Source organism: Vigna angularis, chromosome 3 (genome assembly GCF_016808095.1).
Source record: "Vigna angularis cultivar LongXiaoDou No.4 chromosome 3, ASM1680809v1, whole genome shotgun sequence".
NCBI classification, from domain to species: Eukaryota; Viridiplantae; Streptophyta; class Magnoliopsida; order Fabales; family Fabaceae; genus Vigna; species Vigna angularis.
The window spans coordinates 14602283-14888070 of record NC_068972.1 but is presented as its reverse complement, the minus strand read 5'-3'; the positions used below and the strand labels follow the sequence as shown (position 1 = coordinate 14888070).

Here is a 285788-nt window from a genome sequence, read left to right as displayed (position 1 = left end):
AACCGTAGACATTGGTGCGCCACCGCAACTCCAAAACGACGACGGAGGGCGAAGTAGAGGTTGAGGGGGTTGTGGAGGAGTGCGACAGTAATGAGACGGCGAGCAACGATGAGAGATGTAGAGGCAAGGGAGGTGCGCTTGACGGTTGGATTGGGGGATGGGCGTGAATGTAGATGTTGAAGAGGTGGGTGTGGGACGGCGAGAAGAAAGTTTCCCAAAGATGGGAGAAGGTGAGGTTGGAGTTGGAGAGGAAGGGGAAGGGGAAGGGGAAGGGGAAGGGGAAGGGGAGAAGGTTTTCGCACAACGTGCCACGTGCTAATTAAAAGCCACCTCAGCATGCCACCTCGCTAAAAAGTTAACACCGTTTACTAAAATTAACGGCAAGGACATTATTGATTCAATTTTATCAAAACAAGGACTCAATTTATCACTTCCAAAATTGGAGGATCCAATTGAAACTAACCCGCAAATATAGGGACTTCCGAATCTATTAAACCTATTTTATACTATTTATATAAATATTCTTTCATAAGATAAATTTAAATAAATTGTATTAAAGGAAGAGTTAATGATGTTATTTTTATGTGATGTAGTCACAATCAGTTTAAGTCTAATTGAGGTTTCAAATAAGATAATTTTATATATTTGCAATGAATACACTTTTTTCTTTTTAAATTTGGATGTAAAATTGAAATTTTTTGAAATACATTTATGTTGAAATACTAATTTGAATTATTTAACACATTTTTTAACTAAATGTATTATTATATTTAAAGTTTGAAAACTAAAATATATTATTTCAAATTACATTTCAGATTGGGATTACTATATTTAGTCTTACTCAAGCGAAAATGTATTTAAAATATCTTTGAGAAGTTACCTACTTAAGCATGTAATTTTATTCTATAATTAATTATTGCTATCTTATTTCAAACTATATCTTATTTCAAATTATATTTTGGAATAAAAAATATATTATTTAAAACTACATTTTAATTAAAATGTCATTACGGAATATGGTTTATTTATAATTTTTATGTCTTATTAAATGTAATAATTGTTCGTTGCTTTTATTATTTTCAAAATATTAGACTATTTACATCTATTTAATGTAAATAGAAAAAAATGTAGGAGAGACTTGAATAAAATTTTAAATCTTTTTCCAAAATCATGTTTAATACGGGATTAGACGATTTGCAATAGTTATTAAACACATGTATTTAAAATTTCTTTTATAGAAAACATTTAAAAAATTAAAGCAATAAAACACTTATTTTTATATTTGTTTGCTCTAAACTAAGATTTTCTTTAAACACTCTTAAGAGGTTTCACCTGAAAGAATTACAACGAGTTTAACCATTCCTAGTATACAACCAATCCAACTAGTTAGGATGAACATCCATTCTTGGTATGAACTAATCTAATCGACTAAACTGTTTAACTTCACTCAGTTAAACTTACAAGTATTTTATTTCACTTTTGAAAGAAAACAACAGTGTTTTACAGATTACAAGAATAAAATATGTAATTCTCATATAGAGGATTTAAATTCAATACAAAGAAATTATGAAACTTGTAAAGAACTTTTTCTTTTTCAAACAAAAAATATTAAATGATGTAAGCTTTAGAGAGAATAGTAGCATGAGAGTATGCACAAATAATTCTTGATTCTTAGTTCTTGATTTCTTCTCTTCATACAATCCTCTTTATATAGGCTTCTTTGAAAAATATTGGTTACTTATAGCTTTTGACTTTACGTAGAGATGTAGCTTTTTGTACTAGAGCAGAAGCTATGTTGCTTCTTGTAAAGGTAATTGTGCTATGAATGGAAGAGACATGCAGAAAGAATGAAGAAACATTCCTTGAATATCTTTATTCTCTAAACGTTCTTCTGATTTCGATGCAGGATTTTGAATAAAGTGTACTGATATGATCTGCACAGAAAAAGAGAGCACAACAAACCTACAAAAGAATACTACAACGTACAAGTAATAAAGTGATAGACAATCCTAATCATTTAGGAATTATATGTGTATTATCGTTTAAGCTGTTTGAGTAACTTATAACGTTTAGGACATTTTAAATATAACATTTAGCGATTGCATTTAATATCCTAGACAGTTCACATTATTAGACGCTATGTTAAACTTCAAAATTAGGTTTGCTTAGACGATTCTATCTTAACTTGTAGCGTTTAGACGATCTGGTCTTAATATGTAGCTTTTAGACGATCTTTGTCTTAACAATCTTTTCCGTTTTTTATGTTTAACAAATATTTATGCTAACACAAAATTGGTATCAGATATCTTGCTAGACGTTATAGAGTTGTTCAGAGTATATATAAATTCATTCAATTCTATCATGCTAGTCATTTAGCTATCTTTTTTTGAAAGAATTTTCATGTATATCAGAGAGGAGGGCTAGTTATCTAGCTTTCTTTACATAGCATTAGATCATATGGATATATCAGAGTATTGAATATAACATAGCTTTATATGCATAGTATCACAATGTTTATTCAATATCAAACATTTAACGAAGAATTAGGTGATCTTAGTCGTATACATTGTACATGTATTATTGTTTAGATGTTGTATGTTTGAGTAACTTATAACGTTTAAGATATTTTAAATAAAATGTTTAGTGATCACATTTAATATCCTAGATGATTCACATTATTAGACACTATTTCCTTTAGACACTTTGTTAAACTTTAAAACTATGTTTGTTTAAACGATCCTACTTAACCCGTAATGTTTAGACAATCTTGTCTTAACACATAGCATTTAAGCGATCTTTATCTTTAATATTTTTTATTCTTTAAATTATTATTTATGTCTAGTGAATAACTTAAATTGTTATATACATATTCTCCACTTCTTGACAATTTTAGAAGAGTTAATATAATTTAATTTAGGGTTGAAGATAAAAAATAATAAGAAATAGAAAGGAAGATAATTTGAAATGATTGCGAGAAAAATTATTAACATAAATAGTGTGTAAAATACGCATTAAAATTTAATAAGAAAATATTATAAAACCGAACTAATATAATCGAGAGACTAAGTTTTATTTTATTTTTTAAATTTCTGTCTAATAGTTTATAATATAAGAATAAATGGTTTTCAATTTTGATTAATGGTGTTTGTGAAAATTTAAATGTCTTTTCTTTTATTAATAAACAACTGAATAAAAAATTGTCTTAGGTCATAATAGTGTCTTTGATACCATTATTATAGAATACATGAGATAAAGACTTAATACTTTGATCATTCAAATCTGCATTGCTTAAATTTAGTTTCTGTAGTTTTTTAATTAATGTAATTCGGTTAAATACTTTATAGTTATTTCATGGAATCACAATAGGATTAGTTAAAACAATCAATTCTTCTTGCTTTTGATTTCTCCCACTCTACTAATCATTTTTAATTAAATTAATGCCTTTTAGTACTTCATCCTTTCATATGCACTCTATACTATAAACAATCTCACTCATAAATTATTGCGAAATTAGAAATTTAAATACATTCATCAAACTCAATTCACCTTCCTAACATAATTTATAATTTTAATAATTAAAAGTAATACTGTATATATTTTTAAGATATTATGAATTTTTTTCAAAATATGTATAATTAATATCTTATGATATAATAATTATTAATAAATTTTATTATAGTTGAAATATATTTTGATATAATAATAGATTATCTAATAAATATAAGATATTGTGATATAATATCTAAATGTAAGATATTATAATATAATAATTAATTATCTAAATATAAAATATTATGATATAGTAATATTATATAATATCTTTAAAATATTATATTTTATTATCTTCTAACCTCTATGTGTTCATTTATAAATAAAATATAAATGTAATATCTTCCTATAAAGATAAACACATTCTCACATAGAATTCTTATAATATTCATATTTAATAATATTCTTATATATTATATATTTGTTTTTCTCAAAAACTCAAAGCTTTCTCAAAAAAGACAAAAGCTCGTTCCATGAAAATCTCATACTTGATAAAATGTTGATAATTTTTTTATATAAGTTGAGATAAGGATAAGTTTAGTTCTAAAAAAAATAGTTAATTTTTACATTATACTACATTTTGAACTGTTTTCTAATAAACGATCCTTTGACAGTGTATCATTAACAATTTACAGAAGGAAACTATGGTTATTTATATAAATTATTATTATTTTTAATTATTTTTATTGAAATAAAATTAAATTTTTATATTCATAATATGTCTACTATTTTATTTAAAGTTTTAAAAATAATAAATATTTAAGATATTATAAAATATATCCAAAATATTTATAATTAATATATTATTCTATATTTTAATATATTTTTGTGATATTATGATATTATAATTGATTATTTAATACATACAATATATATAATATAATAATTAATTATATAATATTTTTATAAATATAATATTTGATTATATTTAAGTATGACATAAGAAGTTTATAAATAGAGTATCTATATCATAGAATAAACACTAAATTCTCACCTACAATAGAATTCTTATTCAATTCTCATTCAATATTATTCTCATATCTTTTTCTCTTTACTGGGCAAAAGGGCAAAAGCTCCACCGGGAGAGTCTCGTACTCTACTTGGGATACTACAAGTTCAAATTCAGTAAGAACAAATGCATTTCTTTTTAATATTTTGAATCAAATACACATATTAGGAATGAAATGTTTATTATATAATAATTTTTAGATATAATATAAGTTTCAAAAATGATAAGTTTAGATCTAAAGAAAATTTAGTTATCTTTAAACTATACTATATTTTGAAATGTTTTTTAATAGAAAGTTTTTAATTAATTTACCCTGAACTAATCTTTTCATTAATTTTAATTTTGATGATTCTTATACGGATAATTACATTGTTGGAACGGTTTAGTGTCTTGATCATAGATTTTAACTCGTCACAAAAACAACAAATTTATGAATTTCTTTTCCAACTGCCTATCCAATAGAAGAATTTAATAGTGTAATGCTCATATCTTCTTATCTTCTTGATTCACTCTAAAGTTTTGGCAGAGTTTTAAAATTTCATGCACAAAACTGTTCCTGTTCTTATCAGGATAAAGAAAGAGGGATGATATACACAGCAATTGACACCTTCTATCTCACGGACGAGCAGCTAGCAAACTCACCTTCTAGAAAAGATGGCATAGATGAAGCCACCGAGACCACCCTTAGAATCTATGGCTGTGATCTTGTCCAAGAGAGTGGAATTTTGCTCAGATTGTATCCTTTTGATTGTGTTCATTTTCATTTTGCATGCTTGTTCCAAATTGTTACCTTAATTCTTAGACAGGCCACAAGCAGTCATGGCTACTGGGCAGATTCTATTTCATCGTTTCTATTGCAAGAAGTCGTTTGCAGGGTTCGATGTCAAGGTCATTATCATCTTGTGATATATTATCTTCTTTGTCTTCTTTCATATTTTGTGAATTATTATGCTCATAGCGTCTCTTTGCAGAAAGTTGCTGCAAGCTGTGTATGGTTGGCTTCAAAACTAGAGGAAAATCCTAGAAAAGCCAGACAAGTAATTATTGTTTTTCACAGGATGGAGTGCAGGAAGGAGAACTTTCCCATGGAGCATTTAAACTTGTGTTCCAAGGTCAGAAGCTTCTAATTTTTACTTTTCTTAGCATATAATACACATAACTACTATTTGTTCCAATCTTCAAAGTTCGAACTTGCATAAAATTGGAATTCCATTTTTTTTGTGATAATTTGATGTCATTTGAACTTCAAAAACACACTTATTTCACGACACCCTTATTCATTTCAACAATTCTAATTATTTCATATTTCGAATGTTTTCGGTTTTCTTGATGAACAGAAATATGTTGATTTAAAAATGGAATTGAGGGTAACAGAAAGACATATTTTGAAAGAAACGGGATTCATTTGTCATGTTGAACCTCCTCATAAATTTATACCAACCTACCTTGCTATCCTTGAAACACCTCCAGAATTGAGGCAAGAAGCTTGGAATCTGGCTAATGATAGGTACATAATTGCAGATATTACTTTTATTTTTCTGCTAGTGCGTTTGTGTGCTTCGTTGACACTTTTTTCATGCAGTTTGAGAACTACATTGTGTGTTCGATTTAAGAGTGAGGTCGTGGCTTGTGGAGTTGTATATGCTGCTGCTCGTAGGTTCCAAGTACCCCTTCCTGAGAACCCGCCATGGTGGAAAGCATTTGACGGGGAGAAATCTGAGATTGATGAAGTCTGCAGGGTTTTGGCTCATCTTTATAGCCTTCCAAAGACACAATATATACCAGTCTGCAAAGATTCTAGAATGTCTGATGATGAATCGAAAGACATGACAAAAGAGGAACACGTACTGAAGTCCAAGTCTGACTGTAGAAGTGAGGTCATTGGCGAGACATGTAAGGATAAGGATAGGAATCGAGATAGGAACAGGAAAAGAGATAGAGATAGAGACATGTACAGAACAAAATCAAGAGATAGCGATAGAAGAGGATATAAACATTTTTGAATTACCATGGTTCGTCTTATTTGTCAAGGAAAAAATACATTTACAATATCTTTAAAAATTTACCTATACTCGAATCACATCCTTTGATATTGTATTCAATGATCATTACCTTTTGAGTACTTTAAATAAAATATGTTTACGAATATAAACATTTTAAGACTTATTTATTTATCGTTTTATTTCAAACTATATTTAGAGATAAAAAATGTACTATTTCTTATTATGTTGTTAAAATATAATTATTATGTTTTATTAAATATAATAATGGTTGGTTGCTTTTATTATTTTAAAAATATTAGACTATTTATCTTTATTTAATTTTTTAAGATAATAGAAAAAGTTGAGGTAGATATCAAATGTCTAAGCTAATGGTATCTGTTAAAGGTTTGAATGATATCCAAAAGTCTTGGTTTTGTATCAAACTAATCCTACTCGAAGGTACTTAGAAAAGACACTATCTCATATTGTGTTAATGTAATCTCGAAGTGGGCGGTCTTTACTTCTTCTCCTACTTATGCCCCGATGCCTAGAGGGCTCTCTAAGGTGCTCGATTCTTCAAGTATGACGAGAACATCTCTCGAGATTTCGCCTACGAGGCGAGCTTCTCTCCTCCCATTTGGTTTTAACATACTTCTTAAGGTGACCTCCTCAGATTAACTCTTCAATCGTGTATCCCATATTCTTTGTGATATAGATCATGGTTATAATTTTATAAATTATTTACATAAGATTTTGTACTGTTTATATACGTATTCTTTCATAAGATAAATTTAAATAAATTGTATTAAATTAAGAGTTAATGATATTATTTTTATGTGATGTAGTCACAATCACATTTAAGTCTAATAATTTCATATATTTGCAATGATAATATAGAATTGTTATAGTAATTTCTTTTTCATTTTAAATTTGGATGCAAAATTGAAATTTTCTCAAATGTGGATATAGTCTGCTATAAATATAATTTTCTTAATCCAATTGTGATGTATTAAATGACATTTCAAGCAATGTTTAAGTTGTTTATATTGTTGAACACATTTCTGTTTAAATATCGATCTAAAATGTTTAACGTATTTATACTAAATGTATTATTATATTTAAAGTTTGAAAAACCAAAATATATTATTTCAAATGATTGAAATTACTATAAGGAAAAAATATATTTAAAAGATATTTAAAGATTTATCTACTTAAACTAACCATTATTTGATTTTATAATCAATTATCACTACCTTTTAAATATTCAGATAAAGAATGTTTACAAATATAAATATTTTAAGGTTTATTGGCTGTGTTATTTCAAACTATATTTAAGGATAAAACATATATTATTTCAAACTACATTTTAATTAAAATATAATTGTGGAATACAGTTTAAATATAATTATTATGCCTTGTTAAATATAATAATTATTGGTTGTTTTTATTATTTTCAAAATATTAAACTATTTACATCTATCTAATGCCTTCTTAAGATAGTACAAAAAGTTCTAGGAAGGTATCTTTGATTCTTTAAATCATATTTTATGTTTAATGAATAATTTGAAATGAAGATAATTTAGAAAAGGTAATATAATTTAATTTAGGGTTGGAGATAAAAAATAATAATAACAAATAGGAAGGAGATAATCTGAAATGATCGAGGAAAAAATTATCCACATAAATAATGTGGAAAATACACATTGAAATTTATTAAGAAAATATTAGAAAACCTAACTAATACAGTCGAGAGACTAAGTTTTATTTATTTTTTTAATTTCTGTGTTCTAACTTATAATATAAGAATAAATGTTTTTCAATTTTTATTAATGGGATTTATGAAAATTTTAATGTCTTTTCTTTTATTAAGAAACAACCGAATAAAAGATTGTCTTAGTTCAAATACTGTCTTTGATACAATTATTCTAGAATACATGAGATAAAGACTTAATTGTACTTTTTTTCATTATTTCAGTTGGAAAAAACTGTAATTTTGGTCATTAAAATCTGCATTTCTTAAATTTAGTTTCTGTAGTTTTTTAATTAATGAAATTTGGTTAAATACTTTATAGTTATACTTTTAGTGTTGTAATGTCGTTTCATCACACCACATTACGATTCGTTAAAACTATAAATTTGACTTCACCATTAGTACTTTTTTTTCTACTTATGGATATAGTTAGCTAATAAGAATGATATTGTCAAAAAGGAAAAATCTAATAACAATGACATCTTCAATGTTACTAGCCTCCTATAACGTGACAATCCATTTCGTGAAATGGCATGTTATTTGAATTCGTTGTCCTGTCAATCAAATTCACGCTCAAATGTTAAAAGCTCGACAATATTAATATTTGAATTGAATTTTATTAGTCTGAAAATAATTAAAATTTAATCACAACAATTAAAATTAAAGGAACCAAAATCACCTATGCAACGTACAACGGGAATAAAAAATACAATTAAATCTAACATAAGTGTTACAGACCAATGATCAGATTAAACAAATATATAAAATGATATATGCGCAACTACATAGATCGAACTACATTAGATGCATTAGGTGTAATATCAGTTCGGTCTCCAAACTAAATTATTCAAATTTAAATTAAAGCCTTTCTTCCACTTTTTTTTCAATCAACTCCTAGATTAAGTTTTTTTTTTGTATGTCCACTGAGTATAAATTATTATATCTCAGTTTTATTCAAACAGAATTTGCATAACATACGTCTCAATTTCAGTAAATTGTGAACTGAAGTGAACTGATTATTTATTACTTAGGTATCTAATCTATTCAATAAAATGTTTAAAATTATTTTTTAAAGACTGGAAACAAGGACATTTGGGCTGCAAACATGAATATTTTAGCTTGGATTGAGAATGGGTTGTAATTATAAGAACCACCATCAAATAAATCCGAGTCAAATAATTTATCTAAAAGTTGATTTGATTCCAAAGATAGACAAACATGAAAGTGGATCCTAGGTGGTCACCCATGCTAACAAGGCAAATCAAGAAACTGCCATCCCATGGAAAAATCAGAAAGGACGGACTAACAAAAAGCTACAGAGGGAAAATCATTTATGGGTTAAATCAAAATACAAAACGAAGAAATCATCTGTCTTCAATTTCTTCATGACACTTCACTCCCCTCGTTAGCCTAGCATGGAGCAGGTACCATTTTACGTTTCTTGACTATTAACCGTCCTTCTATTGTCCCCTTGACGAACGTTCAAGGATAGGGGAACCAGTTCAAGCAAAATTACTTTCATCAGCCTCTACTCTGTTGTTTCAGCTATTCATCTTCAAATTACCCGAATCACCAACTTCAAAGAGATTAGAAGGCAAGGCAGCAGGATCAAATTCAAAAGATCCTCTTGGAACACCCTCCCTCTCATTACCAGACATCTTATAAGAAGGAATTTGATGCGAGAACCTATAAAGCTCATGAGGCCGGACATAAAAATTGACCGCTCCATTCTCTGAAGTTTGCTGAAAGAGGCTAACAAATCCTTTCACTTTGCCCAGATAGGCAACAGCGATGACCACGTTTTCAGAAAAGTCTGATAAGATCTCCACATAGTCATAGTCATACGCTAAATGTTTATTTGGATCAGAACTCCAGTTGATATCCCAATCTCTGAAAATTGCCCATGTTTCTCCTTTACGGGGATATACCATATAAGAACCTCTGCCAGTTTCTTTTACACACCGCACCTGATGAGAGAACATAGTACGATCTGTAGTTTTCTGAGAACTACCAAGTCTGAACTTACCGCAGGCAATAGGCAAATCTGCATCCTGCCAATCAAGCTCTTCGTCGTCATCTGGATCAGCCTCCAACCAAGTAATCTTCAACATGAAAGGGGAAAGCACTTTCTTGACTATAGCATAAAACCTTGGCATCGCATCACCGCTATCATACGCTGCCCATATTTGATTAACACCAAAGCGATCCGCCTCCTTGTCCATTTCGAAATCATTGAATTCTGCGTCAAAACAAGAAAGGATGTTTGGACTAGAAGGAATATTTGAATCCGGTGAAGGGCAGTTATGCTCTTTTGACTCGGATACATTCTCCGTGTTCTGATCAGCCACACCAGCAGTTGAAGTAGCTGGATTGTTGCTGTTGGACGCTCCATTTGTTGCCGGAACAGTCTTATTCTCAACGTCATCGGTTTTAGGCGGTTCATTTTGTCGTGGCGATTTGGAAGGAAATTCAAGATCTTCATCTTCAGAGGTTTCGGTATATGAAACACGCTGTTTTTTCCTTGAAGATCTCCTTGCACCAGCTCTTGAATGATCAAGATCATTTTCTTGAACATTAGCATCTCTCATCTCACCACTGTTTCTATCTTTGAAGCTTTTTCCTGCATCTGGTGCTGACTGTCTTACTCTCTTACTTCCAACATTTTTAGAGCATTGTGGCTCCATGACTTTGGATGCAGGAACAGAGCCATCTTTACTCTTTTCACAATGAGCACCAACTCCAGCAGCACATTTTTTCATAGATGTAGTATCTGACCGCACAAACCTGGCAGTACGTTCTCTAACAAGGGGTTTCTGAACAGTGCTTTCTGAATCTGGTTTTGGGGGACCAGGAATTGGAGCCTCTTTCTGGATATTTACTGAAGTAAACTTTGGCTGTGGCGGTGGAGCACCAAAATTAAAAACATGAGCTTTAAATGATTTCATGCACTGCATACACAATAAGTTCACATACGCATATCGTATGGAGTACTCGAACTTAACACTACAATGTGGGCAAGTTGTCCAGAATGTCGGCCCAGCTTGGTTGTTGGAATCAGCGGAGTTAGGGTAAGAATTCTTCTGATAATTTGTTGCATGCTCATCACGCTTTGCAGTGAACACATTCTCATGTGAACTACGTTGTGATTCAGAACTTCTCTGACATTTTTCTGCACCACGTTTTGCAGTGGATTTCTTCGCAGCACCTCTTACAGAGATTCCGAACCGGCTGTCATACAAAGAACGTTTTTCTTGGTCACTCAAGACCCCATTGGCTTGCCCAATCAACTTGAAAGCAGCTTCTGCACCAGCGTACTTGTTCTTGTCAGGATGAAGTAGCAGTGCGAGCCTCCTGTACTGTTTCTTTATGATTGCTTCATCAGCAAATCTTTCAATCTGAAGTATCGCATACCAGTCCATGTCAGTGGCAGAGACCTTTTTATTGGCAGCATTGTGAACCTCACAGATGGTAAGAATCTGAGTAATGTTTTCAACATCAGCATACAGCTTTTTAGCCTTGGTAGCCAATCTGAGTGCATCCACAAAATCACCACTTTGCATTCTAGCTTCGGCCATTTTCCTAGTCCTCACAGCCTCATCTTTGTTGCACTCCATGAAGGAATTCAAATCAAAATCCAACCACCCTTATTTCTCTAAACCTCGCTCTAAATTGGGCAATTTCTGTAATTATACCTATTCCCAATACACAAGTAGCACAATATTCTCACATGATACACAAAATAAACCTAACGCGATGAAATAAAACCTAACAGGATCTTATTCAGTGCTTAAGCAAAACATAGTATGTGCACGAATCAACACACCTGCTCACGAAGCATTTAAATTACGTATTCGACAATTAAAAGTTAAGACAAAAGGTACCAACCTGGTTTTTTGGAACAGTAAAGAAACACGAATCAAATGCGAAGAAACACTGAACATAACAAAACTTGATTGTGGAAGTTATTGGTTGGGAGAGAAACCAAAACCCTAAAATGAAGAGGTCCCACTCGAATGAGGAGAAGCACTGAGAAAGCAGAGAGAGAGAGACATTATAACAAAGAAAGCCTAAGAGCGCCTGAAAGCGGGAGCCAAGCTCCAAATAAAAAAAAATTTAAAAGGCAAAGGAGGGAAAGACAAAAATGCTAAATGAGTGGGAGGGAACATGGGATTTTCGTGTGTTTATTTCATGATTACATCAATTATTATTTTCACAATAAATATAAGGATAATTAATAAATATAAGGATAATTTCGTACGAATACTTAAATTATTTATTATTTTTGAGATTATAAATTTTATTTTGACTTTATGCAATGTTTTCTTAAAATAAACAAACACTTTTTCTTTACTTTCTTTTTCTTTTTTGTTTTTCATTTTAAGAAAAGATAAGATTTTTCTGTAGAATACAGAATATAGAATATGACAATTAATAACATTAGTTACTTTTTACCCTAATCTATTTTACTAGCTTTATTCTATTATGTATGTACTTTAATGTAATTAATTGAACCCTATTAGTTTTTCTTTAAAACTATATACCATTATGTTTAAATATGAACATCGTCTCAATCAATATGATTGAAAGTACTGTTCTTAATAATATTTGTAAATTAGTTAAGTTTACATTTAAATTTAAATAAAATTGTAGTATTATTGTAATTAACATCACTAAAACAATACATGTAGAGAGAGAGAAATTATTTTTATCAAAAAAAGATTAATTAATTTAGATATAAGAAAATAAGCTTTTATTGAGAACTGGGAGCATCAGTTCATTTAATTAAAAAAATTAAAAATATAATAATAATGGCAATATTTAAAAAATAAATTAATAGTTATATTGTACAACTATTGCTTTAATTTTTTATTCTTAAAGAATATCCTTCACTGATATTTCCTTTAACTCAAATATAGAAAAAATGTCAATGAACTAAAATGTAAATATAAGTAAATTTCAACTTTCAAAACTCTATCTAATGATATTTTTTCAAAAATATTTTTGTCTAAATACAAATATAATTTCTCATTGATTGAAGATAATTTAAAAATGTAGTGCATTTATTTATTTTATAAATATATTTTTCAAATTAACTAATACTTTTAATTAGTGTGAACTTGTGTGATTTTGCTAAATGGATTTGATAAATGAGTAATTAATTCGAGATATAGACAATATATTAGAAAAATAAATATTTATTTTAATTGTATTGTGTTATACTTTTTTCAAAATTCTAGACTATAACCAAGCACTATTACTATTACATGTCTATTTTAAATTTGTTCTTATTGAATTTGGTGAATATGTCATTGAGATGGATTACGAAGATTTTAAGAGTTGAGTTGTTGTTTCTTGATAAGAGAGCTTTGTTTTATAAGAAAACTCAAAGTTAGATTCAATTGCAAAAGACTTTTTGATATTATAATCATTAAGAGTTTAAATGACTTGTATAAAGTATAAAATAGTAAATGAGAGATATTGAGTGTGAGAATTGAGTAAGCACTCCCTGGGTGGTGTATTATATTTATAGGCTTCTTAATCCCATGGATAAAGAGATGTAGATATATTAAACAAATTTTGTGACTTGAGATATAATACTTCTTTTAAAACTTCTAGAATCTAAGAATATTATTTGTTGCTTTTAAATTTGTTCTTATTGAATTTGGTCAATATGTCTCTAAGGTGGACTAAGAGACTTTCGAGTTGTTGTTTCTTGACGTGAAAGTTTCGAAATTCCATGAAAAACTAAAGTGACCTTCATTTGCAAAAGATTTTATGAAATTGGAGTCATTAAGAGTTTAAAAGATTTATGTATAGTGTAAAACAGTGAATGAGAGATATTGAGTGTTAATGTTGGGTGTATGATGGAATGCTATGTGTATAAGTTTCTTAATCTCATTTATAAAGAGATATAGATATACTAAAGAGACTTTATTTCTTTAGATCTTTATAAAGATAATCAATTATTATATCAAAATATTATTTATAAATTAAAGATATTAGATGATTAATTATTATATCATAAAATATTACTTGTAAATATCTTGGAGATATAATAGAATATAATAATCATTTATTCTTTTAACATCTTAGAGATATTTCATAATATCTCATAATATATTGAAGATAATATGTTGGAGATGTTTCATCATATATTAGAGGTATTACATAAACCTTGAAAGTTTGAAAGTAGGTGAACCAAGTAGTCTTTGGATGTGTTTCTATGTGAACTCATGTGTTATGGTTAAATACTTTTTAATATAGTTCTTAGACTATTTTTTATTTGAGTTTATGTGTTATGGTTAAACATTTTTGAAGTAGTTCTTAGATGCTTACATGGCGCTTTTCGACGCTTTTAAGTAGTTCTCAAATATATTTCAATTTAAGTTATCATAACACTTTTAAACGTTTTTATGTAGTTTTTGAATATATTTTAATCCAAACTTATTCTTTGTGGTTAAACATTTTTTAGTAGTCCTTGGACGTGTTTCCATCTAAGCTTAATTGTAGATTATGGATGTAAATTGCATCTTAGTTTAGTAACATGGGGATATTTAAGATCCCATCTTAGTAAAATGTCATACTTGAAGGAATTTGTCTCATTAAAATCTTTTTTGGCAGTCCAACTTAGGGAAAAAAAGTATAAATCTACATGATAATTAATTATCAATTATGTTTGTGACGGTGTTTATGATTTCTCATGCATCATTAGGATCTTGTTGTTGTCCTTGTGTTCCTACTTGGGTTGAAGGACGAACTCATCTTGTTGTCCTTACCCTCTACTCTAGAAACAATTGCAAAAACCTTAGTCACATCCTTATTTCACCTAGTCTCTCGCAATAACAAGTGGTGCAACCAAGGGAACCTATGTGTCTCCTCTTTGAATATATAAGAGAGTTTGATTTGTTAGAGATGTTTCATCCTTTTCATCATAGAGTTTAATAGGCAACCCCACAACAATGATAATTATTCAAATGTTCACAATTGGAATTGGTTGCATGATTCACGTACTATCATATTTTATTGACTATGCCACAGTTGATGGTTTCTTATGATTATTTTGTGGAGGCCGAATAAAGTTTTACATACCCTACGTGAACAACAAATGTTCTTATCGAATTTGGTTGAGGTGGATTATGAGGTTTTCAAGAGTCGAGTTGTTGCCTCTCAATAAGAAAGTTCTAAGCTTGCAAGAAAAACAAATAGGAGATATGTTTGCAAAAGACTTTCTTATGCTAAGTTAATAAAAGTTAAAAATATTTGTATAACATATAAAGTAGTAAATGAGAGATATAAAATATGAGATTTAAGTATGATAATTGATTGAGTACTCCCTTCAATGAGACGTTGTATTTATACACTTTTTAAGTTCGTGAAAAAACATATATAGATATATTAACAAATTTTTATATTAACAAATTTTGTTACTTGATCATAATAAAACTCGATAATAGTTCATTCATCCATGTGTTTGGTCACTTTATTTTCATTTATAGATTTCAAACTTAAATGTGAGAACCTCATTTCCCATTCTCTCTCTAAAAACCTTCATTTCCATTCTCTCTGCCATCTCTCTACACCACCTCCTCATTCTCTCTTCCATTGTCTTCTCTGAACCGGTTGATCTCTTATTAGGTGGTGGAAGATCAAGTTAGTGAAGAAAGTCTTCAAGAGGGAAATTGTTGGATAACATTTTGGGACTTTAAGAGAAAATTCACACCCATTATATTTTGAGATAAAAAAAAAAAAAAAAAGCAAGAGGAGGTGTGGATTTCAATTTTTGGGGGTGCATATGGAGAGACGCATTTCATTTTAAATGAATGAATTGTGACGTGAAAGAGAGTGGTGATTTTAATGAAGTATGGCCTAAGACGAGCTGAAGAATGAAGAAGCAGCTGGACCGAGAGGAGCCTTCATGGGGTGACATCTAGCAAGAAGCATGTGGCTCATGGAATAAGAAAGACAAATAATAAAGATGAGTGGATGATGTTGCACATTGTCACAGGCCCGCCACCGGATTGGAATTGCTTTGTTTTTAAAAGAAACATGCACTGATTCAGCAAAGAAAGAAGGAAGCAAGTGTCTCGGCCCAGCACATCACCATCTTCATCAGCAAGTTTGGAAGCACATGCACAGCCCATGGATAATTATTCTTGGAGCATCCAGCACATCCAAGTGCTGTCACGGTCCAACATCAGCAAGCACAACATCTCCAACAGCATGTGAAGGAGGATTTGGCTTTTCTCTTTGGATAGCAACTTGGGGAGGTCACGGCATTTAGTCAACAGAGCTACTGGCTTCACTTGGAAAAAGATGGCCCACGGGAAAGCAGCATCCTGAGTTGGATAGCACTGGAAGGAAGCACTAGGAGTAGTTGGAAAGCATCATCAACCGAAACCAATCAGAGAAGTGGTTGCTGTCACGAGAGGAAGGGGGAATAAAAAGGACTCACGGGCAAGAGGCACAAGGGGGGGGTAGTGGAGAGTTAGCAGACCTCCAGGGTGTGGTAGAAGTAGCTTAGGAGTAGTGGTAGAATAGGAGGAACTGGGAATAGATAGAGGCCAGAGAAGGTGGTGGCACCGAGAGAGAAGAGCTGAACCGAGAAGAGGAGAACAGTAGGGTGAGGATAGTACACGGAGAGGGATCGCTTAGTTTCCTTTCCAGGAAGGCAACCATGGTTCAGAGGGAAGTAGGAGATGTAAGGGTGGGGATCGCTTAGATCCATTGGAACCGGAAGCTGACAGAGAGGAGCTAGAAGCGCTTAGCTTCTTCTCCAGCAAAGTCACGACCAGAGCACTTAGCTCTTGCTTCTTCACTTAGCACCCGGGAGTTCTCGGTTTCTTCTCCATTCCAACAGCCGAAACTCACCAGGAGAAAGTAGCAACCACCGATAGGTGTCCACGCGTCCAGCAGCATCCAGTGTGAAGCAGCCGCCATCTCGGGAAGAAAGGAGGAGGCTCTTAGCTTCACTTCAGCAACTCAGCAGCAGCACACACGTCGATCATGGAGCTGTCACGGTTTGAATAAGTACTTTTATTTTTAAAATGATATGACGCTTGTGGAAGTTATGGCTAAGGCGTGTATGTATTAGAAGCCCAGTATTCTCATTTGTGTTTTTATTTTATTGAGAAGAAATTAGCATAAACTTATTTTCATATTATTATGTGGCTTGCTATGAGAATTTAGGAGCTGAATTCAATTAGGAATTGTTTACTTAAGTGATATTGTTTGGTTTTAAATAAGATGTGTTAAGCTGATTCATTTGGTTTTAATGTTTACACCGAGGCTGCATGATGAATGTTCATTTAAATTCTTGCTGTGCACTTTCCAAGAAACTCCATGTTAAATTAATTTGTTAGTTAAGCATTATTTCTTTTACTTCAAGTTTATTCTAGCTAGCATATGCATTTACTCATTAATAGCAATATTACATTTTAATTTAGTTCAAGCCATTTTCATTTTAATGCTGCAAAGTACATTACCTTGGTTTAGTTAACTTGTTGAATTTTCAATGGATTCAAAATTGAATTTTTATTCTTGCTGCATTATGTTATTGTGATTTTAACCATTGCCTTTAATTAAAGGATGATACAATTTCAATTTAGCAATTTCAATTTAATTTAGTCATCCAAGTTTTCTTTAAATTAATTACGATGTTAGCTTAAATTCATAGGGTTGGTCATTAGTGATATCACATTGCTTACTCGAGATTTTCTGATTGTTCTTGTGTTTATTTTACTCTGTCTGATTCAATGTTTGATTTATTGTATGCTTGCGATTAGGTATACGCTTAATTACCTAATCGGTGTCTAATCTTCGCTTAGTTGGGTGATCCGTGTTGAAATTGGATCAGAGTAGGGTGTACTTGATGTTAATATGCGATTGAAAGCATGTGATTGAACTAATGACCAACCATTTTATATTCTGACTCTTGATTGAAATCCTAATTATTCTTAACTGCTTTCCTATATTATGTACGATGACGTAATTATATTATATGCATGACGTATAAAATTTTGGGACGTTACATATGTGACGTCTTTGTTATACAGGCATGACGTATATAATTTGGGACGTTACATTAAAAGACTTATTATATTTCCAAAATATTATAAAATAATTTATTATTAGATTATATTATATCTGCAAAATATTTTAAAAAAAATATCTTATTATATAATAATTTATTATATAATATTTTTAAAATAATATCTTATAATATAATAATAGATTATATAAAATATAAATAATATCTTATGATATAATAATTATTTATTTTCATAAAATTCCTAAATAACAAAATATGTTTGATATTTTTATATTTATTTATCTTAAGCCCAAAAAGCCTGTTAATACATTATTTTATCAAAGTACTTACTTAACTTTGCACTCAATATTTACTTAATATATCTCATTTACAGTTTTATACTTTATTTAATATCTATCCTTCACACAGTATTAAACTTTGTTAAGATATCTTACTAGCTTAAACGTTAAGGGTGTGTTCATTTGGGGTTGATTGGGAGAGATGATTTGGGGGAGAGTGATTGAATGGATTTGAGGTTAATTTTTTTTGTATTTATTTGAGTGGATTTGGAGGTAATTGAGAGTGGATTTAGAGGTAAAGTTTGTGAGAATTAGTGTAGGATTTGATTGATGTGACAGTTTTAAAAAATTTGTTTAATTGATAGAAATTAAATATTACCAAAATGTCCCTAAGTATTAAGGTGATATAAAATGATATTTGTTTGTTATATTTATTTGTAAAAATGTTTATTAAGAGTAAAAAATTAAAAATAATTTATAAAAATTAATTAAATTATAATTTAGTAAAATGAATTTTTTTGAAAATGTAGTATTTGTTTTGAATATAATTTAGTTCCAAGTAGTATGAATTTATTTGTTATGGAAGTGAGATTTATTAATTTTTAATGAAGACGATAATTAAACGAAGTTATACTATTACATAACATAATATAAAAACTGCGAACATAATAACAGAAATATATTTGTAATAGATCATGATGAAATTGCTTGAGTGAGGTTTGTAAACAATCAATCACATAAGTCAAGTACAAGAAAAAGGTCATGTAATACACTGACGGAATAGTAAACAACTTAATCATCTAAATGGTAAAGAATTAAGTTAACATTTTGATTCAGGTGAGCAAATTGTCGGTTCATGTCGAGAGATAGGTTTATCAAGTTATCTTCAATATGCTAAACTCGCGTCTGCATTTGTTCCATACCCTGCATTCTGTGTTGCAAGTCTTGTAGCCCTTCCCACATTTGAGTCATCATATTAGGATTTGAAAGATGTTGCAGCCAATGAGGTCGTTAGTTGTAATTGTTGATGTAGCATTGCGACTATATTAAAGTCTACACCAACCACATCGTCGTCTATATCTTCACGGTCCAAGTACGACAAATCTAATTCTTCTTCCATCTATTTTTACTTAAACAAATAATCATACTATAATTAACATCATGCATTGATATTTTAATTAAACATATCTTATTCATATTTTAATACATTCATATATCATATATTCATATAATAAATAAACAAAATACATTAAAACATTCATATATTTATTAAAAATATAGCAAAAAAAATTAAATAACACATTAAAAAGACATTCGTATTTTCAAATTAAAAACAAACAAACAATAACACTTACCTCTTGAAGATTTGTGTACGTGGAATACTTCAAAGAAAAAGGCTAAAGATTTCACTGAAACTCCAACCAATGTAGTCAAACAATCACTGATTATGGACTTTAGATCCTTGTCTATGTTGTTCAACTAATACGGTATCACCAAACCTGTTAATATGATAATATTACATACAGGAGAAGTATCACTTATAGAATTTTAATTTTTTCAAAATATAAATTTAATTGAACTAAAATTTTATCTACAATCTCAAATCAACAAAAATAGTTTTGAACAAATAAAACAATTAAATAATATAAGCTAATACATTTTTTTACATACAACTGGGGAAGGTAAATATGACAAATATGTATGTAGAAATGTCAGAGTGCAAGCAACTAGAAAAGGGCGTTGAAAATTAAAAAACACTATCCCTTTTTGTATTAAAAAACTGACTTATAAGTCCATCCTTTTTTTCCATACTTCACAAACTTCAAAACTATCTTAATATAGTGAAATTTATTAATAAGTATTCAAACCAAAATAATAATATTTTAACCTAAAAGTAATACGTTATATTGGACTCAAGTGGTGACCAGACTTTGGACATGAATGACAAACTATACTCCAAAAGCCAACCAACCAATTTTTGCGAAACCGAATTATTCATAGCTATCACATGTTTGAATAAATCCAAGATGTTCTTGAACACCAGAAAATTGTAGCTTTGCAGAAGAAAAGAAATCACAGAAGGTAGCAAAGTCTGAAATCACAATAATGAACAAATACAGCATAGAGTAGACTCACAGTGTAATCCTTAGCATGAAATAAAACTCCAAATCCCAAATATCATAACACCAACCATACACAACACAGAAGGCGGCTGATGAACTTCCACCATGCAAGTCTTGGCAATGAACCTTCAAGATTTTCGTTCACCACGTTCACAACACCTGCATCACAAACCATCACAAACAAACGGTTAGGCCTCTGATATTTGAACCACTAATGCCACAGCTACACTCTTCTCTGCATCCTGTTGTCTGCCCATCATCCTCCTCTGTCCACTGTGTGCCCATCGTCCTCCTTCGTCCACTGTGTGCCCATCTTCCTCCTACGTCCACTGCTTACACGACCATGGAATCCTTGGTGCATATCTTCCACCATCACAGACACCTTTGTCGCTGCTGCTTGACGGACCATCGCATGGTACCTCCATCCTCCATCGTCATGAACAACTTTGTCCACTGCTTCAACCAGCATTGGATGCGCGCTGCATTGTCCACCACCACGGAGAGCTCAGCTTCCGACCAACCGCATGCCTCTGCAACCAACACCTCTGCCTCATCACCACTGCAACGTCCACCTTCGTCAACCATGAAGGTGCCAACGACTTCGACAGACGAAGCAAAACGAAGGACTTGCAGGGAATCGAATACGCCCTCTGCAACCGGATCCGCGCTTCGACGTCGTCGCCACACTTCGTCGTTACCGAAGCTTTGCCATGGCTAACTTCCACCACGCATGTAACCGGATACGAGATTCGCCGATCCGAATACGCTGTCCAATGGATTTCTTCATACGCATTTAACCGGATACGCAAATGGATGAACCGGATACGCTTTCACCGTTCTGCGTGTTCTCCACCTCGCCACAGTTGTCTTCTTCATCAACCACTTTCTTCTTCATCAGCCACTGTCTTCTTCATCTCCTCCACCCATCCACCTTATCTTCTTCATCTACCTCCATGGCCTGCAACGTAAAATCATAGCACAGACGGTGTAACAACTACAATCATACCTCACGTTACCTTTGTGTCTTCCTCCGCACTCAAACTCAATTACAGCACCTCCTTCACTTGCACAACACAATGGTGTTCTTGCTAGCTGAATGCTCTTATGGCTGGCTTAATTAAGACGACAACAACCACACACGCACCACATATTAATAGTTGTTGAACACGGTCAAAAGCTAATGCAACTGATATTGTGTATTGTGTGACTAATGCATGCAAGAATCTTCATTGTTCAAGAGAATCTTCACTGTTGAAGCCCTGTAATAAGCTAAAGCTCAGGAATCTCTGCAAGTTACAACTTTTGAATAACTCAAATGCACAATAGCCAAATTATCAGTTTGAATCCATGCAATTTCGAAATGTTTGAGGGGCACATGGGACATTTGCTCTACGATCCCTCCAAATCGCCTCTTCCCCGCGGGTGACGAAAAAGGTCCACATCCCGCAATTGCGTCCCATTCCTTCCACGCGGTTCTTATCAAACGAACACAACTTTCACTTCTTTTCATTGCTCCCAAATCAACGTAAACAGTAAAATATCCCCAAGTGAACACAATGTAAAAGAGTTTTGTTTTTTACAAGAAACATTTAAGAGATCACATAATTCAACTTAGCCATAATTGGTAAAAGCAAAATCTCATAAAATTATTTATAAAAATGTGACTATACAAATATTATATTATCATGTTTATAAAGAAAGTACTGTTAATACTATTTAAAGATATTTATATGAAAAGTGACAATGTTATATTTTATAGGAACAAAAATAATCTTCTAATATATTTTTTCATTTGCACTTTATCACACCTTTTCAAAATATTTTTATTTAAATATTATAAACAATACAAATACTTTCCAAACAAATTTGACGATTATATATTAAAGATAACATAACTGATATTCAAAAATATTAAACAATTTAATTATTTCTAAAGAAATTAAAATGCTTCATGATAATATATTAGTAGATAAAGAATTTTGAAACAAATTGAAATTCTAAAACTTTATTAAAATAATTAAATTACTTAAAATTAAAAAAATTTAAATTTTACCTAAAAATTAAGAATTTGGAAATCTTCATATACTTAATTTCATATTGGTCATCATAGTTTAAATTATCCTAGGTCCAAATCTTATAACTCAACCTAAACCAAAATAGATTAAGTTCAACCTTACTTAAGATTGCTTCAACTTAATTTGACATAATCTCAACTTGATATATGAATTTAACTTGAATTAACCAAACTTATCTTAATCCTACATGGATCCAAGTTGATCTAGCTCTGACTCAAGCGAAATCCTATTTAACTTTACTCAACTTAGTTCAACTTAGGCTTAAACCAACTCAACTCAACTTAAATTAGCGTGGGCTAATTCTACTCAACCTTGACTTAGACTCAATTTGATTTAATCTTGACCGAAACTAAGACCACCCAAGCTTAACCTAACTCATTTCAACGTGGTTCAACAAGACTTGGTTGAACAACAACTTTGTTTGCTCACATAGACTTCACTTAATTAAACTTGAATCAATTTATCTTAACTTAAACTTCAACAAATGTAGACCTATCATGGCTTATCCTAACTCAACCCAACCATCCTAAATCAACTTGACTAAACCTAGAGCAAACTTACAAAGTCAACCTAAGTCAAACCAACTTAACTTTACCTAAACTTAAACCAACTTAACTTTACCTAAACCTAAGCCAACTTGACTCAACTTAGACAAAGGTCAACTTAATAAGAGTCTAAACCTACTTAAATCATCTTGAACTTAAACTAACTCAACTCTACATAAAATCAGGTCAACTTGGTTTGGGTCTAATTCAAACTAACTTAACACAATCTTACATGTGTTTAATTTGATACTATCTTAGAATCTAACATTTCAAAAACTTGAAAATGATTTTGCTTAACATAAATTAAAAACAACTTTTACAAATATAAAATAAAAATTTTTTAAAGATCTTTGACAAAAAAAAAAATAACATCGATTTGATACTTTACCTTAACAAAAAATTTTAAATTCACTAAATTTGAATTGTTTTAAAACAAACATTTGAAAAATAAAATAATTTGAAATAAATATGTATTCAAATCCAATGTATTTGAATGTCGTAAAATTTCATGTTCAAACACAAGATATATATATACACACACACACCAATTATATGACCTTTACCTAAAAGAATTGTATAACTGAGAAGTTTGACAGTACATACAAGCATGCTCAAATTATTTTCCTTGGTCAGTGCATTGTCATACCAACATGATGCATCAAATTCACTACAATAAAACTGTAGATGCTTATAAAAAGCTTTTACCCTTGGAAGGGACCTCAAAATCGTCACTTTCAGAAGTTTCCACGCATCAAACATGTTGCTTTTGTCTACAAGATCTCCCTGCATCAAGTCCTGAAGGATCAATATCGTTTTCTCGAACATAAGCATCTTTCATCTCATAAATATTACCAGCTTTGAAACTTTTTCCTGAGTCTGGTGCTGACTGCCTAACTCTTTTACTTCCAACATTTTTAGAAGTTTGTGATTCCGCGCCTGTGCATGGAGGACCACCAACGCCAGAAGAACATTTTTTCATAGACATAGGATTTGGCCTTACAAACGCACTAGCATGTTCTCCTCCACCAGGGGTTTTTCCACCGGTACTTTCAGAGGCTGGTTTTCGGGGACCATGCATTGGAGACTTCTTCTGGATATTTACCAAAGGAATAGCACAAGCTTTAAAGAACTTCAAACACTGTTTGCAGCTTATGGTTGAATTCACAAACGGCATGAACAACTGGTAGTTAGTTTTACAATGTTGGCAACATGTCCAGAATGTATTCTGGTCAGCTTTCTTCTTGGAATCCGCGGATTTCGGCACAGGTCGGCTTTTCACAGAGACAGCAAACTGCTTGTCATACAAAGAACGTTTTGCTTGGTCACTCAAAACCCCATTGGCTTGCCCAACCAATTTGAAAGCAGTTTCTGCACCACCAAACTTATTTTTATCAGGATGAAGTAGGAGTGCAAGCCTCTTGTACTGTTTCTTTATGGCTGTTTCATCCGCCAGTCTTTCAATCTGAAGAATCGCATACCAATCCATTTCAGAGGGAGAGAGTTTTCTCTGTGCAGCATTGTGAACCTCACAAATCGTAAGAACATGGCTGATGTTTCCCACATCCGCATAAAGGTTTTTGGCCTTGGTAGCAAACTTGAGAGCCTCTTGAAATTCACCACTTTGCATTCTAGCTTCAGCAATTTTTCTGGCCCTCAAAGCCTCATCCTTGTTGCACTCCATGACAGAATTCAAATCAAAATCCAAACGCCCAAATTTCTGCTAACCTCACTGTAAAACCTAGAAAGTAAAGTTTGTGCAATTTGACCTATTCACAGTCCACGAGAAGCACCGTGATTTTCACCTGGTTGACACAAACAACCCTAACACGACAAAATTAAACCTATCAACCGAAAATTCATGCAGTGCTTAAACTAAACATGGTAAATGTGTGAATCATGTACGAAATACGTCTATTGTTAAGCAGAAAACAGGGCAGATAAGGGTCAAATAAAAATGGTACCTGGTTTGGAATCCTAAATATGGATCAAAATTGAGAAGCGAGGGACTGATTTTCACATACGGAAGAAAACAAGGCTTCGTTCTGGACTTTGTTGAATCTGTAAAGAGTAAGAAAAAACAGAGATGGCCTCAGTGGCGTTGAGATGTTGAAGGAAAAAGAAAATGTAAAACCTAGCTCATCAAGAAAACATATAAAGGAGATGGCACTCTAAAGGAGAGGGCACTTTCTGGCGGGAGTGGAAATCAAAACTGAGAGGGAAAATGAGAAGGGTAATGTTTTGGTACCAAGGGGAGAAGAAGAAAAATTAGAAAAAAAAATATTTGAAATGAGAAAAAAAAAAGTTAATAAAAAGCTTGACATAAATTTAATTTACATGACAAAATAAATTTGATTATATAGTAATATATCTAGAAATAATTTTGAAAAAAACATTTATAGTTTGACGTGAAAGTAAATTTTAAACTAAAATAAAAATTTATTATAAAACTTTAATAAAAAAACTATATATTCCAAAATAAAAATACATTAGAATAGATCATCAAAATTTAAATTATTTTATTTTTTATTTATTTATAATAATATGTATTTATAAGTATTTAGTTATTACTTATTCAAATAAAATTAATTTTATTGAATTGTATAATTAACTATATCTATTTTCTCTATGCTTTTTGGTATATAAAAGAAAGTTGAATTAAATATATTTTTAATCTTTGAATTTTTATGTGAAATTATATTTCATTCATCTTCAAAACTTTAAATTACTTTCATCTTTATACTTTATTAATTAATGGATTTTCATCATCTAACAACGTTAAACATTTTCTGCAGCTTGACATGAGTGTGTTTGTGTCATTGTTCTCTCTCTTCCTTTGATTTTTCTTCCTTCCTCTTACCATATCCATCTTCATATGTTTCATCCTCAGAAACTGATCTCATAAAACTTAAATCCCAATCACATTAGATCTCAATCTTTCTCACTTCTCTTGTGTCACTCTCACTCCAAATCTTCTTTTTAGACTTTCCCTTCAATTTTCTTTTTCCTTTTTTTGCATCCAACCAAAGGAAAAGCACAATTCTTTCCGTTAGTTTGGGCAACCCATCATTCATTCTACATTCAAAACACCAACACTAGTGTAACCAGGGGTTTTGACATTGTTTTTCTTTTTTATACTGTACTTCAGTTTTTCAATTGAAACATATCAAAACAAAGTAAAAAAAAAAAAGGAAAATTTTAACTTCGGTTCAATGCTTATACTTTTCAAATAGGCTTTGTTTTTTAAGGCAATCGAACCCTAAAACAATTTAAAAAAAGAATGAAAAAATTAGGTTTTATATAAAGATTAGATATATTTACTTTTCTTGTCCAAAACGTATGCCTATGTGTCAACCATCTTATTGCCACTATGAATGAGTTCAGAGTCCATAAACTCGTATACATATCTCAAATAATCAAAGCCTATTCTCATCTAATCAGGTATAAACTTCGGTTTTATAGAGAACCAAAGTCTATACCCCTAACACCCAAGTAAAATATTTTAAACATAGCAGTGACATTTTTTAAATTATTGGAAACCTATAGATAGTTGTTCCCCAACAACCAAAACATATTCTCATGAGTCAGAGTATAGGTTTTGTTTTTATAGAGAATCGTAGCCTTCATTTACGCATGAGTCTAATTGAAATTTTAAAAAATTTGTAGAAAGAAATTATAGCTTTTTTACTTTTACATTTTTTAGCGGGCTACGGTGAGTCTGAAATAGGATTGATAAAGAAATTTGTGTCCATGGATATCTGCAGATAAAATTCAGTACGAGTAGTTAATACTTATCAATATTTATTACTCACGGGTAGTAGGTAGCGGGTATTTTGATACCCGTTTATAAACGGATTGGGTGTAACTATTATACTACCCGACCTGTAGGTATACGCTATCGGTAAAATATATATATATAATTTATATTTTATTTAATTTAAAATAAAATTATTTTATATTTTATTAAGTTAAATTTAATTAAAAATAAATTTTAATTAATATTTTATATATTTTTTATAATTTTATTTTAAAAATGTATAAAATATATATTTTTAATATTAGTGGATATCTGCATATTGTTTTAAAATAGGTATTTGTGCAAATAACAAGTTGAGTTGCAGATTATATTTTCATTTAGGTATCAAATTTTGGATAGACACTATTCATGTCTGGTTTGACCATTTGTCATTCCTACTTTCAAGCCTGCCTTCTAACTCCCCATTTAAGTTTTCTTGACATTGTACAATACTATAATTTCCATTTTTTAATTAAAGACCTTTTGAAGTCTTCATAATTATACTATCAATTTAAGTCGTCGGTGTTTTTTCTTCTTTTAAAAACATATTTTATATATTTTTTGTAATTTATTTTAAAAATATATAAAATATATATTTTTAATATTAGTGGATATACTTGAGTTTTAAAATATACTTGGATCTTTTTAAAATAGGTATCCGTGCAAAATAACAAGCTGAGTTGCAGATTAAATTTTCATTTACAGATTAAATTTTAGCATGCCTAACCTGACCATTTGTCATTCCTACTTTCAAGCCTACCTTCGAACTTTCCATTTAGGTTTTTTTGACATTATGCAATACTATCATTTTCATTTTTCAATTAAAGACCTTTTGAAGTCCTCGTAATTATAGTGTAAATTTAAGTCGTCCTCGTTTTTTCTTCTTTTAAAAAACATGTATTATTTGCAACCATGTGATCATGAAGTTCAATTTCTGCATTGATGTTATTATGTCCATCATGCAAAATGCAAAACTAGGAAAAATATTTAAATATAATCGCGGTTCTAACCTAGAATTTTGGGCAGAAATTTTACTTCTGGGCAGTTGCATGTCAAACTGCCAAAATATTATTATTTTTTCGTAAATAATAAGAAAGTGATATAATTGTAGTTAGTTTAACAGAACCTATTTCACTTCTCTGTCTTACCACCAATAAAAATTGATATATAAACATTTTTATAAAAGAAAAGATCCACAATTAGTTACCTTTATAAATAAAAGTGAGTTACATAAAGTATAAAAAGTGTAATTAAGAGAAGGAAACAAAACATAAAAATTATGTTTTAAATAAGATGCTATTTACATTCATGAAATTGATAGAAAATATTGATGGGTAATTTTATCTTAAAGTACAGTTATAGCATTAATGGATAATTATATCTTCTACATCTTTTATAATGATAAGTTGATAGGAATGATGAAATTATAGTTAACTTAAAAAAATGAGCAGAGATTAGCTATGGTTACAAACTCATTTCATATAAAGTTACAAATTTTAAAATATGACAATTATATTCAAGATTAGAAAAAAATAATAATGGATTAGTGTCTTTTTATTATTTACATTATATATAATATATTTCGATATGTCGAATAATCTTTCATCCATTTAAAAATTATAGTTAAGAGAAATTTAAATAGACTATCTCTCTTTCACGTTTCTTGACAAAATTATAATAGAGATTCCCGTTTCTATATAGACAATATCTTAACTCTATGGATGATATTATCCTAATAAATTTAAAGCTAAAACATTGCTATTATTTATGAGAAAAACAACGAAATTCCAAACACAAATTCTCAATTCCTTATCTCGTAATTGGTGAAATGGAGAAGTGAGGCAATTGAAATATATCATCACCTTTATTTGATACATTCTTAAAAGACAAAATCATGAAAAAGTTACAATATCTAAAAGAGACAATACTTTAAATGCACTAATACTCATAAAAGAATCTAAATTAATGCATTTGAGGGAGTGAAGGTTAAAAACAGATCACAAGTCCTTTCCATATACCTTATCTTGATATATCTTATTCTCAGGTATTTCTTGCCAGAACATCCCTCATGAGTTGCTTTGGAGCTGTAACGGATAGAGCGAATTAATGTAAAAAATTTGATAAAAGCGAATTATTTGTTATTACTGTGCTATTCTTTCGTTCTTGTCTAACCTGGCAACCTTGTGAACCTTTCAAACTGCACGAATGCTTGATTGATGAACATTTCTGTACCATAGACGATGGCAGCACCAACTTCTCGTGCTTCTAGAAGGAGTCTTGTCAATTTTGGTGTATAAATGGCATCAAATACCAAGGAATAGTGTTTCAAGGCTTCCTGTTAAAACATTGAAACAACATATGTTGCATGACGTTTATAATTTAAAATTATAGATCCTTTTAGAACCAACTTCTCAGAAACTATCGTTGGTGTTACATTTTAGAGTAACTTCTTCTGGTAATATCAGAATATGCAACACTAACAGCAAACCTTTGGTACGAGTGACTCGTGAATATATGGTTCCATTCCAACAGAAGTAGCATTTGCGAGAATCATGCCTTGTTCTGGGTGGAAGTTCTCTAATTCAGATAAAGTAATAGCCTTTCCTCCCACTCTGTTGGCTAGTTCTTGGGCTTTGGCTGATAACAAACAAAATAAACAGATTATGCTCCTCATCTTCATTCATCACAATGAATGAATTATTAAACTAAGCCAACAACACTTTCTCACAATATGTACGATTAGCAACAACTATTCTTGCACCCTTTTGTTTTCCACCGAAAGCTAGTGCCTTTCCTGCCCCACCAGCTCCTATGACCACAAACAGTTTACCATATAAAGGTGAACCAGACATGGATCGTCCGTTTGAATCTGCAAACAATTGTAACAAAAAGCCTATAAGTAAAACAAAACCCTGCATAGTCCTTCCTCAATATCTGCAAACAAAATACAGAAACTTATGTATTAACCCTGTAGTCGTTCCTCAATAGCTGCAATGGCCCCAAGATAATCCATATTATAACCTATCAGTTTTCCATTACTCGGCCTCCTAATCATGCAGCTAATAGCTCCTATTGCCTGATAAAATGATTTGAATAGGATGGTAAATTAAGTTCAAATGATAGAAAAAATGGACAGAGGTTTCTTAAGGTCAAATAGTAAATACCTTAGCAATAGGATCGACTTCATCACAACATCTAAGTCCATCCACCTTGTGAGGAATCGTGTAACTGTTTTCGTTAAAGAACTAGCAATCGTGAGATTGAAACCATAATTTTGACATAATCATTACATGATCCTGCTAAATTTTTGTGATCAGGACTCTATTAAATAAGCTTTATATAGATCATTTACTTATGTTCTAAAGTATATTAAGAATAAAGTTACAGGTGAATAACACCAAGGGAAAGTATAGAAAAACGGGAATGGCTTTATTCAACCATGTGTTAATTAGAAGAATCTTGTAGGATACCATCATACCTGTATCCAACAAAATCAAGAGATGAGTAAGTGCTGAGAAAATCTGAGACATTATCGACCAAGAAAGGCAAGTAAACTCCATCAAATCCCATAGACTTGAAAGCTGCATTATAAAGATGAGGACTTTTGCTATGACTGATAGGATTTCCTATAACACCGTGTACTTTAGTGTCAACCCCAATGTGTCTAAAATTGTACAAATCCAACAAGTCTTCGATAGTTGGTTGCCCAGGAGCTGATACAGCACCATCCTCAATTGAACCAAACGTGAGAAATCCTCCAAATTTTGCGCAGAGTACCCTTGACAAAATCCCCTTCTCACCAACTGCAATTCCTATCATTGGAACCTGCAGTTATTCAATTAATCAAACTCAGCACGTGATTTACATTCCACCTGAAGTTTTGAAACCATATCTGTACTATAAAGAAAGGATAAAATCACTTTTCAGTAATTAATGTTTTTATCTAAGTGCAGCAATTAACATTTAATTTACGATAAACATAAATGAATATAGAAGAGAAGTTACTTGAGAGTGTAGTAGGACTTGGAGAAGACGTGCAGAATCTGTGATGTCTAAGGCAGTTGTAGTAATCTTCACTATATCTGCCCCTGAAGCTTGAATTGTAGCAGCAAGGTTACCGATTTCCTCCACAGACGGAGTATTTTTCAAGTTGTGTGAAGACACAACCATCTTCACACTCTCTGCCTTCTTCCATCCAATGCCATTATAAAACTCATGGGCCACCTTCAATAGACAAACACACATTACTTTGGATTTAAAATATACTCCGATTATTTAGATTTTTTTTTTCAATTCAATTATCTTTATTAAAATATATTTGAATTAGATTTTTAAAAGATTTAATTCATGTCTTGCTCAGGTTTTACCACTAAACTCTACATTCGATCTTATTAGAAACTCTACATCATTTAATCTCATTAGTAGGTGATGTGTACTTAAATTTAATGACACATTAAACATTATGTACCTGACTCTATATTAACTATGAACAAATTAATTCGTTTCTATAAATTATTAATTAACTATAGATTTTATGAGATACGAATGATTTCAACAAATTTTTATTCTAAAATTAAATTTAGAAGATATATATAACAATTTTCATTTTTTTGAACTTAATTGATTTTGAAATAAAAATTGGTATCAAATCAATTTACAAATATCAAAATATTTTCTTTTTAAAATATGAGTTTGATTTTAAAATCTAATGTAATTATTTAAATTTAAATATATAAAAACCCAAGCTAATTTTAAAGTAAAATATAAATATAAATTTAATTTCGATCCAATTATTTAGCTTTACATTGAATTGAATTATCCAATCCATGAGCGGTAGTTTGATGCAACGTTCCTTTGAACTTAATTTAATGCAAACAAAGCTTGTCAATTATAGATTATTACATGTGATGAAATTGTAAATCTTTGTAATAAATATTTTAAGTTACGCTTAGGATTATTCTAATTGGTTGGTAGCAATAGTGTAATTCTTTATATATACATATATGTAGTGCATTTTTATTATTAAAAAAGAAATTACATACATGAAAACAATATTAAAGTTACTTGCATGCACCTATGATGTACTTGACAAATTTGAAGGTCCAAGAATCTGCTGTGCTATTTACCAAGAAAGAGAGAAATGTAATTCCTTCAAATTATGTTATCAGTAGTACTTAATATTTAATAATGAAATGCGTATCTATGATATAATAACTTATAAAAAAAATATTGTCTGATGTAAAATAAATGAAACTTAAATGAACAATTGATTTTAGGTAGTATCCGTAACAGCAGCACATTTTTCACTGTACCGTTGAATTTATTATGTTTCGCAGCGTAGGTAAAGACTATAGCAACTAATTAAATTACCTTTAACTCAACTTCAACAAACTCACACTCCAAATCAATGGCTAGACGTAGAGCTTCTTGTCGCTTGGTTTCATCGCCCTCGTACTTTCCTCCTTCCCATATTGGTCTGAAACGAAACCATGCATGAGTTACAACTCAGAATTGAAACCCAACGAAATGAAAATGCTGCGCATATTTATTCATATAAACCTATAGCTGATTAAAATGGGCAAAGGACGGTTTTTTATTAGAAACGGAAGATGTTGAGTAAGGTGGAAGTCCTTCAATAAATCCAACCGAGCCTCTACTAAGTCAGCACCCAATTCTTTTGCCTTCACCATCTCAAACACCATTTCCTCCACCGTCTCTGCCGTCGTTGATCCACAAATCAGTGTTGAGTTTCTCCTACCTTCATTTCGAATTCCTGCGTCGCACTGGAACTGGATTTGGCCACCGTGTTATTATTTTATATTCATTGAGATACATCTTCAACAGATAATGATAAGCATATATACAATCTTCAAATTTTAAGATAAAGGATAAATCTTATTCCAAGTACCTTCATAAAAAAACTGATTTCATTTTCTTTCAGATAATGTGTACAGAGCAGTTTCGTCTAACACTGCTTCATTTTTGTTTAAAGAAAGAAAACAAACGAAAATCATTACCGGGGCGCTGTTCCTGCTGCTGATAGTCATTTGGCGAGGAAGTGAGGTTAAACGAGTGTGCTATGCTGCAGAGGAAAAGAAAGAAAGAAAACGTGCTTATTTAGGAAAATGACAAATGTTCCACGTTTAGTCTTTCTACTATTCCTTCCTTCAGGCGAAGAATTTATAGAGGATGAGTGTTTAACATGGCATGCAGAGGGAAAATTGCTATTCAAATTAAGTACTACTTTTTCCTTTCTTTATTTCATTACGCTTGCAGTTAAAGTAGGGTATGTCAAAACACTAAAAATAAATAATGTATGGCGTGTTAAACATAAAACCATATGCTCGTACTGCGTAATTCATTGCAGGAATGAAGAATGAAAGCGAAACGGGGGAAAATCACTTAAACCTAATGTGTTTTGATGGGCAGTAAGAATCTGCTTTCACTGTAAAATCATGGAAAAATTGACATAAAGCAATTGTTTGTTTCTTCACAAAATTACAGTTATTTCAGAAAAATAACCAAAATGTCTGCGCTGGCCGTAGACAATCCGATTTACTTACGGTAAAATGAAGGTGCATAATTGGGATTATAACCTTTTTATTTTCTTCTAGTTATTCGAAGGTTTAAATAAGTATGACTTAAGAGATTTCAGTTCCGCGAACTCCATCATGATATTGGGAGGATAAACAATATTGTTTGGACTAAAAGTATTCCACTTTAAATAAGATTATAAACTGGATGTTCTATCACGGCTGGTATTCACTAAGGCCAATTGCCTCAGCGGCCGAGAAACATAGATCAACGTAGAAAGAGATGAAAATCCAAAGGAGCGTAAACAACACTCAGTTTTATACTATCCACATAAGTGATTTATCTACCAGACAGCCATATCTAATTATTTATACTTGTACAACTGGGTAGCTTTGCATATACAAATGGGGAGACGTTCATGATTATAGACTAAAGACTACAGAGATCAGATCGAATATCACTGACAGTCAAGTATACAGATCCCCCCACTATTACATTTATAAGGTGGATTTATGCCTAAACTTCTGCTATTAAAAAATTCAGGGAAATTCAAAATGTTAGTAGCTTCCTGCAGACGGTATTACGAGTGCAAACGGTATCCCAAGAAGACACAGATAAGCGCCACCATACAGACATATAAAAGTGGGAATCCGACTTGAACTTTTCTTGGACCTTTATTAATAAGATCTGCCTACAAAAAGAATAAAACCACCATTAAGAAATGAAATCTACTGACCCTAAAAGAAGAAAAGGAATAAAATTGCAAAAGTTTATGCCCTACACGGGGAATAATCCTAAAGCAACAGATATCTAATATATAATACTCATTATTACTTTCTCAAGACAAAGCAGCATTGGTGTGTTGACAGTAATTCAAACTCCAGAATGGCAGACGACTTATATTCATCTCAGGTATTACGGCAAGAACCAATTAATAAAGGTCACAATAAATACTACTAATAAAACTACACAGTAATGACTCCCAGGCTTACTAGTTTTTCCTGCAAGATTTTTGTCTCATGATTGCTGAGCCTCCTCTCCTCTGTTAACTTTGATATTGTTACTCCAGACTGCAGAGTAAATAAGAAACAAGCAATAAGAAACAATATCCTCTAAAGACCCACTATTACTTCCGCCTCGTTTTAATGAGGAAACCCATAGGATCCATTGCTATTTGCAACAAAAAAAAAAAGACATTTTCAAAAAATCAAGTATATAAAATTGTCAAACTAATCAAGCCTAGAAAGAATGTAAAAAGTCTGCTAATACAGTTATACCATTTTGTGACCCCTAATCATGACACAAATTGCACCCCTGTATATTAAAAAAGACGTTAAAAGAGCAGCCTGGCTGTATCCTTTGGTTTTTCTAATTCCAACTTATATTTTGTTAAACACAATGTAGTGGATCTCAAATGAAAGGAAGGGAAAAAGTAATGTAAATAACAATCAAGCATGCAATCCCACAAAAACCTTTGAAGCCATATAATTTAAAACAAGTATGCTAATAAATATTTCAGTATACTGAAAAGGATCTAAAGAATACTTCATTTTTCAAACCTCTCGAACGAAAACTAGCCCAAAATGTTCCATGAGAGGGGATAAAAATAATCAAACTCCTGATCTAATCATAGAAAATTTATAAACCAAATTTGCTTCAATTTGCAAGTTACTAGGAAGCATGTCAAATACGCAAGCAGATAAAAATATTCAACAATAAAGAATGGTGACATGCCAAACCTCATTTAGTTTTGACTCAAGTCCATCAAGCTTTAACTTCATCTCTTCAATAGCTTTCAATAATTTGACCTCCTCTATACTCTTCGAAACTCTTAACTCGGCTTCTTTTTCTAGCTTCAGTTCCTCAACATTTTTTAATGCTTTCAACTCCATATCTTTTGACATTTTTAACTCTTCAACGTTTTCTGGCTTCAGTTCCTCAATATTCTTTTTTGTTTTGAACTCCACATCTTTTGACATTTTTAACTCTGTTTCTGGATTCAGTTCCTTTACAGAATTTTCTGGGTCTAAATTCTGAACTTCTGACACTTTCAACCCAGCTGCATTCTCTGGTTTAAACTCCTCTGCATTCTTTACTTTGTTCAAATCCCGAACTTTAGACACTTTCAACTCTGTTGCTTTCTCAGGTTTCAGCTCCTCTGCATTGCTTGCTTTGTTAAAATCCATAACATTAGACACTTTCAACTGTGTTGATTTATATGGTTTCAGTTCCTCTGCATTCTTTACTTTGGTCAAATCCGTATCTTTTGACACTTCTACCCCTAACTTTTTTTGTGGCTTCAGTTCATCTTCATCCTTTACCATGTTCGACTCCTTATCTTTAGACACTTTTAACTGTGCTTCTTCATTTGGCTCCTCTACGTCCTTCATAGTGTCCAACCCCACATAATAATCTGCCCTCAAATCCATATCCTCTTCTAGCTTTAATACCTCATGAACCCTGTCTGGATTTTTGAGAACCTGACATATACAATGAGCAGGACAAAACATTTGAATGATTTGCACAACACTTATGAATTAAAATCTTAAAATTGATCATCCTTACATGCACAAAGACTACCAAAAACAGCAGAGATAACAGCTCCCAGAAAATAAGAAATTTTATAACACGCTTAATAAATGCTTCCAAAGTGACTCAACAAAACATAAAAATTTGCAACTCTAAAAAAGCACCTTTTAAATTATGAAAATAGCAATCCATAGATAAAAACCAACAAAACCCTTAAAATATGTAGCTAAGAAATCCAATTATCTTGTCTTAGGGATTTCAAGTATCTCGAAAACGAAATAGAGAAAAGACAATAATTTGGCCGAGTATTGGTGAAGTTTATTCTGACCATAGGCTCTGGCGATTGGGTTTCATCTTTACTATATATCTGAACTTTTCCATGATCAAGACCATTCTTGAAGTCACCATTAATAGGAGAGAGATCAGGTGAATTGGGTGGGCTGATCAGGGTCACCTTCAGCTTATTCTCTTCTATATACTTACTTCCATCTTTAATAAACTGCCATTACCAAACAATAAGTCAAAATATAGAAATCAATAAAAAATCTACCATAGTACCAAACCACAAACTATTAAATATCTATACCAGGCTAGACGTAACTTCGTCACTGGTTGTTTCGGCAGGAACCACTGTGCTCTGGATTAAGAACTTGTCCTTGCACACCATATCTTCAGGTACTTCCCTTTGGGATTGCATTGTAACTGTTTGATGACAAATGCAAGGAATAAAAATTGAATTTGGGAGGGAGAAAAGGACAGAAACTACGATGCTAAAATTAATTTCCATATTTGAGGATTCATCTTCAGCTGTTGTTTTGGGAAAACTGGTATTCTTTTGGATAAACAAATTTCACTAAAAAACTGTCGGTTGCAATTACAGCAATTTAAAATTGAAAAGCGACATAAGTAGTCAAAGAAAACTATGTCGTGCCAAATTCAGGCAATTAGGCCTCCATCCCAAAATAATCCACCACAATGACTAAACTTATTCTCGATAGAGATTAACTAATGTATATAATGACAAGTCAAGTATCTCAAAAGGGAAAAATACCAAACAAAAACACACATATGACGAAGCTATACCGATGAACTCAGAAGTGGCTTTCGGCACGAGCACTCCAACATTTGGACGCACCGAATATTTCTTAGGCGACGTCGTTTTGACCTGCGAACATCAATAATACCAAAATGATCAATCTCCCCGCCCAGCCCTGAGCCTAGCCCCAAGCAACAAACACAAAAGAAAGGTGTTCAGACCTTGAACGCCACATAGTCAAAGGTGTTGTTAGTTAACCGAACCGAGCAAGAACTTTGCTTCTTCAATTCAACTACACAAGCAAAAGATCACGGCATATTATTCAACCGATTACACAAACACACAAGTAATAATGGATTCAACAGCTTCAGCATGCATGGCCACGAAAACTAATAGAGGAATATGAAAATGCACTCACATATAAATTTGAGTTCCTTGGGTTCGATTTCGAGAATCGAAGCTTTACTCATGATTGTCCCCGAGGGGGTAACCGAAGTCGAGATCGACACCTAGAATGACAGCGTTTCAGTTAAGCCGTTCGATTCGACACAGAAGACAGTGAAAAAGAGGGGAACGAGTCAAGTCGTGGCAGATCAACGAGTCAACTCAACTGAACTCGTTACGGAAAACGGAAAAAACATTAAACTGTGGTCAGGGCACAAACACGAAGTCAACAAATTCAGCGAGAACAAGTGTATGTCGCTTTTCAAAACTGGGAAACCGGAAGAAAAGGCAGCGTATAAACAATGGGAAAACAGAGAGGTAAAACGGAATTAGCCGAATATGGTAGTGGGAATTTCTCTTTTTCTTTTTGTTTCATGCAAGGTTGTGTTGAGGTAACAGAAGTGGATGCATTGAATGGGGATAAGCGTGTGAATCGTGATCTTCTTCTAAACGGAGAGTAGAGTAGACAGATAGAGCGATTAATGCATCTATTGTTAAGTTGCAGAAGAGAAGAGAGAAAGAAAAGGTGGAGTTGGGTGGGGTGGGGAAGTAGAGAACAAAAGGGCATTTTGTTGAGATATTATAAATATAAATTATTTTTATTTTTAAAAATTAATTATGCCTTTTTTCCAGTAAGGAGCACGTAGCGTCCCAAGAGAAAGTGACTTCTATGAAGACGTTGATGGTAGTGACCTTTTACCGACACGGAGCTGCTTTTTATTTATCTCGTGGCTCGGCGCACCGGCTCATACTGACATATTTTTTTCCTTAATCTTAAAAAAATTAAAACTCTTATTTTCTTTAACGTGTGAAAATAAAAATAAAAATTATTTAAATGATATAATAATAATTTTGCTGTGCTAACAATTCAAATTTCTTGATAGAATTATCGGCTTGGTTGACTGGTTAGTAAACATTGTTGTCCATTCCTTGAGCTAAGCTAGTTTGTCTGGTCCTCTAGCATGGCTCTATTCCATGAAAATAGATTCAATAATACACAATTGAAAGAATGGTGATGCATGGAATGGAAAGCACGTTTTCGTTTCCTTTATTCTTTGTCAATCAACGTCTGGGACGGTGCTTAAGTGGTGCCGTTGTCAAGGTTCATATATAGCCCTGTTGGAACTTCCAGAAAAGCTATCCCTTCTATGCTTTGGTTTATTATATTATGTAATTCAAATCTATTGGTTTATTATTATAGAATGGTTTTGGTGTCCTTTGTGGCCATGAACATCCAAATTTCGCTTTGTTGAATTGATAGAGTAACATCTATCTTCTTTCTTTTTTAACTAAAAATTTAAATATCAAAATTAGAATTAAAAAATTATGTGGATAGAGAAAAAAAAAAGATTTGACATTAGTAACACCACTTTATGATCACTTTATGATTTATCTTCCACTTACCTGCATACCTTTTCCTTTTCCAAATTAACACATCAACATATTTTTTTACTTTTTTCTCCCTTTTAATTCCATAAACTTCTCTCCATGTGGAACTGTGGACCAGCGCTCCAAGGCATTTTCATACAGGAAAAATGGTACTTTCAGATTTTTCATAAATAAAAAGTTTAATTGCTTGCATTGTCCCTAGTTTGGTTGCAACGTGTCAAAGTAGTCCATACTTTTAAAAAAATTTCAATTACGTACAAACTTGGTTTAAAAGTGTCAATTTCGTCCAAACGTATGTAAAATTTGCTTCAATCAAGTCTCTTCCGTTAAATTCACCAAAACGGACGTTAATTTTTTAGTTCTCTCTCCTCTGCTCCTCTGCTTCTCTGCTCTGCTCCTCTGGACATTCTCTACTTCTGCACAGAGTAATAATTAGGAAACCATAATGTAGTTTTCTCAAAATAATCAAGAAATATTACGCCAAATAAATCGAAAAAAAGAAACATATGTCGCAACATTTTAAATGGTGTCAATATAATTTATTTTATAATTAAACTGAAAATAGTTTTTATATTACACAAATATTTTTAATCAATTAAACTTTTTAAAAAATAAATAAACTTATATATATATATATATATATATATATATATATATATCAAATTTTAATTGAGAAAAAAATCTCTAATCATAAAAAAAAGACATACTTTCAGCATATAGTTATTTTAATAATTTTTATTTTTAATATTAATTTAAATTTTCATAATCAAAGGATCGAATTAATCTTGTCGAGCTGATACTGTGTATCGAGTTATTTTAATTCGGTGCATCTTCTTATTTTCGTTTTTTTTTCATTTTTATGATATATATTCTCTTTGTATTTATTTTATTTTGTACTCAACCACTTCAAAATTAAAAAATAATAGTGGAAAAAGTGCACTGAACACCTTAATAATTCTTAATTTTAATTATAAAAAATAATATAGAATTATTAAAAATTAAGATTTTGAGTCATAAAATTTGAAAATAATAAAGAAAATTCATGTTAAAAGTTTATAATAATAGAAAAATTAAAATGATTCGAAAATAATTAAAGATTTTGAGTCACAACGTACCACTTTTAAAGAAAAAATTCTTTCACTATGTTTAAATCTCACAATTAATGAACCTATTTTGATATTGGTAATAAATATTAAAAATCTCGTAACTCTTTAAGTAGCTTCCAACCCAAAACAAGGTTATGAGATCAGATCCTGAATCAAAATTTAGGAGCTAAACCTTAAAATAAATGAAACATGTAGAAAATGAGTTAAGAATGGAAACAAAGTCCACAATCATTACTCTGTGCAGAAGCAGAGAACGTCCAGAGGAGCAGAGCAGAGAAGCAGAGGAGAGAGAACTAAAAATTAACGTCCGTTTTGGTGAATTTAACGGAAGGGACTTGATTGAAGCAAATTTTACATAAGTTTGGACGAAATTGACACTTTTAAACCAAGTTTGTACGTAATTGAAATTTTTTTAAAAGTATGGACTACTTTGACACGTTGCAGCCAAACTAGGGACAATGCAAGCAATTAAACCTAAATAAAATAAAAAGGCAGGATTCGTATCTTAAAGTAATAATGGAATGAGAATCACATTCATTTAAACAAGTGAAAAATGACACTTTTGGGTATATTGTCGAAAGTTTATTTAAAATATTTTGTTTTGTGTGTCATTTATTTTCTGTTTGGATAATATATATTATTTAAATTATCGTCAATTTAGCGCGATATTAAGATGTATATATTATTTTATTGGAAACACTTTTTAGACATTAGATAAGAATGATTGAATTAATTTTTGAAATGCTTATTAGTGTTATGATATTTGTATATCAAATTGGTTATATAATTTTTTATTTTGACAAAGTAAGATTAGTTAGTGTTTTCTTAAAAAGTTGCAAAAAAAATTATGGGAAATTTGATTTGGTTAAATGAATTATCATTGTCTAAAATTTTGGTTCTTTGAAAGTTATTTTATGGTTGTTTACCTATTGATTTGAAGGTTAAAAAAGGATTGGTTTTATATGTATGTGTTTTTTTGTTGTTGTGAAAAATAATTTTGAATTTTTCTCTTATTTGTTTCTTCACTGTTTTATTATTATACTGTTGTGAGAATGATTCAATCAAGTTTTTTAGAATTTGTAGTTTTTTTATTTGATTATTCGGTTTATGAAGTTTTCTTGTAGTAATTTGCTTAAAGTAATTATTATAATTATTTAAATGATTTTAAAGACGATAAATCATAATAAATTTTAAAATTTAATTATTTTTTCTTATGATATTTTTCATATTAAGGAATTAGTGTGTATAATAGAAAATAAATCTAATCAGCATACGAGTAATATTGTCTCTTATTTTTTATGCTAGTAAGGTCATTTCATTTATGGACGTAATATGACAAGTTATATATGTTAATTGGTTCAAAGTGGATATTGATGGTGCAAGTAGGAGTTTTCATGGTTTGACTTTATGTGCTAATATTTTTAAAGAAAGTTAAAGTAAATATGTGTGTAGTTTTTTAACTTTCTCAGGAATGGAAATTTCTATTTATTAAGAGTTTATGTGGGTTATTTATGCTTTAAAACATGTTTGAAGGAAGGACTTTTAGAAATTTGGTTGGAGTGTGATTTTTCTTTAATCTATCATGACTTTTTGGATCAACTAATCTATTAGAGAGAAATGACATTAATGTTTGCATATTTTTAAACATATACAATTAAAAAATTTAATGTTTTTCATAAGAAAAACTATTACGTTAATAGATTAACTAATTTAGCTTTAATTAAAAAAATATATATTAATTTAATGTTTTACGTATTTGTTTAGAATTTTTATAATAAATATAGTTTTTAATGTTTTATAAAATGTAATTTTTATTATAGGTTTTGATGTGAACTAATATTTTGTATTATTTTAGTTTATTTTAATAAATTTTTATGTGTTGATAAATTATTAATGAACTTTAAAATTTACGTAACCTGGACATTAAAATTCATAATGATACCTATTACGAGTTTATTTAAAAAATAAATAAACTACATTTAAAATGAATTACATTAGTTCTTCACATGATAATGATGGTATTTAACATTTTTAATACATAAAAATTGTCTTCATTATCTGTCAAAATATTTTTTTTATGGTAGTATTTTAAGAATTTTGTTCATGATGCTGACCGAATCAACTTACAATTTGGATTTATCCATTTTTTTTTCGAAGTGACCCTCAATATAGATTGAGTAGAAGTTCATTATAGAACTACTATAAATATAGTAAACTAAAATAATGTGATTAGAAAATTGTTTTCAGTTTGAAAATATAAACTTTTATTAATCTTATGAAATATTTTTTTATATCGCGGACACACTAATCTAAAATATTTTTAAAGTTTTTAATTAAATGGTGACCAAAAAAATAATGCGATAGAAGAAATTATAACTTTAAAATAAAATAAATTATAACTTCAAAATAAATTTTATAATTTAAAGTATATTATTACTTGAACATGATATTTTATGTTTAATTTAATATTATATTATACTATATACTTGTGACATAATTTTAATATGAATGTTATGAAAATAACTTAAATAAATTAACAAAATGAGCCAAAGAGATTATGAAATTATAGAAAGAAGTTTTATTGTGAATAATATGAAAATATCTTAAATAACAAAAGTAAAACAAGTTATAAAGAGAATATGAAATTGTAGAAAAAAAGAAACTATAAGTCTAGTATGATCTTAGAAAGAGCAAAGGGTTATAGAGAGTGGAATAAGTCATATGAAGGATAAAATAAAGATAAATTTCAGAAATGAAAAATAATATTTGTATACTTATAAGAAAAAGAATAAGAAAACTTCTCGTCCTAACAAATTACTCTGCATATACACACAATTAAACTTCTTCCAAAGAGCTATGAAGTTGTAATGTAATAACTTATTGTAAATAGTGTTTTTATTCTTGCATGTTTTATAACCTCACATCCCACTATTTATTTTCTTTTATTAATTTATTATATTATTATATATTTAAAACACGATAAGTTTTAGTATTTCTTTAAAATCTCAAAATATACATAGAAATCTAAAATATTGTCCAATGAAACATAGTGTAAAATATATTTTTTTATTCAAATTCAAACATGTCTAAACTAATAATTTTGTAAATTAATTCCACCATAAAATTTAATATAATACTTTATAATATAAAATTCTTCAGTAAAAAAATATGTTTTTTAAGTTATAAAATTTAGTTTTTTTTTTGTTTCTCATCTAGTTTGTTTACAAGATAAGTCTTCAAGAGTAATGAATATCTAAATAACTATATTATTTTTGCTTTCATTTGAAAGTCATTCTTTAAATTATCAAATATTCTTACAACTTTGATTTTTTTTTTCAAGTTTTATTGAATATAAATTTTTCCAATTTTATACTTTATGAAGCGTCTTTATATCTCTCCTTTTTATTCTTTAATAAAACTAAAGATCTTTAAACATTATTTAATAAATACATTGTCTTAAATCAATTTTCTTTGAAACGTTTTATTAGAAAGTACTTTGTTAACTTTTGTTTCTTTTTGTAAGTTTCGTATAATGTTTTCAAATTTCAAATCTTCCCTGCTTTGTTATTTCTAAATCTTCTAAATAGTTATTTGAGCATTTTTATATATTGTTATTTATATTTATAAAGATGAATAACTTAAGAGTTTTTAATTTCATATAATTATATAAAGTCTATAAATATTTAATAGATTAGCTGGAAATGACTAATAATAAGCTTTTGAATGATCTTTATAGAAACATACGATAAATTATATTTATCTATTAACATAGTTTAAAATAGTTATCATAGTTAAAAGACTTTATTGTACGTGGTCAACGAAGACATCATATTAACCATGACAAGCTTTATGCAACCAAGATTAATCTGGCAACAATCATTCCACTTTTCCCCTTTCACTCTTCAAATTTAATTATTATGCCTACCTCAATAGTTAACATACATTTTCTGAAAAATCAAATTTAAAATTTAACTTTTCCATTGATTACGAAGTTGACTGGTCAATTAAGATCTCATCATAAATTGAAGTTAATGATATGATTCATAATTTTTTCCATTCTCAGTTAAACTAAACTATTACCCTATAACTTTGTTCCAAATATTGTTGGAGTGTAAGTACTAAAGTTTTGATCTTCCTCTTTTAATTTATAGAGAAAACAAAATCGGGTTGTAACTATAGTCACAGTATTAATCATAGGATGTTTGAAATCAACATCAGACCAAACTAATATTGCATGCAAATAAGAAGTCTTTATCATCAATATTGAATGATTGTATTGTAGCTCCTACCCCAATCCAAATCTGCCTCAATCTGGGACTGTGAGAGAACTAACATCTTAGATGCAATCAGTGCACCTGTTTTTGACATTAATTTCAAAATGGGAAGAATGAAGGCAGAGGAATGATTACCTGAAAAACCTGAGCCTGAAAATGACTTGAGATGGCAAAAAATGAATGGACTAAAATGAAAACCACTTTTCACCTCTTATTTTTTTAAAGCTCCCACCATATTTTCCGAAACCTACCTACCTCCCACCAAAGAAAAAGGTACACTAAATACACAAACGACATTGAAGTTCGAACTACATAAATACTTGACAAGGCAACTAGCCACACATTTATCGGTCACATTAAATTATGATAAAGAACACACACCGATCTCACAAACAAGCATCTCTTCTCTTCCTTTCACATTTATAAATTTGCCGTGCTTCAGGCTCCCCGTAACCAAGTTCATCAATAATCATCACATTCATATCTATTCATATAATGAAAAATAAGACGCCACAATTAAAAAACGTATTGAATTATTAAAATGTGTTCTAGAAGCAGGAGTGTTTGGTTCAGTTTACGAAAATGATATAATAATAATGCCATGCAGATGTGGGATTTGGACTCGTGCACACTCTGAAGTTAGTCAATTATTATAAATTGGGTGTTTCTGTCTCTATCTCTAAATTTGCATCTTCAATTTTTGAAATTCGTTGAAAAATTAATAGATTTTAAAATTTATGGAAGTATTTGAAAAAACTCTCAACAAATTTTGAAATGTATTGAAAAATAATAAATTTCGAAATCGGTTAAAACCTCCGAAAAATCTTTTAAGTATCTCAAAATTTGTTAAAAACTTCAAAAAAAATCTTTTAACGAATTTTAAAATTTATTAGTGTAAGGTTATTTGAATTAAAGAAAGAGAAAAAGAATTAAGAAAGGTTATTTTAAGTTGATTTATTTTTTTACAAATAATAGTTTTAGGGTTTTAAAGAAATTCGAAGGTGCAAAGAGAAATGGTTGGAGGTGCAGAGATAAATACCCTTAAAGATCTTATGGGGTTGCATTTGATGGGCTTCATTTGAGCTAATTCCCGGTCCGGTAATTTGGGCCCCGATATTTAATCTGGTCCGACTAGTTTGGGCTCAAGTATGACTCAAATAAGAGACGACGACTATTTCAGTCTTAAGCTCAGTCCGATTTGGAAGGTGGGAGAGAGAGAGAGAGAGAGAGTCAAGAATCGAAAACAGAACCGAAGGCAGCGCAAGGAGAGGCTATTTATTACTTCCTTGACACTCTTCACTTCACTATTCACACTCTTCGTCACCTTCTCAACAGTCTTTCGATTCTTTTTGCATATTCGCACCAAGCTCCATGGCGACCAACACGTTCAATGGAGGATCACTCTCCGCACGCTCTCTCTGTCTCCAGTTCAATCAGAATTTGGTATCGTTTTCGATTTTCGTTTGATCTTCCCACGCGCTTTGAAGCTTTTCATTATAACGGTTATTCTGCGTTTTGCTTTAGTCTTCTTTTTTCTAATGATTGTTCGCACTGTGAGATCCTCGGATTCTCTGTTTATTTGTTTCTTTTTCGTTACTGTTACGTGGAATTTTTTTTTCTGAATTGTGTATTCCACTTCTGCTGCAGACTTTCCTTGATGATCTTTCGTTGATTGATATTTTTTTATTATTTGTCTTTATTTTGTCAAATATTTTGCATTTGATGATACGGCGATAATAACTACTAAGCGAGTACGTATTTGCGCAGATATTTGTTTGTGTAAATTCTGGTTGATTTCATAATTGATCTTTTGTGTTGTTTGTCGTGTGGAAAACTGTACACATGAAATTATCATCTATTGAACGATAAAACTTGATAGCATTTGTTATGTTTTAAGAGCATGGATTGTAACGTTGTATTCTATGGTCATCTTAACTCTACCTGCAAAGCTGTATCATATCTCCTTCTCCAGTTTTGTTAGTGAAGATTTAAACTGAAGCTGGAAATCTTAGATCAGAATATATAAAATGCTTTACATATTATTTTCCTGCATTGCACGTCTGAACAACTTCAACGATTTTCTGTAATAGTTCATATAATTTCTCCATTGTTTATAAAAGCAGAGTGGTGTCTTGTTCTTGTCTCGTTCTTTTGTATTCGTTCTTTAATGAAGTTTCTCTGAATGCTTATTGAACAGGCATTTAATTCAGTTCCTAGCCCGAGGTTTGGCTCAATTTCAATCTACGGGAGGAGGAATGTTTCTTTTAGCTCGCAGCCGCGCTCAGTTTGCCTCAGAGTTTCCTGTGCTGTATGTTACTACTAGTGAAGTGCTTCAGCCCTCTTTGAGAAATTTTACTTTGCTTGCATGGACACTAAATCACTAGATCTCGAGCTGCTTCAAACCGTAGTTAGTAGTAATTTAAATGGATTTCACCTCATAAGTCATACGGTTTGAATTCAGAGAATTTGTGCTGGAAAATATGAAATGTTATATCTATGGAAAATTAAAAAATAAACATAAAGCTGAAATGATACACATTTTAGGATTTTTCTCACGTAAAAGAGAGGGAGTAGACAATCGAAGTAAACTCTAAAAGTGGTTTGATCAACTGAATTTAAGCGCATAATTGTTGAAACAAACTTAACTGCAGAACAGTTTGGATGAGTTGAACAGCTCTGAATTGTTCTAAACTGCTTTTTAACTGTTCAAACTATTTGAACTATTCTCTCGGAACATCTTATTTTAAAATATACATTTCAATCTCATAAGCTACAATTCACTTTACACAGTTGGGTTTGGGGACAATTGTTCATTTTTTTTTTCTTTTAAGAGTTTTGTTTAATAATGTAGTTTAGTTCGGTATTAGTTTCGCTATGTTCAATTTTTTTAGCTGTTCTAGAAAATGAAGGATAAAGCACAGTTATAACTTGTAAGTTATAGCTTTTGATTTTAGTTTAAGATTGAACTACATTGTTTTGTATGATTATAATTTTATAAATGAATTTATCTAGCGAAACTAAAGTGCGCACAACCTTTGCATATTTCTGATTTTGTACAAATTTAGCTGTGAAATTTGTTTTGGCCTTTCTATTTAACAATATTCTAATTCTTCAATGTTGTGTTTTATAGAATTTCAAGAAGCTTAGAGGCATTTCTATTCTGACAATTTGGCACTAGTCTAACTATATCTAGATGGTTCAGTATTTCACATGGGCGGGAGTATGACTATGCATAACTGTTTAATTATTCAATGCACGCTTCAATAACGTGGGTTGTGTAGATAGAAATGACTGAATATCTTGAAATATAAGAAAATTCCAGAATTCCTTTTTTACTGAATAATAATACTTTTTTGTCTCTTCCATATGCTAAATAAATTTTCATGTGTGTGCTTGGGGAGCGGGGAGGGAGTATTCAATGCTTATATGTTGAATTCATTACGCAGGCTAAACAGGAGACAGTACAAAAGGTGTGCAAAATAGTAAAGAACCAGCTGGCTCTACCAGATGACTCTACAGTCACTGGAGAGTCAACATTTGCGGCTCTTGGAGCTGATTCACTTGACACTGTAAGTAACACCTTGCCATAACTGCTTCCATTCAATGCTCCTTGGATTTATTTTAGCAAATTTGGAGAGTCCAAGTCCCACATTTGTAGTATATAAAGATGAAAGATCCATTAACCTTAGATGTTGTGATTTACTTATCCGTGACATGATCCTTAGGTTGAGATCGTGATGGGGCTTGAGGAGGAATTTGGTATCAGTGTAGGAGAAGATAGTGCACAGAGCATCTCAACAGTTCAGGATGCTGCAGATCTTATCGAGGAGATAATCAGTAAACAGAATCCTTAAGAGTAAACATGTACCAGATGAAAAACATCTCTGGTAGGCATTCATAATTTTCCATGTAGTATGGGGTAGTTGATTAAGTATTTTATCTGCATATTCTACTGTTGCCTTGTTTAGGTTTGAAAAAAATAAAAATTGCGGGGGGAAATTGTGTGAAGGTTGTGGTTTTTACATTTCACGATTCCAGTGGGCGGTATGCCTTTGTAATAATTACGATAAAGAACTAGCTGTCGTAGTTTTGCTTAAAATTTTATCTTTGATTTTTTATACGTTGTATCCTTCGTAAATAATTTTTAATAGCTACTTTAAGGTTTGCGAAAGAAGCTGGAGAAGAGGTACAAGTAGAATCCATCTATATTTTACCGTAACCATAGATTTTACTCCTTTTAAAAATTTGTGACCTTGGTATTGGAATTCGAATTAGAAAAGGGAAACTTTCACCCACGATACTGCCAGCTGCATACAAATTTTATTCTACACCAAATTTTTTTACTATTATTTGATACTATTCCTCACTGTTATTCATTCTCTCTTTCTTTTAAAAATATACAAAAATTAATTTTTGTTAAAGATAATTTTATCTCTGTAAAAATTGTTAAAAGATAATAATGTGATGTCAAATAACTTTTTCCTTTTTTTTAAGTAAGAAATGTTAATTTTTGTTATAGTTTGAATTCATGGAGCAGTTAATAGTGTGCTCAGCAGGGTGTAAAGGAGATATTAATTGTGTTTGATAAGAGAAAAAAAGAAAAAAATGTTTATGGCTCACGATATTTTTTATTGTATTTGTATTCTTTTTTTTTTATCTTTTCTCTTTTTATTAAATCAAGAAAATTACAGAAGTTTTATTTTTTATTTTTGCTTAGAACTTATTTCTATTATATTATAGAACTTTACATTGAATTTCATTTTTTTTTTATTTTTTTATATATCTATTTTTTATTTTGAAAAGGTTGAAGTTTATAAATGGATATTAATTTAAATGAAAAAAATAATTTCATTTTACTATTTAAATTGTATTCCCTTGATTTATTTTATTTTTTTTCGTTAGTACATGTTAGCAATAATTATCTGATACAACTCAAATATTTTATAGTCTATTTCGTGGGGAGTTTAAAAAATATTCACATCAAACAATGACTCGGTCTGGAATCTAGATTGTGTTTTGTTTTAGCAACAATTTAATTATAACTAATTATAGATAATAGTAAACATTAAAAGTACCAAGAGATATCAAATATCTAAACGTCCAAAAAAAAAACATGTTCCTCGTGTTACACAGTAAATGTTATTTTTATTATAGTTCTAACAACTAAAGTGAAATTTCAATACAGTGTAACATAATAACAAAAAAATAATACACTAAATTACTTCAAATATAAAAGTTAACATTTTTTTCCATTTGATAATTATTATATCCCATTACAGCTTGGAAACATGAATACATAACGTGAAATAGAAAGAGTATAATTATATAAACGATCATAAAAAAAAATTATAAATTAATTGTTTAGTAGTGTGCATATGATAATCATGTTTTTTTTTTCTCTTATCATTTTTATCAATCATAAAAAATAGAATATTTAAATAATGTATGTTACATATTATTTTAAAAGGGAAGCGTTTTGGATATTCTTGACTGAGATTATTTTGACTAATATCATCCAAAATTTATTATAACGCTAAAAAAAGTAAAAAAAGTTATTAAAATAAGATTGACTACCACCCAAACAACAATAACCTTGTTCATATCAATTAAATCATTTTACAAAAAGTTATAACCTTATCTAGATAAACTGAAATACCCTCAATCAATATAAACTAAAAATTTTCACCGATTATAATTTTAAGTTATTTAAATATTAATTAATACTAAAATTATTTTTATATTAGGTAATAATTTAATATATTCTATTGAAATAATAAAATTAAAATTTAAGCAATTTAAATTGTTCTATTTATAATCAAACATTTACAAAAATATATAAAGTTAATTTTAAAATGTATTTAAGTATTGAGAGTGCAAGTGTGAGTTTAAGTTCTAATTGAATAGAGAAGAGAAAGTTAAGCACCTTATAAGGAAGAAGATTATAAATTCATTGCCTTAAGGTTTTGAATTGTAAGTGACTCGAATTTCATTAGTATTGAGATTTCGTTGGTATTGTGTTTTTCTACTAATTTTGTCGAAAGATTCACGATTAAGTTTGTTTAAAATTATGAAATTCTCTTATTACATAAGTGTCGTTTGAAGGAGTGTAACAATGTAGAAAGAACTTACATTTGAAGAGAATATTGTTCGGAATCTAAGTGAGTCAAAGTTTCATATTGATTACAGAAAGTTAAATATACATTATAAGATAAAAGTTCATATACTCATTGTTTAAGGTTTTAGATTGAAAGTAATCTCTTATGTAAGTTTGACTCGAATGTATTGAAATTTTATGGGTGTTGTGTTTATCCTTTGATCTCCTCAAAAGATCTATGATTAAGTTTGCTTAAAATTATGAAATTATTTGACTACACAACTGGTTAAAATTATATTAATATGATTTTGACTAAATTGTATCAAAGTTTATACATCAAACAAATATAATATAAGTGATTGAAGTACTCATAATTGAGAATGCTTCTACTCCAAAGAAAATGTATAAATATGAAAAGAACTTATCTTTAAGAAGATATTATTAAAAATCTAAATGTGAGTTTAAGTTAGATATTAAGTGAATCCATTATAAAGTAAAAGATATAAAAATACATTTTCTTAAGTTTTTAATCAAAAGTCCTATCATTCTCAAAGTTCTATTTAAATCTCATTAATGTTAAAGATTTCATTAACGTTATATCTTTCCAATAATCTTCTCAAAATACCCATAATTTTGCTTAAGAAATTTTCTAACTATACATGCGGTTAAAATCAGATTAATAGAAATTTGACTAAATGTACATAAAATTCCAATTTTAATATGGTCATCTTATAAAATCAAACCTCGATATTAGATTTCTCATAACAGCCAACTCAAGTCTCTCATGTGTGATAAGCTTTCGTTTGGGATCATGGCCGTCGATTAACCATTAATAATCAGGATGGGGCAATCTTCAAACTTCTTACCTCCTTTCCCAATATTTAAATCAAACAATTTATTTATGTAACAAGAATGCAATAAAGGACTATTTTTCGCATTGTGTAAAGGCTTGAAGCGTAATGATTGTTCATTATTATTTTTTCCGAAATTAATTAATTGAACAAACAGATAACTTAAATTCAATATTAAATCACGAATAGAACATTCTGATATATCATTAACCTGAGGTTACTAACACTTCTTTTAAAAATTTATCTACTAAAGCGATTTACTGAAATATTTACTTCATTTACAAATTTCGTGAACGGATGCCCTGGTAATTATTACATCGAGGCCTTATTAATCTAAAAATATAGCAACTACCACATCAGTTCCAATCTGATTCGAAGAAACCAGCATCTTTCATTTCAGAGTAGTACACGTTTTCCAAACGCAAATCGTCCTCCTGTAACAATCACAATAACAACAAACAGTTTGATAAATAAAAGAAGGAAGATTCCTAACTCCTAACTCCTAACAGCAAACAATACCAATGTTTGAACTGTAAAAATTGAACTCCAGGCATTAAGTTAAGGACACTATGACCTGAAAAAAGTCAGCCAGGAAGGTTATATACAGAAGGGGAAGATAAGCGGCATGGTAACACACAATCGTGAAATGATATAACCTGTGAGAAAAAGTAAAAAACAAATCTTTAGAGAAAGAAGCCAAAAGAAAAAAAAATTCAAAAGAATCTCTTTCTAGTAAGCTACAGAATAATACTAGAATCTAACCAGAAACCAAAAGAAGCACCGTTTCCAGTAATGCCACAAGCAAATAGTGCAATTGCATTCAAGATGAACATGATAATAACATACTTGTAGTATGCAGGCCTCGCTGCAAAATGACGAATATAAATTATGCTATCATAAAACTAATTAAAGGCATAATATAACAATCCAGGCAACTAACTTACCAGGTAACCTTTCTCTCCACCTAGAATGATAAACAAACAATATGAAACCGTAAACAAGGGTAAGCAACAGCTTGTGAATGACCCACAAGTTCCACTTCAAGTGAGGAGTAGGGTAACCACTGTTGATGAAAATTGGAATCCCGAATGCAAACAGATATATAGCCTAAAAAGGAAAAGGTGAAACTGTAACAGTTAATACAGTAAAACCCATATAAGGACTAGCAGCAAGATTGCAGAAAAAAACACAGAATTACCTTCAACAAGATATCAAAACCAACAATAATCCCCGATATACCAAAAGTTCGAGTTAACGCTTCTAAGCCACTGGTACTATTTCCTTGAAACAAAAACGCAAGCAAACTCACTTCAAGAAACAACATTCCAGAAGTAGTAAAGAGGGACAACAAGTTCCACGCAAACTCTTTCCCAGGAGAGCACTCCCATGTCTGCATCAATCAAAGAATTAAACATTCACCATCGCCAGCAGATCACAAAACTAACACCATTTACAACAAATAAGGTTTAGTTAATAATAATAATAACAATATTCAATTTGATCCAATAATTAACATCTTTAGAGTTACTAACATCTTTATCCTACTAAGTCTGTGATTGAGTAGACATTTGCAAATTGATTTTGTAAAACTGATTTTGGTTCAAACTGATGTTAAGTGATATGATTTATGTTTAGATGTTTTTATTTTTAAGCGATATGAAATAAAAGTAATGCAAAAAACTACTTAAAATTGCTTAATCTCAAAATCAATTTTGTGCCAAGAATCGATTCATTCTTCAAGCTGAAGCTGAAACCAAACACGCGAACATTCATTTAAAATCTAACTAACTATTATTTTAAACTAGCTTTGAATACTCTAAACCATCCAACAAAAGTCCAAACATGCACACCAAATTCACAAGCTGTAAGCAATTCGAGGTAAAAAACTACACAAGTTGAAACATTTGGAAAATAAACTGTAAATTTACTTTATTTATTTATTTTTTGCTGGATTAAAGAAATTGCGGGAAAACATAAGTTGACCTGGGAAAAGCACCACACGAGATTGAGGATACTGACAAGCCAGAGAGAAGCGTAATAGGATATAATGATGTAAGAACGACCATTTGAGAGTTTGAGGAAGCTTTGTCTAGCTTGCAGTGCTAAGTACAAGACGAAGAGAAAGGAAGCGATGATCAAAACCGCATTGTGCAAAAACCCATGGCACTCAAACACCCAATTGTGGATTCCTTCAGTTACCACTGAATTTGGCCCTTGTTTTTGGAGTGTCAGCAACGATTGGTCTACCATATCTCCCAAAACTCCCTTTGTTTCTGAACAAAGAAAAACCCTAAACCTAATTTTGAGAATTGAAAGGAAAGAGAGGATTTTGGAATAGAAGAGTGGGAGGCGATTTGAGAAACAGTAACAGTATGGCAAGAATTGTGACTCCGACTGATACAAACAATACCTACAGATGATCCATTTTCTGTTATTGTCTATCCCCGCTTTGCTTCATCTCTGGATTTTATCCCCTATTTATTTATTTACCCTATCAAACTACAAATTATTTACTTCCATTAGTGTTAATATTATTATTACTAGTGTAAACAGTGTTTGTTTTTTTACTATACCAAAAATTCATTAAAGCATAGAATGATTTTTAATTATTAAAGTAAAAATATTAATAAGATAAGAAATTTAATCATCTAACTCTAAACTTAAATATCACTCTCATCCTACACTAGATCAATTGAAATATTTTCATGCATAATTAAAATGATTATAATGAATAAAAGAAATACACAAAAAAAAACTAATATATCAAAAATAATTATTTAACACATTTATAAAATTAAATATATAACACAGATAAAACAATTATAAGTCATATAATTGCTATATATATATATATATATATATATATATATATATATATTTATTTTTTTGTGTTAGGATCATTATTTTATTATTCAAAAATATCAAAAGTTAATATAAAATTATAAATAAGAACATAAATGTCATGATTTTTTAAAAATATTTTGATGAAAAAATATTACTATTTTCAAAGTAATTTATAATAGTGTTATGGTTCTCGTTTATAGAAATACAATACAAATCTCGATCTTTTTCTTTTCATCGTATCAAAAGAGAAATAAAAACAAAATCTAAGATACTCTATTTAGAAGATGACAAACTGATGAGTAATTTTATCACTTTCATTATTGTCAATAACAAATCCACGTAGGCTTTCTTATTTTATTTTCAACATGAATTGAGGAATGATTAATATGTGATTGTACGTAATTTTGATTTTATATGAAAAACATTTTAACTGTTACCTAAACCGGTTTTCTAACCATAGCTGTAGCAATCTCGTGTACATCATCAAAAGGTTTGCAACTTCTTCGGGTGAAAAGAACAAAACACACTGGAGCTATAGTAAAAACGTTGTCTAATGAGTATTGTACCTACATAGATTTCTGTAACTCTAAAGTTTCAAGAAAAACACTCGGCTAAAGAACAAGTAATGCAATTGCTACTTGAAAGATTTTTGCCTGTCACACCTCCATTATCCTGTTCAGGATTCTTACAGATATATTAGAATAAAAATAAATAAATTTCTTTATAAATTAAAATTAAATTATAACAAAATAATGTCAAATTTTTATCTCTTACTTTGTTGTCCATAAGTTAATTTTAATTTATAAAAAAAATACTTTTTGGAAAAATCTAAACCTTATTTTGCTATAATAATGTGAGCAATCCTTCATGTCAAATTATGTGAAAGGTTTGTTGGTAATCAGGTGCACTAAAAATTAATCTTTCTAAGGCAGAAGCTGCCAACAAAAAAAAAACAAAAAACCAATAAATAAAACTTGAAAAATATTTAGCTTTAGCTATTCAAATTTTAAATACAATGATAATGGTCAAAGAAATCTAATAATAAAATATTACACTTTACGAAGGACGTTGAGATGAGTTGAGATGACATATGCTCTCACTTCTCACTACCCAAAAAGCTGACAAAATCTCAGTACGGGATTCTTATACAAGCATTGCTTGACCTCCACAAAAATTTACTGTTTTACAATACAAATTACATATTTCTTGGCCTTTTTCCTCAACGCCATTGATGACCATTACGTTCAGATGGAGAGCCAGGTTCTACAGGAACAAAACCCCTTCCACCGAAAACAGGACGCATGAATGCATCATCGAACTTACGCCACAAACGATGAACAGTGTGTGTTGGAGTTCTAAGCAATGCGCGGATGCTGCTTGGACGATGGATTGGATCAATATCGACTTCAGAGTCTTGGGCACTCCCAAGAAGTGGGACAGTGGCTGATTTTGGAGTAGATGCATCTGTGGCTATCACGATGTTTATTTCTTTGTGATGTGGAGTATGAGGTAGTAAAAGCCTTATGAGTGGCTTAGTCATCAAACCAAACACCTGAGAATGGTAATTACGAAGTGTCAGCACCATCTTAAAAAAAAACTTATATAATATTTAACCATGTCAAATTTGATTAATTTGAGCATCACAAGGTGAAGGTACAGTTAGTGATGCAAACTGGTAAAGCAGGGCAAGTGGAAGAATCATTCTTTTAATATCATAGACAGCAAGTCAAATGGCTAATCTAATGGAATGAATAGGAGTGATATAGAAGTGATATAGGAAAGACAAAAAAGCCTCTGTAATAAAAATAAACCAATGACACTGCCTCTGCATGTCAGCAACTACAAAACATTTATCTTACCACCGTGCTGAAAAGTACAACAGTGATGGTGCTAGTGATCATGACTGCATTGCTTCGCAGTGAAGTATGCCCCGACATGGTGAACTGCATTTGTAAAGAGCATCAGATTTTAAAGCATCAGTTTATAAGATCCCATCTTCTGTGACCACTGTTCTTTCCTCACTTTCCATTGGCAGAATCAGTGGCCAATAATTCATTTTTCCAAAAGACAAAACAAAACCACTAATAAGCATTGTTGCTCCTACCTGATTATATGCAAGTGCCATTGAAACAGCTCCCCTCATAAGACCAGCCCACCAAATAATCACCTAAAAACAAGGAGAAACTTGTCAACAAAACTTAGTAGCACAATAAATCTGGGAAAGAGCACTCATTGACAGAAATTTAGCCATACTTGCTGTCTGAAGCTAATTTTCTCATTCGGTGATTTTTTAGCCAAGTTGGATAGAAAGGATAAGGGGAAAACAAAGGCTGCTCTTCCAACAAGAACTAGGCCCAACAATACTGAACTAGCTGCAATAGATGTTCCAGGACTGCAGAAAGAACCAAGCATAGCAAATTAATTGTTTTTCTAATATAATACAAGGAAGTATTGAGAAGATTGATGAATGCAGAATAAAAATTCACTAAAGAAAAATAAAAGCTAAAAGCACAACAGAAGAGCTCTCGAGTCACATCAAGTAATACAAGGACCGTTTCAGTAGAGAAGCAGACCATTTGTGTACATGAAAGAATGCCATTCAGCAATTTTTCATGAGCGCAAATTGGTGAATAGATTATTATTAATGGATCTAAAGAATACCTATCACTGACGAATTTCCATTTTTCAATGTCCAAGGCATCCATACCCACATAAAGGAAGATAAAGATCTCAGCAACAAATGACAAGGTTGCAAAAGAATGCCTGCAAGGGTTACATGAAAAATATGTTTAGGAATGCGTAAACTTGAACAGTGTATATAACATGAAGAAATATGTTTAGAAGACATACTTGGTAGTGATTCTTGAACTCTCGGTCACATTATGCCAGGTATAATGAGACATAACAATCCCACAAAAGAATACAGTGAGGATGCCACTTAGATAGCATAACTGCAGAAGATGTAGATACATCAGCATCATATTAATGACAAATGTTGACCGTATCCACAAAATGTTACTAAAATTCTTTAAAACTTACTTCAGCTAGCATGTAGGATAGGTACGCCATTAACATCATAAGAGCAACCTCACGATCTGTAGAGTGCCTGAAATTAAGGAGAAATGTGTTCAACATCAATAAAGAATTGTTTCAAACCATCCTGTGCCATGTATCATAGTTACCAAATAAAGGGTCTAAAACCTTAGTACTCAAGATAGAAAGAACAAGCTAACAGATGCACAAAGACTGAGGATACCAAGTTACTAAGAGTCAACTGAACTAATGTGACTTTTTTTCCTAAAAAAAAAAAAAAAAAAGACAATTTAAAATGTCACTAATTCATACCAACCAATAATTCAGGGATGCACTAAGTTTTATAACTCATTGTAGAAACCAATGCCTAACAAGTCTCACATTTTTATTGATTTTTATTTTATTTACGTTAAATATGTTTTTAGTCTTTGAAGTTTGATAAGAAATTGGAATTCACCCATTTTTGAAACTTTGATGTATTTTGGTCTCCAAACCTTACCCAATTAGGTTAAATTTTTTTGACATGTCATACAAGTGTCATCCTAGTATTTGAGTTGTTTATATCGATTGACACATTCTCACTTTAATGTCAACTGGGAAATGCGATTGACAAGTAAAAAAAAATTAGTATAATTAGGTTAAAAAGACTATATATATTCATTTTTAAAGTTTTAGGACCAAAATACATCAAAGTTTTCACACGGGAACAAATTCTAATTTCACGTTAAAGTTTAGGAAATAGAAACATATTTAATCCATTTTATTTCAATGGTATGAAATAACTTATGGTGAACAACACAACATTTAGAATAAAAAAACTCAAATGAACCTGTTAACGTACATGGTTGACAAACAATACAAAAGATTTAGATTGGATGAAGTGAGAAATTTATTAATTATCATAGAATTGTATCTTTATTTCACCAATAGTTAACTGCATATACAATAAACAATGTAATACCAAAACAGTTACTCATGAACAGACAATGGAAATGGGAAAATGTCAAGAAAATACCTTCCAATGTACAGCTTTTTGATAATATAAGCACTGAGTAGACCTGTCTACAAGGTGATGAACAGACATTAGACCATAGCGACAACTCCATATAAATATTTATGTGCATGCTCAGTGTTGACATACATTTTGTCTATGATTCAATATGATGCATGCATGAGAGAATTAGAGGGAGAAAAACATTTACCAACACTCCAAGCATTGTGCTTGCGACAAATAAATACAAGAAATTGCCCAAAAAGTGCAAAGCTATTGAAGGGTCTATGTGGTTGAGGTCAAAGCTTTGGATTGCATTGAAAAGCACCACTGATGTAGCATCATTCACAACACCCTCCCCAAATACAAGACTGTACAGCAAAGGTGTCTCGTCCTGATTTAGCACCTGCATAATCATTCATAAGTTCAGTAACTATAATGATACCATAGTTGTAAGTAAAATGTAAAGAATATATTGCTTCAAACCTGCAATGTGCAAACAGAATCCGTCGCAGCAAATATTGCACCAATTGCTGAAAATTATCATAAATTAGTACGTCAAAAATCAAATGAGAGATTGCCAAGTAGATGATATTGACAAGTAAAATACCTAGGTAATCCCCTAATTCCAGCGGACCAATATCCAACTTCTCAAAAATTTGTGACGCACCTGAAATAATCCCTCAAATTTAGTCAAATAACTAGGCAAATTTATTTTCTAACTGCATCAAATCTTAAATAACAACCTAACAAGTACAAGTAAAGCAATAATGCATACCCAAAGTTATGACCGCACAAGATATTAATGTACCAATAGCACCAAACAATATGATGGTCATGAAGTTAACAAAAAACTGCTTCTTTTTCACCTGAAACCTGAAATGAATTACACAGAACCAAATCATAAGAAAAAAATAACTGCAATGTATCATACACGTGAAGTCAAAAGTTAAGAATAAAACATGGATTTCAGGACTAAGGACAGGGGTTTTAGGAGGGGAAAATAATATGATTCAGGAGTTTTTAATATGGCATTAATACATTTTATGATCATATCATGGATACATAAACTGATCCTTTTAACTACATAGTCGTGAAAGCAATCATCACATACAAAACCACCAATAGTATCTACAAGAAAAGGTCAAGAAAAGTAGAACTTGTTCAAGTCATATAATTTTCAAATAATTGAAGTAATGAATGAAATAGGGAACTTAAACTTGGGACTCGAGTTCTATGTCACTCGTGTAAGTACAAGTGCGCAAGCAAGTCAACTGAGTGCTAGTATCCGGTATATTTCAAACAGCCAGACTCTAGACATTGAATGAGCTCCTAAAGTTATCCACCATTATATAACTCTACTTGTGACTAGCTTTTAATTCTGCAGAAAAATTTTATATCCCTCTCCCCTCCCCAACAAACACCAAACGTGCATTAATCATCAACAAGTATACCATGTATCTGTGAAAATCAAACAAATTACTTCCAGATTATCACATTGGGAAGTTTGGATGTCTGCAAGGAAATTTTAATTTGTAAAGGGGCAAAACAAAGCAACTTCCCTTTTTCTTTAATAACAGAATGATAAATGAGTCATGCATCAATTACTAGCTAGATAAGATAAAGGTGCTGAAGACGAAAAATTACCCAGCATTGAATATTATAGGCGGCAGAAGGTATATGAAGAAAAGATCTTCACTGAAAACAAGAATATGTGAGCTTTTACCACCACTAAACAGCAAAATGACTACGCCAGTGGAAATACCCTGAGAAAAATAATATGAAATTTAATCATTGTCCAATAAAAACAAGAAAAAGAAAAGCTGCACGAACCATTGTTCAAACTAAGCCTCAAAACACGCATACCATTGCCTCCTAAAGGATGGAAAAATATTTGGAGGAGTTGGACTATTCAGGTTAAATTAAAAAAAATCCTTACACTTTGACACTATTTTCCAGTTAAGTTTCCGCATAAAAGAATCCTACATATTGATCCCTAAAAGAATTTCTTTTGCAAATTATTCCCTAGCATTTGTTAACAATATAAAGGTGTTAAAATATTTTCCCTACAGGAACCAAAGAGAAAAAAACTTCTTAGATGTATGAACCATTCTCACTTTGGAACCCAATCAAATTGTAAATATTTTTCATAAGCAGACAAAAGCAAAAATATACAGCGAGTAAATCTATTTTTCTTGTAACATTCTCAAACAACAAAGACCAATTTGTAAACATGTTTAAACGTAGAGGCCGAAATATAGAATTTTCCACAAACGGACTAAGAGAAAAATCAATTTTAGCAGTAAGACTAAAAAATTTAACCCATACTTTTAAATATCGTGGGGCAAATAAGCTCAAGGACGGTGCATACTTACAATCAAAAGGGCAGTGATAGACTCATTCATCCACCGATTCTCCTCAAGAAGATGACCAATGACAATACAAGCACAAAGAAGAGCCACAAATAAGTTCATGGAGACAACGGAGGAATGGTCCGAAGTGGATACCATTTGCAACTTTGAAACAACAGAACTGATTTCAAAGACCATTTTGTCCACCCTCCACGATAAATAATTGCACAAGCAAATTTTACAGAATTCAGATTCCTGCTGATTCGCCAAGTTCAAGCCCAATTTACAATGCAAATCTATTTCTCCGAGGTTCTCATTTTAAGATCTTCAAGATCTCGCCATGGAAAAAATCACTGCAATACAGCAACAAACACGCTTTTAAGATTTTCCAAGACAATGAAAAGAAGAAAAATAAAATAAAACCACCTAACATGATTCTATTCCAGAAGCAAACATTAAAAAAGCAAAAGGAAAACAAAAATATTGGGCAAAAATTCATGCAACGAAACTAATCATCAATCCCAAGAGAGACAGATAAAAAAGATTTGCATGACTGAATTAAAGTACACAATTCAGAAAAGAATCTAAAACATGCAGTAATCATTGTCCCTTTTTCCTTCAGCGGTCTTCAACGAAGATGAAACCCAGCCATGACAAACAAGAAAAAAACAATTTCACGTGTCAGCGAAGTAAACAAGAGCAATTGCTGACCAGAACTCACGATCGCAGCATTGCGGAGAGGGCACGATTTGGTTAGTGTTGCGGAAACCCGACGAATTCAACTTCCAAAGAACTCGAACAGAGAAAGCCACAAACTAATCTCGTGTTCGAATTCTGGCGTAACTGAGACACGTTTCGGCTCTGAGATAGGGGATCAAGTTAGAAACGAAGGAAAACTAAAAATTGAAAAAAAAGAACAAAGAATAAGGAATATACGTACAGAAGAAGAAGGAGATTGTAAGCGAAGTCGCCTGGGAGAATCAAAAAGGAAATTTTTTTCTTCTGGTATTGAAACCAAAGCGTGCGACAAGTGGAATTACGAAGGCTCTAGAAATTAGACAGAGAAAGAGGAAAGCGTGTGGACAGACAAGGAGACAGGGACAAGAAAGAAAGAAAAAAAGAAGAGAAGAGAAGAGAGAAAGAATATGAGATTGATCTATAATTTGTTAACGTGTGGATGGCAAGTAGGAGATTGCTCCGTCGGAGCTGTAGCAGTTGACGCTACGAGTATCAATCAGATTTGGGATTTATAATCATGTGACGATGTTCTTGTATTCTGGTGTGTCAAACTTTGTTCCAGGAGCATTAAGTAATACTATAAACTCAATCCCTGATGTAATCTATTCCCCCTTTTATCATATTTTTGATAAGATTATTATATAATGTCTAAAATCTTATAATCATTTAGTATATATAAAATATTTATTTAAATACGGCTTCTTGAGATAATTTCTCTGAAATACCTTCTTGCAATACAATAATTCAAATTTTCCACTTTTTTTTAAATAACTTATATTCAATATAAAACATGTCAATAATTTGTTGATTCTAACAAACTTGAAAGAAAACTAAACTCGTGTGATGATAATATTACAAAATATATTTAAAAATATTTTTATTAATTGATAGCGTAAATTTTTTAACTTAGAAATATGTATGAATGGATCTTTTTAATTATGAAACTCGTTTTTGATTTGTGTAAATATATATCATTTTATATAGCTCACATTTATATAATGAACAGATATTTTAAAATATTTGAAAGTATATTATTTTAAAATTTCAAAGTATTTTTCAAAATATATAATTATATTTTAAATTTATAGTTATCTATTAATAATTCTTGAAGTGATTAAATTAATAGTATTTATAAAAATCTCAGTATCATTAAGAAAATAACAACAAATATAAATTAGTTTGAGTAAAAATAATTCAAATCCAGTCTCTTAATTAAAATGGAATTAATTTCTAATAAATAAGTTTTTAAAAAGTATGAAAAAGATTAATAAAAAAGATAAAATATATTAAAAAAATATTAAATATCACAATAATAAAGAAAAAAATAAAGAAAATGGCAACGGATAAGAAGGGTAAAAATAACACAAAATATAAGAAAAGAGGAAAAATCACATAAAAGATGATGGAGAAGTCAAGATTAAGCTCCTCAAAGGATTCATAAATCATTGTTTTCTTGAGTCTCTTTACATATAAATTAGGATTAATTTTTATTTATCTTTTTACTGTAATTTTATTTTATTTTTTTATAATTTACCGATTATCTTTTAAATAAATTTAATATCTTTTATACTTGGTTACTATAAAGATTTAAAAATATCTTATAATATTTCAAAAAAATTGGCAATTATCATTTTTTTATACTACGAAATAAAATAATTACTTAAAAATATCAAATAAAATATCTAATATTTTTTTAAATTATTTTCTATCATAAATATTATTAAATTATCAAAGTCTTTTAATGAAAAAAGATAGAGAAAAGTGTAAGATTTAATTTTTGTTATTCGTTTCTCTTGCTACTTTAGTCAAATTCAATTTGACTATATTTTTTTACTTTCTAATGTTTTTCTTATCTTTTATCATGTAATGTTTTTATTGAATTTTTGTGATTTTGATTATTTTTTATTATTGACTTTATATTTAAGGAGTCGTGAAGTTTTACTCAGTTTATTTTCACGTTTTTATGAACTTATATTCAAAAACACATTTATACAATAAAAAAAATATTTTTAACATATTTTTATATTCAAATATTAATAAATCTAATTCAAATATTTTTAACACATTTATATGTAAGGACCGTGTGTCTTTTCTAAAAGGAGATGGAGGGGGCGGCTGCACGTTCGTGTTAGTAGTGAAAGAGGGGTTCCACGTCCAGCAAAGAATTGGGCAGCAACTGTGAGTGGTGGGTCTCTCCACCTTGAGTGTTTCACCCACCAAGGGAACCATCATCATCACCTTCATAAGTGTGTTGGGCACTGAGGATGGAAGTAACGGCTGAGATTCGTCCAGCTGGCACCAGTGCACGATCTTCTTTCCCTTTAAAAGAACCCATGGATTCAAGGGGGGTGCTGGGTTTTGAAATTCTGGTGGAGTGAAATTCTTGTTGCCATATCTGTGAGAGAGTGAAGTGGGGAGCTGCTGAAGTGCAAGGAGGCCTTGGATTGCAAGTCGTGGGAGAGATAGATTCAAGAGGGGTGTTGGGTGCTGCATCCGGAGGAGTGAAGAGCTTTACTGCAAATCTTTTGGAGAAAGATCCAAGGAAGTCTTCAAGAGGTAAGGGGAGTTAGATCTTTTTGTTTGATTGTTGATATATACTGTGTTTGATGCAAATCTGGGAAGAAGGGGATGAAAAATGAGGTTTCTGGGTTTCTGAAAAAATCTGAGCGATTCTGCAGAATTCTGCAGAACGCGCGTTCGTCAAATCGGTGCTCGACCAAATAATGGTCGGCCAAATTATGTGATGTAAAATGAGCGTACGTCTTTATAGTGCTCAACCAAATAGTGGTCAGCCAAAATAGAAGTGTGAACGTTCGGTCAATCTCGAAGGTTCGGTCCTAAAAATTGGTAGTTTCAATTGAACGTTTGGTTTTGTGTTCGGTGAGCGTTAGCGTTCGTCCTTGGACAAAGTTAGTAATATACTAGACGTTCTTCCAAACAGTATCCAGTGAATTAGTAATGTTAGGCGTTCGTCCTTAGTTAGCATTCTCATGAAGCAATCTGTAGCGTTCTGTCTTGATAGATTAATGATTATGAGCGTTCGTTCTCAATTTGGTATTTTAGGTTTCAATCTTGAGTGTTCCTTCTTAAATTGATAGTCTGTGGTTTCAATCCTGAACGATCGGTTTTCATGTGGTATTCCTAGGTTTCAATCATGAGCGTTCGGTTTTAATCTGATAATCTTAGGTTTGGATCTTAAACGGTCAGTTTTGATGTATTAGTGATTATAGCATTCGGTCTTAATTTGATAGTCTTAAGTTTGAATCTTGAGCGTTCGGTATTATTATGTGTAATTAGTGATTGATAGCGTTCGACCTGGACGAGGTATTCTGAGGTTTAGATTGTAAGCGTTCGGTTTTGGTATAGATCTTGACCAGTTAGTCTCAGGTTTCAATCTAAAGTGTTTGATGTGTTAGTAAACGTTCAGTCTTGTTAAAGTTTCAGTTAGTGATCGTCCATAGTGAGCGTCCAATCTTGGTGATGTCTTCTGGTTAATGATCGTTCATATGTAACGGTCGTTCTCGATGATGTTTGTCCGTACTCGTCTTAGGCAGCGTTCGATCCTGATGAAGTTTTATATTTGAGCACTCGTACAAACAGTGTTTAATTCAATATGGTGTTCGATGGTTTAGCGTTCAGCCTAAGTCGCTTATTCTACCATCCTAGATGACCTTGACTCGTTTGACAGTTCGTCCTCAATCCTTACTGATTTCAATTGAACTGACAAATCTTCTCTGACTTGCACACCCTTAACTTCAAACACGCGAGGAGAATCGGACACGTATTTCTCAGTTGAGACACATCAGACACGTATTTCTCAGTTTAACACGAACGTGCAGCCGCCCCCTCCATCTCCTTTTTAAAAAAGACGCACGGTCCTTACAAAGAGAGATAAGATACAAAATTTCAATCTCTAGAATTAATTATGAGGTTTTCTATAAAAAATAAGATAATATTTTTTTGTATAAATTGAATCAAAAGTTATCCATAAAGTAGTATATAAGAAAATCATAATAAGTTTTTAAATCTTTAAAAATTATATTTAAATTAAATTTAAATTATTTGAATTTTCGCGTACACATGCCCTACCTGAGCTGGGCATTAAATTATGATGCAGAACCTTAGTCTCCCCCCACAACTCTAAATCTGTGCACATTTTTAATAAGAACTGTGATGCGGACACAACAAAACGACAAATTATGTTCATTTGACAAAGTTATATAATAATATTTTAATTATAATTATATTATTTTTTAATTTAAAATCATAATATATATTATTATATTATTAAAAGTAATCTCAAACGAATGTTCTCTTTTAGATCCGTGAATTAATCTGAATAAAGATTAAAAAAAGGAACACGCGTACTCAAGATATATAACTTCACTGATATCATATTAATATTTATTTTTTTAATCATACAATTCTTTATTTTATGTGACCTTTTCAAATAGATTTTTCATTTTTTATTTCAATTGAGTTTTAGTTATAAAAGATTGAAGTAATTAAATTTTAGATAAAAATATGTCACTGTGTTAGTTTGTGATTTTTTAAATATATTTTAAATTATTTTATTTTTTATTTTTATCTTAAATTTTAAAAAATGTTATGTGTCAAACTAATTTGATGTGACGTTAATAGTCATGTGTCACCGTTATGTCACACTAGTTTTAATTTATTTTTTATATTTTTATTTTGTTTTAATTTAGTTTTAATTTTTAAAAATTGAACAATTTATTTTTTTTTAAATTTTTAAAAAAATTATATATTTAAAAAACATAATCAATATATTTTCACATATTTTACACATATTTTATCTCTAAATTTGTTTTTAATCATTTTCAAATCTCTTAAAAAAACATTTAAATTACTTTCAAATTCTCTCTAACTTTTTTTTCAAATTTATCTCTTCAAGTAACACGGAGACGGTAAAAGTTTTATCATATGAATATATGAAAAGATACTTAAATATTAGTTTAATTGTTTTCTTTGTCCATACTTTAGTATACTATGTCAAGTTGGTCTAACCTTTTAAAAAAAGTTTTAATTTTGTCTATACACAATAAAATTTGTCTAAATAAAGTCTCTCCTGTTAAATATGCAAAAATAGAGTTAACGATTTCGTGATATGAAAAAGATATACTAACATAACATTGTCTTGGGATATTAGTTGTAATCGTGTAATCAATTAGAGAGTAACTTACAATTAAGATCTTGAAATATTAGTTATAATGTATAAAATAATTAAAAAATAACATGAAATTAGAGTTTACAATTCAGAAATCTCAATCCTAATTAGGACATTTACAGATAACTCTTCCTTTTGTTCATATTTAACAAAAAGAGCTTGATTAAACCAAATTTTACTATATATAAACCAAATTAAAACTTTTTAAAAGATTAGATAACTTGACACAGTGCTAAAAATAAAAATAAAGAAATTAATTAAACCTAAATATTATTAAAAGGAATGGAGTTAGTACAACATTCAAAATAATTTAATTTCTTATGGTACAACCCCTTTATTTATTCAAGAGTCATTTACTCCGCACTCATTGTTGTGGGGTATAAGAAGTGAACTTCTCTCAAAAATATAATTTTCTTGGTTAAATTGTAAACTATGAGTAAAGTTTCTTTCTCTGATATTATTATTATAATCCTTAATTTTCAAAATGAATTCCACTCTCTAAATTAAATATTTTTAATATATTTAATTCTCGTATTTAAAAATATGAGAGTAAAAAAATATTAAAAATATATATAATCTTATATTTTAAAATACTAATTAGACATGCAAGCTATTATAGTATTATAAGTTAAATTCTTAATTGATCAATATTATTAATAATTTAATAATGAAAACAAATAGAATAATGTAATTTGAAAAAAAAAAGTTTAGCCTTGTAAAATTTAGAGTGATATCCTCACGATCTAAAGGTTTCTATTCCATGCTTTTTGTATTATTTTATTTAAAATTTCTGCACCATATCATTCCCTAGCTAACTACAATAGTTTCCTAATCATCATATCATGAAAAATACTAACAGAACCCTCGAACAAGGTCTTGTATTTGAATGGTGTGAATGTTTATAGGGTATTTTTTATAATATATTTAAGAAACATAAAGTTTAAATATATAAAAATGAACAAAATAATGTCCTGAAATGAAATCTAGATCCGAAAGTCAAATCATTAAATGTATATTATTAAAAAAAACTGACCACGTTTTCAGAACTTACAAGTTCTTTGACTCCGCACATTCTTTAGTCCACGTTTTCAAATGAATATAAATGAATATATTGATGTTGTCCTCTCTTAGATATTTAAAATATATTAATATTAATAAATTATAACTATTTTTAATATATTTAAAATATTAAAATATCAATTAATATATTTTAAAGACAAAAAATAAATCCATAAAAAAATCAAATTTTACATTTTCATCCACTGTCCAACAAGTTAGACCTCAACGGGTGTTTCCAGAATCACCGTTCGGGTTCAATCATATTTTTCATAGAAAATGAATAAAATCAGTTATTTTTAATAAAATGTATTCACACAAATAAAATATTAGCAAATTTGAATTTAAATTTTAAAATTTGTATCTATTTATATTACATCTCAATAAATTTAATTTAGATTAAACTTATTATATAAAAATGTTAGAACCTAAAAAATAAATATTAGAGTTAATAAATATTTTAAAATAATGAGACCGAATATTTTATGTTGAAATAATTTAATAATATAAATAAAATTTTATAAATATCTATACTATCTCTATAAAATTCATTCTAAGTTCTTTTTTTCTTTTTTTCTAAGAATTCTAACTCCTGATATATTTATTTGACGACCACAAGGTGTCTAGGAGTTAATGGTAGTGAGTTATTCACTTTCATCCGATCAGTTTTCCATTTCTTTAGTTTTCAGTTCAAGACACGTGCAAAGAGAATTTCATGCATGTGTCATTCAATCTCTCTTGCTAGTTCTTTGTCGATTAGTGGTTCTAAAGACCTACATTGATCATGATTCTATAGTATGTAGATACATTTAGCCCTTGTTCACTTGAATTGATTTGGGGTGAGTGATTGAATGGATTTGAGAGGAATTGAAGGTAAATTTTTTGTTATTTATTTGAGTGGATTTTAGAGGTAAGTGAGAGTAGATTTCGAAGTAATTTTTTTTAATGTGTCACATCAATCAAATTCTACACTAATTCTCACAAACTTTACTTCCAAATTCACTCTCACTTACCTCCAAAACCTACTCAAATAAACAACAAAAAATTTACCTTCAAATCCTCTCAAATTCATTCAATCACTCTCCCTCAAATTCATTCAAGTGAACAGGGGCTTAGAGTTATATGAGCTAAGACAATGTGTGCTTCGTTGAGCTGTTATAGGTTTCCAACCAGGTAAGAGAAGCTAATAGTTGCTTTAATTTTTATGTTAATAAGTATGTAGGTAGGCTTGATAGATTCTAAGATGTATACTGTAAGACCCATGAAAAAAAAATATATTTATAATAGTAAATTTTAGCATTTTATTAGTAATAATAATTTTAATGGATAGAAAAATATATATTTTGAATATAAAATTATAGTAATTTTAGAAGGAGAGGTTAAAATTTTTGATAACTTATTTAGTATTTTTTTTTAAGAAAATCGAATAGTAAAAAATGAATAGTGAATAGTAAAAAGTGAATAGTAAATAGTAAAAAGTAAATAGTAAAAATAAATTTTCAGCATTAAGATTCCTTAGCATGGAAGAAAGTAGTAGGTAGAAATTAGGATCAGATTTGGTGAGAAAATGATTGAAATATTATTTTTAAATAATATTAAAATAATAAATAATATTAAAATATTAATGAATAGTAAATTTTTTTAACTATAAATAGCCATGGGAGGGAAGGGTATTTTGCACCAAGAAAAGAGGAATCAAGTGAGAGCTTGAGAAATAGAGAAGAAAGAGCTAGGGAGAAATTTTTAGTTGCAAGAAGAGTAGAGGTTCTGAAGGGTTTCGGGGAAATAAATTCAGATCAAGAGGAATCTGGAATAGAGGTAGGGGAGCTAATCTTTCTAAGCTTTTATATTATGATTTAGTACTGTTTTATTACTATTCATGTCTTGAAATTATGTATGAATATTGTTAATGCTTACTGTATGTTTATCTATATTGATATTCGGTGTAAATATTATATGTTGTTGTTTTGAATCTGTTAATAAGAAATTTGTTAAAAACTAGTTGAGGAACACTTTGGCTAAGGAAAGACTTGGTACTTAAGTTGTCCATTGTGACGCACCTCTCTTTCCTGGAAGTCTCCTCGACAAGTTTTTAACTTAAAACTTGTGTACAGATTATGTACTGTTAAATTATCATGTAATATATCTTGTTGGAATATATTCAGTTTGTATGATTTCTGAAATGATTGAAGTTTATTTGATTTGAATTTATGCATCTGAACATGTATGAGTATTATGGGGAAATGTCGTAAGGGTATAATATGAGTCGAGGAATGTGAGTATAGTATGAGTCTCGCGGAGAGATTCTGTAATGTCATGGTATGTGTATGAGGATTATGGGTAGATTTCGTATTGGTATAATATGAGTTAAGGAATGTGAGCATTGTATGAGTTTCGTGGAGAGATTCTGTAATGACATGGTATGTGCGTATATGTTGATGTTGAGGGTCATGAAGTTGGAGGTTATCCTGATACTCTAATAATCAATCAGTCTCAAGTAGAGAATGATGAATTATGTGGTGAGAGGGGCAGGAGGTCCTGGTCTATGTGCCGGTTTAGGACATAGTGAGGGGACTAACCTTGTGAATGGTATGGAGGGCAGAATGTCCTGGTCTATGTGCCGGTTTAGGACATAGTGAGGGGACTAACATTATGAATGGTATGGAGGGCAGAATGTCCTGGTCTATGTGCCGGTTTTGGACATAGTGAGGGGACTAAGAATGACATCACAAGTGAAAAACCTTCCGTTGTATCGCTCATCAACATATCGTTGGGATAAGTGCCTATGGAATATCGTTGGGATAAGTGCCTATTGAATATCGTTGGGATAAGTGCCTATTGGGTATTGTGGAATGAGTGTCTATTGGGTATAGTGGTGTTTATTGGGTATTTTGGTGTTTATTGGGTATTGTGGGACGAGTGTTCAATGAGTGTTTATTGGGTATTATGGAATGAGTGTCCATTGGGTATTTTGGTGTTTATTGGGTATTTTGGTGTTTATTGGGTATTGTGGGACGAGTGTTCAATAGGAATTGTGGTACGATGGTATGAGGGTGTCTGACATAATTATTATATGATGTTTGTATCGAAGTAATTATGCATGTCTTATAAATGATTTGTTGCATGTTAGCTCACCCTACTTGTTTGTGTTTTGTGTTTGGGTATGTGCGATGATCGTATAATTCGTTATACGGGAGCAGATGAAGGAATGTCGCCTCACATAGTGCCAAGGAAAGGGAGGAGTAGAAGAACTATAATTAGAATCTTTTTACATGTATAGACTTATATTAACTAGGAAATTTTAAAGGGTGAGATTACGGAATGTTACCGTAAATGTAATGTTAATTATCAAGTGTGAAAATTTGGGATGTTACATTAATGTAAAAAGTTGGGTTGTTACATTAATGTGAGAATTTGGGATGTTACATATACTTGTTTGAAATTATTACAATTTGAGTGAATATTTGTCCATTGATGAATATTGTGGTATATGATTGTGATATGATGTTTGTTTGAACATGTGATGTTGTTTTTTGGATATGTGTGGTATAAATATGTTATATAGTCGGAAGTAATGAAATGAAAATGTTGTTGGGTGGGTTTTTTATTTGAGTTGAGGTTTTGACAAGTGAATTTCTTAAAAAGTGATTTTGGAACTAAGATTAATGTTGGGAATATGTTTTTAGATCATTTTAAACTTGTGTAGAACTTCAAATAACTATAAATATGATGTCGAGTTGACTGGTAATTAATAGGTGAGTTTAGGTTATTTCTGAGTAAATTTCAAGGGTTTTAACAGATGAAATCTTGGGGAAATGGTTTTATTAGTAAAATTGTTGTTTGGTAGTTACCTTGAGGTCACTTAGAACCTAGTTGGCTAGTTAGTGCATTGAAAAATCTAGTTTAAAGCATTAGAATTTTGATTCATGAGTTGTGTGGTATAGATTGATTGATTGAACCTTGATTCCTGACCAAATCACCAAATTGCTATCTAATTGAAGTTATAAACATGTTTTTGAATTATTTCAATGTCTATGATGCCATTTTGATCATTTAGATAGGTATTAGGGGCAACCAAAGCTAAATCTAGAGGTTTTACACTTTTGGTGTGGCGTTCAGTGACAACCAGCGATGCCTGAGCGCTAAAAAGCCAAGAGCTCTAGCGCTCAAGCATTAGTTTTGTGCAAAGAATGAAGTTCAGCGGGAAGGATGTGTCGCTCGGTGTCAGGAGCTTTTCCATACTCTTTTTGCTATGAATTTCTTTTGTTTATGTGGATTTTTTAAGGTTGGTTGGTACTTAAATATTACTACAAATGATCTTGTTATATTTTTAGATATATAAAGTTTGTACTAATATGATGTGCGTTACGATAGGGAAGTTTCAAGGGGAAATTCCTCATGTGGTGTTTAGAGTAATGTATTGATTTAAGAACTTAACCTTGAGAGTTATCCTGACGCTCCAATAATCACTCCATCTCAAATAGAGAAGAAGATTATGTGTTGAGGAGTAACAGGAGGTCTTAGTCTATGTTATGATGTTTTTTTTCCATAGATAATAGACAAACTAGCCTTGTGTGGTAGCTTGGGTGGGCTAGCTATTCCACCACTATAAGTGCAAAAACTTGTTATAGTTTGATATCAATACATATATCCAGATTGGTCGAGTCTAAAAATCATATGTATATTGAGATTTGATTTGATTTGGAAATGAATTATATTGTATGATATTTTATAATTGCATGAATAGATTTTTTTTATAAGATTAACTTAGCTTTTTATGTTGTGTTTGATTCTATTGATGTATGTTTTAAAATAATGATAAATGTAAATAAAGGGAGTGAAACTTTCTTGAAGCAGGCTTTCGCAAGTGAAAAAACATGTATTTAGTTTGATTAGTATGATTACTATTTTTTGTTATAACTTATATATAAAACATTACTTATAATTATGTTTTTGATAATTATAATAAAAATTTTATGTACTTAATGTTTTGTTAATATTTTATTTATAACATTACAATTATTTAAATGGAATGTTATAAAAATAATAAAAAGTTAAAAGTTTTGAAAAGATAAGTATAATTATTATTAAATTTTATTTTATGAATAATTTTATGAAAACACATTTGTTAAATTTAGAACTAAAATATACAATTTTATTTTGTTTCATTGTTTTAAAAGTTTTATTTTAATATATATTAGTTTTAAAAAAATATGACTAAATAAATGTGGTTACGATAAATTATTCACGCCCCAGTGTTTGTTTTCATTTTAAATACGACACCTCAAATTAATTTATTCATCAAAATGGAACACCTCAATCAACTTATATAAGTGGGGCTATGTATCATTCGACTAATTGCGTAATACAATTGTTCTCCTCTATCTGTTTTATTCATCATTATGGCATTGAAAACAAAGCACAAATTATCAAAATATTACAAGTTCTGCATTCCCAGCCCCACGTGGATGTTTCTCTTCCAATTCCCATCCATTATTGTTTTTAAATTTTGTTTTGGCAATACTTTTATAAGATTTAAATTTGTGAAATTAATGACCGACATTTTTAAAGTTATTTTATTCATATTCCTTTTATTAATAAACAAAACTCCTACCATATGATAATGGTTACGGTTGGTTAAGTGTTTTTCTTTTTTAAATATATTTGTAATTTTTTAATTTTTTGAAAAAATTATAATTAGTCATATTCAAATTTTAGATTAATTTAATATTTTATTTTTAAAATAGTATGAATTTAATTATTTTAATTAAATTTTATTAAGTTTATTTAATATTTTAAACATGTTCTTAATTAATATTAAAATAAAAATATATCAAATAATATAAACAATTAAAATAGTGTCTTTAAACGTGTTTAAAATATTAAATAATCTTAATACAATCTGGTTAAAAGATTAAATCTATATATTTATAAAATTGAGAATTAAATTGATCAAAATTTTAAAAAAGAATTATTTATCAAAAAAATATATTATGTTCATCTTGTTATGATTACAAATACACAATTTATAAGTTTATTATTTTTATCATAGACATGTGGTTTCGGATGGTTTTATTATCTAGCTTATTTAATTCATTCTCGACCTAAACATAAATTTTGTAAATGGAATTCAACCATTTAACTTTAAATATATTTCAAAACATGTGAATCATATTAATATAAAAAGTTTTTAAAACCTAAATATTCCATATGTTACGATTACAAATACAAAATTTATAAGTTGATTATTTTATTCTTAATACATGTGGTTTTTTTATGTTTTTATATTTAACTTATTTAGTTTATTGATCTAAGAAAAAAATCAATAGAATTTAATCATTTTAACTCTATTCAAAACATGTGAAATTATATATATATATATATTTCACATGTTCTTATTATAAATACAAAATTTATAAGTTGATTATTTTACTCTTAAGACATGTGGTTTTGGTTGATTTTATATCTAATTTATTTAGTTCCTTCTCGATCTAAGTATAATTTTTTTAATAAAACTCGATCATTTTAATTCTAAATATATTTCAAAAACATGTGATATCATATTAATATAAAAAGATTTTAAAACCTAAACTTAACATGTGTGCATAAACACGGTTATAGTAATATATATAAGTTTTTTTCCCCTTTTTTATGAAAAGACATTTGGATAATGGAGATCTCATGAAAATTAATGGCGTAACTAACCAGGCACCTCTCTTGTGTGGTTAGGGATGATCCATCTTAAATTACTTTTCCATTTTTATTTAATGTTTTCTTGTTGGTAAAGCATGTAAGAGAAAGGTAGAAGAAAAGAAGGAGGGAGGAGACATATTTCGTTGAAGAAAAGAAAGTGAAACTCACATCTTATTATTATTTATTATTATTTTGTGTGTGTGAGAATAAATATATAAAAAATTAGGAAAAAAAAGGGTATAACTAATTATTTCATGTTATCGACTTTATAAACTATTTTATACTTAATTATGAAGGTTTATGATTTATTACGAAAGTTGGGTTTCTTTTTTGAAATATTTTAAATAAAAAAACGGTATTATACAAAATATTGTCTTCGTTTTTTTTTATCATATTTATTTATTTTCCTCTTTATTAAATGGAGCACTAATTTAATAAGATCATTGAGTTGAAATTTGAAAATAATATAAATTTGAAATAAGGTGTAGAAGTATAATTGTAAATTTGAATTTAGTATTTTGATGAATAATTGTATTGAAATTTATTATTATTAGTAGAATTTAATGTACGGTGGATGATGGACGGTTGGGTTAGAACCGGCAACAGTTGAAAGAAAGGTCTGAGGGGTACAGATGAGCATGTATTTGGGTTCCTTTTATTCGCATTAACTCCTCAACTTCAAGCTTGTTGGGATTTTCGTTCAACGTACCAAGCTTCTTCTTAGGATGTGTTTAGATATATATGCTAGGTCAAAAAAAATTTATTTTCTCATCCAACATTGTATAATTTATTTAATATTTTTTCACATCTATTTAAAAGGTAAAAATTACTCTAAATTTTAATTGAATTAATTTTTTTTTTAAGTTTAATTGAGTCAAACGGTTTTTTAGAGAACTTATAATTAATCTGTGGTTGTGAAATTTGTATTAGTTTAGTAGAGATGATTTTTTTAAAATAAGAGTTAAAATTATTATGTAAATTATAAAATGCTAATTGTTTATAAATTTACGTGTTAATTTTATTGTTTATTTAAATTATTTCTTTTATAATTTACTTTACTTTTTCTGTTTTTAATTCGATTCTAATTTTTTTTCTCAACAGTAAGACATGAATAAATAAAATCAATGAATTGAAATTTTAATTTAATTAAGTTTTGTTCCCCTTTCACATCTCAAGTTTTTTTCCCCTTTCATATCTCAAGTTTTTTTCTTCTCTGTTTTAGTTACGTGTGAAGAGTTTTGTTACCGTATATAAAAGTAAATCTTAAAAGATTAAGTTTCCAATGAAATATTTATCTGTAAATCAAATTGTAAGATTTTTTAATATTCTTAGAATAAGTTTTTAAATGTATTGAGATAAGTGAAATAAATTGTGAAACTAGAAAAATAGAGTTTTAATAATTGATAAAGTGTGATAAATAATGACACCATATTATTTTTATATTTTAAAAAAAGTATAAATAAAAATTTTATTAAGGAATTTATTACTTAAAACACATTCATTTTCTTAAAATTCATTATTTGAGTATTATTTGTCTTCTTTCTTAGAGTTTTAAATGTTAAGTTATCTTTTTCAAGATAAAAAATGTCTACGTGATCACGACGATGTTGTCTTTATTTATATTTGATCGGTTCTTTCAAAAGAATAAGTTATTTTATGTTTTTTTCTTTAGTTTTATGTCTTCCAATGCATGTGATGTTGGTTCTGTCGTGTGTGTCGTTTGAGTCTTCTTTTATGTTCTCTACTAATTAGTGGTTATAAAAGTGTACCTTGATTATGATTTGGTGTTTTGTAGGAACAAATATAGTTTCTTGAGGTGAGAAAACCAATTTAAGTTCTTTAGAGCGGTGTAGGCTTCTAACAGGTAAGAGAAACTAATAATTAAGTTAATTTTTTGTTTATTGAATGTGTGATATTTTCGTAATAGTATTAAAACTATTAAAATGGAATGTTATATAAATAATTATATTTTATTTTAATAAATTCTATATTATTTGAATTAAGTCTATATAAAATTAATTTAAATATTATTGATTATTGTGATGTATATAAAGGCATCTTATAATTTAAAATTTATAATAATGCAAGCTTATGGTTTATTTTATTTTGAAAATATTATTAATAAATTCAAAAAGTAACATAAGTAAAAATAATTAAAATTAAGAGTAATAAATATTAAATTGAATAGGATTGATCACTGATTTTGATAAGTATTAACTATATAGGACACGTGAACAAAAAATATAAATATGATATTAAAGCTCTTAAAATAGATCACAACCCGCGGGTTAACCCGGTCCACCACGGGTTTGAGTCGGATTGGATTTAAAAAAATTGTATTTTTTTATGCTTATCAGATTTCAACTCGTCTCATTTAAACCTGACTCATGCGGGTTGAACCCGTTGGCCCACCAACCCACATACCTAATTTTATTTTATTAAAATTTAATTTTAATTTTATAAAAAGATATTTATTATTTTGTTTTTGCTTAAAAAAAATATTTAAGTTCTTTATTTTAAAAATTAATTAAACACCCGAGAGCCAAATTTGGGAGTAAAATTTGTTTAAATTTGAATTATAGAAAGTTTGTAATTTTTTTTATTTAAAAAAATTGTAATTAAGTGAGCCAGTAAACCAACCCATTTACCCACCAAACCGTGATGGATGTCGAATTCAAATTTTTCTAACTCGCTAATAAATGAGTTGAGTTGAGTTGACTACTAAGTGACTAACCCATGGTGAACCGGGTCGGGGCGGGGCGGGTAGCCGTTTTCACAACTCTAACTATAATAGAAAACTTTTGCACTAAATTTCGTATATTTTTGTTTCAGTTTATATTAAATTTTGTATATATTGAATATTTCAAAGTTTTAATTAAATATCTATTTTTTTTAACTAGAAAAGTTGACTGTTATCATGCTTACTTTTCTTTCTAAAGTATAAAATGATATGAGATTTTACGATTATTATGTAAAATAAGAAGTAATAAGTATAAAAAAATATAAGATTTTATGATTATTATGTAAAATAACAAGTAAGAATTACTATTTTCATTGAAAAACTGTTGAACAATAAAAACATTTCGTCAATGAGAGTAATGAGAATAATTCCTTGATTGCTATGGGTAATGATGAGAAAGTTTATCTAGAACATATTTAATGAAAGCAATAGAATTTATTTATCATCTTGCATTAATTTAATATATTTTTTTATTAACCATAAATCCTCAAATTAAATAAATAAGATCATGAAATAAAATAATGGTCATGTTACTAAGTTAATGATAAAATTTAAATACTCAATAAATTAAAATATTAATAAAAATTTAATTAAAAATATCCAATTACTTTAAGTTTAATTGAACCTAATAAAAATAAAAAAATTATTATGATTTGATTGCGATTTTTTAAAATTAATTTACTTTTCTTGATATTCCAGAAAATGATAAAAATTATAAACTCGTATAAATCAAGGAGTATTTATGTAATACAGCGTGTATATTTTTGGTTTCCTGATTAGACTTTTCCTTATAAGATTTGTCATTTTCATATTAAATTGGTTCAATTATTACATACCTTATAAAATGCACTCTCCCAATTATTACTTTTAATAATAATCTTCGTTCCTTCACCCTGGAATTTTTTTTGACTTTCTTAACCATTAATAACTAATTATTTGGTTTAGAAAGAAAAACGAAAGAAAGAAAAGTATAACGTGAGATTGTAAAAGAAAACTAATATATGAAGTTAAAATTATTTTTTTGTTTACTTGCATATATAACTAATATATATATATATATATATATATATATATATATATATATATATATATATATATATATATATATATATATATATAACATGTTATTTTAATTCAATTCAATCATCTTTTTCTTTTTTTTATATTGAGCAATTTTATTCCACTATAAATTGAGACTAAATTTAATTTTTATATAATTGTTATACTCATATATTTTATTAAATATTTATGAAATTATTTCTAAACCAACTTTAACTATATTATTAGAATATAAATATTAGATTTGTAATAAGGTTATAGTTAGTTTAAAAATAATGAAAAAAATTTCTTCCAATTTTAAAAATAAATTTAGATTTTGTTAAGAAAATAGGGTCAAAATTAATTTAAAATTAGAAGGAAAATTCTTCATGTAGTAAAAATCAAACATAAATATAATATTTATATTATAATAACATAGTTAAGGTTGGTTTAAAAGTAATTCTATAAACATTTAATATAATTTTTAACTTTAATAGAAATATCAGTATAACATTTAGAATTAAATATGTTTTTAATTCCTGAATTTTGATGTGAAATTAGAATTCATCCTATTCGAAACTTTAATATATTTTGGTCTTAAACTTTAAAATTAAATGGATATAATATTTTTAATTTAATTATATTAATTTTTTTTACGTATTAAAATAGTTTCATTATAGCTTTTAACATATAAAAAAAGTTAACGTAATTGAATTAAAAGAACTATAATAATTATTTTTTAAAGTTTTTGACCAAAATATATTAAAGTTTTAGTGAGACTGAATTGAATCAAAATAATAAATACAGGGATTTAATTGAATTAAAATAACAAATATATAAATTGAATATAAGATTATAATTAACACGTGTCATTAATACTAACATATGATAGTAATCCTATCACGATGTTTACTTAACATGTGAACAATTTTTTTTTTAAAATTAACGATTTAAATGTAATTATCATAAAGAACTAAATTAATCAAAATGAATAAAAATTAAGAAAAAATCTTCATTAAATAAACTAGACAAAAATAAAAACTAAATTAATATTTAAATCATAAAATATCTGAGTTAATTTATAAAAAAATTTCTCTTAACCAATTTTTTAAATCTTCACAATATATATAGACAATTCATTATTAAATAAAACTTATAAAAATTACGAGTAACAATTAGTATTTAACTTCATTTTATTTTGTTTTATTTGACGCATAAAAAGTGAGACAAATTGATTTAAAAAGTAAAATCTGTGGATTAACACATGTGATCTATCCCATATAACTGTGAATTTATAGATCTACGAGTATGTTTTTTTTTCAAAATGACAAAATGGTTTATAATTTTCACAATTTTAAATTTAAGCCTTTTATAACAATAAAACTTTTCTACAAATATAATAAATAAAAACATAATGAGTTATTATCTATTATAAATAAATAATAAAACATATTACAAAAATATATTTAAATAGATAATCAAATAAAATATATATGTTTACTTATAAATATTAATAACATAATAAATAAATAAATTTTATTATATTCAACACACAGATAATGATACATAATAATAAAAGTATTCCTAAATTGGTTGACTAAGGTGATATAAGGATACACTGTTTACTTGTTTGATTAAACAAGGGATATCTAAGCAATAGTAAAACCATTTCTAGCAACACTGTGCCTTCTAAAACGAACAAAAATGTGAATATTTTTGTCTTTTTTATGAAAAGTGGTGCTAGACTAAGAGGGGAGACATTTTTATTAGGAGACTAATTTAATTTCTCAGTCATTCACATTTGAAAAAATGGTTCAAAACTATAAAATATTATTTTAAATTTTTAACTCATTTTCCTCCTTCCTCAATTATTCCTCAATTTCTTCATTCATTATCCAAAGATAGAATCAATTCTAGGAGCGAAAAAGGGTCTGGACCTCCACACAGATGTTTCATGCAGAGCACGTTCCATCGTTTTGTCAACATCATGAATTGGTACGAAAAATACTACAATAATGTAATCAGCGTGTTCCTGTGTGTCAGTTGTAACGTGTCACCTTCAGGTGTTCGATATAAAATATCGTCATGAATCACGAGTTTCCTAATAGTCTTTTTTTATTCTCACAAACCAGTAAGAGACCCGTGCGTACCCACGGGCTCTTTATTTATTTTTTATATTTTTTAAGTTGCAAAAATTTTATAGTTATTACATTTATAATTAAATGAGTTCTTAAATCGGTTACATCTATATACAATAATATTATTATCACTGAAACCCAGTGTGAACCAAAAATGTATTTTAGGTTTGAAACCGGTTTTAAAATATCCAAATTGGTGCTTTAGAAGTTGAGATTTCAAGGGAAAACACAATCATAAAAGCAAAAGAACATTACACCACTGAAAGTACTAAGACTATTTTTTTTTTCAAAGATATTGTGGCCATATTTCTCATTATAATCTCTTGGTTCAACACCACTATAATATTGGATGCTAGGGCCCGAATTGTGCCACGGGCAAAGCTCAACCCTGATTTCAGTCCGTGTCTTACTATTTCAGGCACAATGTCACTCACTAAGCCAAAAAGACATAAAGTTCAAAACTATAATCTCATAGAATGCTCTAGGTAGCTAACCGTTGTTTAATACAAACATAAAATCCGCGCAGAAGATTTATTCAGACTTCAAGGATTATAATTAAGGCAAACTTATGAATACAACTACTTTAAGTAAGCATTAATCCCACCAATTTCACTGCATATAAGAGTGAATGGGTATAAAAACAAACTCAACAAACAAACAACCGCATCCGCAACCAAAGTGCAGCTTATATTGTGTTAAAACTGGAGGAGTTAAAACAACACAACTTATATTGTGTTATTAGAGTGTCAAGAATTTCTATGTCAATGTATACATTAAGTCTAATTTAACTTGGATCATTACACACCATCCTAAACAACTAACATGCATAGGTAATTACATTACTAACCTCTAAAATAACTAAAGTTGTATCCTAAACACATAATTTTCATAACAAATGAATAACTAAAAAAATCTATATTTGTTCTGCTAATTGAAAACACACACTCATTCAGCAAGCAGTGAATGTCTTGCCCAATGAATCTGACACTGAAACAAATTACATAATAATTCGTCCAACGAGTTTAATACATGCCAAATGAGAACATCTTTGAACTTCACCCAATGGCGTTAGATGACATCCAATGACAACCAAGTCAGTGCGTTTTTTGACTTTGAAGTTGCCCAACGAGAATATTCTCGTCTAGTGACCACAAAGTTAGTGAGTTCTCTAACTTTAACGTTGACCAGTAACACACACCCTCGCCCAGTGAGTTTACATAACACAAAAAAATAAAAGCTTGCAATATGACAATTCCAAACCAACCAAAATTTCATCTCATACTTCACACAAGTTACAATTATACCAATTTCTTGTTGAAATAACTCAAAATCAACCAAATCATCATATAACATAATGCATACCATAAAAGCCCCAAAATTCATCACCCACACATACAAATGAAGTTAAAGAACTTATACCTTATATCAAGATGTCACAACATTCAAACATACTAATTGATCACAAAATCATAGTTTCAACACACAATTCAACAATCAAACAAAATTCAAATTTATAGTAGCAAAAAATAGTTTCTTTCACCTACAACTCTATGTGTTCTAAACACTAAAACGTCTTCAACCGCACACGATGTTCTATCTACACATAAAAACATCACAAACATGATCATACCATATTATTGTAATCACTGATCAATAGAGACTCATGTTGATGAGTTAGACGACACATGAAACAAAAGAATATTGCATGTAAGAAAAAAACAAATTGGTATCAGAAAAATGGTAAAAAAATGACTTACTTAAATTAAGAAACTAATCGGTTGAGTCGCTAAGGACATTAATCCTACATCCTTTTGTATTTGAACAACCAAACACAAAGTGAGATAGAGTAAAAATAAACAAAAAAAACTCTAGAAAAATAGTTTTTAAAAAAGTAGTGTATTTTTAAAATAATAAAACTTGTTTATAATAAAATTATTTATACTTAAATAATTTATTATTAAAATAATCAAGTGCCATTATTTTAAAATTACCTGAAAATTATTTTCTATATGTCCACATATGCAAACTTCGTAATAGATACATACTATTATATTCACAAATATTATTAGTTAATGAGAAACAATAATATTTATCAACTCAAATATCTTACATATCTAAATATGAATTCCAACTTTTGTTAATTAAATAAATATTTAATTATGAAGATAATCAATCACTTATCTTAAATGAACTCTTAGAGAACATTCATAATGTACAAATGTATTATTAAGTTTGTATTTGAAAATATGAGTACGTGAATTTTTTTTATTGAATAGAAAATAATATACTGTCCTACAAGAAGGACAATTATTAAAGCATACAAAATTATTTAAAAGAAAACAAACTTTATATATTGATTAAGACATAAATAAAGTGAATGACAAAAATTATAATATGACAGCTTTGTAACTTTTTTGTGTGAAATTTTCTCAAATCAAACGATAAAGGAAGTAGATTTTATTCCTCAGTTCATTAATTGACATAAAAAGCTTTGATTTATTATCCTACATGTATATATGTAGTTTCCAAAATACACATAGAAATTGTGTTTTAATAGTCATAAAAGAATATATGTTACAGTAGTGGTGTGATTACTGCAAACTAGTTTGGGAGGCCACTGCCTGTGCCCTTCTTTCTTAACAAAGTTTTTATGACCCATAAAGTTTAAACTCCAAATATCACTTAAGAAGATAGATCAATCAAACTCATAACTTCTTGTAATTTAATGTAGTATTATAAAATTCAAAGGACTAAAAATATATCAATATTTTCTAATAAAACACATGAGAGAATGCAATAAAATCTATTCACCATCTCAAAATTACATAAATTGTTTAAGTTTTGGACAAAATGTTAAAGGTAAATGTTCTAACTCAATATGAACAAAATAAATTAAATTAAATTAAATTAAAGAATTTACTCAACTCAATTAAATAATAAATTTGTAAAAATCTAAATTGAACCATCATACAAGTGCGCTTATTGGAGGAAGGGAAATTGAGGATAAGACTCCTTGATAACTAAACTAGATCTTATCATATTCTTACACCTCATAAGTAATTTATCATTTCTCTCAGATTTTCTTTATTGTTGATAAGCCTCTTTCTTAACTTGTCTTGTCATATTCTTACATATCAATAATGTTCGTGAAACAGAAGAAACAAACAAAATTAACAGATAAATATGAAGTATGATAAATAATATAGGAAACTAAAATCAATCGTGATAATTAAACTGAAACTTTTTTCTCCGATAAATACAAATGTATAGATGATATTTTGAATTGACCAAATTTAATGACAACAAGGCCTAATTTATATGTAGGCCCAATTTCCCTTAGTGGGTTTGCATGTAGCCTTCGTTTTCATAAACTCAAACCCACACGATTCATTATACATTTTTTTCTTTACGGTGATTATGTCCAAATTGAACTGATTATTTTTGTGCTACTTAATTTGCCTTTTATAAATATGATTATCCGTCAAAGAAGAAGAATAGTATACGTGTAGCGATCAGATTCAATGCATGGAGATTGACACAAACATTACTAAAATATTTTTTCTTTGTGCTATTGATTAGTAAATGTTTGAGCTTGGCACGCTAACTAATTTTTTTTTTAATAAATCGGTAGGTGAAGTTTAATTAGGACTTTAATTTCCCATGTTTCAAAAGAGTTTTTCGTAATAGACCACGACAGGAGGATTTAATTTTGTTTGGGTGTCCTTAATTTCTTTAGTCAGATATAATTTTATGCGAGTTCTTTCTAGAAAGGCAAAAAAAAGTGTAATTAAACTATTTTAATGCTCTTTTTGTGATATAGTTTCTTTTTTACTTACAAAAATTGAGTAATGAAAACAAATTTTATTTCTAAGTTGAACGATTGAGGAACTCCATTTTACATTTGTGTATCTTATTCTTATATCTTAATGCCTTTTTTGTTGTTTAAGATATTGTTATTTTTTATTTTATATGTACATAAAGAAATTATAACTATGAGTATTTCATTAAAGAAAAACCAATTAAAATGGTTAACCTACTTTTTTTAGAAAACATTAATTGTAATTAATTTAATGATTGAAATTTATAAAACAATATTTACATTACATTAATAATGACTGTGACGTAATGTGTAGTAGACATCAAACATTAGAAGCAAAAGTGTATTCACACTTTGCCTTGTTTGTTATACCAACTTTGGAGTGCTCTCTTGTATATTTTACTGAAAGTTGCCTTGTATTATACTCTCCCCAATTTTAAACATGAATTAAAAATCACAACTTCATGAATGCTGATTTCAAATATAAATAAATTAATTTAAATTAATTTTACATTATTTAGTAAAAAAATATTTCTAAAATATCCTTTAATGAATTGATTTTTAATTTTTAACACGCTTATTTATTTTTAATGTCAAGTTTTATAAAAGATAGTTAAGAAAGAATATTACTTTCAAAATGGCAATATTACAACTAAATGGCACTACCTAATTGTTCTAATTAACATATGTTTTTTTGTCTATATTCAAGATTGGAAGGAGTAAATTTTAACTTCTATAATAATTATGTGAAAAATCACAGCAAATTGGTTGCTAGTGTAAATTTACAATAACATACTACATTAAAAAAAAACCCTTCTAATAAATAGTTTCTACTGGATGTATATGAAATTCAATTGAAGAGAAAAAGAACTGAAAGAATGTGATTCAAAATGAAAATAAATAGAGAGAAAGAAAATGGATACAAATGTTACTCAACTTAAATATAAAATTTAAATGTTTCCATAAAGGTATAGATTACCATACAAGTAAATATGATGAACAATGAGAATTTCATTAAGATGCTATCAATTAGGATGAGTTACTTTTGAAATAACTTTAATTAATCCTCGAAATCGATACCAAAAAAAAAGCATTATTAAATACAGAATAACATGAAGCTATCAGGTTAGTATAACTTTGGTTTTGGTACAACTGGATGTGCAAGCACATATACCTATATGAGGACATAAAAATCTAAAAATTTATTGCAATCTCAACAAATGTGTGAAATATAATTCAGATATTGACAATGAAAAAAAAAATTACGATGTACATCACAGTAATTCTCTGTAATACCAACAGACTTAACAAGTTCCCCAGAAAAACCTCTGTATAAATGAAATCCAATAGATTAAAACTATAAAGAAAAAAAATGGAGGTTTAAAAATGGGGGAAAATGGTTATACTCCTTGATAATAAGGAATTAACCTTAAGAAGCAAGCATGTAGCATGACACATTTTTAAGCAGATGGACTCCAACACCAAAAATGGGACAACAGAAGATGTTCTTTCTTAATTTGACTCTACAAGAATATACCTAGTATCTAGGCTGGGATTTTCTTTCCTTTAACTTTATGCTTGAGAGTTCCCTTGTATGATTTTGACAAATCCAATGCATCATCACCAGTAGTGTGTTTCTTCTGCTTACTAATGTTGGCAGGATTACCAATTGGACCTGACCAAGCTTGGAATGATTCCTTTGAATAGGTGTACGAGGTTGAACCCAGAGAGATGTCAGAAGGAATAATATCTGGATCAATGTGATTAGAAGATCCCAAAGGAAAGCCAAGTTGTCCATCTTCATGCGGTGGAGGAAACTTTTCACTCTTGCTCTTTGCATTTGCATGACTGATTAATCTCCTTCTCTGTTGCACACGAAATCACAGCAACCAATAATCAACGTGACTTTCTTACTTTCAATCATAACTATAGAGCTTTTCAATTCCCAATCATAAAAAATGAAAAAGAATTTTATTACAAGGAATTTAGCCAAAACATAATTTAAGATAATCAATAGATAGAACTAATTTTCTTGAACATACATCCACATTGGATTGAAGCTCAGCATTGGCTTCTGGAGCAGGAGCAGCTTTGGCAGCGCGATCGCGAATCCGATGCTTCTTTGGACCATCAACACCAGTTTTGCCTGCAGCTCTTGATCTAGTCATCCATATTTGCAGGGAATGTCAGTTAAATATAATAAGATCAACAGATTTAAACTAGCATATGTTAATCAAAATGAACACTCTTCACTCTGCCTGTCACTGCAAGCAAAATTGAGGTCATTGTGTGTGCAAGGTGAAGCAGATTCAGTCATAACATTAAAGCATGAAAAACTTTAATTTGCCACCTATATAGCTAATATAAATAAAGAGATCATGCAAAGTTTTTCAGTCTCCACTTTTTATCATAAAAGATATATTTGTGATAAGTGTCATTGAATAACTCAGATAAAATAAAATATTATTATTAACTGATATTTTTTGGCCTGAATGTGTTCCTACATATATGTTTTTTAAAAATGTTCACATGTGTGTACATCCCCAATTCTAGTGTGCATCAAACAAACTTCACATAAAGGATACCTCCTTGCTTGATCATCCCGTCTTTTAGCATCCATTTCCTTTGTTGGTGGATATTTTGGAAGACTAAGAGGATCACAAGCATAAGGTTCTGTGGTAAAGAACTGCAAAATAATAATAGAAGGTTGAACAAAATAATAAGGGTTGATTTTATAAAATGGAAAAGACATCTAAATTCAACAAAATTACAATGTTTCCTCAGACAACATTCAATATTTGATGAACCAATTTCCTATAGCAGCAATTTACAACAATCATGCACATTTTTTGGCATAAGACATTAGAGGCCAAAAGCTGAAAAACCATGCCACCAAAGTTTTTTGTCAATAATAGATGCACCCACTGGCAATCCTTGTGGTTAAGAATCATACAGCCTAATAAAACTAGTGATGCACCACAAGACAAAGGTGCTGAAGAAGTTCAACATGCGGCTTATTTTATGTTTCACGAAACAGTCTGGAATATGAGCTTCACTAAGAATATATTAGGATAGAAAAGATGTCTAGTAGCATGAAATAATAATATAAAAATTGAGGAATTTTCAAAATCCCACCTCACTTCTTAGAGCATCTGAGGCACTCTTTCGTTCTGCTGGATCAATTGCAAGAAGAGTCTCGATAAGGGGAAAAGATGAAGGTGGAAAATCTTTAAATGTCTCTCTTATACACCTCCTGTATGGCTGTCGAGGTTTAAACAAGGTTGCATTAGGCATCTTTGACTTCTTCCAATACTCATCAGAAGGTGATCCACAAAGTTTGTATATCTTATGCAGTTGTTCCACCTGTGTAAGTTATCAGTAAAGGGTCAGAAAATATCCAATGGAGATTACAAATAACCAGCAAAAAAGTGCGAGTGATATATTGTTAATGCAATACAAATTCCTTCAAACTAAATAAGAGATGGTAGAGCTAAACATAAAATCTAGCATATCACTTAAAAAGTGTGATTTGTGGAAAACAGACAAGGGGTGCATTTAAACAAACAGAAATCTTGTAAAGATAATGTTTCGTAGTTATCAGTCTGCATTGATTTGATAACTGAACCAAAATTACTATAACTATCATCGTAGTCACTAGTAGTGCTGCAAGAGAAAGTGTGGCTGGAAGAGAAAGTGCTGCAAGATATTCTATTCCTAGCACGGTCGTAGCTATCATGATTGTATTACACATTTCAATATCCTGTGACATGTTTGTCGGGCTTTGGATGATATGTTGGAATCTTGGCATTTCCTTTCTGATTTCCTCTCAGGTTCTTTGGGACAATGTATGTATGAGGCAGGGTATGTACATGTGATTGGCTGGGAGAGGGTGTTATGGAATATCTTATTGACCAACACTCAACAGATATAAGAATCATGCTCCTTTATAGTATTGTAAAAATTTTATCTCCTTTCTACCCAGTTTTTGTTTTCAATAGTACATGCACATTAAACAAGCTTGAACAAGGGATATAAAGGCAAAGGTACTAGGGCTACATCAGAGAGACTAGAAGTAACTAGTTACAATATCTTCCACTGGCATTTACATTATCTGCGCTACAATTTGATGTGTTCCACTTTCACCCATCATGTTTCATGGCTCAACAGAGGCATATGCAGTTGTCTACGAAGTAAAATGGTTTATTAAATCATGAAGTAACTCAGCAATTGGTTCTCATACTTTTTCAGTTTCTTAGTTTATTTCTCACTGATTGCATGTCTTCATATTCATTGTATGAGAAATAGAGAAGATTGGGAGAAAATATCCCTTGTGTGTTTAGCATACACATAGGGTAGTTTATTTATATTGTAAGATATGGGCCAATGCCCTTAATACAGAATAGACTAAGCCCAAATAACAAAAACACACATCTTAACATCTAACACATTGCAGATAAGCAGATAAACATAATTAAAAGTTTATCAGATGCATATTTAGAAAGAAGAATGTTCCATTATATAGCTTCGTTTTTACTGTTTCAGAAACATAAAATTTGTTTGATTACCATCTAAGTGTTAGGCACAGATTTGAGGGAAATCAAAATCCATATAAACTAAAACAAGAAAATTTAACTTTTCACCTCAGTACGTCCAGGCATAATAGGTTTCCCAGCCAATAACTCTCCTAAAATGCAACCAACACTCCAAAGGTCGATGGCCACACCATATTCTGTGGCACCAAGAAGCAACTCAAGGGGGCGGTACCAAAGGGTAACTACACGACTAGTCATGGGATGCCTGCGGTCTGGATCAAAGAAAGTTGCAAGGCCAAAGTCAGCAATTTTAAGTATCCCTTCATCGTTAATAAGAAGATTTGATCCTTTTATATCACGGTGAAGTACGTTTCGATTATGACAGTGCTCAAGTCCTGATAGCAGTTGATGTGTGTAACATTTAACCTGCAGTGGGAGAAAGTATTTGGAGACATCAAACACAGCAAATTGAAAAGAAACCAAAGGGTATCTTTTATTTCTTAGATTATTAAGGCAAACATGGTCTAACCTGTGGCTCTGTAAATTTTATGTCAGGGCTTGCAGCAAGGCCAGCTAAATCATGCACCATGTAATCAAACACCAGGTACAAACTCAAGGACATTCTGGATGTAACTAAACCTTCTAGCTTTATAACATTGGGATGATCCAATCTTCTCAAAATAAGAATCTCTCTGGCCATGAATTTTACACTCTCAGGTTCCAAATTGTCAAATCGAACCTTCTTCAGTGCAACAATCTTACCCGTCAATGTGTCTTTAGCTTTGTATACATTACTATAAGTTCCTTGACCAATCTAATACAAAGAAGATTTAAAGAAAATAAAACAAGAATGAGAAAAACAGAACATTGCATCTCAATGAGCAGACTCAATTGGACTTCAAACCACATCAACAAATCCCTGATACGGCAAGACTCATTCAATGTATTTCCATTTTAAGTTAAATGTAACACAAGCACCTAAACTAATAAAGTTCAAAATATTTTCCAATCAATACAAACCCACCTTATCAATTTTCTCAAATGTGTCAGCCCTTCGCGGAATCCACCCACTAAGGGCTTCACCACACACTGCTGTTAGCCAAGGTGGCCACCCAGCTGCTACTTGCTCCCCCTGCAAATGCTTCGGTGGATTACTTAGCCTTGGATTTGGCTTTGACCTTCTTCTATCACCCTTCGTTCCCCGGACTCCATCGCTACCACCATTCTCTTCCTTCTCCTTCTCACCGTTCAGAGCCTCTCCCACGTTCTCCTCAGCTCTGCTTGTGGCCACTTCATCAACTTTCTCGTTGGATTCAACACTCACACTCTTCTCCTCTTTCACCTCGGAGATAATTCCCGATGATACTTCTTTGCCAATTATACACCCCATTTACTCTATTCGAATCCAAGCTTCATTCCCTTGACATGGCTCGCTTTTGTGAGGGTTTCTGATCACCACACTAATCCAATAACAACAAGAAAGAAAGTAAAACACGAGCATGATTAAATGATTATGATTATGACTATGACGAGTAAAAAACATTTTACCCTTGATCAACCTGGTCATCCTGCAACAATCGGTAACCTCATCCGCGGAAAGCAATAAACTTAAGCATCAAGTGACGAGTGAGGGGAATTTGGAATAAAAAGCAAAACTTTTTGACGTCTTGAACAACCACCGGCCTACAAGGTGCCGGAGCACAAACATACAGAGTCACCAATTAAGAATTCAGTTGAAGGGGAGGTCAAAGGTAGCACGATTCAGTGCGCCGTCAAAGTGATCTATCTGCATACACAAAAGGAAAGTGAAAAAGTAGAAATTTTCATTGTTTAATTATATTTTTCCAGATAGAGGAAGCACGTGATGGGTTGTGGAAAAAAGAGGGGCAAAGAAGAGAACGGAAAAAAGAGCATGGCGTGTTGCAGAGCGTGATAGAGAAAGAGTAATTGGAGATTGTTGTCTTGTCTGAGAAGTGTGGGCACTGTTTACCTGCGTTTGTTTGTCTGGTGATGTTGTTTGGTCTTTTGTGGCTCTCTCCGAACGAGACGAGGAATATAGAGAGGGAGGATGAGATCTTCCAACTCTCACAAAGTCAAACCTCTCAAAATCGCTTTCTTACAACACCCATTTCATTTGTTTTCAACTTGATTCTTCTTTCCAGCCTCCTAAATTGATGCCTATTATTGTTAATTTCATTTCTGTGCCCTGTGCCCAAAGAAATTACAAAATCACTGGAAAAGGAAAATTGATATACTCACGAACCAACGACACAAATGATTGCTAATTATTATTATTATTTTTTTTCATTTTGAATTCTGTTCAAACTTCAAATATGTTTGGCTGGAGGAAGATGATGAAAATAAGTAGTGATGGAATTCCATTGATTTGTCTGATCAGATGAAAAAAGAGAGTTAAAAAGTGAATAAGTTTTACTAGTCTTTTATTTCATTCTCATTTCTTAATAAAACTTTTTTAAATTTTACTTATTTTTCTTTTACCATTTTATTTTATATCTGTCAAACGGAAATTAACTTTTTATGTGTTAAAAGAAGAAGATATATACATATAAAAAAAGTGGAGGGGAAAAGAAAAAAAATGAAAATAAAGTAGAAATAAAAGTTAGAGCATGTTTTCTTTTTGTTAAATCAATATAATTTTTCAGTGTATATGTTAAAATTTATTTAAGAATTTAACTTTTTTAAATGACTTATTTTTATTTCTTAATTAAAAAAGTACTGATTAATGTTTATTATTTTCTTTTGAAAATAAAATAATTGAAATAATCGGTACTTGTAATTTTAGGACTGATTTAATGTTTTAGTTTGCTAGAAACTTTAATGGATTTTTTCAAGGGAAAAAAAAAATAATGAAACTCGTTTTTACTTATAAATTGATAAGTTAAAGTTATAAAACAAATAGAAAATAACTTCAATACATAAGTTTATAACTCAATTTTAGCATAATACAGTTTAATTTTTTAAAAATGGTGAAAAACGTTATCCATCAGTTTTTTGTGTTTATTGTTTCGTGTAAATTACTGAGTTAAGTTGATTTATTACAAGTAACATATTGAAGAATTGTGAAATATATGTTAAAATAAAGAAAACTCACTTTTCTTTAGGTTAAATGAATTGGAGCTATAAATAGATTACCATGAAAAGAAGATGCTAAAAACTTCAATATCATTCCACGAATATAAATAATTATCATATACAATTTTAAATAAAACATAGAAGTGAGAATTTATAAATTATAAAATAAGTGTAAGTTCATCTTTCTGGTTATCTTGTACAACATCAATAATTTTTTTACTAAAGACTCTTAACATGGAATCTCACCTCATCAAAAGTTTGGAACCTCAAATTCATCGTGACAATGAAAATACTACATAGGATATATTCAAAAGCAACCAATAAAGACTTAAGATAAAAAGATAGTTAGTAAATAAGTTCACTTGACACTAACATTCATTATCAAAGTCTTAAATATGAACTATTATTCAAATGCAATTAAAGTTTATCCTTACATATTCAACAAAGTAGTACGCAAAATTTGTCATCAATTTCTCATATTTTTATCTACATAATCTAGATTATTACTAAAGTTTGAATATTTTATTATTGTAATAATTTAAGTACTCAATAATTACATTATACATAAATTAAACCAGCTTATCATATCAGTAAACAACATTCTCACCAATTATACAATTTATATCTAAATCCCAAATCATTTATTAACACACAACCTTTAAAATTTTAATAATAAATACAAAATATTATATAACAATATAATGACATTTGGAAATATTTTTAAACAATGAAACATGTCATATAAAACATGAAAATCTCTCTTAACAAAATGTTATCATTTTTTTGTGATATAGTACAGAAAAAGAAATAATACATGTAAAAATCTCTTAAGCAATTGTTATTTTATTTAAGTAAAATTTCATTTAGTAAACATATAAAATATTTAACTTTCTCCTTGTTTGAATAAAATTTTGTCACTTGAGCAATAAGACTTATTGTTTGAAGGTAGGAATGACAAATGAATCTATCTCTATAAGTAGTGTCTAAACTTGTTTCAATTTTGATGAAAAATTTCTACATAAATACGTATGAATAATACTTAATTTTTTTAATTGGATATGAGAGCATATATGAGTATGTATGTATTAGCTCTGTTATCATATTTCTATTTGTCCCCATCTTAAATTACTAAAACACCTTAAATTAGTTAGGTGCTCTAACAATTAACCTTTATTAATTTGGTTCTTTTCTAAAAAAACACTTTTATCATTTTTACTTATAATTATTTGATATTTTTTCAATTTTTATTTGATATTTTTAATTGATATTCATACAAGTACAATTTTTTTCTTGACATATGACATTGGAAAAAAAAAAGTATCTTTTTAGCATTGAATACTTGATAAGATCATGTTTTATTTGTTGTATTTTTAAATTTTTGTGAAAAATATTTAACTAATATTTGAAATAATAAATGGACGGATATAGACATAAATACAAATATACATGTTATTTGATAAAAATGAGAATGAGACAAAAATTTCGTAATAATTAGATATAGGAGTGATAATAAATTTTTATTATAAGGATAATGATGAAATAATCAAACTCACCTACTTTACAAAAATATTATCCTAAATGAACGACACTTTATCACTTGAATGAGAAAATACACCTATATAATACACAAATATTATTATGTTATTTAGAAGCTCAATGTAACATCCCAAAATATAGTAATTACCATAAATTAGAATTAATTACAATTAACAGTTAAAATATGCAGTCTTACACTAATCACAAAATTTCAAAACCGAACGTTCTTACGTACTGAGATAAAATACCATACAGCAGTATTTCAAAGTTTAGAGACGAACGGTTTTACAAACTTTAACCGAACGTCCAAAAGCTAACAGAAAGAAAATACAAACTACAACTTAACGAGCGCTCTAGGGCTCGGCTTTAACCTCTACTTCGACCAGATTGGCGTCCTCCAAATTTTCTTCTTCCAGTGTTTCTTCAAGTAACGCCTCTCCGTCTGCTCACATCCACACGGATGATCATTGCATAGACAAGACGAACGTTCATGGACGAACGACAACACAAGGAAATAACATAGGGTAAGCTTATTGAATTTAATTCACAAGTAATTCATACACATAGCATTTTAACATTCATAAAATATCACAACACATAAAATCAGTTCAAACTCTCATAAGACAGACCGTCCGGACTGTATGAATCCATGTACCTATAGGCGTTCGTGCACCCGGGTGATGTGATAACTGTAAACATTCAACAACTGCCACCCGAGGTTAGCCCTATCAGTCCAAAGTACTCAATAGGACTAGGACCTCCTGCCATTCCCACACGTGACCTACTCCCCTCTACTTGAGGACGAGCACTCACGGAATATCAGGATGAACTGCCATCAGTAAATTTACCATGGTCATACTACACAACTTCTCATATTCAAATCATAGAGACGTTCCTCCTTGGAACGCTCGTTCAAATTCCAAAATCATAGTTTCATCTCATATACGGTTCGCACATTATACAATTCCCTCTAAATCACATTTTCATTCTTAGTTCCACTTTCATAAAAAGACGAGCGTTCAGCCCCCTTCATAATGAGGACGAACGTTAATATGATACCGAGAGATACTCGTTTCTGAAAGAAAGAAAACGAACGTCCTTCCAAGGACGGACGTCATGACCACTTGAATCAATTAAATGGACGGACTCTAGAGCGATTCAACTGATACTTAGAATAATTTAAATTCAAGGACTTTAGATCGAATCCAAATGAATAAAGACATTGCAAGACTTTTAGATATTGATAACGGATACGAATTTATAAAAGATATTGACCGCCAGTCAATGACCGAACGCGGTAATAGATATTTATTTACTGTTTGGACGAACGCTATTTTCATACGTTTGGTAAGCAAGTGTAAGGACGAGCGTTCGATATAAGACCGAGCGCTACCCATAACGAACGCTCTGGGTCGAGACCCATCGCTGAGGCGGGATATTAATAGATAGAGAAAATTTATAAGATAATCATAGTGAAGAGAATTATTTAGGAATGACTAAGTATTTAAGGTGGTATTTTTCTAAGCTTCTCACTTTCTCGCATAACTCTCAGTGCACCTACGTTTGGCCGAACGCTCAAACGTAAGACTAATATAAGAGGGCGTTCGTCATAGATCAGTATTCTTTCCAAATGAAAGAATTCTGTTTTCACGTAAAGTACAAAATACCGAACGGTCAAAGACCGTTCGATAACGAACGTTCATTTTCATAGTATTTCATATTTCCAGTCTCAATTACAGTGACTCATTTTTCAGTATAAACCTTCATACTTTTAACTACTCATATCATAGTACATTTCATAAATTTCATATATCATCTCATCATCCAGATCATACATCAAGGATCAAAATACAAATTTCATACTTTATAATTTCATATAATTCATACAGCACAACTCATACACATGAATTAAACTTAATAAGCTTCCCTTACCTGGATCAGTAATGAACGAACGTCCTAACGCGAAATCCCGGATCCACCCAACTATGACTTCTATCCTCAGACCACTCAACTTCTTGCAAACTAAAACAAATTCCAGAATCAAAACTTGATTCAGATAAAGAGAATGCATATAACCAGATTTGGTTTTGCATGAACCCTAATAATGAACAGCTAAGGGACGAACTTACCAGAATTCAAAACTTGAACTTGTTCGGTTTGATGGAAAGCTTATGACGTCTGGATTGCTTCTACGGTCTCTGAAATTGGATCGGAGAAGAAGAAGGTAAGTTATGGTAGAGAGAAGATGGAGGTTCTAGAGAGAAGGCAGAGAATTTGGAAATCAAAGGTTTAGGGAGGAAGACGAAGCATGCACAGAAGTGGGAGAGTGTTTTTCAGAAAAGTAATTTCTCTCCCCACGTAGGACGAACGTCCATTCACCTGCTGCCACTTGGATTCCACTAACGTTTTTCGAATGTTCCAAAGTGACACTTGGTAGCTGCATGCAGAATGAGTGTGAGTGCGTTTTAATGGCACTGCACGTGTGACGAGGGTGCATTAAATGGTGTGCAGAACGAGAGGGTGTGGATGCGTTTCTTAATACAAATTATGGACAGGATTTTAGAGCATTAATGACGTGATTTGACAGGTGGAGGTGGTTTAAATTTTCGAGACCTTACACTCAACATTTTGATCAATAAATCAAATCACTACCTCGTAAGTTTTTGCACTTCTCATTTTATGAATTGATACAATGCAGACAACATAAAATAGTTCCAAAGATATGTTTTCACATTCAGATTTGGCTAAGGAATGTTTATTTCAAGATTTGGCTAATTTAGCCAACATCAACTCGTACAGAATAATCTAGTTTAATTTTTATTAAAAATACAAGTGTGTGTGGTGTATTTCACCTTTAGATATCACCATCCATTTAAGTGTTTTGCACCAAATTAGAAAAAGTGGCAACATTAAAGTTTAGATGATTACATTAGCTTTCAAACAAGATAACACCAACCAATATTACATTTAAATTCCACAAATGTTATACGGTATGCAGAAGTAATAATAATAATAATGGATATGATAATTTAGTTAAATTTTACCTTCCAAGATGTTGATGGAAAAATGTTTAAATTTGGAAGCGAAATTATTTTTATATATAGTTTTGTGGGAGATAGTGATTTTCAAGGAGGTAATACTATTTTTTGTGTGAATGTAGTATAAGTATTGAATTATAGAAGGCTTTGAAGTAGTCAGATGATGAGTGCCCAACAACCTTTACAACATACATTTGATGTCACAATAAGAGATTCTTCTACAAATAATTTGACGGATGGATATTTTTCTAAAAAATATCAAAAGTATTTGTTTCTAGTATTCAAACTATAGTATTTTGAAAATGATCCAATGTTAATATTATTTGATATTAATATTTTATATATTAATTTATTTTTTCTACTTTGTTTACTTTGTAATTGTAAGAATGATATATTGATGGCCGAGGAGATGATAGTGTAAAGATTACAATAAAATATATATATATATATATATATATATATATATATATATATATATATTATAAATTTATTGGATTTACTTTTATTAAATGAACAAATAAATTATTTATATTAATGGTACACATTGGCCTTTTTAATAATTAAATATTAGTTTTGATAAATTGGGCATTAGATTATAACATTAAACATTGTACTATTGTTGTTCAATGTTTTTAAGTTAATAAGTACAGTTCATAAACATTAGTAATTAACCATAAATGTTGAAATGCATAAGGAAAATGATGTCCAGTTTTTAATTTTGTTACAATTATGTCTTATATAGTAAAATACAAATGATGTTTGAAATGATCATTTAAATAATATCATAATTTTGTTAACAATATGGTTTTATATAATAATATATATATATATATATATATATATATATATATATAAATAATCATTAAATATATTAAAATTATTATATTTTATTAGTCAATTTATTAAAATAATATAATTAATTAAATCATACCTAAGAACATATATGATAGAAAATTTTTATTGTGTATAAATTATAAAAAACATGTTAATATATTGAGAGGTTTAATTATAAATATTAAATTTTAAGAAAAAAATAATCAATAGAAGTCATATAAAAGGATTATATATGGTTATTTACTATTAAAAAATCATATATAAGTTAATCTACGTAATACCTAAAAGCCAACCTAGATACGCTTCCAGTTACTTGTTTTAAGGAAATTAAAAATTGTTTTATCAATTTATTGTTTATTAATCATTAATATGTTTTTTACTCATAATCAACAAGAAGATAGATATGAATAATATGATTATTGTAGCTGAATTAGTATTCTGTATAGTAAATTTATAACGAGTATAAGTAAGACAGATTATTTTAAATAACACTCCACATCTTTTATTTAATCCAAACATCTATAATATATAGAGTCGTTTGAAATTTTGTTGGCACTAAAACCAAGTACACACATATACTTATAGATAGCAATGGCAACACTAACAAAGCACACTGAAGACATAGATATTGCTAATTATTAATTTTGGATACGTAATTAGATTGTCATGCCATTAAACCTTCTCTCAGCCTCCTTGTGATCGATGACTCCGTAATCAGGACGTTTCACATCATTGAAATTAAAGAGTGGTCGTTGCGATGAAAATCTCGAGTTTCCCTTCGCTGGACTTTCAGGCGCTTTCGTCGCAATCTTTTTTAGCTTTTCAGTTTCATCAACCAGATTCATCTTCTTCTCATTCCCATTTATCATTGCACCTTCTTTCTTCAACAACTCTATGGCTTCGTCAATATCATTCATCGGCTTACTTATCGGAGTCCCTTTTTTTGGTGTTTCCATGATTTTGGGCCCGGGCCCAACCACCTTGTTGGGGTAATTACCATAGCCACCATAGTCGCCTCCAGTTGGACTTGCGCCTCCAACACCATATCCATTGTTCTTATACACAGGAATGGACTTGGGTTTCGACCATTCGTAATTACCGTGGTCACCACCATATCCATCATTGTAAACGGGACTCTCAGTGGGCTTAGGTTTGGACCTTTCTTTATTGTTGACGGTACCATAGTCATCACCATATCCATTATTTTTAACAGGACTACCACTGGACTTGGGCTTGTACCCTTCTTTGTTGTTGTAGCTTCCATAGTCACCACCATATCCATCATTATAAACAGGAGTGCCACTGGGCTTGGGTATGGGCTTATACCCTTCTTTGTTACTGTAGTCTCCATAGTCGGCACCGTATCCATTATTATAAACAGGAGTGTCGCTGACCTTGGGCTTGTACCCTTCTTTGTTATTGTAGTCTCCACAGTCAGCACCATATCCATCATAATAAACGGGAACGTCAGGGGACTTAGGCGTGTACCTTTCTTTGTTGTTGTAGTCCCCGTCATCAGTACCATATCCATCATTGTAAACTGGACTAAAAGTGGGCTTGGGCTTGTACCTTTCTTTGTTGTTATAGTCTCCATAGTCAGCACCGTATCCATCATTATAAACAGGACTCGAAGTGGGCTTGGGCTTGTACCTTTCTTTGTTGTTGTAGTCTCCATAATCAGCACCATATCCATCATTATAAACCGGAGCAGAAGAGGGCTTGGGCGTGTATCTTTCTTTGTTGCTGTAGTCTCCATAGTCAGCACCGTATCCACCATTATAAACAGGATCTGAAGTAGGCTTGGGCTTGTACCTTTCTTTGTTGTTGTAGTCTCCATAGTCAGCACCGTGTCCATCGTTATAAACAGGACCGGAAGTGGGCTTGGGCTTGTACCTTTGTTTGTTGTTGTAATCTCCATAGTCAGTACCGTAACCATCATCATAAACTGGAGTGGAAGTGGGCTTGGGCTTGTACTTTACTTTGGTGTTGTAGTCTCCGGGGTCAGCATAAACGGTAGTAGCAGTGGGCTTGGGCTGGGAGAAGTGGCCCGAGTGAGGTGAAGTAACAGGAATGGACCTTGGAGAATCAAGTTGATGCGGGGAAGCAGAAGCATGATGAGGAGGGTTTGTTCGACGTTCATGCTTCCATTCATCATCGCTCTCGTACTCATAAGGCCTCCTACCGACTGGAACTAATTTTTTGTTCCCAACGTATTCATCAGAGTAACCGCCACTTTTATATTTGGGGACGAAAGGAGAAAATGGCTTTGCGACAGTTTCACTTCTAACAACACTGCTAGTGTTGTAGGTGGATATGGTAGCGCTTTGGTACCTGAAACCAAACAGAGCCATGCCTCTCTCCTTTGCTTTTTAACTTAAATCTCCTGCAACTTCCCCTTTTATATAAGGAAATAAAGATGCTGAAACTTTGCGTTTCGACTAAGCCTGGTACCCATTGTCTCCTACTAAAATAGCTAGAAACATGAATGCAGAAGATTCAAACTTATCGTGATGCATAAGATAAGAGAATCATATGCTACTTATGACTTGTGTGGATTTTATTCATGTTCTTACTACATTCACTATATCTTTATATGCCGCGTCTGAAACAAAAGTAGAATCGTATTCCAAGCTAGTGGATGGAGGGTTGAATTAATTCCACTGGTTTTAGTGACTGCCATTGTTTTTCTACTACGTAAATCAACGTTGGAATCCGACGTAAAGAGAATCAAGTAAAGCGGAAAAACCACTACAAAAAAGGAGGATGTGAATGGATTTCATTTTCGGAGAAGAATCTGTGGAAATCTACACTTCAAAAAGTATTATTCACAGTGAAAATATATTCATTTAAGAGGTAAAAATATTAGAACATAATAATAAATTCAAAACATTAAAGAGGTGTACTTTTTAACACTGAATTCAACGTAGGTCCCTCATTTGCTCTCGCCAGTGGAGATAGCGATGGCTTCTCTCAATTTAATAAAGGATTAATAATTTCGGAGGTTCTTATGGGGGTGCAGAATTGTCTGTATTTTTTTTTATTCCAATTAGATTTATATAAAATTGAATCAATTTTAATCTAATTAGACTGGTCGACATAAAATTTGATGTCTGGTGGCATTAAGTACGTGGCAGAGTAAGGTTTCTTTACGTAGAATTAATTTATTTTTGTCAAAAACATGAATTCTGAGACGATTGTGTATAAATAAGAATTCCGAAATTATTAAACCTTTAATAAATTACTTAGTAACATATTCCTGAAGTGTGACTTCACTAATTTATTCGTCATATATATGCTGATTGTACAGTTTACTAAATGAATGGAGTGAAAAATCTCCCATCTTTAAAGTTTTTACGTAACGTGAGGTATAGGATTAAAATCAAAGTGAATTTGATCTAAAGACATAAATTAACTTTTAAATATTTTTTAGTATTGTATGAGTTTTTTAAATTCTAAATTAAAATCTAAATATTTAAAATTAGTTATAAATAGGTTTTTAATTAATTACAATTATTTGCAAATTAATTACAAATTAGGACTCAGTCAACATACCTAAATGGACTTATAACCCACCTTTGTTTTGACTCAATGTAACATGATTTCAACATGACATTCTCTGATATAAGTTTAATCTTAGTTATTTCTATCTTAATTAATATGATTTCATTTGATCTAGACTTTTATTAATCAAATTTTAATTGGTTAACATATGTCTGATTTCACTCAATTTGATGCTATCATAATATTTTTCGTTTTATATGGACTCAATTTTACTCGATCTAGTGTGGGTGACTTATCTGAGACTAGTATAATCTGACTTTTTTTAGTTTAAGGCTCAAATTAACATGAATCTAATTCTACTCATCATGAGTTTAACTTTATTTATCCAAACATAGTCGTATTTTTCTTGTCTCAATTTATGTCTCAATTTATGTTTCATTTTAACTAACTTAACTTGATTCAAGTCTAATCCGACTTTACCTATACTACATTTGGATTTGGATTGAATAAAAATATTTCATGTATATACAAATTTGCATTTTATTTTTCGTTTTCATATAAAATCTTCTTTCTATTTTAAAAGACTATCCATAAGTTAATCTTAATCTATAAACTTGATATTTTGTTACTACGAACTTTTTTACATATATATTTTTCAGCTCCACCCCACATTATATATTGAGAGGTCTAATGGACATCTTGACCATGTACTTTTTTTATTTCTCTTTTATATATAGAAATGTAATTAAAAATTAAAATAAGAAACTGTTCAATGCATTTTACTAGTTTTAAAAAGAAGGAAACCCTGAAAAAAGAAATCTAAAGGGTAACGATTTAAATTTCAAAATGATACATTAGTGGGGGAAAGAATTGAAGCACAAGAATATCAAAACAGTCCTGGACTAATAAATATCCTAAATAATTCCACCCTCCAAATTAAACTTTGTAACAAATGTACTGGTTATAAATATACAACAAATTCCTAATTGCTAATCTGGAACTATAATATGTGTTGAAATCTCCTCCCAGAGGTATTAACATATATTGAGTAATGGAAAAGGATTTTCCAGCCTTAAAACCTCCATGTTGTAGCATCTTTGGGACAATTTGCAATGGTGAAGTCTGACAAAGTAGCAACAAATTAACACTCAAGAACACCACTTAGTTCCTGACATGCAAATAAGACCAGAAAGAAATCCAGTTACATCATTTTCATATATATTTTCTTTGAAAAATATTTTTTTAACGACTACTTTTTATAACTGTTTTACGATTGTTTGTGTGATTAATCTATTCCAAATATACGAATTAATAATAAAATAGTGATACATAATTTATTATTAAAAAGTTATTAAAAAAATTGTTAACATGATCCATCTTCTTTCGAATATTCTTTCCATTATTGTTTTGTTGACTGCCAAGACAACTCTTACTCCTCTCTATTTTTTTATCACTTTCTGAAAATATGACTAGAATATCCTTTTTACCCTCTTCATATTTACAATTATATGTTTAATATATTTTTCTATTATTTTTCAATGACCAACATGCTCTCCACTACGACTATTCTTAGGCTTTATGACATTGACAAACAACTCGTAAACTTATGTTATTTAAAATCGAATGATTATAAAGATTTTTTCCACAAGTTTTAGAAAGGTAAGAAATATTGATAGGTGCTATGAAAAAACACATAACCAAGCAACAATTACCCCTAGGTCGATAAAAACAAACAATCATAAAATAATGCAACTTGATTTGTCTTACAATTACCATATTACATGTTATCATCATATTTTGGATTTTCTAATATATATCAAGTTCTCAAAAATTAAAATTAGGTGTGAGTAAAATAAATTGCACGGTTTAAAACTACATTGAACTAAAAAATAATTTTGTCTTGATTAAACTGAAAATTAGTTTAAGTAAAATTAATCAAACTATTTTGTCGGGTCGAAAGTTGAGAACCTAACCTAAATTTAAGACAGATTAGGTCAAAAGTTAAAACAGATCAAGTCACACCAATTCATTGTCTTTGTTAATTGATAATTCATGACAATTAATTTTGTCCAGTAATTAAAATAACAACTTCAAACATCAGAACACACCTGGAGAAATGAATAATGTCTTTCTTTTTTCTAATTAAAGGAAGTAATACTGTAGTATCATCATACAAGTTACAAACAGAAGGATATGTTTACAACTTGTATCAATCATATGCATCATTCTTAAAAGTTTGCATGCTCTAACAATGAATAAATGCAAAATAGGCATAATCTGCAAACAAGTTTTCTTCTTGGCAGACACAACAGGAAGGCTGAACGTTACTTGGTATTTTCGTTAGAAGAAGGTAACGAATTATTCAATACGCATTCGAGAAACCACCCTGGGAAGTCTTTTTCATCCTCAGTACCATCTAAATGGGTTAACTTCTTCCCCCATTGACCTCCACGGCTTCCCTCAGTAATAATGGAAAGAAGGGAAATGTCTGAGAATTGAAACGGAGGATAAACCATTGCATTAGTCTCAGAACTTCCATCCATTCTTGAAGTTGTATGACTTCTTATACCAATATCCTTTCCAGGTAGTAACTCCCCATTACTGGGGGCTGCACATTCCATTCTTTGCTTTCTTTTTCTCAGCCAATCAGCGAAGAGCCCTTTCAGTGTTTCTTGACCCATGTTAACCTGTTCAGTAAGGTAAAACTCACAATCTGTTTCCTTATATCTAAAGAAACAAGCAAATGCAACCACTTTCACAATGAAATTTTATGCAGAAAACTGCAGAAGCACACAACAGAATACCTCCAACCATATATAACTCAGTTATCCACGACATGATACCATGGACACAGGTACATGGTATACAACACATTTATTAATTCATTAAGTCATATGTTATTCCCTTGTCTCTGTCACATGAGCAACTTATTTTTCCTTTTTTAGGTGTACTCTGGCATTGATTAGTGTTTACATAAACAAATACTCCTTTCTCTAATCAATTAACCTTTGATCTTTTTTCTTTCTTTGCAAAATAAGAACCTTTGATATTCAATTAAGTCTTCACATTTCCTTTCTCAACAAAGAACGGTGTCTTCCATTCACCTTTCTTGTCTTCCTTTCAGTGCTCATAGGAACGACAGACCCGAAGCACTTCCCAAGCGAACAGAAAGGCAGACGCACCCTAAACTAGAACACACATCCCATCATAGTCAATGCCAATCAAATTTGGTGACACCCACATACTTCTAATATAAATGTATATAATCATGTCCATGTCAATAGTAACATCATTTCAAATGAACGACAATGGTGGACCCCAAATGTAGGAAGATGGATTACTTAAGCAGAGCTGCGTTAGCTTCAATAATTATTCCCGACAACGATAGCTTCCTCAAAATTTTAGGCTTAAACTTAATTCAGTTCCAAAAGTTATTTCATACGGCTTTCTGGACGTAATTATCTCCATGAAAGCAGTTTAAGGACCCAGTTTTGCAAACATACATGTCTTAGCAGTCAGTACAAGAGCGACACATTAGATGTTTCAGGTTTAAGTCTTTCAAGACTTTTAGCTATAACAGTAATCAACGAAGAATTTCTTATTTTTCCAATGTACTCGCTCAGATGTGTAAACTAGATATTAATTGGTACAATACAACCAACAAATAACATGGCAAAGACTAGTAGCAAAATCAGTATGATAAGAAATGCATGTGATTCGAGATGAGGATAAACTCATTTACCTTATCATCTTTAGGCTTGCCTACAATGTTAAGATCTGCCGAAGACATCTCAGCAGAAAAGCATTGAGGAGAGTCGAAATGTACGGACAAACATCCAAATCTGGTATCCACTGTGAACCATGGAGGAATGTTATTAACCTGTGGCAGTATGGAAAAACAAACAAATAAAAAGCTAGCCCCAAAACTGAAAAACTAATATAGTTAGAACAAGTAATAACTGAGTCAAATTGGTGATGATGAATATCAATACCTTCTCGAGTAGGTCCTCCTGTTTTTCCTCTAATGAAACCTACATAAGTTCAAATGTAAAGTATGAGTTATTTTGAACCAACCGATGGGCCCAATTAACTATAGTTGCACTTTGAAAATTATAAAATGAACACTTATGTATGCTCATTCCAAATGAATGTAAAAGTAATTCTTACGTTTCCATAGTCCTCAACTAGAGCACCTTTTGTAACTTCCCACAGCTTCACTGAACCAGAAGTATCCTATAAAGAGCCATTTATCAGCACGGAAGACGGCAAAAAGATTACGGAATAAATCTCAATATTAACATTTTTTTGCATAATAACACGAACAGAAAACACCATGATTACCTTTGTCAGGACATGTCTCTTATCATCCAAAACAGCATGTTGTACCATTGCAGGGATACCAGGAATAGTTAATGTTGGTTGTTTATATACAGGAACCTATTTGATGTTTATAATTTTGACCACAAAAAAAAGGTATCAGTGTCCCAAACAGAATACCAGAGAACATTGATTTGTCAATAGAAAATTCTTCAGACGATAGTTCCTTCATATCCCCAAAAATAAGATATACTAAAGAGGGATACATACACAAATTAGTGTAATGTGTTCCCAGAGAAATACAACAACACTAGCTAGATAAATTAATAAAATTAGCATGTTGGACTTTTGAGAGAAACAAATATAACATACAGGAGTAGATTCTTCTACTGACACCCGTACTCTCGAAAGTGACAAATTTCCAGTTAGTAGAGAATTGTCTCTTTGGAAAATCTTTCGAGGGTTGCGTCCTTCGGCACTCCATCTGTGAACTGAAGAGTCCGTTGATGTAACCCATATGTTATCATCATGCAAAGCCAATTGAAGAATAGGATTTTCCTCAGTACAGAGCAAAGCACTCTCTCTTGTTTGCAAGTCTGTCAAGTATACCTACACATATAAAACAATTAGGAATCACCAAACGAGCTTCACTGTTCAATTAATTTTGTATACAAAACTGCACTCACTGAAAGATCTCTGCCACCACTGTAAACATGACTAAATGTTGAAGTGCAGGCTAGAGCCCAAACAGAATCTGTATGAACTACATAAGAATGAATACAACGTTGCTGACCAATATCCCAAAGCCTATAACGAAAAAAGGTGTGTTTAGCCAATCATGTAGTAAAAAGAAATTATTATAACACCATACAGATGCACTTTACCTTATCCTAGAGTCTGACGATCCTGATATGCAAAACCTGCAATAATAAATGTTAAAAACAATATCAAACGCTTGTGGGGGGGGGGGGGAGTATTGCTTATTTTCCAGGAAAGGATGGAGAAAAGAGTAGAAAAACGTGTTGAATCAACAAACCTTCCAGTACTATCCAAAACTAAAGCCCTGATGTTATCTGTATGTCCTTTTAGCTTTGAAGTCTTTGATCCAGATCTCGGATCCCAAACACGCACAACCTGAAAAAGATAAAACCCCCACTATCCTATAATGTAAACGACGTTATATCCAAAAGTAAAAGCAGAATCCAGAAATGAAAACGTGAATAAGAATACCATACTTTACCTGTTCTGTACCACCAGAGACAAGAAGTGTTCCAGCCTCATTCATTGCCAATGCATAAACAGATTCCTTATACCCTTTGACACCAATTGGAGTGTATTCTTGAGTTTGAGTAGTGTCCATGGATATATTCTTTCTTAATATGGTGGTCACTGGTAAGGAGTTTCCTGAAGCATTAGCACCATTTGAATTATCACCATCCATCGTACCATTGCATTTTGCAACTGGAGCTAGTGCAGCTTCAATATCCCATATAAAGACCTCTCCGCCAAGACCACCAGAGGCAACCACGGTGTTCTAAAATTCACGATACTACTAAAAGATCAGAAATGGATTTGATAAGATACAAAAATATTTAAGCACACAACAAAACCAAGAAAAGCCATTTTCTTCGTTTCCAATTCATAAGAAGCATGAAAAAGTTAAGTGTACATTACATCTTTTTCAGCTGTAGCAAGGCAAGTAACATAATCTTTGTGTCGGCGGAGTGTTCTAGTACATGTTCCATTGGACAAAGCATTCCATGTCTGACGCAAACATACGACAACCAAGTTAAACAAAAGTGGGGCGAAAAAACTAAATTAGTACTAATGTATATATAGTCATCATATGAGTAGAGCAAGGATAAATTACAACAAATAACAACTAAGAATCGACAAACCTTAATGGTTGTATCTGAAGAACATGAAACAAGAACATTATCACTGACAAGAACAACATCATTAACCTGCAAATTACACACATAATTAATACAAAAGCCAAAAAAGTTAAAAACAAAAGGGAAAAAAATCATAAGATAAATAAAGATCACCCAGTCAACATGAGACTCAAAGTTAGCAGAGAATGATGGAATATCGTCAACCAATGCCCATCGTTTTAGAGTGCTATCCCGACTTCCAGTGAAGAGATAATCAAACCCATCAGATGGCGCAGACTTAAGCAGAGACAAACAATTTATGCCTGCAGAATGCTGCCGAAAAGAACAAACTTTTAAGTTAGTATATAAAATTCATCAACCAAGAATATTTTCAATTTTTTCAAGGTTTTTTTGTCTTAAAAAAATGCACGATTGATGCCAAAAGAGTATATTACATGTAATTATTGAAATAAAAATCCAAGTGCATGAACAAAGTGATAGAGACAATATAGTGTACAAAAAACTATTGATAAAGCCTTAATTGACAACAAGGTAAAATAATGGGTTTAAGGAAAATGTGAAAGAAACAATCTGCATGGATAAAGATGCAAGTTACAAAAAAACAAACATAAAATTCTCCGATTTTCGTATAAAAGAAGAACAAAGATTTTATGAGTTCACCTTTGTGTCATCAGCATTATTCACCACGTACGATAATCTCTTCTCCTTCCGTGGTCGATTTGAATTGTTTGCGTTCCTCGCATTACCAACGCGTTGCATTGCTGAAATATGTCATTCCACAAATGAAAAATCACATAGCAAACCAACAAACAAATTACAAGATGTGTAAACGTGTTATACTCATTCCCTAACCAAAAAAGAGATACAACTCTTGAAAATAATCCAACTATAACTAGAGTTCGATATAAATAACAAAATTAAACACATGAGAAAAAAATCCAAAAACCTAATATTTGAAGTTTTAGGTTAAATATAATGTCAACTCCTTATTTTGATTAACACTGAATATATATATATATATATATATGTATATATTAAATATATATATTAAATATATGACTACCGTACTTAATTAAAATATCAACAATCATTATAGTCCATAAAATATCAACCTTTCACTCAAGCACTATAACATTGTATTAGGCATTTAATTCTTTTCGTATGGAGTAAAACAGTTTCTGTTAAGTCGAATTGCAATTGCAACTAGTAAACAAAATAACAAAACCAAATACCATATAAGCAGTTAAAAAGCCAAAGGTAGAGTCGAAGTAGGATTTGTAGAATAAACAATTTCATTGGATGAGATCGTTATCAAATGATAAATAACGTCAAAATTGAACTTACCACTAAAGTTTTTTCCTAATTTTCGTTCCATTCTTTCCCTACCAATGCTCAATTTATCAATAATTTAACAACAATTTCATGCTCAGAACTTGAGTCAATAGAATACCTAATTAGTGTACATAATAAAAATAAAAAAATCAAATAACAAAAGTAGCCACTTTTAGATCTTTACCCGGATTAACTAACATGCTGATCCCAAGGCTAAGAAATCCTAAATGGTCTGCATAAAAATTTCATAAGAAGAATGCATTAGAAATATAAAATGGAATGAAACAAAAGATGAAGTATGAAATCTCTGTGAAATCTCACCAGTTATAATTACAAAAGTGCGTTACACATTGTTTTGTAGTGTTAAAAGTTTAAAGTTTTGTTGTGTCTGATAGACACAAAGAAAAAAGAAGGGAGTGAAGAATACATGGAAATATAATTGGTGTTGGATTGGTTATTTGAATTGATATATTCTTTTATAAATTGATAGTAAGATTGTCATTTTGGTATATATGTTGCTCAAGATTTGAGCCTAATTTATCGTATTACCGTTTCATTATTTGATTAAATCTATCCCATTTTCAGTTTACAGGATGTAACTTTAATGGAATATTCTTTTTCATCTTGAGAGAAGAGAATGAGTCTTAGAAACTAACTTATTTTTTTCAATTGAAAAAAAAATTCTTTAAATTTTAAAAAAAATGTATTAATTATGAATATTATTTAATAAACATGATTATAAATATTATTTTATAAACATGATGGACATAATTATAAATATTATTTGATTGATATAATATTATAAAAATGATTTGTCATTATTTAATTATATGTATATATTTTTATGACTAATAAATTTTAAAACAAGAAAACTTATCTTGTTTCTTATATTCTTTCGTCACTAATATATCAACTCTTACATAATTATATCAACTTCTATTAAATTAGGGACATTATTTAATAGACATAATTATCAATATTATTTTATTATTAATTGAAAAATATATTCTTAACATATATATATATATATATATATATATATATATATATATATATATATATATATATATATATATATATATATATATATATATATACATCCAATTAAACAAAAGGTAAAAAATATTACTCCTAAAAAGTTGACATAGGATGGCGAATGAATATAAGAGATGAAATGAATTTTGTTGTTCTAAACTTTATTAGTTATAAAAAAAATATATTTACACCAATTAACTAAAGACAAAAAAATATTACTCCAATAAAAGTTCATCAAATAATGTCCGTAATGTTATGTACACAAAATAATGTTCGAAATATTATGTTCACAAAATAATATTCATATTTATCAAATAATATTAATAATGATGTGTATTAAATAATGTCCATAATTATGTTTGTACCATACGCTACTAATATATCTTTTAATAAAATAAATAAACTATCTCAGTATACTTTCAAATTTGAATTAAAATTTTTATTAAAATTTATTTATATTTTATTAACTAATAACTTACCTTTTTTCACCTTCTTAATTCAGTTATTTTTGTTAATTATGCCCATCTGATAAGAATATATCTTTTACTAAAATAATAACCCATAATAATATCTCATATATACTTTCAAATTAATTCAGTTATTTTTGTTAATTTAAATTTTTTAACTTTTTTATGTGCTTATAATCTTGTAACTCCAAAAATTAGAAATTTCTTTTAATACTTTTATTAATTATTCAATATTTTTAAACATTTTTAATCTCTTATTACCGTTTAACTTGAGAAATTATAATAACAATATATTTAAAAATGTGTACGCATGCAACAACAGTTTATTTTAATTATAATGTGAATCACAAGCCTTCGGTAGGAGTATTTCCAAAATTCAGTTATTATACCAGGTTTTTGAATGTATTTTCCAGTTGTTTATATTATATTATATATTATATATATATATATATATATATATATATATATATATATATATATATATATATATATATATATATATATATATATATCAATTAAATGATTGCAAGTAAAAATCTAACATATTAGTTTAAATAATATTTAAGATTATTAATATTCATCTAAAAATGTTTAAAGATCTAAAACATGTTTAAACTTCATATTGAATATTAATTTGCTCAATTGACTTGTGATTCAGTTTGTGAGATTGTCAATAGCCACCAAAATCCCAAATAATAATTCAGCATACCAAAACAATTTTAAAAGTTAGACCAATCCTTAATGAACAGACCCAAAAGATAAAGTTCCTTCATAACCCAATTCCTTTAAAAATTTTCCTGTCAAAACCCTCTTATAAAACAAAAACGAAACTTTTCATTGGTTCAAAATCCAACCGAAATTTCCAACCAATTATAACATCAAATCCATCCATTTAAGCATCCAAATCAGATACATTCAACAAACAATCACAATAACTTTATTTAAACATCAGACAATATATATACAAACCAAATTTCGTTACCTTAATGACCAAATCGCTCCAAAAAACTTAATATAACCTCAAATCAATAACTTTATTTAAATATTAGACAATATATATACAAACCAAATTTCGTTACCTTAATGACCAAATCGCTCCAAAAAACTTAATATAACCTCAAATGTACAGAAGTCTTATATGTTCTTACAAATCACAAAATCACGATCAAGATACACAGTTAGAATAACGAGTTAAAAAATACTTACATTAACTTAAAAGTCACAATGAAACCCAATGTAACAAATATAAAAACAGAAAAGCTTTTTGAAAATTCAACGGACTCAAACGGAAAAATTGATCGATCTAGATTGAAGTGATATCAATTATATTATTTCGATTCTTCAATTAGATGAGCAGAGAGGAAGAACACTATAGAAGTCAAAGAACTATAGAAAATTAAAGAGATAATATGTTTTAAAATAATAAAACTTGTTCTTAATGAAACTATTTATATTAAAACTTTTAATATTAAAATAATTAAGTTTTACTATTTTTTCATCGTCATCAATCTTAAAATATTATTTTTTAGGGTTTTACTTATTTAATGTGGTGAAAAAAAACAATTATAACACTATTATTTTACAAAAATATAAGGTTTTCACGTCATAAAATAAAAACAAATTTATTTTTTAAACAATAAAAAATGTCAAAAATTAAAAAAATAAACAGAAGAAAAAACATTTTAATATGATATTTAAAAATATACTTCAATTGTAAATTTAATAATTTGAAAAGTTTTCAAAAATCTAAATATATGCTGACGGATAATTTTATTTTAGTGCATTCCTATTCACCGAATTTAACTGTAGTTTGTAAAAATTTATTACAACAAATAGCTACTTAAATTTAAATTAAATATATTTACAATTAATAAAAGTGATAAGAAATATATAATGAATTTCATTTAGTATGGAATTTTTATATCATACGCAATTATATATCACATTTAAGTTTTGACCATATATTTAAATAGAATCAAAATACGGTTTTAGTTTTGAAATCAATTTCTTATAAAATAATTTTTAAAAATTGATTTTAAAGTATGATATCTTCTTTACTGAGTTATATTTTAAATTAATAAATAATAAAATTGGTAAAATAATTATTTTAAATTTAAAAAAAATATTGAAAGATTAAATTTAAAAACAAATGTGAAAATCAGAAATCTATATATAGATATAAATTCAATAAGAACATAAAGATTGTAGCTAAAACACTTTAATTTTTAATTAGGTTTGTATTCTGTTTTAATTCATAAAAAAAAGTGAATAAATATTACTTAAAAAAATTAATTTTAGTTAGATTAACTTTAAATTGAATAGTGTTTCGACTTAGAAGACACATAATTATATTAAGTTTAAATTAATTCAATTTAAATATTATTTGAATTTAATTCATTCAACCAAAAAGTTGAACACATGATGTAACATATGATTTAGAAAAAATGATATCCCATATGATTTTACGATTTTGTTAAACATATATATATATATATATATATATATATATATATATATGATTTTACAATTTTGTTCTATTATCCTAACAATTTTATTATATCATGATCAAAAGTAAAATCTGAATTAAAAACACTATACAAAATTTTAACTATAATATTATTCTTAGTTTATTTTTTAACAAATTTTAAAATGAAAAAAAAAATCTAAGTTAAATGAGAATTCCATTTTCTACAAAATCATGCCAATAATCTCAATAACCAACCTAACACTTCTATATTAATATTTACAGACACATGTATAGACATAGAGAGGTAGCATAAGAAGTGATACAAAAAATTAATAAGTACAACTTCCAAAGCTGTGCAAACCAAAATCTACTGCTTTTTCTGAGGTTTGCCAACAAGGGTAGCGCAGAGGAACACTTGACAAGAGAGTGAAAAATTTAATATACAAAACATTTATTAAACAATTTTTAATTCATTATAACTTTACTACAACTTCTAATAAACATAAATCAAAATAACTTCAGTAGAGTACCTCTTTTCATTTTAAAAAAGAAAAATATATTAAATAAACTCAACCATTATTTGTATGAGTTCGGGAAGATGTACTAGAAAAGAAATTAAAATATCAATTTTAAAAACAAAAATAAAAGAACTACAAAATCTGAAAGATAAAAGTGTATTTAAATCAAAATTTCATTCATGCAAGGCTTTATTATTATTTTAAAAAAATTGTTTGACAAGTAAACGTGGTCATTACTTTTTAAATATTCTGGACCATATTACAACAGATGGTTGGTACATACAGAGTTCTATTTTTCTTAGCAGACTTTAAAATGCAGCTAACACACAAAATAAATAAAATAGCACAGTGACATATCATAAGATGTAGCAGTATCTGGACCTCATTTATTTATTTTCTTCATGTAGAAATTAAAATGTTACGAACTAAATACGGTTGTATTTTTTATTTATTTCTTTATATAGGGAGAACATACGTAATTATTATGCAATGCAATAAATAGAGTATAGAAGTATATCTCTCTTCAATAAATTTTTTGAATGTTAGAAATTAAGAATTTGTCTGAAACAATGCCAGAAAGGATGAACCAACCACGTTCTCCATTGCTTGCTTCTGGTCAAAGTTTAACTCAAAAGCACTGACACTGAGTAGTGAGTTTTGTAAGCAAAAGGAACATCCTTTTCGCTTTAATTTCAACTCTGCCACTCCGCTCCTCACGCTCCCATCATCAAAACTCAACCTTTGTTACACTTCACACAATTCAAGTTCAAGATCTCATCTCGACCAACAAAAAATATTCTTACTCCAACGCTGTTCTTGATATCATTATTATTATTATTACTTGTTTCTCTTATTATTGTAGTATTACAAACAAACTCCTTTTTTCACTCCCAATCAGTAATCAGGATCCTCCAGTGTTCAATCATTGAAAATAACCAACTTCCTCTCTACACCTTTTACTTCGTTCTGTGTGAGTTGAAAATCCGTGCTTACTTTTTTTCTTTTTGGGTTTATGGTTTACGTTACATGAATCATGGAAAATGTTTCTTCTATATTACAATTTCATTATAACGCGTGTTTCACCTGCTCCATTGCGTGTCTCGAGGTGAAGGGGTTCAATTTCAACCTATAGTGGGTGTCTAGAAGCTTCGTTTCGTTGATCGTTGTTTCTCATGAGTCAGTTAGATTGACTTTTATCTGATAGGAGTCGGAAAAAAAGGAAAAGAACAGATCTTTGAGTAGTACTAGGTTGCAGTGATAGCTTCTATAACTTTCATAATCGTGTCTTACATAAGGTCTTTTATTTTAGGGGCTGTGTTTCATTTCATGTTCTTGGGTAGTGATAATGCCTGTTCCCAACGGCGAAGAGCAAGTTCTGTTTGCTTCGGAAAATGCAAGTGAGGTTTCAAAGTCACCCTCGTTGGATTTGAACCCAGATTCAGATTCAGTTGATGGGTCCCCACCTGTTTCCACCGTTTACACTGATGTGGGTGTCGTGCCAGAACACCAAAAGAACGAGCTTGAGCACTTTATATCCAATTTAGAAAGTATGAATAATTGAAGACACACCCGTGTCTCTGTTTCATTGTATTGTGGCTTACGGATTTAAATCTGTGAAATAAATGTCGCTGATTCATTTCTCTGGGTCGGGCTGAATTACTTGTGTAGGAGAAATAGAGGAGTTGAGGGTCAACCAGAAGAAATTGGATAAAAAGCGTAGAGAAGCACTGAGCAAGATATTGGACATCAAAGGTACTAATATACTAATTATATATTGACTGAATAAGGTTATGTTAATTGTTTACAAAGTGTTGAAGAATTGTGTTTTGCTATCCAGGGAGCATTCGAGTATTTTGTAGAATTCGACCAAATCTGGTAACGGAGAAGAGAAGAATTGCTGAACCGGTATCAGCTGGACCAGAAAAAATTCGGGTTAAGTGGGGAGGAACAAAGAAAGATTTTGAGTTTGATAAAGTTTTTACTCAAGAAACAAGCCAAGGCTAGTATTAAGTGTCGGTATGCTTGCGAATTTTGATTATCTTATTGTAGTTCCAAGTTGTACTAAAGAGGGGGTATTGTGCGCTTGTTTGAACTCTGCAGAAAGTGTTTTTGTTGAGGTTGAGCCAATTCTGAGATCTGCAATGGACGGGCACAATGTATGTGTGTTTGCTTACGGTCAAACAGGCACAGGCAAGACATTCACCATGGTTAGTCAATTCAACGTTGTGTTGTTATTATTTGTGTGCTTGTGCTAAACACTTCTGTTACCTAGTATATGGGGCAGCATTGACATGCAATAGTTGTTTTTAGGATGGTACAAACGAGCAACCTGGGATTATTCCGCGTGCTCTTGAAGAGCTCTTTCATCAAGCCTCTTTGGATAGCTCATCTCCTTTCACCTTTTCGATGAGCATGTTAGAAGTTTATATGGGCAATCTCAGGGATTTGCTAGCTCCAAAACCGTCTGGTAGACCACATGAACAACCTATGACGAAGTGGTAACATACTCTTGTTCCTTTTTCAATGATTGAATTCCATGGAATAGTATGTATGAAACTCTGGCTAACTGACCCTTTTGTATAGCAATCTCAATATCCAAACCGATCCAAAGGGGTTGATTGAAATTGAGGGTCTCTCTGAAGTTCAAATAAGTGATTATGCTAAAGCGAAATGGTGGTACAACAAGGGTAGAAGGTTCAGATCCACCTCGTGGACTAATGTGAATGAAGCATCAAGCAGGTCACACTGGTGGGTCATAGGTCTAGTTAGATACTTCAAAGTATTTTAATGGTTTTCTCAGCTTGATGGTTACTTTATCTGTTTAGCTTCATATATCTAGCTTAACGAGGATAAGCATATTTCGACGTGGGGATGCTTTGGAAGCTAAAAGTGAAGTAAGCAAACTGTGGATGGTTGATCTTGGTGGCAGCGAACGGTTGCTTAAAACTGGAGCCAAAGGACTGACACTGGATGAGGGCAGAGCCATTAATCTTTCTCTTTCAGCTTTAGCTGATGTTGTTGCAGCTTTGAAAAGGAAGAGGGGCCATGTGCCTTACAGGTAAATACAATGCAGATTTTGATTCTGTCATTGCCAATTATGTTCCAGCTGCTAGATTCTTTTGTGTGCCTTAAAAAGCAATTTAGCTACAGAGATGAGTCCTTTTTTACTGCGGCTAGTTTTTTATACTATCCTTGTTTCTTTCTCGACAGTCAAAGTACAAGTGGTTAGTGATTCATGCTACTTTACTTGCAGGAATAGCAAGCTGACTCAATTACTCAAAGATTCTCTTGGTATGATACTATTTCTCGATTTCTAAACTAAATTGTACACCACCAACTTTTGTGCACCTTGTACAAAATTAGAAATTCATATGCTGTCTTAGTATGTGCTGTTTTATATCTAAAATATAAAAGGTCTGACCTTTGTAACCGCATACTCAAGGGTATGGCTCAAAGGTTTTGATGCTCGTGCATATAAGCCCATCTGAAGAAGATGTCTGTGAGACAATTTGCTCCTTGAACTTTGCAAAGAGAGCGAGAGCAATAGAGTCCAACAAAGAAGTGTCCATGGTAACTTTCTTAATTTTTTCTTAAGCAACTTCCTCAGTAGACACTGTTTGAAGATTGCTGACTGCATGCATACACTGTAGGAAGTGAAGAAGCAAAGGGAGAAGAAGATTATGGAGCTAGAGGAAGACATCAAGGAAGCTGAAAAACAACGGCAGAATTTAAGGGAACAAACAGAGAAGATTGAGTTGAAGTTAAATGATAGTAAAAAGCTCATATCAATGACAGATAGTCCTGTGGAAAGTGATGACATGAAAGCCTCAATTAGTCCCCAAGATGATGTGAAAGAGGTGATTGAAACTCCCAAAGCATCTAAGAAGCCCATCAAAAGAAACTTCTCCAACTCAATGCCTCGATTCATGACTTCAACAGTGGCAAGTCGCCAAAGGCAAAGTGCTGCAGAGCGAGACATTGGCACTGTGAAATTGAAAAGCCATAGATCAACAATGGTGTCGAGAAGTTCCATCCATTTTTCGTATTCCCAATCGTTGAGTTATTCAGATATCCGCATCAAAGCATTGCTGCGAAGTTCAAATGGAAAATCTCGGCATGCTGAAGCAGATAGTGTTCCAATTCCGGAGCCTGTTCTCACAGAAAGGCCTAAATGCAATGATTTGGAATCAAAAGTCACAACCCCTCGAAGCAGGATGGTTACATCTTCTGACCAAAGCTTGAGATTTTCGCTGGGTCGTCACAGAAGAAGGATGTCTGATCTGATCTGATCTCAAGATTGCAGCTTTTTTGAAGGGATTGCATGTTTAACATTTTGCAATTTATATTTGTGTATAACAAATAGTAGCGAGTGGTATACTAATAGGTGTGTTTGGTTGGTGTTTTCTGGGTTGGGATCTGTTAATTACTTCATTAACATGATCTTTCTCTGTTTTCAAGCTTGTTGTGTAACTATTTGTTAAGACTAACTCACTGAAGTTTGACATTATGACCTTTTAAATGTAGATATAGGAAGAAAGTAAGCAGAGTGTTGAAGAAAATTGTCCATGAAGAATTGGAGGAACTGCTCCCATTTAATGTTTTTTCTTTTACATCCATTGTTACTAACTGCATCCATACTAAAAAAGAGAAGAACAAAATCTTACTCCACTTCTATTGTTGCCGCTGATATCATTGCAGCACAGCAATGGCACATATTTGGGAATTTTTTAGGGTTTCTTTTTAAGATATGAGAAATATAAAAGTTATATATTGAATGAAAAAATGTATTCTTTTATTTTATTAATTTTTTAAAATATAAAGTAAAATGTAACAGAATACAAATATTTATAATATCTTAGTATTAATTTTTTTAATTTAAATAATAAGTAAATTTTAAAACTGAAAAATATTTTTAACAGTTGAATATTTTTAACTAATTTTTTTTTAAAACTCATTACACAGTGTGAAGAGTTTGTTTCAGAAGTTCTGTTTATGAAAGTTTGTTCTCAAATGTAATAAACATATATATATATATATATATATATATATATATATATATATATATATATATATATATATATATATATATATATATATATATTCTGAACAGTTTAAGTATGTTCTGTTTTTTTTTCAAAAATATTAATCTGAAAATTCAATTTTAAAAATTGTTATGAAAAACTTTTGAAAAATTTTCAAAACAGATAATTCAAATTACTTTTATATAATTTTAAGAATTATGAAAAATCAGTTGATTGATACGTCATGATTGATTTTAAAAATTCGGTTAAATTAGATGCTTATTATACTTTTAATCTATATTTCCATATAATTTTCGTTTTAAAATAATAATATTTAGAGACTAAATTAAATAATTTTATTTTAGTCTTCTAAATTTAAAAAATAATTTGTCTTATAACTTTTTTTTTAAGTTTGTAACTCTACATACAATACTTTGCTTGCAAGGCAATCATTTTAGTTCTGTATTTTTATCATCAAAACCTCTATAATATGTATACACATTTTTCTTTTATTAAATATATTTAGTCTAACAACATTTAAGCAATTAATAGATTTTTTTTTCAAATTACAGAAATTAAAAAATAATTTTAAATTTAGAGAACCATCAATAAATGTATTCCAAATTTGAAAGAATAAAAACATATTTAAGAGGAAAACTGTGCTGTATAAATGCTCATTATGAGTACGGATACTACAATTACTTTCAAAATACTGTATTTTTATATATTTTATTAGCTACATACGTATGAAAGAAAAATACCATAAGCTTATGAACAATGACTTTTTATACATACACACAATTACTAGCAATACAAGCGTGAAGTCTTAAAAAACAAAACTTAAAAATGCAGTTTTGGGACCTTTAAATTGATTCTTCTTGATTTCAATAATTTTTACAACTGTAGTCCTAAATTTTTATTCCTTTTATTGTGACTCATTAACATACTCATTAAAAAAATACAATTATAAAGTAGCCGTACTTAAATTTTAAAAATTGCAAAATTGAACAGTCTCGCGTGGTATGATATGATACGGATTACTTATCGACAGACAAATAGCAGAATAAGAGTTGCATTAACAAGATCAACGTATATGGTATAGGAGCTTTGGTCAACACGTTAAACCTTGAGCATGGTTCTAGACACTCCCGATGAAACGTACCTTTTGCAAAGTATAGAAATTTCTGCTTGGGAAGTACAGTAATTTACATATTACCGAGTTTTAGTTCCTCGGACAAGCTATCACAACAAATACAAAATGGCTCTCTGCAGTTGTTTGGCCGCAGTGAAGTTGCAGTTGATATTTCCCTCAACACAAACATTTGCCGTTACAAGTTTCGATTTTTTTTTCCTTTTTATTGTATTCTTGTTACCTTTACACGCACATAAATATGCAGAATGCCTACTTATTCACACTTGAGGAGAGACTTTTCATGGGGTGGAATTTACAGAAATCTCCTGTGGCACGAGTGGAGGTACCTGGTCTTGATGCGATGGGATAACCAGACGCTGCAGAGGCTTTAGAGCCACTGTGAGTTGTGCAAACGAGGGCCGCAAATTTGGATCCCTGACACAGGGAGAGGGAAAATAAGTCTAATTGCAAAATTTCCTGAAATCATTTAATGGTGTGTGGAAGGAGAAGAAAAGGAATAAATCAAATTTAAAGCTGAACATTCTTACTGTTGCCAACACTCCCAGATTATTCTTGCAACTATAGGATCGACTTCCTTAGGAATTTCAAGTCTACGATTTTGAAAACCAACAGCACCAACAACTTGCATAGGATTCATTCCAGTCCACGGCAACCTTAGTGTAGCAAGCTCCCATAGGATGACTCCAAAACTATAAACATCGCATCTGTATTTGGGATGATGATTAATAGAGATACATTCAATAGACAGCAAGAAAAGAAACACGCAAATATTTTAATCTAAATACATGTTCAAAATGTTAAATAAAGATCATATATTTCCAGAATTTTGCTTCTAAATCTGTTATAGCCATGTCTACCAGGTGCTAAGTTTTTTAGTTACAGATAAAAGTAAAAATACACTTTTTATGAATGGAGAAAACAATTCAGTAATTGAACACAACAACGAAATAAGGGTTAAGAAAAATGTTTTTCATCAAGCGAAAATATGTAAAGAGTGCCTAGCAGATAGGGGTGTGATGTTCATCGGTTTGGATCAACCCGATAATCCAAACCAAACCAATTACACTGGTTAAGATGTTCACCTCAAATTCAATCGGAACCAAACCAATCAAATCTTATGTTCATTAGTTTAGGTATTGGATTTATGATTTACAAATCCAATAAACCTAAAACAAACCGAATATATGTTTCTTATTAATATTACTATATACGAAATTTCATATATAATTATTATTCCGATTCCAAGTTCGTTGAGTGATATTGTTAGGTCAGGTCAATCACCCCTCATTCAAGGTATTGTCCGCTTTGGAATTTGTGATTTGTCACGGTATTGCCCTTAAAAAGTGTCTTGGAAGGTGAGGGTGTTGGAGGAACATAAGCCCCCAATTCCAATGGAGGACTTAAGGAAATGGTTTGTGTTAGAACCTCATTATTTGTTCCACGATGAGCATCCAATTCTAAGTTCGCCAAGTGATATTCTTAGGATCAATTACCCCTCATATGAGGTATTGTCTGCTTTAGTGTTTGTGCTCCATCACGATTTTGTCTTAAAAAGGTGTCTTAGGAAGATAGAAGGGGTATTTAAACTACCTTAAGTGATGTGAGATTATTGGGTATGATAGGAACATAAGCCCCAGTCCCAATGGAGGCCTTAAGGAAACCGATGGTTCGTGTTAGAACCTCTTAATCAATCCCATGGTAAGAGCCAATGTTCCTATCTCAAGTCCATCGAGTGACAATGTTAGGTCAATCACCTTTTATCCAAAGTATTGTCTGGTTTGGAGTTTGTGTTCCGTCACAGTGGGATTATTGGGTGTGGTAGGAACAATTATATAATTCTTCTTTATAATTTTTGCCACTAGTTTGTTGATGTAAGTCAATTACTTACTATACAAAATGTTGCTTATTTCTTATAATCATAGAATTATTTGCAATTTTTTTACTAAAACTATGCATTTTTCCTATTTCTCAAATAGAATTTTGTATATCTGGATATCATCGGATCCAGTTAATCTAAACGCTCCAATTCATTTTTCATTGACTTAGTTTGAATTTTTATTTTTTTATTTTTTAAATCTGAGCTAATGAAAATTGATTGGTTTGGACTTGATTTCCTCCCAAATCCAATCCCAACTGACCTAGGAATACATCCACCAGCAGAACCTGTTTTACTAGTGTGTTAAAATTGCTAACTGTATTCTTTTAATAGAACCAGGTCCGATGCTGTGATTAGCTCAATCCTGTTCCCATTTTTAGAGACTCTCAGACCCACTAGAGTGAAGCAGCTATGGACAAGCATTGATTACACAAAAACGATATGAAATAAGAATGACAATCAAGAATAAGAAAGACCTTCATCTCAAATTAATAACAACTCACTTTTCATTTGAGGGTTCATTGCGGAGAACTTCAGGAGCCATCCACTCCGGCTAATATATTGATAAAATAATGTCAGTGAAATGTAAAAGACAGATAAGACACGCTGCATGTGCCTAAGAAAAGACCTATACAGATTTTCCCAAATTCTCACCGTTCCAGCAGTTGACTTGGATGACAAAAAAGTGTTGTGCTTCAACCTTGACAACCCAAAATCGCATACCTGTAGAAAGAACGGCTTACTTACAACTAACATAACCAATAAGATCATATAAAATACACAATAACTCAGAAATTGACGTATACATAATTCAAGAAATCTATTTGAAAAAAAATAATACCCACAAAATTATCATTCGCATTGTAAACACACATTTTCCATATGATTACAATTTACAACTATTCAAAACCCAAGCAAGCCAGACCAAACCCAAGCAAGCCAACTACAATACTGATCTGGTTTTGTTTTCTGTATCTGGTTGGGTTGATTCAAAATCCAAATTTCAGTTTGAGTTGGCTAAGACTAGTAAATTTCACAACTGTTGTAACCCAAAAATCTGTTTTTCACTCGTAAAACTACATAATTTCAACAAGACATCATCATCAAGTTGCTGTCGTTATTATTATTATATTTTCCATATATGGTACCTCCTATATATAACTAACTAATCTTGTATACACAAGTTTAACATGAAAAAATTGATCATTTAGGTGGATGTGAACTTCCACATGTGCATCTCTCTCAGAAATTGATAGTTGGAACAACACATTGCATATGGTTGCATGTGTTTACATCACCCTTCGTATAATATACCAAGACTGGGCTTACAAAATATCATGAAAATAGAAAGGTTTCTATAGATGAAATCCAAAAAACATGCAGGTTGCACAAATAATCAGATAACTATACTCAAACACCATGTTTTTTAAACCAGTCTAGCTGACTTCACTAAACTAATGAACATATATATTTAATATAGCAGAAAAAGAATTCAGGAGCCTATACAAATGAAAAACAATGACAAGCAAGGCAAAGGGACAGTATGAGTTGCCAATCATATACCTTAACATTCCAGTTCTTATCAACCAAAAGATTCGGAGACTTTAGATCTCGGTGAACAATTATAGGTGTGCTGGTGTGTAAGCAATTCATGCCCCTAGCCTGTAAATTTGGAGAGTTCAAAATGTGAAAGTTTATTGGTATAAATGATGGTTGAAAAGGAAGAAGTGTAATTATTTCATACCACGTCCAAAGCCATTTTTATTCTTCGTTTCTCATCGATCTGACAATTAGGGCGATGAAGTAATCTGTACAAGCTTCCTCTGCAAAATGGACATCAGTAACAATAGTGAGACATGTAAATAAGGAAAGAGTAACATGGGAAACAGCTAAGGATTCCAAGGACAAATAATATGGTTAACAAGTAATTATTTTGTAAAAATGTCATAATGGAAAAAAGCTATATACCTTGGTAAATACTCTGAAATGATTGAAAGATTAGGAGGACGAGTGACAGCACCCATAAAAAGAACAATATTTGGATGACGTAATCTACGCATTATCCGTACCTTGCAGCAAAAAGGATGGAAAAACAGATTAATTTTGGCCTTTAAAAGGGTATTGATAGTAGATCCTTATCCATGAAACCACTGCCTACCAAGTTAACTTGTTCTTTTTCCCTATTGGTATTTATGCTCAAATATTCTATGTAGTTTTAAATTGAAAGTAACAAAATTATTTTCTTTAAATTGACAAGTGTACACTATCTCTTCTATTTCTCTCATAGAAATAATAATAATAATAATAAGCAAAATCAGAAAACAAAATTAGTACTTACTTCTCTTTTGAATTCAGACAATGCAGCGCCTGAAAAATCCTGATCCAAAAATTTCTTTACAGCAACCTCCTGATATTTCAATAGCGGATCATCATTCAGAAAATCAGAGACTACAAATCCTTATGTTTTGGTTAAAAGTTCTGAAATTAAGAAACTGGGAGCTATGATTTTGAGACTTCAGTAGCCTAAAAGAGATCTCATCAATTTTTTCATCTTTTTCCTTTTCTTTCTTTCAGATGTTTTGGCAATTTAACAAGGGTCTAGTATATAAACTCCCCAAACTCTCACAGATTCTTGGGTGTTGATCTTGTTCTTTCGATTTAGCACAAGTTAAATTGAATCATTTACAAATCATGCAATCACAGTTAGTAACGCAATCATGTTCATTAAATTATTGTTGATGATGACACTAAAACGAAGACACGTTATATAAAAATACAATCTCAACTCAGCAATAATTCTATTTTCATTTTTTAACCCAATTACTGTAGTATTAAGCATCCATCTCACTTCTCTAGAATGACGAGTTACTAGGCTTATAGACAACTATAGACATTAACATCTATCCATTTTTGAAGAATGTTATCTAAATGATCTGATCAGGTAATATCTTTATATTATCATTAGCGAGATCACTTTCACATTTGAATCGTGCAGATAGAAGTACATAATAACCATAATTAAGAACATGACAATATAAGAATTTTCTAAATCAATCTATAACAATAATATTTCCACAAATATGAAAAGGAATTAAAGAACTCACTGTGCCATTCATGTCGGCATGGTATACCTCACCGTATGAACCTATTAGAAAGAAAGTATGAACATATATATTAAAAAAAATTCAGAAACAAGTGCAATACTTAAAGCACACTACCAGCCTCCCCAACTATCACATATAAAATGGTATAGCGCATGGAAAAAACATAAAATATTGAAGACTTAATAGAGCTTGACATAACCATGCTTGTACAAATAGAAATAAAAATAAAATAATCAATTTAAAAATAGGGTGAAGATTAATGCTAGATTAGTGATTGATTTGCATCAATTGGGAGTTCCACTAAATTAAATAGTAAATCAGAGCAATGTCCAATTTTCAGTAAATATTATTGACGTTTCAAGAAGAAAATGAATGCAAATCATGTACATTACCTATACCAATTCTTTCACCAAGAAACAGATCCTCCCATGGAATCTCACATTCACCAACGTCTACATCATCCAATATTTGATCCACCCTGTTTGTGATGGAATCAATTGATGAGCTAGGACTCTCTGGTTCCTTTAGTTTGAGATTGTTTCCCATGAATCTATCATAAGTATGCTTCCTCCGGTCATGATATCTGATTTCGGCATTATCTGGTTCTCTAACTGCCTCTACCATGAAGTTTTGAGAATTTTCCAGATCCCCCTGGTTAAAATCAGCATTGTGATCCTCAATCTGGTTCAGTTCAGGTACAGATGATGAAACTGAACCAGTACCATGTGCCAAAGTTTGAACATTTACATCATTATTTAAATTTGAATTATATAATGGTTTGGAACTAAGGTCAACATTTTCAGATGTAGAAGAACCATTGGAAACAAACAAGGGAGGTTTGTACTCATTAGGGTTATAATTAGTTTTCCTGGGGTCTTCATTATAAGCATGACGGTTCTTTTTTGTCAGTAGCACTGGGGGCCGACCAGAAACAGTATTATTTTTAGTACTTTTAATCTCATGAGGTTTAATTTCTACGGGTTTGTTAAGCCCAGAGGCCTTCCCCATTCCTTTTATTTGGAATGGGTTAAGATCTGCAAAAAGGTTTCGAGGGTCATTGGAGCTGTTTTGAGTATATGGTACAACATTGACATTAAGTCTCGTCCCATCACCAATTGTATTCATTCCGAGGGTCCCTTTGTACAGAGAAGTACTAGACATGGCAGGCAAATTCTCCAGTTGATTAGGGGTCCCTCTATTAGAAATTTTAGAAGGACCAACGCCAGTGTCTCTTCTCAAACCTATGTTTGAAGGCTCTGACTTCTCAACATATGATTTTCCATTCCAAGGCAGTGAATGATCTTTTATCACAGGATTTTGACTACTACCTTCACCATGAGACGGTTCGATAGGTCTGGAGTAAGAAAATTCAGTATCCTTGGAGGAAGGTAAATTGGGCAAAATCTTGGGATTAAAAGCCTTGTTAAAGGCACTATCCTTGGTGCTCAAAATATCAGCTGGCATAAGTGGGATAAGTGTCCCTGGAGCAGCCATGAGATCAACCAAAAACTCCCTGAAAGCAGAGAAGGAGATATCAGTACCACAGAACCTGAAGAACCACATAAACTTTCTGGGTAAACTTAGACATCTAATGATTTCATCAACCAGTGTCAATAGTACATAGGCATGGATATGAGAAGCAAATGGACGCACAAATTAGTGAGCTAACAGATACATGAAATACAAAGATCCTTAACCTTTCACCCTCCAATTTTATAATGTTGACAGCATCATCCTCCACACCAGTGTAATGACTCCCTTTTACCAGTCTACAAGGCATGTTAATGTTGTCAGCTAATACCTGAATGCAGAAAAAGAACAAGTACATTATTACACAGGCAATAGATCAAGAACTATAATATGATCCTCTAAAATGCACACAAAAATTACTGAAATTTAACTGGAAGATATATTCTCAAATCTCGTGTTTAAGACTAGCTTTGCAACTACATCACAACTAAGCCAAGGTTAAAAACCTAAAGAAGCTTTACTCCTACTGATGAGCAAAGTCAGCCATAAGTTTAATGACTCAATCTTCATAAATGGAGCATGATTTCTCATTTTTTTTCAGCTAAGCATACTTAGAGCAAATATATTTCTTAATGCAAGCTCAGGCTATATTAGTAGGGGATATTTTTATCAGCATGAGTAATTTTAAAGAAAACTATCTGAAGTACATTTATTAATTTATTAATGTTTTCATTTAAAGAATGTTATCGGGTGATATAATTATTTGATAGTTATAGCAGATATCACGTTCCACTTCTTTTTCTTTTAATGTAGTTGTGTCTGATTTTTTTAACAGATTATGACTGCATTAACCTAACAACAAATTACATTACAGCTAACAAGAACTTTAATTACCAATAAAAGCCACAATACTAACCTTGAAAAGCAAAGCACGATGTCTAGAGAGCCCAATATTTAAGGACCCAAGAGGCAATACAATTGTGTGAAGATTTGTCCTTAACTCTGCTCTTGTTTCTGTCCATCTTGCTAACATAATATTAGCATCCTTTACAGGACCACCCATATGACTTGTAACAAGTTCAGCAAGCCTTTGTGCCAAACTAGTGACTGGGCAGTCTAATGCAATACATTGTGCAATTTGTATCAGTTCTTCCAGTGCAGGATCAATTGTTCTATTAACAATGACCACCTCAGAACCTCCAGGATTTGCTTCAAGATCCGTTCGAGATGGCATCTTTCCTTGCATCACTGAATCATTAGAGGGCCCATATACATCATAAAAACCATCTACTACTTTCTCCTCATAGTCAAGCACATTATATTCCTGATCAACAAAATAGGAATGAAAGATAATCAAACAGAAGCAGTTCAAGAAAGGTCACTAAACGAAAAGGTGAGAAAGCATCAATGGAGGTGAAACAAGTTCCATGTTCCTTAACTACATTTTATAATTTTATTATTTCTATCTTGGTGCTGAACAGATAAAAATAAATTTATGATACCATGTTCACTTAATACAAAGAAAATTTCCAAGACAATGACATAGTTAACCAATACCATGTGATGAAGCGGGTGAGTGTGTAATAATGAGTATAAAGCATATGCTTGTACAATTTTCTTAAAATTGCTATGCCGTAGAAAACTAATGCAATTCAAAACGATAGCCACAGAATGTCAAACACACACAACACCCGTACAACAATCAACGCTGATTATGGCAGAAAATTCATCGTATCATAGTGTAAAAATGTAAACTGTCCCACCAAATGTTTGCCAGTGCACCAACTCAATCACAAATATTCCTTGTTTTTTCAACATCAAGCACACAAATAAACACCCAGTGATTCTAATAACAGCATCCCACATTTACAATTCCTAGGGGTTTATTGCAATTCCACAAAAACCACCCAAATATTCAACATCATTTAACCACTGGTTGCCCTATCAATCAGCTTCTACCGGAGTTCCGTCTACTTTCTGCAGATACCAAATTTTAACTCGCTGATCAAAAACGCATTTCGAACCTCACTGGAGTAGCTAGCCCTAGACACATATAAAACCCCGAATCTAAGTTCCAATACACAACTGAATTTACTGCAAGAACAAATAAATAAAAATCTAGAGTGAAACCCGCTCTGTATGAACCTCTACAATTCACAGCTTTGCCTCAATTAACCACAACGAAAGAGAAACATTGCAAGAAGTGGATTACAACAACTGAGTAAGACCTTACCCAGTACTGCCTCGACAGCGCCTCCGACGCGTCGTCCTTGTCCCTCACCGAATCGATTCGAAGACCTCCTAGACTCAACAACGTCGCCGCGTGGATCTGATCCTTCTCAGGATCGTCGCGGAACTCCGAATTGGAAGCGCTGATAGCTAGGGCTAGCTGCACCTGAAACTCCTCCTCCGACGAGAAAAAGTCCTGCCGATTCACCACCGGGCTCATGCCACCGGCGGGACTAACCACGGCGGTGGAGGCCGACGCTGTGGCCGAGGCCGACGAGGGACTCGCAGGAGTGGCACCGGAGCTTTGAGAGTGATCGGCGGCGCATGACGGCGACGGCACAGGTGGCGAATTGTCATTGGATCGCTGAGGATCGTGGTTGCCACCTATGTGAAGCTTCTTGAAGATGTTTTTCATCCTCTCTCTTTTCTCCGTCGGCTTTTCCTTCTTCACTCTCTCACTCATCAAAGCAGCTCAGAAAGAAATTGAAGTCACTTTCGAATTCTAAATATCAATCGAAATCTCTTTCCCTGATTTTCAGTTCAACAGTCGGTTCCTTTTCTCGCCGATTTCTTTTCTCTTCAATTTTCTTCTTCTTTTCTTCGTTTTTTCTGTGCGGGGTTGCCTTCGAGGGTCAAGGGACTCCAAGGGAAAAAAGTGTTAGGAGGGAAAAACTTGGGCGAGTAGAACAAGCGTTGGAATGGCCGGTAATCAAATGGCCTCCAAGTTCCCATAAATTACGAAAATGACATGCACACTTGGATACGCTACGATCACCGCGCTATATGAACGCGTCGATTCGATGTTGACATGGGAACCTACGTGTCTCGTGAAGACTCTACGTGGAGCTCTTAACTTCCTAACTCCGCTTATTCGTTTATACATGCTTTTTCCTTCGTATAATCATTCATTTTTCCTTTTCAAAATAATTTTGTCATTGTTTCGGTGTGAAATATGAGATCACAATCTATATTATCATTTCATATCATCTGTTTCATGGTAGCTTAAGGTTTTTTATAAAAATTAAGAAAAATAATAAATATATCACTTTTTAAAATGACTTTATTTTTCTGAAAATACCTTATTTTGGATGAGTTAATTTGAACATAAATTAAGCAAAAAATGAACACTTCATTTAAATGCGAGAATAGTGGTTAATTTGGAATTTTTCTATGTATCTGAAATTAATCACCGTGAAAATGGAAGAAATATCAATCCAACAGTGTCTGATGAAATTATCTTCTAAAAACTACATCCAAAAATAGTGAATAGTGTGATAGTTAAAGTTTAAAAGAAAGATTACATTATACTGCACATGGTAAACTTACAGTATCTCTACTATCGAAAAGTTTGATATATAACTAACGGCTCTATAATTTATAAGCATTTATTACATACAGTATCTCTACTGTTTAATTTTTTTTTTTGGAATTATTTATTAATTTTGCTAAAATATCCCTGCTTTTTCAGAAAAAAAAAACATAGGAGTCAAAAGATTTTGGACTAAGTTTAATTTGATTACACATTTAACCTCACATATATCAACATAATCTCTCTTAGATAAATCATTGAGGTTGTTTTTTTTTTCAAATAATCGAAATTTCACTTCTTGTGTTTTCTAGAAAAATTTGTAATGGTTAATTAACATAATTGGGATAGTCTACAATAAATATTTAGAAGTTAACTCATTATGAATTTGAATTCATATGTTGATAAGTGGACTAGTAGAGGGTTATATCCTTTAAACAAGAAAGTATTCATAGAAAGTTATTGCAATTGATTCTTTTTTTCTCCTTCTCGGTGCCGTTATATGATGGAGATCGCAACAAAAATTCTACTTTATGTACGTATGAAAATAATAAATGAAAAAAACAAAAAAATATTAACTACAAAAATTAATAATATTGATAATGACTTTCACAATTGATTAAAATTCATTAAAAGTTACAGAATCATATCTGAATCTCATTAATTAAATCCGTCTAACTTCTAAATTATTTTCAAAAACAACATAAGAAGTTGACAAGCGGTCTAGCTTCTAAATTATTTTCAAAATCAACATAAGAAGTTGAAAAGCTTATCCTTTAGGTTTGGCTACAGACTGTTTATGATGCTCCCAAATTGTTCTATTCAATACTTCAGATATTGACTCTCCAAATGCAATGAACGTTTAATAATAATAATAGTTGTTCCCCAGACTTTATGTATTGACTGTTGAGAATGTATGCCCCCAAATTAATGTGTAAAAACTTAATTGCACACGTATTTATTGAAGAAAAAGAACCCTAAAACTATGTTATAAATTTTCTTCTTATACCTAAAACATAATTGACATACTCCTCCATATTTTAAGATTCCTGAGTGTGGAACAGAAATTAATTTTGAGCTAAAAAGGGGACTAAAATGTCATTTTAACAGAACGAAGCTCTAATCTGTATGTAATCTTCACGCTATCAAAGACGGTACAATCAAAGTTCATATTTGGTTTAAACGAAAACATTATCTTATAACTCAATGTATTTGCTAAAAAATAAAAATAAAACATCCTATCTCTTTTGGTCTGTTCTACAGTACTTATACACAGGAACCAGATCTGTATTAGACGGGGCGGGGTATAGTTCTCTAATATAACACATACGTTACCCTGCCCCTGTCCTTATTACACTTGTTGACCATTTTCTCTAACATGTGAAATAAATATTTCACAACGGATATTTAGGTATAAGCTCTGTTAGATCTTCGTTCTCCTCATCACTAGAAATCCAGCCATAGCAAGGTCTACGCCTTTTGTGATTAAGCTGTGGAATCTTTGGTCCATGATTTTCCCGCAAAGCCAAATTTCCTGCTGGCTGAGACTCTGCAAGTATACAAGATAATTAATCACAAACATGTTTAATATGCTTTCAACCTAAGTGTCTGAGCCAATTAAAAGAATAATGAAAATGGGAAGTTGACAACCAGATTTCTTTTCTGCAGATATAGTTACAGCCTTGATGGGAGTTTCACTTGCAGCCTTGATTAAAAGTTCATTAGCTTGTCTTCTGTTTTCCGATGATATGTCTACAGACTTCAAGTAATGCACCCTACCAGTTCCACTTGTTGGGGATAAATTATCCACACTCTTGATGGGAAGTTGAGAACCAGTTTTCTTTTCTGCAGATATAGGTACAGCCTTGATGGGAGTTTCACTTGCAGCCTTGATTAAAAGTTCATTAGCGGGTCTTCTGTTTTCCGATGATATACCTACAGACTTCAAGTAATGCACACTACCAGTTCCACTTGTTGAGGATAAAGTATCCACACTCTTGATGGGAAGTTGAGAACCAGTTTCACTGGTTACCGTTAGAGTCTGTAAGGCCTTAATAGTTAAGGGTTTATCATCAGAAGTTTGCGTTTTACAGCATGCTAGAAGGGCACCGTTCGAGCATCCAGCAGGTGTTACCTCATTGGGACCATCTCCTGGATTAGCCTCTATCAAACCAACAACCTTCACACAAACAATAGAAGACCATAAAACTAGACATTGTTAATGCTAACTTCATAAGAATATATAGGCCATCAGACCAAAGATCCACCAACAATTTTTCATAGGACTGCAGGCCATGCTTGCCAAAAGTCTCAAAAAAGTTTGCATTGTATTACAAGAGAAGCTTGCATGTCGTATCTTAATAATTTTAAACCTATTGTTATGTGAATGTCTCAAAATTGTAGGCATTCACCACTATTTGAGGCTATTGAACTTACAAGAAAGGAAAGGTTTTAATTTACAAGTAACATTAGGATTATAAAGAAGGAACAACATAGGTTTTTCAATACATAATCCTATTGATGAGTGTCTTAAAATCATTAGTTAGCGTATAAAGACTTAGAAGGAGTTTAACAAAAAATAGAACATTTAATACACAGAGAACTTCAATGGCGACACTTATCATTTAAATACATATACACACAATAACATCTTACAAGCTATGGCCTTTACAAGGGTGTGTGCAGAGCATAAATTTTTCCCTTGGGAAAAAGGTGAAAGAAATAATAGGTAGAAAATTTAAAGAACTATCACAAAGTAATTTAATAGAGTCTCAGGTTTCAATAACTCCAGAAAGTAATATGACTTTGAAGACACAACAGCTCAGTGCTGCCACTATTTGATTATAACTTGAGTCACAGTCCTTCTTTACAGGATAATTGATATTGTTGAATCAAAGGCTTACCACAAAGCCAAAAGTTATAACTTGTATTTAGAATGCAACTATTTCTACTTAAAAGAGTCATAGACCAAAAATCACAATTTGATTGAAAGTTGTAACCAAACTCACCTAACCTTTGTTATAGGACAACTGATGCACCCTATGACATCAGTTGTTGAGTTACAAGCAATAAGAAATAATCTTTTCAACCAAAAACATTCCCAAATAAAAGCACATAGTTAAATTTGATGTGGTTTGACATCTCATAACCTGCATCTACAAACACTCAATATGCAACTTTTACGGTCGCAGAAAACATACAACTACCCAAATCTACACAATACAACCAAGAAACTACTGAGTTATGGTAAAAACAATTGCAATCAACTATTGAGTTTGGCTGTTTACACCTAAGTTTGAAAGCTATGTATGACTTCTCAAAATATGATTTATCATTCCAGGACAACTAATGATCTTTTATCACAAACTTTAAACCACTACCTTCACCAGAAGTTGGTATATATGTCTGGTTTAAGAAAATTCAGAATCCTCGTTGGAAAGTAAATTTGGCTAAATCTTAGGATTTAAAGACTTAAAGGCTTGGAGATTAAAATATCAGCTGGCATAAGTGGTATGAGGGTCCGTCAAGCAGCCATGAAATCAACCAAAAATTCCCTTCTACTTACCAACTTAAATATTAAGTTTTATTATAAAAACCAAAAACAAAAAGAATGAAGCTTAAAAAAACAAAAATAAAAATGTAACTTTCCGTCCAAAAAGATTAAAACTGGCTGCTAATATATGCTCATTTTTTCTTTTACAAAGAGAATAAAACAATTAATTTAATTTCCAAGAAATTTATTTTCCAAGAGTCAGATGTGGGTTAAATTTCCCCTGAGCAAGTCCACAGCAGAACATAAAAACATCCAGATAAATCATAAATGAAGGGTTTTATACAATGGAAGCAACACATTACTACACAACAACACCGGCAAATGAAAAACAGAAAAAAAAAAATAGAGATTACAAAGTTGCTTGGAGAATAAGGAACAGGAGAAGTAGAGTTACCGGAGGTGAAGGATTGAGTTGGCTTTCAAGAAGAGTATCTATAAGGAGAGTGTAACTGGAGTCTTCGATGAAGACCCAGCCCTCGTTGCCACCATAAACCTAAACACAGACATTTTTCACATCATAATCAAATGAAATTAAAAAAATTAGGTTGAAGAAAGAGGAGTCAGTCACTTTGAGGAGGCTTTGAACGGTTGTTCGAACGAGTTTTTTGGAAAAGCCATAGATATGCATGGCGTCGAGAGCTGCGTCCATTCGGCTCTCTCCTACCTGTTGATCACAGAAAACGAAACACTGATTCAGTTAATGTGGTGGAAAATGAGAGGAAAGGGAAAGGTAAAACTACCTTAGTGGGACGTCGTTTCGGAGCCATGAGAACAGAAGAAGAGCTTGTGTGAAATGGTTGAAGAATGGATCAGTTCACCTTTTGGATTTGCTCACACATGGATGTCAGGTGGAGTAAGAGAAGAAAGAGAGTATAAAAAGAAAACTCTTTTCTCATTTCAATCAATTAGGAATGAAAATTAGGAGTCCCAATGATTTTCAATGCAGTCACATGTTATATTTATGGTAAGATGCTTACATGAATTACGTAAAACGTCTTTTATTAAAATAGGTTTCAAATTATATAAAATTTAAAATATTCAATGAGATACTGAATTATAAAAAGTAACATATTTTTTATCAATTAAAATAAATTTTATAATATTTTTTAAAAATTATATGATATGTTTAATTTTATAAAAACTAAATTAAAAATTGATATAATACTTTTGTGATAAAGAAGGCATAATAGAGTTGATAAGATAAGATTTAGTTTTAACCATGTAGGTTTTGTGGTGCTGGAGAAACTATGTAAAATTTAATTTGGTTTTATTAAGCCTAAGCTTTATTAAGTTTAGGCTTGTAAGTATTAATCACCGTGTTGGCTTTCTAAATGATTCTATTTCTTAAGAGATTAACAAGTTTCAAATCTTGATAAGATTTTTTTTTTCTTTTATCCAATTAAATTATATGTTCTAATGTTTGTGAGTTCTGTATTTACATTCCTATTTGAATGAGTTTAATTTTTAATTCAAATTTTGTAATGAATTAATTACCAAATTTTAAATTAACTTAACTTTGTTTTTGCTTGGATTAAAAATTTTAAGTATTCAGATTGACTAGGCCATATAACTTGTGATTTTAAGAGGAAGAGAAAATTTTAGGAAGTAATTAACGAATGTCATAGTTTAGAAAAATTTGTTTTTGAATGCTGATGTCTTATAAGAATACTCATTTTTAAATATAAATTACTTTAATCAGTAAAATAATATTTATAACAACAATTTGGTTTTAGTTTTGAAATACTCTTCCCTATTCTCAAAAATATTTTGTAAAATAGACACTTAATGAAAAAATATTTTAAATCAATGAAGTAAACTTTTGAAAGAAATGTTAATACTCTTTAAATTAATTAATTAAAATAAATTTACATGCCCCAGTAAAAAAAAAGAAACACTAAAAAATTATGAAAATTTAATTATCTTTTAAAAACCTGAAATGCTAAGTGTAGAGAATATTTAAAAATTATATATTTTTGTTTATATATCATAACTTATGTAGTTAAGTTATTCTATATTTATCAACTAAGTTTATAAAATACTTTTAATCAAACAAATATGTTCATTGCCTGTGATTTATAAGCTGAGAGGAATATGTCACCTCTCATTACATATATCTGAGATGTGATTGCAGTAAAATTGAATATAAATTTTTATATTTATTTATAATAAATTTGATAGTAAAAAATTGGTAGTCTAATTTTTTATTTTAATATTTTTATTAAACTAAAAAATATTTGAAAAAACTACACGAGAGTTTATTTTAATTTGAAAATTATATATTCATTACATGTTTATTTTCTTATAAATTCATTAATTGTGAAATTTATAAGCATGTATTTATAAAATTAACCTAATATTTAAGTGTATTTATAAAATCAATCTAATATTTAAAAGGTATTAAAAATATATTAGTTTTGTGCTATTACTTTATTTTATATTTTATATTTATTGTGAATATGTTTAACTACTCAATTATAGCATATAATTGTTATTAAAAAGTTACTGCATCATTTTAATCAAAACACTAAAATATAGATAAATATTATATCACACATAATGTAGGGTTATTTATATGAAAAAAAATTATTCAACAATTTGTTATTTTCATGAAAAGATGAAAGATTTATATATTTTCTTCTTAAAGTATATGTAATTATCCTTCCTTAAATTATTTTATATAAAAGTGAAAGATTAAAAAAAAAATAAAGAATGACCTCTCAAGATTTATTGTGCAGTCATTAATGCATTGTCTTCTACGGACCACGATATTTTAATAAATTTTTTAACAACTTTTTGATAATAGGCGATATGTCACTATTTTATTGGTCTGGACCAATCATACACTATCACATAAGTTATTGTTAAAAAGTTGTCAAAAAAGATTATTAAAGAGACATTTTCTCTCGTCCAGTTACTATGTTTATCTTCCACAGAAAGGAAGTAGTTTGTTAACAACATTTTGCCTAACGATAATTTACTCTTTGTTAGTGGTTGAAAAGTCATCGACAAATGAAAGATTTTAGGGATGAGAACACAATAAAAAATAAAAAACTTAGAGACACATCCAAAACTCAAACACTTCATTCTTCTTCATCCATTCATTATCTTGATCCAATTTTGACTTTAGATGTATAAAAGTAGATAAAGTCTCATTTCATTTTATGTTTCTAGTTTAGGTCTCTTTTCAGTTTTTTTACAACACAAATAAATTAAGATATTAATAAAACTCAAGGCTTGTCTCGTTACTTAATACACACGGAGATAATTGATTTCTAACTTTCAACTTATAACTCATTTATTATTTTATCTACTTTTTAATTATAAACTTTTTAGAAAAAAAATTGCTTATTTTTATTTGTCGTTTTTAAATATTAAAATAATTTTTGTTGTCTACTACTCTCTTAATTTAATTAATATGGAGAGAGAAAATTTTATCATATAATAGGGTAAACAAAACATAGATAACACATTACATATGTATTTAAATAAGAAAATTCAAAAAGTAGTGTGTAATCCACTTAAAACTACATTAAAAAGTAACAGCAAAATTAATTTATTTGATTTTGGTGAACAAACTTCAACCAACTAGTAATTTTCTTTAAATAACTTTATGAAACATAATTATTGACAATTATTTATTGAGAATTGTATTGAATCTATAAAGTTATGCTGGTAAACAAGTAAGAAGTGTGATAGATCATTTCTTTTTGGAAATGTGATTATTTCAATGAAAAACTTTAAAAACTCACAAAAGAGTTCCTCTTTTTCTACCTTTCCTCTTTTTCAGTCATAAAAATAAATCCTTAATATTCATGCCACAAAAAGTCATTATCTCAATTGGACTAAATTGGCAAAAAAAAAATTCAAGAAAAGCAAACAAGGGAAAATCATTTTATTTCCCTGTAACTATTTTCGAACTTATTATATTTTAGTCTTATACTTTTAAACGAATGAATGGAGTAGGCTAATATCAGAAAATATAAGATTTTAATAGATTTTTACACCTAAATTCCATGTTTAATAATAATTATAGATAATTGATAAAATGACTAACTTAAAATCTCATATTAATTTTCTTTATATTTAATATATTTTTTTCCTCATCACAGAAATAATAAAATAATTAAATGTATTTTAAAAATTTAGGAATAATTACATAAATTTTGAAATGGAAATCCAAGATCTATCTACTAAATTATGATTGTTTAAAGTTTATCTCCACCAAGTTTTCATATATAAAAAAATATATGATTATTCTATCAAATATAATGACTATAATATTAAAAATACACACTATAATAATAAAACAATTGGATAAAAATCAATTCTTAACTATTTTTAATGATTTTTACAAAATTGGAGTAGATGATAGAAAAACAAAAACACAACAAAAATGAATACAGCTAATTGAACAAGAAAAATAAAATAGTAAAAAATAAAAACAAAACAACAATTAGAAAAAAAAGAACAAACGAAAATATACATTCAAACAATAGGGATTAAGATCCTAAAAGAACTAGGATTTCAATTTCAATATTTAATATAAAATAAAACATAGTACTTCGACCCACATAAACTCTAATCCCATTAGAGAAAAACATTCAAATGAAAGACCGTAACCAATGATTCACACTAGCAAACCAACCTCTAAGAACACTCACAAACACCGTCATTAAAAAAAATTACACTAAAATCACCAAAATAAAATAAAATTTTTAATTAAAACAATTTTATATTGAACTATTTAGGATAAGTTTGTATGCATCTCCAGTTACATGTCTCATTTATTTATTTATATTTATTTACGTTTATTTTCGGTTAACTCTTGTCTCATTTTTTTTTATATATTTCAAATTATATATGGGTCTCATTTATTTATTTATATCTATCTGTCTTATTTATTTATTTATATTTATTTTCAGTTACTCACTAATTTTATTTATTTCCAGTATTTATTTCTTTAATTACATTGTTTGGTTTCAAATATTTATTATTTTATCTGTTTATGAAAAATAAATATATTGATAATAAATATCATGAAATGATAAAATTTATTATAAATAAAAAATTGATTATTATAGTTGGAGATATGATCTTGAAAATTTAAATAAATGAATACAACTCAAGATGACATGTTTTTGTGTTATTTTGTTATTTATGATGAAATTTACTAGACTAATCACTACAGTTGATTCAAATATTAATGAAGTATGAATAGATATGGACTTAAAAGAGTTTTTATATCTCATTTTAGTATGCTATGCTTTTAAATAATATTTGTCTCACTTTCTCTAATTGCTTGTTTGTATATATTAAAAATAAAATTCAGAAGTTTACTCTGGTTTCACCACATATGACAAATCGTCTCTCAAGAGACATCATAATTGTTCTTCCGAGCCAGTTGACAAACACCAATTATTAACAATTCAATAACATTCCAAGAACGAGTTTATAACACTTACTTCTGATTCAACCCGAGATGCACATTATTTTAGAAGGACCAATAATGATCACTTTTCTAGTTATTTATAAAAATATATTGTATATTATTTTTATCGTTTTTTTCTTTGGTAAACTAATTTTGCACTGGTGATTAAAATAAGTAAAAGTAGTGTTTACGAAAGATTATGTTTTCAAATTCAACGTACACTGATTATTTCAAAAGAAAAACTAAGCCATTTACTTTTGCCAAATAATAGTTTTATATACTTCCAAAATACATATAATTGGTCCTTCCAAAATTAGTGTTTATAAATACATTTAAAAAAAAATTAATATACTATATATATTTAACGTCTTAAAAATTTGTATACACATAAAAAATATTTGGATACCCTGAAAATCTTTCAGCACCAAAGAAGGAAGAAAATGGCAACATATATAGATGAAAAGACCTGGTCAAGGCAGAGACGGTGGAGACGACACTTGTCTTCGCTTTCTCAAAAGAACGTCAAAAACCAATGGTGGGTTGAGTTGAACCACAAAAAAACAAGTCCTACCTAGATTCACCAAAACTTTTGCTCGCAACCCACCGTGTTTCTCTCTAACCTCCATCATCGTATATAAATCCCTCTTATCCCACAATCCACACCTCTTTAATTCAAAAAATTAATACAAAAAGGTTTAAGTGAGATTGGTGTCCAACAATTAAAAAGATGAGTCAAGAACAGCCAAAGAGGGAGGATTTTCAAGAAGAGGCTATCACATACGGAGACGTCTTCAACGTTCAAGGAGATCTCAAAACCAAACCGATTGCACCGGTTGACGCCGCCACCATGCAAAAGGTGGAGAGTCACCTCCTTGGTAAGAACCCGAAGGGTGGCGTCGCCGCCGCGATGCAATCCGCGGCCATGAAAAATGAGAGAGATGGGGTGGTCGGGCACAACGATATTAACATAACTGCCACTGGTGCTAGTGTGAAGGAGACCGATGCTCCGGGGAGGCAAGTGATATCGGAGTCCGTTGGTGAACAGGTTCTTCTCATATGTATATATATATATATGTATACGTATATATATATGTATACGTATATATATATTATACACACACGCCAAGAAACTTTTAATTATTCTGGTTTGTTATTCATGTTTTTAGGAACGGTGTTTTCTCTTTAATTCTTACTTTTGATTAATTTGTTCCGTAGGTTGTTCAGAAATCAGTAGAGGAAAAGGAGAAGAGAGTTAATAAATTGGTTGAGGTATTAATTAAATCTTTCAAGACAAATGAAGATTTCCTATGTGTTTTATACTAACAATTGATGCTCTTGTTTTTCGGAAGAAATTTGCTTAATGCAACGATTATCAAAAGTTTTATTTTTTATTTTTCCATCCACTTAAAAGGAAGAGAATGAAGACATAAATTATATTCTATTTTTTTAACTTTCTCTTCTATTTTACATGCATGAATTGAAGTGTTAACTACGTTTGACATTCAGAAACAAATAAAATGTTAATAATATATATGAAATGCATGAATTGCTTACACAGATGGTGGAGCAATTTAGCAAAAAGGCGCCACTGACGTCATCTTCTCCTGTTCAAGATATGGGCATTGGGGGCGGTGGGATCACCATAGGTGAAGCGCTGGAGGCCACGGTTCTCACGGCGGGAAAGAAGCCGGTGGAGTGGAGCGATGCCGCGGCGATTCAAGCTGCGGAAGTGAGAGCTACTGGGCGCACCAACATTGTCCCCGGAGGCGTTGCTGCGGCGGCGCAATCAGCCGCCACTCTAAATGCTCGGATTACAAAGGAAGAGGACAAGACGAAACTCGCAGATATTCTGGCGGTACCTGCACTAATTAAATCACCAGTGTTGTGTGTCTCTGCCATTTAAGAAAAAGAATGATGCATAGATGACAGTTATTTTGTTGCAGGATGCGACTTCGAAGTTACCGTCAGATAGAGCAGCGACTCGGAGAGATGCTGAAGGTGTGACGGGTGCAGAAATGAGAAATGATCCCAACCTCACTACTCATACTGGGGGTGTGTCCGCAGCCGTGGCTGCTGCTGCTAGGCTTAACCAAATGATCAGTAACTAGTTCTATACCATATATGTATATTATCACCATTGCCCATTTTGTAAGTGATTCATTTTTTTTTCTTTTCTTCGTGGAGAACTGAAGAACCTAAATTTTAACTCAACGAGTCCTCTGACCAAATGTTAAGGAGCTCGCCCAATTCTTTTATCTAACCGTGCTAGTTTTCTTCAAAGCAATGCGTTCATATTTTATTTCTGCTTTCATTTGTTTGGAATGTGTAACTTCATGAAATTATAATTTACAAAATAAATAAGAACGATGCCTTTACTTTTTTTAAAATATGGGGTTTTGTTTATTTAGATAAAATTTTACTTGATTTTGAGTTAATTATAATAATCATACGAGCAACGACTTATCATTAGGATATGCTTGGAATGTTGGTAAAAATGTTTTTTTAAGTAAAAATAAATGTATTGGTCGATACAACAAGCTTTGGTTAACGATTAAGTTGTATATAAAAAAATATAATTGTAAAACTTTTCACACAACTTTTTTTAATTTAAAATAAAGCTTTTTTTTTTTGTAAAGATAAAGTGATAGTTTTACTATTACAATATATGAAATTGTTAGATGGGGTATGTTTCCATAATACACGGATTTAGGTAAACCTATTTAATAGTTCGTAAATGTATTTCACATGACGGGGTTTAACATAAAACAACCTAGGTGTGTATTCTTCATCACTCTATCTAATATTGAATAAATATGCATGTTAAAAATGTATTATTATTTACGGACGTTAAAAATTTATTACTTTTTATGCATGTTAACTACTATTAAGGTAGATGTAATGCCAACTTATAGTTTCACTCGATTTAACTGAAAGATTGCCATGCTGATCAACTAAATCCCACTCCTTAAACACATCGATCAAATTTAAGTCAATGCTATATTTCATTTAATGCAGCTGCTTTGTGAACAGTTCTTTACTTTTTACATGTTCTCTCCTCATTGTGCACAGCTCAATTGATTTTAAATCCTGTTATTATACTTCTTAAAAACATTAACCATTGACATGAAGCAACTAATTAGAGGTACTATACACAATTTTTTATACTTCTCAATATTACACTATTTTTATAAAGAAACTTGAGAAAGCTATTTCTCCAATCCAAGAAGTGTACAAGTTGTACCCTATAATTATCCTTATTGAAAACATTTCATATAAGTTGCCAATTTAAAATAAAAGTGATAAAAGTGGGAGGGAATTCCTATTGGAGATGCTCTTAGTCTTTTATGAAACCCCAACTCTTTCTGCCTTTTTTTCTCTTCTCACCAGTGACTTTAATTCTTTACAACAATTTATCAGTTTTTTTTACCAAAGCCTTCTTTGTTAAGAAAGATGATATACTCGTTTATGGCATCAAGAGTACAATTTTCTCAACAACATTTAGGAATGACGATGGAATTCAGACTATTTCTTCTCGAGGAGACATGCTCGATCCCAGAATTCCGTCATATAATATCCGTTTGTTTGAGTCATAATAAATGAGATATTATACATATCATTGAACATTTAAAGGTGCAAAAAAGATTTGCATTAACAAACAAAAAATTAAGGCCTGGGCCCGAGTTTAAAAAATTGGGCACAACATCAAACTCATTTCGCTGTGATTTTGTACAACAAAATTGGCAAGTCAAGGGGCAGCACATAGATCCTCTCACTAGGACAATTTTCACAGTTTCTTCCCCCTCCTTTGCCTTTCCTTCCTTTAGAATATTTGATTGTATAAACCACACAATTCTCTCAGCTGCTCCATTGATTTCCCAGATTTATAACTCTCCCAGTTTGAACCCAAGTAAATATGAGAACGGAAAACTTTGCTCTATCGTAACTTGAGGTAGGTCAAGGGCAAGAAGCTTCTAGAGCCGAAAGAGTATGGTTGACAATAATTTATGACAGGCAAAGGAAAAGACTGGGAAAACCTCCTATAGGTGGTTCTAGTCTAGTCTACAGAAAGACAAAAATATACAATCCTAGCTGAGGGTAAAAGGAGAAAAGCTTGGTATTTTCATAAGCTTAATTTTCAATGTAAAACTTATGAAATGGGCTTATCTGGAAGTATTCTTTTCACTCGGTAAGCTGAGCTTTTCCAGAGACAATTCCTTTGTTACTAACTGAAGTAGTCCTTGCACTAGCTCCCGTATTCTTAATTCTCTGTCCATCAAAAGAAAAACATTTAGACACAAAATAATAAGTAACAGATGAAAAAAAATGAAAGAATCTGTTTTCTCACTTCTTTACCAGAAATGAAGGTCGTTTAGTAATAAATACTTGATCGATTTTAAAAAGAAGATATTTTGGACTAGCCTCTTTTGAACTAGCTTGTGCTCTTTGGAGGTCGTTTTGAGATTGTTCGACCGCTTTAGAAGATCTTTTTAGTATTCAGTATCAATTTTTGGTAAAAGGCATGGATAGGATAAAAAAAAGAGAACTGTGCAACTTTTGTTTATATTGTGTATATAAAGTTTTTAAGAAGTCTGTTTAAGCGGTTCCTGGAAGACAGGCTTGTATCTTCACCTCCTTGTGAGTTAAAGCTAATGACTTCTGGGGTTTTATTTATCTATTTGTCAAAGTGTGTCTAGCACTTTTTTAGTGGATATATTTTTTTCTAGCATGGTGATTGGTATTTTGTGCTGCTGGAGAATATCTTATCCAACATACAAATAGTAAATATTTTTTCCTTATTTATTTTTCCCCAAGATGAGAGAAAAATAAAGTTGGAGGATCATTTCCAATCTCAAACCAACCCCCACATAGATTCACGAGCAAAAAGATTCCACAAATTTGCACGCCAAATATAAGGCATGGTAACTCAAGTTTATAGTTACTTTACCTTGATGTAACAAGCTCACAAAAGGAAGGTAACAACACAAACAAATGGGGTCGATTGTTATGCTTCTCCTTGTCCTCTGCTAGACCACTTCTCAACAAGGGGTGTAAAGGGAGAACAGATGCTGCATCTGGATGAATTACAAGATGTGCCAGTTCTCGGAGAACATAAATAATTTCTTCAAGTCTTGCTTTTGGTAAAGGACAGTCACCTGCAGGGAAAAGAAAATATTTAAGTAGGAAAAAAGTGGTAGATGAAATGAAAATTCCATAGGATGTTTATTATCTATCATAAAAAGCACACCTAAGCCATTTTCATCTGCCAGAAACCTGCCCAAGATGTATTCACATCTTGTCATGAGCATCGTAATTGAGATTTTGCTGACTTCAGATCTTGTCATATTCCAATTGACTTCATTAGAATAACTAACAAAACATTATATAAATTGGTCAACATATGAAGATAATATATTTAGTAAAAACTAAAAAGCAAAGAGAAAGAAAAATAAGGAGTTGAGATCGAAGAAATTTTAGGAATCAAATAATGCCTTTATTCAGGTCTCTATTACAATGATACAGCAGGAGTTAGCAATCAGGCACCCGAGTAATTCAAAATAGTTTTCTTCTGATGAGACTATAAATCATGATTTCATTAGAAAAGAATGTCCAGAGAAGGCAGGCAACTGTATACAAAAATGCATGATAAAGGTAGATTACTAGAAGCATCCATGACAAGTACACCATCTCACATTAAGACATAACTGACACCAAGTCAAAGATAATTTACACTCAGAATTTGGACATTATTTATAGAAAAATCTAATACGAATTGAATAAGTTTTCAAGGGATGGCACCTGCTCAAAGAAAACAACTTTTGTAAACAAGTCAAAGAAAATCTGCTGCAGTGAGGAGGCATAAGCTCTACAGTCTCAACAGGTAATGAGCATGTGCGGGATGCACATCGGTCCAATGTGGAGACCAGTCGCAGCAGAATCTAAGAACATGCACGTTGTCAGAACATATGAAAATCAACCAATTGTTTATCTAGAATATCTTAGAGTATCTAAGTTTATCTCTTAGGATTAGTTTTCCTATTTCATATTTCACAATTTTTTCCTTATTTGATTAGGATTAAGAGCCTACTATTAGTATAAATTCAAAATCTCTTCTCATTTCCCTCCCATGATGAATAAAAGGAAAAAGTGAAATGTCCAACAGTACTTAATCTGGAGTGCAAGAAAAGCTTAAAGCAAGTCCAATTAGGTGACTTTTGCAGCAAAATAGGCACGGAACTTTATTTCGGGGAAAAAATTATCAATAATCAAAATTAATTATTACTAAAAGAAGTCATGCATATGAAGGGATGAGCAGTCGTTAAATAATAGAGCTAGCTCTAATAAACAAAATATAAGAACTCTAAATATGTGGAAGATAATCCTTAACTTAGATGCTGATTTTATGTTAAATATCAAACTATTGCTATTGAGCTTCTTAATACCAAAGTATCTTCTATATTGGTGGAGAACTTACATCTGTAGGTGTATCAACTGGCAACTTAAGGACTGTGTCACCAAGAATATTTAAGATGGACATCTCAAGGGACTCATCAGCCTCTAGCACCACAGCTGAGAGGGAATTTGAAGGAAGAGCTCGTCCACAATATCCAATTAGGAATATTTCATAAACATCCGCAATCTCCTTCCATATTCTTGTTCTGACAGATTTACTAATACCTGAATCTGAACCTCCATTCGTTAAATTGGTGATGTAATCAACAAGAAGACGGTTGAACGCTTCAACAGCTAATCTCCAAAGTGCACAATCAGGACTGTCTCTTCTTGTTGTCATACATCTGAAAAGTTAACATAATATTATTGTAGCAGAATACTCGTAATTCTATAGAGAAAAGGGGAATATATAAGTATATAAAGAGGTGGATATCTTCAATCCATTAGGGTTGCATATGTTATTGCATAAAAAATGAGCTGATCAAATGGTGAAGAGTTTACATTGGTCAATGCCAAGAGTAAAGATTAGGAGGGGCATCCTCAAAAGTTGTTGGTGAGTGAACTGGAATGTACTTCCCTCTTGTCTTCTTCACTCGTAAAAAAAAAAAATCTTTCATAATTTGATTTCAAATTATCAACTTTTACCCTTTTTTCAGTCCTTTCCTCCTCACTTTGACATCGGAAATAAAAGAGTGTGAGTAAATGAACCAAAAACATTTTTCACTTCGAATGCAAATTACAAAACTAATTTGAATTCAATCTTATAAAGTCAGCTTGTAAGATGAGAGGTTTGTCCAAAACTTAGAAAGATTACATTGGTCATCATATCTCTAGTTGATATATTATCTGATCACATCCTCTCACAACATACAAATGTGGGCCCAACAACACTACCTTACCTAGGTATACACATTTGGAGCTTAGACAAATATAGGCAACCAATAACAAATCCAGATTAGACTATGACACCATTTTAGAATTTGAGCATAAAGTTAAGCTGAACCTAAGAAAACTAACTTATAAGTGAGGACTGTCCAACCTCACAGAGACAACATTTACCATGTTTCAAGTCAATGTGAGATATTAGCAATAACATTTTAACATATACTACTCGTAAATAGAATGATTATTTGAGAATTTGTTAAAGACTTCGTTACTGAATATTGTCAAATTTTCTGTTGCACTCTATGTATTAATTACTTTTACACAAGGATAGCTGTGGGAAATCAAATAGTATTTTAGGAAAGAATAAATTAGGAAATTTGTGTATTTCATAACAAGTATATATTTTATTGTAATCGGTACAGATTTGAATAAATAGGGACAATCCCATAAATCAAGGGATTCTAGAATAGAATATAGTTATTATATTTCCTAAAATAGCTTAGGTCTCCCGTATATATCTTGTATGATCTCTTTGTAATAAAGACATCAATTTCCATTTAACCTAATTTCCAGATGGTATCAGAGCTTCCGATCTAGGAAGCTCTGTCTGCGCATTGTAAACCCTAAGACGGCAGCCTGCATTGCTGCTGCATTTTTCTTAACCCTAAGACGACAGCCTGCATTGCTGCTGCATCTCTCTTAACCCTAAGACGGCAGCCTGCATTGCTGCTGCATCTTTTCCTATATTCATTACATTTTTTTTCCCTTGCTATTGCAACCTTCTCTATCGCTCAATCTTCTGTTGCTGCTGTCTTCTCTGTGCCTTAATTGCACAGCCTTTCCTTTTTTCCGCTCAGCCATCTTCTTGCTATGATGTCAAGGGAAGAGGAAGTTGTGAACCCAACTCCAGAAACAGGGAATTCCCATTCCCAGCTTCCTGGAGAACTGCAGAATATCCATTCTGCATATCGACTCAATGGAAGAAATTATTTGAAGTGGGCCCAACTTGTTCATACAGTGCTGAAGGGAAAGGGGAAGTTGAGTCACCTGATGGAGTCTGGACCCAAACAGGAGGATCCCAAGTTTACTACATGGGATGAGGAAGATTCAATGATCATGGCGTGGCTGTGGAATTCAATGATTCCAGAAATCAGCGACACATGCATGTTCCTTAATTCGGCAAAAGAGATTTGGGATGCTGTAGAGCAAACCTACTCTAAAGCCAAAGATGCTGCTCAAGTATATGACGTAAAGGTGAAAACTTTGGCAGCAAAACAAGGGAACAAGACTGTTACAGAATATGCCAATCAGTTGAAATCATTATGGATGGAGCTAGACCATTATAGAGTCATAAAAGCCAAATGTACTGAAGATTCAGCACTTCTCAAGGAATATATCGAACAAGACAGAGTTTATGATTTCCTTGTTGGTTTGAATCCTGAATTTGATCAAGTTAGGATTCAAATATTGGGGAAGCAAAAGGTACCATGCTTCAATGAAGTGGTGGCTATTGTGAGAAGTGAAGAAAGCAGAAGGGGTCTCATGTTGGAGAGTCCAGCAGTAGTAGAGAACTCAGCAATGGTGGCTGACCATAAAGGAGAACAGACGTTGGCCATGGTAGCCGAACAGAAGAAAGGAGGATCAACAAATGTGGAGAAGAAAGGTGATGGTCTCTGGTGTACCTACTGCAATAAGCCTCGTCATACCCGAGAGAAGTGCTGGAAGTTGCATGGGAAGCCTTTAAATCGAGATCGAGAAGGGGGACATAGAGGAGGCCCCTCAAGGAAAGGAGGACAAGTTTATGTTGCTGCTGGAACAAATGAAGGAAATAATCCAGAAGCTGCTGCCCATCTTAATCAAGAGGAGATAGAAAGGGTGAGAACCTTTCTTAGTAAGCTGGAAAAACCTACAGGTGTGTGTTCTTTGGCATATTCAGGTAAGTTTCCACTTTCTTTTGCATTAAATGTCTCAGATACACCCTTTAACAATTACTGGATATTGGACTCTGGAGCCACAGACCACATGACACCATTAGCCAAACACTTCTCCACATATTCCCCATGTCCTAGCAACAAGAAAATTGCCACAGCAGATGGAACCCTTATAACTGCAGCTGGTCAAGGAAATATCCAAATCAATTCTTTAATAACCTTAAAAGATGTTCTCCATGTCCCAAAGCTGTCCACCAACCTAGTCTCTATACGAAAACTTATAAAGGATTTGTCATGTAAGGTTGTTTTTTACAACGATTATTGTGTATTTTCAGGACAAGGATTCGGGGAGGATGATTGGACATGCTAGAGAATGGAATGGCCTTTATTATCTTGAAGATCCAAATCTGTCCAACAAAAACAGAATCTCTCATTCCTTCATATCTGAATCTTTGATGACCAACAGAAAAAAAATCATGCTTTATCATTGTCGGTTGGGACATCCCTCCTTTGGAGTGATCAAAATTATGTTTCCCTCTTTGTTTACAAAGTTAGATGTTGAGAGTCTTCATTGTGAGGTGTGTGAACTTGCTAAGCACAAGCGTGTATCTTTTCCAATAAGTAATAAAATTAGCAATTTCCCCTTTTATCTTGTTCATACTATGGGGACCTTCTAATGTTTCAAATGTGTATGGTGCTTGATGGTTTGTCACCTTTATAGATGATTGTACAAGGGTCACTTGGGTTTTCCTACTTAAACAAAAATCAGAAGTCAGTTCTGTCTTCCTAAACTTCCACTCCCTGATAAAAGGTCAGTTTGGTGTTAATATTAAGAGGCTTAGGTCAGACAATGCCAAAGATTACTTCAATCATGTCCTTAATTCTTTTTGTCAAAAGGAAGGTATAATTCATGAGTCCTCTTGTGTCAAAACACCACAGCAGAATGGGGTCGCAGAAAGAAAAAATGGGCATCTATTAAATCAGACTCGGGCATTGTTGTTCCAAAATAGTGTTCCAAAAAATCTCTGGGGGGAAGCTGTTCTTACAGCAACACACCTTATCAATAGACTACCCTCTAGAGTCTTAGGATCAAAAAGCCCTATGGAAGCTTTGTCGTCTTTCTATCCAAACCTATCCACTACAAATAATCTTAAACCAAGAGTTTTTGGGTGCATCTCATATGTCCATATTCATAATACAGACAGGGGGAAACTTGATCCTAGAGCCTTAAAGTGTGTCTTTGTTGGTTACTCACTCACTCAGAAAGGGTATAAATGCTACCACCCCCCATCCAAAAAATTCTTTGTGTCTAGGGATGTTACCTTCAATGAACAAGAGGGCTATTTCCATCAACCTTATCTTCCGGGGGAGAGTTTCAGGGAAGATAAGGAAAGTAGTAATTCTGGTTTTCCCATTCTTCCAGACCTGATATTTGAACCTAAACTAGATCAAATTGAAGCTGTACCAAGTGAAATAGGTCAAGAAAGTGAAATTAATTGTGAAGCTGATCAAGGAGATGTTGAAGCTGGAAAATTTGGTAAGAAGCTGGTATACTCAAGGAAGACTAAGGCCATTCCAGGATCAAGCAATGTTCAAGAATCCAACTCAAATCCACAAAAAGAGGTAACAATTTTTTCTCCAGCTGTGCAGGCTGAAATTGAAACCCAAAATGATCTTGAAATTGAAACCCAAAATGATCTTGACCTCCCAATTGCCATTAGAAAAGGGCCAAGAAAATGCACCAAACAGCCACTCTACCCTCTCTCAAATTACCTGTCCTTTGAAAATTTCTCTCCTACCCATAAAGCCTTCCTAGTAAACCTAAACACTACACTCCTACCTAATACCCTATCTGAGGCATTGTCTGACAGAAAATGGAGGCAAGCCATGGATGTAGAGATGGAGGCGTTAGAGAAGAACAACACCTGGGAGTTAGTCACCTTACCAATAGGAAAGAGGCCAGTTGGATGTAAGTGGGTTTATACAGTGAAATACAAGGCTGATGGATCAATTGAGAGATATAAGGCAAGACTAGTTGCAAAAGGGTTCACCCAAACCTATGGAGTTGATTATTTGGAGACCTTTGCTCCGGTTGCCAAAATGAACACAGTTAGGGTGATATTGTCTCTTGCTGCCAATTATGGCTGGAACTTGGAACAATTTGATGTTAAGAATGCTTTCCTACATGGAGACCTTGAAGAAGAAATTTATATGGAGATACCTCCGGGATACGGTAGAGACGTTGTTACCAACACTGTTTGCAAGCTGAAAAAGGCATTATATGGGCTAAAACAGTCCCCCCGTGCATGGTTTGGCAGGTTTACTAAAGTTATGACAGGTCTAGGTTACAAACAAAGCCAAGGGGACCATACTTTGTTCTTTAAACATTCCAAGTCAGGGGGAGTAACAATATTATTGGTGTATGTGGATGACATAATATTAACTGGAGATGATAAAGAAGAGCAGCGATTGTTGAGCCAATGCTTGGGCAAGGAATTTGAGATCAAGACCTTGGGAAAACTAAAATATTTTTTGGGAATTGAAGTTGCCCAATCCAAGAAAGGGATATTTATATCCCAGCAGAAGTATATCACTGATTTGCTCAAGGAAACTAGCAAGGCAGCGTGCAAACCTGCTAGTACCCCATTAGAACCAAACATAAAGCTTGGAAATGCAGAAGAAGACGTTGCTGTTGAAAAAGAGATGTACCAGCGATTAGTGGGCAGACTTATATATTTGTCTCATACCAGGCCAGATATTGCCTATGCAGTGAGTTTAATTAGCCAATTTATGCATAGCCCAAAGGAGACCCATTTACAAGCTGCCCACAGAATTTTACAGTACCTTAAAGGAACTCCAGGAAGAGGGATTCTATTCAAAAGGAATGATAATGTGAAGCTTGAAGCCTATACTGATGCTGATTATGCAGGGTCAATTGTGGATAGGAGGTCAACTACAGGATATTGCACCTTTCTTGGAGGAAATCTTGTGACTTGGAGAAGCAAAAAGCAGGGTGTAGTGGCTCGGTCCACTGCTGAAGCGGAATTCCGAGCCATGGCACAAGGTATATGTGAGTTGCTATGGCTTAAAATCATCTTAGAAGACTTGAGGATAAAATGGGAAGAACCTATGAAGCTCTATTGTGATAATAAGTCAGCAATCAGCATAGCCCACAACCCAGTGCATCATGATAGAACAAAGCATATTGAAGTAGACAGACACTTCATCAAAGAAAAGCTTGATAGTGGCTTGATATGCACTCCATATGTGTCCTCTCAAGATCAAATTGCAGACATTCTTACCAAGGGGCTGGGCTGCCACAATTTTGAGAAGATTGTATCCAAGCTGGGAATGGAAAACAACTATTCACCAGCTTGAGGGGGAGTGTGGGAAATCAAATAGTATTTTAGGAAAGAATAAATTAGGAAATTTGTGTATTTCATAACAAGTATATATTTTATTGTAATCGGTACAGATTTGAATAAATAGGGACAATCCCATAAATCAAGGGATTCTAGAATAGAATATAGTTATTATATTTCCTAAAATAGCTTAGGTCTCCCGTATATATCTTGTATGATCTCTTTGTAATAAAGACATCAATTTCCATTTAACCTAATTTCCAGAATAACCATTTAACATATTTTATGACTTAATGAGTTTGTTGAAAGGATTAGTGAAAAAACAGGTTACCAAGGGTGGTACCACTCTAATACCATGTTGAGAAGAGAGAAATTGAGAAAGAATATAATGAAATCCAAGTGTGTTGGGTACACACACGAATATTCTTATTTATAATGAAAAGAGATTCAATGGAAAAAAAACAATATCTAATAATGGGAATTACCCTAACATATCATATTCTTTTACTTAATGTAATCAAATCATATTTCTAACTCTCTGTCGAGTTGGAGCATATGTATCATATTATACAAGCTTATTTCAAATTTCATCAATATAAGACACCCTTGAGAGACTTAGTAAACATGTTGGCCAGTTGGATACCGAAGCTGGCAAAGTAAATAATGACAACAATAATATATATTTCCCTTACATGACTTTATCTCTGTCAAAGTTACAATCAATCTTCAACATAACCACACATCTTCCCGAAAAGAATGCAGGAGCCACTCCTCCACAAACAATATATTGAAAAATATGTTAATTATATCTCAATAATTTAGATTACCTTTTAGGATTAGTTTCCTCATTTAGTATATGTAATTATTAGAATATATTGTATTGCCACATTTCATTATTGTCATTTATTAGGAGTAGGTATTATATATTCTTGTTAGAGCTTGTACCTTTAGGGAATGATAGAAAAATATTCAGAATCCACTCCTTATATTTTATAAAGTTAAAAAAGGAGAATTCCTACCCGTGAAAAGAACTTGAAGGGGCCCACAAGAGTAGCATTCATTTCAAGCATGCATTCAAAATCATTTTTCTTTTCCCCAGTTTCCAATTTAAAAATTTTCAAAGTTCCCATTTTTGTAGCAATCATAACCTATAAAAGCTTGAGTCCACTCTCCAGGGAAACGGGTTCTCAGCATTTCCTGGCTACAGTGTACAAATATCTCTAACTAAATTATTTTTTTGAAGAAAATTTCAACACCCTTTTGTGAGTTATCCCATCCTACCCAATAACAGTGAGCAGAGAAAAAAAAAGATTAAGAGAAATTACTACCTTCCAAGACTTTGAATAATTTCAGGGTACATAATATGCTTTTGAATTGCAGGTGCTTGCAAGAATAGGTCTACCAGCACTGGAACTAGCCTTTCTGCAAATATGTAACTAGGAATGCCATTTGGTGCTGTTACTTCATTGTGTGATATTGGAGTAGCACCATTTGGTGCATCATATTTAATCTGATAATCTGCAAACACAAGCATAAACTTCAAACTTAAAGGAAAAAACTCAAAACTAGCAGATACAACCTGATAGTTCCATAACTAAAATAAGGTCAGAACCTCTTGCTTGATCTATTTTACCATCCTCATTATGTAAATGAGAATCCTGCCTAGGAAGATACTGCAGAAACTCTCGAAGAAGAACAGACCACATAGAACAAATGTGCTCTGTTGGACGTAACAGTGGCAAGATTTCCAGTATAGTCCGTAGCACTGGTGGGACATTCCCCTAGAAAAATGAAACATCACATTACGAAAGTTTCTACTAAAAAGGGAAATTATACTACAGTTAGAAGAAATCTATTATTATTTTCTAGAAAACTTTGTAAAGTTTTCGAAAATCCTTATATGGTCTAAAACAGTCTCCTAGAGCCTCTTTTGGAAAATTTAGCAACAATGTTCAACGATTTGGCATGACTCTATTTGAGGCAGATCATTCAGTTTTTTATTGTCACTCGAGTATTGGATGTGTTTACTTGATAGTATATGTTGATGACATCGTTCTTATAGTAGTGACAACCATGACATCTCCTAAATGAAACAACATCTTTGTTACGATTTTCAGACCAAAGATCTTGGCTAACTCTGATATTTCTAGGGTAGTAAGGTGGCACAATTCAACGATGGTATTATTATATCTCAAAAAAGTATGCATTGGATATTTTGGAGGAAACTAGGTTGACAAATTCAAAATCTGTTGACACACCCATGGATCTTAATACTAAACTTCTACCAAATTAGGGGTAGTCTATGCTAGATCACGAGCAATATAGAATACTAGTTGAAAAATTGAATTATCTCACCGTTAGTGTGGTAAGCCAATTTCTTAATTTCCCATGTGAAGATAATTGGAATACAATCATTTGTATATTAAAGTACATTAAAGGATGTCCTTCAAAAGGGTTGTTATATAGTTCTAATAACCATACAAGAGTTGTTTGTTATTCGGCTAATTGGGCAGGATCTCCTTCTGATAGAAGATCTACATCCGGATATTGTGTCTCCATTGGTGGTAACTTGATCTCTTGGAAAAGCAAGAAACAAAATGTTGTGACAATTTAGAGTTATGGCCTTAGCCATTTGTGAGTTTGTTTGGCTTAGGCAATTGCTTAGAAAGTTACAATTTGGAGATGTCATATTTTGTTATTATTCTTTATTTGTATTTTGGACTTAGCTCATATTTCTTTTATTATAAATATAGTATTGTATGTGTATTTTCTACACAAGGAAGACTAATCCCATACAGTTTTTACTATATTCAATAAGTTAAAACTGCGTGTACCTTATTACTTGGTACCAATGTACTTGCCCATCATTGGGCTCATGTCTTCTTTTGAAAAAAAAAAAATTCTCCTTCCATTTCTTTCCCAAGTGAACCTTTATTTCATGTTTTACGAATTTTCGGTTGTGTACATTTTATTCATCATGTCTTCAGGGTTGGACAAACTTTTTGCAAGAGCTATTAAATATATTTTCTTGGATCTTCTTATCTTTAAAAGGGGTATCTTGGATATTCTTACCCATTCTCAACTTGCCAACAATAGATTGAAATGTAGCACAGGTTGGCCCTTTTGTCCATACATTTACAAGTGATTTCCAGAGGATACAAATGGTGTACATATTGTCCCATTATCCAATTTCACCTTTATGAAGTGTTTGTCTTCTTCAACATGCTTAGTTTTGTCTTGTTGCATAGCATATGTTATTGCGTTTTATATAAATTAGGGAAGCGTAAACTTTTGATATTGTTTGATATTGGTAGATATTGTTGATATTGTTTTTTAACAATATCTTCTATTTACCATATTTATGTTTGGTTGCCATATATATTTGTATCATTCTTCACTATAAATATATTAACACTGTTAGATGTTAAGTTGTGTGTTTCTGTTAATTGGGCTTAGCCCATTCTGTATTTAGGGTTTAACCCTTATCTTACATTATAAATAAACTACCCTATGTGTATGCTAAACACATAAGGGAGATTTCTCTTAATCTTCTCTACTATTTCATATGGTATCAGAGCCATGGTTAGAGCCTATCCTAGCGAGTTCTAAGTGGGCATTCTATTCTTCTATTCCACCCGCTATCGGGCCGTTATCGGACCACCCAATTTCTACTATCACGCACGAGATGTCTATACCTCGACGTGAAGGGGGTGTGTTGGAAGTCCCACATCGACTAGAGATAAGGCCAAATTATAATATATAAGTGAGGTGCAAACCTCACCTTACAAGCCGGTTTTGTGGGGATGAGTTAGGCTTAAAACCCACTTTCTAATAAACAATTTGGTATGTCTCGCAGTGAAGCGGATCATTCAGTGTTCTATCGCCACTCAAGTGCTGGATGTATTTACTTAATAGTGTATGTCGATGATATTGTTCTCACAGGAAGTGACTATCTCGGCATCTCTCAGATGAAACAACTCCTTTGTCATCATTTTCAAACCAAAGATCTTGGCAAACTCCGGTACTTTTTGGGTATTGAAGTAGCACAATCCAATGATGGTATTGTCATATCTCAGAGGAAGTATGCGTTAGACATCTTGGAGAAAACAGGGTTAATGAACTGTAAATCTGTTGAGACACCTATGGACCCTAACATCAAACTCCTACCAAATCAGGGGGGGCCTTTCTCAGATCCTGAACGGTACAGAAGATTAGTTGGTAAATTAAACTATCTTACTGTTACACGTCCTGACATTTCCTTCGCAGTTAGTGTGGTGAGTCAATTTCTAAACTCCCCATGTGAAGACCATTGGGATGCAGTTGTTCGCATACTGAAGTATATTAAAGGATCACCTGGAAAAGGTTTGCTATATGGCCCTAACAACGATACAAAAATCGTTTGCTATTCAGATGTTGATTGGGCTGGTTCCCCTTCTGATAGGAGGTCTACTTCTGGATATTGTGTCTCTATTGGTGGCAACCTGATATCTTGGAAAAGTAAGAAGCAAAGTGTTGTGGCAAGGTCCAGCGCAGAAGCAGAATATAGAGCTATGACATCTGCTACTTGTGAGCTTGTGTGGCTTAAACAATTATTTAGTGAATTGAAATTTGGAGATGTCACTCACATGACACTTATATGTGATAATCAAGCTGCTCTTCATATTAGCTCTAACCCTGTCTTCCATGAGAGAACCAAGCACATTGAAGTTGATTGTCATTTTATTAGAGAAAAAATCATATCTAGAGATATCAAGACTGAGTTCGTTAACTCAAGCAACCAGTTGGCAGACATATTCACCAAGTCCTTACGAGGACCTAGAATTGACTATCTTTGTAACAAGCTTGGAACATATGATTTATATGCTCCAGCTTGAGGGGGAGTGTTAGATGTTAAGTTGTGTGTTTCTGTTAATTGGGCTTAGCCCATTCTGTATTTAGAGTTTAACCCTTATCTTACATTATAAATAAACTACCCTATGTGTATGCTAAACACATAAGGGAGATTTCTCTTAATCTTCTCTACTATTTCATAAACACTATGTGTGTTTTAGACACAAGGGAGATTAATCTTTATACCTAATTTTACTATATTCAATATTGGACATTAGACCGACAATATTTTTATTGTTGACTATGAGAGGTTTAAGAGACCTTGTGCAAGCTGTTGACATCATCAAATTAATGAACAACTCGTCATATAATACTTTTATGAGGGTCAAACATCTATGGACAGACAAATGATAGATCCAGCCAGTTAAAAAGTCGACTTTAAATCTAACTCAATCCCACAAAAACGACTTGTAAGGTGAGGTTTGCACCCACATATATATTCTAAATTGGTCTTATCTCTAATCAATGTGAGATTTCCAACACAGCCAATGAAAAAGCTTTGGTGGATAAGACGCAAGGTGCATCCAGACAACTAATTGAGCATATGATGTCCAATAACCAACAGTTCAGCACTAGAAGCAACTCTGGGACTCTACTGAAAGGAGTCTATGAGATGGAAACCACATATGTTGCTGATCATAAGAAAATAGAAGGAAAGTTTGATGAGTTGGCAGCATGGTTAAACAGTTGACAGTATCTCAAAAAGCTGTTACTTTATGTGGAATTTGTACTTTAGTTGACCACCCCACTGATGTTTGTTCTATACTACAAGAAGCTGGGACAGACGCTGCTGAGTCCCCCTCAAGCATATTTGCTTGTCAAGTATTTCCCAGTTTTGTTGGAAAAACAAATGAAGGTAACAATAACAGTTCTAAGTTCCAACTTACAAATAAATAAGAAAAAACAATTAAGCAATATTAATAAAGTTAATAGAAAACGGACTCACAAATTCCATTTCAAAGTTATCATTAGTTAACATGGCTTGCTTCACGGCCAAATCTATGATTGATATCAATTGTGTGTATACAACATCATTGAACAATCCTTGAGCCTGTACATACAGCTCTCCTGATAGATGATCAAAATATAAAATAAAATAAGTCTTATATGAATCATACTATATAAAGCTACTGGACTATGGGCGTATGATAAAAAATAGAAACCTAATAGAATGACTTAATTCATAACCAACGTAGACAGAAACATTAAATCTTAATTAAATGAAAATCAATATATTACCAAGCCCATGCAAAATCTCCTGCGTCACCTTATCAGCAGCACTGCCATGGTAACTAGAAGGCTTTCTCAGAACAAGCTCGTAAACATCAATTACTGAAATAAGGTAAGGCATTGACATATTTCCCTAATTCACAAACTTCTGTTAGTACTTAAATGAGTATATTTCAACTACTTCAGCTTTATTGATTTTTATATTTGATAACTGGTTAAAAGTTTCTTTGCATAAACCTCTCCAGAAGCACTTATAGGAAAAGAAAATAAGAAAAGTGAAATAAACATATCTATAAGCTAAAATAAGATTATGCGTAAGTTAAAAATTAACTTCTGGATAAGCTATGAAATAATTTGTACAAATTATCTTCCACATAAGCCAATTTTAGCTTTTGGAGAAATTCTTTTCATTTTTCCCACTTATTTTCTACTCCTAGAAATGTATTTAGAGAAATATATTCAAACAGAGTCTAGAAGTAGACATAGCTAGAGTTAAAGATGGTTGACGATAAATTCAGCTACGTATTCCTCATCTACAAACAGAAGATCAGCTCTAATCCAAATTATTATCCCTACCTTAGATGAGTGGGAATTAACAGTTGTCTGCAAACAATTTATTGCTGCAAGTGCAACCTCTTTACTACCATTTAAAATGCTATTTTCAACATATTGAAGCAATGATTCCCAGCCTACATAAAACAAAAGTAAATCAGGACTGCTTGTAAATTAAACCAAATGAAAAATACCAGATACATCATCTTTGAATAGTGAACCCACCAGACCAAAAGTTACTTAAGCTTGTGAAAAAGGGGAAGAACATCCGTAGTATACGTGCTATTCCACCAAAAACAAGCACAAGAGTTTCATCCCACTGCTTCTGAGCTGTGTTACGACTGCAAAATTCATTTGAATGTACACATATATCAAGTGATTTTGGAAAGTGTTAGGTGATTAATGAAGGAGTTAATTACAGTGCACAATAGTTGAAGTTACTTAAACATAACAAAGGCATATATGTCAGTGTTATATTAACCATTTCAGAGATACTACTTTTCTTAATCTTTTCATTCTCCCTATACCCTGTGTTATTATACCTGTTTTACCTTCCTCTTAATTTCTATCCTGGTTTTGCGGATCAAAAAATCATATTCTAACTTGACTTTCTTGTGCTTTAACACATGGGCCATCATCATCCATTGATTTCATTGAAAGTTGTGGCCTGTCAAGATTGTTAAGTTGTTATTTATTGATTTCTATAATTTCTTTCTTGAGTTTGTTAGTTTAATGCTAATTGTTCTTAAAGTTCCTACAAGTAGATAGAACTTGTCTTGGCTGAGTTTAAGTCTTCAATTTAATAGGTTTAGTTTACTAATTGTTGGAAGTCCCACATCGACTAAAAATAAGATCAATTTAGAATAAATAAGTGAGTGTAAACCTCACCTTACAAACCAGTTTTGTGGGGTTGAGTTAGGTTTAAAATCTACTTCTTAACATGTTATTAGATCCATGATTTTTCCTAGCAAGTTTTGTTATTCGTTAGGTCTATTGTTCCACCTGCTATCGAGCCACTATCGGACCACTAATTAATGTCTAATTCCATGCTCGATATGTATATACGTTAGCGTGAGGAGAGTGTACTGGAAATCTCACACCAACTAGAGATAAGGCCAATTTAGAATATATATATATATATATATATATATATATATATATATATATATATATAAGTGGGTGCAAACCTCACCTTATAAGCCAGTATTTTGAGACTAAGTTAGGCTAAAGTCCACTTCTTAACACTGACTTTATTCAAAAGAAGCATAAAGCTTATGTAAGGTCAACCTTAAGGAAGAATGTCGCCAAATATATGAAAATTTAGATAAGAGTTGTTGGATTATGAAAATAGAAAGTCTTTCATGTGCCCATATTACGGGTTCAGGTGCCATAATTTATTCATATAATGAAATTATCATTCGTATAATTTATTTCTTATCAATTTCATTATGGAAAACAAGAAATGTAGTACAATGTGTAAGTACAAGATCACGACTCCAGAGATCAGCTTTATGCTCACTGTTCCAGACTATTTTCAGAGAGGTCTAGTCTACCCTTACTTTTTTCTCCACCGTTCATTCTCCCCATCTTCTCCCACGAGTATATATCACTTAGGCTAGAAGATGAGTAATAGAGTCAATTGCGAATACCTGTGATGTATGAGCATGTGAACTGCTTTTCCTCCTCGAGTACCAAGCTCTTTCCCTTGCCATTCATCTTTTGAAGAGGTAGCAGCCTACTTAACAAAAATCATAATCAAAGTACATCAGCTTACAATGAAAATAAGTCTTCATTTCAACTTCCAATAGTTTCAGCTTTACCATATGAGAAGCACGGTCCAATGTAGGAAATACATAATTCCAAAGACAATCTTCCCACAAGCTCTTTGAAAGCTTTTGTCCATGAGTTCCTAAAGTTTGGAACAGTGTCCTGACAGAAGAATTCCTCACCTAAAAAACAAAATTTTCAGTTCCAGGAAGCTTTGACAGCCAGCAGCAATAGTAGACAGCAATTTTATTTAGGAGTTAACAAGTTTTGTTTTATTGTCCAAATTTCACTAATTGTTATAGTATTAGTATAGAGCAATGGAGTCTTGAAGGTCTATTCAAATGGTTGTATGCTGTAACACTATTTAGGGATTATGTAATGATTAATGATCTCTTCTTGGTAAGCAGCAAAACCCAGTTATGAAGTACAAGAGACAATAGGAATAATCCCTAGGTTTCTTCTATTTTATCGTGATTTCTTTAATTTTCTATGCAACACTAGCATTTTTTGTGGGAGACAGCTGCGAAAATTCAACTATAGTTGTTACTTTCCTTAAGATAAACCCATCAAAATTAGAAAATTAATCACTCAGAATATTCACAGTGTTGAAATGTAATATGTTTTTAGATATAGGCTCTGTAGGAGCCTATTGTTTACTGTTTATTGTTGATTACTGTTTTTCATTATTGTATAAGTATGTGTTTAGTGTGAAGATAATAATATGAAAAAGAGAGTTTCTTTCTCTTAATTCTCCAAAATGGTATCAAGAGCCAAGCACCGGGGCTCTCTTCTGTAGACGCCATCAACCACCAGCCGCCGCCGTCGCCGCCGTTTTCGCCGCCGCCGTCTCCGTCGCCGTCGCTGCCGCCGCCGTCGCCGGTACCCCATTTTCTCAGGAAAATTTAGGGGTTTTGTGCGCCTCCGTGAGCGCGACCCAACCCTGGTGGTCGCCGTCCCTGCAACGCCCTCACGCGCTGCCACGCGCCGCCGCAGCCCGCCAGATCTCGCGCGCGTACTGTTCACGCGCCGCCCTACGCTGGTCGGAACTTCACCGCGCATCTAGGGTTCCGCTCGCCTCACTCTCCTGAGCCTATATCTGATCTTACTTCCCTGTTTCAGTGGGTGTAATTGATACCTAGGGTTTTCTCTCTCCCAATAGTTGAATATCTCTCCAAGTCTGGTTCATTTTCCGATCTGTAATGGCATCTACTGCAATTAATTCCTCTCTATCTGCAACTCCTATCATTACATCTGCAAAACTCAACTGGAAAAATTATTTATCTTGGTCTTCTGCAGTGGAATTATGGTTTCTTGGTCAAGGACACCATGATCATCTAGAACAAGATATCTCTATGGTTCCAGATGAAGAAAAATCTCAATGGCAAAAATTGGATTTTCAGTTATGCGCAATTTTGTGGCAGTCAGTGGAGCAAGAGGTTTTAGATATCTTGAGACCCTATAAAACATGTTCATCATTCTGGAAGAGGGCAGAAGATATTTTTGCTAATGATGTACAACGTCTTTTTGATGCAACCCAAAGAGTAGCTTCTCTAAAACAAGTCAACCATGACATGGTTTCTCATATAGCAAAGGCTCGGGCTGCTGTAGAAGAATTAAAGAACTTCTTTGTAGCTGATTCATTAGAAGGGATCAATAAAAAGCTTGACAAGTTTTACGTGGTCCTAATTTTGAGAAGCTTACACTCCGATTATGATCATGTACGTGATCAAGTTTTAGCTGGTGATCAAATCCCTTCAATGGATGGTTTGGTTACTCGACTTCTTCGAGTACCTCCATTGGTGAAAGATGAGAATTCAATCGATGTTATTGGAACATCAGCTATGATAATGCCACAAGGAAGAGGAGTGCCACAAGGAAGAGGAGGAGGCAGAAGCAACCGAGGACGTGGTGGTCGTAGCATACGTCCTCCTCCTCAATGCACATACTGTAAGAAACTAGGCCATACTCGAGACAAATGTTATGTTCTACATGGATATCCAGACAAAGTTGCTCATGTGTCTAAATCTGGTGATCTAGAATCCAGAATTTCAAATGAAGAATATGAAGAATTTTTACGTTACAAGTCTGGAAAACCGTCTAATCCTGGCCAATCCTCTGTCATGACTAGTGTGCCTACAGCCAGCCTATCTCAATCTGTGGAAGGTCATAATCCATGGATTCTGGACTCAGGTGCCTCTGACCATATCTCTGGTAACATTCCTTCATTTTCTTCATTGTCTTCTCCAAGAATTCCTCATCTCATTACCGTTGCCAATGGATCAAAAGTGAAATCTCAAGGAATTGGAACAGTTTCCTTATCTCCTTCACTAAGTTTAAATTCTGTGTTATATGTTCCCAATTGTCCATACAATTTAATCTCTTTGAGTCAGTTGACTCGTACCTTAAATTGTTCCATAACCTTTACGGCCAATTCTTTTGTTATACAGGAACATGGGACAGGTCGTCTGATTGGAGAAGGACATGAGTCTCAAGGACTTTATTTCTTAAAACCTCATTCCTCAGTTTCCTGCTTTACCACTTCATCCCCCAAACTTCTGCATGATCGTCTAGGCCATCCAAGTTTGTTCAAGTTGAAGATGATGGTTCCAAGTCTCAAAAACATCCAAGTCTTAGATTGTGAATCTTGTCAATTAGGAAAACATGTTAGATCTTCCTATCCTAAAAGATCTGAGACACAGTGTGATTTTCCTTTCTCAATAATTCATTCAGATATTTGGGGACCAAGTCGTGTTACTTCATTTGGTTTTAATTATTTTGTAACCTTTATTGATGAATTCTCTCGATGTACTTGGGTTTATTTAATGAAAGAGAGATCTGAACTTTTGTCCATATTCAAGTCCTTTTTTATTGAAATTAAGAACCAATTTGGGAAGACAATTAAAATTCTTCGAAGTGATAATGCTAAGGAATACTTCTCTCTAGCATTTTCTTCATTCTTATCTTCCCAAGGAATTTTACACCAGTCAACCTGTCCTCACACTCCACAACAAAATGGCATTGCAGAAAGAAAGAATAGACATCTCATTGAAACTGCACGTTCCTTAATGTTGAATACTAATGTTCCTGTACATCATTGGGGTGATGCAGTCCTCACTGCCTGTTTTCTTATCAATAGGATGCCTTCTTCCTCTCTTAATAATAAAATTCCTCACTCTGTCATTTTTCCCAACGACACTTTATACCATGTTTCCCCACGTGTATTTGGGTGTATGTGTTTTGTTCATAATGTTTCTCCAGGTCTTGATAAGCTCTCAGCAAAAGCTATCAAGTGTGTTTTCTTAGGATACTCTCGTCTTCAGAAAGGGTATAGATGTTATTCTCCCTCCACAAAGAGATATTATATGTCAGCTGATGTCACATTCTTTGAGGATACACCTTTTTTTTCTTCCTCCATGGAGGATCGTTCCTCTGTTCAACAAATGTTTCCTTTACCAACATGTGATCCTCTAATTATTCCTGATTCAGTACCTCAAAATCAAAATCCAAATAACATTGTTCCTCCACCTCTTATCACATATCAACGTCGAACCCAATCTCGAACTCCTAACACTGACGATCCTCGAGACTCAGATCCTTCTGCATCAGATCCTCAGACCATGGATCCTTCATCATCTTCACCTTCTACTGATTCAGATGATAACTGGCCCATTGCCCTCCGTAAAGGTATTCGTTCTACTCGCAATCCATATCCTATTTATAATTTTGTGAGTTATCATAACTTGTCTCCTACATATTTCTCCTTTGTTTCCTCATTATCATCGACTAAGGTTCCTAATAATATTCATGAGGCACTTGTTCATTCTGGATGGCGACAAGCCATGGTTGATGAGATGAAGGCACTTGAACACAATGGCACTTGGGATCTTGTCCCTCTTCCTCCTGATAAGAAGCCTGTTGGTTGTAGATGGATTTATACTGTTAAAGTTGGTCCTACTGGTAAAATTGATCGCCTTAAAGCTCGACTGGTAGCTAAGGGCTATACTCAAGTTTATGGCCAAGACTATTGTGATACTTTTTCTCCTGTGGCTAAAACCAGTACCGTTCGTATTTTTCTTGCTATGGCTGCCATTCGTCATTGGCCTCTTTATCAGTTAGACATTAAAAATGCCTTCCTTCATGGTGATCTGGAAGAGGAGATATACATGGAGCAACCTCCTGGATTTGTTGCTCAGGGGGAGTCTGGATTAGTTTGTAAGTTGCGTCGTTTCCTTTATGGCTTAAAGCAATCACCTCGAGCTTGGTTTGGTAAATTTAGTCAGGTGGTGCAAAAATTTGGACTGAAACGTTGTGAGGCGGATCATTCAGTGTTTTATGGTCACTATTCTCCTGACAAATGTGTTTATCTCATGGTGTATGTTGATGATATTGTTATTACAGGGAATGACATCACTAGAATTAATCAGTTAAAGAATCATCTGTTCAATCACTTTCAAACTAAAGATCTGGGTCGTCTAAAATATTTTCTTGGTATTGAAGTGGCACAGTCAAAAGAAGGTGTCATTATTTCACAAAGGAAATATGCTCTTGACATTTTAGAGGAAACAGGTCTGACAAATTGCAAGCCCATTGACAATCCCATGGACCCAAATCAAAAGTTAATGACAGATCAGGGTGAACCTTTCTCAGACCCAGAGAGATATAGAAGACTAGTTGGAAAACTCATTTATCTTACCATAACAAGACCTGATCTTTCTTATCCAGTTGGAGTTGTGAGTCAATTTATGCAAAATCCACATGTTGATCATTGGAATGCAGTACTTCGCATTCTCAGATACATAAAAGGAAGTCCAGGACAGGGACTATTGTATGAGAACAAGGGAAACACTCGGATCGAAGGATATTGTGATGCAGATTGGGCTGGTAGTCCAATTGATCGAAGATCTACTACAGGATATTGTGTTTTACTTGGTGGGAACCTTGTATCTTGGAAAAGTAAGAAACAAAACGTTGTTGCTCGATCTAGTGCTGAAGCTGAATACCGATCTATGGCTCTGACTACATGTGAACTTGTGTGGATTAAACAACTTCTTCAAGAATTGAAGTTTTGTGAAAATGAGCAAATGAAACTGTACTGTGACAATCAAGCAGCTCTACACATTTCCTCCAATCCTGTGTTTCATGAGAGGACGAAACACATAGAAATTGACTGTCATTTTATTAGAGAGAAGTTGTTGTCAAAGGAACTGGTTACTGAATTTGTCAATTCTAATGAACAACTCGGAGACATGTTGACCAAATCTCTAAGGGGGCCTAGAATTCAATTTATATGTTCCAAGCTTGGGGCATATGACTTATATGCTCCAGCTTGAGGGGGAGTGTTGAAATGTAATATGTTTTTAGATATAGGCTCTGTAGGAGCCTATTGTTTACTGTTTATTGTTGATTACTGTTTTTCATTATTGTATAAGTATGTGTTTAGTGTGAAGATAATAATATGAAAAAGAGAGTTTCTTTCTCTTCATTCTCCAAAACACAGCTCCGAATATGATACTCAGGTTGTCTGCAAATCTCCCTTATGCACAGACCCTCTAAACCTTAAATTCTTGTTTCCCACCCTCTTACTTCCTGTCAAAGAACTCTGTTAACCTTTCTATAAATGCATGGGATAAAAAAATTATAAATATTGATGATACTTCTGATGATTCATGGTCGTGGCAACAAATGCAACATCTAACAATAACAGCATTCTAATCACCTGAGATGAAAAAAAAAATAGAAACAACAATTGAGATGTTCCAAACTTTCAATAAAAAAGTAAAATTCTATAGCTTTATCATCCTGGGAAAAATGTAAGTCAACATTTATGCAATTACATTGAGTCTCCTCAATTCTCACAAATGATTCTTAGAAATGTTGCCTGTTCCCTTTCATACAAAGAAGAGAAACATCCCCAGTACCTAGCCCTCGAAGAAGCATGCTTCTATACAAGAAAAGATAACATTAGGATTTAGATGTAACCATTCATGTGCTTTCACTCAATAGCATAGGTTTTTGGGGTAGTTAATTCAGGACAAAGTATTAGATCCTTGTTGCACATTGTTCTAAATAAAAGTTAAATTTCAGCATAAGGTAAGGCAGGCATGTATATTGTCCTTGCATAAAACCTGTCACACAAGTTCCTCTAACAAATTAAACTTCTAGGATAGTGCGACCATAATAGGTAACTTCAAAGAAACATCCACCAGGTCAGACTCAGCATATAAGAAAAAAAATCATCAAAAAAACCAAAGGGGGAAAAGGACATCTTCAGTCTGTCCTACTTAAAAATTGCTTATGACTGCCCTTCAACCAATGTTCTCATTAATACTACTTATATCAACTTACAACAAGGAAGCAATTGGCTTTATAATGGAAGTTTTGAAGTGTATCAAAAACTAAAATAGAGATACCAAGATTATAAATAAAGGGGCCAGCAAAAAAAAGAGTGAGAGAGATTCATATGCACACAAGTGGTACTCTCAATGAAAATTAACTGCTAAAAGAATTTCAATTAGCATGTTTAAAGAAGTAAACATGATAAAGTTTCTGAAAAATGTAACTCGTGTTTTTATTTCTTGTATTTCTCGATCTAATAGAATCAGATTATATACACCGTTGAAGCTTGCAATGCAAGATAGCCTAACTAATCAGCTAACATTAAACCAGTTGGCTAATAAACTGAGCTAACTGGATGCTTAACAGAATTTATACCTAAGTTCCTGATCTAGCAGACAAACAGAAAATAAAACTTGATGATGTGGCAGAGACCACTCAGTTTAGAAAAAAGAGCTTTTACTCTTTTTCTCTGTTAATAGCTAGATAGAAAATTGGCGATAGGGATATCCATCTTAGCACATAAGATGTGTTTCATGAGGTCGTTTGGGTAGAAAAAAAAAGTAGAAAATTTAAAAGAGAAACAAGATTAGAAATTTATAAATTGTACCTCTGGTCTCTCATCTGCCCCAAGGTTTTGAAGTAAGGAGAAAACAGAGAATAGAAGCTTCTCAAAATCAACACCATCTATAGAAGAAGCCTTGTCTCTCGCAATATTAGAAATATGTATTCCATCCTCTGTCTTTTCATTGTCTATCTGCTTCACTATGGAATTAACACCTGAAATAGAAGAGTTGGTATAATTTCAGAACATCTAAAAGTTAAAAACAGAAGGCTTGAAAACAAAATACGAACCTGTTTCCTTTCCTTCAATAGGTCCATTGACAAGACCCTTTGCAATGAAATCAGTCATAGTCCACAGAAGTCCCACTGCTGTCAAGCTTATGTTCAACTCGGTCTTCTGAGCACTGTATGCTCCAGTCACATCAACACACCTGTAATATATGTTTAACACATATTAAACGACAGAAGGAACCAGACTGGGAGCAAATATATGTGAATTTTTGTGTACAAGTGTATGCATCCTAGTATGTGAACATTGATGCTACTCAAATTTGAGCTAGGCTTAATTCCACACACATTCCTCATACCCAGGATTTAACATCCGTATGGTGCAGGTTTCCACTACAAAAATCATGAGGGGCCAATATCTATGATAAGCTAGGATACTGTCTTAAATTTGGCCTAGGCCTAACTCAATTCCAAATTCAAAGATGAGGATTGCTCAAAGCCTTTATAAGCATCATTTAGTCATGTTTATTTTGTCATCGTGAGATCTCGACAACAACATTCAATAAGTAACACCAAATCTAATTTTTTCCACGGATTGCAGCCAGCTATAAAATCCAAAAATAAAGAAAATAAAAGAAATCATATATACACATGCATGCAGTATGCATATAGGTAAATTGGAACAAGGGGATCTCACACTTGAAGGCAGTCTGTAGGTAAGGTGGACAGTCCATCGTTCATTATCACTCTTAGGTTCTAGAAAGAAACAAAATCAGGAAAATTAGTACATATGATAATGTTACAGAGAAAGAATAACACTAAAACCTTTCTTAAAAAGAGAGTATATGATCACTAGATCAAATGTGAAGCTATAGCATGTCTTACAGAAAACTTAAAATAAGCATGAAGCATATAAAGATGAGATTCAAAACTATAATTAAATCAACATGATTGTTGTGGAATAAATTCATAATAATTGATATTGGAAATCATTACTGCATTTTGTAGATTAAAACGTAACAAGAACTGAAACATATCAAACACTTAGAAGGCATACATTGATCAAATGGCAGATTAGATTCATGATTTGAAGGCTCCATATATAGGATATGAATATTAAATCCATGCCTTGAAAATGCCATATATAACAAAAAAATCATGATAATGATGTCAGTGTCCACAATTTTTATGTAATAGTTCCAAAAAGTAAAGATGAACCAAAAGTGCATAGAAGTTTGGTGCAAAGGAGATACAGGGGAAAAAGGCTCAAAGTCTCCAAAAGAAAATAACAATATGCTTATCTGCTAATATTTGTAAATAAATACACAGGAAGAAATCCATCACAGACACAAATCAAGGAAGAACTTATATGATGATATTTTTTGTTTTAGATGTAGAATTCATAACCCCTTTTTAGTAGTTTAAATAAATTCAACTTGCCTGAGTTATGTGTAGCCATAGATTAAAAATCAAAAACTAAATGTAGTACATCCATTATTTTCAAAATGCCAACAAACTGTGCCTCATACTGGAATTTTATAAAACGAATGCAACTCTCAAAAAACAGAATTTTGTGAAATCAAGGAGGTTTGTGAAGTAGAAAACATAAGGTATGCCGAAACATAGCTTCCAATTGCATAGGTATAGGTTTCTTACATAGGAAGCATGTATGGTTTGGTCTCCCTACTTTTTGACGTACTTTCTTGATCTTTAATTCTTATATGATGTGCTGCAGATGAATGACACATATTGGGTTGCCATCCAAGAGGGATATAAATATGTGCTGTCATGTTTTTGCTTGTCTATTTTTATCAAAAAGTGAAAGAGGAAAATAAATGGAAGGTATAAAATTTTTAATCTAAACACTATTAGAATAATTCCTTAAAAAATGAAAACTAAATAGAAAAAAATTATAAATAAAATGCTCACAAGTTTAGAGAGAAAATTTGGAGGCAAATTGCAAGACTAAATGGAACTAGAGAGCCTAGACAGACAAGCAGTATAGCCAACACTTAGTTATGTCTTGTCACTATTTAATAATGTGTACTTTCCAGAATCATGATCAGAAGTAACAAGAGAAGTACTAATAGTCAACTCAATATACCAATAGCCCCGTTGAGCAATAAATGCTGCAAACTAAATCAGTATACCTGGAAGCCAAGAGTAACAAGATCCTTCTCCACAACATCTGCTACATACCTTACATTAACACAGTGGTACATTGATTAAGCAGAGGATTACCAATAGAGAGGTACATTAAGGGCAGAAGAAGGCCAACCTCAACATTTCAAGTATATTAGGCCAGCTATAATGAAGTTTCTCTCCATACCTCTGAAAGAATTTGTATAAATTAGTATCATGTAAACAAACATTGAGAAAATAACAATAAAACTTGACCAACTAGCAATAGTGTTACCTCCAAGACATGCAAAAGAATTTTCAAAGATCCAACACGAACATCTACACTTTGCGTAGAAAAATAAAGAACCTTTAGGGGAGATATGACTGAACATTCAAGAGACCTCAACTTGTCCACATTGACTTCCATCTGCATATTGTGGACACACATTAAGTCATCTTTTAATAAATTATGGGTCGCTGTCAATAAAAATGGTAGAAGGTCTAACTTCCTGTGATGTTTCAAGAGACTTGGATTGTTTGTAGTCTTGGAACCTATCCGAACCCAAGACAGCAGATATAGATTGATCAAGTGCATCAAGTGCCATGTTTTTCAAATGTGGATTAGAATTATCAGCTAGCTGAAAGAGCATATCAAAATATCAAGTGAGATGAAAATGAAACTACCATTGCCACACCAAAGAAACAGTGAGAAAAAGAGACCTCAAGAAAGTGAGAAGTTACTTGATCCCAAAATGGTTCAACTCCTGTGGATAAAAAGGACAATATAAAATTAAAATACCTTCACTTGACAACAAAATCAAAAATGAATATTCACAAAATCCAAAATTAGTGAATAGAACTTAAATATCACAACTCAAGTATCTACTTAGGAAAAATACAACATAGAATGAACAATTGAATAACATCTAGCATACAAGAATTACTATCATGTTTAGAGTTATGGTTTACATACTGTGAACATTATTCACAAGGATGGATATCATTCTTTCCACTGAAAAGCTGATGCTTCCAATTTTTTGACTAGTTGTTGGTCCCGAACTGCTTGAAGTACCTGACATGCACTGATGTGAAAGTTGACACAATGCACTGAGGAGAGACTTCACAGCAGATATATGCATCAGAGCAGAGCTCTCAAAGAGCTTTCAAACAGAAAATAATAACAGGTTAGATCAACTGGCTTATATACATTCCTAACAAAAAAATTAGAAAGAAAAAAAATAAACACTTTAGGCACTAATAAAAACAAAAAATATACAGAATGAAAGAGAATCAAAGCTTAGATAGCAATAAAATCAAGCTTGCATTCTCATCATTGGACATGGAAAAGAATTTCCAAGATAAAAGATTTATAAAAAAGAAAATATATTTTGGAAAGGATTGTCATTAGGACAATTATAGTGATGTCCAAGCTCATCCTAAATTGAGTGTAGCAGCTGAAAGTCATCTTTTGTGTTGACTTCCAAAGAGATAAAATAGGTTTATTCACCTGAGAGTTCAAAGACGAGAGTATATTGAAGTCACTGTATTGTGTAGACAACTCTCTTGACAACTTTACAGGGGTGGAGACCTCCTGCAGAATTAATGGTCATGTACTTTGTAAATTTCACATAAGACTCACCCAAAAGAAATTTCCAACAAAACTATGAAGCATATAAAATTTAATTTTATAAACATTTTGGAAAAAAAAAAAGTCATACTAGAAATAAGAATAGAGTACCAAAAGAAAAGAATCCTCATTGCAGATGCACAAAAAGGAAACGGAAAAATCAAACAAACAAGACAGACAATAAAGCTTTGTAATCACTTACGTATTATTTGCTAAACAACCCATTACAGAGACCGTTAACCAAGCACTAGAGAAGCAAAAGGGAAAATCACGACCTAAAAAGAGTTATTACTTGTTAGAAGAAAAGCTTCTTCGACAATCCACATAATAGATTACACAACATATTAATATAGAGCTATCCCGTCATCTGTTGTACAAAACCCCTGAAGTTGAGTTTTGTTGCCTATAGCTCTCCCAATTTGCAGAAAATCATCAGAATAAGGTTTTAATGAGATCTTGGAGGGAGTTCCAGAAGGAGCAATTTACTGTACTTTTAAAGAGGGTTGGAATGTGAAGAAAGGATTTCCGTGAATGTTCACCAGAGCTATCAAGAATTCACACTCTATTGAAGTAAAAACCAAATGAAAAGGATCCTAGTGTTTGTGGTGCTCCTCTAGAAGTAGAAGCAAGATTTCAAAAGTGATTCACTATTGGGTATTGTCATCACACAAACTCCTAAGGAAGTAGAGATTTCAGTGAAGATGGAGAAATCCCTAATCCAAGAGCAAGAAAGGATAAGATACCCTCCAAAACAAAGAACATGAAATGCAAAAAGAAACATCAAAAGCCATATTGGTAAGCAACTGAATGGAAGAAAATATAACTAATATGTGTGCACCAAAGAAAGGAAAAAACAACACCCACTTGTGCTCATTGCAAAAATTTAGATTCAATAACGGTAGCCAGTAAAGAGAAGTGAAAATCAAACTCCTAATAACCACTTGAGTAAAATAAAAAAACTCAAGAACCAATTAGTACATAAAAAGCTTAACCTTTTTGGAGGAGGGCCCAAAATGATTTTGACTTGTATCCCAAACTTAACCTAATTCACGATTTCTATACATACATTGCAAGAAATTTATCACTAAATAATAGAAGAAAACAGAAATAATTACCTGAGTAGAGGCATGTGGAGAATGAATTGCCCGATCTAAAGCTGCCAGAGTTTCTAACACCTACAGGTATTCATGATGACCATTCACTCAGATTGGGGTAGGAATGTACATAAAAGAAAACAGCAGAAAAATAACATACCAAGACCCAGGATGGGCCCAGAACATTATGCAGCCGATGAGCAATGTTGAAAAGAGTTCTCAAGGCCTAGTTCATGTGACCAGTGTGGATGAAATATTAGTGGTAATGACAATCAAAAATACAAACTAAGAAAATGAACAGTTAAAAAACCAAACTAAAGACAAATGGGGAAAAGTACAAATTGTTATTCAAAGAACCAGAAGGACCACCTGCACATTCTTAGGAGTAAGCACAACATTATCTCTCTGATCAAGTGATAGTTCTGACCGTTTTGATACAGGAGACGGCAAAGCACTACTAAAATCTCAAATTTAAGCTAAAATCTCAGTACTGTAAGCTTGAATTAAAGCACCATAATAAAAGAAACAAAAACTACTAATAACAGATTTAAAACATTTACCTCTTTCTTTCTGTTTCAACAGGAAAATTGATTGTAAATTTGCAAAGGGATGCAAGAAAGGAGTTTAAAGGTTCTACAGCTCGCAGAATACCACAAGCCTGCGAAAGTTTTCAATCCAATATCATTTTAAGTTCAAAGTTGATTCCAGATGTCATGTAAATAGAATAAAGTTAATATATATATATATATATATATATATATATATATATATATATATATATATATATTTCAAGGCAGAACTGACTTACTTGAGTAAATGCCTGGTATCCCTTTAATATTTCTAAAACAATGGCCTCTCCATGTGACCTTCAAATTAACCTCAAGTCAAATGTTAAGAAATATATTGAAATCATAACAAACAATATGTGGTTAATTAAGATTAATTGTAACCAGGATGGTACAAAAATATCTCAGAGCACTAAACTACGTTTTATATGATAAAATTACTCCAAAAATCCAGCAGATTATCAAGATCTGACCATGTTCAAATTTAAAATTTGATATGAATCAGAAAGAAGCTTAGGTGCTTTAGCTCTATGACTCGATTCTAAAATAACACTAATCATGCTTATTCATTTTGCATTGTTCTAAAATTTTGCATGCAAGATCAACATGATTACTTAATCAAAATGTCCATAGATGTTAAATGCTATGACTAGGTTAATGAATGGTGCAACATCTTTCAACCAGTGTCATTCTTTTGTGTATGCTAAAAAACAAACCTTGATAAAATAAGGGATAATGCATCAAGTATTGTCAACCACAGTGAGTCAACCATTGAGATACAGAGAACTGTAGTTTTGCCAGACCATTTCACAGGTGGATCATTATCACATCTAGGAGACTCAATCTGGATGGACATAGAAGAAGTAGGTCATCGAGTAGCATATCTCAGAAAAAAAACAATATGGAAAAGTAAAAACAGCAGAAAGTATAGAGAATACCTCTCCAACATCTATGGCTTCGTCTGTTAAAGTTGCAACAGTGAAGACAACTCCTAACAGGCCTTCAACTGCCAAAGTTATGGCATGTGCTTCACTGGCAACCAAAACAGCAGCATTCGATGCATCATTATCTAGACTCCACTCAATACCTGCCAGAGTAAAAACATGTCACTCATGAGCTAAAACATCATTATCCAAACTCCATTCAAATACACTTCTGACCCATATCACTACTATACTCAAAATAACCACAAGGATTATGTAAAGACAACACTTTTCAATAGATGATTATTGTGATAAAAATATATTAAATTTCCCCATAGTAACTAAGGAGAAAATTATCTTTAGAACCTTCCATTTCATTTCACCATATTTTTATTTTCTTATTTTAGAGAGTTTGATTGTTACAATACAATAATTCTTTATTTCCTTACATAGTTTAAGTTTGTATTAGAGTTCCCAATCTTGGGAGCTCTGTTTCCCCTGCCATGTAAATAGTTGTTGTTATTGACCACTACCACCCTCTAAAGCTAGTTTTACACTAGAAGGTGCACCCCTCGCCAACAATCACAACACCTACAACTAAGTCACCAACAGAATCACCACGAACCATCACAAGTCACCACTAGTATCCGTGCATGTAGCACATGCATCTAGTTCCGACAAGGCTCAAACCCATGCCCTTCAAATCATAAGACTAAATATCTGAGATGAAATTCAATTCAACCCTTTAGGCCCTAATGATCTTCCATATGTGATAGGTCCCCACCAGTTTGATGTTCTGAATTCTTTGCACTGAAGCCAATACATTTAGAGGATTTTGAAGGGACAATCAAGATAAGACCACATCGATGGTGGAGGACCAGGGTTAAATGATTCTAATTTTGTGATTTGGGATAATGAAGTTTCACCACTCACAACATATGTTGTGGAATTCACCAAACAGGTTCACCAAAAAAAATAGAGAATGTCTACAACACAACCACCACTAACAACAAAGACATGAATAAAGGAACAACTAATAGGCACAGAGACAATGATAGGAAATGGAATGTATACTATAGAAGAAAACTTATTAATAAAATGTAGTTAGGGGGCCTTTTGTGTAAAGCGATTGACACTTTCTGAGAAAGTCATTATATAGGGTGAGGGGTTGTTGTGTAGAGGAGTCTTTCGAGTTGTGAGATGGTTGACAAGGAATTGTCATTTGAGAATGGAAACACAACCCTTTGTAAACAAAGACCTTGGTTTCTCATTTTGCACTCATTGTGAGAGTACTATCACAAGGAACATTCAGTGTAATTGGTGTTTGATCTTGTTTGTCTGGGTCTTTTCAACGAGGAACATAACAGTTTGGTCTAACATACCAATTCCACGAAAAGGGGAATTATGGAGAATAGAGTAAATGCTTTGGAGAGATGGGTCAGTGATTAAGATAAAGCAATGGTGGAGGTAAAGATGGACATAGCCATCACGAAAGATAGTTTGCAAGATATCATAGGAGTGCTTTGACATTCAAAGAAAAACGGAAAAGTTTTGAAGGGGATGAAAACTCTATTAATGATGAAGGAAAGAGAGAAGAAAGATTTGTACAAGATAGCAGGTACACGGTAGCAGATCCAACGAGGAAGGAGAAGAAATCCAGAGACATTGGTGCAGCATCGATTGAGTAATATCAAAGAGAGATTGGTGCAGCATCGATTGAGGAAACTAGAAAAAAGTTTCAACTCTTTTGTTTAGGGGGATTTTTTTATTAATATATTTATTCTTTTATAGAAAGTTTTCATTTATACAAAAATTACTCAAGCAAATTAAACTCACCTAAAGGCGATCAGATAAGATGCCAAAATCATTAAGTCAAATAGGTGTCAAAAGTTTGAGTAATATCAGTCTTGTATAAATGTTGAATATTCTGTACAGTTTCAGATTCAGTTATTTTCCAGTTATTAGGTGGTTATGTTGGTCTGTAATTGTTATTAACTGTTCTTTTTTGTCCTTAATTTCAGTACAGTATTGGGTTGTGTGGTGTATTTTTTGTAAAATATTCAGTCTCTTAATAAGACTCGAGATTTTGTATGTGACTAGTGTTAAATAAACCAGTCGCTTCAATCATTAATTTCATCTGTTTATCTTGCTTTCTCTCCTCATAATCTAATAAGTAATTGTTTTCAAAATTAAAATAAGAATTCAAAGGAATGGAAAAAGAGAATACAGGATAGAGGAAAGAGAATCCTCTTTGAAGATGCCAATCAATAAAATATACAGAAAAGAACATATACAACACTAAGAAATAAGAGCTATCAGCTAAGATGTGTTAAGGAAAAGAAAAATACACCCTAAAATAAAAGACAACCCGAGGAGCAGAAAAATCTAAGAGTTGGCACAATATCTTACAAGCACTTTATGAAAGCAGGAAATGATATTAACAAAGTATCAACCAAAATTGATAGAACAGGATAAAACTATCAACAAAATTAGTATCAGACTTTCCTATTCAGTGCAATATGAAACTCTTTAGTAAAAAACGGAAAAAAAACAAATATTGACTTCAAAAAAGAGATAAAAGTGACAATTATTCTTGTTCAACTAAATACAAAAAATAAAATACCTTTAGCTTTGCTACTAAACATTCCAGCAACAGCAGCCAAGCTCTCCTCGCTTGATTCTTGAACCTACAGAATCATTTAAAGTTTCTTCTAATCATAAATTTTATTTTCAAAAAAAAAAAAAAAAATACAACACCAAATATATCCATGTTATACCATGACCAAAAACCTCAATCAGAAGTCAGAAATAAATAAAAGCATATGCAGTTAAAATCAAACCTGTACATTTGAAACAACCCTAGCAAGAGCTTTGACCATGCCCTCCACAACATTTGTATTCTTGGGGTGCCTGTGATGCCAATTGGTAGCAACAATGAATACTTAATATTGCATTAAGTTATTTTCTAGCAATTCAAGCATCTTTATTACACTAAAATTTGTATAATCCCTTCATCATAAATTTGGTAAATGTGGTAAACATGTCTTCCTCAATTCCCAATTAGTAGTTAAAAAGGTTTGGATATAGTACTAAACTTTAAAACATTTGCACTGGACAAAGTGGCTAGGACAACTCATGTAAGAAAGCACAACTAATATTACCGATGCCCATATTGATTACTACTAAAATATAGTATTGAGCATGGGCCATGATTTAATATAATCATGATTATGTCCTAACTCATGGTTTTCTTTTCAGACAATGCTTTCTCTCTCTACTGTTACATAACTTAAATTTTTTAATGCATAATTTCTCTGGTCATTATGTGGGTTCTGAGCCATTATTTTTCTTTGGCCATTATCACAGCTTAGTTATCCTTTATTATTCCCAAGCATTGAAAGAATTAAATATAATTTCTACATTAGACATAAGTACTACATATCATTCAAGATAGAAACTAATTGCAAACATAACCAAAAGGTTAAACACAAAACAAAAACAGCAATTAATTACCTTAGTTAGAATATGTATTATACATAAGTAGTTGTTAGAATAGGTATTTAATGCAGGTAGTTAGTAGTTGTATTGGAAAATTGCTATATATTGTGATTATGAGCTTTTAGCATTAATTACCTAGATATTCTGATGTAATTTTCTTCTATAAATTGTGATTATGAGCTTTTAGCATTAACTACCAAGATATTTGCGTTGTAATTTTCTTCTATAAATAATAGATAAGCAATCACTTAAGCTCTTTTTCTCATATCTATGGTCTTAAGATGGTACCAAACGAGGTTGTAGCATCAGCCAACAACTGTCAGCCAGCACTGGCCACCTTTGTCAATGGAACAACTCTGTGTCTCCTCCACAATGCTCCTCAGACCTCCTTGTCCTTGTTTTGACGATGGTTTCTCCAGTTTCAGCTTTGGTTGAGAGGCTCCTCTCTCTCATACTCTTCCTCCACCACTATTTGTCATCTTTTATAGTTGGCATTAGCTGTGGAGTGTAGATTGTTGTTGTAATTCTGATTGTTGGTAAATTCTTCCTTTAATATGTCTTCTCTTTCTTAAAGTGGATACAAACTTCCTCAATGTTCCTTTCATAAGAGAATAGGCCACGCTCAAAAATAAATGCTTCTTCTTTTATATAGTTTCCTAGCAATAGAGCAAACATCTTCCGATCTAATAAGGTTGAATCACATTTTTCTAATGAAGAATATCAAGAATATCTCAATTTGTCAAAAGCTAGCTTCTCTAAAACCTTGAAATGTCAAATTCCATGGATAATTTGACTAGGGTGCTTCTGCTCACATTTCTAGTAACGTTTCAATATCTTCTTCCATTTCCTTGTCACATTACTTCAGCCAAGGGATCCAAAGTTACTTCTCAAGGAATTCCCCTCTCTCCATCTTTGAACCTAAAGTATGTTCTTTTTGTCCTTAGTTGTACTTTTAACCTAATTTCCTTAAGTCAATTAACTAAATCTTTAACTTGTTTTATATAACCTTCAATGGAAATTCTTTTGTTATATAAAAGCATAGTCTTGGTCGATTGATTGGTGAAAGACATGAATATAGGGCACTAGACCGTCAATGTCTTGTTAAGCATCCCTATCTCCTAAGCTTCTACAAAATTGCTTGGATCATCCACATTTATCAAAATTAAAAAAGGATGATTTCCAAAACTTAGTAAACTCCAAGCCTAGACTGTGAGTCATGTCAATTAGGAAAACATATTCAGTCTTCTTTCCAAAAAGAATTGAATCAAAATACAACTTTGTCTTCTTTATAATTCTTTATGATATACATATGATATATATGCATACATTCATTGGATAAATTAGGAGACAAGCACAACCTTTTTCAAGGAAATAAATCCCTAAGATTGTGGATTGATATGCTAGTAATAAAACCAAGGTATAACCAATATACAAAATTAAAACCAATAAGAATAAAATTTGAAACTTCCTAAAATATCTTAATAGAATAAAATCTAAAACATTCTAAAATATCTCAACACTTCCCCTCTAGCTAGTGAATAAGTGTTCTCCATTTTCAGCTTTGGATATAATTTTTCAAAATTATTATTGTTCAGCCCCTTGGTGAGTACGTATGCAAGTAGTCCTTGCATAGACACATATGGGGTGCAAATCAAGACACTGTCAAGCATTTCTTTGATCAAATGATTGTCCACTTCAATATGTTTAGTTCCTCATGCTGATTTCAGATTTACTGTCACAATATAACCTCATAGGTTCATCCCACTTTATCTTTAAGGCTTCTAGTATAATCTTCCGTCATAATAGTTCATATATTCCTTGAGCCATTTCTCGGAAATTTGCATCGGCAGTGGATCTAGCTACAACTGCTTTTTACTTTTCCAAGTTACTAGGTTTACACCAAAGAAGGTGCAATATCCAGTGATTGACCTCCTATTCATAACTAAACCTGCATAATCAGCATCAGTGTATGTCTCAAGGCTCGCATTCTTGTTTGTTATAAATCTTTCAATGATTTGATGTTGACCTATAATTGTTTGTTGTTCACTTATATTCTTTTTGGTCTTCCTCTACCTCTAACCATTGGATAATCTATCATCTAGTCAACCTTCCTTATTAATGTATCCACAAGTCCTCTATACACATGCTCAAAACCGTGTAAGATGATATTTTGTCTTGTCTAATGATAGTATTCCTAATCCTATCTTGTCAAGTGTACCAACTCACCCATCTTAACATTCTCATTTCTCTAACATTAAGCTTACTTTTTGTTGGCTCTTTATCCCCCAACATTATCCCATAATGTATTGCAGATTTTTGTCCCACTTATCATAGCAGGTTTTATATAATGTGCAGTAAATTTTTCAAATGGTTACTTTTGTATCGCATATCACGCCCAAAGCAATCCTCTTTTTCATCCATCTTGCCTGATTCATGGTTTCGACATCACTTCCTGCGTCCAATAACTTCTATATACATCTAATTCTTTAAAAACATTTATGGAGGCCAATAAGCTATAAGATAAAAGCTTTATTGACAATACTCCTAAGACACATAATAACCAGACAGAACTAGAATTATTAAGCATGATATCATTAAATTGAGAAAAAAAATAAGCGAACTTACATAACAATAATTACAAGAAATACCAATATACCAGTTTCTCCCAGAACTATGAACAATATCATTAAATTCAGAAAAGAAAATTGAACTTACAAATCAAAATTTTGGAAAAGAATCCGCAGTGTCCGTGCCTCAACACAAAACCCCTAGAAACCACCATGTCTGGTTGTTAGGTTAAAAACTTACTGATCAGATCAAAAACTTGTGAAAGAAAATTAAAAAGAATAATACAACAGAACTAAATTACCCTTAAAATCTCAAGAACAAGAATGCGATGCCATAATGGCAAATCAAGAAAAGTAACCTTCAGCAACATACTGAGAAAAACCTGATAATTAAAAGAAAAAGTAATCATCTGTCAATATTGTTGAGATGTGACAAAATATATAAAAGGAACTGATACCAAAGGGCAGCAAAATACAAGGGTGGTATCTTAGATTACAAGCAAAGAATTAGCTCTCGGTTGAGAAGAAACTCTTCACAAGCATTATGTTCATTGTACATTACATCACAAATACAAAATATATCCCTCTCACTCAACCCGAAAAGGAAATCTGCAATACGAATTTCCTTAGCCTGATTGATATGAGCTGAGTGGCTAGATGGAAAAGGAAATAAGAAACTAACCTCACATTCAGTTATAAGGGAAGAACTATAAAGTCTTATGATATGAGCAACTGAACGCAAGACCAAACGACGAAAGCTAGGTTCACCAGTTTCTCCTTCAAGCTAATTATCACATTAAAGAATTACAAAAATTATCACTTTACTGTTCAAAAACAGAGAAAGAATCTCATGAGTTAGACAACATCATTATACATGTTTCAGGGCACTAATTACCTCAGCATTGGTACGAAGTGAAGTCATAAGAAGTGAACAAATTTGTCGTCGTAAAGCCTGAAAGATTATGAACAAATACAATGAGATAAAAGAACAAAAGATATGTTAGTATGGTATGATTCAAGTAAATATCAGTAATAGCATCCAGATTCACCTGTTCATAGGGTAACAAGGTTCTGAAGATAGCCACATAATTGGACAAAATGAACCTGCAAAACATGTTTGGAATATTATAATGAGGATTGAAGAGCATTGCAAACTTATGTTTCAGTAGAACAACCAAATTGAATTCACCATACCGTTGAGGCCAATTCACAAGCATTTGGAGGATCTAATTTGTAGAATATAAAAATAAATATAAATAGATGTGTGTGTGTGTGTGTGTGAATGTTCTTCCCTTAAACAGCATTTTAGCATAAGATAACAGAATAAATCAACAATTCCATGCATCTCAATCAAATATCTGATTGCAAATAATCTGCAAAATGACATCAACCAGTAAACCACACAGTGCAAAAATATTTCTTACTCAAGAATATCAAGTGCAAATGTTCTCTGAAGAATGTTGACACGTAACCAATTTGCCTGTAGAATAGATGGAGGTCAATGTCATCCAGGAAGAAATGGCATTTAATGAATATCAGAATTTATACTAGTGATTTGAAAAAAAAAAAACAAAGGAGAGCACCTAACGGATTTCTAGATACTCAGACAAAAAATTCCAACAAAATGGTTCCAAATAAGCACATACAGATCCACCTGCGGCAAGAGATGTCAGGTCTTCAAGCAAGCGCAGTCCAAGTTTTCCGGTTTCAGTTAAATTCTCCCTCCTCACAGCAGGACTCCCAGAAACAATTTCATTATCTAATGAGCTGTGCATGATTATAAACACAATCAACAAGTGATCTCACTGGAATTGTAAACATGATCTAAAGATCATAACCATAGGTTCAAATTAAGAGAATTCATTGGCCTACTTGAGACAACACCATTAAGCAAGTCTCTAATAACAAGGGGGAGAACATACTTTGACAAATTGAAGCTACGGTTAACATCACCAGTAACCGAAGTTGTCCTAGTGAGCTGACCTCCAAAACCAAATTTGCCAGCTGGAAGAGACTCGGCCAAAACTACACGATCAAAAATTAGGGCTACTGCCTGCCTGAAGGTAGCTGCTGCAGTACTGCAAAAAAAAATATTTAAGAACACATACAGATAAATAGGATAAATATATGCAACACAAAAGTATTAGCAACTGATGATGGATATAATATTAATATGGAGAAAAGGTTACTACAGGGAAGAGTTAAATGAATCTGTGAGAAAATGCAAGAAAAAATTTGCTTAATGTATTTTTACCACACCGCAGCTGATTTATTTATAACAACAATGATTACAAAGATAATAAAAAACCAATACTAGTTTCAAGATAACAATTAAAACATCACAACTTCATGAGGTACATTAAACTATGTTAATATTAACTCAACTACTTAGAGAGATAATAAACATTAAATACTACAACTTACAGCAGAATCACAACTTTTGCATATCTATATCTATACACATATATGTGTACACATAGAGAGAGAGGGAGGTCTTACTTCCGCACACTATCAGAAGATCGAGTGTTTTCAAGAAGCCTGAGACAGATACCGAGAGCTTGAGACATGGTATCCTGAAATTAACAAGATACGATTATAACTGTTATAATTATAGAAAGAAGGAACTGATCTTATATAATCAGGAATATTGTTACAATTTTAGAAATAAGAAGTTGATCCTCTATAATCCAGAATCTAAATTTTATATATATATATATATATATATATATATTATTAGGTTGTATGTGTTATTAGGAACATTTTATTTATTCATGTATTATATCATTGTTATTAGAGAATATCAAATATCAGTTATTTATAGTATTGATTCTTTTTTCCAATGTAAATAAAGCATATGTATTGACTCCGAAACACACAGTTCAGCTCAATGTTTATCTCTTGCCTAGAGTCTAACAAATAACTTGTAACAAGTTGGACACAAATTCAAAGGTCTGGTCTATTTATCTTTCAGATAAAAAATATTGAAATTGAACAACTCTAGGACAGCATAATATAATGAAAACAGCCTCCTATATCCTTTTCTAAACAATTTTATTTTTCAGCAATTGCATAATAATTGGGGCCATTTGGCAGGATGATGTACCATGTAATTTGTCGAACCCCCAATTCTAAAAAAAAGCAAAGTGCATAAAAAATTTAACCCTAAAATCAAATGATCCATCCTAGGATAATGATGCCCAAACCATCATACTTAGTCTTTCTATTGACAAAAGCATACAGAATCAGCACACAAAACAATGAACAATGAATCAATATTCGACCAACCACTAATATTGGTTAATTTTGGCAATAAATCTGTTTTTTTATCTTTTGGTCCAGTCTATCAGATTATAGCTAAGGATTTGTCCCTGAGATTGGTAAAGGAATGAGTACACAACTTCCATTGCTAAAAGGTTGCTTTTGAGTGGCAGACAAACTCTAGAAGCTTCCCTATTTCCTATGGCCTTCATGAATAATGATATAGTATATTAGAGTTATATTTTGAGAAGGAATATGACAACTTTTCAACACATTCAAAACAGAGAATCTTCACGGTTATTCCTGGGAACATTTTAGAAAATATTTAGTTGTAATCCTTAATGCCTAATTTATTTCCTTTTAAGTTGAAGGTCCCCTCCAAGACTAAATTTGTTGTCTAACACTACTAGTAGATGTAACACTAATGACCCATCAAATGTAAGGATACCACAAAAAACATTGTCCCAACATTTGCATAAAGCAAGCAACTACTTGCGTTAACATGATGAATTGGCTTGTGAACTCGTAGCTGTATCTGAATTCTGCAAGCTTTGGGCAAGGCAAGGACTAAAAAAGCTTTAGCAACATTGTATTTTTTCACTGGAGGTTGGAGTTCTTGGTAGAAGTAGTGTTCTAATTTTATAAATAATGTTTTCATCTATTATATCATGTAAGATAAATCCCTATGTTTAACCTCATTAGTCCTTATAGATGAAAGCAACACCTTTGTTTGTACTGTCAGCCTCTTTTGTCTCCGTTTTTTTACCTCATTTCATTGTTTCAACTAACTTTGGTGTTGAGACACATTCTCCCTCTCACAGCCTTAGGGTTCCTCTTCTCTCTTCTCAGGTTTGGTCGCCGTTCTCTATCTCTGAGATGACATCAATAGATTTTGCTCCTTTCTTTTCTGCTACTCATATCCTATCATTACAAGTGCAAAACTTAACTAGAAGAACTATTCATCTTGGTTTTCCTCGATGGAGTTATGCTTTTGTTAGATTTCAGCTTAAAACCAATTAGCATTAAGAGAAGTTGTCCATGACTTGAAATGACTTTAATAGGAATTGCTCCTTTCTTTTTTGCCACTCCTACCATTACAAATGCAACACTCAACTGGAAGAATTATCCATCTTGGTTTGCCTCCATGTAGTTATGTTATGGTTACGTTAGATTTCTAGTTAAAACCAATTAGCATTAAGTGAAGTTACCCTACAAATATATAACACACTCCAATACTTGAGCCAGGTGATGTGGGACTTCCCAACATTACCCCTCCAAAAATGTCTTCTAAACTAGACAAGCTTGCAAAAACCAGGTGATTACCAAGATGAGCTACAGGCTTTGATACAATGTTGGCATTGAGTGAAGTTGTCCAATAGACATATAATTCGTACTCCAACACTTCAGGCAAGTGATGTGGGACTTCCCAACAGGTTCTACGGTCAAGGATATCATGACCATTTAGAAATGGAAGTCAGCTCTATTCCTAATGCAAATAGATCTTAATGGAAAAAGATTGGCTTCCAACTATGTGTTGTTTTATGGCGGTCAAGTTCAATCCCCTTTATGTTAAGTGTATCAACTACATGCGTTACTCAAGCTATGGAAGGTCATAGTCCATGAAACATTTATTCCTTTTTTCTCCATTTTTTACCAAAAAATTCCTTATTGTGTCATTGTTGCCAATGGATCCAAAGTAGCATCTCAAGAAGTTAGCCAAGTTTCATAATCCCCTTCCCTAAATTTAAATTGTCTTGTAATAATTTAAATATCTCTAAATCAATTCACTTGTTCTTTAAATTGTTTTGTGACCTTTACTTCTAATTCCTTTTTTATGCAGGAACATGGCATGAGTCATCTGATTTGAAAAGGACATGAGTAATTGGGTGTTTACCATTTGAACCTGAGTAACTCCATCCTGTTTTGAAACTCCAGTCCCAAAACATTTGCATGATCATTTGAGCCATCCAAGTTTATCAAGATGGAAGATGATGGTTGCTAGTCTCAAACAAATTCAAGCTATAGATTGTAAATCTTGTCAGTTAAGAAAACTTGTTAGATCTTCCTTTCCTAAATTTCTAATATTCATTCTGATGTTTTGGGGACCAAGTACGTTACTTCTTTTGATTTTAATTATTTTGTAACCTTCATTGATGAATCCCCTTGACATACTCAAGTCTATTTAATGAAAGACAAATATGAACTTATATATCTTTCTTCAATGAAATTAAGAACCAATTTGGGAAGATAATTAAAATTCTCAAAAGTGATCAAGCTAAGGAATATTATTTTGTTGTGTTTCATTTATTCTTTATCTTTCCCAGGAATTTTATATTAGCGAGCATGTTCTCACACTCCACAACAAAAAAGTATAATAGAGAGGAAAAATAGACATCTTATTGAAATTCCAGGCTCTCTAATGTTAAATACTAATGTTCAGTGGGAGAATGTTGTCCCCACTGTTTGTTTCCTAACCAATAAGATGTCTTCTTCCTCTATTGAAAATAAAGTTCCTCACTCTAAATTTTTTTCAAATGACCCTCTATATCATGTCTCTCCACATGTGGTTGGGTGTACTAGTTTTGTTCACTGTGTCCCTCCAAGTCTTCACAAACATTCTACAAAGGCTATTAAATGTGCCTTTTTAGGATATTCCAACCTTCACAATGAGTATAAATGTCTCCCTCAACCAAAAGTTATTGTTAGAATAATTATTAAGTCTACCTATGATTAGTAGAGCAGGGCCTAAAGTAGGTAGTTATGTGTTGGGTTATCTATAATGATTGTTCCTATCAGTCTAGGACAATCTCTTCATCTTCCATCTATCTATTGTATCAGATTTTTATCTATATAAATAATAGAACTGAGAAGGGTCTTTCAAGCCCTTTAGAACTATTTTTTCTCTGTTTTAGATCTCAAGTTGGTATCAGAGCAGGTTCATCCTGCTCTGGTTTCTGTCCTGGGTAGTCCACCAGCACTGTCACTACTGTTTGCACCTGTCCGGTGCCGTTCGCCGTTGTCCGCGGCTGTCTCGCCACTATCTGCAGCTGTCAACTGCAGTTTGATGTTCTTCAACTTGGTTGTCCACCATCTCGCATCTGTCCGCTGTTGTCCACCGCCGTTCGTCGCCGTCCGCCGTCTGCCGTCACTGTTCCGTCTGGCGACCACTGAATCTAGTTCGCCTCTTCACGCAACAGCCAACCCCACCGGTGGGTTCGCCTGATTCTCCTCCACGCTCCGTCACGCGCAGCCTCTTTGTGCACTGCGAACAGGCGCGTGCTGTCCACGCGCCGCCCTCTGCTCACCGGAAAGTCACCGCGCCACCTCCATAGCTGTCGCCCTCTGCTCCTCTGTTCGTTCTGACCCTCAAAATCTTACTTTGGTGTGTCCAGAAGCTCCCCTTTAAGAAAACCCTAAGAAACCCTCTAGGGTTTTCTGGTTCTTCACGGTTTTTCTGGTTCCTTTTCCTGTTTTTATCAAAGAATGGCGTCTGGAAGTGCTCTTTCTTTCTCTGGAAGTCCCTCAATCACTTCCGAAAAGCTAAATGGAAAGAATTATCTGTGTTGGTCTGCTGCTGTGGAAATGTGGTTCCTTGGTCAAGGACATTATGACCATCTTGAGCAGGATGGGAGCCAAGTTCCTTCTGACAAAGCTGAACAATGGAAACAAGCTGATTTCCAATTGTGTGCCCTATTGTGGCAATCTGTGGAACCACGGCTTTTGATATCTCTGAGAGCGTTCAAGACATGTTACACTTTTTGGAAGAAAGCTCAAAGCATTTATGCTAATGATATTCAACGTCTCTATGATACCGCAAACAAGCTCGCCTGTCTCAAAATGACAGACCATGATATGGTCTCCTTCATGACTGAAGCCCAAGCAGCTGTGGAAGAATTGAGAATGTTCTTGGAAGTGGAATCTTCGGAAGATATCAAAAAGAAGCTTGACAAGTATTATATGGTGATGATCCTCCTGCTTTGCATCCAGATTTGAATCACATCAGAGATCAACTTCTGACAAGTCATGAGGTCCCTTCCTTGGAAGCCTTGACCACACGTCTTCTTCGTGTTCCGGTGTCTCAGTCTCAGGAAGCTCATGAAACAATGGAACCATCTGTCATGGTTGCCACGCGAGGAAGAGGAGGACGTGGCACTAGAGGAGGAGGACGTGGAGGTCGAGGACGTCCACAGTGCTCTTACTGTAAGAGAGTGGGTCACATCCAAGAAAATTGCTACTCCTTGCATGGCTTTCCTTCAAAAACCGCCAATATCTCTAAGGCTGAAACTTCCACTTCCAACTCCAAGTTCACTGAGGAAGAGTATCAAGAGTATCTGCGATTAAAGTCGAACAGTTTGGCGCAATCATCTCAGTCCCCAAGTACGTCCACAGCTTGCATTTCTCAATCCATGGAAGGTCTAAATTCATGGGTAATTGACTCGGGTGCTTCTGATCACATTTCTGGTAATACCTCATTGTTCTCAACCCTTTCCCTCCAAGAAAAACCCCATTTCATTACCCTTGCAAATGGCTCTAAAACTTGTTCAAAGGGAGTCGGTCAAGTCTCCATGTCTCCCTCTCTAACTCTGAAATCTGTTCTTTTTGTCCCTAACTGTCCATTCAATTTAATTTCCCAAAGTCAGTTAACCAAAATGTTACCTTGTTCAATAACTTTCGATTCAAAATCTTTTGTTATACAGGAGCGTGGCTCGGGGAGACAGATTGGAGAAGGATATGAAGCTGGAGGTTTATACCATTTTGGATCTCGTCCACGGGTATCTTGTGTTGCAGCTCTTCCCCCTAAAGTGTTACATGATCGGTTTGGCCATCCTCACTTGTCAAAGTTAAAAAAGATGTGTCCTGAACTTAGTGGTCTTCAGACTTTAGAATGTGAGTCATGTCAACTAGGAAAACATGTTAGATCTGTCTTTCCTAAAAGGTCTCAATCAATGTGTACTTCTAGTTTCTCTATTATTCATTCTGATGTCTGGGGACCTAGTCGCGTCTCTTCTTTTGGTTTTAGGTATTTTGTTACTGATGAGTATTCTAGATGTACTTGGGTTTATCTAATGAAAGATCGCTCTGAATTGTTACCCATTTTCACATCTTTTTTGAATGAAATCAAGAACCAATTTGGTCACGTAATTAAAGTCTTAAGAAGTGATAATGCTAAAGAGTATTTCTCATCAACTTTTTCTTCACTTCTTAGCTCCCATGGTATTTTGCATCAGTCCACTTGTCCTCATACACCACAGCAAAATGGTATAGCCGAAAGAAAAAATAGACACTTAGTTGAAACGGCTCGTACCCTTTTGCTTGATGCTAATATTCCTGTTCATCATTGGGGGGATGCCATCTTAACTGCATGTTTTCTTATTAATAGGATGCCTTCCTCCTCTCTCAATAATAAAGTCCCTTTCTCCATTCTCTTTCCCAATGATCCTCTCTTTCACACCTCTCCTCGAGTCTTTGGTTGTGTTTGTTTTGTTCACGACATGTCTCCGGGGCTCGACAAGCTCTCTGCTCGTGCGATCAAATGTGTCGTTTTGGACTATTCTCAGCTTCAAAAAGGGTACCGGTGTTACTCTCCTGAAACCAAAAAGTACTACATGTCTGCCGATGTTACCTTCTTTGAACAGACACCTTTCTTCTCTCCCTCTGTTCAAGATGTTCATATCCTCCACCAGGTCCTTCCTCTTCCAGTGGTTGAGTCTAATATCTCCAATGCCTCAGTCAATCCAAGTCATGCCCAAGGTCCTCCCGAACCTTCCTCTCCACATAATGATATCCTTCAACACAGTACCCCGGTGAGTAATTCTCTTCCAGAAAATGGTGGATCTCCTCCTTCAGATTCTTCTCCGTCACCATCTCCTGTCACGCCTCCTGGTGAAGATGATTCTGGTTAGCCCATTGCTCTCAGAAAAGGCACTCGTTCCACTCGAAACCCTCATCCCATTTATAATTTTCTTAGTTATCACAGAGTGTCGCCCTCCTTTTATTCCCTTTTATCCTCAGTATCTCCTGTGGTTATTCCTAAAAATGTGAAAGAAGCACTTGATCATCCTGGATGGCGACAAGCCATGATTGAAGAAATGCAAGCTCTTGACCACAGTCATACTTGGGAGCTTGTGCCACTTCCCCCGGGCAAAAAGGCTGTTGGTTGTCGATGGGTATATGCAATTAAAGTCGGCCCTAATGGTGACATTGATAGGCTCAAAGCCCGGCTGGTTGCAAAAGGGTACACTCAGGTTTATGGTCTTGATTATTGTGACACCTTTTCTCCCGTGGCAAAGATGACTACCATTCGATTGTTCTTTGCAATGGCAGCCATTCGTCATTGGCCACTTCATCAGTTGGATATCAAAAATGCCTTTCTCCATGGTGATCTTGAGGAAGAAGTTTATATGGAGCAACCTCCAGGGTTTGTTGCTCAAGGGGAGTCTGGTATGGTTTGTAAATTGAACCGATCTCTATATGGGCTCAAGCAATCACCACGTGCTTGGTTTGGAAAGTTTAGCTCCATTGTTCAAAAATTTGGACTAAAACGCAGTGAAGCAGATCATTCAGTCTTTTATTATCATTCGTCTCCTGGAAATGTGTTTACTTGATAGTATATGTTGATGATATAGTTATTACAGGAAATGATACTGCTGGAATATCTCAATTGAAGGAGTACTTGTGTAGACATTTCCAAACCAAGGATCTTGGGAGCCTCAAATACTTCCTAGGCATTGAAGTAGCTCAGTCAAAAGATGGAGTTGTAATCTCCCAAAGGAAGTATGCTCTGGATATTTTGCAAGAAACAGGCATGATTGATTGTAGACCGGTTGATAGCCCTATGGATCCAAATCAAAAATTAACAACAGAAGAAGGTGAATTATTCTCCGACCCGGAGAGATATAGGAGGCTAGTTGGAAAACTAATCTATCTCACTATTACAAGGCCGGATCTATCTTTTGCAGTTGGAGTGGTTAGTCAGTTTATGCAAGCTCCATGTGTTGGCCATTGGAATGCTATCATTCGCATTCTAAGGTATGTGAAAAAGGCTCCCGGGCAAGGGCTGTTATATGAAGAAAAAGGAAGCCTTCAGGTATCAGGATATTGTGATGCTGATTGGGCAGGTTCTCCTATTGATAGACGATCTACTACTGGATATTGTGTTTTCCTTGGAGGAAACATTATCTTATGGAAAAGTAAGAAACAAAATGTAGTGGCTCGATCAACAGCTGAGGCTGAATATAGGGCAATGGCTTCATTAACATGTGAACTTATATGGGTGAAGCAGTTCCTTCAAGAGCTTAACTTCTGTGGCATCCAAAGTATGAAGATGTATTGTGATAACCAAGCTGCTCTTCACATTGCATCAAATCCAGTGTTTCACGAGAGAACCAAACATATAGAAATTGATTGTCATTTTGTTCGGGAAAAATTATTGTCAAAAGAAATATGTACTGAGTTTGTTGGATCAAATGACCAACTCGCAGATGTGTTGACTAAGTTGTTAAGGGGACCTCGGATTGAGTTTATTTGTTCCAAGCTTGGTACATACAATTTGTATGCTCCAGCTTGAGGGGGAGTGTTAGAATAATTATTAAGTCTACCTATGATTAGTAGAGCAGGGCCTAAAGTAGGTAGTTGTGTGTTGGGTTATCTATAATGATTGTTCCTATCAGTCTAGGACAATCTCTTCATCTTCCATCTATCTATTGTATCAGATTTTTATCTATATAAATAATAGAACTAAGAAGGGTCTTTCAAGCCCTTTAGAACTATTTTTTCTCTGTTTTAGATCTCAAGTGTCATTATATATATGTTAATGTTACCTCCTTTGAGGACACAATGTTTTTCTTGTCCTCAACGGAACATTCTTCATTTGTTCAATAGGTCCTTCTTACATTGCAACATTGGGCACAAATAACTCCTTCATCCTTAGCTAAAGATCCTCATGACTCAAATCCTCCACCTCCATATTCCAATACCATGGATCCTGCATCTTCCTCGCCTTCTCCTTCTAATCATTCTTTGCCTATTGCCCTTAGAAAAGGAATTTTATATATTCGTAATTGATCTCTTGTTTATAATATTGTAAGTTATCATCGTTTGTCTCCTTCATATTCCTTTTTTGTTTTCTCCTCGTCCACCACTATTATTCTAACAATGTTCACAAGGATTTTGGTCACCATAGATGGTGACAAGCCATGATTGGCAAAATACATGCACTTGAACACAATCGAACTAGGGAGCTTGTCCCCTTTCCTCGTTGTAAGAAGCTTGTGGGTTGTCGATGGGTCTATGCAATTAATATTGGTCATATTGATGAAGTAGATAGTCTCAAAGTTTGTCTACTGACTAAGGGATACACTTAGACTTATGGCTTCAACTATTGTAATACTTTTATCTCATGTGGCTAAGATCAACAGTTTTCATCTTTTTCTTGCTATGGTTATCATTCACCATTGGCCTCTTCACCCGCTCGACATTAAAAACGTCTTTCTTCATGGTGATCTAGGGAAGGAGATTTACATGGAGCAATCTCCTAAATTTGTTGCACAGAGAGTCTGGTTTAGTTTGTAAAATATATCAGTCTCTCTGTATGACCTGAAGTAATCACCCAAAACTTGGTTTGATAAAATTAGTCATATTGTGTAGAGCTTTTACTGAAATAGAGCAAGGTAGATAAGTTAGTGCTTTAGTCGGTTGTTCCATTAACAAAAGATCTACCACAAGATATTGTCTATTCCTTGGAGGGAAGCTTGTATCATGGAAAAGTAGGAAACAAATTGTTGTTCACCAATCTAGTGCAAAAGGTGAATATAGATTGATGACCCTAGCCACATGTGGACTTGTGTGGATTAAACACCTCCTTCAAGAGTTCAAATTTTATGAAAATGAGAAGATTGCATCCAATCCGGTGTTTCATGAGAGAACTAAACATAGAGAGATTGATTGCCATTTTGTTAGAAAAAAGTTGTTGCCAAGGATTTTATTATGGGGTTTACCAATTTTAATGAGCAACTTAGAGACATTCTGACTAAATCTCTAAGAGGACCTATGATTTAGTTTATCTGTTCCAAGTTTGGTACATATGGCCTATATGCTCTAGTTTGAGCGGGAGTGTTAAAACGTAATGTTATTTTATTTCTATTTCTTTTGTATGTACCCAACTTTAGGGTTAGGGTGTAAGGTAAGTGCCTTGCCTTCTTTTGTAACTCCTATATATACATCAACAAAAAGGCACGACAGTGTAGGATGAATACACCATTTTCCTTCCATTTTATTTATTCAAGTATTTTAAGCATTTATCTTGCCCTACCATTTTCCTTCCATTTTATTTATTCAAGTATTTTAAGCATTTATCTTGCCCTACAGCATTCATTGATCCATATAGCCAATCTAACCTAGCAGATTAAGGCAATGTTGTTGCTGTATTGACTTATAACTTATTCTATATTTCTGCTGAGACTCATAGCCAAACAGCTTTAACTCCAAAATCCCAACATGTTCTTAATAGTTAAAAAATAGGATAAGGTTCAAACCTCCAACTAGGAAATCGTCCAATGTGAATGTATTAACTGTATCATACAGTCCATGTCACACTACATAAACCTTATTTAGGTCAATTACATCTTTTGTTGAATAAAATCAATATATTATATATTATATTTAACAGAGTACAGTCAGCTTACCATTCAATTTCAGGGTCCGGTTATAATACAGTTTGTATACGGCAAACAAAATCATCTATAGTAGTTCATGTAGTTGAAACTTACCTCATTTTCAGGGTGCAATCGTGATTGAAATATTATTGATGTTGTTTGAAGGGTCTTGAGCTGAACACCCTCATCCGCCATTTCAGCATGCTGCACAGGACAGGGTTATTATAGGCAGGTTATTGAAGCATGACTTAGCCTTTGTACTAGAATGAAACTAAAACTTAATGTACAGCTCTGACATAAATCTACAAAATTAAACCTAAACATAAAAATTAAATAAATAACACGATTTGAAAGTCACTATATCCAAACAGCAAGACCACACAAAAAAAAAAGACATTTTGACAATCAATATTTCCAAAGAGTAGAGTCAAAAGTAAGGACTAGCTAAATGTTTTTAAACCATTATATGGTTATGATTCAACTGGTTAACAAAATAAACTTACGTCCTTCAGGGTAGATAGAATCTCCCTCAGGGCGGATGGGGAAACAGCATCATGGGATATCAGCTTCTGCAGACACGAAAGCCCAATAATGCTAAGCTTGACTGTTCGGACCTCACAAGCCATCAAAAATATGCGTAATATGTCCTCATTATGTGCAATTTCACTCGGACTTGACAACGTTCGAAGCTGTAAGTGAATAATAAGACATGTAAAGACTTTATAATTGCCATTTTTTAATCCATAAGATAAAATGAACAAAGCGCCCGTATAAGTCCCCCTCTGAAATTGCCTATTAACAGTATTATTACACTTCTGCATCTAACAGAGTCATTCAGAACATTGTCAAAGAACTTTCCACAGCAAAGATCCTTAAATATTCATTCTAGCATCATTCAAAATTTAAAAAAAAAAAAAAAAAAACACGCTCCTCGTTTTCCGAGTAACCAAGCACCAAGCGTTGAGGTTACTTCAAACTAAATCCAACAATTCAATCCATTTCAATAGTTGTGATGATCTACTAGCCGATAAATGGAAGTTCAAAATTGAAATTCATACAGTCACATTTTCTTCCTTTAAAATCAGTTCCTAAAACAACGAAACACCACAGCACAACCTTCCTGTTTGCAAAATCGAATTGCAATGCAGCAGAGTTTCGGAGGTCACAAAGAGCTCAAACCAGATGCAATTCAAAATCACTAATGCGGAACGAAAACATAAGCAGCGAAGAGTAACCTTGAGGATGGCGTGTTCTGCGCCGTCTTTAACAGCGGGATAACGACGGCGGGCTTCGGCAGAGAGAGCGCGGAGGTCGGACTCCAAGACCGCCATGAAAGCCATCTCGGATGTGCGTCGATGGAGTGAAGACTCTCGTCACTGTAATCTGTTGTTATGAAGTTTCACCATACGGGAAAGGAAGTGCAGTGGTCATAGATCTTGTGCCCGGGAGAGGGGCATAGATCAGCTGTGCAGCAAGTCACACGTGTGAAGGAAATGGATCGATGCAACATCAAACTTTTGGGCTAGTTCTATATCCACCCGCAGCCTATTTCTTTCTTCACCCCCATATTTTCTTCTGCATCCCATAGCCTAATGGAAATGATCTAACTAACCTTGATTTTTAAAACATGAAAATGACCTAACAGCATGTTTGTCACAGCTATCGCTGCACCTCCACAAAGTTTATGCAAGTCAAAAAAAAATCCAAATTCATATTATATTTTGGGTTATGTTAACCTACATGATAATGTGTGGTTTGAAACGTGATTTCATATTTGGAATATTTTAGATTGTACAATAAGACATGTTAAAATATTGTTTGGATTGTATAAATTAGAATATTTTGAAATCTAAAATTATGCTAAGGACTATCATATATGTTACTTATGTTGGGAATTCAAGTGTGAGTCCAAGTCTCGTATTGGATAGAAATGATAAAGTATAGTAGTATATAAAGATGAAAGACTCATTAACTTATTGTCTTGAGGTTTTAGGTAAAGAGTGGTGTCGATCCCTTATATAGTTAGCTCAGATGTTATTGGTGTTTGTGTAACCCACAGGGAACATTACTCGTAGTTGTGGTTAGTTGGGAATGCTTTCGCTGGAGGGAGAATGTACCTATGTGGAATGAACTCACCTTTGAGGGAGAGATGTTGGGAATCCAAGTATGAGTTCAAGTCCCGTATTGGATAGAAATGAGAAAGTAGAGTAGTATATAAAGATGAAAGACCAATCGTACCATTGACACCTTTTTTCACATATATATCCACTATCAACGAATGTCAACCAGAAAAACTTAAAGTGTTGGTGTTTCTCATGTTAGTGATTGTGTTTCTTTGAAATGAGTAATTGTGGGTGGTGGTTGTAGGTAATTGGGATGTATGGTGGTGGTCGACGGATGTGGGAGGAGGTTATTCTTTGGGCTCATAGTTATGTATGATTTCATTTGAGTTTATATTATAATTTTAGATTGTGCAATATATAAATATTATGGATTATGCAATTCAAAAGTAATAAATATCAAGTTTATGCAATACCAATTTATATAATCTGGAAGGTAAAAGACCATTATGGATTATACAATCCAAAATATAAACTCATATTTTGAATTATATAATCCGTAATAAAAATTTGAAATATAATTTGGAATGTATGTTCACATTACAAATCGTATAATTCGCAATGGTACTTGCATTATGGATTGTGCAATTCATTGTAATCTACATATTACATATTGTACAATCAATAAAATTATTTTGTTATTTAAGTGGGTAAGTGAAATTTATTGTGTTACTTTAAAGTAACTTTAAATAAATGAACTATTAAAATAATATATCGGATGGGGTAAATTGGTTTTTTTGGGATGGAAAAGTTTAATATAATGATGGGAAGGGGTTGTGTTTTGTCATTTATAACTTATGAGGTTAGTTGAATTTAATTTATGTGTTCAAAAAAGTAATAACATCAAATATATTGATGTTGTAATGTATTTGTGTTAGGTATTTGGGATCCAATGTGATTTACTTGATTGGGTGCTTATGGTTGCCTTTGGTTTTGGTTTTTTAATAGTAATTCTAAGGTTTACAACGACAAATGGACAATAAAAAAGGAAGATTTACGTGTTGTTAGGTTGTGAAACATAAGATATGTACAAAAAATACATGGGGTTGGACGTCATTATAATTATGATAAGAAAATGTGATTGTCGATTTAAATTATAGGGTGAATCAAATCACAAGGGAGAATGTTAGGTTTTGAAGGCATCACGTGATAACCATAATCATGAATTATCTAATACATTAGTTGGTCACCTTTATACTAGCTAGGGCTGGGCAAAAATAACTGATTTTTACTCTATTATAGTTAACTATACTATATTATACTTAAAAAAACTGATCCACTTTTACTAAAAGTTCAGTATACTATTTTATGGTTTAGTTTTTAAAAACTGAACTTATAACAGTTTCGGTTCAGTTAACTGTGAGAACTGTATCTACTCTTTTCTCTTCTCTACTTCCCGTTCAATTGCTCCGTCTTGCTAAGAAAACGTTATTTAATAATAAAATATTAATACAAGAAACCGTTCAAATAAAAAATTAATAATGAATTTTTAAGACAAAATTTTTTTATCACAAATTTTTATATTTTTTTATCAATAAACATATATTACTTTTTAAATAATATTATTTTAAGTAATAAAAGTAAAATATATTTTTGAAATTTAATTTTATTAAATGATTAAGTAATATAAATCATAAAAAAAAAGACTATATAAACAAAATAATACTTTAAATATATTATATTCTTTAACATATTATTAAATATGTAAAAATATTTTATAAAAACTTTTAATGATATTAAAATGTGTGTAAGCGCACACATTAAAATAACTATTTATTTTAAAAATCAACTTACTTTAAAATAAATATCAATATTATTATTTTTAAATGATAGTATTTTACCTACTAAAACTAAAATATATTTTTTAACGTTAAATTTTATTAAATGAATATATAATGAAATATCATAAAAATAGTAATGTAGCAAAAATAATTAATATTATAGAAATATCAAATGACAAAATAATTAACAAACGTTTATTAAGAGTAATTTTTCCAGTATCATCTTTTATTATATTATAATAATTAATAAATATTAGTTTAATTTTTACATAATAAAATATAAATAATAAATAATTGATTAATAAAACAATTTTACGAGAGAACAAAATAAATATAAATAAAAAATCATTTTAAAATAAAATACGTAGATAAAAAGATAAAATAAATTATATACACATATAAAACAAAAAAGTATAAATAAAAAATTAAAAAAATAAATATAAAAGTAAAATAATATTCCTGACAAAATAAATATAAATAAAAAAATAAAAAATAAAATAAATAAATAAATAAATAAATAAATAAATAAATAATAAAATAATTTCCGTACACATATAATAATAAAAGAAATATAAATAAAATAGAAAATAATAATATCAAATAATTAAAAAGTTAATTTGTAAGACACTTATGAATAAAATAAAATAAAATAAATATTAAAATAAATTTTAATTAAAAAGAACATGTATTGTTATACTATTCAGTTTAAAAACTAGTACAATTCAGTTTAAAATTAGTATAATTCAGTTTAAAATTAATATAGTTAGTAGTTCAATTTAGTTTATATTGTAGTTTAGTACAATTTAGTATAGTTCAGTTCAGTCCAATTTGATAAAACAAAAAACAGTTCAGTTCAGTTTGTCTGAACTGTTTTATAGCTCAGTTCAGTTTAGACAAATTAGTTTTTAGTTCAGTACAGATTTTAGTAATACAGTGCAATTCAGTTCTATTTGCCCACCCCTAATGCTACCAAATTGAAGTCGAATAGGCAATTCATGGTTATTGACATGACCAAAAGTACACCGAAGTAGGTTAATATATTACTCACATCAAAAGAGAACAATGAGGATAACGTCACAACGACAAAGCAATTATACAATGATTGATATTCATATAAGAGATCACAAAAAGATGTAGAACTGAAAAATTAATAGTTTTGTTGAAGCATGATAATTATATTCATTAGAGCAGGTTTAATGAGTTTTCATGAGTTGTGATGGGTAATTTTTTAGTGTACCCTGGTTCATTTAATTTAGTAAATACTTTTAACATCGTATTCTCGATGAACAATAATTACAAAACCATTAAATATAGGTTGTCTTTGAGGATCCATAACAACCTAACGAGCATCAAGACGTCTAACTGCACACGAACCAGTGGAAATATATATTATTCAATGACATGTCTTATTGCTCGTGACTGAAATTCGTCATATGTAATATTGACATCTTCATTCCATGTGTGAAAATACCTAACTACTTTGTCTGGTAAAACAAATGTTTCTTAACTAATCATATGTATGAATAATTATTTCAGTTCTCATGAGTAGTTGTTGTCTATAATATTTATTTAGATTATTTTATCTAAATTATTGTCATGAATAATTTAAATCTTTAATGATAAGAAGAAAATACGGAGTGTTAAAAAAAAGGGAGTTTCTCAACTTCACTTCCGAAATCTATTGTCCGGAAACAATTTTGAAACATTTTTTTTCTAGACAAGAATCACCCCTCTCTATTAGGAAAAAAAATCCGGTATCTTTTTCTATGGGTGGATGAAGAAATGTAATAGGTGCAGGAAGCAATATCACAAAAGAAATTACATAAACTTCATACTAATGCATGTTTGAAGCCCATTAATAAACCTGACGCCCACGTAATTTCTTTTTGTACACAAGTTCAAATTGTCCATAGTGTAGAGAAATTTTGGATTATACAACTAATATAGATTGCACATTCTAAAAGTACATTATTGATTGCATGATGTAAAAATGTATTTAAAATTGTGCAATCCATAATTTAGAAATTTATTCAAAATTCTTAATCTGAAAACATATCTTGTTTTGCCTAATCTAAAAATGTATTATAAATTAGACAATTTGAAATGTAATTTTAGATTTAAAAATATAAATGATATGATTTTAAATATATTTCTAAATTTTTTTAATTCATGATTGCATTTTGGATGATGATCTAAAATATTTTTCTTTTAATTACGAAATTTGTAATGAAATTATGAACTACTCAATCCAAAATAATTTTCATATTTGAAAATTTATTCCAAATTTTGCAATACAAAATATGTTTTCAAATCGTGTCATCCAAAATTCTAACTCATAAGTAGTTTTGATTTTGTTTTCGATAGTATTTCTTCCTACACCATAGAAATATCTTCTTGCATCCCAGAAATACAAACAGTTAAAATTGCCTTCAATTGTTTTTTTAACTTATTAGAATACATTCATATCAGAATAAAACAAAATAAAATTTTCTTTTATCTCTTTGTATCTTTCTAACATAGTGATTTTTATTTTGGCTTGTTATTTCTAGCTATCGTGAATTAGGTTTTAGGATGTATTTGATCTTTTTTTTCTCCTATATTTAGTTTTAAATATAAATAAACCATAAAAATATCACATGTAATTCTTTTTAAATCTTTCATTTTATTTATTTTCTTTATATGACTACCTCATTACTTATACATTCATTTATTTTCTTTTAAGGTAAGGGTAGTATAACACACATCGACCTTCATTTGACACATCCAACAAGATAAAATTATTTTAATAGGATGAATTTTTATAATTTTTTGAAATTAATAAAATAAAAAATAACGATGGTGGTTGAAAAAAAGACACATTTAATTGTAAATTCTAATGTGGCAGATAAGAGAAAGTCATATATCTGCGCGGCCAAATAAATAGTTCAAGTCACACACTCCCATAATCCATATAATCCATTTTTTGTTTGGAGAGTTCCCTTCAACTATTTATGTATGTAAAAAAAAAACAAAAATTCAATTTTTGTTAAGTTGAAGAGAAATATCTAAATACATGTTTTATTTTGTTTTATAATCCATAATTGTAGCAATGAAATAAAATCTTCCCCAAAATAAAAAAGGATAGTGATTACAAATATCTATGATCCATATTCACTATAAAGGACCAGAAATGCCTTGCATAAATATAAAAAATTTATGTGTTAAAATATCATTTTTCTTTTTTTTTACTGAAAAAAAAAACCTGATGGCTGTAACTACTTTTTTGACATCAACCAATTGAACTTGTTATTAATTTGCATTACCTTGAACGTTTTATTGTTAACACTATTCCTCCACGACTCCTCTCTAACCTTGGAAAGTTTTGCATTATACAGAAACCTCTCCTAACCTTGGATCTAGCCTTACTACGCAGAAGAGGTCATGACATTATCATGTGTAGTCGTTGTTGTAACAGCTAAGGTTGTATAATGCTTTGTAAATTTTCAGTGCCGAATTTGTTTGAAGTATGGCCAAACTACTAACATTTTCTTTTATCATATTGATATCACTTATGAACTACCTCTTTTTCTTATTTTATCCTTTCATGTTGCACGTAACACCATTCATATTATACGGACGAGACAACATTATCTAAAACATTATCTAAAACGTTTTATATATTTATATTTTTTATTTAGACTCATTAAATTGAATTTTTAATTTTTTTTTAAAATTTATATCTTGGCACAACATATTTAAATTTGCTTTTTGAAAACATCAAATTTATTTGTATTAATATTTTATTGTTTAATTTGATTTAAATTGTGCTTAAAAATTCATTTTTTTATCTAAGTTTATATTTTAAATTAAAGTTTATTTTTGAATAATTTTAATTAAATGTTTTAAATAATGAAATATAAGAATATATGCGGATATTAATGGATATTTACATATATTTTTTCACAAATATCTCACCAGTAACAAAATAAGTAATATGGTAATCTTTTTAAACGGATAGCAAGTAGGTGTATGTATCATCCTTATTTTTAAATATTTATATTATTTATTTTATCCTTAATTTAAAAGTAAGAGTTAGAAAATATTACATTTTACCTTCTTTTATTAAATTTAAAATGTTTATTCTAGGACTTCTGAACATTAAAATATAAATCAAGTAGTTTTTAAGAAATATTATGTCTAAGTAAAATTAAAATAAAAAATAAGAAGAAAATAAAACACATAAAAATTTACAAAAATTTAATGTCTGTTGATTACAGGACTCGCGTCATTTAATGTTTATTGACTCTAGATCGATGTTAAAAATCAAATTAAAGTCTGTTATAAGTAGATTCGATTTCTATAGATGAACGTATTTTTAAAGTCAAAATTTATTACTCAGGAGGTGAATATGGTAACGTCATGAACTAAATAATAACTGAGAAATTTACTATCTGTCTTTAATGAAATTTCTTTATAGGTTTTAAATCAAAATAGCCGGTAATTAGGAAAATCAATGGTTAATAATAATAATAAATAAATAAATAAATAAATAATAAAACTAAAATACATATCTAATAGAATTTAAAATTAATTACAACTTAAACGTAGATTTTTAATTAAGAGCTTTATTATATTTTAAAGCAGACACACAAATTTATTTCTTACATATGGATGCTCCAATCCAACAACAATGAACAGTAACACCAAATAAACACTTGTGATTAACTAGATTGTTGTGTTGGTCTTAACCAAATTGTCATCCAACTCTTTGGCAAAGATTTTCATAACCTGTGAAGGCAAGGAAACCAAAACCATAATCCCTTCCTCTCCCTTCGCGTTCTGACTAGGGACATGAAAGTTCACTGCAGGAAACGTCCCAGCACCAGCAACGGCCATTCCTCCATACACCGCCTTCCCCCACCCCAAATCCAAATCTCTAAATCCAATATCCGTCGTATCCAAAACCAGACACGACCTCACCACAGTAAACAAAGGCCTTCCCGAAGTCGCCATCAGATCCGCCACCGAGTGAACATACTCCTCGCTCACCTCGCTCCTTGCCTTCTGTATCAGCCTCACCGCATACTCCAACGGCTCCGAGGAAAGCTCTCCGGCGGCGGCCACAGATGCCGGAAACCCGAAGCAGCTACCATAATAATTAGTCAGTAAGGCCGACGTGAACTTGCCGCGCGCATCCACGATGCACATCATTCGGACGTCCTCCTTCGGATTGAACTGAAGCGCTCTTGTGCGGCAGCGCCAGACGTAAGACGTCAACACCTCGAAGGTGGTGGCGTGCTGGTCGAGGTCACGGGGGAGGAGGGCGCGGATGGCGGCAGTTTCGGCCGGGCCGAAGAAGAATGACCGTTGCTCGAAGTTCTGTTGAACGGCGTCGCCGGAGTCTGTGAGTTGCTCGTACTCCCGATGGTTGAATGTGACACGTGGCGGGTCCCTGGCTCTGAGAAGGTCCCTATGCCACAAAGGTTCGAATGGAGGTTCTTGCAAGACTCCCCGAGCTATCCCTGCCATGGTAGTTGCGAACTGAAAGACGCCAACTCCGTCGACTATGGTGTGGTTGAAACGGAGCGCCAAGATGAAACCACCGCACTTCAAACGCGTCACCTGTGTATTATTGAAAAATTAAAAAAAAAAAACAACTTAAAAACATGTATACACTAATTTGTAATTAACTATGCTTGTCACATTAAACTCTCTTTATATAATTCAACTTTGGTGATTTTGATCAATCATGCATATATAATTAAGTTTGTTTAACTAAAACCAGATTTTCATTAGGGCCACGAGTACGTAATAGTCCGTAAAATAATAAATGTTCGATAATAGAGTTCCATATAAAATTGAAAGCTTGGTTGAAGAATGTGGTAAGTTAGACCTGTATAATAAAAATGGGTGTATTAGTGACCGCTTCCGAACCGGGAGGTTGGTAAAGGAGTTCTTCGAAGTTCGGGAAAGGGGGTTTAATAGTGTGACCGAATTGTTGGAGTGTAATATCAGCATCGGCCTCGATGAACATCACACCCTCCTCGTTGCAATCCACCACCAGGCTTCCGTCAGGACCGTCCTTAATCCTTCCAGCCAACGGGTAGTAGAAAACTAGGGTTTCAGCGAGAGCGTGTCTAATGGCTTTAACCGGGTCCTTCCCTGCCATTGATTGGTTGTTTCTGTAGAACTGTATGATTGGAATTTGGATTCGGAGGCCCGCTTGGGTGTCTATGTCTGATAGCAGCTTGTTCTCGCGGGGAGTGGGCTTGGCCGGAGCCACCAGCTCTGGTTCGCTCCTCCGCACGTCAAACACAAGAGGGGGAGAAGAGGATTCCACCTCCAAGTCGTGAGAAAAAGCCATGGGTGCGTGGAAGAAGAGTGTAGAAAAGCGTAATGTGAGTAATGAGTGAGTATAGTGTTGCATGGACCTGGCGAGTTTATATAATATCCAAATTGTCAAATCGAAATTCAAAATAATTTAAATCCCGTTTACTTTAAATTTATCCCAAATTCAAATTCATATATATATATATATATATATATATATATATATATATTTAAAATTCAATTCACCTAATTATATTTAGATTTAATTTAAATTGAATTGTTTTTTTGAATTTTGAAAATTAAAAAATAATGTACATATAAGTGTGAGTCAATATAGTTGAGGATTATACAAGCTAAGCAGTCTCTCCAATGTCAAGTAAAACTAATTTAGATTGATGGTGGAACCAATTGAGTTTAATACAACAAATCAAGTTAAAATTGATTTAGGGAGATTAAGTTTATCTAAATTGAAAATCGAGACAAATTAAATTTGGTCAATAATTAAGTTGAGATTGTCAAATATGGTAAGCTCTGAGTTAAAGTTAAATTGAGTCAATTTGGGTCAAAGATCGAACCAAGTTCGTATGAATTAAAGAATCAAGTTGAGTTTACCTATATGAAGATCGCTATAAGTCAACTCATATCAAAAGTCTATACAACCTAAACAAAAGTTTGAGTCGAGTCATCCTATCTCATGATTTAGTCAAGTCATCACGAGTCCAAGATCAAGTCTAGAGGACCTCAACCCAAATTGAGTTGATTCAGGCTTAGTGAATCTGAGTTGACACAAACCCAAGTCAAGTTGAGTTAGTCCACGTCCAGGTTGAATAAATGTTAAATTAGTTATATAGTTTCAATTTTTGTAAAAGTATCTTAAGTAGGTTCCTTGTTTTTTGTAGTTTTTAATTAAGATTCAATTTTATAAAAAGTGATACAATTTGGTCATTTTCATTAGTATTGGACCAACTATGTTAAAGACATGTCACCGTGTCAGTTTGTAGTTATTTTTGCATTTTTATTTTGTTTTTTACTTTTGTCCACGCGTTTGGTTAGCGTCGTGTCACGTAATATTATTAAGGTGATGAAACAATGTCATGTCATGTATCATGGTCAACGTGTCAATGTCAGTGTAAGTGTTATTGTTTTCTTTTGCAATTAAGTCTCTCTATATTTATTTGTTTGATTAAATTTGATCTATTTTTTTTAAACAGAGCAACGTTGTTTTGCTCCAAATTAAGACAATTTTGTTTTATAATTTTATAATGATCCTTTTATTAAAATTGATATTTTTAATAAATACTTTTGAAATTATTTTTAAACCACCTTTAACCTTATTTCCTTTTCAATATAACAATATAGTAGTTATAAATATTATATTATTCATGTTATAAACATATTAATATTTATAATCTTTTTATTAATTAAAATAAATTCTTAAATATCTAAAATTGTTTAATTAATAATTATACATGTAAATTTTCTTTAAAAATATTTAATAAAAATGCTAATTTTAATAAATATTAAACATTTATACAAAAAAAAATATGAAAACAATTAAAAATATAAATATATAAATTGAATTGAAAATAAAATAATGACATTTAACATTATTACTGACACGTCACATTGCTATATTGTCATATCATATGTTAACCATATCAATGTCAAATCACACAGATAATATCACATGGCACAGCTACCTAACTAACATTTTTGATATACTTTTTTAAAATAAACAAAAAAAATCACAATACGATACACGTCTTTAACATCATTTGTAAAGTGGTAAAAAAAAACATAATTGTATCGATTTAAGAAACAAATGACTTAAATGAGACTAAAAATATTTAGGAGAGCTACTTAAACTATTTGTAATCGGGAAACCAAACAACTGATTAACTTAAGATGACAAAAATCAGCCTAAGCCATTCCTAACCGGTTTCATCCATATTTAATAAATCTAATAAACAAGTATATTGATCTCACTCAATTTAATCTAATTAATGAATTTAATAAAAAATTTAATTAAATTAAAAACTCTAAATCTAGTTGATAGAGTGAAAATGAATCTATTTCATAGATCAATATATTTATTTAAAATCTAGAGTAGGTATAGATCGTTAATCCATAAACACATAAATTGTACAAGAAACTGATCACTAGAGCTGTCAAATAAGTTCATATAATAGGATTTGACCCTAACCCATGTGGGTTGGGACAAAAAAACCCAAAGAATAAAAAAAATCTCTTATTAAAAAAGCCGACAGGATCAAATAATCCCAGAGGCGGATTAGGGCCTATCCATAAATTTTTCATATATAAGATAATTAAAATATATAGACAAGTTGTTGTGAGTGTATTTATACTAATGTAAACATTACTATTATATTTTTTTCAAAATTAAAATAATTATTTTATTAATTTTACTTATTGTTTCTTTAAATTTAATATTTTTCAATTTAACATTTTTAAAATTTAACTACTTTTAAAATTAAAATAATTATTTATAATAAAATTGTAATATATATACTTTTGTAATTAAATTAAAATATTTATTAATTTTTATTGAAAAACACACATGCGCATCAGGTTTTACAGATAATCTACTAATGAAAATAACTTATAGAAAATTCCAATTCATTGTAATCAAATAAAAATTAATATAATGAAAAAAAAAGTTAATTCATTGATATTATAAACATAATTATTTGGATTACTTTTTTTTGTAGTTTTTCTTTATTTTAATTTTAATTTACTTTAAATAATACGTTATAAATATCTTATTATCAATAGCCTTTACTCTATTAGTTTTAATAATTTTTCTTTTGTATTTCTCTCCTTCAACAATAATTTCCTAACTTCATTCCTTCAACAGGTGGATATTTATTTCAGTAACTACTTAATTTCAATTTTAACTTTTAACTTCTATTTTCTTATCACCCCTTCATCTACTATTATTTCAGAAAAACTTTATGATTAAAATTAGTGTCTCCAATTTATTTTATACTAAAGAAAGTAACACGAAACGCGATAGATAACATAACCAGACGTATGTACAAATATAGGATAAATGTTACATAAATAAAAACATGATATATAGTTTTTATATATTATTGACATAAATATTATTTCAATAAGTTTGACTTCTTGAAAAGGAATAATTAAATAAATATTAAAAATTATAGTTTTTTTTTCGTATTTAGTCTCATAATTTTTAGTTAAATTTTAAAAAAATTTAATTTTGAAAAATATAAGTATCAAAATTAAAATTAAATCAACCCCTATTATTATTTTTTACATATTCCATATATTTTGAAAAAAATATATCGGTAATGTTTCATCGTCTATCCATATATAAGATAACTTATACTTCAAAAATATGCCCCTTTTCTTTATGAAAACAAATAATATATCAGTAATTTCTTTTATATTAAGTTTAAAAGAAGAAAATAAAAGAAATATGAAAAGTATGAAAAGACGAAGAATGAAAATTATATTTAATTGAAGTTTTATTGATGACTGGGAAAGAGGAGATGAAAAGTTGCTGTGGAGGACCATAGTTTTGAGGGTCAGGGGTCAAAGGCTTTGAAAAGACCCCATAGAATGGTGAAAAAAGGGGCACATTAATGGAGCATTGACTCAGATTTAAACTTGTGATATATTGCAAAATTTTATTTACACTTTCTTTTAAATAAGTTTGATTCAATCTTATTTTCACTGTTCAATATATTTTTTTTCCTTCAAATTACTTAATAAATGGTAAAATTTTGTTCTAAATTTCTAGAAAAATATTTATATATATGTGTTTTTATTTTACATTTAATATCTATAATTTTTAACATTATATTATGTTTTAACTTACCGACATGTTTGACTCAAATAACTTAAATAAAGTATTTAATTTATTAGATAAATAATATAAATATATTATTAAATACTTAAAATATAAAAAAAAAGTTATTTGTTAAAGATTTGGAATTTATTTAGTTCTTTCGTCATTATAAAGTTAGTATATAATAATAATAATAATATATTATTTACTATTAATATTATTATGTTTATTATTTTGTATTTACATCTAACTTTTAAGTTTATAAAATGGAAGTGGTAGAAGCACTAATATTGAAGTTTCCTCTGAATTTTATATTTTGCAATATATCATAAGTTTAAATTTAAGCCATATGAATGCTCCATTAATGCAGAGAGAGAAAAAAAAAAGATTGTTGAGGTAGTGAGGAGGTGTAGGATATTTTTAGAATAAAAGAAAATAGTGGAGAGATGTAGAGTATTTTTGGAATAAAAGAAAATAATGGAAGGTGCAGAAGCACTTTCAATGATGGAAGGAGCAACAAAAAATGGGGTCTAGATCTATCTGAGGTCAAGACTATCTGAGGCCAGGACTGGCCTTGGGGCTAGTTGGGAAATTGACAGCTCTAATTACAACATACTAAAAAACTGAAAAAATCACATTTACATACCTACATGTGATTTTTAAAAATGTAAAATTAACTGACTTATTCTCCCTAAATAATATAAACAGAAAACAGGAAAAGTAAATCTGAATAAAAACACTGCAAAAACCTAACACAATTATGATATTCATGCAATTGGTTATATGAAAATTGAAGTCTAGATAAACAAAATACGTTAAAATGCGTAATAATAAATTATTAATACTTCAACACTCTTGCGTTTATCTACTCTTGCGTGAACTTTCTTCTCTCTCCAACGACTTATTTTAATCATTAATTGTTTAATAAAGAATAGATAAAAAAATATTTGAAAATTATACAATCTAATTAATTTTATAAAAACATAATAACTACATAAAAGGACACGCCATTTTTTAAATTAATCCTCTCCCTTATCTCTTTGACTTAGCTGACAAATTCTTATCGTTTTCTTCCCAACTTTTCCGTAAAATAAATACTAAATCTTTCTCTCTAGATATATAGACGATAAAATATGAAAACAATACGTTAGGAAATATTAAAAATTTACACTTGTTCTAAACCATACTCGTTTGTATATGCATTTGCATTTATACACAATTTATAAAAGACTAGTATAATTAAACCTTTTTCCAAGCCCCCGAGTAACACGCTTTTCAATGAATAATAGATGTATACGTCATTCTTTCCTTCTTTGGCACCGACAAAATAATGGAAAAATAATGTCTGTTCGTAAAAAGATTGAGCAAGAATAGTATCACATAAGTTGACATTTACTTGATACGGGTAAAATTGTTTTAAAAGTGAATATTTGTATATTTTTAAGAAAGAAAAAAATAAAAAGTAAGGAATGGTAGTGTTAAATGAAAGTAAAAAAATTATGTGTCAAAATATCATTTTTCAAAAAAAAAATTCCAATGTTCGTATGGCAAAGACAGTGAAATTTTCCTCCAAAAGTGAAAAGATAAAAAAAAGTAGATACATAACATAATTAATTTAATACAATAGATTATGTTGTATTTTTTTATAGTTTATTTTTTCTTGTAAAAGCTACCCATAATCAATAATTGGGGCTGTTGTAAATCTTTTATTTTAAATGTTACTTTTTAATAAAAATTTAAATGATAATAACAATAGTATTTAAATAATAAAAAGTAAAATAAAACAATATTATTGTCATCATTTTTTTCTTTCAAAATGAAGAGTTTATGTGAAGGTATGAAAAATAGAGTTTAAAAGAGCAAAAAGGTTATTAAGTTAATAGGACCAGACTTTAAAAAGTCCATTTAAAACATCCTAGTCCATTAGCTTAAGCATTCTGTCTCTTTTTAAAACTCAGTTTCAGATTTTCTCTACCTTCTCTCTACCACAACTTTATCTTCTCTTTACTAAATCTCTTCTCTGAACCGTTTAATCTTCGATCAGGTGCCGCCAAAACGTCCACAACGTAGTGGGCTTTGAAACTAATCGATTCATTTCGGGTTCTAAGTTGGTAAGTCCCTCCATGCAACCTCTTCTCCGTTCTTGAACTGGGACATGCATTTTGTTGGTTGCACGTGCCTTAAGCTTTCTCCTTTTCCATTTTTTCCACTCCATTCTAGCTCTAAGAGCTGTTTCCATCACCATTTTGGTGGGTTGTAGGGTTTTATTGAGTTCTTGCGGTGAAGGAACTGTTGGTGTGTTCTTGCGAGCTATCCAGTCAAGTTACTCTAAGGTAATGGGAGCTAGAATACTTCTTTAAATTGCTTGCATGAAGTGTATGTATATTGGATTCTGAATTGGTGTACTGTTTAGAGTTGTATTTTGCGTTTTGAGTATGTTGTATTGTATGTGTTGATATGTGAAATCCATGAAACTGTGTTGAGCTGTTTGGAATTGTTTTGGATGGATTTGAATTGCTATAATTGAGCAATTGGAAAGTGATTTAAGTGTGAAATCTGGTATATTTTTGGTTGGATAGAAATTTGGAGTTTTGTGGTTTTTAGGTCACTTTGAGAGTAAGTGAGGTAGTGATTTTGAGCATTTGGGGTCTAAAGCGCAACTGGGCTGTTGGGGCAGTCTTAGCCACTGTAATGTGACTTATTTGAGTCACTAAATTGATCAAACTAGGTGCAAAGCCGTGGGATTGGGTTTTGGGTCCCTAGGTTGGGAAAATTGATGTTTTAGAGTTGAATTTGAGTTTTAATCACTTTAGAATGATAGTAGGAATGTTTAGAATCATTTAGATAAGTTTAATTAAGTATAAAACAAGAATTAAGGGTGTTAGAAGTTAGTAAAAATGGTTAGAAATGGTCATGTTGAATTATGCTCATAATTATGCAGAGTTCTGCAGAATTCTGCAGAATTATGCAGAACGCTGCAGTTGATCGTTCGGTCTTGTGCTGCTCTCGATCATAACTAGGTTGGTCTCTTTTGAGTCTTACCAGTTCATGACCGTTCGGTCTCTTAATGAGTGTTCGGTTTTGTACTGACACTCGGTCTCAAGGCTCTAAGTGTTCGGCCACTTTTCAGGCTTATCTTTTATGGACCGTTCGGTCCTGTCCATTGGGAAGTGAGATACCGTTCGGTCTCCACCATTTATAGGGTGTTCGGTCTTGCTCATAATGTGTTGATGTTTTCTGTTTGGCCGCCATTTCTATTTATTCCAGTATGCTATTTTGATTAATTGTTTCAGTTGCTTTAAGGGCTTATGTGTGCATTATCATGTTGGTGTTAAAGTTGAAAGTATTAGTATTGGACGTAATTCCATGATTCTCAAGGGGGGATACATGGTGGTGCCCTTTCAGTGTGTTTAGAATGATTTGCATGGTAGCTGAGTCTTGGGGGTTTTCCTGACGCTCCAGTGGTCTTTCATTCTCAAGTAAAGAGGATTGATCCATGTGGTGAGGAGTAGCAGGAGGTCCTAGTCTTGGGTGCTTCCAGTATGGCCCAAGGTGAATGATAACGGACTAACCTCGTGAGTGTGGTAGGGTGAAACCCATTGGCAATGGCTTTGCAAAGCAATAGAAGCCACCACGAGTGCATAACCCGCCATAGCTCGGCAATAATTCTAAGTCCGGACGAGTCAAGTTTAAGTGCCACAAGTCATGTTTGTATAGTATAGTATATCTGTCTTTACTTGCATGTTGCCTATGACGGTTATAACATGATTTTTATATCTAGCTCACCCTTGCTTGTGTGTTTGTGTTTGTTTGGGTATGCTTTCTTTTGCAATGATTATCCACTTGGATGTGAGCAGAGATGGATGAGGTGCCTCTGGAGCAGGCTTTGGAGGAAGATGAAGCTGCTGCTTAGTCTCCTTAGGATTCTATCAGTTATTCCTTATCTTTTGAAATACTCTATTATGTTTAAATTTTAAATTAGGACTCAATTTGGGATGACTGTAACCTTAAAACTTTATTTACAGTCTATTCTAACGGTTCTGTTTTATATAAATGTAGACTTACTGTGTTATATGATTCTATATAATCTGAGATGTTACAGTTTAAGTAAATCAAATAGTATGGATAATTAACAAACTATAAATAATATATATATATATATATATATATATATATATATATATATATATATATTAAAAATATAAGTGATGATTATAAGTTTTTACAAACAAGATAAATAATTGTAAAAAGTGAATATCATAAACATAATGTAAAGATAATCATCTTATTATTAACATATTCGACATATTTGAAAAGAGTGTTAAAAAATTAATATTAAATTTAATTGAGATTCTTATAGGAGATATATACTATTAATAGTAAAATTAGATATTAATAAATGATTTGATAACACATTAAACAATAAATAAATAAAAAGGACAAGATTTTCACTAATAATTTTGGAAAAACCAAAATAATATACTAAAAAATTATATATTCAATAATTATCTTTAATACAACAAAAATAAATAATTAAATCATTAACATTAATTTACTTTGTGTTGTTTTCATTTTTATAAATAACTTTCCTTTTATCCATTTTAAGAAATAAATATGTTATTTTATTCTTTATAAATATACTTAACTAAGAAATTTTAAAAGTTTGATAAAACACTGCATATTCATACTCGACTTCTAAGAAGATTGATTACCTTGAAAAAGAAGATACATGTGACTAAAAAATAATTGTAGTGATAATATGAAAAAGAAGATACACGTGATTCAAAAAATTAATTATAATGATAATATGTACGTAAAAGTATAAAAAGAAAAATAACTAACAAAAATAAGAAAATATTCATTTATCATTATAATAAAAAGTGAATTAGTAGAAATATCATGTTAAAATGTATAAACCACCCATGAAAATAATGTATATCATTAGGATAACATTAACAATTAATGTGTCCATTTCAATTTTTAAAAGATTAGGTGATCTTTACCCTATCTATTATGACTTCTTTTTATATTATAAATATGACTTAATTTTTCAGAAAGAGTGTTTTACATTTTTAAAAGATGTCCCAACGCGTTCAACATTTGTTAATTTTCTATTCCTTTTAGATGCGTTTGAAGTTAAACACATGGAGATTTCTAATCGTTTTGAATAAGGGATCATCGTTGGCTTCTCTTGCAAAATTCTTTTGCATTATTGAAGTCAAACAAGTGGTGGATCCTCATGAACAGATGATCATTACACAAAAAACAAAAATACTCTGATACCATAAAATTCAGAGAGCAGAATTACTTAGGAGATTATCTTAATGAAATGTCATTTGTTCAGCTTCATGCCTAATGGATTCGAACAATGGTGATGACAAATAACGCTCTCCATAACTGGGAAATACCACCTGCACAGCATCGCAGCAAATGTCAGATGACATGATTTATAACAAGTAAAAATCTCTTTTACCTCAAGGAAGAATAATCACATATTCGCACAATATCAAACATCCTTATCTTGATCTATAGTTTTAATAAATGAGCCGACTATCGTCCAAACTACAGGCCATAAACCACGTCGGTGCACGTGGGAAATCGTATGTTATTTTGGGAAATTTCTGTACTATTTTGTAATCTATACAGGTTTGCATGATTAGGAATTAGGAAAATCGTGTGATAAGATATTTCTGTAATATTTTGTAATCTATTCAGACTTGCATGATTAGGAATTAGGAAAATCTCATGAAATCAATTCATTGAACCTTTATGTTCCACATGGTGTCAGAGCTTCCCCATTTTGGAGGTTTTCTTTAGCTGTTTGAAGAGTCTTTTTTTTTTTCTTCTTCCGGTGTTTATCTTTTAAGTCACAGTCCCTTGTCTGCACAGCTACGTTTTCTTGTGTTTATCTTGCATTTCTGTCCCTCCCTAAGGGAAGGAGGATTTGTGAATCCAACCCACCCCAGAAACAGGGTGACTGAATCCAACAACCTGGCGAACTGCATAACATTCATTCAACATATAAGTTGAATGAAAACAATTATCCGAAGTAGGCCACAATACTGAAAGGAAAGGAAAAGTTGAATCACCAAACAGAAGAAAAACCTAATAAAAGGGTCCCAAGTTTACCACGTGGAAGTGGAAGAATCAATGCTAAAAAGCAGTGACACTTCCATACGAAGAAAACGTAAAGACTTTGGCAGCAGACCAAGGGATTACCTTAGTATGACCAGCTTGAGTCCTTATGGATGGAATTGGACCATTAAAGACCAAAAGTTCTAACGATGCAGCGGTTATTAAGAAGGTTTTTTGGGCAACACAGAGTCCATGAACAAGGTTTCCTCGTTGGCTTCAATTCTGAATTTGATCAAGTTAGGATAAAAAACTTAAGGAAACAAGAGCGGAAAACCTTCAACGAAGCAGTGACTGTTGTACTAAGTGAAGAAAGTAGGAGTCAAATGTTAGATTTTCCAACACTCAACTGAAAACCTTAGCTATGAAATTTGACTTTGGCCATAGTCATGAAATAGAAGAAAGGAAGATTGACAAATGTGGACAAGAAGGGTGATAGTCCATGTTATACTTTTACCTACCACAATAAGCCCTGCTATACTTGGGAGAAGTGGTACAGACTTTTTCTAAAGCCTACATGTTGAGATCAACAATGGGGACACAAAAGTGGCCTCCCATGATTGGGAAAACAGACCTATGTTTCAGAAACAGGTGAAGAAAACAAATTTGTCCTTCTCAACTAAGAGGAAGTAGACTAGTAGAAAAACATATTAGAGTTTTCCTAAGTAAACTAGAGAAACCTTCGTGTATGTGTTCTTTGGCATACTCAACTGTGCTTTCATTTTCTTCTGGAATAAATGTATAACATTATTAGATACTAGACTTTAGAGTTACTGACAATATGACAACCTTAACGAAAGACTTCACCAATACCCTATACCCTATCAGTAAGAAATTTGACATTGCAGATGAAACTTTTATAGCTGCAGCAGGTAAAAAAAGTATTTAGATAATCCCATCAATAATCTTGAGAAAACGTGTTTTGTGTTCCAAAATTATCCTCCAAAATCTCCATACAGAAACTTACTTAAGATTCCACATGTAATCTTAATTTTCACAACAATTGTTGGGTTTTCAGAGAGGAATTGGAGGAGGGCAATTGGACATGCTGGAAAATGCAACAAATTCTCTGCCTAGAAGATCTAAATCTGCCCAACGGGAGGAGCCTTCCCCTAAAGACCAACAATACCCTAATTTATCATTATCGATTAGAACATTCTTTCTTCCAAGTTATAAAAAATATGCTTCTTATATATATCTCGTACAAGTTCAGTGTTAATGCAATGAATTATTCATGATTCATCCCAAATTATCAGAAGTGCAAATGTTCTTCAGAGTTGGCACATTCCCATAACTCCTAAAAGCCAAAAAATTTTACATACTTTCTCAGGGTCAAGTGCCCTCTCACTCCTCATCACCTCTCTTCTATTCTGTTTCTTCACAGACATCTTTATTACCGATCCTTTTTTTGGGTGAAGTTTTAGAATATAATAATCTCATAATTCCTGTTAAATAAATGAAAGTTTTCAAAGACAAGAAACTCACAACGATGAGTTTTCCGGCATTTTCAGGTCTCTTCCCCAATTTTATGGCAGCGGCTGCTGCGGCACCTGATGAAATTCCCATCTGCAAAAGAAGTAATAATATAATAAGCATGAGAACTAGTAATTTGAATAATTGGAATTAGAGAAGTATAGAGTTCGCATTTTACACGAATATCCATATAGAAAGTACTGTGAAATCAATAAGAGCCACAATTTATCATTGTCATACCAACAAACCTTCTTTTAAAGCAAGCAGCTTAGCAGTTTCTATTGCTTCTACACTTGATATCTGCAGTTTACAGACCTTGTTAGTCTTGACAGAATGCGTTGTAATAGCAGCTAGCTAAGCAAACATAACGTAAAATTGCTTATTCTACTGCATAACATTGTGTCTTAGCTAGAACAGGAAAGCTTGTGATTCTTTCGCTTGTAAATGTACAAGACTGAGAGGATTTTTTCTTTTGCTAGCAATTCAGTGATACTTCTCAAATTTTTTCACGCATATCATCAACTCATATGTTGTTATAAAATATAAACATGTTTTATGAATCATAGTTCCAGAATCAGTATGTCTCACTTTGAAATGACCGGGACAAGATTAGTGGGGTGAGATTGGGATAGTATGCATGAGGTCTAGTAAGCTCGTTACAATCGGTATAAAACTAGCGTATTGAAGAGCATTAAGTATCAAAGTTAAAAGAAAAATGATTAAGAATGGCTCCATAAGTTCATATTGCTTTAACTTGGATCTTGCACTTTTTGGCTTAAGGTTATGAGACAAAAGTAACAAAATAAAAACCATTTCTGATTTTTCCTCGTACACACTATTTTTTTTTTCTTCGCATGCATGATTATATATCCACAGACACAGGAAACTATACTCTAAAAACAATACCAGTCAGTTTAAAACCTAAAAAAACAAATTTGAAATAGTTGAAAAAGGTATCCACACACTGCAAATATTCTTTCAACTTTCGACATAGAGATGAACCATTTATTGGTAACTGAGATATATTTGCATAAAATCTAGATATTAAGATTGCTTGAGAACATTTTCTGCAAAACAGAAATAACAAATAGAGGCTATACTTAGGCTAAGAGATAGACAGAGAGAGACCCAGCAAAATGAAGGGAGTTGTGATCTACCTGGATGACTTCATCTAGGAGATTAACATCCAGTACATTCGGAATGATACCATTACCAATCCCTTGGATTAGGTGATCACCTGTGTAAAAATTTATAGAAAAGTCAGTAAACGGCCTCATATTGTAGTTTGAGGTCTTGCTAAAGCTTAAAGAACAAATTTTCAGAGTATATGTATGCATCCGAATGAAAATGTTTACAATTCAACTAATAACAAACATTTCGCGCATAATTTCCAATCCAGTTCACCTTAAGCTAAATTATGGGTTCAACGCCTTCACTGCACAAATACGGTGTGTTAAATTACCATACTACTTGAATATTTATATATATAGTACAATAACACTGTTCGGAGCACATACAGACAACTTTCTTCCTCCAGCATACCGAGTATCTGGCATAACAGAGAGAAGAGGAGTGGAGAGGACAACAGTATTTAAAATAAGAGAAACGAGAATATAATTTAAGCATTTATGAGGATAAAAAAATATTAAATATTTTTTAATAGGGTGGCATTAAATTTTTTAATTCAGTTTAAATTGGGTTCAACCAAATCCAACATGCCGTTTGAGCAATGAAGGCAATTTACGTCAATCCATTGGATTGACTTTCTTCTCTTTGAATTAAAAAAAATCCTATATATATTATAACCCACAAAGACTTATAATGCTAGATTTATTGATGTTAGGGGACTAGCTTTTAGTTTTAATATTTTATGAATGAATGTTAATACAGGTTCAATTCAACGTGTTAAACAAGTTGACTCATCTAAATGTGTTAGATTGAGCGGCAAGACAAATCTTACAAATTGTAGTTGACTCATTAGATGGAAATTTTATTTTTCTATTTTTTAGTTTTAAAATAGAGGTACTGCAAAATTTATCATAATATCATTATGATTTATTTGAGTTTGTTTCATTTTAATGTATAGTATAGCTTTTAATTTTTTATTTTCTTATTTATTTGGTGGGTTAACCCAATTTGTTTTATTGACTTTTTTTTTTATCAAATTTTGATGATTCAGCCTAATAAAGCCTAATTTCTAACTGGGCAGATTGCCAATCTATTCAACCCAATTCAAGCTTGCGTAAATTGGATTGAGTTGAATGGCAACATAAATGTGTATGATATTACAGAATGTTTTGATAGATTATTATAATTATATTTGAAAGGTTTTCGTTTTTTTATAACCACCAATGAAAACAATGACTAAAACTATAATAAAATCCATATGTCTTTTAATTAAATGTCATAACTAGCTTTGTTTGTAGAATAAACACCAACTGAATGAAAAGATTAAAAAAGGATGAGGGCATAAGTATAGTGGTAAAATTACCTGGAGGTCCTCCACTAAGAACTGCACTTTCAACTGGTTCTACACCGTACAACTGAGACCAAAACCAAAACCAAAACCAGAACAGCAATGCAAAGGTGAAGTTAGCATAGAAGCAAGATTTGGTTCCTCGATACCTATTTTACTGAAATCATGGAGGGTAAGGTAAAATAGGTAAAGAAATCCACCTTGACATTGGGGTTCCTCTCCTTGAGAAATCTGCCAGCACCCGTTATTGTGCCCCCTGTTCCTACCCCTGCAACCAAAGCATCAACTTTCCCACCGGAGTCTCTCCATATCTCAGGCCCAGTACTCTCATAATGAACCTATAATTCAGAATATCACCATCAATACACAGATCAAATAATAATAACAGCAGCAATACTAATAACAGGCTCAAATCAAATATGGAATAGATTGTACTTTTGGATTGGCAGGATTATCAATCTGGCGCAGCATGTAACTGCCGGGGGTGTTATTCACTATCTCCTCTGCCTTCCTAAGAACTTCATCGGTTCCTTTGGCAGGGTCTGTGAGATGCACCTCAGCTCCGAAGGCTAGAAGCACAATTTTTCTCTCCAGACTCACCGAAGCTGGCATTGCAACTATTACCTTGTAGCCCTTCAAAATTGCTACGAATGCCATTCCAATGCCGGTGTTCCCACTCGTAGCCTCCACAACAACACTCTTCATTTTCAACCATTGTAATAAGGAAAGCAAAAAACACAAACTCAGCAATCAAACATCAAAATAAGCACTTGAACAGCGTGTGATGGCATGGAATTTGAATAACATTATTTCCCAAACCCTAGACGAGGCTCTCACACCTCTGATTGATGGTACATTTGAGTTTCATTTCTCTCTTTCAGTGACTTTATAGCACTTTATATCTATGGTTTTCAATTCATGATTAAATAATATAAAATTAATTTTTTATTTACACAAAAAAAGTTATCTGTAATGCAAAGATTGACAGCATTATAATAATATAGGACCAGGATTCGTTTTTATTTTAGTAACAGTTAGTTCTGGTAACTTCTTAAAATATTTGAAATTTTTTGTTCTTAAAATTATATTTTACTTCACAACTAATAAAAAAAAATATTTTAGCATTATATTGTATTTAATAACTGTTCTGAGTTTTAATCAGTCCTGAACAAAATAATTTTTATTTAATCTCATAAGGAATAAAACAACTGTCAATTATTCATGTAGAAGAATTTAGACTCATGCAAAACCAAAATCATATAAATGGTTCTCTCTCTCTCTCATTCTCTCTCTATATATAAATTGTATAACCAATTGTTTGAAGTAGTAAATGCGTTACAAACTTTTTATAAAAATAGAAAAATAAGACCATTTGTATTTAATTATTTACACATTGTTAATTTCATAAAATTATAATGTAACATAACCAAACGTCTACAGCTCGATCTATATTTTATCATTATAAACGCTCAAATCTACCACTTCATTAGAGTTTGGTAGGGTCAAGAATGCTATTAGATTTTATTGTGTTTCGATTTGATTCAGTTAAACTTTAGCACTAAGAATAGAAAAATTAATTTGAAAAGATGTTCATCAAATTGATATTGTTTTTTTATCAATTTAACATATAGAACAAAAAAAAAAATACTACCATACTTAGAAATTATAATTGAATAAATCGGTTTATTAGTTAACTCAGTTTTGTAATTTTTAATATATTTTTACCTAAAGACAAAAAATGTCTGAGGAAATATCCTGTCAAAAGCACTTGATTGGTTTTAAAAATTTGGTGTATGAAAGTTTCTCCATAAATTTTAAACAGCCACCACCACTAAGAAAAAAAAAATCTAGATAGGTTTTCACTTGTTGGAGGAAAGGATCGAAATTGATATCAGTGAGTGACTAACCTTTCCCGGGGTAATGAGACCTTTTTCCTCAGCATCTTTGATCATGCTAAATGCTGTCCTGAGTGTAATAAAAGAATATCATAATTAAAATTTCTGAAACTGAAATTCCAATTGTAGTTTGTAGAACAGTGTCATGTTCATGCCTATCTTTGATACTGAAGCAGGGTTGCATGGATTCTAACTTAGCAGCAATGCGGGCCACGCACCCCTCCACTATGTTATTCAGATATACCATTGGGGTATTACCTATTAGCTGCACAACAAACATTGAAAATGTTCATTCTTTTAACAACACTTGATAATAAAAAAATTATTCAAATCAAAGCGTGACAGAATAGAAAAGATGGTAAAAAAAGGAAGAAAAGGTTATTGTGACAGTATATACTTCAGTAGCATCTTTCTTGATTGCACACTTTGGCTCCATGTTTGAAGGTCTGCAAGCTGAACCAATCAAAGAGCTTAGTTAAGAGAAGAGACGAAAAGGCAAAGAGATATTTACGTAGGAGCTTATGATTGTTCGGCAAAGGGGTATATGGAATATTGAATGAGAATGATTATCAGTGCCTGTTTGGCTCGGTTTACAATTTATAATCTCTTCTCAGAGAACATTGCTTGGTATAAATAGCCAATCATTTTCAAGAAAATAATAAAGAATTCATTGTAAACGTACGTACGAAGGAACTACACAATGCAAGAAAATACAAAACCAACTTTGGGGTTTGAGCAGAGTGGGACAAGTTGTTCATCAAAATAGATTATCTTGGTTTTATTAATATGACGGACACTGATTCTCATGGACACGGGTACATACGATTGTCGTTTCAGATAAGGATTATTTTAGTGGCTACAAAAAGGCCTCGAAAGAGTGGCATAGGACGTGCTTTGTAAAATTGATTTAGCAATTCTTGCTTTGGCCCATACGGAATAATTATTCAATCTTACGTCCTTAAAATGATTCTTTGATAAAGCGTCCGAAAACCAAGATGTCCTGTTATCCAAGAAAATAGTTTTTCAGTTTAACTGCTGCAACAACAGTTGAACAAGTTACAGAAGGAGATTGACACCATAAAGAGGTGTGTTTTATGTAACAAAAAGTAGTTTTTGTATTGTTCTTGGGGTTTGGTAAAACAAATTTCATTTGCACAAGAAGAATCCAACATACTTGAAAGGTAATCTTTTCTTTGTCTTTATGAACAACTTGTTCATATTCTTATATTTTCTGCTATGTGGGAGCCAACAAGACAACCACGTCAAACTTTTTAATTTATATTTTCTGTATTTTTATCCTCTGCTTCTCTGATCATAACCAGCTTAGAATACACTGTTCATATTCTTATTTTTAAGTAAGAACTGATATATTGATATGCCTATTGGCTTTTGGATAAGAAATTATATCGATATGCATATTGGCTTTTGGCTTTTCATGTTTTTTTGACCTAAAATTTTATATAATGTACTCTCACACACACTTACATAAAACTTTTCTATCAAAAGAAGTCATTAAAATACTCAAAATTATCTAAAATCACACTTAATTACCATTAACACATGTAAGTGATGCATACCCCAAAAACTTCAGGAAAAACAAGTGGACGAAAATAGTATTTGCATAATTCTCAAAAATATAAAAAAGAAATATCATATGATTATATATATATATATATATATATATATATATATATATATATATATATATATATATGTATATATAATGAGAGTGAGTTTTTGACAAAAAAAATTGTTAGCCAAAATTTTTTGTTTCAATTAGCCGACCAACGTGAAGAGGCAGATTCTTTTAATAAATAAATTTGGGGACTCTCGGATGACATGTCCAATTCTGAATGGACATAGATAATATAAAAACTGAAAGGGTCTTTTCCATTTCTATTTAAATGTCCTTTTCTTTAACAAGAATAGTGGAGGTCTATTTTTTAACAAAGTTTTTTTTTTTTGTGGATATGGGAAAAAAAATATAGACACAGGATTTTCTTTTTCAGTTTTTATTTTTTTTGAGAAAATTTAATTTTGAAAAAAAAAGTCTTTAGAATTTTTTTTATAAGAAATCATTGAAACTGATAAAATTGTTGAACTGGAGCTTTGTCATAAAAGAACATGAGAAAAACTATAAAACAAATTTAACTTTATAGTCTGTAAACTTTGCGTTGAGTAATTTTAACGGTGGTCCATTTTTTTAAGTTTTTGAAGCAAATTCAATAGTTTTTAAGTTTTTTAAGCAAATTCAATAGTTTTTGAAGCAAAATTCATTTTTCCCTATTTTATCATTTCACTTGGAAAGGTATTAGTTAATAAGAGAGATAAGGATACGAGTAACACTGATTTTTTTTCCACTCAAGACATCTCAAAGAGTTGTTTTGAAAAAAAAAACTTAACATATTTTATTTGTCTGTCATTTCATTTTTAAGTTTGTGTACGACTTCTGATAGATGTAGAAGATACACTAATGTATGTAAGCCTCTTCATAATATTTTTTTTATGTCAAATATTTGATTATTTTTAATCTAAAAATGAAGAGATTTTTTTTTTCTAAATTAATATCGACCAAACATTTTATAGACATGAAAATAGTTTTGCCCATAGAAGAGCTTTTTGCTCTTTCAAAACACACACAAAAAACGCCGAGTAAGGGATGAAAAAGAAGTTAGTTTGTGCAAAATATCCTGCAGCTTGATGTAACCTTTTGTATATGATCATATTCATACCCAGGACATAAAATCAAACGTCAACTTGCATGTTGTGTGGTCAGTCATATGAAGAGCCAAGACTTTGTTTTTGACTTTGACACAGATTGATCAACAACGACATTGTGCACTACAACCACTACTCTAACTTCCTTGTAATCAACTACTAACTATGACAGAATGAAAAGCAGACACACTGTAGGTCTCATTCTTGAGTGTTTATTTCCACCTAAATGATAATTACGAACTACTTTCCTAGCTAAATGTATAGATCTTGGTTTTCCTCAACAATTTTGCATGTGGGTTGGTTTGAAAATCGCATTTTGAGAGAAACACATGTCCAACCATATAGATTACTAGTAAACTGCTTTTGGTTGGGTTAAAATTCCAAACTCACAATAACTGACATTGCTAGTGTTTATGGTTTTCTACCTAAAGCTCCATTTGAAAGAATTTGGTTTTTGGTTTTAACTTATTTGGCCTTGCCTTTTAAAAGCATCGTTATACTTACTATGATGTCTGATTGGTGAGTACATAACTTTTAAAAACTGATGCATAAAAGTTAAACAGTGACTATTTCATTATAGATGGATGATCTCAAAACAACTTTTGAAACCTCATACAAGTGTTGTTGGGCTTATTTTGATTCTGTTTTCAATCCAGGTGTTTATTCGACTTATATTAGACCAACAACTGATAGTAGTCCTTGAAAACAAGTACTCCATGAGTACTAACTTCAGCTATTGATGGACCTTAGTCATATGTCATTTGTTCAGCTTCTTGCCTAATGGATTCAAACAGTGGTGAAGATAAGTAGCGTTCTCCAAAACTGGGGAAAATCACCTGCACAACAAAGATTTACCGTTGACATTAACTAATAATGTGCCATTCAATGCAAACATTACGCAATTTTTTGAAATTTATAAACTTATCAAAGATTACAAACTCACAACAATGAGCTTCCCTGCATTTTCTGGTCTCTTCCCCACCTTTATTGCAGCAGCAGCTGCAGCTCCAGATGAAATTCCCATCTGCAAAAGATTTGTTCATATAATCAACATGAAAAATAATAATTTGCATATTCACAATTACAAATGTACAGGTTCATATGTATCAGGAAGAAGCCTATGGACATTATAGTAAAGACAATAGCTGAATCACAAATTATCGTTACCATACCAGCAAACCTTCTTTCACGGCAAGCAACTTGGCAGTTACTATAGCCTCTTCACTTGAAATCTGCAGTTCATAAAACCTTGTTTAGAATCCCTTATAATATATATAAGTAGGTAGAAAAGAAAACATTGTGTAATTTGCTCAAAATCTTAGGATGTTTCAAGAATAGAAAATCTAGCATTAATACGTCTCAGTGTAATTGAAGATTGGTAGATCACATATAATAGATAATGAACGTCAAGATATGTTGCTTTATTAATTGTACATGTCAGAAAAATGTTAAAAACACTATCTATAACAATCTTTGCTGTTGACTGAAATTTATTAGAAATTAAAATTTTTAAGAGCCACATTTCTCATTTAATAATTTTATTCTGATTTAGAAATAAGACCCACCACAAGTTGTAATTTCAATAAATATCAGTCAATGGTAAAGAGAGTAAAAAAAAAAGAGTGTCAGAGAGAAAATTGCTGAGTGCCAAAATTGACACACAGCCAAGCATGTAAAATCAACTTAAACCACTTCGAGTTTCAAATATGAGAATATGAAAACAATTAAGAGCTGAATTTAGGCCGAGTATGCATGACACTATGTTAATTCGACAAGACAGTCTATTTTCTCTACTTAGGATGGCTATTTCTAAACTCATGAGCTACTTTGGCTCATCGACTTTGTCCTGTTCAGTTATCATACAGAGAAACAAAATGATAAATTAGGACCTCCTATTTTTTCCTTGCATATGTTTGGTTACTCTGTTTAATTAATTAATCCGAAAATTTAAAAGCATCTCCTTCAAACAAGGGCCAGGAATATATTTCGCAAGGAGACAATAACCTGCGTATTACTAAAAAGTTACAAGTCCTGTAAAATTTATTTGGCATATAACAACTGCATACAGTACATTATGAAATATTTGAAAAATACAATCAATATCCGCTACTAAGCAAATTTTCATTTCCACTATGACATTGTTTGGTCATTCATGGAAAGATAGATATTCATGCATTATTCTAGTGCATTCAGAGCAGAATTGGACTAGCCAGCTTTTGGATCAAGATTGAAAATTGAATGCCAATGTATTAGTGTTAAGAGCTACCTCAATAACTTCATCTAGGATATTAACGTCCAGAATGCTGGGAATGATGCCAGCACCAAGTCCTTGGATCAGGTGCTTACCTTTTACATGTGTGCAAATGATAAAAAAAAGTCAGTAACCAGCAGCCTCTAGTAGTTTACGTAAGGACTGCTCAAGATTAGAGAATAATTTTGTAAGAATTTATGCATGACTTCTGAAGGAAAGAGACATTTAAACAAATAAAATAATTAGTACCTAGATTACAATTAAAGTTAAATGATGAATTAGCTGATAGGTTAAAGTATTCATACCCCTTTTACTTGTCCTTTAAAATGTCAGTGTCGTTTATAATAAAGATTACAAGTATCCAGAGAGAGTTTATGTGGGGTTGGAGGAGTGAAAGAAGGAGAATAACCTGGGTCAATTGGGATAAAATATGTAAACCAATGACCTCGGAGTCAAGGATATCAAATTGTTTAATGAAGCTCTGTTAAGAAAGTAGAAATGGAGGATGGCTACGGAGAGCAATTGATTGTGGAAGCAAGTCTTGGAACCTAAATACAAGAACTGGATAAGTCTTAAAAAGGAATGCAAAATGAGACACAAATCTAGGTGGTAGAGGGATTTGAGGCAGATGTGTGGATCAACAAATCAGTGAGAGAGGGATTTGAGGCAGATGTGTTGGTTGATAAATACATGACATGGAAGATAGGATGTGGCAAAAATATATAATTCTGAGTTGATAGGTGGAATGGGGAGGAGACATACGACAAAAAGTAGTACAAGTTGTTTATGAATTCTAACCTTTAAGAGGGCTTGGTGGAGGAATGGTAAGTGGGAATGGAATTTGGAGTGGAGGAGAGAATGGTTCCAATGGGAATTACCCCAAGTGGAACATTTAAGAAAGGAGCTATTAGATATTATTCCAGTGAGAGATGTAGTTCAAAAAGTTGTAGAAGATCATGGCGGTATCAGCAACTCATCTTTTTGTTTGGCGACTTGCTCTAAATAGAGTTACAAATGAGAGTAGTGTTTTCAGGGTTTAGGAGGGGAGCAGTGTGGAGGAAGTAGGAATCTGTGAGTGGGAGAAGATGTCCAATTTAGTATCCTGGGAGAAAAGTTTAGAAGGTTTATATTAGGACCGAGTATGTTGGTGTTGTCATCCGTTTATTCTGCAGTATAGCAGAGTCACCAATGCAGTTTGAAATAGGCAGATTTTAAAGTGGTGAAGGGTGGTAAAATCACCTGGCTTTCCTCCATTCAAAACTGCACTTTCAGCTGGTTCCACACCATACAGCTGGGGGAAACGAAGAAGAAATTATATAGTTAGCATAAGAAAACTTGTCCCATGATCACTGCCAGCATAGTATGTACGATAAAAAATTATACCTTGATGTCTGGGTTTTTTTCCTTGAGGAATTTTCCAGCACCTGTTATTGATCCTCCAGTTCCTATCCCTGCAACCAAAGCATCAATTTTCTCTCCTGAGTCTCTCCAAATCTCAGGGCCCGTTGTCTCATAATGAATCTACAATGATGGAAAATTATTCAGCTGCAGTTTTTCTTAATACAACCACCAAATTAGAAATGTGTTGTGAATAATGAGAATACACTTGGGTTGGCAGGATTATCAAATTGGTTGAGAAGGTAACCATCAGGCGACTTGGCTAGTAGTTCTTCTGCCTTCTCAATAACCCCAGCAATTCCTTTGGCTGGGTCTGTAAGATATACCTCAGCTCCAAAGGCTCGTAGTATAATTTTTCTCTCAAGACTCACATAAGATGGCATAGTCACCTGAAGTTTATAGCCCCTCAATGCTGCTATGAATGCCAATCCTATGCCGGTGTTACCACTTGTGTACTCTATCAGAACAGTCTTTTCAACCATAAGTAAAAAATACTAAATTTAGTTAGTATCTTGAACAAAACAGATAACATAACAAGTGTCTGATGAGTAGTAGAAAGGGCCAATCTTGAGCATTATAAGCAATAATAATATTAGACAATCTCAGTAAACCATGTTTTGTTATTATGATTTGAAAAACATTATTGTCCAAAACTCAAAAAATATCATTACAGGCCAAAGTTGAAGGACATTTAGAACTTGTTTGATTCCCTTCTCGCTCTTTGGTTTTAAAAACTATTTTCTAAAACAATTATACACTACTCAGCAATCAATTTCTTTCAAATATTATTTAAGTTTTAAAAAATATTTTCAAAACACGTATCTTCTTCAATTTTCATCTTGTTCAACCTCTCTCAATTCCACATTCTACTCCGTATTCTCTGCTGAGCATCTTGTTTAGTTTCATTTTGAAAACAGAACAACTTTTGAAAATGAAAATCAAACACGCCCTTAGTGATGAAACTAAAAAAACAATTTTGTCCAAATAAAAGCCGTGTTCAGAAGTTCATGGCTGTATTGTCACATGCCCCATGCAACACAAAGAATCTCCACACCAGAATCAAAATATGTAAATGTAACTTTCACACAGCTAACCTTTCCAGGTGTAATAAGGCCCTTTTTCTCAGCATCCTCAATCATGCTCAATGCTATCCTGAGAGAGAGAAAAAGAAGATTATCAGGAAAAAACCTCATATAAATCTTTATACCTTACAGATCCAAATAGCTCTAGTCTGTGAAATCAAGGCATTCCATGCCTGTCTTTGACACTACAACAGGCTTGCATGTACTCCAATTTAGCAGCAATGCGAGCCACACATCCTTCCACAATGTTGTGCAGGTATACCATTGGGGTATTCCCTATCAACTGCACGGCAAAAAGAAAAATATTTCTTAAAATTTCAACAAAACGCAAAAGGAAAAGAAAATACCACAAACATGGTGGAACAGAATATATAAGCTTTTAAAGGTAAAAGAACAGAGAAACAGCTCTACTTCAGTGACATCCTTCTTGATCGCACACTTCGGCTCCATTGTATCAACTCAAGAGCTCCTGCAAGCAAAGGGTAAATTACATGCAGCAAATGAAATTTTTTTAGCTTATCTTATAATTCGTCTGCAATAATGACAAGCTCTGCCTATTGATTCCTTGAACAATGTATGAATACCCAATCAAAATCATTCATTTCCAAAAACCACCAACTAAAGACAAACACCTTAACAGTTGACCAATCGTTGAGCACAATATCAGAGCCAAAAGCTCGCAGTACGAAAATATGGAGATTGAAATTACCAAATAGGACTTCACTTTTATGCCTTCAAAGACAGGAAGTAAAAGCTTTGAATACAAAGGATGGCTCACTGTTTTAGGCTCGCTGTTTTAGGCTCACAGAAAACGCAGAACTGAAATATCTTGGATTGGTGTAAATGTTGTTAAACAATTAATTATATTTTATAATATTAAGCTAATATGACAATATAAGTCGTCGGCGTCTTCTCGCTAACATCCAAAAGTTGCAATTCTATGCAGAAAAATAGGCCTTAGACATTTCACCTGGAGTTTTCCCTCTTGGATAATTTTTCCCTCGCTTAGATGGTTTTTTTCTTCGACCAGCAAAACTCCTCATACAATTTTCTTTTTTAATAATTTCAAAATTTTCTGACGCGTCTATACAATTTTTTTGTCTGTTTTTCTTTCCAGTTCTCAAACCCATTATAGCAATTAAACAAAAATAAATTTTAACTCTTAAAACTAAGAAGAATATTGATTTTTTCGAACACGTATCCATACTACAAATACCATAAATATATATATATATATATATATGAACTTTTTTTGAAATATCTATTCCATAACCAAAGTACTGTGTTTTCTTAAAATATCTTTTTAGTATTATATTTAAAATAAGTGTTAAATATTTTGTTTTCCTAAACTTCAACCTCTGAAATTGAAATTTATTTTATCGATACATTTTAATATTAAAATTTGAAAATAAATTATTATTATTATTTTAATTTAATAATATTAATTTTTTTATGTTAAAGTTAACATTCGAGTTTGAATTTATTAAATGTTAGTCTAAAATATTTTTTAGGTTTAAACTTCAATTAGTTCTCAAATTTATCTAAAAATCTTAATTTGGTTTTCAGATTTTAATTTGATTTTTTTAAAATGTGTAATAAATATGTTATTTTCATTAATTTTACTCAAAATGACATGAAGACTTGGTGACTTGTAATATGGAATGAATTACGTGTTGTTTTGTTAATAATATACTGTAATTGACGTTTTTAATCCATTTCTTTTAAGAGATTGTTTTATTTATATTAATATTTAAAGGTATAGGTACTAGTGCAAAATAAGTTTTTTCTGTTTTATATTCAACATCATAATATGAAAAAAATCGACGTAAAAAATTATCATTGACATTTTTATAAATAAATGTTCAATTTTGATATCAGAATTCTCAATTTTTGACGTATATTAGGAAAATTTTATGAAAATGTTTGATGAGAAAATAAAACTATAAACATGTTTGACGTTGAATGTTCTAGTTTCAAACTATAAGAGGTCAGAATGTCACTTTTCAGATGTTATGTTACTGAATTAATTAAAAATTTGCAGATCCAGAGTCATGGCTTCAAAATATATTCCCTCCTAGACTTCAGTTTATGCATAATGTTTGGTCTGCCTCGTGAGAGATGTTGAGGTGGAATAACAATAATATGAGATGATTGTTGAGTATAATCCCTTTACATCAAACATTTAACTTCTTCTTATCATTCTTAACAATTTTTAAATTATTCGCATTTCTTAATGCATAAGTCTGAATGACTTCTATAAATTCATTTCGTTAAGTAAAAAATGTTCTTATTTCCCATTTATAGTCATCCATACTTGTTGGCACTAAAAACGTTGCAAACCTATCATAACTTTCTCCATCAACACTTTCCTTCTTACTATTTATAGCACTAACTAACTCATTCAAATGCCACTTAATATTTGACTTGGCTTGACTTTTGGTTTGGAACGTCTCGACTTGACTTTTAGCCTAGGTGAACTTAGCTTCACTTTTGGTGTCAGGTGACTCATCTAGATCTTTATATTGAACAACTTTCCTCAATCTTTAACTTGAATAAACACGTTTCAACTTTCAACTTAGGCTAATTTAACTTAACCTTTCAGCCAAAGTCAATTCAGCTCAGTTTTTTAATCGGGATCAATTTGACTTTAGCTTTAATATGGACAAATTTAACTCTTAATCAATTTGGCTTAATCTTTATTTGGATTGACTTAAATAAACTTTATCCCATATCATTTCAACTCAATTAAGTAGATTTTTTTTTTAAAATAAAAATGTGTGGATTTAAATTTAGAATAATCTATTTAAATAAAAGTTAAAATAATATACATTTGAATTATTATAAATTGAATCTTGGAATTTTTTACTTATAACGTGCGAAAAAAAAGGGGTGAAAATTTTCAGATGAGTAAAGAAAAAACTACTGAGTGAGATGGAAGGGGCGAAAAACAAAATAGAAAAAAATAATGTAAAGAGCAGGAAAAATGAGAGAAAAATAATACAAGCAAATGAAAGATTCACATAAATAAGTAAAAGAGATAAAAATGAATTCTTAAATTCTAAAATCACAAATCACGTTTTCACCTTTTATAGACACGATTTTAAAATGAATAAATAGTGTTTTCTAATATGATTTTGACATATATTTTAGTCCATTTAAGTATGGAAGTCGTGACTATGATAATACTTTTATCTTTTTGGATGTTTTTTAAAAATTGTGCACCAAAGCAAGTTTGTAGTGTTTTTTTTATATATATATATTTTTTAGGGAATCTATTTGAAATTGTGTTCACAAGTACTTTTTTTAAATATTTTTTTTAGTAAAATCGTAAAATAATTTGAAATTGTGTTGAGAAGTGCAATATCATCTTTTTTTTTTCCTTTCATATTCTGTTTCTCTTTTCTTTTATATTTTGTTTTTCTTTCTTTTATATTTTTTTTTCTTTTCGGATTCTTGTTCTCTCCACAAAACTCTTGGAAAAGAAATTAAAATGAGTCACTGGCATTCTCATTGAAATAAGAATTACGCTGTGGAGAAGGTTCCACCAATACCAAAACACTCTAATCTAGCTGCAGATCAAAATTACACCATTTTTTTTTTTAAATTTACCTTCTTTTTTGTTTCTCTAATTCTTTTTTATAAATTTACTTTGATTTGAGTGAGGCGAGTCTTTTTAACTATGAAACAATAATGTAAATGGTACTATTTTTCTTTTACATCGCATGTCTATGCTTTTTTCCCTGTCAAATTTGATAGACTAATATAAAATTTAACAAGAACTTAGTAGGAATTAAATTGAAATTAAAGAGCTTCTTTTTAACATAATAATGAACTGGAATTTCAAAAACAAAATAAAAATAAACTTCAATAATAATGAGAATAGATTAAGAATAAAACATTTGAGCTCAGGTGGTTTGACTAACGAATATTGATGTCTCTGATCGGATGAACAGTGCATCAGTGTGAACGACACAGATCCAAAATTTTCTTCTCTCTTTTGGTCGTTTGCGAACGAATCAACCCACCTCAGCTGTTACTGTAACTATGGGAGTGCCAGCGTTTTACCGGTGGCTCGCCGACCGTTACCCGCTTTCCATCGCCGACGTAGTAGAGGATGAACCCGCTGTTGGCGACGACGGCGTTCCGTTGCCTATCGACGCGTCTAAACCTAACCCCAACGGAATGGAATTCGATAACTTGTACTTGGACATGAACGGCATTATCCACCCTTGTTTTCACCCCGATGGCACGGTTAGTATATAGCGTTTCTTATTTCCTCCTCCTTACTCCCAGCCTGAATGGAATATGAAGTTCCGAATTTCGGCTTATACTTCACGTTTCAAGCTCTGGTGTTGATTTTCTTAATTTAATTCAATTAGCTATTATATAGTGAAATAATGCCACGTTATGTTTCTGCTTGAGTTGCTGAGTGGTTTTGCTGAATTTACATTAATTCTTGGAATGCAGCCGGCACCTGCTACCTATGATGATGTGTTTAAATCAGTATTTGATTACATTGACCATCTCTATTTGTTGGTTCGTCCAAGGAAGCTTCTGTACCTTGCAATTGGTATGAGTATAATACATTTATGATGTTTTTTCTCATTTTTGTTGGTTGCCAATACCTTTGTTTCTGCAAGGATGTCTTATCCCTTCTGACGTACTCCTCTCTTCTTCCTTAGTAATTTTCGTTTTCTAGCAAAATGAACTTGACTCACATAACACAAAATTACACAAGTGTTCTCTTCTGCTAAACCTAGAGTATTGCTCTGAGATGTAGTGCTCCTTTGACTCATTTTCACATTTTATCGATAAAGAAAACTAAATGTAATGTAATAATGGAAAGATTACCTATATCTATAGACCCAGCAAAGTTGAACGTCCTAATAGGCTATTCCTATTCTATGCTAGAATAGGATAATTTAACATAGGAAAAGGCTCTGAAGTTCGAGAATGTAACTAAGTAAATGTGCAAGACGAAGGTCAAGACCTCTATTTACCTTAATGTAATCCACATTAAAACTGATACTGGCAAATCAAAAGCCTACATTGGTGTATTCAATTTTCCTAAAGCTACAATCTTTCTGTGTGTCTGTAACTTTCAAACTGATAGTTCCTAGCTTTTGTTTTGAACCCACTTTCTTATTTCATTTGTTTCTTACCGCTCCAGCTTTTCCCTGTTCTTTCCTTACTTTGTAATTTGCAGATGGTGTTGCACCACGAGCCAAAATGAATCAGCAACGTTCTCGGCGTTTCCGAGCTGCTAAAGATGCAGCTGAGGCTGTAAGAATGTTAATATTGCTCTTGAATGCAAGGGACTCCTACGTTTTCTGTGATGAAGTTTGAGTTATTGTGCTTATGTGACCTTATAGGAAGCTGAAGAGGAAAGGCTGAGGAAAGAATTTGAGGGTGAGGCAAACATTTTGTCTTCTAAAGACAAGCGTGAGACTTCAGACTCTAATGTCATTACCCCTGGAACTCAATTTATGGCAGCCTTGTCAGTGGCTCTCCAGTATTATGTACAGACTAGATTGAACCACAATCCTAGCTGGCGGAATACAAAGGTGCAATTTACGCCTTATCCAATTAATTCTTTATATGTCTTGATACCTTCAAGATGGATCATTCCTATCTGTGGAGTAATCCCGTATATTTTTTTCTTTACACATCTGGTTTTCAGGATACTTTGTCTCTATATATTTATTTATGGGGCTGCATTGGGTGATTAATTATTTGAAGGTTATATTGTCTGATTCAAATTCGCCTGGTGAAGGAGAACATAAAATAATGGAATACATCCGGTTACAACGCAACCTTCCCTGTTTCAATCCAAATACTCGACATTGTTTGTATGGATTGGTGAGTTTTTGTCCTGTTTCGAATTTTCATTTTATCTTCATTTGGTGTCTTTATCCTTTCCCTGATATTTGCATGATACAATCTTTAAACCAGGATGCCGATTTGATTATGCTCTCCTTAGCTACACATGAGGTTCACTTCTCAATATTGAGGGAGGTTAGTTTCTAATGTATGACTTTTTATGATATTAGCTAATTGATCTCTATGGATTGTCTCAAATGATTACTTATTGCATGAACAGGTAGTTACTTTACCTGGTCAACAGGATAAGTGTTTTTTGTGTGGCCAAGTTGGCCATTTTGCAGCGGATTGTCAAGTTGAGAACTTTGATACTCCTGATGATAGTCCAATTCACAAGAAGAAATATCAGGTTTGAGAATTAAATCCCAGCATATTGATCTGAATCTTTATATTTATATGCTTTCTGTTTTCAATTTTAAGTTAATTCATATTATTTACAGTTTCTTAACATCTGGGTGCTGCGTGAATATTTGCAATTTGAATTGGAGATACCCAAACCTCCATTTGAGATCGACTTTGAACGAGTTGTGGATGATTTTGTATTTCTATGCTTCTTTGTTGGCAATGATTTCCTCCCACATATGCCAACATTGGAGATCAGGGAGGTAAGCATCCAAAATGCACCATGTTACACTGAGCTGTAGCTGGAAACGAGAAATATGGCATTGCCATCTACATCTTTTTGCAACTATATTTGGGATGTGTGGGATGATCTAAACATGCTTTGGTTATGACTTTTGTTACTCTGAACATGTCTCTTTCTATTTATGAATGCTATTATCTTTGATAAACTTTCTCCAATTTCAGGGGGCTATAAATTTATTGATGCATATATACAGAAAGGAATTTTCTGTCATAGGTGGTTATCTTACTGATGCAGGCGAGGTAAATTTATTTTCTCTATATTTGTAGTATGTTACTCGTTTATAATTTGTTCTTCAGTATGATATAGTCTTATCCAGCAATGTCTCTTCACTTCAGTTGCTTGTTTTGTGCTTTGAATATGTTAGAATTGTTTAACATGTTTGAATAGGTTGACTTGTTAGGATAGTTTAACATATTTACGTAATACCTATTTCTCACCTAGGTGTAGTCTTTTCAGATCTTTTTGTGTATCTCTAATGTAAGGACTCTTGTAAATACATGAATAAGCTAAGAGATGCATGAATCTCTTGAGCACTCTTTCTCATATTTTTGTTCTCAAGTTGGTATTAGAACAGATTAATTTTGCCCTATCGTCATTGTCCAATAAGAATACTGCGACTTGCTGTTGTCAGCCGTTGACTGCTGTCATTTTTTCTCTATCAAACACCCGGTCATGTTGGTCTCATCAAGCAATAGAGAATCCACTGTTCACGGTTAACATCTGCCACCACTATCTTCCCCTGTATGCCACCATTGGCCACTGCCATCGAGGGACAGAGAACCCAACTAGTAACAAAGGCTGGATTGTCCCCATGCGCACCCACATACACCATCTTTGTGCACCCAATCATGCACGTGGAAGACAAATGCTTGCATGGCCTCCATAGGGTTTGTCGGCCTCCTTTGTCCATATTTCAACCCTTGGTTCTTGCTTTTCACCACTGATTGTTTCAACCAATAGGTTGGAGCCTCTTGTCCTTCTTGAATCCCTTTTTTTTTTACCTTCTTTCTTCAAAATGTCTTCAAGACCTCCCACCTCTTTTCTTGGGACTCTCAATTGCTTTAGAGAAGCTTAATGGAGAAAATTATCTCTGTTATCATAAATATCCAAAACTAAAATGTAGCAGCCAAGCACAAAATCCCACTCAGTCTTGTTTGTCAACATCTTACATTTCTCAAACTGTGGAAAGTCAAAGTTCATGGATACTTGATTCAAGAATGTCTGCCTTCATGGTGTCAAGAATGTCTTTTTTCATGGTGATTTGGAAGAGGAAATCTACATGGAGCAACCTTCTAGCTTTGTTGCTCAGGAGGAGTATGTGTTACATCGTAAATACACTAATATCTATGATTTTAAACTATCTCTGCATGCTTGGTTTGACAGATCTAATCTTTTATTGTCATGTATATCCCAAGATATACATGTACTAATTTGTGTATTTTGATGACATAGTCATTAAACATAATTATGCCGCTAAAATTTCTTAGCTAAAGAATCATTTATGCAATTACTTTGAGAGAAAAGATCTTGGATTTTTTAAATATTTTATGGGTATTGAAGTAGTTCAATCAAAGGAAGGTATTGTAATTTCTCAAAGAAAATTTGCCTTAGATATCCTAAAGGAAATAAGTGTGATTGATTGTAGAGCAGTGGACCGTTAGTTTTAGTTATGATTAAATAAAACATTGATGGCAGAACAAAGTGAGCCTTTTTAAAACTTAGAAAAATATGGAAGATTTTTTAGGAAACTTATTTATCTCACCAATATTGGACCTAATTTGTTCTTTGCATTGGATTGGTTAGGCAATTTATGCGAGTTCTTTGTCTTAATCACTAAAATGTTATCATTCGTATCCTTAGATGCCTCAAAAAGGATTTAGCACATGTAATGGTGTATGAAGTTAAGAGAAATAATTAGATGTATGGGTGTTCTGATGTTGTTTGGATAGGATTTCCTATAAACACATGTTTCATAATTGGATATTGTGTTTGCATTGGAGACAATGTTATTTCTTGGAAAAGCAATAAACAGAATGTGGTTATTCAACCCTGTGACAAAATATAATCATTTATGAAATTGTATGGATAAAATAATTCAAAGAGTTGAAAATTTGTGAAATTCAAAAAAATTAAAATGTATAACGATAACTGACAACTAACCAAAGTACTTCCAATCCTGAATTTCTTGAAAGAATCAAACACAAAAATTGATTGTTATTTCATTTGGAAGAAGTTGTTGCTAAGGAAATTTGCACGGAATTTGTCAACTCCTAGGGGATCAACTTAGGGATATTTTGATTGAGTCCTTGAGAAGACCTTGAATTCAATTTATATGTTTGAAGTTTAATACATACAATGTGTATGCTTAAAACTTAAGGGATGTGTTAGAATAGTTTAACTTGTTTCAATAGGTTAACTTACTATGATAGTTTAACTTAATTTTTGTAATACTTTTCTGTCACCTTGGTGTAGTCTTTTTAGTGTATCTCTTAGAAATACATGAATCAACTAGGAGATGCATTAATCTCTTAAGCATTCTTTCTTATATTTTCATTTTCAGTTGGATATAACTCTTGAATTCTCTATCTGCAATGTGAAATTCTTTATACCTCAGGTTTTCTTAGATAGAGTGGAACGATTTATCCAGTTTATTGCGATTCATGAAGATCAAATCTTTCAGAAACGAGTCTGCATTCAGCTGGTATTCTGCTTTTGAACGCATTTCATGAACTGATATTCCTTAGCTATATGTTCTTTTAATATGCTTTTATATGTTACTGCTTCCTGGCATGTGAATGTATTTACAGGCTGCAGAAAATAATGAAGAGATTAGAGCAAGGGCAAGAGGAGAAATGCCTCGAGAACCCCGAGCCTCCCTTGTGGATAAGGTTAAATATTAGGATATATTGTTAGATTATTTTCTTTATTTGTGTTTTTATTTTCTACAGCATGTTTTGGAACACCACCTAAATTGCTTTTTGGGACTGCAAAAGTAATTCTACAGGTGTTTCCTAACAAACTAATAGGTTTCTGAATTGGAAACCTATCTAATTCGCACTATCACACACAAAACAAACAGAAAAAGAGTATGAATTGTATATTTTTGTATAACTGCACAGCCACACCCACCAAGAGAGCCAAGTTCTCTCTCCACAGGATAGGAATAATCCTGTCTATACACTAATACAATTCAAAAGGTGTCCAAAATCAGAATACAATAGCTCTTTTATAGGAGCTTTATTTCCCGCCCAAATACTAATACAGTTATAACTACCTAACGCTTCTCCCCCGCTTTATTCCCTTTTCTCTTTCTTTCATAAACTATCCATTTCCTATCACAAACACTAAGGGTAGCATGTCTGTGACAGGGAGGCTAGGCCAATGTTTGACCCATCAAATGCAATGAGAAATTTGGAAATGCTTATCAATTTCAAACTAAAATGATTCTGATTTTTTCAGGTTAAATTAGGAGATCCTGGATACAAGGAAAGATATTATGCTGAAAAGTTTGGTGTATCAAATCTTGAGGAGATTGATAAAGTTAGGAAGGATACCGTAAGTTCTATGTCTAGCAAAAGTCTAATCATGCAAAAAAAATTGCAGTTGTTATATATGCTTTTATATTCAAATCTAATGTCCACACATGTTATTTAATCTTTTAAATGCTGACAGTGTCCATTTATAAGCATTCTGACTTAGAAAGGAAAGCATACAAACATATTTCTACCTTTTCTTTTTAATTGATGTGGCTATACTTAGGGTCTTGATTCTTGAACTTTACTGTTCCCTCTACCTGTGTTCCAAAGGAGGATAGGGAATCTGCTTATGCCCTTCAACTGCATGTTGTCTTCAAATGGGTTTAGATCTCTTGATACTGGCATAAACAAAACTCAATGTTGCACTGAAGAATAGCTTCTTTGATAAATATTTTGGAAAATATAATGTTGGACTAGAAGTGGACATCATGTGCATTCTTAACAGGGATAGGTGATTTGTTGATTCTGAATATTTTGCGTTCTTGTGCATATTATGCTTCTCATCCTCATTAATTTCTTATATTAGAACTGGAATTCAGCTCATTATTTTAGTTGTCTTTTAGGTCTTGAAATATGTGGAAGGCCTTTGTTGGATTTGTCAGTATTATTATCAGGGTGTCAGCTCATGGAAGTGGTTAGTGTTTTTTATTTTTTTATTTATTTATTAGGTTTTAAGTTATTTTTGTTTATCAGTTTTCTGTGATTCACTCGACAAGTTGGTGTATTTACATGCATGAAAGAGAAAAATAGATGTAAGAGATGTTAAAAACTATGTGTACATGGACTAAATAAGAGAGTCCATTTTAGAGAAGTTGAGGACATGACAATAAATATATAAAATGATATGCTTATAGATTGCATTTTAATAAATGTAGTTCCAATTAGATGTTCCTGGAAAGATTCTGATTAAATAAGGAAAGAAATTGAAATATAAAAACATTCGAAGAGGACATCTTTAGATATTTCTTTTATTCTAACACTCCTCCTCAAGCAAACCAAAGCTTATTAAACTTTAGCTTGTAATGAGAATAATTTACTTTGCAACAAATTAAGAATAATTATGTATTAGTGGTAAACCAGATTAAGACATGGGGGAAAAGCGACATACATGTTGGAAATAAGAGATCTAATGAAAAGAGTAGCTAATTATAGTTTTATTTTATTATTTTACTTTGGGGAACTCACTAGAGGAATAGATGCAAAACATGTAATGGAGGATGGTACCGCTCTAATATTGCTTTCAATTAGTTTTGCCAAACACAGGCCATGTTGAAAGGTAGAAAACAGATGAAAGGGATGTGCTGAAAACTGTGTATGGACTACACAACAAAGTCATTTTATATAAACTGATGACAGAAATACATCTATAAATCATATAATAATAGATCTGATCCTAATAAGGTATTCCTATACTTGTAAAGATCTTAAATAAATAACCAAATTTGGAAATGGTGGAAAAGTGACATTTGTGTTAAAAATACAGTTACAACGAAAGAAGTGACTAGTTAGAGTTCCATTTTTTTGTTTTTCTTTTGGGGAACTCAGTAGCATAATAGTCACAAAACATGTCATGGAGAATGGTACCGCATGATATGGCTTGCAGTTGGTTTTTCCGAACACAGGCCATGTTGAAAGAGAGAATACACATGAAAGAGATGATAAAAAGCGTATATATGGACCACGCAACAAAGTCATTAATAATCTTGAGCACATTCTAAACTTGTGATTCTGGGTTCAAACCCAAAATTCTAGCAATATTTTAATAATTTTATTTTAGCTCTCCGAGAATACTATGCATATAATCAGTTTGTCTACTCAAAATGTTGGACCATGGTCTTGATCCTTCTCATCATGGCCTTGGCATTGATGTCAACATCAGAAGTGTTCCTTCATTTTGGTTGAATTATCCTTCATGACTATGTTCAATCTTCTTACTATTACTTTTATTATTTCTTCAGGTATTACCCATATCATTATGCACCCTTTGCTTCTGATTTTAAAGATCTAACTGATCAGGAAATAACTTTCTTGCCGGGAGAACCATTTAAACCGTTTGATCAGCTCATGGGCACCCTATCTGCTTCAAGGTTTCTTCCTTCTCTCCTGATTAAATTAAATCTATTCTATCATTTTTTTTGTCTTATTTATTTTTTGTTGCAGTTCAAGTGCACTGCCTAAGAAATATAGAGATTTGATGACCAATCCTTCGTCACCTATTTTTCACTTTTACCCTGCTGGTGAGATAATAGCCTATTAATTGTTTATTGTTAAGTCTGTTGAATTTGACATTTTCTTTTTCCGATATGACATGGATACCTATTTGGCAGATTTTGAAATTGATATGAATGGAAAACGATTTACATGGCAGGTATTAGCAGGTTTACAAATTAGGAATGCTCTAGAATGAAGTGGGAGTTAGGTTGTTTTTTAACTACTTTTATGGGTGCTTTTCAGGGTGTTGCCAAGCTGCCATTTATTGATGAGAAGAAATTGCTTGCTGCCACAAGAAAGATTGAAGACACATTAACGGTTAGGAATTTTTAAGTGAATGTGTGTATTTATGATTATTGACTAAGAAAACTTGTTTCATGAAAATATTTGGTCTTGAATTGCATGAAAGAGTGAACTGTAAAATTAAACCTTGAGGTTCTTTTTGAATCCACTAGGAAATTTTATGTCTAAAATAAGATCAAAGTTGCATAAAATGCTTGTTCAGCATTCTCAACAGTAGAAAATGAAGCTACAACTCTTTAAGTAGGAATTGTCAAATGTTGATTGACTGTAGCCATTTTTAACAAGATAAATTTGTTGAGTGTTAATAGTCTTCCTCTGATCTATTTTTGGCTACTCAATTGCTGGAGGATTTTTTTTTAGATCTTTACTTTAAAAGATATTTTAAACAGGTAGACAACTAGGACATTTTTTTTTGTCTGAGTTGTCCATGTTTTACAGCAAAAGAGTACATGAAAGCTTCTAATTATTGTGTCTTCAGTACTTGATTTTCTTATATGCAGGAGGAAGAACAGTTTCGGAACAGTGTGATGCTTGATTTGCTATATGTCAATCATGCACATGATTTGGCTTCACATATCTTATCTTATTATCATGTTTCTAGTCAACTAGCCCCACACGAAAGATGTGTTAGGCCAATTGACACAAATGCTAGGTTAGTGAATCTGCTAGTGATCATCACTCATCATTTTGAATTCTAATAGCTATTTAATTAGCTCATATATCTGTTTTGTTATTCTTGTCAGTAGTGGTGGGATGAATGGATATTTTTGGTTATGTGAAAGAAATGTTTTCAGCTCTGTTGTATCTTCTCCCATCAGAGGATTGCAAGATGTTGAATCTAACCAAGTCTTGTAAGTTTTGTCCTCTCACTACACCTATGGAGTAATTTAATCTTCTGTCGAGAACTCATGTTTAGTGTTTTTGTATTTCAGAAATATTACATTTCTTAACCCTCGTAAACACAATCATATCCCGACACTTCCAGATGGTGTAGTAATACCCAACAAGGTTAGTGTTCTGACTGACTACTCTTAGCATCTGACTTGAAAAGTTAATCAAGTCATCTGATGGATGGAGCTACAGAACTGTTGCTTATTTATATACTCATAGTACCACTTCTTGTGTCAATAACTATTAACTAGGTTTGGGGAGTTAGGTCAGACAGACTTGTCTATATTTTGACCTTTATTATGTTTTTTGTTCTTTTCAATTAGATGGTGATGCATCTTTGAAATAATAGTTGTAAATGTACTTAAGAAATATCGTCTTCATTTATTGTTTGCTTAAGTGCATTTAGTGTTCCTTGATGTTCGTGTCTAGGAATTTCCCTCAAGATTATCCTAGCGAATGGTCTCCACAATAAGGCCGTATACATATCTTACATAACCTGTTTACTACGTTTGATTAAATAATAAAGCATTTTCATTCTCTAAATTCTGTCTACAAAATATTCTGTTCTATCTCTTCGATTCTAAATTCAACAATACCTGCTGTTACCTTCTGGGTTCAATAATATAGATCTCACTTTCACATTGTTTTTTTTGCAGGTATTAAAAGCCACTGATATTAAACCTTTTCCTGTGCTGTGGCATGAGGAGAATATTGGTCAGCGAATGCAAGCAAGAGAAAGGTGAGAATCTCTTTCCATGAGGATGTCAGGTTTGGGCAATATATTTCATGTTCTCGCTGGCTGGGTAAATATACAATATTGCAGCGCTGCCCAAACTAATGGTTGAGCTTAATATTCCAAAGGTTATCAAATCTGGAATTCCAAACTAATTTTTGAATCATAAACTGAAGATCGTATTGAACTGTAACATTCAGAGATGACTAAAAATAGCTTGAAATGTTCATATTCAATAAATGATGCAATAGTTCTGAATGTAATACATTTAACCAAGTAATTTATGAAACAAGTCAACCACTAGTCAAACAAAACAATTGAGTCTCACCACCAACCTGTGTAGAGGCCAATACATACAAACCAGTAATACATAATTCTTTGCATGTTTCGTATAAATGGTATTTCGTCCTAAAAGCAGCATCCCATAATGTGGTGCGGACATAGGATAAGAATTACATTTTATTTGTGGTCTTTTGTTGCGAACAATAGATTGTGCCAAGACCTAAGGAAATACTCTTCTTTCCTTTGAGAGCTACACATACTGATTGCATGAAGCTTATGCTTTAGCATAGTTGGAACTGAGCCCTTATATTGCAAAATAGCGTTCTTATAGAGCGAGAGTGATACTCTATTTCTGAAAAATGTCACTGATAACCGAGCCCTCCAATAGAATAGCTACCAAATTGGGTGAGTGTGTGAATTTGAAGTCCATATTTCAAAAGGATGAAAACATAGCAATGGATAAATAGCGTGCATTCAATTGTGCTCCTCCATGTCTTTTTCATTTAACATTTAAGCGTACCCAAATTTTCAACTTTTACGAGAATCAATGAAAGATAAAGGAACAAAAGTTAACAAATCATTGAATCATAATGGTGATGTATGGAATTGCAACTCATTTGTTTATATAGTTATATTTACAAAATTTTGAAAAGTAATTATTAGAATTTTCTTAAAGTAGTATACTTCTGGACAATCTGAAGAAGTCAATGTTGTGGAAGTTGAAAAGTTCTCGGTGACTTTCAATCCAAGCACCTAATTTTCTTGATGCATGGAACCTGTCATTTATTCTATTGGAGATACTTGATTTGCCTGACCATTCTGTATATATGATGCATCCCACAGGCCACGAGTATCTGGAGCCATCGCTGGATATCAACTGGGAGAAGCAGCTCATCGACTTGTTAAGAACACCCTCAACATTAAATCAAATGACACATCCCATGGATTGCTGGAGCAACCTCCAGTCCATCATAAAACGAACAGGCTTCGATCAACTGGATATGGAAAATATTATGGTGAGAACGCAAGTGGTTATAATGGACAATATAATCACCATGGCATGATGACTACACCAAAATATGGTGGACATAGTGACAGACAACATTTTAAGATACGCGATAGGTTACAGCGTGAAGAACAGTTCCACAATGTGAAAACTGAGTTTTCTACTCTATCGATGGATGAAAGAGAGAGACCCAGGTCATTAAGGCTTCCAAGTTCCAGACCAATAGCCAATTTACAACCCCGGTTTGTGCAGAACATGGATCCTTCAATACCATCTACAAAATGGATGACTAAACCACAACCTACGAATGGCATGCCTACTAGGAATCAAGAAGCTGCATTGGGGCCAACAACTTATGATAAGCAGACCAAGAAGGTTTACCAAGTTAAAATACGTCAGATAGATACACCAGAATCTGCGAAGCAATAGTGGTTGTTGTGGAGTTGATGGCCAGTTGTTAAGCACAATTTGCGGCTAGGAATCAGCACTAACTGTTGCTTTGTTCCATAGTGTGGAACTATGTTATTGTGCTGCTGTATGTATAATCATGTATCATGTAGAGCTTACTAGCTTTGCGTAGCAATTAGCCTGTATGTACATACATACCTGATGTGAATATAATTTGATTTGTTTAATAGGAAATGAAGGATATTTATCTGGGATTGTCATGCCCAGCAGCATCTCTGTATGTTGTATGAGATATAGAAACTGTTACATGGAGGAAGCTGCTCTAGTGACCTTCTCAATTCTGGTCGGCTTTATTTGATGAAATGTCCAATAGACTGAAAGACAGGGGTGCTCTTATCTCTCACGCATATTTTCCACCAACCTAAAGGAGTATGCTTTGTGCTAACGTGTTCTGTATGTAACCCATTTATTCTTCTTTTATTTTTGGTTCATAAATACAATCATTTAAATTTTAATATTCTGCAACGGTGATGTTCCTGGTTCGGTGACTATTTTTTATTATGTCAATGTGTCGGGGTTCACCATATTAAAATTCAGTATAGTACTCTTCGTTTATATTTTGGGCCACATTATGATCTTAGTTTTTTTTTAATTTCTATTAATTCGATATTATTTATGATTAACAAAAATTGTAAAATGATATCACATGATTATTAAGTTTATATTTCAATATCCTACAACAATAATTGTTTATTCAATAATATAGTTTAAATTCACTTAGAAGTAAAAAGTAAATAGATCCATGGATTCGAGTCTTAAGTATATAATTGTGTTAAATATCTGTAGTGTCTAAAAGACATATTTTACCAAAGTCATCAGTTTAAAAATCAATTAATGAAGTTTTAGTTAACAATGAGATAAAAGTGAACAGATATATGAATTCGAGTCTTTTTATATAATTGTGTTAAATATTTGTAGCCTCTAAGATACCCATTTTCCTTCAAAAATCCAGTTTAAAAATCAAAGTACGGTTTAGTTAAAGATTATATTTGGCTGATTTCAAGTTTTAAGCAACTCCAGTAGTTATGTAAACTTCTGATCAGTCCTAGTGCATTCCAACACAATCTTCAAATAAGTTATAGTAGTTAATTGAATGTTTACTGATTATAAATGTGAATAATACATGTAGAATAAGCCACAATATGGTCTTCCAAAATTCTCATTTCCAAGTAGTCTTTAAATAAAACTATATAACTAATCTTTGAAATATTGAATGTTTGTCAAGGTTCATATATTTTACTTAACGTCTAAGGAGAAATTTAAAAAGTTATTTAATATTTTAAGGATTATTTAACACGTTTTTCAATACTTAAGGATATTATCTTAAATAAAATAGAAACACTTCAAGAACTAAATTAATGGTTCTCTCTCTCCCTCTCCCTCTCTCTCTCTCTCTCTCTCTCTCTCTCTCACACACACACACACACAAAGGACAGTTCTCACCGTGCTACATGTTTCACACTAGTCACTAAATTGGGTAATAGATGGATAATGTAGTTTATTCCGAAATTGTGCTGAACTTTCATGAAAGTATGAAGTTCATCGTTCAAGCTCATCATTTCAAGATTCCTTTTTACGAAAAGCAGTTTCTCACTGCCTCTTTTTTTCAACACTTTTGTATTGAATTTGCATTATTTTTTTATATTTTTATATATTGTTCGCTTCCCTGACATTCTTTTGCCATGTGGTCGTCAGTACTGAAATCATTATATTTAGGAAATTCGAATTTGGAAGTTGAACTATTACGAAGGCACGGGCTCAGAAATGAAGAGATATCCGATAATTGAATAACCACAATATATAATGTCTTTCAACCCACAAGTCTCTTTCCATGAACAAGAGAATCCAAATAATGGAAAGGAAGCAATGTAGAGCACACATTTCGACAGTTCAGCTTTCCCAGAATCAAATAGTAATAACTACCTAGGAAATGAGAATAACTTTACCCAGGAGAAAGGAAAAAGAAACTGACAAAAGAAATTGCTCTTCACTGCAATCTCAAATCTTCGACTCAGTACTTCCAGTATGTAGAGCAAAATGCACAAATGATCACTCTGGTGTCATACCAAGAGAAAGATAAGGTTCTCGAATACAGTAATCACGTGGAAATTGATCCTTTCTAACTTTTTTAAACTGGCCCTTCTGTTTATATATTTAAAATATAAAAATCAATGCATATAGAAAAGGAAATGTGCCCAAATATGTCAGAGCTCCAAAATCACAAAGCTCCAAGACTCTTCATGTAATGTAACAGAAGTAGTTAATCTTTTGAGAAAAACTTCACTCACGATTGCACATACTTCACAGCACATCAAAGTACAAGGAAGCTCGTGTTGGGCTGTACATGTAAATTATTAATAAGCGTAGAAGAAAATTTTACAGAAGACAAGAAAAACAAGAACACTTTATTAAACAACTGCTGTATGCAATAATGAAAACCTAAACTATTAAAAAAAGAAAAAAAAAATTACTAGCTGTGTAACTACCCTATAAACGATTGGTGGATAAACACGTAAAAGCTTTGATTTATTTTGAGTCATCCTCCACCAGAGGATCGCAACTCCTCGAGAGCAACCTTGATCTCATTCTGCACCAATTCCAAGCGCTTGGAATACACTTCCAGCTCCAAAATCTGTTGCTTCCTCCACTTCTCATCCATCACCATTTCCCCAATGCCCAAATTCAATGAACTCAAAGCCATTGGCATTTGCATTTGCAAGGAATTCAATGGAAACCCTCCTCCAACTCCAAACCCTCTTCCCCCAAAACCAAAACCACTTCCAAATCCCATGCCACCACTCACCAACTCCTTCAACACCGGCGACACGCAACTCCTCACTGTCTCTTCAATCAAACCCTGTAAGCTATGCCTATGGTTACAATTTTCATTATCTTTGTTACTATTATTGTTACTATTGCCAATACAATTACTATCCTTATTCAACGCTGAACCGTCGTGGAACTCGCGCTTCTCCGGTCGAGACCGCGACCGCTTCCGCGACAGCGACGTCTTCGCCGAATGGCTGAAATTAGGGTTGGGAATAAGATTAGGGTTAGGGTTGATTTCGTCGTCGTCTTCGACGGGGCCGGTGATTGGAGCAGTGTTGCTCCAGATCCTCCGCGAGATTTCGAAGGTGGCTCTGTCGTGAGGGCTCTTGAAGGAGAATTCCTTGCCATCGTTGATTTTGGTGAGGACGTTGCGGTACTTCTTCTTCAGCCTTCGGAGCTTCTCGACGAGCTGGTTCTTGTTGAAACCGAGTTGAAGCTTCGACTTGATCTGGTCGTAGAACAAAGCAGTGTCGTTGTGGTGAGAGGATCCTCGCTGCGCCGTGTAGTCCAGAAACCCCTGCAAGAGCCCAATTTCGTCCTCGTCCGTCCACAGACGCTGGAACAATCGCCGCGAATCGTCCAGCGCCTTTTTCTCCTCGACTTGCTCCGTGCGCGGCCTCTTCGGCGAGGAATCGGCGACAACGATAGCCGTTGACGCGGTTCCGAGTGTTTGGGAGACGGCGGAAGCGGGGGCAGCCAGGGTTATGGCTGCGAGGACGGAGTGAGAGGGTTCCGTTTCTTCATCGTCTAAAACGTCGTCGTCTTCGTCATCCTCCTCTTCGTCTTCTTGGGTTTCGTCGTCGTCATCGAGATCTTCTTCAGGGAAAACGGTGTCGTTTAGATCGGATGCCATGGGCATTGGAGTTGAATTTGTTAGGCGAAGGGCGTAGTGGGTGCTTTCTTTCTTGCTTTCACGGGATTTCGTTGTTTTGTTTTTAAGGTATCACTGTTTTTTCACTCACTCCCTTCCAACAACAATTAGAATGAGAATCTCGGAGCTGGTTTATTAGGTACTCGACCAACCAACTTCCCCCACTTCATTTCCTTTATTGCATAATTTGATCCCTAAATTTTTTATTTCATATTTAACATATATGCATATGAATTTTATTATACTATATTCATGTACCAAACAATTCTAATATTTTTATATGTTCATATACGATTTTTAATTGTGATATATATATATATATATATATATATATATATATATATATATATATTTATATATATATATATATGGGTTTGCTAACGCGCGTACATATGTTTTTTAGTTGGTACATTTGGTACATTTTAGCAATGTGTACCGGGTTTTAGTAGACAAAAATACCCTTATATATCATGAATTCTAAGTTTTAAGGTTAAGGGTATTTTAATAATTTTCATTCTAAAAAAAAAAAGAAACTCCCATCCCAAACCCTTACTCACCCGTCTCATTCCTCCCAACCCTTTTCTCTTTCATCTCTCTCACTCCAACCTTTTCTCTGTCATCTCTACTGTAGTCCCAATTTAAAAAATCAGAAACACTTGCCGTTAAACAATTTGCCTTTATAAAGAGTTAAGTTATTGACATATTCACCTTCAGACAAAGGTTCATTCAAGATCTATATCTCTCTAATTTCATCATATGCATATGTTGAACCTCTCTAAAAAAACCCTCCAGGCCAATTACCAATTCCTTTCAATGTCATTACGCTTTTGAAAATTAGATAAAATTATATACAGCAAAAGTTATAAAATGAAAACTCGTTATAAAATCATTTTTTTGTAAGAAATTGTTTAACAACGAGTGTTTCTGATTTTTTCTAGGTCAATTACCAATTCCATTGATGTCCATTATGCTTGTGAAAATTAGATAAAATTAGATAAGATAAAAATTATAAAATGAAAACTCATTATAAAATCATTTTTTGTAAGAAATTGTTTAACAGCAAGTATTTCTGATTTTTTCCACGTCAATTACCAATTCCTTTATGCTTGTGAAAATTGGATAAAATCAGATAAGACAAAAATTATAAAATGAAAACTCATTATAAAATCATTTTTTTGTAAGATTGTTTAACCGTCAGCGTTTCTGATTTTTTTCAGTTGGGGCTATCACAGGATGACAGAGAAAATGTTGGAGTGAGAGATGAAAAAGAAATGGTTGAGAGGAATGAGGGACGTGAGCAAGGGTTTGGGAAATTATTAAAATACCTTTAACTTTAAAACTTAGAATCCATGATATATAAGGGTATTTTTGTCTACTAAAACCCGGTACACATTACTAAAATATGCGTTAAATTTGTCTCTTCCGTTAAATATCAAACAGAGTTAATACATTAATGATGTGGCACCAAATATTGACAACATTATTGATTTGTGAGTGATGACGTGTAAGTGCACATATGCGTTTCAGAGCTTCAGATTTGTACTTGAGGTCATCCTCGAGAGAGGAAAAGTGGTCGGAGAGCTCCTTCCTTCCAGAGGAGGGTGCAGCTGGTCATGAGAGAGGTTTGGCGCTGGAACTCGTCGAAGCTCGACTTAGTTTAGTGACCTTGAATTCTCAATAACTTAACCATGACTTCTATCAAATCATGTCTATGTTTCGGCCACTCCCTCTTACCGCTCCTGCCCTGCACTTTCAAGCAACACTATTCTTCGGCTTCACTTCCGAACCTCTTCTCCAACCTTATTCAAACAACACATCCCAAATTCCAAACCTATCCTCCGAGGAAACCACCTTAGCAGACAAACTCCACGCCGCCATCAAAGAACACAACCACAAATACCCCACACCAAACCCCAATGCCCCTCCCCTGCACCCAACTTTACCATCCCGACCTCTCCCTTGACTTCTTCGCGCTCTTCGCCGCTCACACACTCTCCCCCGCCATCGCCCGCCACGTCATCGAGAAATGCGGCGCTGTCCGCCACGACATCACCTTCCTCCAATCCCTCGCGTTCTTCAATTGGGCCATCGCCCTTGACGGATTTCCCCCCTTGCCAGAGCCCTACAACGAGATGTTCGACCTCGCTGGAAAGCTGAGACATTTTGACCTTACGTGGCACGTGATCAACCTCATGAAGACTCACGACATCGAAATCAGCGCTCACACGTTCGCCGTTCTCGTCCGCCGCTACGTGAGGGTCGGATTACCTGCGGAGGCGGTCCACGCTTTCAACGGCATGGAGGACTATGGCTGCAGTCCCGATAAGGTTGGGTTTTCAATTGTGATCAGTAGCTTCTGTAAAAAAAGAAGGGCAAACGAGGCTTAATCGTTTTTTGAGAGTCTCAAGCATAAGTTTGAGCTTAATGTTTTAGTTTAAACTAGTTTGGTTTATGGGTGGTGTCGTGCTGGTAACATATCTAAGGCTGAAGAGGTGTTTAATGATATAAAAGGCTGGTAACACATTAAACAAACCAAACAAAATTTAGTTAAAAAAAGAGAGACTAAATTCATGTATTTTTTAAGTTGAAAAACTAAATTATGTTAAAGTTACGAGGAGAGACTATTTCTAATTTTCACTGAAAGTAAAAGACCAAAAACATATTTAATCTTTTTTTAATTATTAGAATAGCACAAGTTTTAAAAAATTATAAAAATGGATAAGTTTGGTTAATATAATAGGACTTCATTGTGAAGAGATCAAATCAACTCAACACGACTTTTGATTCAGTAAAATGAAATTGTATTAATTTAATATGATTTCGTGTCAATTTAGTACAAATTTAGTTCTTTATAATTTATTTTAAATTTTTTAATTAAAATCATGTTAGTTTAACAATAATAAATTAAAGGTTTAATAACTTATTTTGTCCCTAGTTGTTAAATTTTTTCAATTAAGTCTCTCCTTTTAAAAGTGTGTTAAATTGATTCTTACTTAGTAAATTTTGCATCAATCTCGTCCCTTCCGTTTTAAATAGGCACAAACGTAGTTAACTTTTTTTTCTCTCTCCTCTGCTCTCTTTCTTTTTCTTTTGTCAGTGCTATCTTTTCATACTTTTGCAAATCCCAAACCTTTTCATTGCACCACTACCACTTATCACTACACTTCCTAGTTTTCTTTCTTTCACTCTTCAAAACTTCTCATATCTTATTCTTCAGTTTTCTTTTTAATCAGTCCTTATAAATATTCTCATAATTAATGTTTTTTTCTATAGTAAAAATGGTTGAAAATTTTATATCGGTTAAGAATAAAATTATTTGATAATCTAAATAATCGCAAATTTTATTTTATAACTCATTTATATAATATTGAGTTAAGTTTAAATATCTTTTAACATAGTATTACAGGAGTATTTATCATAATGAAATTAATGATATTAAAGTTTATTAGAATGAAATTGGTTATTAATTAAGTTTATTTTTACTTGTTATTTGGGATCACCCAGCTATGATATTAAACATTCTTTTTCATATTAAATATTTGACAACTTTATGTTTATTTTGTAGGATTTTTTTATATAAAAATTGTTTACAAAGTTTTATAAATTTTTTATGTTATCAAATTGTTTAAAAAATTTTATAAATTTTTTTCTCAATTCTTGTATTTTTTTTTAGTGAAACACCTTCACTCTCACTTTTCTTTCTGTAATTTTTCTCTCATTTTGAGTCTTCCAAATTCATCCCTATTAATTTTATAAAATAATATAAAACTTCTTCGTATATCAACAATATTATTTACATATAGAAACAAAACAAATGTATAATTAATTTAATTAAAAACGAAATATAGTTTTCATAAATAATATAAATATGAAAAATATATTCTTAACTAAAAAGGTAATCATACTACATAATCTATATCAATATTATAATTATAATTTGTTATCTTTTCCTACCTTTTAGTTCCTTTGTTATATACTAAAACTAATTGATCAAAGCTAAAAGATTTTTTTTTAATTATACTATCCTAAATTCATTTTGTTTTTTTATTTAGTTATATTATCTCAAATTAAACCGACATACACCAATATAATATAGTATTATTTCATTAAGATAAATCGTTTTAATTTTAGCTATAATTTTTCATATTTCTTAAAATTTATAATAATAATAAATATTGTTATTTTTATTTGATAACTAAGTGGAATAATGAAATAGCAAACTCAAGTATAATATTTAAAATTTTTTAATTTTAGTTGAACAATTTTAATCATGCATTTAATGACAAGACGTAGTATGAAGGTAGGTTGAAAAGTGATAAAAATGTGAAGGAATGTTTTTCTACATGATTTAGAAGGAATGTCTTGAATTACAACTTTTTTTGGTATTGCAAAAGTATGAAAAGAAAACACTGACAAAAGAAAGAGAAAAGTATGATGTGTTACATAAGAGCAGAGTAGAGAGAGAAAAAAATTAATGTTGTTTGTGCGTATTTAACAGAAGGGATGACGTTGACACAAAATTTACTAAGTAAGGATCAATTTGACACACTTTTAAAAGGAAGAACTTAATTGACAAAATTCCACAAAACTAAGGACAAAATAAGCTATTAAACCTAAATTAAATCTGTTTCATTTTGCATAACTTCTTCATAATAATTTCATATCAATTAAGCTTTAAGGATTTTCGTCTGTCTAAATGAATATAATGTTGTTATATTGTTGATATAACCAATAAAGGGATATCTTTATATCATTATACTTAGGTTGAATTTAGAGAAATTATCAATCTTATTTTATGGCTTGTAATATATATATATATATATATATATATATATATATATATTTTGAAACACATGTTATTGTAAATTAAGAGTTTACAAATCAAAAAAATTCTGTTTGACAAGATTAGTTAGATTATCTTTATCTATTATGCTGAAAAAGAAAAAAAGAAGTAAAAAATCCATGTGAATACACATGAGTTAAAAACTTCTTTAGTCCAATAAATTATCATGTATTGTCTCTTTACCAGGAAAGTTGATAATAAAACTATTAGTAGAAAAAATTAAAAATTAGTCAATCTTATTTTTAAAAATAAACCCATCATATAAATTAATATTTAAATATTTAGTAATTTTAATTAATACATCAACTGAATAATTACATATTTGTTTATTATCAACTCAGAATCATTTACAAAATTATTAAAATAATTAATCAAATTAAAAGTTCACTTTCCCTGTTATCCGATTAAGGAAATCAGTGTCGATTAGTCAAAATGTTTTAGTCTTTCTATAATAATAATTGTCAAATATATGATGAGATAAGAAGAAATAATTGGTCCTTACGTTTACTATTCCTCTAAGGAATCTACATTAAAATTGAAACCATTATTTTTCGGAACAACGAATTCTTATATTTATATAGCACTTGAACTCGGTTCTTGAGTTTAATACATTTTTAAAATTTGTTTTAGCAATAATGCATGCCTCCTTAGACTTAGGCCTTGTTCTTTTGAGTGAATTTGAGAGATTGAATTTGAGGGGATTTGAAGATAAATTTTTTTGTTGTTTATTTGAGTGAATTTGGAGGTAAATGAGAGTGAATTTGGAAATAAAATTTGTGAGAATTAGTATAGAATTGTATTGACATGACAAATTAAAAAAATTTATTTCCAAATTCACTCACATTTACCTTCAAATTCACTCAAATAAACGACAAAAAAATTTATCTTCAAATCCTCTAAAAAAAAAGACCTTAATCTCCCATGTTAGTTATGTGCCCACCCTTTCTCACTTCTCACCATATTTTGCAGGAAATGTGGGAAAACATCATCATAACTTGTCCCAAAAGTACTTTCCTTCGCTACTGGTCATTGTCTTTGGAAAAAGCTCTTACCGATTTTCATTTTTGTACTCTCTTTATATTTGTTCCTTAACCACTTGGACGTTAAAATCACTTGGTGGTCACCACCACCATTACACGCACATTCTATTACATGTATCAAATTTATAAAATACCTTTTACAATTCTATTTGTTTCCGTTATTTCTTCCTTTAATGAACTATATATTATTAATCACGTAATTTTTCTACAGTATTCTTATCACGCATTTTATTGGTTATGTAGGCAGAAAAACAAAAGATAAGTGGTGTAATTGAAAAATAAATGTCAAATAAGGAAAAGAAAAATAAGGAAACTGAAAGAGAAAGTCAGTACATATTTTTAGTTATAACTTTTTATTATATGTTTTCGTAAAAATATGCAGAAATTCTAAAAGGAACTAATTGAACTAAGTTTACAGAAATAACATAAGTTCTATTTAGGTAAATTGTTTGGTTTCGTTAACAACCTTAAAAGAAAAAGCTTGTCAAACTCATCATGTGTTTTTTCAGCTGAATTCGGATTATGCGGATGAGAATATACAGAAAGATATTTCTCCTCTTATTAGTGTGGATGTTATAGGCATTCATTCTATTGATAGTAAATCCACATATGCCATGAACGAACCAACGGCTACATTGATACTCTAATATGCGGAAAAAGGAAGTGTGGTGTCTCAAAAATGCTTTCTCCGTTGGTTTCTTGGTTCTTGTCTCCTTCCTCCTCCTCTTCCTCTTCCGAAGAAGAAGAAAACCTTGACATTAACACTCATGATCACACTAAGCATCAAAACCACCAAAACTTCAATACACAAGATGATGATAATGACCAATATCTTAGCTCATGCGATGTGGATGAAATCATTCCCGTTGCTCTTGCCGTTCCCAGTGCCACCCCTGCCGTGACGGTGGCCTTTCCGGCCGACGATGTCAGAAGCACGGTTCCCGGCACCACCGCCACTGCCACCACATTTGTAACACGCTCAAAAGGGCAGTGCTCCAACAAGTATTCGGGCATTGTGAGACAATATCAGAGACTGTGGACGAAGCAGGACGAGAAGGAACTGCTAAAGGGATACCTTGATTACATTAAGCAGCATGGGAGGACAACCACCACCCTCCAAAACGACGTAGCCTCGTTGTATGATCACGTGAGGCCCAAACTGAACGTCGATTTCAACAAGAATCAGCTTGTTGAGAAGCTGCGTAGACTAAAGAGGAAGCACAAGTTGGCTTTGAACAAAGGCACGGACAAGGAAGTTCCCTTTAGGAACCCCCAGGAACAGGCCATTTTCGAAATTTCAAACAAGATTTGGGGCAATGACACTGATATCCTATTAGACCAAGAGTCTTTGGATGGTGATGCGTCGGGACGCACTCCTGAAAGTCGTTACCTTGGGGGCAACGTTAAGGTGAAGGTTGATCAACTTGACAACAGTGATGAAATAGACGAGAGAGTGCCAAAGCGGTTGCGGTTAGATGATGCAGAAGATGTGAACAGAACAAATGAACATAACAATAGTGGCAGCCTGCAGGTCTTCATTGAGGAGACCATGAGGTCCTGTTTCTCCCCATTGCTGAAGGAAATGTTGGATGAAGTAAACCAAGAGCCACCTCCTGGGTTGGTGCCAATCCCATTGCCGCTATTTCCTGAGGAAGTAGACCATGAGCAATGGAGAAAACGAGGGATTTTAGAGCTGGAGGTGTATTTGAAGAGGTTGGAGTTGTTGCAGGATCAGATCAAGGCTAGATTGGAGGAATTGCGATCTAGACGGGAGGTGTATGATAAAACTTCTCCAGGATGTGCAGACACAGCTTGTGCTTTATCCAACACCAACAACTTCAACGAATAGTAATATCTCTATCAATTCTGTAATGTTTGTGGTAAACAAGAAATTTAATTATATGTATCTTGGAATATATGGATGACAACCTTAGGTTCTTGTTCATGATAAGTTGTCATTTGTATATTCAGTGCATTATAAGCCCAATCGCCTCGTCATATGGTTTGAACAACCTTTACCTCCTCCTACGCAACTCTCCAATAATTAAATATGTCATTCATGAAGCTAACATATCTATAATCATTTGCAGCGTCTTAAGCAAACAGATCATTCATAAATTTAACATATAAATGGCCATCTGCAATGCCTTAAGCAAACAGAATGAATGAACTAATGAATGCCTTCATAAAGTTATGTAAACTTTGTATTTCTTGAATTTATGAATGTAGTTATAGTAAGAAATTGAATTTTTCCTGAACAAATGCATCTTGTGTTCACTTTTAATTAGAAACTAAAGCAAATCAGTACAGAGTAAACTTCTCTTTTGTCTTCTCAAATACTTGTTCTGCAATAACAGCACCGCTACCATCGGCTTTTTTTATCTCTAACTGGGCCTTCTGATAGAAACCCGTTCCCCTCAGTGCATCGGCAATGAAATCATCAAATCCAATTGCTATTGCAGCTTCTGCTTTAGCTCCGTAAACCAATCTCTGTTCGATGCGAACAGAATGAACAATGCGATCATTTTAATAAAAACTACGGAAACATGTGGTGAGAGGAAAATATGAATGATGTAGCTGGCTCACCTTAATTCTTGAAAGATGAATAGCACCAAAGCACATTGGACAGGGCTCACAAGAAGCATAGATTTCACAGTCAGCAAGTTCAATTTGATTCAGCTTTTGACAAGCCTACAGATGACAGCCAATTATATAACAGGAGGTCCTAAATGACGTATATTAAGAACATAAGTAGGCAAGTGATATGGAGTTTGTTTGGAGGAAAATTCTTCACGAACACTTTGGGGAGAGAAAACTAAGAGGAAAAAAAATGAAATTAATTTACCACAAGCCAAAATTAACTTATGCATAAGTTAAAAAACAGATTTTGGAGAAGCCAACAGGAAATAACTTAAAAAATTAGTTCATGCATAAACTAATTTTTCACTTATGGAGAAGTTGACATCATTTTCTTTCAAATTTTTCTCTCTCCTAAGTGTTAATAAAAAAATGTTTCCATACAGACTCTTGTTCGAGGAATTAAAAAGTGGTACCGGATATAAAATAATCAAATCCCTTACACACATAACAGACTATATATATATGTGTGTGTGTGTGTATGTATACCGTGATGAAGGGAGTCAAGTGACCTGCTTTTAAAGTTACAGCAAACAATGTAAACTCTAAGCAACTTGAACTCACACAACCTCTTCAAGGTATCAATAGGTGTTTTGCAAAACTTCCAGAATTTGAGATTCAAGTATGTCAGAGACAGCTAGAGCAAATAATAGATTATTGTAATATAACATTAAAGAATGCTCAAACTACAAGTTATTTGTTTTGGTACTTCTATTGGGAAAGAAAAGGAAAACACTTATAACTTTCTCTTGTTTAACACGCCAGGTTATACACATCCAGCAACATGATGCCTGTTTGAACAACTTTTTGCCACACTTCATGAACGTAGGAATAGTACAATCAACCCCTCACTTAATCCGTCCCCATATTGGAAGCCAAATGGTAGATTAGAATATCAAGGTTACAATTCCCAGATATCTATTCCATCCACTACTCTTGATTCATGCTATAGACCTCAGATTTCAAAAATCAAGAAAATTTTAAATGGAAAGAATAAGAAACCTCTCTTATAGCAGTAACCTCAGCATGGGCAGTTGGATCAGTGTTTCTTAAAACCATGTTATGACAGCTTACAACTATTTCATCTTTCCGAACAACAACAGCACCAAAAGGGCCTCCATCGCCACATTCAACTCCCTTATATGCTTCTTCAACTGCCTTTGTTAGGAACTTGTGGTCTCTATCCTGCACAGCTGGTATACCGAGAGAAAATAATGTTTAGAAAAAAAAAAGAACTGAAGGGAGCTGGGGAGTAGCAACAGAAATAGTTTCATACCTTCTTGATGACCAGGAAATGCAGAAGCAACAGAAATAGTTTCATCTTTGACTTCCAAAACTATAATAAAAAAGGCAGTATCAAACACTCAGATCCTTCCATATAGAAGCAAAATCAACAAAGAGCGTTATTATACTAAAATCTTAATGTTCAATAAGAAAAATGGACTTTACAACCGACAGCTACTGAAGAAAAAGGCGAGGTAGAAAACTGATTTGGAAAAAAAAAATACTCATTTGTTTAGATATTATTAAAGCACACATACAAGTGAGAAGCCCGTGACTCCTCCTGAGTAGCTAATTCTGTGTATACTTCAAAAATTACAAATTAACAACGAGACTTGGGTCAATTTTTTAGTAACACTTGAGCTTATACATACACCCCACCTCTTGTATTAACTGAATTGAACACGTTTGAAATTTGGATTAGAAAAATTGGATTGTGTTTTGCCTTTGAAATTGGTTAAGTCCTGTTCCTGGCTCATAGATTATAGAAAGCAGCTTCCTTGACTAATGTAAACACTTAATCTGGTTTTATGTTATCCCGAATGAAAGGAGGATCTGTTTTTGAATTACTAAGCATGATAAGGGAAACAGAGATAGAAGCAAAAGCTTATAATCATGAAGAATCTTACCATTGGCAGTGGCATTAGAAGCAGAAGTAGAGTCGTCCATGATGGTAAGGGGATCTGAGGAAGAGAAGAAGAAAAGGAGGGAAGAAAGAAAAAGGAAGAGAAGAGAAGACCCAGAGAAAGGAAAGGACTAAAAAGTTAGTTTTATCATCCCATCTGTTTTGGGAGTCACCCAACTAAAACCTTACACGCAATCCAAATTTGCTTCACTAGATCACCATTTTACACTTCTTTCCTACTTTTTTCTTTTTTTTTTCATTTCCTTTCTGTAAATTTAGTTTTTCTTACTATCTTCCATTTTTTTTCTTATAATTATTTTCTTTATATTACAAAACGATCAATTTGTTTTCTATTTATTACGGTTTTTACATACTTATACAGGAAACAGACGAGCTAAATATAAAAAAAAAGTTAGTTTTAGTTTTTTTCATACAAATATTTAGAAATAGGAACGAAATTAAGAAAAACGTGATACATTTGTAATTCAATTTAAATAAAAAATGACACGGGGAAATGAAAAACATAATGAATATACTGGCTGATAAAAAGAAAAACACACACGTTAATAACTATTCATAGACCAATCAGAATGATAAATAATTATCTTTTATTTCTTTTATTTTAAATTAAATTTTAAAATTATTAAAATATTTTAAATTTAAAATTAATTTTTTTAATAGAAACTTTTATGTAACCTAAGATTTGGAGTATACTAACTAAAAAAATCCCTTACATAAATTAACAAATTCCATATATATATATATATATATATATATATATAATACCTTATTTTTAAAATTTTAGACTGATATTGATAGGTTAGTTTTTTTTTTTGCTTTTTCTTATTATATAACAAAAGTCAAATATTATTGAATGGACGGCCTTAATTCTTGCAAACAGAAGATCGGAAGTTATGTAATGTAAAAAGCAAGCAGAAAACACTGAAAACAAAACATCAGGTGAACTAAGCAACTAGTTTCCGTAAACAACGGATTCAACAAAAAAAAAAAATATACTAACGTGATTGTTTTCACTTCTTCAAGAATTCAACAAAACAAAAGCAATGAGAAATCGTCAAAGGTACTTGGTTCAATTTTATTTTTTAAAAAGTTAAAAAATTATATAATTTATTTCCCTTTGTTTGTAATTTTATACATAAATTTTAAACAATTTAAATTTATGTTATTATATATATTTTAATTATAGGTTTAATACATCATTTGGTCCCTATGGGGTTTGGTTCAATCTGATCTTACCTTTTGAAAAAGTTCAGTAAAACCCTATATTTCGTTTAAAAATGTTCAATAAGGTCCTCTGCAGATACCACTGTGACCAAACTTGAGTGAGGTGTTTTGTTTGATGATTAAGTAGCAATTAGCTGGTGGAAATATTTTAAAAATAATTAAATGAAGTAAGATAGGTGGTAGGTTTAAGTCTGGGTTAAAGAAAATTATCCTTGTTTAAGACTGATTTCGTCATTTTTGGGTTCAACATTGTGCTACAAGTGGTGTTGTAATGAGGATTGGTTGCTGATTCCTTGAAACCCTAAGGTGATGGAAAAAGTGAGAGAGGAGATAGATTCAGTGAGAGGAAATAAGAGTAGAGTGATTGCAGAATCAGATATAGTTAACCTTCCCTACATGCGAAACATAGTGAAAGAAACCTTAAGGCTTCATCCGACAACGCCGATGATTGGAAGAGAGTCATCGGAGAAGATGAAGGTTTGTGGGTATGAGATTGGAGAAAAGACTTGGTTGCTTGTGAACTTGTGGTCGATGGGAAGAGACCCTAAGGTTTGGGAAGAGCTTCTTGAGTTTAGGCCAAAGAGGTTTATGGGGGAGGAGAAGGAGTTTGATTTAAAGGACAGAACTTTGAACTGATGCCGTTTGGGACAGGGAGAAGGGTGTGTCCCGTGCTTCACTTGCACTTCAGGTTGTGACCTCCAACCTTGCTGCTATGGTTCAATGTTTTGATTGGAACATGATAATTTTTTTAACCAGACTTAAACCTATCACCTATCTTACATCATTTAATTTTTTAAAAAATATTTTTACCACCTCACTTTACTTCACATTATCACGTAATCATCAAACAAAACAGCTCATTCAGGTTTGGCCATGGTAACATATCACACTTTTTCAAAAGGTAGGATCCGTTTGAACCAAAGCCCCAAAAGTAGGAAGCAAATGATGTATTAAACCTTAATTATATTTAATGTCTCTCGTGAATTTAAGTATATTTAATTCAATTTTTATGAATTCTTTTTATCAAAACGAAAACAATACTATTACTTTTAGATTATTAAATATTATAATAATTTTCTATTGTGTGTGTTTTAAAAATTGACCTTGAATTGAAAAGAGCAACTTAGGCATGGCGAATTGGTGTCATGATCGAAAAAGATTTGCTTAAAATGGAAATATAAAATTAAGTGATTTTGAAATGTTGTTGGTTGTGTTTGTGCTTTGCTTTACAAGGGAAACTGGAGTGGAAGAGGGGGCATCCACCATGAATACAAAAATTATCTATTCTTTACAACTTCGTTTTAGTAATTTACACATCTTTTCTCATCTATTTATATTTTTTTCCTTACACTCCTTACCACACTTCTTTGAACTAGTAGCATAACTTGAAGAAACCAAATGTTACAAGTTTTCTTGAAAATGGTTATAGTAAGAAACTGAAGTTTTATTGAAATTTAACTCACCCTTGTAACTTAAACATGAATATAGTAACTGTAATTAAAGTTTTATTGAACAACTGTAACTTGCGTTCATACTTGATGACATGATTAAGCAACTGAGGGCGTAACAAACTTGTGTTTGGTATTCTCAAATACTTGTTCCGCAATTACAGCAACACTACCTTCAGCCTTTTTGATCTCCATGTTCACCTTCTCATAAAAGCTACTGTGCTTCATTGCATCAGCACTGTTACTCCCAACTCCAAGAGCCACGGCAACTTCTGCTCTAGCTGCATAAACCACTCTCTGTACCAGTGTGAGCAGAATAAGTGTTGTGACCAATTTCATACAAACTAGACAAACATTTGGTGAAGGGAAAATATGAGTAGTGTGGCGAGGTCACCTTGAATTTGGAAAAAAGAATTGCACCATAGCACATTGGACAAGGCTCACAAGAAGCATAAATCTCACAGTCAGCAAGTTCAACTTGATTCAGCTTTCGACAAGCCTTCACATGATATCATAAGATCCAAAATGGGTTAATTATATATTTTGTTTAATGGGCAAATGTTAGATTTTGTTAACTGAACCGATCTATCCCTCCCTTCCACTTTCTTTACTGTAAGCAAACCTTATATTTCTAAGTAGAAAAGCTAATATGGTTTGAGAAATCAAGCAGCAAAATACATATTGTAGATGCATGATGCCCTTTTAACAGTGAAATTCAAGACGGAAACTATAACAATTGTTAACTAAACCTCTCTTATAGCAGTAATCTCAGCATGAGCACTGGGATCAGTGTTTCTTAGAACCATGTTATGACAGCTTGCAACTATTTCATCATCTCGAACAATAACCGCGCCGAATGGACGACCATCGCCACTTTCAACTGCTTTATATGCTTCTTCAATTGCTATTGTTAGGAACTTGTTTTCTCTATCCTCTGCAGCAGCATGTTATAAGAAGACAGTGTTAACTCCAATTACATAATCAAGTGTTTCACATCATGGGACAAATTTAATGCATAACATAATCAAATCACGATCGTTTTTCCTCCATATAGTGTGTAAGTGACAATTTAACATTACATAATTGAACACACTAGCATTAACAGAAGAGGGAAAAAATTGCACAAGTGAAACAGAACTACAAGAAATTATAATTATGAATGATTTTACCACTAGAAGCAGTAGCAACATCCTCCATCACGGTATTAGGATTAGATGAGAAAGATGACAAGGAAAATTGAGAGCGATCGTAGAAATCGTATAGAAGAAAAGAAACGCAGAGAAACTAGACCTAGATTTTCGCTTGGAAATGCATAGTTATCAATGACTTGTGTATCAACGATTCTAATATATTTGTGGTATACTTACCCCAGAACTTAAAATATTTAAATTGGTGCTTTTTAATAATATTTGAAGCGTGTAGAACTTATTTTGTTCTTATTTAAATATTTATTGAGTTTTATTTTCCTGAAAGAACGTGTGTTTATTACTTAGGAGAACACGACTATTCTATTTTTATTCTTTGGTAATCTTTTATTTCAGATTAATATTTTATAATAATTAATTTTTAGATTAAAGTATAATAATGTATGATTTTAGAAAATTCAATTTAGTAGAATTATGAAAATATTAACTAAGTTTAAATTATAATTTTTAGAAGACTTAACTACTTTTGTCTTTTTTTATTGTTGACTTTGTTCATTGTGTGTGATTTATTATTTTTCGAATGTTTAATGTGATCTTTATTTTGGTTAATAATATTCAATTTAGTTCATTTTCACGATGTTGTATAAATTGTTAATCGATGATGAATAATCTCCTTTCAATTGGAGGTTTTTATTTTTTAATTAATTTTTTATTTTTTTTCTTAATTTTAAAAAATTGTCTGTGTCAAGTAAATATTATGTAGTGTCATTATCAAGTTAATAATGTAACTACGTTAGTTCTATTTTTTACATGTAGAAAAAAATCAAACATAAATAATAAGGTTTAAACCTTCGTTTGGTCCTCGTATTTGTGTGTCAATCTCAAGTGGGTCATCGTTTTTTTTCCAGTCTCAATCGGGTCCATAAACTTGTAAAAATGAGTCAATTAAGCCATCTCCGTTAAGTTATCACTGATGCCGTCTAACTGTAATGATGTGGTGCACACATATGCATACATCTTATATTACATGTAATTTTTTATTTAATTTGTTATTAAGTCTTATACAATTGTCCAAACGCAACCTCATAGTCCTTGGCGAAAAACCTTGCACTAATCAGCTTCTTGTTACAGTTTGATGGGTTGAAGTTCTTATCTCTCTCACACTCACCTTTCCCGCGATACATCCGGCAGCATGAAGATCACACTGCTCTGCCCAATTACACAGGAAATCAAACTATACCCATTTATAGTACCAACAATGATAGAATCATTAAGAAAATAAAAGGAAAATGACAAGGAAAAAGAAAGAAGAAATCTGTTTGTTTCCAATCCCTTAATAACCCCAACAAATCTTTCAAATTGAATGATGAATTCACTCATGGAGTTCTCTTGCTTCAGAGCCAACAACGATTCAAAAGGAATTAGAGGGAGTAAGAGAGACATTGTTGAGTCACTCGAGTACCAAAATCAGAGCCTGAGTACCCAAATATCCTTCACCATGAGCCTTAAGCGACAAATAAAGCTGTTGAGCAAGAGCCAAACCAGGCAAAGCAATTCCCATATTCTGACATTCATTCAGACAAATCCCCAAATCTTTAACAAAGTGGTTCACGAAAAACCCCGCTTCAAAATCCCTCTTTAAGATCCTCTTTCCGTACAAGTCTAGTGACTTCGAACCGGTTGCGCCAGTGGAAATCGCCTCCAGGTACAACCCTACATCCAACCTCGCCTTGTGCGCGTACACCATTCCCTCCACCAGCCCTACCATCGTCGACGCTATCGTCACCTGATTCGCCAATTTCGCGAATTGCCCATTCCCACTCCCTCCCATGTAGTTCACTTTCCCCATCACTGAAAACAAGGGTTCCATATTCTTCACTGTCAATTCATCCCCGCCGGCGAAAATCGCTAGGGTTCCGTTCTTCGTGCCGCGGTCGCTGCCGGAGACGGGGGCGTCGACGGAGTGACAGCCTTTGCCCGCGACTGGTTGCTCCTACTGTTGTTCACTTTCAGTCTTAGAAGGTTTACAACAGTTAATAAGTAAATTGGGCACCGGCTCCTTCTCCAGAGAGGACATGTATACTGAGACAACAACATCGAGAAAAATCAGATGATAAAATTTCTTCAACTGGTTCGTGTTCTTCATAAGTTTGGGGACTCTGACAGCAGTTACCGCTCTGGTGTACATTCAAGATCACATAGGGAGACGGCGGTTGCCGGAATCAGGGTCTAAGGGGATCGACGACGCGACGGTGACGGTGACGGTGACGGTGGATTAATGAGTCGTAACGACATCAGGAAGAAGGAACTAATTAGGTTTTCATTTTTACATAGGCAAACGTCAAAACTGGCGTCGTTTAATAGCTCATTTAAAATGGTAGGTGTCATACAATTAAATAATATAACATAAAGACCACGTCATATAACACTTATACAAAACATAATAATAAGTTACATAACAAATTCCACGTAATATAACATGTAAGCAAAGTTAGACGGCGTCAGTAATAACTTAACGAAGAGGGCTTAATTGACTCATTTTTACAAGTTTATGGACCCGATTGAGACCGAAAAAAAAAACGATGACCCACTTGAGATTAACGCACAAATACGAGGACCAAACGAGGGTTTAAACCATATAATAACTATATTCCAATAATATACTCTTAGAGTTGGTTTAAAAATAACAAAATAAAATTCTTCTAATTTTAAAAATAATAAAGAATTTTCCTTCTAATTTTAAAATAATGAAGAATTTTCTTTATAATTTTAAAAATATTGAAAAAATTTCTCTTCTAATTTTAGAAAATAATGAATAATTTTCTTTCTAATTTTAAAAATAATGAAGAATTTTCCTTTTATTTTTAAAAATAATGAAAAAAAGTTTAAAAATAATGAAAAAATTTCCTTCTAATTTTAAAAATAGTGAAGAATTTTTCATCTAATATTAAAAATAACAAATAATTTTCTTTCTAAAATTTAAAATTGAGACTAAATTAAATAAAGTTAACGAAATTTGAAACTAAATTGAACAAAATTAACAACAATTGAAACTGAATTGAATGTAAGACACACATTGCATCACGTGTCATAGATACTGACTTGACACGTGACATTATACTGGCTTGACACATGGCACTAACACTAACTTGACACGTGACACTGATATTGCCATGTGACACAATATTAACTTGACACGTGAACAACTTTTTTAAAGTTAAGAAAAAAATTAAAATAAATTAATAAAAAATATACGAACTGACACATAACATACTTGATTTATCTTCTGTTAACCAATTAAACGATATCATAAAAAAAATCACATTTAATATAATTTATCAAAATAGTGACTACATTGAACATTTAAAAAAAAGTTCTACGTGAACAAAATTAATAAAAAAAACAAAAGAGTATTTAAGTCTTTTTAAAATGAGTAAAATGACCAAACAATATAACTCATTTTATTAGAGTATTTAGGTAATATATGAGAGGTATTAGTTTCTAGTGAACGTTTAAGGATTAAGAGCAATGAAGTGTCAAACTTTAGAATTGAAGTAATAATTCAAGTAATGGGAGCTAACTGTTTGTGTTCTTATTTTACTTGTGGTTGTGTTGGTGTTATAAGAAGAGTTATTTTTGTTTATTTATGTATGTGATCATGATTGGCTAAGATTGAACATTTAATCATATGTGATGATTTGTTTTATTTGTTAGATATTATTATTCTTAGTGCATGATTTAAGTTGAGGAATTATATCAAATTTTGGATAACAAAATAAGATGGAATAGATTTAAAACCATAAAATATGTGTTCCAGAGTATATCTTTGATTTTTACATTTTCCTTGTGCACAAAACTAGGAAGAGAAAAAAGGACAAAAAGAAAGAACTAAAAACTTAGTTTTATATTCATCTTATTTTAGAGTCTCCCAACACAAACTTTACACATAATTTAAATTAGGTCAATCCAACTTATTACAAGGGTTAAATCGGATTGAATTTAAAAAATATATAATTTTTTTATACAGATCAATTTTTAACTTTGATCTACTTAAAACTCAGCTCACCCAACTTAAACTTGAAAGTGATCTCACGGTGACTTTTGTGCAAGACAAATTCTGGGAGACATCATAGTGTTCTCCTTTATGCTCTCATGGTGACTCTGCTTTCACATCACCGTCGATCATTTTCAACCTATGTTAGTTGATGCATTCGTGCATATATATATATATATATATATATATATATATATATATATATATATATATATATATTTCAAAATAAAGAAACCCATGAAATGTGACCCACAATCCTTAGCCTCCACCAAAAGAAAGGTAACCAAAATATTCCTCTCACAAGTTCCTACTCCTGAAACGTAAAAGCTTATCCCCATGCAAACAACATCATACCTTTGCTATCCCAAGAACACAAGAACCACCCTTACTCTTTCCTTTATTTAACCACCCACCTTTCTTTCTCACCCATAAACGAACTAACATTCTCTATCAATCTCACTCACGTTTCAACCCTTCACCTCTTCTACTAATTCCCTCATACACCCTTCATTTGTAACATTCATAAATCCTCTTAAGTTCTGCTGTTGTGTCGTTCTAATTTTCATGTTGCATTTAATAATCACCGATTAGTTGGCAAGTAGGTATGTTTTGTCCTGCCGTTTGTTTGGATGGTTTCACTTTCTAATTTGAGATTTTGAAGAATCGGGTGTTGGTGTTGTCTCTCTTTTGTTCATTTTTAAAATATGGGGTTCATTGCATTTGTAATAGCTTCCTTTCAACAAACCCTCCTGTGAACACTTGGAAATGAATCCTAATCCAAATATTTTGATAAGTTGGATGTATTGAATTATTGGAGAGATCGTGAAAATTATTATCCAAACTTGTCTAAAATGGTTTGTGATATTCTTAGCATTTCAATCACCTAATAAGTTTGCCTTTAATCTTTGTTCTCTAACCAAATATGTTCCGCCATTCTTTAGGTTGAAACACTCATTTTAATTTAAAATTAGTCATGGTTTTGAACTACTATGTAACATTATTGTTAGTATTATGAAATTAATTTAATTATTTATTACTTTGTGTTTCAATATTATTAATTAACACTTTTTTTTATTATATTGTAGATGGGGATGAAGAAAATGATACTTCAAGAAAACAAAATATTGTGGATTTATCCGACTCTAATATTATAAATGTATAAATGACACAAAAATTATCAATACCAAAAATTTATTTGTTTCCTTTTTCTACTTGCTTTTGGATTGTATTGTACTTTTTTTATTTTAATTGTTCGTCACTTTGGAGTGAAATTTATTTATATTCGAATTACAAAAAAAGTATAATTTTTTTATTTGAAAAAAAAGATTGTAATTAAGTGAGCCAATGAGTCAAGTCGTTTAACCCACCAACCAATGGTGGCCCGGATTGAATTCGAATTTTGTTGGCTCACTAATAAGTGAACCGGGTTGGATTAACTCACTAAAGACCAACTCATGGTAGGCTAGGCCGGATGACCCATTTTGACAGCACTATTTTACACTTTTTTTTTTTCATTTGCTTTCTATAAATTTAGTTTTTCTTACTATTTTCCATTTTTTGTTTTTATTTTCTTTATATTACAAAACGATCAATTTGTTTTCTATTTACTACGGTGTTTACCTACTTCTACAGGAAACAGACAAAATAAATAAAAAAAGTTAGTTTTAGTTTTTTTCATACAAATATTGGTTTAAACCCTCCCTTGGTCCTCAAGTTTGTATGGAAATCTCAGTTTGGTCATCATCTTTTCATCTGTCTCAATTGGATCATATTTTTTGTAAAAATGAGCACATTGTACCATAACCGTTAAGTGGTGTGAGACGGCGTTAAATTGATGTGAGCTGGATTTTTTCATTTACCGACGTGGCATTGTGCACTAAAATTGAGTGTTTGATGTGTTTTATCCAGGTAGCCTACGTGGTGATTTGAAAGGCCACGTGGTGATGTTTTGACTAGAACCAGATCTTCTCCTCCCTCCCCCACTGCTTCCTCCCCCATTGTTGCTCCATCGGCGCCACCCACCATCTACAACACAATCACAGACCAAAAAAAATGACATTCTTCTTGATTCAGTTGCAGATACACATCCCGAAACCCCTGCAGCAGTTAATAAAGAAAGCATACACATAAGAAAAATCACCCAAACAGAAAAAAAAAGGTTTTTCTTCCTGTTAGGACACTCTGGAAGCTGGGGATACTTCCTCCTGCTCTTCTGTGTTTTTATGGTTTGACAGAGCCACTTGACAGAAGATGGCATGTTTTAGGATTGGGTTATGACCTAAATATTGACAATCGACTCATTGAAAGTGCGGCAGTCATTCACTACAACGGGAACATGAAGCCGTGGTTGAAATGCACTACTTCTCGATTGCTGATGGATTATGCAATCTCAGATTATTTTATACTCTTGATCTTTGGTTGCCTAAATGTAGAGTCAGAAGTAGAATTTTTTTTTTCTAGGAATTATTTTTCATCCCCTCTCTTATCTATTCCCCAAATTTTCTTTTGAATCAATCTTGAAAGGAAGCAGAATGATTTCTTATACACGATAAAGTTTATATGCATTAGGTGAAGAGATATGGGAGAAATCCATTTTTGGCCGGGAGGGCTATCTTTTCCCTTTATGCAAGTGGTAGAGTGATTGTTCTTTAATAATTCTTGTAATAATTTATCACCTCTTTCAAATAGCAATGTAATCGAATGAAAACATTTTTTCCCTTTTCCGCGTGTTATGGGTTACAGAAATCTTACAGTTGCCTTTTGCCTTGTGAACGCAACTTTATTTTCCCTTTTTTTTCTGTTTGGGTGATTTTTCTTATGTGTATGCTTTCTTTATTAACTGCTGCAGGGGTTTCGGGATGTGTATCTGCAACTGAATCAAGAAGAATGTCATTTTTTTTGGTCTGTGATTGTGTTGTAGATGATGGATGGCATCGATGGAGCAACAATGGGGGAGGAAGCAGAGGGGGAGGGAGGAGAAGATCTGGTTCTAGTCAAAACATCACCACGTGGCCTTTCAAATCACCACGTAGGCTACCTGGATAAAACACATCAAACACTCAATTTTAGTGCACAATGTCACGTCGGTAAATGAAAAAATCCAGCTCACATCAATTTAACGCCGTCTCACACCACTTAACGGTTATGGTACAATGTGCTCATTTTTACAAAAAATATGATCCAATTGAGACAGATGAAAAGATGATGACCAAACTGAGATTTCCATACAAACTTGAGGATCAAGGGAGGGTTTAAACCTACAAATATTTAGAAATAGGAAAGAAATTAAGAAAAAAGGTGATACATTTGTAATTCACTATTTTTTACCTTACTCTCTCAAATTTCAGTACTAGCTGATATTATAGGTTAGGTTTTTTTCTTTTGCTTTTCTTATTATATAACAAAAAATGGACAATTTTTTTTATATATATTATGTAGAGTCAAATATTATTGAATAGATGGCATTAACTCTTGCAAACAGAATATCGGAAGTTATTAATGTAAAAAACAAGCAGAAAACACTGAAAACAAAACATTAGCTGAACTAAGCAACTAGTTTCCGTAAACAAGGGATGCAAACCAAAAACAAAAAAATACTAACGTGATTGTTTTTACTTCAAAAATTTTAAGGACATTCAACAAAACAAAAGCAATGAGAAATCGTCAAAGGTATACTTGTCCAAAATGGGTGTAAGTGTTTAAACCTTGTCCAAAATTATTTATTCTTTACATCTTCGTTTTAGTAATTTAGGCAGCTTTTCTCATCTGTTTATAGCCGTTTCTTTACACTTCTATCATTTACCACAGTTCTTTGAATGTTTTTTCTTTTGGACTAGTGGCATAACTTGAAAAAACCAAATGCCTATTACAAGTTTTCTTGAATATGGTTATAGTAAGAAACTGAAGTTTTATTGAACTTTAACTCCACCCTTGTTACTTGAACAAGTTTTATTGAACAAACTGAAACTTGCGTTCACACTTGATGAGATGATTAAGCAACTGAGGGCATAACAATCTTGTCTTTGGTATTCTCAAATACTTGTTCCGCAATTACAGCGACACTACCTTCAGCCTTTTTGATCTCCATGTTCACCTTCTCATAAAAGCTACTGTCCTGCAGTGCATCAGCAACGTTACTCTCAAGTCCAACAGCCACAGCAGCTTCTGCTCTAGCTCCATAAACCACTTTCTGTACCAGTCTGAGCAGAATGAGTATTGTGACCATTTTCATACAAACTATATAAACATTTCGTGAATGGAAAATATGAGTAGTGTGGCGAGGTCACCTTGAATTTGGAAAAAAGAATTGCACCATAGCACATTGGACAAGGCTCACAAGAAGCATAAATCTCACAGTCAGCAAGTTCAACTTGATTCAGCTTTCGACAAGCCTTCACATGATATCATAAGATCCAAAATGGGTTAATTATATCGAACATAATAAGTAGAAAAAGTAATACATTTTGTTTAATGGGCAAATGTTATATTTTGTTAACCGAACTTTTAAACTCAACCGATCTATCCCTCCCTTCCACTTTCTAAGTAGAAAAGCTAATATGGTTTGAGAAATGAAGCAGCAAAATAGATATTGTAGATGCATGATGCTCTTTTAACAGTGAAATTCAAGACGGAAAATATAACAAGTGTTAACTAAACCTCTCTTATAGCAGTAATCTCAGCATGAGCAGTGGGATCAGTGTTTCTTCCAACCATGTTATGACAGCTTGCAACTATTTCATCATTTCGAACAATAACTGCGCCGTATGGGTAACCATCGCCAGTTTCAACCGCTTTATATGCTTCTTCAACTGCTAACGTGAGGAACATGTTTTCTCTATCCTCTGTAGCAACATATGTCAGTAGAGAATATAACGCAAATTACATAATCAAAGTGTCATAAGAACACACATTATGGGACAAATTTAATGCATAATCAAAGCGCGATCTATTCTGCCTCCATATAGTGTGACAAATTAACATTACTTAATTGAACACACTTAACATCAACGGAAGATGGACAAAACTGCACAAGGGAATAACAAAACTACAAGAAGTTATAATTATGAATGATTTTACCATTGGAAGCAGTAGCAACACCCTTCATCATATGGTATTAGGATCAGATGAAAAAGATGTCAAGAATAATTGAGAGTGATCGTAAAAAGCGCTTAGAAGAAGAGAAGTGCAGAGAAACTAGACCTATTCCCTTGGAAATGTAGAGCTTGTGTTTACAGTTCATACATACACACACACACACACATATATATATATATATATATATATATATATATATATATATATATATATATATATATATATATATATAGTACACTTAAAAAATGTTGCATTTAAATATTTGAAAAAGAAAATATAATATTTTAATTGCATGCGTGCAAACGATGGGGTGTATGTATGTGAGCCTCGCTTGACATGAATAAAGCAAGGAATTTAGCGTTCTTTGTTTGTAGCTTAATTTAAATTTGTTTCAATATGGTATATAAAAAGTTATAGTTCAGACTCTTCAAATTCTTTTCAAATGTTTTAGCTGTGTTGTCAATCTGTATAGTTAGATTCGGATTAATTACTACTTAATTGAAGACTATTTACTACTTTGTAGATTGTTACGTAAGTGACGAACAGATGACTTATTATAGATTAAAGATTATTCTTCTTTGATTTAGTTTTAAGATAACACACCTTCTAAACTGTGTTTTTCAGGATTTATATTTAGTGAAGTTTTCGGAAACGTAATAATTTTTTTTTCTGTACAAATTGAAATGAAAAGTTTTAATGATAAAAAAGTAATGTTATTCTTATTAAAAACATCATTCAATTAATAATTTGATATTAGATTTATTCTTATGATTCACTAAAGTCAATTTGATCTTTCTGTAATACTAATATCATTTCAAAGGTATAAATATTAAACTAGAATGAAAAGTTTTAAGGATAAAAAATAGTACTGTTCTTGTTAAAAGAAATTTATGACAACAAATCAAATAATTTGACAACAAAAAAACCTTATATAAATATTTGTAAAAAAAATATTATTAACGACTAAAATTTATTGGAAATATAAAAAAATATTGTTAATAACGATTTTATTTTATGATTATCAACGGATAACAATTTATTGATAAATATTGAACGAAAAATTAATCGATAATACTTGTCGATATTTATAGACGAAAATATCTATTGATAAAATTCATATGTAAACACTGGAATTTGTTTTATTTTCTTCCTTTTCTCTCTTCTCTTCTTTCATTATTTTTTCATTTTTATAAAATCTATCACCAACAAAACATCACACAATAACTAGTTCATTTTCCAACAATCAAATGATCAATTTATTTGCAATTATTAAAATAATAGAAAACCATCAAAGGAAGAACATACATGAAATTTTTTTGTAAGATGAGGTTTTGTTCATAGATTTATTCTCAGCAAGGTGAAGTTTTTCCGCTGAAATCTGTGAGAGAAAGAGAGAAGAAAGATGTCGTTATTGCTGATGATATTCGGGATAGTACACATCAACATTACAAGGACTCGCCGGAAAAGCTAAAATGCAGACACCGGTGGTGGTAGGTTACAATGGTGGCGGGTTGCAATGATGGTGGGGAATAGGGTGATGAGAGACTTTGGGTTTTAGTGGTGGCGGGGAGTAACGGTGAATAAACTCTATGTGTTGCAGTGGTAGTGCATTGCAATGGTGACGAGGAGACTCTAATAAGAGAAAAAAAAAATGTGAAATTTGCCATTGAAATTTGTTGTATAGGTTGACACTGAACACGAAATTTGAGTAAAAATTGTTTTCTTCACTTATAGATTTTTTTTTAATAATGTATTGTTTAGCGATGAATTTTTTCATCGATAAATATCAACAGATTTAATGAAGAAAAATTCATTGATAATATATAATTTATTTATTGATAAATTTTATCATAAAAAATATATTAATAATTTATATTTTATTTATAAATAATTTATCGACAATTTTTTTTAATAATAAATCTTTCCACAATTAAAAATTCAAGATTCATCAATAATTCAAATTTACTGAGTATCCATCAAATTTTGTATTGATAAAATATTTTTCATATGATAAAACTGGAATTACACAAATATATATAGAAACTTGATTATAAGAAATTATATTTCATATCAAATCCAGTACCACGTGCTATTTAAGATATTTATGCAGAAAAACAATTTTTTTCTGTAAATATTTATAGATAAATTATATGAACAGACTGATATCGTGAATAATTTCAATATTTGAAATAACATGCTATCTAATATATTTCTTCCGAAAAGCTAATTTTATTTTTTTATGAACATTTATAGATAAATTATATGAACAGAAGAATATGCCTGATTTTAATATTTGAAATACAAAGGTGATACATAAAAATGCTAACAAAATTTTATATTATTGGCAAACCAAATATTAAATAATATCAGATAAAATATCTTTCTTTACTTTGGATGCATGTAGGGATTAAAAAGAAACTTGAATTCCTAGATATTTATAAATTAAATTTATTATGAAATTATTAGTAATTTTTAATTGAATATTTTTTAAATTCAAATAATCAAAAGAGAAATTAAGAAACTTTAAAAAAATAAATTTAATAATTATATTTTCTTTTTATCTAAAAATTATGAAATTAAAGTTATTTTATAAAAGATTAATTTTTTAAATTTTATATTTTAACGTAACTTATTAAATTTATATTTAAAAAGACCAAATTTATTTAAACTAATATTTTACTAAGTAATTTATCTTAAATTATATTTCAAAATTATTTTTTCATTTACATATATATTTTAACAATTGTATTTAAATAATTTTGCTTAACATATTAAGAAATAAAATGCAAAATATATGGGATAGTACGTTTTTACATATAACCAGTAAACAAGACAAGTAATGGAAGAATTATTTTTAGATAGATAGTATTATTCATATTAGATTATCATCCTTATATCTCTACACGCATTATCATCTATATATTCATACCCATTCTATGCAAACGAAATGACTTCAGTTCTATGCAACTTATACAAGTCGTGCATTCTGTAGCGGATTCCAATTATTTGATGCAGCACCACTTTCTATTTTTGATTATTTTTTTCAAAACCAAGAAATTTTGGGTTTTAAACAGAATGAATACATTATAAACTAAATTTTCATTTTGAATGAAGGATAGAACAATTGAGCATATGATAACACTTTCTGTGATGAAGAAAATGTACTAAACTTGTGCTTGCTCCATAACACAAGATAAATATATTCCTGTGCACGTCTTCCTTGCTGTGAATAACTTCTTCTTAGACATCATTTCGTATTATTGAAGGATGAATAGTATATGCAATAGTAACCCTAAGTGGCGTAATAGTAAATGCAAACAATAGGTACTATAATATTTTCTAAAATAATAACAATAATTAATACAAATATTTAAAAAATTAATAACAATAATTAATATAATAACAATATGCTATATAACTATTTATAAAATTAATAACAACAATTAATATAACTATTTATAAACATAACAACAATAGTTAATATAACTATTTAAAAAATAATAACAATAATTAATATAACATTTTATTAAAATAATAAAAATATGTCATATAACTATTATTTCGAATTGTAGGATGAGAATTATTCCTTCAGAAGCTGAGGTGGATACTTGTCAAAGTTATTCTACGGGTTGACACCTGTCAAAGTCATTTTTACGATCAAGTCAGTTAATTATATGGATTGGTTATCACAATTAAGTTTTTAATGTCCAATAAATACAATCACTTACATTCTTACCTTTCTTCTATATTTATAAGTTTTAGAATGAACATTTAATTAGAATTGGTCCAATTACAATCCAATAGCTTATAAATATGCCTTATTTTGTTAATTATATTGCACTACAACCTTTAATTAGTCTACGACGATCGAAGGATTATCTATAAGAATGGGATCCATCCATAAACGTTGACTCTAAAGTCTAAGAAAATATTTTGTTAAAGGTTGATTGGCCGACCATGTGATGGACATTTTGACAAGACAGTTTATACTGTACAACTGTTTATAAAATTAATAACAATAAATAATATAACAATTTATAAACATGATAACAATAGTTCATATAACTATTTAATATTAATGTGTACGTAGAAAACGAAATGAGGGTTGCAGTTGTGTACCTTTGACACTGTGCATGGTGCTGGGAATGAAGTCACAGGCTTAGGACACTTCATACACACTGTTCAGCACCACGCCTGATGGACGTTGCTGGTTGCGTCCTTTATATTAAAACTTTTGGACAGTAGTTCCATGCATTAATCCGCACAGCTGAGATAACATTATATTAGGTGAATGCATATGCTTCTTCCGCGCAGTTTTAATGGGAACTGTCCTCCGTCTATGTACGCCAGTCTCGTAGACTCAGACGTCCTATTCGGTGTTATTAATTATCTTGGTGTGCAAGGTCATCTTAGGTCCTATTCGGATAGGAATCTAGGGTGTGTGTTTTTTTAGAAGGATGAATTTAAAGAAAAGGGAGTGGATGGATGTGAGGAGATTAAAGAGTAAATTAGATGTTATTTTTTTTTATAGAATTTAGAAGTGATTAAGAGTAGATTTGAAAGTAAAATTTGTGAAAGTGTAAGTAGCATTTGACAAATGTAAAAGATAAAAAATATTTTAATTATAAAAAATAAAGATTATCAAAAGATCTTTAGTGATAAAAATGATATTTATTGGTTAAAAATATTATCAGAAGAAAAAAAAATCAAAATTAATTTTAGAAATAAAATAAATTTGTCTTTAAATAGTCAAATAATTATGTTTAAAATTTAATTTTTAAAAAATATAATTTATTATCAAGTGGTATAATTTTTTTTGTTTTTGATGTCAAATCGAAAATTGAAACAATTTTTGTAAAGCATCCAATGAAAAATAATACCGAATTTCATGATTAAACCATTTTAAAGTAAAACACAATTTCTTCATTTAAATTAAAACATGATTTCTTTACTTAAAATCAAATTTATCTACAGGGACATGCTAGGTTGCTTGATGAATACAAATGAAAACTGATACAAACTAAGTTACGAGAAAATCATTGATCTAGTTATTACTATTATGTATTTGGCTACAAAACTATTTCAACTACATCGATGATCGTAGTGAAGTATCTCCATGACCATCCCAAAGTTCTTAAAGAAATAAGTGAGAAAATTGTTATGTTTTCTAGGTATGTTGATTTCACTTTATTATATTCTATCTTGATTGTGATAACACTGAATTTAGAAAGAGCATTTTGCCAAAAGGGAAATGATTAAGATAAGATGGTAGTTGGATTGATTACATGCAGTTGGAATCGAATACGTTTCAACGTGGAACTAAACACAAGCATGTTGGAATTGGTTACATGAAATTCATAATCAATTATACGTTACACGTTAAATTTGTGTGGTCATTACAAAATTAGCAGAGGACTAAACATTACATTTTCACACAATTCTAATCAAATCTAAGCATTTCAACACGTGATAAAAAAACAATGCATCTCGCAATTCATCGCTCTCCCTTCCTTGCATGTTACTTGAAATGAACATCACAAATCTCTAAAATATATCATCGTCACAAACATGTCTTTTTGCCTCTTTTAAAAACTTTAAGAACACCTTTTTTTAGGATAGTGATAAACCCTTATGGTCACTCCTACTTCTTTGATGGTGATAAACTCAATTTTCCTTTCTTTTAGACTCGTCATCCTCTTCATTATGATGATTGGTCGAGATCTATGATGACGACAGAAGATTGCAAGGTCCATAGTCTCTTGGATACTCTTGATCAGTGACTTCTTACTCAGTAGTTGGTGACTGTATTAAATTCTTCCCATTCGTTCACAAACATGCTTGGCAAGTGTTCATCCCTTAGTTTGTGTTTATTTCTTTCAGGAGTAATGACTACCCATGGAGGTGTTGATTCTAGACAGAAGATTCACTTTCATCTTCTACATGACCAGATTAATGCCGGAACAAAGGAGCAAGCACCTCTAATGCTCAAATTGACCCTACAGCCGCAAATGAAGTGGTAACATGCATTGAGAGACCTCGACCTCCTCCACTAGAAGAAGAGGAGGAAAAAAGACACACCAAGGGACAAGCTCATCTCGAGGGTTCTCTCTGAAACATCTCATATCGAGAAAGATAAATCTTATTCTCAGTTGATGGGAAGAAAGATGATTTTTTTTTGTGGTATCAATATTATCATCTCTCGTCATGAAGTTGGGAATTGAAGACCACTTAGTTGACCTTAACAAAAGAAGATCTCGACAAAGATTTAAGATTGTTTAGTCAGCTTTAAACAAGGAAAATTTCCACAAGAACTTGAAAATGAAGACTAGAATTAAAAATTCTCATATGATCAAAATTTATTGATTATAGGCCTCATTAAAACTTCCTCGGCTAAAACCTTCTTTAGAAAAAAATCGAAGTAAAAAAAAAATTAAGTTCATGGTTAAACTCCCAATCTTGATGCTTAAGTTTGTTTTATGATGAAAATATTTTTATCATCAACTAAAAACACATTTAATTCATCCTCTCTGATTACAACTTATCTAAAGTTTATAATTTTTTTCTCAAACGTGTCCGTTTATATAATTTTCATACAAAAGTACACCATTTTCATATAAAAAAAAACTCACTGTCATCCCTAAATCCGCAACTATTCGAAATAAAATATAATACCTAATAAAATAGATTATAACAGCAAAATGAGTTAATTTCATAATTCTAGAAGTTAATTTCTAAAATTTATGAATAACTTCAACAACAAAAAATGTGAACTTTAGAATAACTTCATAATTCCAGAAGTTAATTTCTAAATAAATGTGCTAAGTTTAAAAATCAAGTACACGTGATATTAAGATAAATATTTACGATCAAAAGTTACACAGTTAGAACATTAATGCTAAAATTTCTTGATCCAGTTTTCTACTCTTGCATGCTTAAATTAGAAAGAAAGTATATTTTGTATAGTTTTATAATAATTTATACTAAAAAACTAATTTCATAATTGATTAATGAAATAGAACTAATTGATTAAGATGAAATAAAATATAATAGATCAAATGATAATAATAATCATAATAGCATAAAAATAATCATAATCATTTATTAAAACAATTTATTTACCAACGACATCAATTAAATTATATACAAATTTTCATCACATTTTTCATCATCTTTTTCTTAACTCAAAAGATATTTAAGTATCGTATCCATCGCTTTATCAGGCAAAAGATATATTAAGTTCTTAATATACATTTACTTCAATAACAATGAACATACTAAATTCTTCACTTTCCATTATTTACCTCACCAAGCCAGATCACTTATTCACGCGTATATAAACCAAAATTCGAGAAAGAAATAGGTCCAATGATTATCTTGGTATATAAAGCTGAATCAAAACTTAATTTGTTTAGGGTTTGGTAGAAGGCTGAAACCAAAGAAGAAAAAAACATCACAATCACAGCACCAGAATTGTTACAAAATATATGTTTAAGCCAGACGTCGACCATACAATTAATAAACAGAACATCTCTCCAAATATACAAAATCTAAAGAACCCTTTGATATTGCGAATGCAACAGGCAGTAGTCCTATACATGGCATAGAAGATCTTCAATAGTACAGCATAGTTACTCTCCAGAACCAGTTCAATTTCAAATATTTCTATACGTTGACAACTACCAGTCATACTAACCAATGATTTCATTGAGGCATTTAAAATCTTTTTGTAACAATTCCCAAATCAACCAACATGGAATTCATTATCACAAAACTAAGTATTTGAAAATAATGTGTTCCACTGAATTCTCAAAATTGACCATGCAAGTACTCGATCTCAAGTTGTAACAGAACATCGATTAACGTAGGAACAACAATTACAGCAAAATATCTCATTCTAGAAAACTACTAGAAAATAAAATAACCATAAGAAAATATCAAAAGCAATAGAACCTTAAAATCACAGTGTTTAAAAACTCATTTCTTTTTTCCAGCCTTGGCAGCATCGGAAGCCTTCGTCTGCAGAAAAGAAATGGGTTATTCTTTTATAAAACAAAAATGATAAATGAGATAAACAGTAGTCAACAACACACAATTGTATTACCTTCTTTACACCACGAATCTTCTTGGCTCTATTCTTTCTCTCCTTCATCTGCTTCCTTGATTTCTCTACCTTGGTATCAAGTCCATTCTGAAAAAAAGGAGATTTTAGATTTTGATCAAACAAAAAGAAGCCAACATAAATTACAGAACGAAGGGAAAATAAAATTTTAGAGATCACTAAGAACAAAAGCATTAGTCACAAAATACAAACAACTCCAATAAAAGCATACCAGCAGTAGATTTTGCAAAAACAGAACAGCAAAAACACCCGCAGTTTGAAATATATATATTAACTACTAACACCCATAATAAAATCTGACCAAACCACAAAATCATCAGTTTACAGCCGTCTCATCCAACCCAACTAAAGAGCATTTTAAAATTTCTTCAGGACTAACCTCTTTTACAAAATCATATTCCCTAAAACCCTTCAATAATACATTTGGTCACCGGCTATTACAAGTTTAAACTGACTATAACCCCCCACCGCCCTCCAAACAAAAAACGAAACAACTCATAAGGAAAGTTAAAATAGAAACAATGATAACGGAAACGGGTAGATACATAATTTATAAAAAGATGAACTAACAAAATAATATTCACAAAGGGAAAAAATTACAACAAAGGCCGAAAGGTTCAGTTAACTGACCCTGATAAGCCTGTACTTAGGCTCATACTTCTTCGCATTGTCAACTGAATCATAGATCAAACCAAATCCAGTGGACTTGCCACCACCAAAGTGAGTTCGGAACTTGAAGACAAATACAGTGTTGGGGTCCTTCACATCATACATTCTTGCCAATTTCTCCTTCAACTCAGCCTTTACGCCAAACACAACACATTAAACAAAGCAAAACGCGAGCTAACACAAATTTAAACATACAGTTGAAAAAATGTAACATCCGGCTAGTTAAGGAAAAAAGAAGCTTATTAAAAGACAATACCTTGGAAACATTGGCCCTCCCTGGGTGAAGGACATCAACAACCTGAATCACATAACAAAAAGCATCACCTATAAATCCGTAAAATTCTCTGCTATTAGGGATCATGATGTTCAAAACGTATCACAAATAGAAGATTTCACATTGACACAACTCATCTACCTATTTGATTAAATTCAATTTATATTATTCTGATGAAATCTTCTACTGAAAACTATCTACCTATTCCAAATATTCTGATGCAACGTAATGGGGTCACCACTAAAAAAATTGTTTTCAGAATGTATATTTCTTATAGAAAAACGTAAAATTGAACTGGAAAAAAAAAACTTACGAATTGTTTTCTGGAGAGAAGCCTGTTTGTCATGAATTTTCGGGTTCGGATGGTCACTGCCTTGTCCGCCATTTTTGTTTAGCACCGGCTACTGGAGCAACTGATATTGTCAGCTCGACAACACCGCTACGGAGGAGAAGAAGGTTAGAATTTAACCCTACCCTCTTTAAAAAACCCTAGTTCTGTTATCTTTTCCGTTTGGGCTGGCCCAATTAAAGCCCTTATTTTCACACGTGTATTTTTTGGCCATTTCTTCCTACCCTTTGTTTATTCTTCCTGCACCCGTAACTTTTAAAATACCCCCTCTACTCTTTTTGACATAAAAAATCCTAAATATTTTTTCTCTCCCATCTTTCCTTTTCTTCTTTCCGCTGCCGCACTACACCTCATCTCCATAGCTCTCTCTCATGAACAACACACAACACACCTTCCTCTCATTCTCTCACAGTTCAGTGCTCCTTCCTCAAGGTTGCTCCGCTGATTGTTGCACCTCCATCACGCACCTCCAGATTAAGTAATCCACAACACACTTTCACAATGAGTAATCTAAAATGCAATATTGGATCCAAAAGTGCATTCCGGATTGTTCAATTCAATATGCATTTGTAGTTTCCGGATAAAACCATCAGAATATCTGAATTCGAGAATACATTCTAGATTGGTTAATTCAAAACTTAATAATAATTTTTGAATTCGACAATCCCAAATATATTTTCGAATCCCATATTTTAGATTAATCAATTCGGAAACGCTTTGAGTATCTGGAATAAATTCCCTCTATATGCATTCCAGAAGCACTCCGGATTTTCATCGACGCATTCAATGGTTATTAGTTCGCAGCTGATGATATAGCATGTAAATTATCTTTGATACTTTGTCGTCATGTGGTTTTGCATGCCTCTCGAAGGATGTTATGAAATCATCGTATCGTAGTTTCTTTCACAATGCAATTAATGCAGTCTGCAACGTTCTTCTTATGTTTCGGGCTTACGAGGATTAATATGATCCCAGATTTGCTACCAAAAATAAAGACATTTGAAAAACCAGCTTCGCATGAGTCACAGTTGTAGCAAAGTTGTGTTCGGTCGGTGCTCCATTTCATGCAATCATGTCTTCTGCTGTGTTGATGGGGCTAATCCAATACGTCGGGTTCACAAACGTGTAACTACATTTTGTTGGGGGCTTGCAGCACCCTGACTGCATCAGATGAAAGTGCAAAAAGAATAAAGATCAAACATGGAGATGCAGCACGATTTTTGTAAAAATTTTGCAGAGATAAAATGGATATTGAAAATTATGGAGGTGCAGAAAGAATTATTGGGAATACAGGAAGAAATGGCCTTGATTTTGGGTCCATCAAGTTTGTGCACGATTCCGGCCATCTTTGTCGGGCCCATTAATACATAGCCGAATCAAAATATTTAGCCCCCTCAACTTTATTTATTTTCTTCCTGCAAATAAAGATGGTAAATTTTAGTTTTATCTCTGTAGAATTAAATTTTATCTTATTTCAAAATATTCTATTGATTTTTACTTTTAATGTAATTGATCGTTAAAGTTTACTGTTTTTATAAATAAATGCTTAAGAATTTTAATATTATCCTATGTTGAACTTTTCAATTTTTTATAAATAGTATTTTTACATTAAATACTTATGAATATTTATTCTTTTTATTAAAATATATGTCATAAAAAGTAATAAATTGTAATGATTAATTAGAATAAACTTTAGGCGTCTTTTCGAAAACATAACATTTTAGAATCAATTAGAAAAATAAAATAAAATTCAACGTATTGAGCTAAAGTAATAATTAAGATAAACAAAAAGTTGGGATGTATATTTTAAAAAATATAAAGTTTAGGAGGTTAACTTTTTTTCTCAAAAAGCTATAACAAATATTTAATAAAAAATGAATGCTTTTCATTGCTATGAGTGATATACCTCTGTTTTATTTATTCAAAATTATAGTAATAGTAGTAAAATTTTGAGAACAAAAAAATGTAGAGATTTTGAGAACAAAATACTCATTTTTCCGTTAAAAACGAGTCCGCCTAAGTCCTATAGAAAGAAATAAACAAATTTAAATTATTTATAAATATAATTTAAATTGGAAAAACAACTTGAATTCGTTATACATATGACATCAATTTGCCTGTAAAAAAAAACCCAACCTCTTCTAAAGTATTTATATTTATATTTACAACCTTTTAATTTCTGAAATCCTGTCTTCATTTTCCTTGTACGATTCATAAAAAAATCCATGTTTTATATTTATATTTACAAAACATATACGAGTGTGAATTTAATCGTATTTTCTTAGTTTAATTAGAAGATGTGATTTCTTATGGCGATCGTGCTATCACATCTATCATGGCTATCTTCCATCCATTCAAATGCCATTGAAAATTTTATACAATATTGTTTATGAATTGAAAAAGAGCAATCAACCAGTAGGCTTTAAATAATTCCTTTGATTTTCATCCTTTGGAGTTTGAAAATGTATAAGGTTTAATTGCTGTATAACTAACACAAGTTAATGGTATTTCCCACCTAAACGTTAGGTTAACTTTAATGATAATTTAATAGCATTTGAAAATCGACATGGGAATAAAATACAGTTTGTTATTTTTTTTACGAAACAATTTTCGTAACATCTCAAAATCCCAAAATCCCAAAAATACAATATAAAAACTATATAAGGGAATAATCACATATTAATAATATTCCAGATCAGTCTTACAAAAGATGAGACGTATGCTTATGGCCGAACGGCCTTACAAGATAACGGGGAAATTAAAACTGTACAAATATGCAATCTAGACCGAACGATTTACAGAAGACGTACCGAACGTTCATACAAAAGAAGAAAACAACAGATGACCGAACGGTTTACAGAAGACGTACCGAACGGTCATACAAAAGAAGAAAACAACAGATGATCGAACAATTATCACATAAAGAAACTAACTACTGACCGAACGGCTCTACTGTTTGGTCTTAACTTCTACCTCGACCAAACTTTCTTCTTCCAGCGCCTCTTCCAGCAAAGCTTCTCCTTCTGCTCACATCCACACGGATGATCATTGCAACAGAAGGACAACCACCGAACGTACAAAACGGACAAGACAAGGGTAAGCTTATGTAATTTAATTCAATTATCAACATATATCTCACTCAATCAATTTAAACAAGATAACTCATTAACTCTTTCATGCAAAGCCTAATACTAGACTCTGACTGTTCGGACTGTATGAATTCTGTGTAGCTACGACGTTCGTGCACCCGGGTGATGTAGTAATTGGGATACCTCAACAACTGTCACCCGAGGTTAGTCTGTTCCGTCCAAATTAACCATAAGGAGGAGGACCTCCTGTCATTCCCACACATGACTTACCCTTCTTTATGTGAGAAACGAGTAACCACGGAATATAAGGATGAACCGCTAGCTTAGCGTGTCCACATTCATACTTTACCATTACAATATCAAATCATGAGATATTCCTCCCCGGAACACTCTTCCATAACCAAAGTCATTTCATCCATATCGTATTCTATCATCTTTCATTATTAAAACCTCAACTGAACCAATTTGAATAATGATCCCTTAGGATACCAAATACCGCACGTTAATTTTTAATCCAGAACAAGACCGAACACTTGGAGTGAGACCGAGATGTCTCCAACTCAAACATAATCAAATTGAGAGAGTTACTCATTAGTTGTGAAAAGGACCGAATATAATAATACTTCTCAGAGACTAATATAATCGAATGTTGTTTACCAAGTGAGCCAATTTAATGAACTGACTCTTGAGAGTTCAAACCGAACACCGTAAAGCCTAGGCCGAGTACTAGGACTCTAGGCCGAAACCATTTGAGACAGGTACTGTAGGACACCAAATAATAGTACTTGATGGAATCATATGAAGAAACCGATCGCCAATAAATACTTAGCTTCTTAATGAGCTAAACCTCAAGGAAACCGAATGTCAGTTGAAGACTGAGCACTGTAGAGAGCGAACTCTATGGAGTTTGGACGAACGCTCTTATTATAAAGATAGATTACGGAAACGAGAACGAGCGCCTGGTGTAAGACCGAGCACTTACTTAGTACGAGCGCTTGGTGTAAGACTGAGCACTACTAAACTTATAGAAGAAAGACTTGATAAATATAATAAGATACCATTTAAATAGAGTTCACGAACGAACGAAATATACAAATACATATAGATATACTTAAGTTTACCATCAAACACCAAGGAACGAATATCCTTGGTTGAACGCTTATATGCAGATATTACAGAACGGAGACGCTCGGTCCTCAACTGAAATTCTTTCCAAATGAAAGAATCCAGTTCCAACCAAGTCCACAGGAAAACCCAACGATCAAAGATCTTTAGTGATGAACATCAATTTTCACATAAAACTCGACTTAGAATTCATAATCTTATCAATACATTTCTCAACATCTATCTTCATACATTCATACATCCATATCATAGTAAATATTCACACTTCATACAGTCAAAACATATCAACAATCATACTTCATATTCATTCAGAAATCAACGAACGTACATCCATTCAAAATAAGAATCTTAATCAAATTATATAAGCTTCTCTTACCTCTAAGCGTGACCGAACGTTCACAGTTCAGAATATGGGTTCACCTTTACCAGAGACCTTAGCGTTCTACAGTCACGCCTTAAGAAACTAAACCAAACAGAAATCCAGAAACTCTTAGAACAAGATGATTGACTCATGCAACCCATAAACTAGGTTTGCATGTACCAGGAAACCAACCTGCTGAATGAAGAGAGAACTTACCAACTTAGAACCCGAAACTGATCGGTTCAAACAAACGTCCTCGACGCCAGAAATGCTCAGGTGTGGTCTGTTTGATGATCGGAAGAAGAAAAGAGTGAGATTTTGTAGAGAGAAGTAAGAGCTTTTTAGAGAGAAGGAGGAGAAAAATGGAGTTTCAAAAGATTGAAGAAGATGGTTGCATGCAGAGAGTGGCGTGAATTTTGAAAAACTAAGTTTTACTTCTACCCTCCAAAACCGAACGGTCACTCGACTGTTCACACCTGTCTTCCACTCAAATGGGTTTTTTAGTGTGTTTTTAATGGTTGTGACATATATCAATTGTAATGAATGCTTGTTTGATTTCATTTTCTTTTATGACCAGCACACGACATCTTGGTAATGACATTTCAATCAAGATTGTAAGGATCAATTGTAATTAACAGAGGTTAAGACATATAAAACATAATAGTCGAATCTTAAATAAAATTAACTAAGATAATTATCTATATTTAAATGCAACAAAAATTAAAATGAAAATGGATGGGTTCTTGAACCTTCTTGTTGGGTCAATGTTAGCTGTCCAAACCAAGAGGTGGTGAAATTTTACGTGGAAGAGATTTGTTGGACTGAGTATATATAATTATTGGAGAATCATTTTCGGTAGTGATTGGTGTAATTAATAAAATGAATGTGCAGTGAAACAAAACATGAAGAGAAGTAGCAGAGGGGTTCCACCAAATTATAGGTTTTGGAACACGAAATCTTTTATCAGATCGAAGGCTTTGTCCACTGCAGCTTCCACACTATTATTTGTGTAAAAAATGGGACACTGTCACACTGATAGCTACTTATTGAAATTAAGTTTGTTCGATGTATCTTTTTCCATCTTTACATGTCTGTCTGTCCTCTGCAACCTAGTTGGATAACTTGTTAAAGACAGAGTAGTCCAGGATCAAGACGTTACTTAAAATTACCATATAAGAATCAAAAATAAATAAATAGATGGAAATGCATCGAAATAACATTTTATATTGTATTGTAAAAGTTACTTTTCAATGTGTGATATAGATTATTTTAGAGGATGACATTGAAAATATGAATTAAATATATTTTTAATTGATGATAAAAAGAACTTTACCACAAAACAAAATTGAAGCATCTAAGTTTTGGAGTTTAATAATGGAGAAAACTCGTTGGTAAAGAAAACGTTATGAATTGAATATCATGAAGACGATATGAGCTTTAAGAAAAATTTTTATGGGAGGAAAACTCAGAAGTTGACCACATTGTTGGTGCTGCAATCGAGACCAGAAACTCTAAAATTAAGAACAAACCTATATATAGATGTCAAGTTCTATATCTAGATTCTTAGACTTCTCTCTAGGACTTTTTTTTTCACTTTCACTTATAATATCTCTTATACTAAAGAGACATGGGAAAGGATAGAGCTCATAGGATCAACTGTTAGAATCAATATAAGTTGTTGAATTTTCTTGTGTTAGGATTCGATGTAACTGTGTAAACTTATGTACTGATATTATTTTATTGTTTTATACAAATATTCTTTCATATGTTATTAATGATTTAATATAACTTTAATTAGGCAAAAGCTAAGCTGAGTTATAGATCCAATTAGATTATCTAACGCTATTAGATGGTAGACATGCACCAATATGCTTTAGGTGACAATAGAGTCTTTATCATTAATGTAAAGAGTTCATTCATTAGGAGTGAAGAAATTACACTGAATTTGAATGTCTTTAGGTCCTAGGTTGTAGACATGGGTCTAGAATTACATTAGTATATTTTTAGAAACCATGAATAAACCTTGTTAATTCAATAAAACAGTAAGCATGCCTAAAAACATAATAGTGAAGTCTAATCTAACATGTTTCATATAATTGAGTTATTTGTTTTAAACTTTGAGTTCTATACCACAACCATTTTACAACCAATATGTTTTGATTACAAATCTCAATTGAGTATAGTTTTTGATAAAAATTGATCAATTTTTTTATGAATATGACACTTATTATTACTATAATCAAACTAGTGCATTTGTTGGTGTGATTACTCGAATTCAGATGGTCATCACATATTCATCATCTCTATTAGAATAGTAAATCTTGATTTTCCTTTTTAATTGATTTTTTTACATCAGATTTATATAGTTTTAATTATGTCTTACCAAACATCTCATACAATTGTTTAGACAAAATTTCAAATATTTGTACAAATTTTTTTCAATAATATCTAAATAAAACTTTTTTTATTACTCTCATTTCAATTCAAGTAAATTAGTTTTTTTTTCATGAATGTATAACAAGGTTTTCTTAATTATTTTGTTTGAACACATATTTTACATCATTCTTCTAATAAAATTTAAATTTATAGTCGTCATAAATCACAACTTTCAACATTTTTAATAATAAAAGAAGAACTATTGGATATTTTATTAAAAGATAAAAATATAACAATTAACAAACTATCTTAAATATATATTTTACCAACCAAAAAACCATGTCTAGAAATAAAAATCCTATTACACTCAAAAGCAACTTTATAACCTTGTTCGACTAATAAGAAAGTACTTATAAGATTTTTTCTAAATTCAAAAAATGAACTACTTTGTTTAAAAAAAAAATCAACCATAAATATCATTTATCATAAAATTAACGTGCATAATGTATGAGTATAAGTAGACAATTTATTTATTTTTTAAAATTATATTAAATAATTCTAATATATATATATATATATATATATATATATATATTCCTAATACACGTAAATTCTTTTTTCAGTTGGTACATCTTAATAGAGTGTATTAAATTTTAGTAGAAAAAAAATCCTTATTTATATAAAAAACATATTTCAAATAGAATATTTTAATAATTTTCATTTTTAATTCAAAATAAAAAATAAAAAACATTCATTTAATCCAAACTAACACTTATCATTTATCCAATTTGATTTTCTTTCTCATCTGTGACTTCTCTCACCCAAGAAAAAGCTCTAGCTAATGTTATCCATGGATTAAAATAACTCTCAACTCGAGCATTTTTTCCAAAGCAATCAGGTAACAAATTGGCATCATAAAATTCTACTTCTAAGGGTTCAAATTATTCCCACATCTTAAATAAGTCAGAGACAATAACTCTCTTCAGAACGACGCGAGGATGACAATAAAAAAACATTTTAGTCATTGTTGTATCTGTATATGCCCGAAGAACAGGAGAAAGAGAAAGAAAAAGGCAGTTATGGGAGAAGGAAAGAGAAGGGTTGTAGCATAATTGTATCATTAAGATTTAGCGACGACATCAGATTTACATTAGTAAGCAGGACTTCACATTATGGGATTATATTCCTTCTGTTAATTTTGTACCCTAATTTTCATTTCCTTGTTAAATTCCATTTTTACCACTTTCATTCATATCGATAGGAATCAATTACGCATACAACAATTGATTTTGCAAATTAAATTCAATGCCAACTATAGCTTTTAATATTTAAAAACAAAATTTAATAACAATAAAAAGAAAAAAGATATAACCCAGTTGCAGTGTCGCCAAATTGAATAAGTGAAAAGGTGTATTAGGATTAGGTGAATATTTCGGAGTTTTTATTTTAAAGTAAAAATAAAAATTATTAAAATATTTTTACGTTTGAAATATGTTTTTTTTTCATAAATGATAATTTATATGTATATATGTGTATATGTATATATATATATATATATATATATATATTTATATATATATATATATATATATATATATATATATATATATTTATTAGGTTTGCTAACTTGCGTATGTCTGATTTTCAGTTG

General features: G+C 31.8%; 25 protein-coding genes, 1 long non-coding RNA gene and 1 pseudogene across 37 annotated transcripts; 7 read left to right on the top strand and 20 right to left on the bottom strand.

Annotated features, from left to right (window-relative positions):
- The first annotated feature begins 4549 nt into the window (after nucleotides 1-4549).
- LOC108344156 (cyclin-L1-1) lies at nucleotides 4550-6571 on the top strand. 2 transcript variants are annotated; one of them, XM_017582623.2, is made up of 6 exons: nucleotides 4550-4674; nucleotides 5128-5294; nucleotides 5365-5446; nucleotides 5530-5670; nucleotides 5896-6065; nucleotides 6141-6571. In XM_017582623.2, exons 2-6 carry the CDS (start codon nucleotides 5143-5145, stop codon nucleotides 6559-6561), a joined length of 966 nt encoding a protein of 321 aa, XP_017438112.1. In that variant the 5' UTR covers nucleotides 4550-4674; nucleotides 5128-5142; the 3' UTR covers nucleotides 6562-6571. The 2 variants fall into 2 exon arrangements, with proteins under 2 accessions (XP_017438112.1, XP_052730641.1); XM_052874681.1 differs by having other exon boundaries at nucleotides 5896-6571.
- Nucleotides 6572-9464: 2893 nt separating this feature from the next.
- Nucleotides 9465-12378, bottom strand: LOC108343900 (uncharacterized). The gene is made up of 2 exons (XM_017582332.2): nucleotides 12176-12378; nucleotides 9465-11982 (listed from the first exon to the last, which is right to left on the bottom strand). The coding sequence occupies exon 2, from the start codon at nucleotides 11902-11904 to the stop codon at nucleotides 9832-9834; it is 2073 nt and encodes a 690-aa protein (XP_017437821.1). The 5' UTR covers nucleotides 11905-11982; nucleotides 12176-12378; the 3' UTR covers nucleotides 9465-9831.
- An 11539-nt stretch (nucleotides 12379-23917) lies between these two features.
- On the bottom strand, nucleotides 23918-25558 carry LOC108345177 (uncharacterized). Its single transcript, XM_017583758.2, has 2 exons — nucleotides 25321-25558; nucleotides 23918-25180 (listed from the first exon to the last, which is right to left on the bottom strand). The coding sequence occupies exon 2, from the start codon at nucleotides 25038-25040 to the stop codon at nucleotides 24111-24113; it is 930 nt and encodes a 309-aa protein (XP_017439247.1). The 5' UTR covers nucleotides 25041-25180; nucleotides 25321-25558; the 3' UTR covers nucleotides 23918-24110.
- Nucleotides 25559-28997: 3439 nt separating this feature from the next.
- LOC108345080 (bifunctional 3-dehydroquinate dehydratase/shikimate dehydrogenase, chloroplastic-like) lies at nucleotides 28998-33310 on the bottom strand. Its single transcript, XM_017583646.2, has 11 exons — nucleotides 33170-33310; nucleotides 32712-32941; nucleotides 32523-32628; nucleotides 31158-31376; nucleotides 30631-30977; nucleotides 30317-30380; nucleotides 30120-30228; nucleotides 29881-30021; nucleotides 29641-29789; nucleotides 29325-29487; nucleotides 28998-29236 (listed from the first exon to the last, which is right to left on the bottom strand). Exons 1-11 carry the CDS (start codon nucleotides 33197-33199, stop codon nucleotides 29193-29195), a joined length of 1602 nt encoding a protein of 533 aa, XP_017439135.1. The 5' UTR covers nucleotides 33200-33310; the 3' UTR covers nucleotides 28998-29192.
- Nucleotides 33311-33973: 663 nt separating this feature from the next.
- On the bottom strand, nucleotides 33974-38235 carry LOC108346047 (vesicle-associated protein 2-2). Of its 2 annotated transcripts, XM_052875192.1 has the most exons (9): nucleotides 37863-38235; nucleotides 37670-37760; nucleotides 37473-37543; nucleotides 37299-37380; nucleotides 36802-36917; nucleotides 36544-36714; nucleotides 35426-36166; nucleotides 34679-34756; nucleotides 33974-34377 (listed from the first exon to the last, which is right to left on the bottom strand). In XM_052875192.1, exons 1-9 carry the CDS (start codon nucleotides 37890-37892, stop codon nucleotides 34267-34269), a joined length of 1491 nt encoding a protein of 496 aa, XP_052731152.1. In that variant the 5' UTR covers nucleotides 37893-38235; the 3' UTR covers nucleotides 33974-34266. The 2 variants fall into 2 exon arrangements, with proteins under 2 accessions (XP_052731152.1, XP_017440470.1); XM_017584981.2 differs by having other exon boundaries at nucleotides 37670-38235.
- Nucleotides 38236-45666: 7431 nt separating this feature from the next.
- On the top strand, nucleotides 45667-48584 carry LOC108345095 (acyl carrier protein 1, chloroplastic). Its single transcript, XM_017583665.2, has 4 exons — nucleotides 45667-45907; nucleotides 46662-46772; nucleotides 47911-48033; nucleotides 48190-48584. The coding sequence occupies exons 1-4, from the start codon at nucleotides 45836-45838 to the stop codon at nucleotides 48316-48318; spliced, it is 435 nt and encodes a 144-aa protein (XP_017439154.1). The 5' UTR covers nucleotides 45667-45835; the 3' UTR covers nucleotides 48319-48584.
- A 2970-nt stretch (nucleotides 48585-51554) lies between these two features.
- Nucleotides 51555-53877, bottom strand: LOC108344929 (protein CANDIDATE G-PROTEIN COUPLED RECEPTOR 2-like). Its single transcript, XM_052875577.1, has 6 exons — nucleotides 53393-53877; nucleotides 52608-52799; nucleotides 52354-52516; nucleotides 52172-52274; nucleotides 51984-52065; nucleotides 51555-51843 (listed from the first exon to the last, which is right to left on the bottom strand). The coding sequence occupies exons 1-6, from the start codon at nucleotides 53657-53659 to the stop codon at nucleotides 51766-51768; spliced, it is 885 nt and encodes a 294-aa protein (XP_052731537.1). The 5' UTR covers nucleotides 53660-53877; the 3' UTR covers nucleotides 51555-51765.
- A 1344-nt stretch (nucleotides 53878-55221) lies between these two features.
- LOC108345813 (sodium/hydrogen exchanger 2) lies at nucleotides 55222-61970 on the bottom strand. The gene is made up of 16 exons (XM_017584590.2): nucleotides 61569-61970; nucleotides 61340-61489; nucleotides 60653-60981; nucleotides 59925-60043; nucleotides 59056-59153; nucleotides 58888-58947; nucleotides 58764-58810; nucleotides 58489-58683; nucleotides 58302-58348; nucleotides 57293-57359; nucleotides 57104-57204; nucleotides 56915-57016; nucleotides 56507-56645; nucleotides 56358-56420; nucleotides 56113-56196; nucleotides 55222-55805 (listed from the first exon to the last, which is right to left on the bottom strand). The coding sequence occupies exons 3-16, from the start codon at nucleotides 60824-60826 to the stop codon at nucleotides 55473-55475; spliced, it is 1629 nt and encodes a 542-aa protein (XP_017440079.1). The 5' UTR covers nucleotides 60827-60981; nucleotides 61340-61489; nucleotides 61569-61970; the 3' UTR covers nucleotides 55222-55472.
- Nucleotides 61971-85215: 23245 nt separating this feature from the next.
- On the bottom strand, nucleotides 85216-90808 carry LOC108345911 (probable serine/threonine-protein kinase At1g54610). 2 transcript variants are annotated; one of them, XM_017584759.2, is made up of 9 exons: nucleotides 90559-90808; nucleotides 90117-90354; nucleotides 89593-90028; nucleotides 89098-89382; nucleotides 88677-88994; nucleotides 87172-87399; nucleotides 86622-86722; nucleotides 86079-86196; nucleotides 85216-85901 (listed from the first exon to the last, which is right to left on the bottom strand). In XM_017584759.2, the coding sequence occupies exons 3-9, from the start codon at nucleotides 89956-89958 to the stop codon at nucleotides 85581-85583; spliced, it is 1737 nt and encodes a 578-aa protein (XP_017440248.1). In that variant the 5' UTR covers nucleotides 89959-90028; nucleotides 90117-90354; nucleotides 90559-90808; the 3' UTR covers nucleotides 85216-85580. The 2 variants fall into 2 exon arrangements, with proteins under 2 accessions (XP_017440248.1, XP_017440249.1); XM_017584760.2 differs by having other exon boundaries at nucleotides 90128-90354.
- Nucleotides 90809-102723: 11915 nt separating this feature from the next.
- Nucleotides 102724-107541, bottom strand: LOC108344157 (uncharacterized). Its single transcript, XM_052874474.1, has 14 exons — nucleotides 107443-107541; nucleotides 106936-107094; nucleotides 106786-106851; nucleotides 106562-106651; nucleotides 106128-106421; nucleotides 105924-106021; nucleotides 105772-105807; nucleotides 105574-105694; nucleotides 105260-105496; nucleotides 104912-105007; nucleotides 104738-104803; nucleotides 104563-104601; nucleotides 104313-104450; nucleotides 102724-103257 (listed from the first exon to the last, which is right to left on the bottom strand). Exons 1-14 carry the CDS (start codon nucleotides 107539-107541, stop codon nucleotides 102895-102897), a joined length of 1902 nt encoding a protein of 633 aa, XP_052730434.1. The 3' UTR covers nucleotides 102724-102894.
- Nucleotides 107542-113152: 5611 nt separating this feature from the next.
- Nucleotides 113153-117211, top strand: LOC108346159 (kinesin-like protein KIN-14U). 3 transcript variants are annotated; one of them, XM_017585177.2, is made up of 11 exons: nucleotides 113153-113571; nucleotides 113911-114148; nucleotides 114270-114353; nucleotides 114439-114600; nucleotides 114702-114808; nucleotides 114912-115099; nucleotides 115185-115349; nucleotides 115441-115659; nucleotides 115855-115892; nucleotides 116044-116171; nucleotides 116252-117211. In XM_017585177.2, the coding sequence occupies exons 2-11, from the start codon at nucleotides 113947-113949 to the stop codon at nucleotides 116888-116890; spliced, it is 1932 nt and encodes a 643-aa protein (XP_017440666.2). In that variant the 5' UTR covers nucleotides 113153-113571; nucleotides 113911-113946; the 3' UTR covers nucleotides 116891-117211. The 3 variants fall into 3 exon arrangements, with proteins under 3 accessions (XP_017440666.2, XP_052731255.1, XP_017440668.2); XM_017585179.2 differs by having other exon boundaries at nucleotides 113235-113251; XM_052875295.1 differs by having other exon boundaries at nucleotides 113153-114148.
- A 1467-nt stretch (nucleotides 117212-118678) lies between these two features.
- On the bottom strand, nucleotides 118679-128140 carry LOC108345613 (serine/threonine-protein kinase EDR1). Its single transcript, XM_052874211.1, has 13 exons — nucleotides 127459-128140; nucleotides 126142-126549; nucleotides 125453-125556; nucleotides 124148-125268; nucleotides 123756-123796; nucleotides 122990-123058; nucleotides 122620-122720; nucleotides 122396-122474; nucleotides 122215-122313; nucleotides 121306-121374; nucleotides 121155-121204; nucleotides 119303-119479; nucleotides 118679-119189 (listed from the first exon to the last, which is right to left on the bottom strand). Exons 1-13 carry the CDS (start codon nucleotides 127915-127917, stop codon nucleotides 119054-119056), a joined length of 2913 nt encoding a protein of 970 aa, XP_052730171.1. The 5' UTR covers nucleotides 127918-128140; the 3' UTR covers nucleotides 118679-119053.
- A 1772-nt stretch (nucleotides 128141-129912) lies between these two features.
- On the bottom strand, nucleotides 129913-133239 carry LOC108343871 (uncharacterized). The gene is made up of 5 exons (XM_017582294.2): nucleotides 133054-133239; nucleotides 132882-132977; nucleotides 132708-132806; nucleotides 130411-130939; nucleotides 129913-130309 (listed from the first exon to the last, which is right to left on the bottom strand). Exons 1-5 carry the CDS (start codon nucleotides 133078-133080, stop codon nucleotides 130155-130157), a joined length of 906 nt encoding a protein of 301 aa, XP_017437783.1. The 5' UTR covers nucleotides 133081-133239; the 3' UTR covers nucleotides 129913-130154.
- A 4973-nt stretch (nucleotides 133240-138212) lies between these two features.
- Nucleotides 138213-141210, top strand: LOC108345287 (late embryogenesis abundant protein 47). The gene is made up of 4 exons (XM_017583878.2): nucleotides 138213-138786; nucleotides 138957-139010; nucleotides 139300-139596; nucleotides 139685-141210. The coding sequence occupies exons 1-4, from the start codon at nucleotides 138469-138471 to the stop codon at nucleotides 139847-139849; spliced, it is 834 nt and encodes a 277-aa protein (XP_017439367.1). The 5' UTR covers nucleotides 138213-138468; the 3' UTR covers nucleotides 139850-141210.
- Nucleotides 141211-141338: 128 nt separating this feature from the next.
- Nucleotides 141339-192720, bottom strand: LOC108345550 (uncharacterized). Its single transcript, XM_052875559.1, has 44 exons — nucleotides 192476-192720; nucleotides 191744-191929; nucleotides 191355-191444; nucleotides 180829-180902; nucleotides 180252-180407; nucleotides 179976-180096; nucleotides 179754-179809; nucleotides 179379-179433; nucleotides 179225-179281; nucleotides 179012-179113; nucleotides 178632-178712; nucleotides 178478-178530; nucleotides 175105-175174; nucleotides 174888-174951; nucleotides 172280-172428; nucleotides 172058-172185; nucleotides 171584-171641; nucleotides 171336-171433; nucleotides 171145-171232; nucleotides 170936-171001; nucleotides 170797-170856; nucleotides 169562-169645; nucleotides 169028-169214; nucleotides 168775-168818; nucleotides 168561-168692; nucleotides 168350-168481; nucleotides 168212-168264; nucleotides 168084-168132; nucleotides 166631-166689; nucleotides 165997-166136; nucleotides 165752-165921; nucleotides 158862-158990; nucleotides 158691-158776; nucleotides 157267-157382; nucleotides 157066-157178; nucleotides 156499-156622; nucleotides 156206-156327; nucleotides 151982-152150; nucleotides 151698-151887; nucleotides 144214-144535; nucleotides 143538-143677; nucleotides 142987-143108; nucleotides 142687-142894; nucleotides 141339-142007 (listed from the first exon to the last, which is right to left on the bottom strand). Exons 1-44 carry the CDS (start codon nucleotides 192578-192580, stop codon nucleotides 141902-141904), a joined length of 4914 nt encoding a protein of 1637 aa, XP_052731519.1. The 5' UTR covers nucleotides 192581-192720; the 3' UTR covers nucleotides 141339-141901.
- A 7005-nt stretch (nucleotides 192721-199725) lies between these two features.
- On the bottom strand, nucleotides 199726-201550 carry LOC108345003 (benzyl alcohol O-benzoyltransferase). The gene is made up of 2 exons (XM_017583553.2): nucleotides 201014-201550; nucleotides 199726-200742 (listed from the first exon to the last, which is right to left on the bottom strand). The coding sequence occupies exons 1-2, from the start codon at nucleotides 201545-201547 to the stop codon at nucleotides 199846-199848; spliced, it is 1431 nt and encodes a 476-aa protein (XP_017439042.2). The 5' UTR covers nucleotides 201548-201550; the 3' UTR covers nucleotides 199726-199845.
- A 5766-nt stretch (nucleotides 201551-207316) lies between these two features.
- LOC108345514 (uncharacterized) lies at nucleotides 207317-209185 on the top strand. The gene is made up of 3 exons (XR_001833688.2): nucleotides 207317-207393; nucleotides 207543-207615; nucleotides 209140-209185. It is a non-coding gene; the product is annotated as an uncharacterized LOC108345514 (long non-coding RNA).
- Nucleotides 209186-210468: 1283 nt separating this feature from the next.
- On the bottom strand, nucleotides 210469-217864 carry LOC108343778 (cysteine synthase). Of its 3 annotated transcripts, none has more exons than XM_017582161.2 (10): nucleotides 217656-217864; nucleotides 217414-217523; nucleotides 217271-217328; nucleotides 215799-216062; nucleotides 215564-215701; nucleotides 215379-215430; nucleotides 214045-214124; nucleotides 213128-213187; nucleotides 212900-212980; nucleotides 210469-210693 (listed from the first exon to the last, which is right to left on the bottom strand). In XM_017582161.2, exons 1-10 carry the CDS (start codon nucleotides 217692-217694, stop codon nucleotides 210604-210606), a joined length of 972 nt encoding a protein of 323 aa, XP_017437650.1. In that variant the 5' UTR covers nucleotides 217695-217864; the 3' UTR covers nucleotides 210469-210603. The 3 variants fall into 3 exon arrangements, with proteins under 3 accessions (XP_017437650.1, XP_017437652.1, XP_052731472.1); XM_017582163.2 differs by having other exon boundaries at nucleotides 213136-213187; XM_052875512.1 differs by lacking the exon at nucleotides 217656-217864 and having other exon boundaries at nucleotides 217271-217323; nucleotides 217414-217520.
- A 2661-nt stretch (nucleotides 217865-220525) lies between these two features.
- LOC108345821 (cysteine synthase) lies at nucleotides 220526-225570 on the bottom strand. 4 transcript variants are annotated; one of them, XM_017584602.2, is made up of 11 exons: nucleotides 225417-225570; nucleotides 225119-225176; nucleotides 224881-224990; nucleotides 224720-224777; nucleotides 223832-224095; nucleotides 223611-223748; nucleotides 223467-223518; nucleotides 222243-222322; nucleotides 221149-221208; nucleotides 220920-221000; nucleotides 220526-220812 (listed from the first exon to the last, which is right to left on the bottom strand). In XM_017584602.2, the coding sequence occupies exons 2-11, from the start codon at nucleotides 225155-225157 to the stop codon at nucleotides 220723-220725; spliced, it is 972 nt and encodes a 323-aa protein (XP_017440091.1). In that variant the 5' UTR covers nucleotides 225158-225176; nucleotides 225417-225570; the 3' UTR covers nucleotides 220526-220722. The 4 variants fall into 4 exon arrangements, with proteins under 4 accessions (XP_017440091.1, XP_017440092.1, XP_052731470.1 ...); XM_017584603.2 differs by having other exon boundaries at nucleotides 225340-225544; XM_052875510.1 differs by lacking the exon at nucleotides 225417-225570 and adding an exon at nucleotides 225292-225367.
- Nucleotides 225571-228610: 3040 nt separating this feature from the next.
- LOC108345882 (5'-3' exoribonuclease 4) lies at nucleotides 228611-241120 on the top strand. 2 transcript variants are annotated; one of them, XM_017584720.2, is made up of 22 exons: nucleotides 228611-228958; nucleotides 229175-229277; nucleotides 229914-229990; nucleotides 230080-230271; nucleotides 230447-230566; nucleotides 230660-230722; nucleotides 230808-230936; nucleotides 231028-231192; nucleotides 231395-231472; nucleotides 233848-233934; nucleotides 234041-234121; nucleotides 234693-234788; nucleotides 235333-235403; nucleotides 236728-236856; nucleotides 236930-237006; nucleotides 237097-237137; nucleotides 237224-237298; nucleotides 237784-237935; nucleotides 238030-238134; nucleotides 238216-238291; nucleotides 238831-238913; nucleotides 240033-241120. In XM_017584720.2, the coding sequence occupies exons 1-22, from the start codon at nucleotides 228752-228754 to the stop codon at nucleotides 240622-240624; spliced, it is 2799 nt and encodes a 932-aa protein (XP_017440209.1). In that variant the 5' UTR covers nucleotides 228611-228751; the 3' UTR covers nucleotides 240625-241120. The 2 variants fall into 2 exon arrangements, with proteins under 2 accessions (XP_017440209.1, XP_017440208.1); XM_017584719.2 differs by having other exon boundaries at nucleotides 238027-238134.
- Nucleotides 241121-242910: 1790 nt separating this feature from the next.
- On the bottom strand, nucleotides 242911-244539 carry LOC108344702 (probable transcription factor At3g04930). Its single transcript, XM_017583158.2, has one exon. The coding sequence runs from the start codon at nucleotides 244349-244351 to the stop codon at nucleotides 243200-243202; it is 1152 nt and encodes a 383-aa protein (XP_017438647.1). The 5' UTR covers nucleotides 244352-244539; the 3' UTR covers nucleotides 242911-243199.
- A 6386-nt stretch (nucleotides 244540-250925) lies between these two features.
- On the top strand, nucleotides 250926-252095 carry LOC108344158 (probable transcription factor At5g28040). Its single transcript, XM_017582624.1, has one exon. It carries the CDS (start codon nucleotides 250926-250928, stop codon nucleotides 252093-252095), a length of 1170 nt encoding a protein of 389 aa, XP_017438113.1.
- A 329-nt stretch (nucleotides 252096-252424) lies between these two features.
- Nucleotides 252425-254957, bottom strand: LOC108346113 (guanosine deaminase-like). Its single transcript, XM_017585097.2, has 5 exons — nucleotides 254794-254957; nucleotides 254160-254219; nucleotides 253886-254076; nucleotides 252833-252937; nucleotides 252425-252736 (listed from the first exon to the last, which is right to left on the bottom strand). The coding sequence occupies exons 1-5, from the start codon at nucleotides 254831-254833 to the stop codon at nucleotides 252548-252550; spliced, it is 585 nt and encodes a 194-aa protein (XP_017440586.1). The 5' UTR covers nucleotides 254834-254957; the 3' UTR covers nucleotides 252425-252547.
- A 2562-nt stretch (nucleotides 254958-257519) lies between these two features.
- LOC108345103 (guanosine deaminase-like) lies at nucleotides 257520-258823 on the bottom strand. Its single transcript, XM_017583675.2, has 4 exons — nucleotides 258652-258823; nucleotides 258232-258416; nucleotides 257877-257981; nucleotides 257520-257779 (listed from the first exon to the last, which is right to left on the bottom strand). The coding sequence occupies exons 1-4, from the start codon at nucleotides 258677-258679 to the stop codon at nucleotides 257582-257584; spliced, it is 516 nt and encodes a 171-aa protein (XP_017439164.1). The 5' UTR covers nucleotides 258680-258823; the 3' UTR covers nucleotides 257520-257581.
- A 1215-nt stretch (nucleotides 258824-260038) lies between these two features.
- LOC108344159 (probable 3-hydroxyisobutyrate dehydrogenase-like 1, mitochondrial) lies at nucleotides 260039-260815 on the bottom strand (annotated as a pseudogene).
- Nucleotides 260816-266565: 5750 nt separating this feature from the next.
- On the bottom strand, nucleotides 266566-267919 carry LOC108345249 (guanosine deaminase). The gene is made up of 4 exons (XM_017583836.2): nucleotides 267758-267919; nucleotides 267338-267522; nucleotides 266968-267072; nucleotides 266566-266870 (listed from the first exon to the last, which is right to left on the bottom strand). The coding sequence occupies exons 1-4, from the start codon at nucleotides 267786-267788 to the stop codon at nucleotides 266673-266675; spliced, it is 519 nt and encodes a 172-aa protein (XP_017439325.1). The 5' UTR covers nucleotides 267789-267919; the 3' UTR covers nucleotides 266566-266672.
- Nucleotides 267920-275516: 7597 nt separating this feature from the next.
- Nucleotides 275517-277306, bottom strand: LOC108344840 (40S ribosomal protein S24-1). Its single transcript, XM_017583351.2, has 5 exons — nucleotides 277151-277306; nucleotides 276820-276861; nucleotides 276525-276695; nucleotides 275877-275963; nucleotides 275517-275791 (listed from the first exon to the last, which is right to left on the bottom strand). Exons 1-5 carry the CDS (start codon nucleotides 277220-277222, stop codon nucleotides 275750-275752), a joined length of 414 nt encoding a protein of 137 aa, XP_017438840.1. The 5' UTR covers nucleotides 277223-277306; the 3' UTR covers nucleotides 275517-275749.
- Between the last annotated feature and the right edge of the window lie 8482 nt (nucleotides 277307-285788).

Excerpts from the sequence above, each read along its gene's own strand:
- LOC108344156 (XM_052874681.1), top strand. The coding sequence starts at position 5,143 with ATGATATACACAGCAATTGACACCTTCTATCTCACGGACGAGCAGCTA. Across the intron at positions 5,447-5,529 it reads TTGCAGGGTTCGATGTCAAG|AAAGTTGCTGCAAGCTGTGT; the intron begins GTCATTATCATC and ends GTCTCTTTGCAG. Across the intron at positions 5,671-5,895 it reads ATTTAAACTTGTGTTCCAAG|AAATATGTTGATTTAAAAAT; the intron begins GTCAGAAGCTTC and ends CTTGATGAACAG.
- LOC108343900 (XM_017582332.2), bottom strand. The coding sequence starts at position 11,904 with ATGGAGTGCAACAAAGATGAGGCTGTGAGGACTAGGAAAATGGCCGAA.
- LOC108345177 (XM_017583758.2), bottom strand. The coding sequence starts at position 25,040 with ATGGAGTGCAACAAGGATGAGGCTTTGAGGGCCAGAAAAATTGCTGAA.
- LOC108345080 (XM_017583646.2), bottom strand. The coding sequence starts at position 33,199 with ATGACTATCAGCAGCAGGAACAGCGCCCCG. Across the intron at positions 32,629-32,711 it reads CCCATTTTAATCAGCTATAG|ACCAATATGGGAAGGAGGAA; the intron begins GTTTATATGAAT and ends GTTTCGTTTCAG. Across the intron at positions 30,978-31,157 it reads AAGTCCTACTACACTCTCAA|GTTCCAATGATAGGAATTGC; the intron begins GTAACTTCTCTT and ends GAATAACTGCAG.
- LOC108346047 (XM_052875192.1), bottom strand. The coding sequence starts at position 37,892 with ATGTTTTTTCCGTTTTCCGTAACGAGTTCA. Across the intron at positions 37,761-37,862 it reads CGTTTTCCGTAACGAGTTCA|GTGTCGATCTCGACTTCGGT; the intron begins GTTGAGTTGACT and ends CTGTCATTCTAG. Across the intron at positions 34,757-35,425 it reads TTGAGTCAAAACTAAATGAG|TCTGGAGTAACAATATCAAA; the intron begins GTTTGGCATGTC and ends TTTACTCTGCAG.
- LOC108345095 (XM_017583665.2), top strand. The coding sequence starts at position 45,836 with ATGGCGACCAACACGTTCAATGGAGGATCACTCTCCGCACGCTCTCTC. Across the intron at positions 46,773-47,910 it reads GCCTCAGAGTTTCCTGTGCT|GCTAAACAGGAGACAGTACA; the intron begins GTATGTTACTAC and ends TTCATTACGCAG. Across the intron at positions 48,034-48,189 it reads GAGCTGATTCACTTGACACT|GTTGAGATCGTGATGGGGCT; the intron begins GTAAGTAACACC and ends CATGATCCTTAG.
- LOC108344929 (XM_052875577.1), bottom strand. The coding sequence starts at position 53,659 with ATGGTAGACCAATCGTTGCTGACACTCCAAAAACAAGGGCCAAATTCA. Across the intron at positions 52,800-53,392 it reads TCGTGTGGTGCTTTTCCCAG|ACATGGGAGTGCTCTCCTGG; the intron begins GTCAACTTATGT and ends TGATTGATGCAG. Across the intron at positions 51,844-51,983 it reads TCCTGGCTGACTTTTTTCAG|GAGGACGATTTGCGTTTGGA; the intron begins GTCATAGTGTCC and ends TGATTGTTACAG.
- LOC108345813 (XM_017584590.2), bottom strand. The coding sequence starts at position 60,826 with ATGGTCTTTGAAATCAGTTCTGTTGTTTCAAAGTTGCAAATGGTATCC. Across the intron at positions 60,044-60,652 it reads CTATCACTGCCCTTTTGATT|GGTATTTCCACTGGCGTAGT; the intron begins GTAAGTATGCAC and ends TATTTTTCTCAG. Across the intron at positions 56,421-56,506 it reads AAATTAGCTTCAGACAGCAA|GTGATTATTTGGTGGGCTGG; the intron begins GTATGGCTAAAT and ends CCTTGTTTTTAG.
- LOC108345911 (XM_017584759.2), bottom strand. The coding sequence starts at position 89,958 with ATGGGGTGTATAATTGGCAAAGAAGTATCATCGGGAATTATCTCCGAG. Across the intron at positions 89,383-89,592 it reads CATTTGAGAAAATTGATAAG|ATTGGTCAAGGAACTTATAG; the intron begins GTGGGTTTGTAT and ends TCTTTGTATTAG. Across the intron at positions 87,400-88,676 it reads TTATGCCTGGACGTACTGAG|GTGGAACAACTGCATAAGAT; the intron begins GTGAAAAGTTAA and ends TAACTTACACAG.
- LOC108344157 (XM_052874474.1), bottom strand. The coding sequence starts at position 107,541 with ATGCAACGCGTTGGTAATGCGAGGAACGCAAACAATTCAAATCGACCA. Across the intron at positions 106,422-106,561 it reads TTGCTACAGCTGAAAAAGAT|AACACCGTGGTTGCCTCTGG; the intron begins GTAATGTACACT and ends CGTGAATTTTAG. Across the intron at positions 106,022-106,127 it reads TCTCTGGTGGTACAGAACAG|GTTGTGCGTGTTTGGGATCC; the intron begins GTAAAGTATGGT and ends TATCTTTTTCAG.
- LOC108346159 (XM_017585177.2), top strand. The coding sequence starts at position 113,947 with ATGCCTGTTCCCAACGGCGAAGAGCAAGTTCTGTTTGCTTCGGAAAAT. Across the intron at positions 115,100-115,184 it reads GAACAACCTATGACGAAGTG|CAATCTCAATATCCAAACCG; the intron begins GTAACATACTCT and ends CCTTTTGTATAG. Across the intron at positions 115,893-116,043 it reads ATTACTCAAAGATTCTCTTG|GGTATGGCTCAAAGGTTTTG; the intron begins GTATGATACTAT and ends CGCATACTCAAG.
- LOC108345613 (XM_052874211.1), bottom strand. The coding sequence starts at position 127,917 with ATGAGTGAGAGAGTGAAGAAGGAAAAGCCGACGGAGAAAAGAGAGAGG. Across the intron at positions 121,375-122,214 it reads ATAAGAACTGGAATGTTAAG|GTATGCGATTTTGGGTTGTC; the intron begins GTATATGATTGG and ends TTCTTTCTACAG. Across the intron at positions 119,480-121,154 it reads AATGAACCCTCAAATGAAAA|ATGCGATGTTTATAGTTTTG; the intron begins GTGAGTTGTTAT and ends TCCCAAATACAG.
- LOC108343871 (XM_017582294.2), bottom strand. The coding sequence starts at position 133,080 with ATGGCTCCGAAACGACGTCCCACTAAG. Across the intron at positions 132,807-132,881 it reads CCGTTCAAAGCCTCCTCAAA|GTTTATGGTGGCAACGAGGG; the intron begins GTGACTGACTCC and ends GTCTGTGTTTAG. Across the intron at positions 130,940-132,707 it reads AACTCAATCCTTCACCTCCG|GTTGTTGGTTTGATAGAGGC; the intron begins GTAACTCTACTT and ends GTTTGTGTGAAG.
- LOC108345287 (XM_017583878.2), top strand. The coding sequence starts at position 138,469 with ATGAGTCAAGAACAGCCAAAGAGGGAGGATTTTCAAGAAGAGGCTATC. Across the intron at positions 138,787-138,956 it reads CGGAGTCCGTTGGTGAACAG|GTTGTTCAGAAATCAGTAGA; the intron begins GTTCTTCTCATA and ends TTTGTTCCGTAG. Across the intron at positions 139,597-139,684 it reads AACTCGCAGATATTCTGGCG|GATGCGACTTCGAAGTTACC; the intron begins GTACCTGCACTA and ends ATTTTGTTGCAG.
- LOC108345550 (XM_052875559.1), bottom strand. The coding sequence starts at position 192,580 with ATGGCTTTCATGGCGGTCTTGGAGTCCGACCTCCGCGCTCTCTCTGCC. Across the intron at positions 166,137-166,630 it reads CCTACAGACTGCCTTCAAGT|GTGTGTTGATGTGACTGGAG; the intron begins GTGAGATCCCCT and ends CATATATTACAG. Across the intron at positions 157,383-158,690 it reads CACATGCTCATACATCACAG|TCGTAACACAGCTCAGAAGC; the intron begins GTATTCGCAATT and ends TGAATTTTGCAG.
- LOC108345003 (XM_017583553.2), bottom strand. The coding sequence starts at position 201,547 with ATGCAACACTATACTCACTCATTACTCACATTACGCTTTTCTACACTC. Across the intron at positions 200,743-201,013 it reads CACCCATTTTTATTATACAG|GTGACGCGTTTGAAGTGCGG; the intron begins GTCTAACTTACC and ends AATAATACACAG.
- LOC108343778 (XM_017582161.2), bottom strand. The coding sequence starts at position 217,694 with ATGGAGCCAAAGTGTGCAATCAAGAAAGATGCTACTGAA. Across the intron at positions 217,524-217,655 it reads TCAAGAAAGATGCTACTGAA|CTAATAGGTAATACCCCAAT; the intron begins GTATATACTGTC and ends TTTGTTGTGCAG. Across the intron at positions 215,702-215,798 it reads ATAATCCTGCCAATCCAAAA|GTTCATTATGAGAGTACTGG; the intron begins GTACAATCTATT and ends TCTGAATTATAG.
- LOC108345821 (XM_017584602.2), bottom strand. The coding sequence starts at position 225,157 with ATGGAGCCGAAGTGTGCGATCAAGAAGGATGTCACTGAA. Across the intron at positions 224,778-224,880 it reads TGTTGTAGTGTCAAAGACAG|GATAGCATTGAGCATGATTG; the intron begins GCATGGAATGCC and ends TCTCTCTCTCAG. Across the intron at positions 222,323-223,466 it reads TTTGAATGGAGGAAAGCCAG|GTAAGCACCTGATCCAAGGA; the intron begins GTGATTTTACCA and ends CACATGTAAAAG.
- LOC108345882 (XM_017584719.2), top strand. The coding sequence starts at position 228,752 with ATGGGAGTGCCAGCGTTTTACCGGTGGCTCGCCGACCGTTACCCGCTT. Across the intron at positions 231,473-233,847 it reads ATCTTACTGATGCAGGCGAG|GTTTTCTTAGATAGAGTGGA; the intron begins GTAAATTTATTT and ends TTTATACCTCAG. Across the intron at positions 234,122-234,692 it reads GAGCCTCCCTTGTGGATAAG|GTTAAATTAGGAGATCCTGG; the intron begins GTTAAATATTAG and ends TGATTTTTTCAG.
- LOC108344702 (XM_017583158.2), bottom strand. The coding sequence starts at position 244,351 with ATGCCCATGGCATCCGATCTAAACGACACCGTTTTCCCTGAAGAAGAT.
- LOC108344158 (XM_017582624.1), top strand. The coding sequence starts at position 250,926 with ATGCTTTCTCCGTTGGTTTCTTGGTTCTTGTCTCCTTCCTCCTCCTCT.
- LOC108346113 (XM_017585097.2), bottom strand. The coding sequence starts at position 254,833 with ATGGACGACTCTACTTCTGCTTCTAATGCCACTGCCAATG. Across the intron at positions 254,220-254,793 it reads TTCTAATGCCACTGCCAATG|TTTTGGAAGTCAAAGATGAA; the intron begins GTAAGATTCTTC and ends TTTTTATTATAG. Across the intron at positions 252,938-253,885 it reads AGGTTACTGCTATAAGAGAG|GCTTGTCAAAAGCTGAATCA; the intron begins GTTTCTTATTCT and ends TGTCATCTGTAG.
- LOC108345103 (XM_017583675.2), bottom strand. The coding sequence starts at position 258,679 with ATGGAGGATGTTGCTACTGCTTCTAGTG. Across the intron at positions 258,417-258,651 it reads TGTTGCTACTGCTTCTAGTG|AGGATAGAGAAAACAAGTTC; the intron begins GTAAAATCATTC and ends ATGCTGCTGCAG. Across the intron at positions 257,780-257,876 it reads TTCTTTTTTCCAAATTCAAG|AGAGTGGTTTATGCAGCTAG; the intron begins GTGACCTCGCCA and ends ACACTGGTACAG.
- LOC108345249 (XM_017583836.2), bottom strand. The coding sequence starts at position 267,788 with ATGATGAAGGGTGTTGCTACTGCTTCCAATG. Across the intron at positions 267,073-267,337 it reads AGATTACTGCTATAAGAGAG|GCTTGTCGAAAGCTGAATCA; the intron begins GTTTAGTTAACA and ends TATCATGTGAAG. Across the intron at positions 266,871-266,967 it reads TTCTTTTTTCCAAATTCAAG|AAAGTGGTTTATGGAGCTAG; the intron begins GTGACCTCGCCA and ends AGACTGGTACAG.
- LOC108344840 (XM_017583351.2), bottom strand. The coding sequence starts at position 277,222 with ATGGCGGACAAGGCAGTGACCATCCGAACCCGAAAATTCATGACAAAC. Across the intron at positions 276,862-277,150 it reads TTCTCTCCAGAAAACAATTC|GTTGTTGATGTCCTTCACCC; the intron begins GTAAGTTTTTTT and ends TATGTGATTCAG. Across the intron at positions 275,792-275,876 it reads AGATTCGTGGTGTAAAGAAG|ACGAAGGCTTCCGATGCTGC; the intron begins GTAATACAATTG and ends TCTTTTCTGCAG.